This window comes from Phascolarctos cinereus, unplaced genomic scaffold, assembly GCF_003287225.1.
Source record: "Phascolarctos cinereus isolate Bilbo 61053 unplaced genomic scaffold, phaCin_HiC Scaffold_4;HRSCAF=312, whole genome shotgun sequence".
Classification (NCBI taxonomy): Eukaryota; Metazoa; Chordata; class Mammalia; order Diprotodontia; family Phascolarctidae; genus Phascolarctos; species Phascolarctos cinereus.
The window spans coordinates 237539427-237827784 of record NW_027555847.1 but is presented as its reverse complement, the minus strand read 5'-3'; the positions used below and the strand labels follow the sequence as shown (position 1 = coordinate 237827784).

The 288358-nt window shown below is 36.2% G+C and overlaps 1 protein-coding gene and 1 long non-coding RNA gene across 2 annotated transcripts; one reads left to right on the top strand and one right to left on the bottom strand.

Moving 5' to 3' along the window:
• Positions 1 to 61631: 61631 nt before the first annotated feature.
• Positions 61632 to 169623, bottom strand: CEP120 (centrosomal protein 120). The gene is made up of 20 exons (XM_021009556.2): positions 169091 to 169623; positions 164379 to 164535; positions 154513 to 154627; positions 147065 to 147206; positions 146020 to 146168; positions 143731 to 143928; positions 128769 to 128996; positions 126912 to 127131; positions 125479 to 125635; positions 113992 to 114141; positions 112976 to 113158; positions 105382 to 105478; positions 105060 to 105209; positions 98206 to 98295; positions 97715 to 97807; positions 86445 to 86606; positions 83311 to 83433; positions 75039 to 75137; positions 65707 to 65852; positions 61632 to 63570 (listed from the first exon to the last, which is right to left on the bottom strand). Exons 1-20 carry the CDS (start codon positions 169137 to 169139, stop codon positions 63336 to 63338), a joined length of 2943 nt encoding a protein of 980 aa, XP_020865215.1. The 5' UTR covers positions 169140 to 169623; the 3' UTR covers positions 61632 to 63335.
• On the top strand, positions 117889 to 200510 carry LOC110223857 (uncharacterized). Its single transcript, XR_013486063.1, has 4 exons — positions 117889 to 118271; positions 188509 to 188543; positions 199338 to 199377; positions 199569 to 200510. It is a non-coding gene; the product is annotated as an uncharacterized LOC110223857 (long non-coding RNA).
• Positions 200511 to 288358: the final 87848 nt, after the last annotated feature.

The window sequence follows — 288358 nt, the reverse complement described above, 5'->3', positions numbered from 1 at the left end:
CACTGCAGCTCCACAGTGGCCACCTCCACACTGTCACACAGTGAAACAACCTGAGGCCAAGGTGAGAGGCACATCTGGTAGTTACTGAATTTTCCCCTACAAGAGTTCTGTTGCAAAGAGTGACATTTGCCTGAACCTCCTCCATTTTTTTTCCCACCAGGAAAGTTTTGTTAAATTCAGAGCTTATTGTTCTTTAAAGTTTGTTTATACTTCTGTTTAATTAGTATTGAATGCCTGCTAAAGATAAAGATTTGATTGATCACAGCAGCTTTTAATTTGTGTGCTTCATTATTGTGAATGGGAAGCCAGAAGGAAGGCCAGTGATCATCACTGTATGGAAGAGAAAAAGAAAGGGAGAGAGAACATGGACTCTCTGTGAGGAACTGTCAGGTATTTTTCCCTGGCTGGATGTTCTGGAGTTATATGAAAGATAAACTTATTGATTCAATATTTGATAAACTTCTCAAAGAAGACCGGGGAAAAAGGGAGAAGTAAAAAAGTATGCATTTGGTTCCTTTTTTTCCTAAGCAAGATATGAGTTCAATAACAGTTTCTATCTGATGGGGACTGGGCTGCTACTGGGTCACAGTTGGCTTCCCCGTTCTACTCCTTCACGCTCACGAATTCCTCTTCCCTTAGCCCTGGGGCAAAGCTCAAGTCAGTGACTAGGGAGTAGGTCATGCCTCGCGGGAGTAAAAAGGAAAAGTCTGGTGATGCCCACATTTCACAGGTTGGGGCCAAAAGAGAGAAAGTGAGAATCTTACCCTTTCCCTCCAGCAGCAATTTGGCAGGTGAACATTTTTTTGCCTAATACAAATAGCCTCGTACAGGCACTATTACAGTGTAAATATCCATGCCTTTGCAAAAAATGGAATATAATCTCCAGATAGCTATCTAAGAAATACCATAGATGGTTATAGCTTGGATTTGAGAATTAATAGCAATGTGCTGTTGATGGAAGACCTTTTGCATGATACAAGGGATATAGTTTTGAGAATCACATTTGGAGGGGCAGATTCAGGATGGCAGAGCAAGAGGAATCGTTAAAGTCTAGTTTGCTGGCCACACAGCCTCAACAAAAATCTAGAAAATGCACTACACTGGATTCTGATCAGGAAAGCCAAGAAAAAGTCACAGTGAGTCATTTTTTCCAGTCCAGGGTAGCTTAGGGAGATAGAGAGGACTGTGGACACTGGGGATGAGGTCTGGACAGGAGCCCTTGGCAGGCAGCTTTCTAACTCCCAGGGACTAAATGAATATGAGAAAGGGCACCAGGGCACAAAACACCAGAGCAAAGAGAGATCCCACAGGATCCTTAAACTAGTAATGAATTCAGAAACAGATACCGTCTGGCAGGTTCTGGGTCACAGATGCAAGGCAGAGAGGACCAGTCATGAACATTGGAACCAGCTGTATACTGAGTAAGGAACAAATTCCAGAAGCAAAAAAAAAAATAGCTATGTGTCTCTGACCCCAGGAACAGATGCAGAGACCCAGACCAAAGGGGAGCTAACAGTTCAATTGCTTTGAATCAGCAGATCATCGTAGTGGCCTAATAGTGGCTGAATCCTAAAGCAGTCTGTTGAAATTCTGAGCCAGGGACAAGGTGACAGACCCAAACCTGGGTTAGCAGGAACTTGCAGAACTCAGATGAAGAAGGCAGTGAACAGATCTCCACCCCCACCCTATCCCCTGATTACAGTCATCCCTCCATATGGATTTCATATTCAGATTTCTCATGGGTTTCACACTCAGGGTTTTGGTCATTCCCAGGTTGGCCACTGATAATTACATGGGGATATTTGGAGATTTGCAGCATGCTATGGAAAACCATAGACAATTCACATACGTAAAGAAAACTAAAAATAAAAGTAAATCATAAATGCATAATGTATATTATTAATCTATTGTACCATTCACTACCATAAGTACACATACATAAATTTGTTATAACCAGTTAAATTTTATTAAAAGTATTAGTATGCCAAACACTATGGCCTATGCACTCTCTTTGGGAATGCCACCTCTTTGCCTCTCTGTCATCCAAACTCAATCACGTGATTTTGTCCCACAGTGATCATTGTACCTTGTGCTTTTCATAAGAACAGGAAATCCATGAAGCAGTTGCTACAGCTATACCTGCAGCTGCAAAGACTGCAGAGTATGCAAGATACTAATCTTTCTCCCACAGATATAGCAACATTTTTTTGTATCAGTGTGGGGTGTTGCTTTACTTGTTCTGTGAGTTAAATAAATATGATCAGAATTATTTTTTTAAAAAACAAAGGTTTGGGGTGGGACCTAAAGTTATTCATAGTTTTTTTTTTGTACATTCATGAGAACACTATGCCCCTCACCACCTCCGCTTCTCCCTAGAATGTCTAGGGACTACTTTGGGAGCACTGAAAGCTTTCAATCCCTCAGTCAGATCTGTGAAAGCAGCAGAAAGATGTAAGAGAAGGGACATTCCAGCCAAAAATCCTCCCCAGAAGTGTGCAGAGCCCAGCACTAATATAAATTTAAAGTGAAGAAATAGGTTGGAAAAATGAACAAACAAAAGGACCTCACCATAAAAATCTACTCTGGTAAAACAGAAGATCAAGACACAAACCAGAAGAAGAGAATAAACCTCACCTGCCCAATTTTACAAAGCTTCAATGGAAAATTCCGCTTAGATGCAACATAACCAAAAACTTTTAGAAGACTTAGAGCAAGAGGTTTTGTTTGTTTGTTTTTGTTTTGTTTTGTTTTGTTTTTTAGTGAAGCAATTGGGCTTAAGTGACTTGCCCTGGGTCACCCAGCTAGTAAGTGTCAAGAGTCTGAACTCAGGTTCTCCTCAATCCAAGGCCAGAGCTCTATCCACTGAACCACCTAGCTGCCCCAAGAGTTTTTTTTTTAATAGCTTTAAGATTATTTTACAAAACGAAGAGAGCAATAGAGGAAAAATGGAAAAAGAAGCAAAAACTAGGGAAGAGGAGGGATATGAAAAGAGAATTAACAACTTAGGGGAAAAAAAGGTACAAAACCTTACTGAAGAAAATAATTCTTGAAAATTAGAATTTGTCTTTGAGACATCAAGAAATAATAAAACAAAGTTGAAAGGCTGAAAAAAAGAAGAAAATGTGAAGTATCTTGTAGGAAAAACAACCAATCTAGAAAGCAGATCAAGGAGAGATACTTTAAGAATAATTGGACTATCTGAAATCCATGAACAAAAAAGAAAGCCCAGAAATCATATTATTTTTTAAAATTATTAAAGAGAATTATCCAGATATCTTAGAACCAGAGGAGGAAGTAGAAATTTAAAGAACACATTGTCCATTTCCTGAAACAAAATCTAAAATAAAAACTTCCAAGAACAGTATAGCCAATATCCACAGCTCCCAGATCAAGGGGGAAAAATCCACGAGCATTTAGAAAGAAATAATTAAAGGACCAAGTTGCCCCAGTCAGGATCATACAAAATTTAGCAGCTACCACTACAAAGAAGTGGAGAGCTTGGAATATGATGTTGCAAAAGGAAAAAGATTTCGACTTACAACCAAGAATAACCTATCCAAGAAAACTGAGTATAATCCTACTGGAGGAAAAATGGACCTCTAATGAAATAGTGGACTTCCAAGCATTCTCACCAGAGCTGAGTAAAAAACAAAAACAAAAACAAAAGCAAATTGACAGACAAATTCAGGAATCAAAAGAAGTATGAAAAGGTAAATATGAGTGAACAAGCTTAAGGAAATAAAGAAGAAAGATTAAGTGGTTTACATTCTCATATAGGGAGGTGAGCCATGTAGCACTCAGAACTCTATTGTCATCAAGGATTGAAGAGGAGTCTAAGAAGACAGAGGGCTGGGCAGTGATTCTGTTATGTTTTGATGATCTCAAAAGAAAAACGGAAAAAGTGAGGACATTCTCTTCCCTTAGACAAAGCAAAAGTAGACTTAATTATAAGAGATGAATAAGAGAACTACATTTTGCTAAAAGGTACAATAGACAATGAATTAATATCAGTACTAAACATACAGACACCAAATGGAATAAGATTTAAATTCTTAAAGGAAAAGTTAAATGAGTTAGAGAAAGGGATAGAGAAAGAAAGAAAAAATAGTGGGGGACCAAAATTTATCCCTTTCAGTCCTAGATAAATCTAACCAAAAATAAACAAGAAAGAATTTAAGGATCTAAATAGAATTTTAAAGAAGTCAAATATGATAGACCTTTGGAGAATACTGAATGGGAATAGAAAGGAGGATACCTATTTTTCAACTGTTTCTGTTACTATTACAAATATTCATCATTTATTAGGGCATAAAAACTTCACAAATATAAAAAACAAGAATATTACATGTATTTTGCTGATCATAATGCAATAAAAATTACATTCAATAAAGGGCCTTTGAAGCAAAGACTAAAAATTAATTGGAAATGAAATAACATAATCCTAAAGAATGGTTGAATAAAAGAACCAATCATAGAGACAATAATTTCATTAAAAATAATGACAACAATAAGAAAATAAACCAAAATTCATGAGACACAGTCAAAACAGCACTTAGATGAAACAAGAGTTACTCATCTCTGGATTCTCTCAAGGATTAGTTATTGTTGTCTCATGCACTCTAAGCAATAAGTTCCTTTTTAATACTCCTTATTTACCTAATACAGTTTGTTTGAGCCCATTCTTTTTATTGTCCTTAGCTTCACTCATAAGCCTTAGCTCATCCTGAGCTTTCATATTCTTGATGTTACTCTTACAAAGCCAACCCACACTTTTGTAGCCATCTTCCATTATTTGACCTTTGTCCTGTCTTCTGTACAAAAACTCAAGTTGGAATGGATATGCAGCCAGACTCAATTGATGTTTGGTTAATTTGCTGAACTATTTTTTCTCTTTAATTCTCTGTTACAAGGAGTGACTCATTGGATAAGAGAAGGCTAGACATATATTCAGAAATGAAGGTGAGATGAAAAAACAAAAGATAGTAATTTTTAAAAGAAAATCTAAATTGGCCAATGGATTTCCTTTGCATTCACATCAGTCTTTTTGGCAATTGTCCCTCTTCTCATTGAAAGTGTTTCTCTTTGGGCCTCTAAGATTTCATTCTTGAGAGCTTGCCATCCTGGGCTTACTTCCCCTATAGAATTTTAGAGCATAAGATCCTACCGATTCTTTCTTTGAAACCTTTGAAACTGGCTCTCCCAAAATCTAATGTTCATGGTAAAATATACCTGGTTTTCCTCCCCTTCTGTACCATTTATTCTGAGATTAAGTAGCCTTTATTACATAATTGCTTTTATAGTATATTTTACCTTTATTGATTTTGTAACATTTGTAACTAAAGAAAATATTTTATTCATCTATCCTTATGTATCCAAAAGGCAGAATTTAAGGAAATTAGGTGTATGATGTAATTTCAGGCATATGATGAGGAAACAGTGGCCATCTCATAGAACATTCATGGGGACAGACTACTTCTGGTGATATACATTAAGCCTTAGATACTTCCCATGGAATTCTGAATTTGTGTTGTGATCCCTTCTACTAAGACTTGATAAGTGGCATTAACAATTAGAGTCTTTTTCCTGGTCCCTATGTCCCCCACTTTCATAGGGGCTCATTCAAGGCCATTAAGCGGGAAGAGTAGCCCACTCAGTAGACTTTGAGGGAAAAAACTTCCACTTAGTTTTTTTTTCTTTTTTTTGAATGCGTTGTCTGAGAACTTGGATGGCTCTCCCCTTAGGTTTCCCATGAAGAAGAGGAGGGAATTTCTCTCCTCCCCCCATGTTCACAGAGTATGGTCAATCCTGAGCATAGACCTTGGGTCTCTGGCTGCCTCTTTTCCTTGCACTAGAGACAAACAACTAAACAGGAATCCTGAAATGGTTTTTTCTAGCTTTGTTGGCTAATGCGGACTTAGGAGGTCCATACACATTAAGTAGTTTGGATGTCTGGTACCAGGATGTGATTTTTTTCAACTATATTGATCTCAAGGGAAATGGTAACTACCACAAGGAAAAAGAGCCCAAGCCATGTCCTGGAGGGCCACAAGATGTGGATCTTAAGTGAATTTTTGAAACAGTACAGAACCAAGATGATGGTACTATTGCCTCTTTAGCAGTTCTCTAAACTGCTTCATGTTACAGCATTTTAAGTAAGCTCTGTTGCTGCCGGCTTCTGACCCACTACACCACCCATTCTGACCCTCCTAGCCCAAAGGAGCAAGTGAGGAAAGTCCATTTTTGGACCAGGTATTGGCTCTTGACTCACAGCATCAACTTTTGGAGACTGTGAACACTCAAATCTATCTGCTACTCTCTATTACCACTGTGGCTAGCAAACTCCCACCATTATTACATCCCTCATTTCTATGTTATTTAATTACTGGCTACCTATCAATAAATTAGCCCTAACACATGCCCCAAATTATTGTCTCATCCCCATCCTCCTCAACATTACCCCACCCATGTCTTACTGCAGCTCTGCCCTTCCTTCCACTGTGTGCTCCGAAGTTCTTGTTCCATAATAAACAAACTTTCCTTCACTTCATAATTCTTCCTCTCACATTCCTTCCCACTAGATAATTCAGTGAGTAGATCACTGGGCTTGGCATCAGAGAAATATGAGTTCAAATCCTACCTTTGACATTTACTGGCTATGTGTCTAAATAAATCACTTAATCTCTCTCAACTTTAGTTTCCTTATCTATAAAATGAGAGATTTCAACTCAGTGAACTCTAAGGTCCTTTCTTGATCATAATCTGTATCTTTTCTTGATCATAGTCTATGATCCTATGATCCATTTAGTTGCACTCACAGGCACTCCATCCTTGGTCATTCTGTCATCTGGCACATTGGTCCTGGAGAATGTCTGAATGCTCCTTGCTCCCCATTGTCACCCCTAGTCTTTCCCTTGCCCCCATCACTCATTCGCCTCTCTTTCACTACCTGTGATGGACGTAGAGGCACCTTACGATCCCTCACTTATCCCAAGGTCCCCTCACCTAGCTTCACCATTGGGGCATCCTCCCCTTTTGCTTTTTCTCTTTCCACCTGGCTACCTGACTGTTGATGAGGTAGAAGTCAATAACTTGGATGAAGTGAAAATTAACAACTTCATTCCTTCTCTTCAGAAAGAGGACCATCAGATCTTACCATCTGCTCTCACTCCTAAGATCCTCCAGATCTTTTTTATTCTTCCCTTCCTCAATGCCCTGCCAGTCCTTGACATTGTCATCTACTTATGTAACCAAAAGATCTCTGGTCCACTACTGCCTTCCCTGACTTTCCATCTGCTCTGCAAATGAACTTTTAAAAAATTATGTGTCATCACCCCCAATGAGATCATGAGCTCCTTGAAAGCAGGGACCGTTTTGATTTTTCTGTTTGTATCCACAGTCATTAGCTCAGTCTTCATAATAAATACTTAATAAATGCTTTTTCATCCCTTCATTCAAACCCACCCCTCTTGGAAAATTCCCTACTTCTACTGAAAGTTCTACCATTATATTCCAGTGTCCCAGATTCATAACCTTGGCATTATCCTCAATTCCTCATTTTCCAATCACTTGCTAAATCTTGCTATTTCTACTGCTGTGATGTAGTTTTAATTCAACCCCTTCTTTTAGTTCAGGACCTTTTCAGCTACCTTTCTCCTAGATATTGCAATGGCCTCCTAATTCATCTCCCTGCCTCAATTCCCTCCCCACTTCAATTCCTCTTGTACTCACCTGTCAGAGTGATTTTCCTTAAGTACAGATCTGACTATATCATTCCTTTCCTTAATAAACTCCATTAGCCTCCTATGGCCTCTATAATAAAATAAAAACTCTATCTGGCCTCTGTTTCTCTCATATGGCATACCAATTCCCATCTTCATGTCATTTTATACATCATCCATCCCCATATTGCCTCATCTCATTCCTTGTTTCCTTCAAGACTTTACTCAAGCACTGCCTTCTACCAAAGCCTTTTCTGATCTCTGTGGCTATTAGTGCTTCCTAGTATTTAACTACCTTGATTTATTTCATATTTTTCCTGTATAAATATTCTGTATGTACTTCTCTCAATAGAATGTAGGCTCCTTAAGAATAGGGAATATTTCATTCTTCATCTTTAAATGGTCGGTGACCAGTACATACACTACCTTATACATATTAGGTGCTTAATAAATGATTGTTAGTTTATTGATTGATTGTAATATCTACCTGAAGGGTAAAACTGTAGTTATATTGTAGGTTACTATTTCCTGAGTAATTATTTATCAATGTGTCTTTTGTGTTTTAAACATTTTCTTTGCAGTGTAAGGAAAAATTACCTTACCTGTTCTACTTTGCACATTGAGTACCTTTCAAAAAGAGGTTTTATTAATACCTTTTGGAGAGATCATAGACATGAGATATTTTAAAATTTTAAGAGATTTTCCTAGCAGTTCTCCAGGTGGGGGCATAATAAGCCAAAGAGTTTCAGAAGAACTCTGTGGGACCCTCTATAGGACCAGTCTCCCCCTAAATTGAATTTGGCCCCTTTGAGCCAAGAGCCAGAGACTCTTAGTGCCCAGTCTTGCAAAATTCATGGATTGCTACATTTATGTAGTATCTCAGCATTATTATTATAGACAGTCCTCAATTTATGCATACACAATAAGTTTATCATTTCCTTCTGAATGGCCAATGGAAGGTTGATTACCCTTCCTACTCTCCAATAGGTTACAGATATAGGAACCATAACTTTCTCTGTCAGATTCTACCATTTGAGATTTTCCTCTTCCCTTTCTTCTTTTTTCACCATTCATTTCCCACCATATTCCCTCTCCCCACTTTTCCTGTGGATTCAATTCAATTTCTTTTTCCAGGAGTACTTTTTTGTTCATTTGAAGTTTTATGAACCTGATAAATACCAACATACACAAATATTTGTATACAAAGAACAAAAGGAGAATTGTATATGAAAGTGTGAACCTATTATTTATAGCTTCTTGTTTTTAAGTATGCAATAAATTCAACATCATTGTTTCAAAGCTGTCCTGCTTTCCTGTATCTTCCTCTGAACTACCTTCTGTTCTTTTCATTGCATTTAAAAATTTTATTAACCCTCTTCCTTTCTTCTTATTTTTTTTGGCATTACTACACTACTCCCCTTTCCCCCAACAAAAAAATTAACCCCCCCCACACACAATTTCTCCCTTGCAGAAAATAGCTTAGTCAAATCAAACAAATCCATGGCCATTGCCGAAAGGGCATGCCTCATTCCTCACCTCTAGTACATCACTTCATGTGCTTCACCATGGTCCTCAAGGGATTGTGGCTTGTCATTCCAAAGATCAGAGTTCTTATGTCCTTCAAAGTTCTTTCTCTTTACATTGTTGTAGCTCTTGTATAAAATGTTCTCTTGGTTCTTCTCACTTTACTCTGCATCACTTCATGCAAGTTTTCATAAGTTTCTCTGAATCTGTCCCTCCTATCATGTCTTACCTCAAAGTAATACCGCATTACACTCATATACTATAATCAGTTCAAATAATTAAAAAAAATTTATTGATGAACTCTACTTTAGGTACTAGTTCTTTGCTACAACAAAAAAAATCTGCTATGGATATTTTTGTTTACACGGATCTTTTCCCATAGTATACATAGTTTGATGACATTTTGGGTATAGTTCCAAATTGCTTTCCAGATTGACCAGATCAAAGGACAGCTCTGTTAACAATACGTTAATGCGCCATTTCTCCTACAGTCTCTCCAACAATTTTGCTTTTCCTTTTTTTGGGCATCTTCCTAATATGATGTGTGTGAGTTAGAATTTCAAAGTTGTTTTAATTTGCATTTTATATTAATAATGATTGATAGCATTTTATATGGTTGTATATAGTTCACTTTTCTTCTTTGGAAAACTGCCTGTTTATATTCTTTGACCAAATATAGATTACAGAAAATGACTCTTAACTGTATATATTTGAATCAATTCCCTACATATCTTGAATATCACACCTTTATTAGAGAAACTTGCTTCAAGATTTCTTCCAGTTAACTGTTCCCCTTCTGATTTTAACTGAATTAATTTTGTTTGTTCAAAAGTTTTTCAATTTCTTGTAATCAAAGGTGTCTGTTTCATTTCCTGTGATCCACTCGATTCCTTATTTAGTCAAGAACTCTTCTACCAATAGGTGTGAATAGACAGCTAGTTGATATAGGGGAAACAAAGCACTAGACCTGGAGTCAAGAAGACTTGAATTCAAAGCCTGAATCAGAAACTTAAAACTAGCTGTGTGACACATCATCTAACTTTGGTCTGCCTTTATTTCCTCATCTGTAAAATGGCACATAACAGATGCTATAGAAATGTTAGCTATTTTTATTATAATTATAGATATCTCCTTCCCCTAGTCTAATTTATTTTTGCTATAAGCTACCTACATAGGTCACTTGAAACTTATTGTAGCATACAGTGTGAGCTGTTTTTTTAAACATGATTTCTGCCAGCCACTTTCCAATTTCCCCAGAAGTTTTTGCTATTGTTGTTACTGTTGAATATAGAATCATCCCCCCAGGAGATGGGATCTTTGGGCTTATCTAACACCATCTTAGCATCTTTTTTTTTACTTCTGGATCTTGTATGTCTAAGCTGTTTCACTGATCTAATTTTATATTTTATATATGTATTTGTATGTATATATATATATATATGTAACTAGTACCAAATAGCTTGTTTTATAATGTAATTTTAGATATCTAGTGCCATTATATTTCTTCTTTACTATTTTTCCACTGTTTTCCTTGAAACTCTTGATCTTTTTTTCTTCTAGACTAATTTTGCTATTATAGTCAGCCAACTCCATAAAGTAAGCATGTGGTGTTTTGAATGATTGGTCATCAAATAAGCATAGTTCTTTAGGCAGTATTGTCATTTCTATTATATTGGTATAACACAATCATGAGCAATTAATCTCTCTCTAATTGTCTAAGTCTGTTTGTTTCTACAAAAAGTGGTTAGTGGCTATAATACTAGTGTCTCCCCCCTCCCATAGGTGAACTTGTAAATATTTTGTGTATTCTGTGGTTATTTTGAATGGAATTTCTCCATCTCATGGGTTCTGTTTGTGTATACAGAAAGGTAAATACCATTTGGTACGTGTATAATAAATCTGAAGAATTGCTATTATTTATCTATGATACCTCTAAGCACAATGTATTTTGCCTTTTTATTTCTTTTAACCATATCTATGTTTATTGTGGCCTTTGTTTAGATTGTTTCCTACTCCTGTTTTTTTTTTAATTTACCTGAATCCTAAATTCTGCCTTAGCCCCTCTAGTTCTTGCTTGTGTTCCATTGGGGTTGGGGAGGAATGAAAAGAGTCACAGAGAAAATACGAAATAGATACAAAGTAAATACAGAGAAAAGTTGAAAGTCTTCATGGATAGAGAGCTGACCTCAGAGTCAAGATAATCTGAGTTCCAGTCCTTTGTCATGGTGTGATTCTCAGACTTTCAGAGCCTTCAGGCAAATCTCTAAAACTAAAGTTGTAGAACAGTTGACTATCTGCACTAGGCAAGAATTTCCTCACTAGAAGTTTTAAATACCAATGAAACCATAGGTCTGGACCAAAAATTTAAAAAGTACTTTTTTTTTTTTGCAAGGGGAGTTAAGTTGGGGGGAGCCAATGCTAGCAATTGAGGGAAGGGATACTTGAGCTGAGCTCTTAAAGAAGCTAGAGATTCTACAAAGTAAAGGTGAGTAGATGGTGCATTCCAGTTATGGAGATTAACCTGCTTAAAGGCACACAGATGGGAGATGGGATGTCTAATACAAGGAGCATAAAGTAGGCTAGTTTGCTGGAATGTACAGGGCTGCATAAAGAGGAACAGTGTATAATATATTTGGAAAAGTAAACTGAAAGCAGGATGTGAGGCTTTCAACACCTTACTGAGGAGTTTGTCTTTTATTCTGGAAGGAAGGAGTCATGGGAGCTTCTTGAGAAAGAGATGGACACGGTCACTGCTCTGCTTTGGGATTATCAATGTAGCAGCTGTGTGGAGGATGGATTGGAACAGGGAGAGTCTTGAGGGAGGAAAATCGATTGGGAGCTTTGGAAATAAAGCAGGCAATAGGTGTTGAGGAACTGAAGAGAAGTGGTAGGTGTGTGAGTGCAGAAGAGAGAAAGGCTTTGCGGATGAAGGACTTGGAAACCAATTTGCTATGACAGGTGAGAGAGAGAGAAGGAAGGGTAAAGGATGGCTGTCCTAAACCCCTAAAAGAGCAGTCTACCTCTAGACTACAATTATTTAATTGGTAATAGATTGAGAGACGGAAGAGCAGAGGAGGTAACACCAGGTCATTACCCCCTTACTGGTTCACCCAATGAAAATCAGTCTCCCTTGGAAATGTGGAGGGAGGCATTCCAGATCTCACCTACCTAAACAAATCCCTGTGACACAGGGTTCCGATAGGCCAGGATAACCCATTACACTAGCAACTGCATATCTTTACACACACATACCCGTATGTAAAAGGATGAACATATATGTGTGTATAAACATATACACATACATATATAGATAGACAGATATAGCTATAGTTAGAATTTCATTACAAGTTCTTCACATCTATTTTCTCCCAAAGTAATAGCTACCTGAAAGTAACAAAAGTTATAATATGACATAGAAAATATTTTAGAATTTTTCATTATTATTTTTGTATATAAAAAGAGTGGATTGGTAGGCCCAGGAGTTGATATAAGCAAACATTTGCTACAATGAAAATCCTCACAGTCTTTATTTGATTATTATAGGGTCAAAAGTTCAAAATCACTGCACATCAGGAGTTTTCTTTCCCTTCAGAATCAAATAAATCAATGGGGGAAAAAAAGAACAAAAATTCCCCACCACTGAACCTGTCAGCATGGCATCATGAACAGATTAATGCAGCTTTTAAGGTATTGCTGCAGGTCAAACATTTGGCCTGTCTATTTTGACAGCACTGTCTCCTTAAAAAGTCAGTCATTATATATCTATAGTGTAGTGTGCCATAAGTATGAGAATAAATAGTCTGTAGAGGAAAACTCGTAATTTGGGGGCATATTAACATGATAGTCAGCACTGCTTTAAATGGTTTCAATCTTGAGCATAAAATACACACATTTAAAAGACAGCAGACACTTTAAAAAATGAAGCTTTGCCAGAGTCTGTTTTACATAGTTTCAAAGTGACATGGGATCAGAGCTGTACTTACCCTTCATATCAGAAACAATTTGTGCATAATTCTCCTGTCTCTTGCCAATAAGCTCTGCCATTAAACTTTTTTGGCTGGAGCAAAATAATCTCTTTTCCCCATCAGATCCTGACGCTGATGCTTTTGTAAATGTTTTCTTGTCTGTTTAGAGAAGAACAGATGATTATAAATGATCTAAGATTTTTTTTCTGCTCATCTGTAATTTATATTCTTGGAAGTGCTGCTTACAGCAGTATTCTACCAAGTCGGAGTAGGGGCCTTATGAGGATGACCATTATCTGGCTCCAAGAGGTCATATCCCAACCTCCCCGCCATGGCTTATCTCCAATAAAACCATATCTACATTTATTCCTCAACATGAACCCACTATGTTCCCCTTACCTCCTCTGTTCCAGCCTAACCCATTTTCTCATGAGCTGTGTGGGCCCCTTAGGTCAATTATAATCAGACCACTACCTGGTACTCAGGGCAGCAAACACACAAATGCCATTGGGAACTCCCTTCCTGAGCCCACTCTCCCTCTGCCCCACCCCAGATCACCTGGTGGCTGTGTCAGGTACCCCTTGGAGGGTGATTTTTGTACTCGCTGGAAATAACTAATTAGAGCTCCCCTCTTCCCTTTTCATTTTCAGTGGGACAGAGGGAGTCTCACAGGATGAACAGGTATGGATAGTTTGGGATCTACCTCTCAGATCTCATTACATCATCTTTTCTCTCAAACCAACCCCTCTTTCAAACTTTCCTGTTTCTGTTGAGGGCATTACTATTTTTTTAGGAACCCAATCTCATTGTCACCTTTGACTCATCACTCTCAGCCCACATATCCAAACAGCTATGGAATTTCTCACATCTATTCCATTCTCTTTTCTCACAGAGCCACCACCCTTGCTCAGACTCTTTCATCTCTAGCCTGGACTATTGCATTAGATTCCTAATTAGCCTTCTTACCTCAATTCTCTCCCCACTCCAATCTATCCTCTATATCGTTACCAAAGTGATTATCTTAAAGTAAAAGTCTGACCACTTGATTACCCTCCAGTGACTCCCTATTAAGATCAAAATTAGGATCAAATATCATTTCTCCTTTTTCTCATCCTTTAAAAAATTATGTCTAGGTTTCCTAATTATTTTGTAGTAGCACATTATTGAACTTATAAATATATAAATATACACACATTGTGGGTACATGTTCTAAAATATTTATCCTGATGATGATGTTCAATTAAAAAAAAAGTTGGAGACTGATGGCTTAGAGCACTGAGAGGTTAAGTAATTTGCCTATGGTTGTACAGCTAGTCGGGTGTTAGGAATAGGACTTGAACCCAAGTCTTCCTGACACCAAAACCATTTTTGTAGTCCTTATGCTCTGCTGCCTCTTGCCTTAAGAAATGACACTTGAGGGGCAGCTAGGTGGCACAGTCGATAGAGCACTGGCCCTGAAGTCAGGAGGACCTGAGTTCAAATTCCCCCTCAGACCAAATACTTGACACTTACTAGCTGTGTGACCCTGAGCAAGTCACTTAACCCCAATTGCCTTAAAAAAACACAATAAATATGCAAAAATCATACAAAGATGAGTAAAAACTCAACCTCTCACCCACCCCTCCTCTGGCCCACCTCACCCTTTCCCCGTAACTACCACAACATAGAGGTTGTTTTTCTCCCTTTCCTTTTGCTGAGTTAGAGGCAGCATGGCTCTCAGTGGAAAGAGAATAGATCTCAAAAGAAGTCACACCTAAGTTCAATTCCCACCTCTGACACTGTATCCCGGGCAAGTTATTTAACCTTTGCAGAGAAAGTGCCTGCACTGATAGTAGGAATTTCCTGACCCAGGAGTTCTCTATGCCGGTGAAATCACAGTCCTTATCCTGATCCTGCTGGTGAATTCTAAGTTGTTGAGGGTTTTGTTTCTTTGTTTGTTTGTTTTGTTTTGTTTCAGGTTTTCAATTAAACTCTTACAGAAATTAAACAAACAACAAGAACAAAAAACTCTCTCCTCTTTTACAGCAGCATCATGTAGTGGAAACAGCTTCTGGTTCTGCCGCCTGCTACCTGCGTGACCCTGGTCACTGACCCAGGTCAGTTAACGTCTCTGAAAATCAGTTTCCTTATCAGTATGCCAATGAAGTTAGAGTAATTCATCCCTAAGTTTTCTTCCAGCTCTAACTTTATGTGATCCTAGCCAGAATTTGAAGTGTGAAAAATGAGGTATAAATTGATGCTTGTGGTCTTCCAAACAATGACTGCTTATAGGAAACCCTATGCCTTAAGTAAGAACAATTTTTAAAAATTATCAAAAGTTTCTGTTACTACTACATTGTCCTCTTGGCTTGATCTATTAGCCAGAAATACTTTGGTCCCACTTAAGTGCTTATCATTTCCTCCATAAGCAAATTCTAGCTAAAAGCAATATATCTTTTTACCCTTGATCTCAGTTTGCCTCAATGCCTCATTACAACAGCACACTTTTTGAAATTGAGCTACAGCCTAGACAAATGATTGTATAATGTTTTACATAAACACACGTTTGTGTTATGTTGTTTCATGGGATGGTTTAAAGTCATTTTCTTCCTTTAACTCTGTGCTCTGGACATAAAAGATACTGAGCTCTTTGCTGTTTATTCAAGTTAAATCCTCTGTTTGTTCTGTATAAGCGTTCTTGGTTCTTTAATATATTGCAGGCTTTAGTTTCAAGTTTATTCCCTTTGGGAGTGGGTAAATTAGATACATTAGCTGAGAGAGATAAGGTATGGAAACTGTAGCTTAATTGCCTTTAAAAAAGATACTGTGACAGTGTAAAAGTAGAAACTGGAAAAGCAGTCAATTTTCTCATTCCGGGCACCACCTCCCCGCCCCCCCCCACAAGAAGTTCTAAGAATATACATATCATATCCTGTCAGTAAGAAAGCCCGAAGGGAGAAATAGGTGGAAAGGATTATTAGCAAGAGTCAGGTAAGGCACAAAAGCCTAAGTCTTTCTCTTTATAAAGAATAGTATGATACACTTGGCTGCCTACGGTAACAATCTAATGCAATCAGTCATCTGTTCAACTTCTTTCTATCAGCTAAATGTTTAATACCTCATAGTGGTCAGTCCCGAAATGTGGAAAAGGAAATGCTCTTCTCCAAACCCCACGCTATAAAAGGCAATATGGAATAGTAGAAAGAGCACCAGACTTAGATTCAGAAGACGTGTTAAATTCTTTTAACAAGCTTAACAAAATTCTTTTAACAAATATCCATTTGCTGTTAGTGACCATAGATAAGTCACTTGCTTTGATTGGCCTCAGTTTTCTCATCTGTAAAATTAAAGTTTTAAATTAGTTGACTTCCAAGGACCTTCCTAGGTCTAAAACTTAGGAAACTACGAACTTCTTTATGTGAGAGGGAGTTTCCTCATGTGTAGCTTAAAATTGTCTCAACTTTCTACTCTTCACCAGGAAGTGAATGCCCTTTCTGGAAAGGCTTTCTAACTAATTTTACCCTCCTACATAAATGGCTTGTCACTCTTGGTCTCACTGCCATGAAACATAGCTACTTACGCAGCTAGTTCAAAAACAACAAATATGATGTAAGTGTATTCTTTTTTTTAAAAAAAATATCACTGTGATGCCTCATAATTTTAGTCTCCATTTTGAAATAACTTTGATTTTTCTGTTCTCTACCAATTAAAACAGTGAGGTGGGGGTGAAGGGAAGGAATTCTGCCATTTAAAAGTAATGACAGTTAAGAAAAATACCTCAGATAGAAATGTGGAAGAATACAAGACAGGAGGGGGGGCACATTGAAAATATTTATTGGAGAAAGAGCAACTTATGAACCATGGGAAACCAGTTTGAGCCATCTTTTATTATAATGTAAAAGAAAATAGTTGAGCTAAGACTTCAGCAGTCATTAATAGTAGGGTTGATTTTTTTTTAGAACAAAAAAAAGAAGGGGGGGGCGGAATCTGTCAGCATTAAGTACTATAGCTGACAGGCCAGACCTGTCATTGCCAGCAGTTATCTCACTAAAAGTTTGCATCTGGCTCTATAAAGAAACTAGACAGCGGCAGCGGCAGCAGCGATCCTGCTCTCCAAACCTCTCCCCCACCCCCCTACCCCTATAAGCTTGTTTCCTTGTGGTATACATGTGTGTTCTCTGTAACAGATTACAACTCAAGCAAATTAATTGCATTCTTTATGGCATAACATGTGCTTTTATCTTCAACACATGCCAAAGAAGCCCACCAGTCATTATTTTTCATTCTTAAAGTTGTATTTCTGGCTCAAGTGCACTACTTTCTCACAAAAGTGACCTGTTCACTAAGGCCCATTTCATGTTAAAGCTCAAAGACTTTGGTTGTCATTCACTGATTCCTAAAATTAATTCCAGTCTGTAAGAGGGCTTTAAAAAAAAATACAGCCCACGAGAAATCAGCAGTGGAACTCAATTTGTCAGGTCTTTATCAAGTTAGTCTAGAAAGTCTTCTAAAGCTCTCCAGGCTAGCCAGGGGATAAGAGGTAAAACAAGCCTGCCAATTTGAGGCAGGTCTGCAAGAACAGAAGCCAAAGCAGCAGCTTAGTCCTGGTCTAAACAGAACGTATTTGTTTTGTCCACCTCCTTTCCCTGACCTCCCCCCAACTCCATTTCTTCCCTTCCCTTCCCTCCCTTCACCTCTCTTTCCCTCCCTCCCCCTCCCCTCCCCTCCCCCTCTTCCTCTCTCTCTCTCTCTCTCTCTCTCTCTCTCTCTCTCTCTCTCTCTCTCTCTCTCTCTCTCTCTCTCTCTCTCTCCTTCCCTGTTTCTATGTCTCTACGTTTCTGTCTCCGTCTGTGTTTCTGTTTGTGTCTCTGTTACTGTCTCTTTGTCTCTATCTGTGTCTCTGTCTCCATCTTTTTTTTTTTAATCTCTGTGTCCCTGGGTTGCTCTGTCTCTGTCTGTCTGTCTGTCATTAGCTATTCTCCAGTAAAGGAGCAGTGCCACTAACTAGTTGATATATAGGGAAATTTTTAGATTTGTGATTCAACAGTTGATAGTGAGCTTTTCCTGCAAAGGAAAACCAGCCAGCCCTGAGTCATTGCTTCTCTCTCTGTGGTCCAACAATTTCTTGGAGTGTTTACACTAAGTTCCAGGCCAGTTAAGAGAATTTACAGCCTTATCATTGGAATTAAATGCACTGATGGGGGGAGCAAGGGGAAGGGAGATGAGGAGATGTCTCACTCTCTCTTTTCCTGAAGGAGACATTTGGCTTCATGTAAGCTGATAGTTGTTTTATTCTTTCTCTGTGCTTCTCTCCCCACCCCCCCATTTCACTTTGAAGATTATCTGTCCTGCTTGTTAGTATAATGAGGATTTATTTTTACTTCAGTTTCCAATACTAAGAAGTCAGGAAATGATTTCCATAAAAAATATTCTCTTAAAAACCACAAATTAGATTTAATCAATATATGCCACAAATCAAGTTTTCTGAAAGACAACATAATTTAACAAGTTTTTGCTCAGGCATCAATAACGAACCAAGAAGAAACAGCTTATAGTGGATAGAGAGCTGGCCAAGAAGCCAAGAAGACTGTATTTCAAATCCTGATTCTAATACATACTGGCTGGGTGACCATGGGTAAGTCACTTAGCCTCTCAATGCTCTAGGCAACTCTCTAAGACAATACATTGCAGAGTTAAGTGGCCAGCCTGCTTTCCTGCTTTAGAAGACATAGTTTCCTATCCTGGTGTTCCTTATATAAAAGAAATTGCAGGTCCAGTTCCCATCTATAATCAACACTAGATGATTTACATAAGAAATGGATTCAATTGGAAATAAAATACATTTAAAAATGATGATCTCAGTTAAAGCCACTTTATTAAATGAGAAAGAAAGAGGTTGAATGACCTGTCCAGGGTTACATAGCTAATGTGTCAGAGATCTGGATTTGAACTGAAGACTAAGGTTTTCTTATGTCCAAGCCCACCTCTATCCACTGTCTTCCTGTCTCATTAGATATACTGAGGCAATCAGTGTACCCCACCTCAACCAGTCCTCCACTGCTCTGTAAAATGTTATCCATAATTCAAAATCTTAAAATCACTGTATGGAATAGTTATTGCAACACAGGAGGGAAAAAAAGCTACATTTACCTAGTTTTACAGATGACATGAGGAGATATGATATATTCATTAGGATAAGAAATATTTGGAATGATCCCCTTCCCCCAACCACAAGCATTTTCCGGGTTTCGGTAAGTTGAGTCTTGACTATACTAGAATATTCTAGAATGTCTTCATTATACCATATTCATTTGCACTGTGTGTATAACTAGTACTGTTGTTGTTGTTTTAAGAAGGTCATGCCTGCTTATCTTTTCTCTCCACTTCAACTACAAACTTCAACTACAATCAACTACAGTCCTCTACTGTGCCTATGAGAGCTGCAACTAAGTTGGTAATGAGCAGGGCTTTGTCCCAGCATGCCTAATTTAGAGTGTACTGACAGCATTTGTGATCCCTTAGTAGAAATAACAAGTTGGCATAGTTAGCAAGAATAATTAAACTAAGGACCTAAGATGAAGCCATCCCACTCTGCCTTGAATTCCTACCCCTGAATGGAGAGGTGCTTATCCCTATTCCCATTGGCTCTGGCCCTTAAGGTTCTGGGGTACCCCTGGGAGGAAGTGGGGTATTTTTCAAATGTTATCAGCTTAAGCCTCCATTCACATGTACTTTCCCAATATCAACCACCAGTGATTTGCACCTCAGTGTCATTTAACCAATTAGTATCAATTCATTTTACAAAGTGATGTTTATTGAAAAGACATAGAAGGAACAGAAGTACAGACATTTCCCCCTACAATCAGGGGTATACTCTCACCCATATCACTTTGGTCCTTGGGGAGAGCAGATTCAGACATAAAAGTAGTTACCATAAAGCTTCCACCTCCACTAAATTTGCTTCCCAATCTGACTTTGATCTACTTCTACATGGGTCAAGCTGATCGCAAGGAGACTTCACATCTCAATGTGCTCAGTTGCTGGCAAACCATAATGTAGACTTCCATCATGGCACTTTTGTTGACTTTTAGCCTTTAACTCTGGTTCTTTTAACCTTTCAGAGCTCACAAGGTAATTGCATAGCTTGTTTGACCTCTAATATTCCTTTACCTAAAGAAACAAACAACAGACATGAGACAGAAGCAAAAGGAAGGTCGTGTGTTCATGGTTTCATGTCAACCTAGGTGATGAGAATAGGCCTTTGGGATTGTCTCTCCCCACCCTGAGGTTCACAAAAATCTTTGCTTCCTCACTCAAATGTAGCCAGACAGCAAAGAGGCCTCTTGGTGTCTTTTGAATGCACACCTTTTATAGGCTCAGTAGCCAATCCAAAGTCCAATTCTTCACCAGAAATAGTCAGCTGATTAGTTGACAGGAAAGTGGAGGATAAGACCTTTCCTTCCATTTCATGTTATTAGACACTTCCAGAAATAGGCTCACCAAATGCCCATGCCTCCAGGACTGAGCCCTCATTGTCTAACTCCTTGTTACACTTAAGTTGGCTAGCAGTTATGATATGGACAGCTTTGGAGGAACAGATTCTTAATCATGACTTTTAATGCTTCTAATGCTTCAACCATTTAATAGTACAGAAATCCATCTTAGCAACAGACCCAAGACAGAAGAAAACCAATTTAAAGAATTTGAGTTTATAGTGGAAAGTGAGATTTGCAGCAGCTTCATAAACTGGACCTTAGAGAGATCATGTGTTTTAGAAGAGAATTTTTACCCTGATCTTTCCTAATAGACTATCCTTTTATTTCATGCATTTGCCTTTAAGATCTCATAGCTAACCCTTTAATTTTGTTGTTGATTTAATATCTCTATTTTGGTAATAGCTTGAAGACTAATTTTTAGAAGTGGACAGAGTTGTTCTGAAGGGAAAATGACTAACAGAGTTCTGGCAGAAATTTTGAAAAGCGCGAGTATAGCAAAAACAGACACTATGAATCAAGATCTCATCTTGGGAAGTCTCAAAACACATTTTACTAAGTGAGTACTTCAGAACTAACTTTAGGAGGGGTGTGTGTGTGAGTGTGTGTATGTGTGTGTATGAGTGTGTATGTGTGTGTGCGTGAATGTGTGTATGTATGTGTGTGTATATGTGTGTGTGAGTGTGAGTGAATGTGTGTGTGTGTGTGTGTGTGTGTGTGTGTGTGTGTGTGTGTTTTGGCCTGGTAGACATCAGTGCAGCATCTACAAAGGGACCCAAATTGCATTGCTACAATTGGCTTGGACATAAACTATATCTGGATTCCTGGGTTAGAAACCTGTCATCCATCTATCTAGTCTACATATTACTCTAATTGTGGCTGCACAGGATCATAGCTTTACAGCAAAAAGAGCTCTGGGAAACTATTCAGTACAACCTTCTCATTTTACAGTTGAGAAAACTAAGGCAGAGATAACTATTAAGTGGCTTGCCCAAGGTCACACAGGTGCCAAGTAGCAGAGACAGGATTTGCATCCCAATTCTCTGACTTCAACCTAGCATTCTTTCCACTTTTCATTTTGTGCTATTTTGCATGTGGCTTTCTCTTTAGGTTCCATGTTTGAAGCAAGTGTAAAAGCCAAAAGAAAAACTACTATGGATGTGGTGACACTTTGCTTAAAAGTAAAAGTAATATGCTCTTTGAAAGACATGGGCACTTTCATCTATCAGAATTTATTCCATAAAAGAATCTATTTGTTATTCAAATTTCAGGGGAAAGAGTCTTTGTTGTTTCTCTACTTCTCTTCCCCTTCCAAGTGGTAGCAACATTAGCCAAGATGTCAGTGAAAGGGAGCTGAGCTAAATTAAAGTTGAGCTGAGACCAATGCCCAGAGTTCCCTCTCCATCCTCAGTCTCATAATGGAGGCTTCATCATGGAACTCAGGAGTGGGACCAGAGTCCACAGCCCAAGGTCCAGATGTCAGCATCCTAACTCCACCAGCACCACAGCTTCCCTGGCTGACTGGTCTGGACAGTACAGACTGACTATCTCTAGACTCTGGAGAGCTTGCAGGACCAGTATCTGACCCCTTCCTTCCTGGTGAGGGCTTGGTAGGACCAGTGAGAGACAGCCTGCTTCCTATTGTATTGAAGGGCTTGGTCTCACTCACCTCATGGCCTAATGTGTACATGGGGCTAAGATCAGATTGTAAGACCAGTTGTTAGGTCTCACTCTTTTGTTGGTGCCACCCCACAACAGGCACTGCTCTATGCCTTCTCTTCTCTCCTTCTCACCCACAGTCTCTTAGACATGACTTATCAACCTTAGGACTCCCTTCCATGATGACTGCCCTTACTTGTGGTTCTTATCTGGGCCCTATTCGATAGCCACAGGGGGCCTTTCAAGTGCTGGGAGGCCTTCTTAGTTTTCTCTTGACATCAAAAGGATGTGGGGATGTTATCTTAATCTAGACATCTGCCTGCCATCACTTATCTATGCCATTTTACCTACTCATCTTCCTTTTCTACCCTTATAAAGAACACTGGTTCTAGAGCCAATGTGCTCCTTGTCATCTCCAGGTACAGGATCTAATTTTTCCTCTGTGACCAACAGTTACCTATGTGACCTTGGCCAAGTGACTTAACCTCCCAACTAATTTTTTTTATTCTGAATTTAACAAAACCCAAAAACATAAATGTTAACAAAGTAGAACAGAAAAAGAGAATTGTATGTGAAACCCTAAGTATCCATATCTATCTATCTAATAAAATCAACATGCTAACTTTCAAAGTTGTTCTACTTGTCTGTGTTTTCTTCTGAATTCCTTCTATCCTTTTTTTTTTGCACTTTTTAAAAAAAGCCTCAATGACCTTTTCTTTCTCTTTTTCTTTATTTGATAACATCATTGCTACCTCTCTTTTCCTTCTCGAATCCCCCACACACATCAAGAAAAACACAATCCTTGTAACAAATTACCTTAATCAAACAGAAGAAATACACATATTTCCACGTCCAAAAAGGTATATCTTATTCTTTGCCTTAAACCTAGTATCCTTGGGTCAGGAAGTGTGGAGCATACTTTAGTATGAGTCCTCTGGAGTTGTGGCTGGTCATCACATTGTCAGAATTTTGAAGCCTTTCACATTTGCTGCAGTTACTATGTTGTTGTCACTGTATATGTTGTTCTCTGAGTTCTGTTCACTTTGCTTTGCATCAGATCTAACAAGCCTTCCCAGGTTTCTCTGAAACCATATTTTTTGTCATTTCCATTATATTCATATACTATAATTCACTCAGCCATTCTTCAATTGATGTTCATCCCCGTAGTTTCCACTTCTTTACCATTACAAAAAAGAGCTGATAGATAGATATAGATATAGACATAGACATAGATATAGATATAGATATAGATAGACATAGACATAGACATAGACATAGACATAGACATAGACATAGACATAGACATAGACATAGACATAGACATAGACATACACATATATAATTTTACATATGGATCCCTTTCCTCTTTCTTTGATCTCTTTAGGGTACAGGCTTGGTAGGAGTATCACTGGGCCAAAGGGGATACACAGTTGAGTGACTTTTGGGGCTTAGTTCTAAATTGTTTTCCAGGTTAACTAGGCCAATTCATAGCAGGACAATTCACAATAGGGAATTAAAGTTCTGCTAGTAATTTACATAGTCAGAAGTTGGTGCCAATCAATGTCAAAACCCTGGAGATGTTGGATCACCAGAAGGAGATGATAGCCACTACCTGGAGAATCTCATGGCCACCTTGGCAGTTTGTATATACCTTGTTAGGCCAAAAAATGCCAAATGTAGTGCTCTCTTTTTCTATCAGAGGCAAAAACTTCCCTTGTTTGCACCTCTGTCTATGGAGTGCTGCAAATTCTTTGTCTGGGGTGTGATTTTGTGAATCTAATTCCACTCCTAGAACAAGAGAGAGGACTAGTGAAACCATACTTTCTTAAGAACTGTCTACATTTCAATTAGCTCTACTTATAATGGAGTCAGTTCTCCACAAAAGCAGACACATTTGCTTAAATGTGTATATGGTTGGTTTTTACTCTTTTTAAAAAACATTTAATTTTTTCTCCAATTACATGCTAAATTTTTAAAATTTATTTTTAGTTGTGAATTCTAAATTATATCCTCCTTTCCCCCTTCCCCTCTCCTCTCCATGAAATGGTAAGCATTCTGATATAGGTTATACATGTTCAATCATGTGAAACATTTATATATTAGTCATTTTGGATAAGAAGCCTCAAAAAGAAAGAGAGAGAAAGAAAGAGAGAAAGAAAGAAAGAAAAAGAAGAAAGAAAGAAAGAAAGAAAGAAAGAAAGAAAGAAAGAAAGAAAGAAAGAAGAAAGAGAGAGAGAGAGAAAGAGAGAAGAAAGAAAGAAGAAAGAAAGAAAGAAAGAAAGAAAGAAAAGAAAGAAAGAAAGAAAGAAAGAAGGAAGGAAGGAGAAGGAAGGAAGGAAGGAAGGAAGGAAGGAAGGAAGGAAGGAAGGAAGGAAGGAAGGAAGGAAGGAAAAGAGAAAGAAAGAGAGAGAGAGAGAGAGAAAGAGAGAGAGAAAGAGAGAAAGAAAGAGAGAAAGAGAGAAAGAGAGAAAGGGAGAAAGAGAGAAAGAGAGAAAGAGAGAAAGAGAGAAAGAAAGAAAGAAGAAAGAAGAAAGAAAGAAAGAAAGAAAGAGAAAGAAAGAAAGAAAGAAAGAAAGAAAGAAAGAAAGAAAGAAAGGAAAGGAAAGGAAAGGAAAGGAAAGGAAAGGAAAGGAAAGGAAAGGAAAGGAAAGGAAAGGAAAGGAAAGGAAAGGAAAGGAAAGGAAAGGAAAGGAAAGAGAGTATGTTTCAGTCTGTATTCAGATAACATCAGTTCTTTCTTTTTAGGCAGATATCATGTTTCATCATGAGTCCTTTGGGACTGTCTTGGATTACTGTATTGCTGAGAATAGCTAAGTCATTCACAGTTCTTCATCATTCATTATTGCTGTTGCTGTAAATAACATTCTCCTGGTTCTCTGCTCACCTCACTTTGCATCATTTCATACAAATCTTTCCATGTTTTTCCATTCTGAAATCTTCCTGCTTGTCGTTTCTTATAGCATAATAATATTCCATCATAATCATATATCACAACTTGTTTAGCCATTTCCCAATTGATGGGCATTCCCTTAATTTCCAATTCTTAGCCACCACAAAAAAAGTTATTATAAATATTTTTGTACTTATAGGTCCCTTCTCCTCTCTCCCTCCCTTTTTATCTCTTTGGAATACATTCCTAGCAGTGTTATTACTGGATCAAAGGGTATGCAGAGTTTTAGAATCCATTGGGCATAGTTCCAAATTGTTCTCCAGAGTGGCTGGATCAGTTCACAATGCTACCAACAAGGCATTACTGTCCCAGCTTCCTTACATCCTCTCCAATATTGATCATTTTCCTTTTTTTCCCTAAAGCCAGTCTGATAGGTATGAAGAGGTACCTCAAAGGTTGTTTTAATTTGCATTTCTCTAATCAATAGTGATTTGGAGCATTTTCATATGATTGTAGATAGCTTTGATTTCTTTGTCTGGAAACTGCCTGTTCAAATCCTTTGACCATTTATCAATTGGTGAATGACTTGTATTCTTATAAATTTGACTCAGTTCTCTATATATTTGAAAATGAAACTTTTATAAGTGATATTTGCTGCAAAAAATTTCCCCCAGTTTTCTGCTTTCCTTCTAATTTTAGTTGCATTGGTTTTGTTGGTGCAAAAACTTTTTAATTTTATATAATCAAAATTACCTATTTTACATTTTGTAATGTTCTCTATTTCTTGTCCAGTCCTAAATTCTTCATTTATCCATGGATCTGACAGGTAAACTATTCCATGCTCTCCCAATTTGCTTATCGCATCACTCTTTATATGTAAATCATGTCCCCATTTTAACCTTATCTTGGTATATGGTGTGAGATGTCGGTCTATACCAAGTTTCTGATATACTGTTTTCCAGTTTTCCAGCAGTTTTTGTCAAATAATGAGTTTTTGTCCCAAAGCTTGGATCTTTGGGTTTATCATATACTAGATTACTATAGCAATTTACTACAATGTAATGTGTACCTAATCTATTCCACTGATTCACTACTCTATTTCTTAGCAGTCCCAGATTGTTTTGGTAAGTACCGCTTTATAATACAGTTTGAAATCTTTTATGGCTAGACTTTCTTCTTTCACATTTTCTTCATTTTCTTTTTTCATTGATTCCCTTGATATTTTTGACTTTTTGTTTTTCCAGATGAATTCTGTTATTTTTTTCTGGCTCTATAAAATGATTTTTAATAGTTTGTATGGTACAGAACAAATAGATTAATATAGATAGAATTGTCATTTTATTACATTGGATCAGCCTACCCATGAGAAATTAATATTTTTCCAGTTGTTTAGAATTGACTTTATTTGTGTGAAAAGTATTTTGTAATTGTGTTCTTGGCAGGTAGACTCCCAAATATTTTATAATATTAACAGTTATTTTAAATGGAATTTCTCTTTCTATCTCTTTGGGTTTTATTGATTACATATAGAAATGTTAATGATTTATGTGGGTTTATTTTATATCTTGCAACTTTGCTAAAGTTATTAATTATTTCAAGTAGCTGATTCTCTAGGATTCTCTTAAGTATACCATCATATCATCTGCAAAGAGTGATAGATTTCTTTCTTCCTTGCCTATTCTGATTCCTTCAATTTCTTTTTCTTCTCTTATTCCTAAAGCTAACATTTCTGGTGCAGTATTGAATAACAGTGTTGATAATGGCCATCCTTGTTTCACCCCTGATCTTATTGGGAATACTTCTAGCTTATCCTCGTTATATGTAATGCTTGCTGATGGTTTCAGATAGATGCTACTTATCATTTTAAAGAAAACTCCATTTATTCCTATGCTCCCTAGTGTTTTTAACAGGAATGGGTGTTATATTTGCTCAAAAGCTTTTTCTGCACCTATTGAGATAATCATGTGATTTCTGTTAATTTTGTTATTGATATGGTGAATTATGCTGATTGTTTTCTTAATATTGAACCAGCCCTGCATTTCTGGTATAAATCCCAACTGGTCATAGTATATAATCTTTGTGATAAGGTGCTGTAGTCTTTTTATTTAAAAAAAATTTTTGCAACAAGATTCAGTAGGGAAAGTGGTCTGCAATTCTCTTTCTCTGTTTGGACTCTTTGAGGTTTTGGTATCAGCACCATATTTGAGTCATAAAAAGAATTTGATAGGACTCCTCTCTTTTCCCCAAATAGTTTATGTAGTATTGAAATCAATTGTTCTTTAAATGTTTGTAGAATTCACTTGTAAATGCATCTGACCCTGGAAGTTTTTCTCTTAGGGAATTCATTGATGGCTTGTTCAACTTCTTTTTCTGAAATGGGGTTATTTAAGTATTTTATTTCTTCTTCTGTTAATCTGGGCAATTTATATTTTTGTAAATATTTATCCATTTCACTTAGATTGTAAGATTTATTGGCATACATGGGCAAAGTATCTCCTAATTATTGTCTTAATTTCCTCTTCATTGGTAGTGAAGTCACAGTTTTCAATTTTGATACTAGTAATTTGGTTTTCTTCTTTTCTTTGTTAAAATCAAACAATGGTTTATCTATTTTATTGTTTTTTTCCCATAAAGCCAGCTTCTAGCTTTATTTATTAGTTCAATAGTTTTCTAAATTTCAGTTTTATTAATCTCTTCTTTGATTTTCAAGATTTCTAATTTGGTGTTTAATTGGGGATTTTTAATTTGTTCTTTTTCTAGTTTTTTTTTAGTTGCATGCCCAATTCATTGATCTGCTCTTTCTTTATTTTATTGATGTAAACAAGTAGAGATATAAATTTCCCTAAGTATCACTTTGACTGCAACCCATAAGTTTTGGTATGTTTTCTCATTGTTGTCATTCTCTTTAATGAAATTATTGATTGTTTCTATGATTTGTTCTTTGACACACTTATTTTTCAGTATTAGAGTATTTATTACTTAATGTAATAATTTAATTAATAAATAATATTATTTTATTTTAATAATTTAATAATAACATTTAACTAATTAATAATTAAATAATAGATTAAATAATAAAATTATTTAATAATTTCCAATTATTTTAATCTATCTTTCCCACTGCCCATTATTGAATGTGATTTTTATTGCATTATGATCTGAAAAAGGATACATTTACTATTTCTGCTTTTCTGTATTTGGTTGTGAGGGTTTTACGTCCTCATATATGGTCAGTTTTTGTGTAGGTGCCATGTACTGTGGAGAAAAAGGTATATTCCTTTCTATTCCCATTTAATTTTCTCCAGAGATCTATCACATCTAACTTTTCCAGAATTCTATTTAACTTATTAACTTCTTTCTCGCTTATTTTATATTTAGATTTATCTAGTTCTGAGAGGGAAAAGTTGAGGTCCCCTACTAATATAGTTTTATTATCTATTTCCTAACCACCCAACTTCTTCAAAAATTTAGATGCTATATTATTTTGGTGCACACATGTTTAGTATCATTAATTACTTCATTGTCTATGGTACCTTTCAGTAAGACAGTTTCCTTCCTTATCTCTTTTAATTAGATCCATTTTTGCCTTTGCTTTGTCTGAGATCATGATCGCTACCCCTGCTTTTTTTTTTTTTAGCTGAAACATAGGTTTTTACTCTTGGCGTAGAATAATAGCATTTAACAAGAATTCAATGCACAGGAAATAATAAAACATCTTTTGAGCAAATTTCAGCCTATCACTCTCCTCCACTTGAGAAATCATCACAGATGTTGGGTTGATATAAACCCAGGATTTCTAGTACACACACAGTTTGAGTCTGCTTAGTTTTGTAAGGCTTTGTGCTGTGAACAGATAATAGAATATCTGACAACACAAATTCCACAAGATGTTTGACTCACACTTCCCAGGACCATCAGGTTAAGACATAGAACTCTGGAGTCAAGATCACAACTTAGCTTAGGACATGGAACTTGGTGTCCAGTATAAAATGAACCTCAGGAACCTTGGTGTTTCCTCAGTCTTGGCTATCTGGTCACTGGTGGGGACCTCTGGCCACTTTCAGTCTTGACTAACCCATGGTAGAAGAGAGCAAATAGATTCAACAGGTAGCCCTGGCAGGAGCTATCCCTTTCTCTTTGACACTGCATTTGAATTTGGTACTTTTCTACCACAGCTATATCACATAGCTTTCTCTCTTGCACCTCTAGGTTAAAGATTCTGCTCCTTTTCACAATAAGGGAAAAAGGATTACTCCAGAGTAAGGGGTGTTATATTCTCCCATCAGTTCCTTTAAAATACAGTATTATCTACATGAATATCAGTGAACATATAAAGGCATCATAATAGCATATAATAAGGTAAGAGACAAGCACCACAACTACGAAGCATAGCAAATATGCAGGTATATTATATGTGGCATTCACACTAGGATTACACATAGCCAACAGTCCACATGTAGTAGAACAAGGGAAAAATTTTGATCAGTGGACCCCTGATCAATTGATTTCTCCCCAGCCCACTTGATGAAATGACAGAAGATAAAGGGAAAGTACTTTTAGATTATAGATATTCAAGGTTGGCAGAGAAATATAACTCTAACCCCTCTTGGAGACTGGAAGTCAGATCCCTCAGCTTCATGGTCCCAGGTCTTGCCTCTTTCTTTCTCTGAGTGAGATTGCTAGCAGTGATGACTAGTGCTTCTACTACTCCCCACAAAGGAGGAAAGGCAGGTCCATGTAGATAGGGTGGTCCAGATCAGGTCTCAGGTAATATATATTCATGGTACTTGTATACCATATCTGTATATTTAGAATGCATTGATAAATGCATAACCACCAGCTCTCTGATAAGGTGATTCATACTTTAAGTTTCATCTGCATTTTCTCCATAACTTTATTAAGTCTAATCAATCAACAAAATAATAAACCAAGCTCTGATTTGTAGCATTTGCTGATTTCCAAGGCATAAATGCTCACAGTTAAAATTTAATGATCAGCTCTGGAATCTGGCTTCAGTCACAGCGCATACACACAAATGCACACACACTTACAAACACATATATTTGACACTTGAGTGAGATTTGTGTAGCTCACACATTTCACAGACACTGCACTTTTAATCACTAGTCTTGATATCCTTGTATTTCCAAGGACACACAAAACTAGAGGGTTTATTTCCTTCTCTTGAAAGGTAGTTAGGGGTGTCTCTGGGTGCCACCAAACTGGCTCTCCAGTGTCTGCAAATCTTCAATGCTGTGATCTCAGGTTGTTGCATCTTCAAGGTATGTGTAACATCAAAGGTAGACTTCCTGAAGTTCTCAAGTAATTGCTTCTGGTTTCTTGCCCATATCACCCTTAAAATAATAGCTAGCATTTATATAGTACTTCACATTTTGCAAAGGGCTTTATGTATATTATCTCATTTTGTTCTCACAACTCCAGGAATTAGTCAGTGCTCTATCTATTGTGCTATTTAGCTGCCACTTATATTATTGTGCAATCTTTGTGACATTCACTGCTAGCTGTGTGTAATCCTACTATGAATTTCATATACATATGCACATTCTGTTTTGCAGTGGCATATTTCAACTGGGTAACAAAAGCCTTCCCACTAGATATATTTCATGATCTTCTGAAAATAACTAGTTTATAATGAGTTTCCAGACTATAATGTTTGATTGGCAGCCTGTCTCACCCTGGTCTCTGTTGGCATTGGGTCATTGAACAAAGGGCAGGCATTTTCACTCTCTAGCAGATCCCCACATAGTCCATATTCTACTGTCTTCTATGGGAGATTTTAATTTTCAAAAACTCCTGACCAGGGTTTAGTAACTAATTACAGAATCACAGAATCTTAGAGTCAGAAATTATCTCAGAGGACATTTAATCTAACCTAGGTGAGATTTGAGCAAGAATTTCCTATACTATATCTCCAAAGAGGTCATTTAACCTTTGCTTGAAGACCTCCAATGAAGGAGAAATCACTATCTCAAAAAACCTATTCTACTTTTAAAGTTCTGATTGATACTTAAAACTATATCCCCCCCCTCACATTAAGTTTATAATTACCTCTTATAATGAGCCTCCACTCAAACATTGTCCCAACTTTTGCCCTCAGTAGCCAAACAAAACAAAGCTAAAATCCTTTCCCCTGCAACAGCCCTTCAAAAACTTAAAGATAACTATTATGTCCCCTGTCAGTCAACTTTTCTCCAGGCTAAATCATCAATGGCACTTTCAACCAATTCTCATATGGCACAAACTTGAGGCATTCCTCTGGACACTCTCCAATATATCAACAACTTTCCTACAATGTATCAGCAAGAATTGAATACAATACTCCAGATTACATTGTATTCCATGTCTTTTTATCTGCATCCAATTTTTGTACCGATAACTCTTAGAGTTTCATTTTTTTGTTGATTCTTTATGTTTTTATATCACATTCATTTCAGAATATATCCCTCCTTCACCCCCATCCAGTGAGCCAAGTCTTATAACACAGATTTTAAAAGAATGGGGGGAAAATGCAGAACTTATTTAAGGAGTTAACTACATTCTATTTTTCTCCTTGTTAGTCTTTCTAACTAGCTTTATACAATTATATTTTTGCTCTACTAAGTCAATGGTGTGATAGCACACAAAAGATTGATTCAGGAGTAACTTCTGTATCAATGATGAGTTATTTTCTATCTCTTAAAATATGATCATTTTTACATTTTGTGATGCTATATCATACTTATCAAACCCATTTTTTGAAAAGAAAGTGTTCATAATGTATAGGTGTGTGGCTACTTTGTCATCTGTAGCCTTTGGCCTCTCTCATCCCTTACTATTGATCCATATTTTATAATACATATTTTTCCCAATCTCACCTATTCCTACCTTTGATTTAAAGTCAATGAGCATCAAGGTATATGTTGATTTAATCTGGAGGATCTTACTGAACATTTTGTAAAATTTAATTATCTCTTTATCTTTTGCAGTACAATTTTGCATATAAGCCACAATTACTTTCATAGTGATCTTTTTACAGATCTTTATTGGGTGCACTGAAACATGAGATGATAAAACATCCCATGAAATGATTTTTCTCATTGCTTTTGGGTGCGTGACAAAACCAACTCTGCCAGCTCCTTCATTTATCTCTCCAGAGAGAACCAGTGAGCCAACCTTACACCTAGTGTCAACTTCCCATTGTTTTGCATATTGTGGGAATGCCATTACTTATATGATTCGGTTCCTCCAATAACATAACCATTACTTGGCAACTAATTGGATATTAGGATTGAAGGTGAGGAAAAAGTCAAGGATGACTTCAAGGTTGTGAACTTAGATGACTGGAAGGATAGTGGTTCTATCAATAGAAACAAAAAGCTAAAAGAAGTCATTGTACAAGGACTTGATATCTAGTTTCCCAATAACTAATGTTTACAGACAGTCTAAAAACTGTGTGAATCAAAATAGAGAGGTTGATCAGTGGAACAGATTGGGTATAAAATATATAGAAGCAAATTAATATAGTAGCCTCATGTTTGATAAGCCAGGGATCCCAGTTAATGGGGGAAGACCCCACTATTTGACACAAACCCTTGGGAAAACTGGAAAACATCTTGGCAGAAACTGGGTCTGTCTCAGAGTGTATCCCAAGATAACTTCCATATGGGTACATGACTTAGACATACATCACAGGCAAATAAGAGGAGGAAGGAAGAAATTACCTGTCAGATCAATTGATGGGAAAATAGTTCATAACCAAACAAGATATAGCAAGGATCATAGAAGGTAAAATGGACAATTTTGAATACATAAAATTAAAGTTTTTTGCATAAACAAAATCAATATAGCTAAAATTAAAAGAGAAGGAAGATGCTGGGGGAAAATATTTTCAGCTAATTTCTCTGATAAAGATCTCATTTCTCAAAAATGAGTCAAATTTATAATAAGAGCCATTTCCCAATTTATAAAGTCAAATTACATTGCTTGGTTTGTAGTAAGGTCTCTACCAACTACTAATGTTACCAGCCTAATATGACAATACTAATGCTATCTTATAGCCAACTGCTAGTACATGCAGTGTAAGCACCCTCCTGCTCTCAGAAAAAAAAATACAATGATCCCAGATGAATTTGCAAAATGTATCATGTGACTTGGAAGTATAGGAGAGCAGTCCTTTGGATTTACATGGACTCAGGTTCATTGATATACATGGACTCAGTTATATTGATAATGAATAAACTCAAAGAATCATGTTTTATCTCAGTCCAATAAGTCAGTGTACATCTGAATTTGGCTAATTTCTAAAGTATTCAAAAGAGATCACCCAAAGCTTCTAATCAGCATTAAAACACAAAATGTGGGTTCATATTCAGAACAAGAGTGAAAAGAAAAGGAGCTGGTATCATAGTCCCCTTTATTGAATGTAATAAAGAAATAACCCAGTTCTACCTCCTTCCTTTTGTGGCTAAATTTGTTGAGAAGGCTATCTATGATAGATGTCTTCTCTTCCTTTTCTCTCATTCTCTTCTTAACTCTCCACAGCCTTGCTTAAAATTCATTATTTAACCAAAACTGCTCTCTCCAAAGTTACTCACAATATGTTAGCTGCCACATCTAATGGCTTCTTCTCAATCTTCAACCTTCTTGAGGTGCCTACACCTTTGGGTGCTGTTCATCACCTTCTTCTCTTTGATACTGTCTTCTCACTAGGTTTTTGTGACACTACTCCTTTTTCATATCTTCATCCAGGCCATGTCTCCAAACCATGGCAGACCCACAGGACTTCGCCTTGAGTCTTCCTGTCTTCTCCCTCTACACTAGGCCTGCACAACATATGGCCTGCTAAAGGATTTCAGACAGCCTGCAAAAAACGTAGAGGATGTAAAAGAAACTGCAACGAGTGCTTTGTCCATGCCTCACTTAACCCACCTTTCACTAGTCACTATTGTGCCCATCATGTAACTTGGAGGGTGGGTTGTCACTGCTTACTCTCTCCTGTTTGTCACATGACATGTGGCAAACAACCATTGTCAGTCTGTCTCTAGTGACTAGACTATTTGCAGCCCAAAGAAGTTCAGCCTATTTTAATTTTGCCAAGTTGTGCAGAAGTTTAGCCTATTTTAATTTTGCCAAGTTGTGCAGGTCTGCTCTACGTTATTTCATTTGCTGATCTCATCATCTCCCAAGGATTCAATTATCATCTCTAATGATTCTCGAATCTACTTAGCTACTCCTAACCTCTCTGATCACCTCCAGGATTGCATCTCCAAATGTCCATTAGACATCTTGAACTTGACTGCTTGTAAATATCCTAAACTCAACATATCCAAAGTTGAACTCATTATCCTTTTTCTTGAAGTCCTCCCACCCTTCCAAACTTTCTTATTATTGTTAAGGATGCTACCATCCTCCCAGTCCTCCAGGCTCACAACCTAGATGTCATCCTTGACCCTCTGCTCTTGTTCTCACTTCCCATGACTAATTTGTTGCCAAGACCTGTTGATTTTACTTTTATAACAAATATCTTTGAACCTGTCCCCTCTGTCCTGCCAGCAGCCCTAACTGTCATCGCCTTACCCCTGGACTACTGCAATAGCTTGCTGATTGATTTGTCTGCCACGAGTCTCTCCCCACTCCAGTTCATCCTCCACTCAGCTGCCAAAATGATTTTTCTAAAGTTCGGGCCTTATCAGGTCGTACCCCTCCCCCCCAACCAATAAACTCTAATGATTCCCTAGTACTTAGGATCAAATACACTGGCATTAAAAGCCCTCCATAACCTGTGTCCTCCCACCCCGTTTCCCTACCCTACCCCTATAACCTTCTAGTCTTCTTACACCTTATAACCTGCAATGTACTCTGCAATCCAGTGACACTGAGTTCTTTGCTATACCTCTTGCAAGATACTCTATCTCTCAACCCCAGGTGTTTTCACTGGCTATCCCCCCATAAATAAATGCTCTCCCTCTTCATCTGTCTCCTGTCTTTGGCTTCCTTCAAATCCCAGTTAAGATCATACCTTCTACAGGAAACCTGTCCCAATACTTCTTAATTCTAATACCCTTCTATAGATTATTTCCTATTTAGCCTGAATATAGTTTATTTGTACAGAGTAATTTTCATCTTGTTTCTCCCATTAGATTGCAAATTCCTTGAAGGCAAGAACTGTCTTTTGCCTTTCTTTGGATCCTTGGTGCTAAGCAGAGGGCCTGGCATATAATAAGTGCTTAATAAATGTTTCTTGATTATCATCCATCTTTCTAGTAGTTCTGATTTCCTACTCCCACCATCTTCCCTTTCCAGATTATTCGGTTAGCCACTACAAAAGCCTCCTGACACTAATTGGTAAAGTCAAAAAGATGTTCCAATAATGACAGGGTTTCTTAGAGCAAATACATACCTAAATGTATTATATCTAGGATGGTGCTAGGAAGATATTGGTTGCTCTGCCTATTGATTATCTGTCTTTCCTATAGTTTCTACTTGTTTCAGGCACTTCATTGAGTTGCCACCCTCATTACAACACTGGTTCTTGTGTATTCCTATTGTTTTTCCCTAAAATTGGTGCTTGTTTGCAACCACCATGCCCCTGAAACCTTTGTAGTTCTTGTATCAGGTGAAGATTGACCCTTCCCCTAGAGACCTTGTCATGAAGACTTGGTTAGCTGAGAGCATCTGCTTGTGGTCAGGCGGGTATTGACCCTATTTCCCCAAGTTGCCATGGCTTTGACTTTGAAGGACTTTAACAGAACAGTGATGGCCATGGGAATAATGGGGACTGAGAATATAGCACTTTCCAGGGATTCATTTTCTATGTAGCGTGAGAGCTGGCAGCTATTGCTTATTTGGAGAACTGTGGCAGCAATCAGATGGGGACCAGGTGCCATTGAGATGCAGGTAAGCGAGAACCATACACAGCCTCAGAGAGTGAGCAGGTCAGAATGAAGCAGCAGAGGTCAGGTGGTGATGATGAGGTAGAAAAGAGTGCTTGAGGCAGACGGAACAAGCAGGATGCAGAGTGTGACCAACCAGAAAAGAGATCAAAGAAGACTATGCTTGAAGGCTCCCCATCCTGGACTTATTTGTGTGCTTTCACAAAGCACCCCTAATTCCAGAATAACTCTTCCTCTCCCCTTTCCTATTCTCTTTGCTTATCTGTATGATAAAGGTAACTCTGGACTATCTAATAGCCCAGGCATTTCAGAGCCATGCTTGTTCCTCCCATTCTCTTGTCCCCTTCCCTCTATTCCATAAAATTGCATTTAAACCAGGCATCTAACTCTGCTAACCCCCTTTGCCTCCTACAGGAAGCAGGGCCATGGACTGGTCACTTAGGCTCTGCCTCCCATGTGGAGTAGAGCTCACTGGGGTTCTGCCTCACCAGGAGCAGGCCTGCTTGGGTGTGTCATCCCAATAAACGTCTTTCTTTAACTTGGAGAACTATCCGAGTGAATTTGTTTTAGGACACTAGAACCCACTCATCTATTCTTCACCATTTCAGGTGGCACCCCAACATTCTTGGGGTGCACCATGAACAAAATCATCAGTGAGATGACCTGGATTCCATCCATAGTTACTTTGCTATCCCTTATATCTCTGCAGCAAAGAGTCACTTTTGGTTTCTTGCTCACCATTCACTTTTTGTTTTCCTCTCTAATCTGGTGGGAGGAGGGTTATGGGAGAGAAAAGAGCTTTTCAGTCTCCTCAACCACCAGTCAAAGCAGTTGGAATTGGGAAGGTTATTACTTTGAATGCTTACTTTCATTTCTATGCTGTTTGAAGTAGATATAAGAAAATAGGCCACATAACTGTGGGGGTCTTTTTTTAAACTTTATCAACAATCCCTGGATAGGATTGAGAATGGGGAGCTTAACCCTAAAAAGGAAAAGAAATTATTTCCTTACCTTAAACTGAGATAGAAGTATAATCAAATATCACAGGACCCTACATGGCATCATAGCTTTAGAATTGGAAGGCACATTAGAGGCCATTAAGTCAGTTACAGGCTCTCAGTTTTGCAGATGAGAAAAATGACACACTGAGAGGTTATGTGATGTGTCTAGGGTTACACAATTAATAGGTTCTGAAGTGGGATTTGAACCTAGGTGCTCCTGAATCCAAGTCCATTGGCTTATCAGCTATGCCATCTATACTGCCTTTCAAAGACATAAAGTGCTTTTGTTAACAATAATTATAATTTTCCAGCAAATACCTACAGAAATATATGTTCAGATCATTCCCATAGACCTTTCCTTTTGAACCTGGAGTAATGGAGAGACTGATACAGAAGATGAAGACTCTCAGTATAGGAGTTTGGTGCTGTGTTTGCATAGAAACCTAGGGTAAGGCTCACAGCTGTGGCTGCCTGTCTTTAAAGGATGCCTGGCAGGAGAGGCTGCCAAGAGGCTTGTTGGGTGCTAAAGCCCCTTGCCACACCAGCAGACAAGGACCCCAGTTTCTTATGGCCCCTCACCATTCAACAAAGTATTGTTGTACGGATAAAAGGAATTAATATATGTAAAGAGCTTTGCAAATCATAAAGCACTAATTAGATGCTAGCTTCTATTATTATTACTACTAAAGTATGGGGAGAAATTAGATACAAGAGCTCAATTTGAAAATATTTGGATTTTTTTGTTTTGTTGCCTTTGGAATTTAAAAAAAATGGTCTTCCTTTTACCCTTTGAATTGCCTCTTAAGTAGTTTTGTCTCAGTTAACACTGAAGCTAGTGACACTGGGGATGCTAATTCTGGAAGACCTCTTTTTCCTTAGGGCTTTTAACTGTGAGCTGAATCTTAGCCCAGCTTTTCTTGCTGTTTTTTGGAAATTATTCGCTTTTCTTTTTCTATTTTTCAAATGCTAATTTTGGAATATTTTCCTGTTTATTCATTAAAAATTTTTTCCAGTCCTTTTTTTAAAATCTAATTTTCCCGTTTTTGTTTTGTTTGTGACTTTCTTGGTCTCCCATGGGTATTTCTTTCTCTTGCAGTGAACCATTAAATTCACAGGAGTATTATAAATGCAAATGAATTTTATTTATGCTGCTGACTAATGTGTTAAGTATGTGTTGATGAGATTATGTGTGTGTACAAGTGGTTTGACTTACTAAGTTCTGTTCACCTAGTTTTACACCAATTGTTAATATTTGAGTGCTATTATGGTAACTACTTTGGTAACTCATCCTACACATATCATTTTGTATTACTACTAATTTGCATACTTGTTATCTGCTGCTTCATTATATGTTAATCACATGAAGCTATTTTCTAATTGTATTATCACTATGTTATATTGCATTAATAGTATTAGTATCATTTTAGATCAATTTCTTGAAGAAAATGGTAACATTTGTTTTCAACGTATTGTGTCTTGGCTATCAAAGTTCATAGAGATTTCTTAGTAGATCCTTAGTGTAAAACTAAAGTCATCATAAAATTGCTAAAAAAAAAAGATTCAGAGAATTATAAAATAATCCATAAAAGGGATTGGAATGGATGATAGCACAATGGATGATAGATGTTTTGTGGATTATTATACCCATGGTATTTAAAAATTCCTGATATACTGATAAGAGGGGACAACATCTATCCTCCAACCCCCTCCCCTCCCCCTAGGGAAAGGAATTGCTTACAAAATCTTAATGAGCAGAGTTTTACCAGAATAAAACCCATCACTTCTGAGAAGTGAAGACTCAGGTTCCTGAGTTCAAATTTGGCCTCAGACGAATTTATTAGCTGTGTGATCCTGGGAAAGTCATTTAACCCTGTTTTCTTTTTCTTCAGTTTCCTCATCTGCAAAATAAGCTGGAGAAGGAAATAGCAAACCACTTCAGTATCTTTGCCAAGAAAACTCCAAAATGGGGTCAGGAAGAGTTGGACATGACTGAAATGACTGAACAACAACAAAGAAATACTGTGGAGGCCACTATCCCGCATCTGGTACAGTGAACCTTTCAGAGCCTGAGGGTTTAAACAAACTGTTCTTTTGCTAAAATTTTTTCAATACCCTCAAGTAAAAGCAATTCTCAAGGCAATTTAAAAAACATTTCAGAATATAAAAGCAAATAAAACCGCTGGCAGGAAAAAAAATTTTTAAGCAGTAAGCAAGGAGGTTCCCTGGGGCCCTGGGAATTACCAGCTAAAGTCTCAGAAGTCACTTTTATACTCCTTCTGCCCAATGTACCTACAGTTGGGTCCCAGATCAATCTACCTATGGACAATGTTAAACCCAAATACCCTAGGTCTACACCACAGCTCTCTTACTTGCAACAGTCTGGACTTGTGCTGTGAGAATGTGGTGGGTCAACTAATAGCTCTCTTGTTCCTGGCCTACAATACATACTTAAGTCAGAAAAAGAAACCTCACCTGTAGGTAAGGCTGAAGCAGAATATTCTATATCAGAGGGATATTATAGGCCAAAGGTAGGTATCTTCTCAAAGAAGGAACTATATACCCTTGGAGAATAGCTCTGAGAAGTTGGGGTCATCTGGATGGCAGAATTACTTATACCACTGATGATTTAGTAGCTAATATTAGATAAAAGAGAGATATTTCCTTTGCCACAAAAGAAATGCTTAAAACACAAAAGATTCATAGGCATACATTAACATATACTTAAACCATAAGTTTTAACCCATCAACCTCTATTCTACACACCTGGGAGGTAGGGAAGTCTCCCTCTCTCTCCCCCCACCACAGTGTTTAGGAAAAAATGAACTGACTGAGAATCAACTCTACATCCAGACCTTCTCTCCCCTTCAATCCCCACCCAGGTCATGGTATGGCCTACTGGGTTCCAGAATGATCCCATCAGTGATTATCCCAGCCTCTGAAATCAGCACCAAGGAACTCCCAAACTCTTGAACACAGAAGGTAATCACTAGGGCTGGAAACATCCAAGATCACTGTTGTGTTATCTGTTCTCAGAGAACCAAATACAAAGAAGAGGGAATCAGGAATTTAATATCCTATGTCATATGTTCCTAGGCAAATACATATTTTTACTGCCATGTTTGTGCAGCTATCATAGATGATGATAGAGATGGTAATGGGAGAAAAACTGCTCTACCTACCCCTATTTTGAAATCTCAGGGAGAGCTGCCAGAGGCCTAAGTGATAAGCACAAAAGAGGGAGGTGGAGACTTCAGCCACTTATTTTAAAGAACAGTAGCTGTTGGTTGCTCAGCCCCAAACTTCTTTGGAAACCCTCCCCCTTCCCTAACTTCCCCTCCTCTCTGCCTCACTCCTCCTACCACCATCAGTCATGTAGACCAAAGAGTCTCTGGTTCATGCATGTCTGTTAACATTTCATAGAGCCAACGATACATGCCCAATCCATGAGTTCTACAATTTGCCATACTCCCCCCCCCCAATTATTATAAGTAAAATTATATTTAGACTTTGGTCATATCACATTTTCCTCTCTGATTTTTTTAAGTCTGTTCAAAAAGTCCTCCTTTATACTGACATAAGATTTCAATCAAGATAACTTTCTAAAATATTTTGAACTTGAAAAGGGTAGTGAAAAGCTACATGAAGGAGAACAAATAGCATAGACAAGTATAAACATTTGTAGAGAATTCCCATATGATTCTTTTTTGGCACATTAGTTAAAATATGGGGTATGCTGAGCTTTAAAACTAAATCCTGAAAAGTCCCAGAACTTAAATTTGAAAGAGCAAAATAAATCTAATTGGGGGTAAAACTCACTAAGAACCCCTAAAGTGTACTGTTATAAATATGATTAGCATTTTAACCATTTCTGGCAATATGAAATTTCATTAAGAAGATATACATATTTGTGTAGTTCCTTATTTAAAAAGAGAGTGACATTTGATACCAATATTAAGGCCAAGAATCCAAAGATTAACATTCCTTATTCACCAAAACTCATGTTTCTCAGGGTAATGTGAATATATTACACTTTGAAATATTATGTCAGTTTATAAATGCATGATTTAAAAAGGAGTATTGAGATATGGAAAAGGATTTTATTCATCTACTTATTGACAGAGCTAGCCAAATTCTCACAATTCATAAAATGTTCCTTGGGTGTAAGTTAGAGAGATATGCATTTATTATTTATTTTGGGCCTGGACTTAATTAGGAAGATGTTTTCATAAAGGAAAACATTTTGTTCTATTTCACAAAAGAAAACATTTCATTCTATAGGGAGAATATTCTGCATATTTGTTGTAATGGAGAAGAGAACAAATTATGAACAAAAAAAGTACCCTTAAGAAATCAACATTTATTAAGTACTTACTATGTATGCCACATTGATTAGAGTGCTAGGTCTGTAGTCAGGAAGATTCATCTTCCTGACTTCAAATCTGGCCTCAGATATTTACTAGCTGTGTGACCCTAAGCAAGTCACTCGACTCTACCTCAGCTTCCTTCTCTGGAAAATGAGCTGGAGAAGGAAATAGCAAACCACTCCAGTATCTTTTCCAAGAAAATCCAAATTGGGTCACAAAGAGTTAAACATGACTGAAACAACTGAATAACAACAAAATGTACAAGTACAATCCTTAAGGAATTTATAATCTCTCTCTCTCTCTCTCTCTCTCTCTCTCTCTCTCTCTCTCTCTCTATATATATATATATATATATATATACACACACACATATATATATGTTATATAATAATATATAATTTATACAAATGATTATAATGTAAATTAGAAAACTTACTAATTAATATGTGGTATTTTAATTTTTATAATCAGACAAGATATACTAATAGAGGGATGCTCAACAAATTGCAGTCTTGGAGAACTGCCTGGGGCACTGAGAATTTAAGTGATTTGCTCAAGGTGACACAGGAAGCACGTGTCTGTCAGAAATGAATGTGAACCAAGGTTTTCCTGGCTCTGAGGCCAGCTTTCTTTGCACCACACCATGTTGCAAAGCTCTTATCTTTATATGTATGGCATAAAATAGTATAGGCATTCCCTTAACTGAAAAACAGCACACTAAAATGCCAGTAACCCAACATCCTCAGAAAGATGGTGCAGCAATGAATTTGGAAGCAACTGAAGAAGTCTTAAAGGTCAGCAGCACTGAGAATAAAGTTACAGAGTTGCATTTGTTGCCCTTAGTTGCCAAAGTGCAAGCTGACATTAGTGGTCCCTAGCGGCAATATTCTAAAAATCCACAAGATGGCAATGTTTCTCCATTCAAGAGGACAATATGGCAATTTAAAAAACGAATCATTTTTCAGAGTGAAAAGATTATACAAATGAACCCTCATGGGTTGAGATGAAGAGGACGTTGAAATGGCCACTGAATAAATACCATTTAAAATTATACTGAAGAGTCAAAGGATCCTGATTGCTGAAGGTGAGAAAATGACACAGAAACTACTTCATCTTTTGACATTAACCAGATGACATTAACTAATCATTAATGAAAAAGGTTTTCTGTTACACTGGTCATCCAGCTCTAAATTCTGCATTGTATGTTTATGAGAAAGAGGTACATGATAAAAAAGCAAGCTGTTAATAGTACTTACTTAAAACAAGTGTTGTAGTATGCCCTGGGATCAGGACGGATTTATTTAACTATTCCCAATGTCTGGATCAGGATGACACTAATTAACAATAAAATGTTAAATTATGTTCATGTATACCCTTTTAAGCAGAAATATTTACATCTGAAAATGCAAAGAAAATAAATTTTTTATAAAGAAAGGTGGTACTTTATCTGGAAAGTCCAGTTAAAAGGAAAACTATGCTTCCCATTCATTTCAGATAACGGGAGGAATCACTCTTTAGACAATAAAAAGTAGGGTGTTCAGTACCCATACACACTGAAAATATAAAGTAATGAACAAGGATCAGCTTAAAGCACTTTGGACAGGCGCTTTAAGTTTTTTAACCTATTCTATCAGAGAAGCTTATAGTTCATTAATGCTCCTATGCAGTGGTATTAAAACACACTGAAAAAAGGGAGAAAGATTTGTACCCATTTCCAAGAGAAAATGAGGTTTAAATAGAATATAGTTTTAATGTTTGAAAACTGAATATTGGTAAGGTTTCAAAATATATTTTTATGGATGCTTTTTGTTTTCCCATTAGATTAATTTCTAAATATATCCTCCCCTTTCCTAGTTGCCCTGCCCCTGTAAAATAGGCTTTAAAAACAAAGTTCAGCAAAACCAAACAACATCTGGGCCACATCTGACAATATAAAGCAAGAGTCCATTCTTATAGTGACCCACCCTTACAAAGAAGGGTGTGTGTAGAGGGAAGGGTTGCATTTTCTCAATTCTGGAGCCAAACAGGATCATTATAATTACATGGCATTTGGTATCATTTTTGTTGTTGTTCTTTCCTTTTACAATATTGTAATTATTTCATTTTGTATCAGTTCATATACCTTTCTGTGTTTCTTTGAATTTTTGAATTTTCTATATTTATTACAACATTAACAATCATTCACAAACAGAAGCATTCCAATATATAAAAAAGAGGCTTGTATATAAAACTGTGAATTTTTGTCACGTATAGTTTTATATATATTTAAATTTAACAAGATAGGGTGATGTAGAGTTTAGAGAGCTGGACTCAGACCAGAAGAGCTGGGTTTGAATTCTGCCTCTCACACATGGCATTGGGGTCAAGTCACAACTTCTCAAGGCTCTAGTCAAATCTATACAACTATGAGTTGTATATAAGTTGTAGAGAAAGTGACAACCTGTATTGGTAGAGGTAATTTCTTTATCCAGAAATTCCCTATATCAAGGAAATCACAGGTCCAGTCCATATTCTGAGTATCAAAATTGCCCTGTTTATTTGTATATATTTCTGAACTTTTAAAAAAAATTATTCCATTGGTGCTCTTTTCTTTCTTTCTTTTTTATATCTGTCACTCCACAAATTCACCTCTCTTAAAACAAATAAACGTTGTTGAGCAAAACAAATCAACATATTGTTTATGTCTGAAAGTGAATGTCTCATTCTGACTTAGTACATCATCTCTCTATGAAGATGTGGGAGACATGCTTGTGATTAATCAAGCGAAATTTGGAAGTCTTTCAAAGGTGTTTTCCTGTTATTGTGGTTGTCATGTAAATTGTCCTGATTTTGTTTCAGTTCATAAAATTCTTCCCAAGTTTCTTTGAATTCTTCATATGTTATTACTTATGACACAATATTGCTTAATATTCATACACAGTTTATTCAGCTCTTTCCTACTAATGGGGAATATAAAAACTTACATTTCTTCTTCTAAATACTAACTGTTCACACCCTTTGACAACTTATCTACTGGAGATGGCTATTCTTATGTATCAATTCTCTATGTACTTGGATATCAGACCTTTATCAGAGAGAGTTGATTAATTTTTTTTCTCAGTTGACTTCTCTATGAAGTATAGGGGTACTGAATTCATGCAAAAGCTTCCCAAATTTATGTCGCAGGAATTCTCCATTTTATCTTTTACAATTACTGCCTTACTTTTATCAATCATTTAGTTAAGAATTCTTTTCCTAACCATAGTTATGAAAGGCATCTCTTTGAATTTTCCTCCAATTTTATTTGTTTATTTAATATTTCTGATGTGACTCTTTTTCTTTAGGCCAGTTACCCAGGAGAGGCAGCATGGTATAGTAAATAGAGCACTCACTGAACATGTAGTCGAGTCAGTAAGATCTAGGTTGGCAAGTCATTGAACTTATTCCTTATCTGTAAAATAACAGAATTGGACCTTATGACCTCTAGAGTCCCTTTCAGCTCTAAATGTATAAGTTTATATGTGGTATATGATGTGAATAAAGACTAATTTCTGCCAAAATCCTTTCTAGTTTGCCCAGCAGTCTTTTAAAAAAATATATTTTTATGAACTTGACAAACCATGATTATTTCTTTGTAAGAACAAAAAAGAGAATTATATAACACCATGAATGTCTATTTCAATGATGCCTTTTTCTTAATTTTTTTTTTAGCGCTATTGCCCTCTATAATTCTGCTCTCCAACAGACCCTTTCCTTGTAACAAATAAGTATGGTCAAACAAAATAAATCAACACTTTGGCTATGTCTGAAATCAATGCATGTCTCATTCTACACACCCATCATCACTTCCCTCTCAAGAGATGAAAAGTGTGAATTGTCATGAGTCTTCTGGAGTCACAATTATTATAATGGTCATAGGTTGTGAGTTTGAAATAGTTGTTGCCTTTACAAGGTTGTAACCATTGTATAAATTATTCTGTTCATTTCATATTACATCACTTCATACAAGTCCTCTCAGTTTCCTCCCAAACTTTCCCTGTCATAATTTCTTATAGCACAACAAAATTCCATTACATGAGTATACCATAATTTGTTCTCCTGCTCTCCAACTTCTTAGCAGTTTTTTGGTTGAATAGGGAGCTCTTTTTCCCATTAGCTGGTGTCCTAGAGCAGAGGTATCAAACTTTGGACCTGCTGGCCAACTAGGACAGCCTGAATCAGATTAAAATGTAAGTGGAAAATATTTAACAAAATAAATAAAACTATAAAACAACACAGATAATGTTAATTTGTGGTTTTCTAAATTACTATGCAGTTCTAGAGTTTACCAAATACTATGCTATCATGTTCAATTAATTGCTTCTGAGTTTTGTTTACCTAATTTGTTCCACTGACCAATTAGTATAGTTGGAGGTCTAGTAATACTAGGCCCACTTCATTTCTGTATTTTTTCATTATTTGAGACTCTTGACTCTTTGTTACTTCAGACAAATTTTACGAGGATTTTGTCTAGTTCTAGAAAGCAAACCACTCATGGTTTCATTGATATGTTACTAAGCTTTGCATTAGTTTAAATTTTTATTATACAAGATGTCCCAAAAGTCTTAGTGTAGTTTTAAGCTATTAGAGCCATTTTATCAAGCTTAAATGCCTTAAGTTATTAAAGCTTTACACTGCACTAAGACTTATAGAATACTCTATTTTAATGAAGCAATCATGAATAATTGATCTTTCCAATTATTTAATTCTTCTTTTAATTCTATAAAAAGTGTTTTGTGGTTACATCCCTGTAAGTCCTAAGTGTGCCTTGGTAAGTAGATTCCCAGCTATTTCAAACATTTTGAATATATTTTTTTTTCTCTCTTCCTATTGAGTTTTGTTACTTATACAGAAAAACTGACAAATTTTTGTTATGTTATATCCTGCTACTTTACCTCCATTATTGTTTCAACTAATTTTTAGTTGACTCTCTAAGATTTCTAAGTAAACCAACATTAGTAACAGCTAGCTGGTGCTGCGGATAGAGTGTCAGGCCTGGAGTAAAGAGGACCTGAGTTAAAATCTGATCTCAGAATCTTACTATCTGTGTGACCAAGACAAATTCCTTAATGTCTGCTTGCCTCAGTTTCCTCATCTGTAAAATGGGGATAATAATAGCACCTATATATCCCAAGAATGTTGTGAGGATCAAATGAGATGTTATTTGTAAATCTCATAGCACAATACCTGGGACATAGTAGGCATTATATAAATGTTAGCTATCTTTGCTGTTGTTATAAAATAGAAATAATTTTGTTCCTTCTTTGTTTAGCCTTATATCTCAATTACTTTTTGCCTTGTTGTTATATCTAGTATTTTTTTTTCTAGAACTGTACCAAATAATAGTGGTGAAAATAAATCATTCAACAAAGATTTATTAAGTACCTACCACATGACAGACTGCTCCAGGCACCATAGAAATGATAAACTAAACTGCCTGGTTCTTTGAAAAGACTAATAAAATTGATAAACCCTTAGATAATCTGATTTTTAAAAAAGAGCAGAAAATCTAATCAATCAAACAGCAAATGAGGAAGGTGAAATCACAGCAAAACCAGAAGAAATGAAAAGAATAATCAGAATATATTATGCACGGTTATAGGCTAACAAAACTGAGAATACAAAGGAAACAAGGAACAAGGAATATCTTCAAAAATGTAAGATACCCAAACTTTCAGAAAACCAGAGATCTTAAATAACTTAATTTCAGAAAAGTAACTCATAAAAGAATCCTTTTATGAGTCAAATATAGTCCTAATATGTAAACCAGGGAAAGATAAGATTTGGAAAACTATAGGTCAATATCAGCAATGAATATTGACTCAAAAATTTTAAAGAAAATCCTGTCAGACTGCAGTAATTTATCCAAGAACAGGGATGCAAGGATATTTCAACATTAACAAAACAGTCAACATAATTAATCATATTAAAAACATCCAAAGATCATTTCAATAGATCCAGAAAAAACATCTGACAAAGTATAACACTTTTATGCTAAAAATCCCTACAAAGTACAGCATAAAGGGACTGATTTTTAATATCAAAAAAAGCATCTATCTATAATCACAAGCAAACAATATATGCAATGGGGATACACTAGAATCTTTCCCAATAAATTCAGGAGTGAAGCAAGTATCCACTTTCCCCACTAATATTTCACATATTTTTAGAAATGTAGCAATAGCATTAAGACAAAAGACAGAAATTAAAGGAATAACAATAAGGAAAGAAATAAAGATAAAACTATCTCTTTTTGCTGATGATATGATGGTTTACTTGGAAAATCTTATAGAGTCATCAAAAACACTAATTGAGATAATAAATAGCTTCAGTAAAGTTGCAGGCTTCAGACTAAATATTCAAAAATCAACAGTGTTAAAAAAAAATGGGGCAGCTAGGTGGCCCAGCGGATAGAGCACCAGCCTTGAAGTCAGGAGGACCTGAGTTCAAACCCAGCCTCAGACCAAACACTTGACACTTACTAGCTGTGTGACCCTGGGCAGGTCACTTAACCCCAATTGCCTAAAAGCAAAACAAAAAAACAAAAATAAAAATCAACAGTGTTTCTATGTAATAATAACAAAACACAAGAAGCAACAGAATACAACAGAAAGGGAAATTGTTTTCCAAACAGCTATGAAGTTCGTTATTTTTGTTGGTCAGTTCATAAATTCTGCTCCCATAGTTCTGATTTTTCTTTTGAATCACTCAGGAACACCATGTTCTGATTCTGTGTTCTCCTTACATTCCACAGGGTCCTCTGTCTCATCAAGAGTTGGATCATTTTCCTTTGTTTTTCAGTATTTATTTATATATGCCTGAACTCATTTACTAGATCTAGAAGCTATATTTTCTTCTGTTATTATTTTCCCTGGTGATGTATCTTATGTTCAACATCTTTGGGTTTTCTTCTTCTTGAAATCTTTGGTAATTTCAGTGCTGCCCTCCCTCCCCTGGCTTATTTTCCCCTATCAATAATTTTCTGACTCTTTCCCCTTTTCATTGGGTGCTGGATCCCAAAGCATTTTGGCCTCCACTCATCCTGGGTAATTTATGGTTCAGCAGCCTAGGTATTTGCCTCAAGAGATTTTTGGTGGTCATAATTGGCCATAGTTATCTGTTATCCTCTTTTTCTCAGGCTTAATGGATTACTGTACAGCCCCCCATATACACAGTTTCCTGTCATGATGACTGTCCCACTCCCTCTGTTTCTTAGGTCTTTGGCCCCTCACTGGCAGGTCAGAGATTTTCAGCATTGGTAATATGGTGTTGTGGCCCCTGGCAGACTTTTTTTTTTTTTTTTGCTCCAGAGAGGCTGTAGCTGCACTGCATGTTTGTCACAGGCAGGACAAATTTTTGCAGCCCAGAGTCAGGGTTTCCACAGCACTGGAAAGAGGGAGGGGGTACCAAGGTATGGGCATTGGTTTTGTCATCATGTTCTTGAATCTGCTAGTGCAGCCTCACTGCCAGTAGCATGGGAAGTATGACTGAGCTTAGGGTCAGTGAGCATCAGTTCATAAGTTGGGTTTTTTTAAAGCCTTCTTTCAAATTCGGGGTGTCATAAACTATGAGACAGCTGAAGTTGCTTTATCTTTGCTGCATAATTTCTGTTTTGGAGAGTTTTAAGTGGTGATGGAGATCAGAGAAAATGTCTAGTTCTCTATTTTATCACTCTTGTGACCTGGAAGTCCTAGTTTTCTTAATATTGAACCAACAGTACATACCTGATATAAATCCAATCTTTTGAATATGTTCCTATAGAATTTCTCTTAATTCTTAATCTTTGTCATTTCTTACAGGACAGTAACATTTCATTATATTCATTTACCCACAATTTCTTTAACAATAATGCAACTGATGGTACCAATTTTATATCTAGCCATATCTAGAAAATATGAACTTTTTGGTATATTATGGATCCTTTCTACCTGACTTTCTTGGAGTAAATGCCTATCAGTGTAACCTTTGGGTCAAAAGATATGGACATTTTAATCATATTTTTATTATAATTCCAAATTGCTTTTCAGAATGATCAGATGAACTATTCTATCAACAATGCATTAGTATGCATGTCCTTCCATAGCTGGTCCAATATTGACTATTTTAATCTTTTGTCATCTTTGCCAACTGGCTGGGTACGAGTTGTGGTTTTCATTTCTCTTATTTGTATGTGACACGTGGCCCAGGTCACTCCACACCGACAAGAGGAAACAACTCAGGAGTTCCACAGATTGGGTTCATCCTAAGGGGCCCTGATCCCAAAGAGTTTTCTCCCTGACTCTCCCTCTGATTGATTGGATTCACTTCAGAATAACTTTGCTGGACTTTGACCTGAAAGTAAAAAGGAGAACATGGGAACAGGAAAGGAGGGTAGTCATTTCCCAGGGCACTCTTATAGATGTCTGGGAAAGAGCCATTCCTCCTACAAGAGTCTACTCCCTTCACTCTCATTCTAAGTCACCAAAATTCTGAAGAAAGTCCCCACAATTGGAACCCCAGTAACTAGAGTTCCCTGCATCCTCTCGGCAAGGTATATATGAGTACCTACTGTAAAGGAAGTGTCTTCCTGATAAATCCCACACCCTGTAATATCATTAAGTTCATTGAAAGACTCATCAAGCTGATCAGGGGCTGCTCTGATCATAGCTGTACACTAATTAATTACTCATATCTGTTATACTAATTAATACCATTTGAGAAAAGGTACTGTTAGGAGTTTGTTTTTGTACCTCTAGTACCTAGTACAGTGCTCTAACATATCTTAGTAAATATGTGTTAAATCAATTAAATTCCTTCATAAAAGGTAGAGTCCCATCTGTCCTCTGTTAGGTTCTTTTCCAGTTCAGTGGCTCTACTTGTTTTTCTCCTCTTTGTCACATTCTTACACTCTTCAACCTCTGGTGTGGTGTTGATAGGTCAGTATTCTCTCTGGTCTCCAGTTACTTTGTCTTCTTTACATCCACACTGAAGCCTTACTTCCATTTGAAAAGCAACTCTTCATTCCACCTCTCAACTTGCAGAGTGGGCAGGTGTTCTTCAAGTTCTTTTTGCTAGAAGGGAGGCCATACCAAGCTTTGAGCTTAAATAGTATGCCGTTGGCTGTGACAAAAATGTAAACAATGAATTCTATGTAAATAACTACAAAATTTGCTCTGTTCTCCATAGCTCCTTAGGCCTTTATTGTTAATGCTAAACTGCCCATAAGGGGAAAAGGGTGAAAATGAAGGCTCAAAGGATATGAACAATTTAGTAACCTTTTCTGTTACTATATTGTTTTTCAAAATGGTGGGACCATTTCAAAGCATCACTAGCAATGAATTAATGTTTGTTTTCCTGTATTCCTGCTAACATTACTTTCCCCCCCCATCCTTTACCAAATTAATGAGCTTGAGGTAATATTTTTGAATTGTTTTAGTTTGCATTTCTCTGATGATCAGCAATTTGGAGAATTTTTAAAAAATATTTTATTTTCAATTCATGGAACAAAACAAGCATTTCCATGACATAGTACAATAATAAATACAATTATGCACAAAACTGCAAGTCTACCACGTACAACTTGCTATTCTATCCAAATATATAACAAAGTTATTATGCAAATTTCTTTTTTTCCTTTTTTTCCTTCCCTACCCCACACCCAGAGATGGCTACCATTATATACAGATACTCATATACACACACACACATATATACATATATATGTATGCGTCTTTGTGTGTATGTACACACACATACATATATAAAATTATTTTATACATATTGTATTATCAGTTCTTTCTCTGGATGCAGATAGTGTCTTCAAATGTCCTTTATTTTTAATTTGTGTATTTATGATAGTTAAAATGACTCAGTCACTTAAAGTTATTCTTAAAACAATATTTGTTATGGTGTCCAATGTTCTCTTGGTTCTGCTCACTTTATCCTTTATCATTTAATGCAAGTCTTCCCATGCCTTTCTAAAATCATTGAGGTCATCATTTCTTATAACAGTAGTATTCCATCACAACCATATACCACAACTTGTTCAGCCATTCCCATTTGATGGGAATCCCTGCAATTTCCAGTTCTTTGCTATCACAAAGAGAGATCTGGGGAATTTAAAAAGACAGTCATTGATAGTTGTGTTCCTTTTCTTTTTGGAAAACTGTTTATTCATAACCTTTGGCCATTTGTTTATCTGGGAATAATTTTTGGTCTTACAGATTTGTGTTAATTCCCCATACATTCTGCGTGCTAGACATTTATGAGAGATGCTTTATGTAATATTTCCCCTAGTCCTTATTTTTCCTAGACTATTGCAGTTGCCTCCTACTTGGTTTTCCTAAATCAAGACTCTCCATCTTTAATCTTGCTAGTAGCTGCCAAACTAACATTGCTAAAACACAGATCTTTTGACTATGTTACTCTACTTTTCGATCATGTTAAATTTTTTTTGGGGGGGGTTAGGCAATGGGGTTAAGTGACTTGCCCAGGGTCACACAGCCAGTAAGTGTTATTATGTGTCTGAGGCCGGATTTGAACTCAGGTCCTCCTGAATCCAGGGCTGGTGCTCTATCCACTGCACCACCTAGCTGCCCCTATGTTACTCTACTTTTCAAGAAGCTTTAATGGCCCTGTAGTGCCTCTAAGATAAAAAGCGAACTTTTTTTTTTAAACCTTTAAAGTCTTTTCCAGTCTGGCTCCTTCCTATACTTTCCAGACTGATTTCACATTACTTTCCCTGATGCATTCTATAGTCCAACCAAACTGCCGTACTTAATGTTCCCCATATGTAATACCTGAGCTGCTGCCTTCTCCAGGTCTTCTCACAGGCTTTTTTGAGCTATGCCTAAATCAAGCAACTTTGATTCAGGCTCAGGAGTGGAATGCATTGAAACCTTTTGGACCATAAAAAACAATAAAAAAAATTTACCTACAATAAGATTAAAAGGGCATAATTAATTTTTTAAAAAAAGCAATGTTTCCTTCCACTTTTAACCAAACCCTCAGAAACACTAATTTCCCATTTGCTTGGTTCTTTATGTCTCAAGTGACAAGGAAGTCACCCTAATGGTTCAAGCCCTATACCTCTGGACCAATCAAATCCAAAGGTCAGCCTCTTTGCTTCCTTAAAAGGAAACCAAGCAAGCCTATGTAAAACAAGTGATCATCCTACCATATCCACATTTGGCGAAGTCTTCATTGTGATCTTCTACCACTTACATAAACTTAACACAATTAAGAGGCAATTCTGACACCAGTGATGCAAGAAGTCTAGCATAGGCTGTGACAGAAGAGTGAAAGAACAATTTTTAAAAATTCACTTGCAAAGTCTTTGAACAAATATAATCCATTCAGTGGGACACTGAACTATTCACTATCAGGAACAGTTTCATAGGAACAGCCAGGTCAGGGTCACTGGATCACAGAGGAGGAAGAGCACAGTAGGGTGTAACAAGACTGGAAAAGTAGGAAGGGGCCTGATTATAAAGGGCTTTTTAAGCCAAACATAGAATTATATCCTGTGTCAGACTTAGGCTTTAGGAAGATCAACCTGACAACTGGCTGGAGCATACACTAGAACAGAGGGACATTTGAGACAGGGAGACTAACCAGCAAGCTATTGCAATAGTGCAGATATAAGGCAATGAGGTTCTGCACCAGGCACGACAGTAGTATGAGAGGAGAGAAGGGGTGTAAGAAATGAGAGATGTGAAGAAAGAATTGATTGGACTTTGCAACTGATTGGATATTAGGCAGTGGCAAGAGTGAAGAGTTGAAGGTTACACTTAGGTTGTGAATTTTCTTTTCCCCAGGATGATTCAGACAAGTCTAGTCTAGTGACCAAGGGCGGGGATTTTGGGAAGGTGTTTTACTAATGATATGGGATGAGTGAAATTGTCTTTTATCATCATCATTATTGTGAATGTCTATGATGGGGAGGATGATGGTGCCTTCAACAGTAATGGGAAAGCTAGAAAGAGTTCTACTTTGAAAAAAAAACAACAGAGACAATGTAGCTTTCAGGGGACACCCAATCTATCTGCTAGATACTGGAGGCCAAGTTACAATTATTTCAGGAAACCCTTAATGAGTCCCCTGATTCATAGGAATTTCCATTTACAGTGGGCTGGGGTGGGGGTGGGGGTGGGAAGGTGGGAAAAAACCAATGAAAAGAGCTCAGATGGAGGTGTTTAGAAGATCCTCCATTTGAGTTGGGCTCCCCTACCTGAGTGGCAGCGAATCAGAATATGAGTATTGTAGGAATGGTTATTATGAGTTCTTGAGAGTCAGTACCTGTAAAGGAACTTATGGCAATACGTCTGCTGGCTATGGTGGGTAAGGTCAAACAGAAACCTTAGATGTTGCCTGAATTACCCCTTGAAATCAGTATTAAAAATATTTGAGTGGTGGTCGTGATAGTGGAAGTATCTCCTCCTTAGTGATGGAGATAAAAGAAACAATCTGGGGACAAATAAAAATTTCCTGTCCTTTTTTGTAGATCATATTACATTCTCTTCTCCCATTTCTCATTTTCGAACAGTCTTTTGTAATTCAAATTGCTTTCTCCAGGAAGCTTGCAAAATCATGTCTTTGATACTGAAGCTCTGAAACCTTGGGACTACATTTCTGGGTGAAGTAAACTTGATGCATAACTGTCAAGGTTCTGTGGGTTCTACTACTTTGCACTTTGCTTTAATTTTCTTTCTCTTCCTTCTCTTTTTTCTCTATGATTCTCTCTTTCTCTCATCCTTCTTCCTATATCTAGACATTACTTCATTGATGCACAGAACTGCTTTGGAAACTCACTCCAATGACACAGGTCAGCGACTCACCTGTAACTTACTTGTAGTCATATAAAGATGCCTACCTGGGGCCCTGAAAGATTAAGTGACTTGCCTATGGTTACATATCTAGGACAGAGAGACAGAAAAAAGGTTTTAACCCAAGTCTTCCTAACTCCAGGGCTAGCCCTTTACTCACTCTCCAAAATATCACACTGTCACTCCAAGATATAGCTCAAGCATCACATGAAGCTGTTCTTGATTCCCCTAACTTCCAAAGCCAGGGGTGGGGGACCTGCGGCCTCAAGGCCAAGTGTCCCTGTAAGTACTTGGGTGTGGCCTTTTGACTGATTCCAAAGTTTTACAAAACAGTTTGTTTCATTAAGGGGATTTGTTCTGTGAAGTTTGATTCAAAGAGCAGCACTTGAGGACCTAGAGGGCTACATGTGGCCTCGAGGCCACAGATTTCCCACCCCTAGCCAAAGCCCCTGACCACTATTTAGTTGTTTACTGTATATTTATTCTGTATATAAGTTACATGCTGTGTCCCCCAGTATAATGTACACTCCTTGAGAGCAGAGATTCTTTTCTTTTTGGTGTCTGTATCCCCAGAACATGTATTTATCATGTAACAGGTGTTTAAGTACTTGTTGACTGATTTAATACTTGTAGGAAACTCTTTATCTGAATTCCCAGAAAATGATATGAAGACCAATGATATTCAGACTGTTTCTTCAAGTGCTATCCTCCAGTTCAGTTACTTTGCTTTACGTAGACTTGGTCTTTTCCTACTTTTGCATATCTTAAATTTTGCATCATTGTTCTTCTTTCAATGTAGCTTTTTGTTTGTTTGTTCTCCTTCTATCACTCTGTTCCTCAGAAGAGCTCATTGATTTATTGGAATTTTCCATCATCTTTTCTTCATTGTCACATTTTTTTAATTGAATTTTTCCTTTGGCAATCTTATTTCCAATTTCAGATGCCAGATCTTCTTTTGGACCTCTTAATGTGATTCTCAGCCACTGGAGATTTTTGTAACAAATCATTTGCAGAGATACTGGGCCAGTTCCATTGTAGTACAGATTTGTTCTGTTGTCAAAATTTCTCCACTCTCTTTTATCTTGTAATATTAATTGCATTGCAGCTTTTTTCTTACTCATTTCTTCATCTTTCCATTAGTTTCCCTAGGAAATTTTCTTTCCATTTCCTTCCTTGTGGTTGTTCTTTTATTTAGCACATCTATTGCTGCCTTAGTCAAAATCATGCTATCGGCCATTTTACTGGGACTACCAAGATGAATTCATCCTATTTCAGCCTTAAATTTTAAGGTAGGTTTACACATCATGATTATTTACTTGAACAAATCTCTGTCACCGACCATAATTCTCCCCACTTTGTTGCCCCCCCCCAAAAAAAAGTTGATGTGATTTGCCAGTCTGGACCAGGAATTGAAGTTTCTTTGATAGAGATATTATTTAGGCTAACACATCAATTCATTTCACTATATTGTCCCCTACAATCTCAATGATTGTTAAACTAGTCCACTTTTATATAATGAATCATGGTTCTAGTTAAGATCTTCTGAATATCACAATTTTCTAAAAAATAATTCTGCAGGTTCAAGCAATGCAACGATCATCTTGGCTGGAAATACAAAATGAACCTCTGATGAATTAAAAATAACATAATCTAACAGTTCACAGAGGACTTCTGAGGAGAAGCAAAGTAAGAACTCAATGAAAACTGAAGAGTGGGACACTTCCAAAGACATTTAATAGAGCATAGTTGTGTCTACCTTTCCATGATGGGTTGGCATTTAACGAATGTTAAATAATAATGTTAAAGCATAATTTTGTGGTAATATTTTGGCTGTTGTAACTACTTTTTAATCTAATCTAAGAAATTGGGGAAGAGGGAATGATCAGTATTCATTCTAATGTTTATATATACTTGACTAGTTTACACACACACACACACACACACACACACACACACACAATACTTTAATCATGAAAAGGTTTGCTTCATACAAATGCTGTCCATGTATTAGGTAGGCTGCTTGGGGAAAAGAAAAATATTTGTCTACAAATTATGGGTGAAACTCTTCCAAAAATGTAATATTAATGGTCACTACTTTAGTTCTCTTGTATTATAAATGACAGGTTTAATATTCTTTTAAAATACAGAACAGTTTCTGTACCTTAAGAATAAATTGACTATCTGAAAAAAGCTCTAGGGGGTTACTGTACATTAATATATCATAAAGCCAATAAATTATTTTTCCATAAATTAATCTTTCAAAGCAGAATTTCCCTTCTCATCTAAGCGCCAAACTCCTGACTCCATGAGAGACTTCATATCTGCAGAACAGACATCTGGAAAAACATTTCTAATGAAAACACTACTAATATAACCCCCTGGAGAAGCAAATGAAATGGGATCTGAGTATACAGCCACCAGTCTACAGTTACATCTCTAACAATGGTGGATTACCATTTGGTGCCTTTTATGACTAGCACAACAGTCTTAAATAGCTCTTCTGGGTGTGGTAAATAAAATATTTTAAGTTCACAAACAATGCCGTATGTATTCCTTTTCAGAGTCAAGTGACAACAAAGATAATGGCTTACATCTTTGGCCACTGAGTCATGAAAAACGGCTCACTATTTAGTAAGAAAGAAGCAACGGTGACTTTACTAAAGTGACAAATAGGATGTTACTTAGTTCATACTGTGGCCTTCACTTTCTGAACCCCAACTTATACAGGCAGGTTGGATCCCCAGATCATGGCTGGCTATGCTTCCCTTAGAGTTCTATGAATAACCCTGAGGAGTTGGGGTGTATTAGAATACTTTTGCTCATGAGCTCCCATCTGATATGTTCTACCCAAAACCAAATGACTAGTTAATATCTCTCTGACATCAATTAACCAATGAACATCAATTACAAAAGGATACTTAATGAGAAGGTATAGCAAAGACTAAAGCCAACATCCCCTACCAGAAATATCCTCTTTCCTCTACATACTCAATCCCTGGGAAGAATGGATTAAAATTTAAAATCATTGCTACTTTCTGACCCAGGGAGTCCCTGTTCAGAATCTACTTCTGGGGTACAATGTCTTGAAAGCTGGGTTGGGTCCAGGTGGCTGCTCCTCAAGGTTAGCTCCCAAGTAGGCTAAACTGCAGCAATTATCAGATAGGTAACTCTTTAACTGACTCCAATCCCTGGATCTCTGATGATCCTTCCATCCTTTCAAAATTCACAAGCTCATAACCTGGTCCATTCTGTTTCCAATATTCAGGCGTCATATCAGGAAAAAAGAAATAACATAGGAGGAAGAAACATTTCATGGACACATGATGGCTAGGTGACCAACCAGATCACAACAATTCTTGTATCATTTACCAACAGGTAAATTCAAACATTTAAACATTTTGTATGCATAGTTAGTTCTGACTCAACACTCATTTAAAAGACTTTTTGTCACCAGCCAGTGAGCCAACAGGAAACAAGCAGAGGGTACCTATGCTTTTTCTAAAATAGGGAGGGAAAAAGCTCTCCATTACATATTTCCCAAAGTAGACTGAGCAAGCCTCCACTAGCCAGTCTCCTCAATATTATAGTTCCTAAACAATAAACATACTTAATAATTGATTTGAATTCTCAAGTCATGACATTAAAGGTGATTCTACTCTTTTTGATCTAGCACAAGAATATTAGTTAATACAATGGAGTTGCATGATAATCCTATTTTACTTACCTTCACTCAACTATACACTCTTAGGAGCAGAGACAGAAGGAGACAAGAGAGAGGGAGAGAGAAAGAGTGAGACAGGGAGAGAGAGAGAAACAACTTAAATATCTGTCATTCTGCTCAGTGAGCATATGACATGACTCTGATCTCTCAGCTGGGTTCAGTTGCCAAATGTCTCATAATGTGAATGTCTTGCTGTGCTGGATGTGATTCTAGAATCTCTACTTTCATTGTACCCACAATCTATTCATTCTGCTTAGGCTGACAGTGCTAATGACAACAGCCTTAGCTAGCTTTCCTAGTCCAATAAAAAGTGCCCTGCTGGGTACCCTTTGACTTCCTTGTGTTCTCTCTCTTGCCTCATGGTGAAACAGGAAGAATAAACAGTTATGTGGTGGTGTGATCACACTCCAACATAATCACATATGTGTGAAGCCATTTTTCCAAAAGCATTTTTTCCCTAATCATCAGTTTTATTGCCAGCTAAGTCTATTCATTTTTTCCTCCTATTTGAGTAGAAGTTCCATTCTTTGCTTCTCACCTGATCAACAGCTACACTTAATTGTAGTGAAAATAAAATTTATAGTTGTTTACAACTGTTTACAGATACTGTTTCATACTTCAGAGAGGTTTAAGAGATTCTCTTCCTAAAAAACAATCTAGTTTCTACACACCTGCCAAAGTGATTTTCCTAAAGAGTAGCTCTAACCATGTCATGCACCTCTCCCCCACAATCAATCAACTCCAGCGGCTCCCTACCACCTCTAGTACCAAATATGAAGGCCTATGTTCAGCATTAAAATCTTGTTACCATTTGGCCCCTTTTCTACCTTTCCAGTCTTATACTCTACTCCCTTCCATGTACTCTATGAAACAGTTACATTGACCTACTTGCTGTTCCTTGCACATTAACACTATAATTCAGCTGTTACCATGCCTTTGCTGTCTCCCACTTCTGAAATGTTCTCCCTCTTTACTTCTGCTTCTTAGAATCTTTTTCAAGATTCAGCTAAAATATTATCTTCTGCAGGCTTTTCATAGTACCTTCTTCCAGCTGTTATAGACTTCCCCTCTCATCGTCCATCTACTCAGCGTTTATCTTGTATCCATCTACTTACATGTTATCTTCCCATTAGAATGTAAATGCTTTGAGGGCAGAGACTAATGTTTTCACCTTTCTAAAGACAATTCTTAGCACAGTGCCTGGCACATATTGTTCAGTCATGCCCTACTCTGTGACCCCGTTTACCATATTGTCCATAGGGTTTTCTTGGCAAAGGTACTAGAGTGGTTTGTCATTTCCTCTTCTAATGGAATTAAGGCAAACAGAGGTTAAGTGACTTGCCCTGGGTCATGCATCTAGTAAGTGTCTGAAGCCATATCTGAACTCTGGTCTTCCAAACTACAGGCCCAGCACTCCAAACACTGAGCCACCTAGCTGCTTTCATACATAGTAAGTGCTTATAAGAGCTTGTTGAATGACTGGACTCCCCATTTGACTCCAAGGATCAGGTCAAATGCTGCATCCTGTAAAGCCTTTCATAATCCTCCTAATTTGTTTGTGCTCTCCTGCCCTTTCTATACTATTTTGTATTTAATTTGTATATATTTATCTGTGTACAAATTGTTTCTCCTCAGTAGAATACAGGCTCCTTGAAGGCTTGGAATATTTAATTTTTATCTTTGCATCCTCACTGCCTAACACTGTGTTTGAAACATATATACTAAGAGCTTAATAAACACCTGTTGAATTGAATTGAGATAGGCTGGGTTTTGCAGACAACAGAGATGATTCCTATTTTCGGATGTCATTGTACTGATAGCATCAATCATCAGAAGACAGTAGACTCTCCTAAAACAGATACATGATCACTCCAGTTCACAGAAGATTAGTAGTCAGTTCCTTCTGGAATCTCTATTTTACAGAAGGGGTTGCAGGGACAGAGTGATCTTCCAAGATGAGAAGGTTGCTGAGTTATGATGGAAAAATATTAGACAGTGAGACATGGAGGTCTAGAAGAAAATTACAGGAGTGAATAGGGCTGGCCTGGGTACTTTCCTTTAAATGGAGGTTTTGGGCAGAACTGACCAATTAGAAGCAGGGACTACAGTGACAGCATGGTCTTTAAGGGTGAGAAGGCTTGGTTAGTTAAAATATTAGCTCCTTAAGGGCAAAAACTGTTCTTGTCTCTGTACCTAGAACTGTGCTTTACAGAGAGTAAGCTTAATAAGGCTTGTTGAAATGATTTGAAAACATTGTACAAATCTCTTTTTATATTTATATTATTTTATTCAAGTTCTGAAATGAGGCAATGGATGAATACTGCCTGGGATATAGCTGACCAATTCTTATGTTTAAAATTGGAACACTTAAAAAAAAATTAGAACACTTATATAAAAGTTCTCTAAGAGACAAACACCAACATTTAAGAGATTATCCAGTTTACTTTTTGTTATCAGAATTAAATAGTACTCATTTTAACTGGTCTTTAAATGATACTTAGATCCTGGAAGGAAAAGTACTATTATCATGTTGTATCACTTGAAGTATAAAATCTTTTTATAACACTTGATTTATAGGCTAAAGATCCATTTCCACAGTCAAAAAGTAGAAACAGTTATCAATACAGTACAATTTCAGCATAAAAGCATGAGTTAGCATGTAACTTGAAGCATATTATTTCCTTTAAAACAACATGCCAAGAACTAACACACTTCAATGGTGTGAGTACACTTATGTAGGCGTGGTGACTTCACAGTGCCTAGAAAAGGATGCTATAATTGTACATGATGTCAACGAGGCAGATTTCAACCAGTAATCTCAGCATAACAGTGATTAACAACAGCGATTAGGCCACTTTGGCAAGGCACTGTTGAACCACCTATCCTAGCTACTTTTAAATACCTTAGGATAAACAGCTGGAAAAGTGTTGCTTGATAAGACACCAACAATATGACATCTACTTTTTTATTAAATATCATCAACTTACTTCAAAGAAGGGTGTTTCAAAGAACAATCTTGAAGGCTCATGGCCACTAAGGGATGTCACCCTGGAATTACGTGCTTTTCATCTGAACCACTCAATCACTGCTTTCAAGAGGCAATATCCAATGAAGATCTTAACTATATTTTGCCATTTTATATATAAGGTAAACTGTTATTCACCTATATTTATTTCACAAACTAAACATAAAGACGAACAAGCGAATATTTCTCCCCCATCTTTCAATGCATTTAATAATGGAAAACTGTTACAAAAAACCAAAAAAGTAAATTTTAATTTTCAGCTGAAATTTTTTAAAAAAACAAATCTTACTTCTCATGAAAAGCACTTAAAGAGATTGTTACTATCTTGTTTTCTTACCATTAAAGGCATAATCCACAATTCCAGAGAAGACTTATTTGCATATAAAATGGCTGATGCTGAAAGGGCCACAAAAAATATTAAAATATTAGACTCTCACCATTATAAGTAAAAGTATCTGTAGCCTAAGCACCGAAAACACAAAAATAACTATACAAAAAGGACATAAAACTAAACTTACTGAGAACATTTCACCCACACAATCTAGAAGTAAAAGGCACATAATTATACAAACATACTACTTAAGAATTCAAAATTCTGATTTTATTTGTTAAGTTACATAGGAAAAAACCCATCACTTTCCCTAAAGCAAAGCAAACCACACACTCATTTTAGAATATCCTTTTCTTCTTAGGCCCCCTCTGGTGTTTGAAAACTGTCACATTCAACACACAGAGAAACTGAAAGAAAATAATGACAACACTTTCAACAAGTTTTCATTCAAACACACAAAAAAGATTACAATTCCATTCAAGTGGCACAAAATCAATCACAGAAAATATGCAACCATAATTAATATTTTAAAATCCTATGATTCATATATTCACCATCCCCTTTTCATTATTTTCATACTTTTACATTTACTTACTGTCATGTTGTTTTTTAGGCGACTCTTTGTCCAAAAAATAAAAATAAAAATTGTAATAATCCTTTTTCAGAAGTTATACCCCTCTACCCAAAAAAAGAAATTTAGGTTGATCTTTAAAATGTTCTATAATGACTTTATGGGGGTTACTGGTAAGTAGGATATCTTTCCCCAAAGGGTCAAATTTTCAAATTACCCCATTTTGAAATTCATAAAACTGACCTAAATAATTAACTTTGCTATAAAAATTTTGAGTACACTGATAAAATACATTGTTTAAAGGAGGTGAAAAATGTTGTTCTGGGAACTAAAACTTAAAGAGTTCTGAATCAGTACAATGGTTGGCTCTGAAGAAAACAACAGAAAGAAACACTTGGAGTTTTACAGACTTGGCACTATATAGAGAAGTCCAATGAAGTATTTTCATTTACTTTAAAAAAAAAAAGGCTAAAACGGAGGGGACAAATTAGTATCGATTTTCATTCACTTATTTTCTCAGCTGAAGCCTTTAAAATGTGTTTCCCCACTGAGGAAAAAAATGATTTGCACTAGTATGTCACTATTACTGAAATAAGGGTTTATCTCTAATTCTAAGAGAAAACAATTCCATCTTGTTTGTGGGACTAGAAGGAAAAAACAAGTATAACAAGATGTTTTTCTAAAAGATTAAGAGTAAAATACTTAAAAAAACGTGAACATGAGTCCAATGGATCTTGTAACTAAAAAATACAAAAAACAAAAAACCTTTTAAATTGTATTAAAACAAATAGACTGATTGGGTACTTATTATTTGCTGCCTATTACTGAACACGGCTTCTCTGAATTGAACATACTGCTTCCTGCTTAAAGACATTATCTGCAACTGTTACACATCTGCAGAAAAAAAAGACATACTGTTTAAAAAGAATTAAAACAAAACTTATTACATTTAAAACTGGTCTCAACTTTAAGATATTTACATATACATAACAGCACACAGCATTTATAAAGTGCAACATATATTTTTTTGGCTCAATGTACAAAATTATGTCACTGGGAATTACTGCAGTCATCTTTCCCTAGACAAATTTAGTGAAAAGCTATTTTGAAAGTTAGCCATCAAATGATAGATTATGAGAAACACTGAAAAGTTGCTTAGTGAATGAGTATATAAAAAGAAATTACAAATAAAACCACTGTGGGAGAGGTAGAATAGATTTAAAGTAAATAAAAACCAAATAAATACTATACAATAACAAAAAAACTTTTCATGGATGTGAAAAAAAGAAAACAGCTTTTTAAACATTTTTCTGCTTTCAGAGTTTTACAATGAAATTAGAACTCAGATTCAAAGTCTTAGCAAAGATTTTTCCAAATGTTATTAATTACTGGTACTGCTTTTGGCCAAAGCTTCTCTGATCTGACGGTCCAGTTCACTTATTATCCGATCCTCATGATTATACACACCCGTTCTCATCAAAGTATCTCTTTCTTCTATTAAGCGAGTCAGATAATCATCCAAATCTTCTTCAAAAGCTTTTCCACCCGGGCTCTCCATTTTTCCACTTGCAATCTCTCTGGAATTCTGGAACTGTTCTGAGTCTTGTTTCCTTAACCTGATAAAACAGAAACAAATTCCACTTTGATAGGAAACCACTTCTCTATTTTGGTATCTACAAACCACATTCCAAATTATTTGATAGTAAAAGAAGTCATGCTAAATTAAGTTGTCAGCAAAGGCTGAAAAAAAAGGAAAGGTTAAGAAATGTCAGGGTCTCTTTGGTTCATCTAATTTTTGAAGGACATACTTCGCCTGGATCTCACTTTTCCTTGTAATAGGTATTTTCATACCTGTCTTTCCCCTGAGAGTAGGTTCTGTTTTGTATCTTTTACCCTTGGCATCTAGCACAATACTGTGTATACGGAAGGCATTTAATATATATGTTCAACTGAACTGACATGAGTACCTTGCTACTACATTGTTTCTGTAAGTCAAACTTTATACAATCATTAATCCTTAAAAGTTGGGAGGGATGCTAGAAGATAGACACAAAATTAATTATATACTTTCTGCTTGAAGACTTCTAATGACAGAGATCTCAGTGCTTCAGTTCATTTCATTTTTGGACAGGTTGTAACCTTACTCTACATATCAGTGCTAACTCAGCTCGATGGAAGAACATAACATACCTGTCTCATATTTTCCACAGAATAACCAATCAGAGGATCAAGGATTTTGAGCTACAAAGGACCTTACTTGGGCCTTATCTGTTCAACCCCTTCACTTTATAGATGAGGAAATCAAAGAGAACTGACTTGCCCAAGGTCACGCAGGTAACAAAAGATCTGGGATTCTCTGACTCAAGAGGTTCTCCTGATTGTAAAATCCAGCACTCTTTCTATAACAGGCAGCTGGGTGTTACAGTGGGTAAAGCACTGGACCTGGAGTCAGGAAGAACCTGAGTTCAAAACTTACTAGCTGAGTGACCCTGGGCAAGTCAGTTACTTAAACCTCTGTTTACCTCAGTTTCCTTATCTGTAAAATGGGGATAATAATAGCACCTACCTCCCAGAATTGTTGTAAGGATCAAATGAAATACTAATTGTAAAGAGTTTAGCAATGCCTGGCACATAGTAAGAGCTATAAAAATGTTAGCTATCATTATTATCATTACACCATCCTTCAGGATAGTTATCATCACCACCCACTTTCTCTTAGTCTAAAAAACTCTAGCTCCCTCAACTAACGTATGTTTTCCTGACCCTTCTTATACTGGTAGCTCTCCTCTGCACATGCACTTGCCAACTCTAAAAATATAATACTCAAAAAATGGACCCAATATTCCTATATGTGGTCTGACCAGGGCAGAATCTATTATCCTCCTTTGATATGGACATTATATTATTACAAATGAGGCCTGATAATGAATTATCTTTTAAAAGAAGAAACAAAAAGCTGTATTGTGTAGCATTACAGCTATGGTTACTATCGCTATTTTTCACATGACACGCTGTAATATCAGGTCTCTCTTCTACTGGATTTAAATATCTTTTTAAAAAATCTAAACATAAGAATGATTTATACTTATCCTATTAAACTTCGTCTTGTTGGTTTCACCTAATATTCTGCATTGAGATCTTTTAAAATCTTGGTTCTGTTGTCATTTTCAGTTGTTTTAGCTACAAATTTGACCAGCAAGTCCTCCATCTTTTCTTCCAAGTCACAATAAAAATATTTCACAGGACAGGGCCAAGAAACTCTGTGGCCTACCCTAAGTTCATCACGACAGCAACTTTCACCCAGGCTTACATCTTCCTACCTATTAATCATCACTCTTTGGGTTTGGGTGTCCAATCAGCTTTGAATCCATCTAACTGTACTATCATCTAAAACATATTTATTTAGCCTGGTCTTCTACAATATAATCAGATGCTTTTTTACATTAAATTAAGATATATCATATCCATAGCATGCCCTTAGCTACCTAACTAGTAACCATATTAAGAAAGGAAATAAAGTTAGTCTGACATATGTTAGTGAACGCATGATGACTCTTAGTTATTATTTCTTTCTTTGGTAACATTAAAAACAGTCAAGAAGCAATTAACACCCAAATGTTGAGACATATATGACATTTTAAAAATTGCTTACAATCTAAATTGCTTATAATTTATGTAATTCAAAGTTACTTTAGCATAAAGTATCCCTTATTGCCAGTTTCTCATTTCAAGAGTTAATAGTTATACCATACCTGTTGAGTTCATTTCTTATATCTAATAGTTCTTGTCGCTCAGTTTTCATTGTGTCCTTCTCTTCTGCTGCCAGATAACGTAATCTCATGTGTTCTAGCTCTTCCTGTTGCTTTTTAAGACGGGCCATTTGACTCTCTTGCTCACGCTAAAAAAAATTATTAAATACTTAACATTAAAGAATAAGCACATTTTAATTAGTCTTTGACTTGAAATTATAATCTTTTTTTGTGCAATTCAAATAGTAGTATGTCCCTTTAAGATCAAACCACATGTGACGTTATTTCTTTGAGCAGAAAAACAGATGACTACTATAATAGGATTTCTGTGATAGGTTATGAGTCCCATATTGGTTATCTATAGTCAGCTGGAGGGTTCCACTGGCTCTTGGAGGGCTTCCGGTACACTGGGTAGGCCCACTGTGGCAAATTTTTGGTAGAACATGGATGACAATTGCATAGAGGGAGTAGCCATGGATGGGCTGTATCACTGGCACAAACTCCAGGGCTGATGAAATCACATACTTATTTGAGTATTTAATCAAATGAGTCAGAGTAATAGCAGGTCCACTTATATGTTCTCATTATAGAAGCTACAATACAATCTTCATAAATACAATTCTATGAAATGACAGTATCAGAACATGATAAACAATAAAAAGCAACATCAGCAGTACTGTCTACATTACCTAATGCAAAATAAAGCAAATTTACTCATAAATACTTAATGACTGAACTGAATTTCTAAGAGTTAAATTCGATAAGAATCTCATAATTCCACATTTAAGTCTATAGGATCATAAATTTTGGTTTTGAGCATTTTTATCCCTACTTTGAAGATTTCTTGGCTCTCCTCTTTTCATGCTATACTGTCTCACTTGGTAATCTCATCAGCTACCCTGGATTTAATTATTTTCTTTATGCAGATGAATTTCTAGATCTATATATCCAGACTTCACCTCTCTCTTGAGTTTATCCTGCATCAAAAATTTTTATATCTCAAATTCAATAGGCATCTCAAACTTAATATGTTTAAAAAAAGAACTCAGATTTCCCCCCAAACTTTCTCTCTTCCAAATTTACCTATTACTGTGAAGATACCATCATTTACTAAGTGTACAACCTCAGGGTCATCCTCAACTCCACACTCTGGCTCATACCATTTATCCAATTTGGTGTCAAGTCTTCTCATTCTACCTTCACATCTCTCCTCTATTTTTCCATCTTTCCCCTACATAAACATAGCCCTAGTTCAGGCTTTCACACCTCTAATCTACAATAGCTTTCTGCTTCAAGTCTCTCCCCACTTCAATACATGTTACATTCACTCACCTGCCAAAGTGACTTTTCTAAAGCACACCAGTGGAGCAGGTCACTCATGTTTCCTTTTCTCCCTCCCCCCAGTCCATAAACTCTAGGGGCTACCTGTTAACTTCAGGATCAAATAGAGAAGCCTATTTTTTAGCCTTTAAAGCAGCTCTCACAACTTGGCTCCTTCCTATCTTCCTAGTCTTCTTAGGATCTGACTCCCCTCCATGTTCTCTGCTACTCAGGGACAGTGGCTTCCTCACTGTCCTCAGACATGGCCATCTCTCCACCTGCTACATTTTCACTGGCTGTTCCCCATGCCTGTAATTCTTTCCTTCCTCACATCCATCTCTTGCCTTCTCTGAATGCCGTTCCTGGTCCCCCTTAACGCTAGTGCCTTCCCCCTGAGGTTCTTTCTATCTTATCCTTTATATACCATATTTGTACATAGTTGTTTGGATGTTTCCAGTTAGATTGTGAATGTTTTTCTCTTTGTATCCCTAAAGCTTAGCATAGTGCCTGGAACTTAAATGCTTCTTGATTTCAGTATCAATGACCTGAGATATAAACCTAATCAGTGGAGTCTCAACACATCCAAAACTGAACTTATTATCATTCCCCTAAAGCTTTCCCCTCTTTCTAACTTTACTATTAATGTCAATTACTATCCTCCCAGTCACACATGCTCAAAACCTACATGTCACCCTTAAATCCTCCTTCTTTCTCCACTCATATCCAACCAGTTGCCAAGTGCTATTGTTTCTGCCTTCACAATATCTCTCCTGCATGCGCACGCACGCACGCGCGCACACACACACACACACACACACACACACACACACACACCCCCTCTTCTCTCCTCTGCCACTGCCATCACCCTCCCTGGTGAAGGCCCTCATCCCCTCATGCCTAGACTACTGTAATACCCTGCTGGTTGCTCCCCTTGCCTCACCTCTCCCCACTCTAGTTGATTCACCACTCAGCCACCAAAGCGAGCTTCCTCAAGCACACGTCAAACACCTCTTTCTCTTTCTTTCAATAAACCCTCCCCTCTTTCGATAAACTTTGGTAACTGCATATTACCTCCAGGATCAAATGTAAAATCCTCTGCTTGGTTTTTAAAGCCCCTCTTAATCTGGCCCCTGCCTACCTTCCAGTTTTCTTATACTTTACTCCCCTCTACATGTACTCTGTGATCCAGTAATACCAGCTTCCTTTGAGTTTCTCCCAACTGTAGGCTTTTTCACTGACTGTCCCCTATGTCTGGAATAATCTTCCTCACCTCTACTTCCTGGCTTTTTTCAAGTATCAGCTAAAATTCTACTTTCTATAAGATGCCTTTCCTAGTCCCCTTTATTTAATGCTAAGGCCTTCCTTCTGAGATTACCTCCAATTTATCATGAATAGATCTTATTTGTAGAGTTGTTTACACATTGTCTCCCCCATCAGAATGTGATTGCAGGACTCCCCTGAAAGGCTAGAGCAGTTTGTGCTTTTCATTGTATCCCCAGTGCTTAGCATAGAGCCTAGCACAGAAAAAATTCTTATAAATGTTTATTGGGGTCTACTATAGATTTAAAAAAAAGTAATTAATTTCCTTTTTACTATGACAGCTACAGGTAGAGGGATGTGGGATTAAAAAAGAGTAAATACATTTAAGTCCACACATCCTGTTATATGGTTAGTATTGTTCTTTAACATTTTTCTATTTCTAGTCTCATAGACTGATTTATTTCATATACTTCAGCATCTAAAAAATTGCCACTGGGAAAAATTGGACTATGAAATTATATTCCTGCTTCCTGTTAACTGATTTACCAGTTCTGTTGTAAAACTTTGTAAAAATTCCTTTACTAGCTCTCCTATGAGACAGGAAGATGGTAAAATACATGACTATATGATACGAAATTCTTTAGCTAAAGTCAGTCACCGAGACCATCTATCAAAGGAGCATCTAAAATAGTAAAAGAATACCTATGAAATCAAGGTTTCTGAAGTGAAGTTTTACAGCGGCATCATGGTTTACCTAAGCTGACCATGAAGTCACATTTTTAATATCTTCCTTAAGTAGACCAAAAATCAAAACTAAACTAAAAAATGGAAATTTTAACATGTTGTTTTCAAAAGACATTAGAGTTTTATATTTTGAGAGAACTGCAGAGTTCTGGATAAATGTGCATAAAATTAAAATGACTCAATTTATGTCTTCTATATTAAAATCTTACATTTTCTAAAGCACTTTATAGCTCAGTTTTCTCACAACTCTGTGAAGTGGATAAATATTTTTATTCTCATTTTATATATTTAAGACAAAGGCACCGAGGGACAACATCAGACAGCGAACAAGTGCCAGGGCTGGGATTCTGTCTGACATGTTCTGATTGCACAACTTTCTTGTAACAAGCTTTGTTTTACCAGTGTTGAAATGACCTATATCAAAATCCAAATCCATTGTTCTTTCTTAACTTTAGAAATTCCCAAGTAAATAAGTTTGTTGAAAGTGAAATTATTCTTTAAGTGGTTTATGAAAGGTAGACTTACCAATGTTAGTAATTCATGCTTTTCATAACGATATGAAATAAAAATGTATACTATACTAATGTATGAATACAGTTATATGGGGAAAGGGTGGTGGTGGTGGTGGGAGATCTTAATAACAGCTACACTTTGCTACTACAAAAAAAAATTACAGGTAAAATTGCTCTGCCTTTCTACAAACCCATAAATGAAAACAAAGAAACCATAGTAAAATTAGATATTTTCTATTGTATTGCCTACTTCCTAGATGCATCTCATTGGCGATATGCAAATGGCAGTTAATAAATACCTAATGAACTGAATGACTAGTTTGGTTCTTAGTAATAAATTCTATTAATCCTTGAGAAATTTATTTTGTCATTGGTTGAGGATTCTTACCTAACCCAAACTGAATTACTTAACTTTAAAATAATTTCCTAAAAATTAAAGAATTTTCACCTTTCTCCAAAACTTATTGGGAATAACTGAAAAAATTCTTACTAATGTAACATTTAAAGAGAAAATAAAATTAAGAGCTAGCAAAAGAAATCCTCTCTGCTGCCAGGTGTTCTGGGTAAAAAGCTCTTCCACCAAGAGAGCACAATCTTTATTTTACCATTGCCGCCTATAAATCTGGAAGGAAGATGTAAACATACATATATACTAGACTAAACAATAGCTAAAAAGTGGCCACTACTCACTCTCCTACTCACAGATACCAAGCAAGTCTGTGGGAAAAACTTGTAACTGAAGCTAAGGAACTCAAGTCAAGTTTTCTGAAAATAACCCAGAGCTGACAAGTCAGTAGGAGGGCCTGGATGGTTTCAAGACACAGTTTTTAACCAAGACTTGGCCTTCCAACCACTTTTTTTCCAACAAAGATTTATATCCCATCTTTGGCTAAATTACTTATAAATTAATCAAATTAATTACTCTCAGTGGATAAGCAAGAGACTGGACAAGATAGCACCCATGTCAGCCAATGAAGTCTGTGTTTTTTTAAACTTAATATATCAGCTTGTTTTTAAACAGATCTATAATAAACATATATAGCAAAGAACTTATATGCAAAAATTTCAGGACTGTTTCCTTTCTCAGAAAATACTTTAATATATACATATATATAATGAAAATATTAAGTTTTCTACATTAGAGAGGTAAAACTACTTATTTCTTTCAAAAGTGATTCACTTTTTTTTTTAAAAGCACAGTTGCCCCTTCTTCACACATAGGCAGGTTATTAAGATTCTAAAGGGCACCCACAACTCTAAAAGAATGTTCAGTGCACTGAAGAAGTAACATACATACCCCATCACAGAACAGGAGGCACTGGGGAACATTCCTTGCTTATTTTCTCAATAAATTAATTTTGATTAAAAAAAAAAACAAAAACAACAACATATCAAAACTATTTCTACATAATCTACTACATGGGGGGGGCAGTAAAAAAGAGAAAACTATTAAATTGCTTCTGAAGTTTTCAATAATGTATGTCATTTTATAACCAGTGTCACACTTCACCCCACGATAACAAACAGAATGTCTCAGTATCCTTTATTTAATTTCAAAGTTAGAAAACATTTTGTGTTCCACTTATTTTTATACTGTTGTAGCGGTAGTTTAACTTAAGTTAACAAAGAACAAAAAAATCTCATACTTTGGAAACAGTGACTTTTATGGTGGCAAAGAAGATGAAAAGAGAATTTTTCTAAATACTTAACTAGTAGATTATGCTTTTTTAATTCACAAATTGACTGTACTAGGTCACCTTTGAGTAATGGAAAGCTCTGTTTAAACATTTCTTTGGCAATGGGCATAAAGCATTAGATCTCATTTCTACAACTTGCCAGCTGGGTTTTGTCATTAACATTTATTAACCATCTACGATAGGGCTTTCAACGTCTAATCCGCACGATACAAATGTTTTGTATGGTCTTCCAGAGGGCTTTGGTGTGACAAATTACTGGCATGGATTACATCCCCGTGGCTATTCACCAGAGGCAATGCAAAATTAACATGGTACTAATCCAATTTAAACAAGAAATTGTACAAACTATCCTCTGAACAAAAACAGATCAAGAATTCCAATTTTATATTCAATCCACAATAAATGTGTTTTTAATCAAGAGTTTTTGGAAAAATTCTGAAGTGATTTTCACACCAATGAAAAGTGACAGCCTGTCCAAGTCCAAACTTAAACTTTCACCTATACAACATCACAATTTGTTAAGCACTGGCACAATTCTCTGAGTTTCTTTACCCTTTTCCTACAGTGGTGCTTCTCAAGCTGTGATCTAACACTAAGTTTCAGTACAAAATGGTAGAGAACAGACTGTTAAACAATTATGAATTTTTTAGATTTTTTAAGAGAACATAATTATTTTACTTTCTCATGTCTTAAATTCTATAGCTCTGTTAAAATTTTTTTTAGCAATTTATACATATACAGTTATGAATGCTACTCAAAAGGTGAAATTTTTTTCCATGGATATTACTTAAAACATGTCATGATTTTAATTGCCACTAAATTATTGCTTATAAGTAAAGTAATATTATTGCACATTTCTTCAAATATATTAACAAGAGAGGCAATGTAGCAGAATGAATGCTTGAGTTAGGGTCAGGCGACCTGGGCCCTTATGTGTGAACTCAGGCAAGACACCTACCTTCTCTGAGGCCTCAGTTTCTTCATCTATAAAATGAAGAAGTTGGTTGGACAAAGGTGACTTAAAATCCTATAAAGTCTATCCTAACCAAACTGATCAAAACTGTTCCTTTATATTAACAGACATTTTTTACTCCCTTACCATTATAATCAATAGCGCAGGAGCACAATTTACTTCTGTGAATTGCCCTATTAAGAGATCAGTAATCAAACTGGTCTGTATAACATTACTCGGTTTTTTGAATAGGTGGTCTATACTCACCGTCTCCATTTCCTTACCACCCATTCTTTTCTTAATAACACAATGTGGCTTTCATATTTACTATTTTCTTGAAATTACTACCATGACTTCCTCTTTAGACAAATTCAATAACAGGGGGTCTTTTCTCAGTTTTCTCCTTACTATTATCATAGTTACATCTGAAACACCTCCTGTATTCCCCCTTCCCCTTTCTAGGTTTCTTCTACCTTGGTTTCTATGACACTATAACTATCCAGGTTTCCTCTTATCTTCCCAGCCATTCTTTTTCTGTTCTTCTTCTATCACCACCTGTATGTGCGCATCATCTCATAATTCACATTTTTCACTCAACCTCTCATTAAATTTACTTATTCTTACTGTCCATACTGTTTACTGATAGTTCTCAAATCTGTAACTTTATTCTTTCCAGTTTCTTAGCTGCAGTTGAATATAGGACATTTCTTGAAATTAGTATAACTAAAAGAAAGTAGATCTTTTTGCTCCCAAATCACATACTTCCCAACTTTCTATTATTATTGCACTAAAATCTTCTTGGTTTCTTAGCCTTCCAAACAAAGTTATTTCAACTTTTCTCATTCATCCTCACATCTATTAACCTTGTCCTGTTTTGCTTTGTTTTTTTAACTGTAATTTTTCTTTTCTGTTTTTTTTTTTTTGGCTAGGCAATGGGGTTAAGTGACTTGCCCAGGGTCACACAGCTAGTAAGTGTTATGTGTCTGAGGCCAGATTTAAACTCAGGTCCTTCTGAATTCAGGGGTGGTGCTCTATCCACTGCACCACCTAGCTGCCCCTTTAACTGTAATTTTTCACAGGTGCTTCTCAATTTCTATAGCCATAACAAGAAATACCCTGGTACAGGTCCTCAGCACTTTTTGCCTAGAACAATCCAACAGCTTTAAAGCTGGTCATTTTTCATCTACTCATTCCTTCTAATTCAAAATTATAAAGCTACAGGATTGTACTAATATTTTTTGAACAACTTATAACAATATACTTATGAATACTATACCAAATATCACATTTCTTGCCTTCTCAATGGAAGGGGGAAGAAGGAGAGAGAGGGAGAAGGAGGAAGAGAATTTGGAATTGAAAAACATTTTTAAAACATTTAAAAAAACTTTTTAAAAGACTGCTATCCCAACAATGAAGTTTTTTTCATATTAAGAAAAAGAATAGGGTATTACTCTGAATGCCACTAACTTATTTTGTCTTGTCAGTCAGTAATCATTTATTAAGCACCTACTATATGCCAAAGAACTCACAATGGCTCTCTACTATATCAAAGCTAATATATATATATATATATATCAAAGCTATATTTCCCAGTATAGCATCTAAGACTATCAGAAAATGCTTCTTTAACTTCGTTTCTCAATTCTTGTAACACAGGCTGATTACTACTTAAGACTCTTCTCTCTTGTGCCATCAGTCCCTTCAGCACTTATGTAGTCAGTTGGTACTATTTTATTAATTTTCCCATCTAAATAGTAGGCTCCTTGAAGGTAGTTTAGCTTTTTTTTTTTTAAACAGCTCCCTATCGTGGTACTTTGTAAATGTTAGCTGACAAGTCTTTAATCATACTTAATACAGCATAACATGTACATGTTAAATGCTATTTGATAATCATGAAGAAAGATTGGGGGGGAAAAAACAAAATAGCTTATATGACAGAACAAAAATATAGATACTGGACAAAAGCCAAGTTTAGGATAAAAATGAATCCTGACTAACTTTTAAGATGTTCAAATGTTTAGATCACCGAGATTAGTCTCAAAATAAAGAACCTTGTTTGTACCTTATTTGACCTTAAGAGTTTGAGAATCTCCCTCCACTCCACTGGATACACTTTGCCTCTACATTCCTTTGAAAGCTTTCCATCAGTAACTGTGTTTGGATATTTTGTCTCATAATTGTAAATAGTCCACAAATGTCCCTCTGACAGATGTCTCTGCTAGCAGGCTCTTTGTTTCACGTTACCGTTTTTCAGTAGGAGGAAGGAAAGAAAAGCAAAAGAAAACAAACCAAGAAAAACTACGAGGTTTTCACACTTTACTTTTTCCCAACTACAGAACAATCCTGTTCATGTCCTTTACCCTCATTCCCTCATGGCTAGACTACTGCAATGTCCTATGTCCCTATGAATTAAACACATGTTATATCCTTAAATGGAAGACTGATTATTCTCATTCTTTTCCACATGAAAAAAACACTGATATTCTCAGTGGAAAAGAAACTCACCAAAAAAGGGGAGATGAGCAGCAGTTGGTTATAAGTAAAAATGGAAGAAGAAAATATGACTTGGTGCATGGCCATAAAGACATATTCCCAACATCCTATGGGTGAGAGTAGAGTAAGATGGCTACCCAGTTAAAAATAGAAATGCCAAGTGGTTTTAGCTTCAAGAAAAGAAAAGTACTACTCTATACTTTAAAAGAAGAAAAAAAAATTCCTATACCTAAAAATAAACTTTCTCGAATTTTAGAAGTTTGACAAGAACTAATATAATACCAAATGTATGAGTCTAAAAAACTAAAAAGAAAAATCAAACATTAAAATAAAAACAAAGTTCAATGAGCTACATACCTGCTTTAATCTTGCAAGTTCTTTCAGAGCTCGACTCCATTGCTGCTTGTAATGTAGTTTAGATTTAGTTGCTGATTCCAACTTTCTTTCAAGTTCAACCTAATAGTAATTAAAATCATATCAAATGAAACGCTATGCCACAGTATACAATCACTGAAAGATAATATACACAAAGAGTCTGCCTAAAGAAAAGAGTTTATGTAGTGTAACAAATGACATAATCTAAAACTGTTATATAATTTAGTGTAAATATTATGGCACACGAACATTTTCTTGTTTAAAATATAGCCTTATTTTTATGGTCTAACAGCCTATACACAAAGGACCTAGATTACTGTAAGCCTCCAGACAGTTACTATAAATGTGCTTAATATATGTATATTATATAAAGATCTTTTGTGTCGTAAAAAAAAAATTCCTTTTTTTCTATTACAAAAGCAGTTTTGTTAGCATTCCAGTTTAACTGGCACTCTGGATTCTTAGAAACAAATTATTCCTTTGGATAAAAGCCTCTATGTGGAATTTGGTTCTATAATATAAAAGAAAATTAAAAGAGAGCTGGCATAGATTATTTTTATAATTGTATTTTATAAAATCCTAGACCAGATAAAACAGTAAGAATGTTTTATCAAAAGTCAGGTTCCTAAGGAAAAGTGTAGTAAAAGGTACTTGAAGAATGCTCTAAAGTAAACACAAACTAAAATGCAAAAATGTCTTAGACAATATGCATGGCTTTTGTTTTCAATTGTTTCTCAAATATATAAAGAAAAACACTAAAATTGTTTAATAAAAAATGATTATTTTTACTTGCAGCAGGCAATCTGTTGTGCATGAACTGGAGCCAACTTGGCTATGCTTTTGGAATGTACTTTCTCAAAGTTGCAAACCACGTACCAAGCAAATTAATGAAGCCAACAGACAGTTTTACTATTTAAGTGATAATGTAAAAATGTGCCTGTTAGAGTAAAATAGTGACTTAACAAGCCAGCTTTTTAATGCAAAATAATCCAATCTTTCCCACACCACTCCCAACGTTTTTAGAGAATGAAGACTCTTCATTATCCAAAAAAAAAATCAATCTTCAGAAAATTCATCTGTAAATAATATGATGGGAAAAGCCCAAAGTTAAATTCCAGATAATATTAACTATTTTGTTACCTATACACGAACAGACACACACATTTATCAGAAGTAAGGTGTTCACTATTTTGTTATGGGTCTTTATGATTTACAAATAGCACTTTGTATTTCACATTAAAATTTATTCATCCACATTTAAGTAATAAAGTACTTGAGAAAGCACCATAATAATAAAAAAAGACTTTTTTTTGTTTGTTTCTGCTCCTTCTTTAAAGTTTGCAGAATAAGACTGGTCTCTTCTGATTTCGAAGGGGTTTGCAATGAAATTCTGAATGCTCATATTCTATTCTGCACTTCAACAGGAAGGGTTAGTTAGTATACAAGTTCACTAAAATTCTAATAGTTCAATGATTGGTTCTTTTTTTTTCTGGTTTATTAAACAACTACACAGCTCTTTATATGCTATTAATCAAGCAAAAAATATTTATTAAACACCTAACATGTGTTAGGCACTGTGCTAGGTACTGGAAGACACAAATACAAAAACAAAAGAGTTCCCACCCTCAAGGAACTTAGATTTTACCAGGGAAATACATGTCTACACACAAATGAAGAAGAGATACAAAATAAATAAGGGTTTGGGGCCACTCACACCTTGAACAGACCTCTTGAAAAAGGTGGTACATGAGCTGAGCCTTGAAGGGACCAGAAATTTCAAGGTGCAGAGGGGATGAAGGCACATTCCAGCCATGCAAAGCCAGGATAGAAGACAGAACATCATGTACCAGGAAAAGCAAGCAGACCAGCCTAGCCTGAATATACAGTGCATGAGTGAAAGTAGTGCATATTCAGTCAGGAAATGTAGTTTGGAATCAGATTGAAAGGGTTTTGAAATGTTAATCAAGAAGTCTGTATTTTATCTTGGAGACAACAGAGAAACATTGAAGCTCATTGAGTAGGAAAGTGATTGTCACATCTGTATTTTAGGACTATCAATTTGACAGCTGGGTGGAGAATGGATTGTAGTGGGGAAGGACTGAAAGCTGGGAAAGCTCAATCAGAAGTGATTCTAATAGTCCAGGTAAGAAATGATAAGGGCCTGAATTAGGGTGGTGGATATATGAACACAAAGAAGCGGACAGATGTAAGAAATTCAGAGAAGGCAGAATTGATGAGACTTGACAACTCAGGGAATATAAATGAGGGTGAAAGAAATGGGGGGTAAATGAGAAAGAAGAGTCAAGTATAGTTCCTAGGCTACAAATCTAGTGACTAGAAGAATAGTGAGTGTTTCCTTCAACAAAAATAAAGGAGTTACCATTTGCCCTGCTGCTGTGCCCTTGAGGGCCTTTCCAACTACCCTGCAGCTGAATCCTTCTCCATGTTCTGTCCTCCTATATTTCCTATCTTTGAGAACAGGGACTGTATTGATTTTCTATCTGTATCTCCAGGGCACTTAATGTTATTATTTTCTTTCTGCCCATTCACAAACTCAACATCCAAAAAGAGCTCATTATCTTTCCTCCCCTAAACCTTCTTCTCTTTATGACTTCTTTGCTTATGTTGAGGGCACCTTCATCCTTCTTTCTACTCACTCAGGTTCACATCCTCAAATTCCTCCTTACCTCTTTCTTGTTCACTCTCACTCAGTTGCCTGATATTGTTCTTCAAAAATTATCTTGCCATCAGCCTCACTCTCTTTATCACAAAACAATTCAGGTCCTCATCACCTTTTACCTGGACAAATGCAACAGCCTCCTAACTGTTCTGCCATCTATATTCACTTCCCATAAAACTTCCAAATTAATATTCCTGAAGTATAGGTATGACCATGTCACGTTCCTACTCAAGAAAATCTAAAAGCTCCCTCTTGTATCTAGGACAAAAGAGAAATTTCCCTTATTTGTCTTTAAAGTCCTTCACAATCTGGCTCCAGCGTACCTTTTTGCATATTATTCTTATTCATACACTCAACATTCCATTCAAATAAGACTCTTCCCCTTTCCCTCAAATTACTCTGCATATATTTTGCATTTAATTTTCTATGATTGTGACAGATTATATTCCCCAAAGAGAACGTATATTCCTTGAGAGCAGTAACTGGTTTTGTCTTTGTATATCCATCACCTAGTATAGTGCTTGGACATGTAGTAGGGATAGAATATCTCTAAGGTTTTTTTCTACTCTAACAATTTGTGAATCTAGTTTTATATTTTGCTATCCCCTTAGCTCCAAATTAGACTACTGCCTGCACCCATTTTTTGCCATCTGCTTCTTACATTTTTCCCTCTGCTTGAAATGTCCTTTTTCCCCTTCTCTAGCTGTTCAATTCTGTCCATTTTGCAATACTGAACACAAATGCATGTGACCCTCATCCAATCATAATCTCTGCTTCTCTGAACCCCTAAAGCACTGTACCTATCATACATCACTTTTAAATTCCAACTTTTCAAACAGTTATAACTAGACTGTAAGCCTTATAAAGGCAAGAGTTGAGTCGTGTTCATCTTTGTGTCCCCAATAATTATTAGAAGACGGTAACTTGGACAAAACTGGTGTTGAATAAACATTTCTGAATAAATGAATCAATTAAAATACCTGTTTATAATAAAAAGACAGTAAGAATTTCTAGAAGGCAGAACTTAATATTTTCCAATGGCCTACTAGATTACATGAAGTTAAACATTACATAAAGAAAACTGTTCCTCTAAAATTCAGGCCACCTAATAGTGTCTATTTAGATAAAAAAAATTGTAGGATTTGAGAAAAGCTGGTTACCTGTGTCACAACCTTTGCCCAAATACCTTTTACTATTCTGCTAGTTTAGGCCTGGAAAAATATGATCATTGGAAGGAAGCATATCTGATTTTATAATATACTGATAATCCTTCGTGTTTAAAAAAGCATTTCATGATATTTAAATAGAAAAGATCGATTTTTTAAAAAATTGCCCTTAACATACGAGCTCAATTACAAAGATGTTGAGGGCTTCCATTATCTGGCATTGTACAGCAAAGAGCAGATTGGGAATAAAAAGAGAAGTGTCAAGTGATAAGGAGTACCAATCAGGTTGATATTACTATTTTCTTCTCCTTCTTTCCCTCACCTCCAGCAGCATGATGACAAACTTCTCTTTAATGGACAAAAAGTCACTCTTGAGCCAGAGGGTCATTATGATTTTGGCTGTAAGCTGGCTTGTCTTGTTTTTCAAGAGGAAAATATAAATAAGATTTTAATGTTTTATCTGAATAATAACTACCTTGCAGGAGCAAATACAATCATCATTACTGATTCTACCAACTACATTAGAATTAGATGTTTAAAATGTGAGGTCAGTGACAGAGAGGGTACCTTAAATGTGCTTCAAGTTTTTTACATAAACTCTAGCTGTTTATGCTATTATTCTCAGTCAGTTTTTTAACTGATAAAGAATTATTTTTTTTTGATAAGAAGGAATATGAAAAGCACAGATTACATAAAATCTTAATATCAAACCTAGATATAACCTGACCACTTAGTTATATAACCTACAGCACCACCTAGAGGCAAAAAATCTTGAAAACAGTCACAAAAAGAACATAAAAGCCTACCCAATTAAAAGAAAATTCACAGTCGTTGGGAGTCACAGAATTTTAGACCTTGATAGTGGCTCTAAATAGTCCAACCCTCTCATTTTCCAGGTTAATCAACATTTGTTGAGTATTTAATATGTATAGGACGCTAAGCCTGGTTTTAGGGAGACAGATATTTATGTTCACTGCCCTTAAGTTTACAATCTAATAGTGTTTACATGAGTGACAGTACCATTACAGTTACAATTTAAGTTATAAGATGAAACTAAATATTTCTAATGATTTCAGTATCTGGCATCACACCATAACGATATCTGCAAATCAGTTTCTGAATATTTTCTAAAAGGACTAGTTATATAGCATTTACGTGTAGAAAGAAATTTATATCTACTTATATCTTCTAACACTTTGAAGGAATCTATTACCTTTACCACTAAACCTGAAGTTGGAAGATTTTTGAAAATAGCTAACTTTAAAAATTAATCACAATGTAATATTTATATAGACACACTATCTGGGGGGGAAGGGGGAGGAGAAGGATCAAAGTCCAATTTGTTTTGAGTAAATACTTATGTATTTGTTTAAACAAACAAAAACCCTTAATCCATTAGTCCCTTTATGGAATTTCTCAGAAGACAAAAGTTATAAGCCTATCTACTATTACATTCCTTTCCCTGCTAGTAATACATGCCTCTTGCCTAAATTTTAAACTCTTGCTTTCATAGATCCCTGTTGTATCTCAAACTACTTTCATAGCTGTAAACCCCTTGTGCCTTCCCAGTGACAATTTTTTCCTTTATTCTCATTCCTTTGTAGCTCAGTTCCCACTTTCTACCTAGCTGCCTCTCTTACTTAGGAAGATCTGAGTTCAAATCTTGCCTTAGATATTTACTAGCTGTGTGATTTTGAGCAAAGCCACTGAAACTTCTCAGTTTCATCCACTGTAAAACAGGATAATATTTATCTCAGGGGATTATTCTAAAGGACAAATGAGATAATGTATGCAAACCACTCTGCAAACTTTCAAAAACTGTCAGTTATTATTATTATTATTATTGCTACTCATATCATTATATTATGCCCTACTTTATGCTGATCAGATTCTCTTACATTTGCAAGATTTTCCAAACTTAATCCCCTACAGTATCACTCTAACTGAAACCTGTCTTCCCTAAAACACAACTTTCCCCATAGTCCTTTCCAATGGAGTTTATTTCTTTTCCCATTCCCCAGGACTTACTTGAAAAGAAAGGGTTGGCCTGATCTATGATACCCTCTTCTTCTCCTGGAACATCAACTTAGCTAAGCCTCCTTTTTGAAGTTTATATCATCCACTTATGCCACCTTCTATACATCCCTACTGTCCTCTGGAACAGTCATTCACCTTTATTTACCATCTTGACAACCAGCTTACAGTTTTCTCTTCCACCTAGAATCCTGTTATCATGCTCAGCAACTTCAACATTTACCCTGATAATCTAATACTGAGAACCCAAGGTTCCTTAATTTTTTCAAATTAAAGACTTCCATCTGCATTTTACTTCTAACACACATGGATACTTTTCCATCATCACTCAAAAAGGCTATACTCCCAAACCCTAAGCTCCTGTGTTCAACCTTTTGTCTCCTCCATTCTTTCAAATCAACAGAACGTGCTTTTTTACATTACTGATATCTCTGTTCCTTCAACCACTCCTTAATCTTCCGGTCTATCAATCCCTTTTTGGCTGTTGTTTGTTCATCCAGGTTGATCCACACACTATCTTCAACTCTGACTTCTTAGCACCATATGGTGCCTTCGCCTTTTGACACTCTGCCATGTTCATATTGCTAATCTCCAAATTATGATTACTACCACTGTCTGTTAGTTCTGTTCTTACTCCTGGACTGTTCAGATTAGTTAATAAAAATCATGACAATTCACTAAAACCCTGTCCACTACAAATTTCTATTATTTAATTTCTACTGGGACCTCACTATAGCTCTGAAACGCATTTATTCCTATTAAGTTTCTAGTGAACTACTCACGACTATTCCAAAACTCTTCTATACTTCACAAACCCTCAATATTCCTTGATCTCAGCAGACAGCCTGACCTCTTAACACATTAAGAAAATCAGGGCCATCAGTCAAAAGCTCCCTTCAACTTCCTTCCTTCTCACTTCCAAATACCTGTCACTATACTCTCATCATTACCTCAAGTATGCATCTTGACCCATCCATTTGTCCTTTCCTCTTGTCACAAGAGATGAGCTATTCCTTTTGATTTCCAAGGCTAACCTCTTTTCCTCTGTGTGTGTTTGTGTGTGTATGTGTTATCAGTCTTATCTCCTCCCACCCACTCTGGGGCTTTGGCCCATTCTTACTTATCCCTTTCTCCCTGTTGTAACTTTCTATCCACTGGCTCCTTACCCCCTACTTTCAAATATGTTGAGATCTATCCTATCCTCTAAAAAGAAGAAAGGAAGAAAGGAAGGAAGGGAGAGAGGGAGAGAGAGAGAGAGAAAGAAAGGAAGACAGAAAGAAAAGAAAGAAAAAGAAAAGAAAGGAAAAGAAAGGAAAAGAAAAGGAAAGAAAAGAAAAAAAGAAAGAAAAGAAAATTATCACCTAGAGCCTGCTAACCCTTGGAGCTACAGTCCCCTTCCTTACCTAACAATGACAAATTAAGGGAACAGTTTATATATTCAATGCCTCACCCCACCCACTTGGGGTTACAAGTTGGTTTCTACTTTTCACCACTCCTAAAAGTTTAGAATGAATTCCTAACCAGCAACTTTAATGGTTTTTTTTTAGTGTTCATCCTCCTTCAATCCTCCAGCATTTAACAATTCTTACTGCTAATGGAAACTTTAAAAAAAAAAACTACGGAGTAATAGTAGTAAGGGTTCAATTCAGGTCAAATTAGATTCTACACTGCATCACATTTTTTTTATATTGTTATAACTGTGGTAAACTCTTTAAAGGCAAGGATTGTGATGTTTTTTCACCTTTGTATCTCTACTATCATCACAATGCTTTGTATATAAAATACGTATTACATATAAGTTGAAATGAATTGAATTTGTAAAGGACTCAGCAGCACACTTTCATGACTCTCTCCATAATTTTTTAAGTCTCAGACCATGAGAAGAAAGAATGCATGATCTTCTTCTGTGTTACAAATGATACACATATTTGATGGATAAATAAAACACTTAAAATATCTAAAGTTGTTAAACCGTAACTTAAACAAGCAAGTTGAATTTGCAGCATAACAGGGGTAAATCAGATAATTCAGAGTCAAATATGTAAAGCACTCAAATTCCAAATGTCTTCAAGTCTTGAAAGTGTAACTTAAGCAATCTTCTTACATAGTAAGATATTCCACTGAAATAGTGCCAGTGTGGTACAACAGAAACTGTGCTGCATTTGGTGGAAAGGACAGCAGTTTAAGTCCCACCTCTCTGGGCTTCAGTTCCCTCATCTGTAAAATGAGAGGGTTTGTATTAGATGGCTCCTAACATCCCTTCCAACTCTAGATTTATGTGCCTGTCAGTAGCATGTATAAGTTATTTATTGACTAGCGTTCTTCAATTAGCTTACCTATTCCCAGTGATACAGTAGTAAGTTAACTAAGGTACCTTTTCCAAGGTGAGAAGATTTATTTCTGACTGAAGACGGATTTCTGGTTTGCTGTTTTGTTGGTCCTTGAAATGCTGGAATTCTTTTTCCAAAGTTTTATATTTAATTTCAGCATCATAAAGCTATAGTAAAAAGATAACAACAAAAAACCTCAAACAACATCCACTTAAGTTAATAATAATATATAAATAAAATATGACAAAACTCAGATCAGCCACAGCTTATTTTAATTTGGTAAATGAACTTCTTTTTAAAAACAGACACAAAAAAATCTTTTTCAAGTATAGTGCTTCTTAGAGAAAGTGTCAAGATAATTTTCAGTTAAGTTTTAGAATTTTAAAAATTCACTCTTAACAAGACCTTCTTTAGGTTTCTTGACTTAATAGAATATACTTCTTAGAAATAGAAAATTCAGTGGTGTTATAATTTTTATGAATTTGATGACAAAGATAACAGGATAAGATAATAAACAAGTCAAATCAAAAGATAATATAAATCTGTAAATTATGAAAATTAGCAAGGTGAGATGAAGAGAGTGATGGATTTGGAGACAGAAAGATTTGACTTGAATCTTGTCTCTAATACTCAACTAGTTGTGTGACCACAGGCAAGTCTCAATCTTTCTGAACCACTTTCCTCATTTGTAAAATGAGGATAATAGATGTAGTTACGTATCTTGTGAAGCAGTTATAAGGAACAGATGAAACAATATTTATAAGGTACTCTGTAAACCTAAAAGTGCTATAAAATGTCAGTCATTATTGTTAGTGGTAAAAATAATAAAGACCTAAAGCATTATATAAAATAACCTTCCTCAAAATACACAATATAAAGTTACACAAAAGTAAATTCGAAATTTAAGAATTTTTTGGTAAGCACTACTATGAAATAAGATATTTTCTTAATTGATTTATGGATATATCAAATATGTCATTAATTAAACCAATGATCAAGTCTCTAAGCCTTTACACTCCACTGCGTTTGAAACAGAAAATGTCTAACCAATGTGGAACCTATACAGTAACTCTAAAGAAAGTCTGAGAAGATTAGATTTTTATTTTATCCCAAAGTTAGAAACATCTCTAACTGAATAGTATACTAAAAAATCCTTTATGTAGTTTCAATTGAGGAACAAATTGAATTTTCCAGATTACCCTTTTAAGTCACCCTTTTAAGCTCTGATACTTTGATATATTTGTGATTTCTTCAGTCTAGATACTTCTTCCTTAAATGCAGGTCACAACCCCTCCACATCTCCTCATCCCCTATAGTTCTTTTCCATAAAAAGGCTTCCTTTGATTCACTCTATGGTTTTTGGGTACCTGTACAGTACTCAGACTGTTATCCCTTCAATCTCACTATGACTGGCCAACCTTCTATTCCAGTTGCACGTATATTTGATGATGATATCTTTCATAGCACTTCTCTTGCTATTGATAATAAGCTACAGACTTACTCCTGTCATACTGTAAAATAAATTTAAATATTTTTGTGAAAATCTAAAATATCTTAAATACCTAAGTATTTTCTTAAATTGAATGAAACAAACATGATTTAACCTTTTATTAATGACTAAAGCTCAGGTCTATCATTACAATTATCCATTATTATACTGTACTGTTAGGCCATTTCCTATACTACAGTGTTCCGCAATGGCATCTCCAGGGGCTACTGAAGCATTTTTTGGTGAGGTTTTCACAAAAGAATCGCAGGAGGCCTGAGTGTTTGGGTGTGCTTTTTGGGTATGCATTTACTGTCAGGCTGTCATTGCTATTTATTGCCTTAGCTTTAAAAAGTCTCTTTCCCAACAACAAAGCTTGTCTCAATTGTATAGAAAATAAAAAATGAACAGGCCAAGTGAAGTCTTCAGTTACAAGTAAAGTAGACAGGCTTTGATGTTTTGGCTTCTCAAAGGCCTTTTTTGTTTACTTCTATGTTACTTGTTACATTCTAGATGACAAAAATTGCCACAAGTGTGATAATTCAAATAAATGCAATATTCCTGAAATGAATTTTCCACTAAAGAATCAAAACATCTCAGTATGGGTTTAGAGTAGAGAAAGGTGAGGGAAATGAACTTAGTATATATAGTCTTGTAAGAAAATAAAATAAAAACATAAAATGGTAAAATGTTCATACCAGCAATAGTTGCATAGCATTTCAGCTTTAATTTACCTAAAGAAGATCAAAATCAGTTGACTCGTTATTTTAAAAAAAATTTTTTTAATGGTCAAAGAAAATCCCTCCACAATTTAAGGATACAAAACAATAATACTGAAGATTTAAGATTTTAAAAGAAACTTTTATAAAACAAAAATATACACTAACAACAATCCAAATTCAAAAGGAAAGCCATGTCTCACTTGTTTTTACTAGTATTGTTTAGAATTCTATTTCGTGTTTCAAAATTTCAAAGAGTTATCTATTAAATATGTACTATGCTAGAATATTTTTCAAATTAAAAGCATTAGATGTTTTTCCTACCATATGGAATTGGTCAGACGAAGTTTCATATAAAGAGCTATGAAGAAATGAAAAATAAAACCTACCAGATGCAAACCATCTTTATCTTGCAACTTCAAAAAGCAAGTGTAAATTAAAGGAGTAACTATGAATCATAATGATGAACGAATACTATAAAACAAAATCACTTTTAATTGAATTTCCCCATCCATTTATTATTCTCCCAAAAAAGGAAATAAACTCTCTCAACAAATAAAAAATAGTAATAATAATATCTGGCATTCTTATCGGACTGCAAACAACATTACACATGTTATTTCATTTGAACTTCATAACGTTTTGAGATAAGTATAACAGGTATTATCATTATCATTATTATTATTATTATTCTCATTTTAAAGATGAGCACACTGAGGCTCAGAAAAATTAAGTGACTTGACCATGGTTACATGGTTACCATCAGAGGCCGGATGTAAGCCCATGTTTGACAATGTATCTACTGCACTAGTGGTGTCAAATTTCAGTAGAAATGGTCCCTGAAGGCCACATATTGACTTAGAAAACCACCTATTAGCATTATCTATGCTGTTTGTGTTTTGGTTTACCTTGTTAAACATTCCCAATTACATTTAATAGGGTTCGAGGGCACAGTTTGCCAATGTTCTCTAACCTGCTGCTGAAGTCGTTGCTTTTCCCCTTCCAGTTGCTTCATCTTTGATATCTCCAACTCCACCTGATGAGCACATTCCTCTTTGATTCTCCGGATAGAATCCTGAAGTTCCTGAAGGTTTCTTTCATGGTCTAAGTGCAGCTCTTTCTTCTTTCTTTGTAGCTTAAAATAAATATATCTTTGTGAAGAAGTGTCAAATTTTGAATGGATAAACAACCTAAATATTAAAATTCATATTATAAAAGAAATGAGAATGGAAGGTTATATTTTTACAAGCATTGATAGAGATATAATTTATGATCAAACATGGAATAAAGGAGATTATAAAAGATAAAACATAATTATGATTATATAAAAACTAAATAAACTCTAGAATGAGAAAACAACATATTAAAATAAATGGTCAAAGGATATGAAAAACTTTTCAAAAGAAGAAATGGCTAACTACAAATAATCATCTAAAAATTGCTCAAAATCAGTATCAGAGGAATGCAAATTAAAAAAAACTTTATGAATATCAACTCAGACACCCATCAAATTGGCAAAGACTTTAAAAGATGGAAAAATGTATTAGCTTAATATGGAGGTTCCCAAACTTATTTGGCTTACTGCACCCTTTAAAAAAAATTATTCAGCATCTCTTCGCCCCTACCCTGCTCTACCCCAGAAATCTACTTTCTTTAACCCTTTAGTGGGTTTTAAAAAAAAAATTTGTATCATTTCAAAAAAGTAAATATTTTTTTAAAAATAATTCATTTTATATTTAATAAATTATTGTAAATTTGTGGGTTTTTTCCCTACATTGAAATTTTGATGATGTGATACTGCATCAGGTAACCGTATAGTATCATATTGTAGACAAGTCATTACATAACACATATTCCTGCTGATGCATGCTGGACTTCCTGACAATTTGCGACAAGTTTGCCTACCAACACTTCCTTGTCAAGACCTGTTGGCAGACTTGACCACTGATGGGTTATAACTTGCATTTTGTGTGTTTATTTGTAAAATAATGTAATCACTACAACTTTAACTCTGTTACACAACAGATGATGAAACATGTAGAAATGGTTTTTCAAGATTTTCTTCTCTTCTTTCCTTATGCTTCTATCACTCCTTTATTTTTATTCAAAACCCCCCAATTGCACCCAAGGCTACTACTGCCCTCCTCCTGTATCATTCCAGTGCCCCCCAGGGGGAAGTATCACCCATTTTGGGAACCTCTGGAATACATAAGTGGTATGACTGTGGACTGACCTAACCATCTTGGAAGACGATTTGGAACTGTACATGAACAGTTAATAAACTTTTGACCCAGTGACTGCACTCAAGGATTTATGTCCCAAGGATTTTAAAGACAGTGAGACCGATATGTACAAAAATATTCATAACAACACTATTTGTAATAACAAAAAAGCTGGAAACAAAATAAGTAACCAACAATTGGGGGGCTGAGGAACAAGCTAATCATCATATCATATGATTGTAATAAGATATTATTTTGCAGTAAGGGATGACAGATTTAAAGATTTCATAGAAAGCTGGAAACAATTATATGAAGTGATGCAGAAGGAAGAAAGGAAAGCCAGAGTAACAGACACAATGACTCTGATACAAATAAAAACATGACAGATGTGTCATATTTGTACCAAAGTACTGTTCTGGTCTCCCCAACTGCTAGTCTTCCCCTCTAAGAGCACCTTCTTATCAACTCTATGTATTCTATGTGCACTTCTTGTCTCCCACATTAAAAAGTAAGCTTCTTGAGGGCTGGGACTGCTTTTGCTTTATTCTTTGTATCCCTAATGCCATGCACAGTGCCTGGCACACACTAATCATCAATTGAATTGTCACCATGCTTTTATCCAAGTCACTGATAAAAATGTTTAAAAAGAACGAGGTAAAACAGACTCATAGAATCACAGCATTTTTCAGCTGGAAAAGATGTCAGTAGCCATCTAACAACCCATCACAGAAAGGAATATCAACTATAACATTCCCAACAAGTTACAAATAAATAGCCCTTTTCTTTGACAATTCTAGCCCCTTTATATACGTGTTTGAACCTATCTTCCACCATCTCCAAAAGAATATGACTTCAATCATTCCCCATTAATCTAATCTTCCACCTCTCCCTCTACAACAGTTCCTTCCCTACTTCCTTGAAACATGTCCCAGACCACATAATTCTTAAATAACTTTGCTACACCCTACCATGTCCTTAAGCTATGATTCTGTACCTCTAAATTTCTCAGCCAAAGTCTTAGAAAATGCTATCTACACTCATTACCTTACTTCCCTTAATTGTTTTTTCCTTTTTGGCTTCCAATCTCATTACTTTTTTCTTTCTACCTGTCTGACTTTTCCTTTTCAGTTCTGGAGCATCATCCATGTTATGATCCCTAACTGTGAGTATCAAATAAGGCTTTGTCCTAGTCCTCCTTTCTCTATACTCACTCTCTTGGTGAGCCCATCAGCTTCCATGAATTTAATTATCATCTCTGAAAATTATTCAAAGATCTATATATTCAACCCTAGTCTCTTCCTTGAGCTTCAGTCTCACATTACCAATTGCCTATTGGACATTCAAACTGAATTCTCCCAAGTCATCTTAAACTCAACATGTCTAAAAGAGAACTCAATCCATTGACAAGTACTAATTAAGTCCCTATTAAATGTGGATATTTTTTTAGGTGCTTAGGATACAAATATAATGAATGAAATAATCTCTACTTGTCAGGAGTTTACATTCTAATGTGGCTATGATAAGTATATATATACCAACGAAAGTTGGTGCCTTCTCTGCAACTTATAAGCTTATAGAGTTGCCTAGAGCACTAAGAAGTTAAGTGCCTTGCCCAGAGTCACACAGCCATAGCCAGAATGTGTCTGAGGTGGGAATGGCTTCTTATGTCAATATATACAAAAGAGTGTAAATAAAAAAATAAAACATACTCTCTTTTGCCTGTCTCCCCTACAATGACTCACTCCTTTTCCAAACTTCTCGATATCTGACAAAGGCCCCACCATTCTTCTAGTCTCCCAGGTTTATAATCTTGTTGCTATCCTGGACTCTTCCGCTCTCACATCACATGTCTAATCAGTTACCAAGTCATGCCATTTCTATTGCTAAAACATGTCACATTCAACCTCTTCTTTTTATTTACACAGCCAACTATCTTAACTAAGGCATTCATCTCCTCTTGCCTAGATTACTGGAATAAGTCTCCCCACTGGTTGCCTTACCTCAAGTTTCTCCACTGAAATCTATCCTACATAGTGCTTCCAAAGTGATTTTACTTAAGTGCAGATTTGATCAAGTCACTGAGCTGTTCGATCAATTCTAGCGATTCCCTATTGCCTTTAGTTTAGAATATAAACTCCTCTGAATAGTGTCACAATCTTGCTTTAACCTATCTTTCCAGTCTCACTGTATGTTGCATCCCCCTCCTTCTGCCCCCTCTCCTCACACTATGATCCAGCCAAACTGGCTTTTTCTGCCTCTTACATATATGTCTCAGTCTATGTAGTCTCTTCACTGGCTGTCTCCAGTGTCTGAAATGACTTTCTCATGTCTATATCTTTCCCAATGAAGGGGAGTAATTCATAATAAAGTTGGTGAGGTAGTTTGAGGCCAGGTTGGGAAGAGCTTTCAATGCCAAATAGGAGTTTAGATTTGATGCTAGCGTCCACAGGGATGCACTAGAGCTTATATATAATACATTTGGTACTGCATTTTAAGACAATTTTTTTGGAAGCAGTGTGAAAGGATGGAGAGGAAGGGAAAGAGTCTTGTCATTATAATAATTCAGGTGAGAGTGAAGAGAGTCTGAACTAGGGTGGTAGCTGCATGGACAAAGAGAAGAGTACAATGGGGGTTGTGAGAGGTACAAAAAAAGAACTTGCAACATAGATTGTAATCCATCATGACTACTCGTCTCAACTATTCTAGACCATGCCTAAAACTAGGCCAGTTCACAAATTCCTAATGGCACCTGTGCAGCTGCCACTGTGGCTGCTCAGGCAGAGGTTGCCTTGAAGGGTTCAGAAGAGGGGAAGCTGGGGGTTTGCACAGCAATAGGATGAGTGGAATCAGGCAAATGCTGGGCCATAATGGATGAAAGATAGAATGAAAGAATAATTCCTTGATTTCCTATCACAGAAGGCTGGAATGCCACTCATCTTCCCCTTTTCACACTGAAGGATCACAAACCCCAGCTTTGTGTCACATAGATTCCTGGGAACCAGAGTAGTAATGTTCCAGTTCTCATCACAGAATCCAGAAGTGGAAGGGACTGAAAAGGCCATTTAATTCAAATGATACTTGAGTGAGGATCCCTTATACAATATACTTAATAAATGGCCATACAACTCGTTCATGAAGACCTCCTATAGAGGGAACCTACTACCTCCTAAAGCAGTCCATTCTACTTCTGGATAGGCAGTTGTTAAGAAATTTCTCCTTATGTCAAACCTAATTTTGACCCTCTGAAACTTATACTCATATTGGGTATCAGTAGACAACCAAGATTATTTGAATTTCTTTTGAGGAGGAAGGGAAGGATCTACTAGAACATTACTATCATATGGTATCTTAAAGTCCAAATCAACAGAGTCCAATCCAGTAAACATTTATTAAGCACCTACTATGTGGTAGACACGAAGTGTTGAGTATGCACACGTATACATATCTATCCTAGTTCTCCTCCTGCCTATCTGACCACTTCTTCTCAGTCTCCTTTGCTGGATCCTCATCTAGATCACATTCTCCAACCATAGGTGTTTCCCAGTCTTCTTCTTTTATCCCTCTATGTGACTACACTTGGTAATCTCATCAGCAACTATGGATTTAATTATCATCTCTATGCTTATGGTTCTCACATCTACTTATCCTGGCCCAACTTCTCTGCTGACCTCTAATCTCATATTTCCAACTGCCTTTTGGACATCTCAGAGTGTTTGCCCATAAGACATTCTAAACACGTCCAAAACAGAACTCAATGTTTTTCCCTCTAAACCCTCCCTGCTCCTACCTTCCTTTTTACCATCCTCCAAGTCCCTCAGGTTCACAACCTAGGGGTTATCCTGAACTCCTCACCATTTCTCACCCTCCACATCCCCAAATATACAATCTGTTGCTAAGCCCTTTGCAACATCTCTCAAACACACCTTCTCTCCTCTGACACATCACCACTCTAGTGCAGGCCCTCTTCATGTGATGCCTAAACTACCACAATAACTAAGTCTGACCACAGCTAGGTGGTGCAGTGGATAGAGCACCAGGTCTGGAAATCAGGAAGACTCATCTTCCCGAGTTCAAATCCAGCCTCAGACACTTACTAGCTGTGTGACCCTGGGCAAGTCATTTAACCCTGTTTGCTTCAATTTCCTCATCTGTAAAATGAGCTGGAGAAGGAAATGCCAAACCACTCCAGTATCTTTGCCAAGAAAACCCCAAATGGGGTTATGAAGAATTGGACGTGACTGAAATGACTCAACAACAAAGTCTGACTGCCTCAAAGTTTCCCTCTACTACAATTCATTCTCCATTCTGCCACCAAAGTGATTTTCCTAAAACACAGGTCTGACTAAGTCATCCCCCTACTAAATAAACTCTGGGAGCCCCTAATACCTCCAGGATCAAATACAAAATGCTCTGTTGGCATTCATCATCTAGCCTGCTACCTTCAATCTTTTCCCTCATTCCCTGACACATACTCTTCAATCCAGTGACACTGGCCTTTTGACTGTTCTATGAACAAGACACTCCATCTCTTGGCTCTGGGCATTTTCTATGACTGTTACCCTGTCTGGAATGCTCTCCTTCCTCATCTCTGCCTACTGATCCCCAGGTTCTTTAAAGGCTCAAATAAAATCCCAACTTCTAAAGGAAGCCTGTCCCACAAGGCTTAATTCTGGTGCCTTCCCTCTATTAATTACTTCCGTTTATCCTGTATATCGCTTGCTTTGTTTATATATTTGTTTGTGTGTTGTCTCCCTCATTAGATTGTAAGATTCTTGAGGCCAAGGGTTGTTTTTTTGCCTCTTTTTGCATACCTAGTGCATAGCACTGTCTGGCACATAGTAGGTGCTTAATAAATGTTTATTGATTATTACCTGCAGTTGTCAACATATCTTGGATATAAAGACCTTATGTGAGAAATCTGATACAAAGATATTTTTCTCCGTTTGACTATTTCTCTTCTTAACCAAGATATATTAATTTTGTTTGTGCAAAAGCTTTTCTATTTCATATAATCAAAATCACCAGTTTTATTTTTTTGTAATTGCCTCCTTCCCTTGTTCGGCTAAGAATTTATTTTCTCATAGTTGTAAAGGTTTATGATCTCTTTTTTAATACTTAATGTTAGATAATTTTGAATTTATTGTGGAATATGGTCTTAGTTGCTCATCTAAAATTAATTTTCAGATTGCTTTCTAGCAGTTTTTACCAAACAGGGAGTTAGGTAATTTGTGTTTTCAGGTTTATAAGACACTGAGTTATGAAATTCATTGTTTCTGATTCTACCTTGTATAATGGGTTCAAATGATGTATTGTTCTATTATTTTTTAACTAATACCAAGTAGTTTTGATGATTACTGATTTAGAATATAGTTTGAGGACTGGAAGTGCTAGTCTTCCTTCATTCCTACCTCCTTTTCATTATTTCCTATTATATTCTAGATATTTTGTTTCTTTAAATGAATTTTGTTATTATTTTATTGAGTTTTACAAAGCTGTTGGTTCGATTGGGATAGCATTAAAACTATAAATTAACTTTGGTAGCATTGTCATTTTAAATTACATTGCTATGGATCAGCCGTGAGCACTTGATTATTCCTCCAGCTATTTAAGTTGCTTTCTAGGTTTAAGGAACACTTTGTAACCGAGTCTGTAGATGCATTTTGTGTATTTTGGCAGATGATCCTCAAATATTTTATGTATTTTACAGTTATCTGGGATGGAATTTCTCTTTCCATTACTGACTCTTGGATTTTGTTATAATTATTTTGTGATTTTTGTGAGTGTATTTTGTAGTTCACAACTTTATTAAAGTTATTGCCTCAACTAGTATCTCTGCAGATTCCCCTGAATTTTTTAAGTAAATCATCGTGTCGCTAGTAAATGGGGAATTTATTTCTTTTTGCCCATCTTAATGCCTTTAATTTCTCTCATTATTGTTATTGCTAGCACTTATAGAACTACATGTAATAACAGCGGGGAAAGTGGGCACCCTTATCTTTACTTCTGTTATTTATTGGGAAAGCTTCTAGGGATCTACCACCTCATATGATGTTTGCTTTTGGTTTTAGATACTTTTAAAAATATTAAAAAAGTTCCTTCTATGACTATACTTTGTAGGGTTTTTTAGTATAAGTGAATGTTTATTTTGTCAAAGGTATTTTGTTTACTGAATTATATAATTTTGGATAATTTTATTTTTAATATGATAAATTATGTTGTCTTTCTAATGTTGAAAAACATCCTTACATTCTTAGCATAAATCCAACTTGGTCATAATAAATGATTTCTAGGATGAATTTCTATAGTCTGGTTACAGGATTTTAAACATTCTTTAATTATATTGGTCTATAGTTCTCCTGTGCTTTATCCTTCTCTGAATTAGATATTAAAGACTATATTGGTCTGATAAAAGGAGCCTGTTAGAGTGCTTTCTTCTTCAGTTTTTGAGAATAACTGGTGCAGTGCTGGTATTAATTGTTCTTTAAAAACTTGAAAGAATTCTGTGAAACCATCAGGATTAGGAAATTTTTTCCTTTATAGCTAGTTCTATTTGCTTTTCTGAGATTATTTTATATTTTTGAAAGTATTCCTCTATTTGCGTGTGATTTCAAGTTTTGTTAGTTTATAACAGTACACAATAACTGCTAATATTTTATTTCTTCTGGTATTGTGACTTTAACTTGTTCCTTTGCTATTTTGTTGATGTGATTTTTTTTGCCCTCTTCTTTTTAATCTCGTTAGCTAAAGGCTTATCAATTTTATTAGTTTTTTTACAAAGAAACAACTGTTACTTTTATTATTAATATAATCTTTTTGTTTAGCTACTTTTTCTCCTCTAATTTTCAATAACTATTTCTTTTGTGTTTACTTTGGGTTTGCTTTTGTTGGCTCTTAAGTTTTAAAAAATACATATTCAATTCATTAATCCTCTTTTGTATTTTGTTAGTGTATGTCTTTAGGGATTTAATTTTTCCCCAAAGAGCTGCCTTAGTTGCATTCCAGAAATTTTGGTATACTGTTTCATCATTATCATCAATGCTGCTCTGATCCTGTCTTCTGCTGAAGTTGAGGCTCAGGATTGGTCTTGCAATGGTTGTTAGTTTGAATCTCTCTCCTACTATGGGACCTTGCTGCTTGCAAGCTTAGCCTTACACCTATCTTAGTTTATCTCTGCTCAGACCTTCCACAGGATTCTGGCTGCCCCCCCCCCCTTAATTTTTAAAAACAATTTTATAGTCGTGGACTAGAAGGAAGAGTCTATAGTTGATTCTCTTTGGTTTTAACACTGTTCCTTCTGGTAGATTTTTCTTTGGGTGTTTCTGGGGGATTTAGCTTCCTCTAGGACCTAATACACTGCCTTCTTCCCACAATCCAGAGAACATCTATATTATGAAACTACATTTGTCCCTCTCCCTTCCCTGGAAATACCAGTGCTCTCAGGGAACTGGTTTTTGTTCTCTAGAATGGACAGCAATCAAAGTGCCATTATGGATCATAAATTCAAATACATTCACTTTATTCTATATAATATAGCATAAGGCTTCATGGTAATATATAGCATATGATAAAAAGCATAAAAACGTCCTTAATATTCAAGGAGTTATTCAACAATGTTTTTGTTATTAAGGTCCACCATGGGAAAAAGGAAGGTAAAATCAATGTTTGATAAAGGTATTCTCCTCTTTGGACTGGAAAATGCCTGGCTTTTGGCCAAGTCTTATCATCACCCTTAAAAAATCCCATTTGAAAAAACAAAGCAAAACCAAGGCTGAATATTAGGATCTGTGATAATTGCAGAAGGATTTTTTTTGAATAAGCATTTACTCATTGAACAAATAGATCTAAAGAACTGGTTCCTGAATTTTTTGGGGATTAAAAACAAGAGCCCAATAAAATAAATGAAATAGCAAACATATGAGGCAACTTCTCAGAATCAAAACATCTACTAGGTTTTTAGAAGCTAAATGGGTTTAAAATATGCTGCTTGGCTAAAATTTATAAGCTGAATTTAATTACACAGTGTTAAACAACCTGAGGGAAAAGACTGACTTCTGCCCCTTTCTGTATCCCAAGAATTTAGCACAGTGGCTAGTATATAATAAGTATTTAATAAATGCCTACTGATTAACTGATAAATAAGGTATAAGTAATAATAACACAGCATTGGTCTCAAACAGCTTACTCGAGAGACAACTTTAGTGGGGACAAAAAAAAAATCCCATGAACCACAGTTGACATCTCCTGTTCACAACAGAAAAATAAAAATCTACCACAGTTAATATTGTTTGATAAAATCCATGCTAGAAGGTTAGAAATGTAGACATGCACCAAGAAGCAGTATGGAAAATTAGTTAGGAAGCATGAGATCAGATGTTATTTCCATTTAGGCCTTTATGTTTTGTTCTCTCTTGAATGTGTGTTTGGCCTCCCTTACTCAAGAAGAGCTGAGAATAGGACAGGAATCACAATGTCTTGGCTAACAACACTATTAATATCTCTGCCCAGGACCTACTTACTTGTTCTATCCTGAGAAGTCAATTAGGAAAAGCTTTCATCCTTCAATAGTTGTTTTCATCTTGTCACTCCCCTGTTCAGAAACTGACAATGGATTCTAATTGCCTGACAAATTAAAAACTACTAATCAAGTACTTCTGAGATCTTCCCCTCTATTATTTTCTAGCTCATTATTCTCTACAAATTAAACCACACTGGATTCTTTTTTGCCAGAACTTCCTATCTGCCATTTTTCTTATCTCAAATATTTATTTCTTTAAACTACACTTTAGTACTTTGTGTAAAACATGAATGAAACAGACACATATTCACCCATTTTGATACCAGTTACTCTAGCAACTATATTAGCATTTGTAAAAAGTATAAATGGTAATATTTTAAAATAAAATATAAACATTGAAACCTATGTATTTCTTTCTGAAATTATCTCAATATGAACAGAGAGGAAAGTGGAATAGGAAAATTAAGTAGATAATCTGCTTAACATAGGAAAAATGGGCCACCTTGTTACTATTCATCTGAGGAAATAAAAGTTCAATCCAATATCTTATTTAAAAAAAACAACTCTAGTAAAAAAAAAGCATAGTGTATGATTTTGTCTTTCACTCTATACTTTGAACTACTTGGACACATCTATGGTGTGGATTTTGGGGAATGTGCCTGCATTTTGAGTCTAAGCAACTTCTGGTGCCTAGGGTAGCTTATTTTCTTTCTGGTGATTGAGGTACAGAGAACCTGAAATGAACTTTTTTTCCTCACACAAGTCAAACTGTTTCCAAATTATTTTAAAATCAACTAAAGCAAAGATATAAATCTAGCTACATGAGGTATCTCACTCAGTTTATATTTTTCTTACTTTTTCTCAACTGTTACTATGTTAACAAATTCTAGGGATTTTGCAAGTTACATATATACTCATCTTCCAGAAGCCACCTTGAAGCTCACAGTCCCATTGTCTTATCAGATAATTTGTAATGCTGTTACAGTCATTTGTCTGCTTGTTTGGACTACAGACTACAATCAGGAGGCTGCTGTCTCTATTTAATAAGAGATAATGATAATTTTTAACTGTTCACCACAAGAATAAAACAGGGTCTGTAAGACTACTTTAAATCTTTGCTCTCTTTAACTGTCCCTGTGGTGGCTCTTTTTGCCTCCTTGTTTTCATGAATTTTCTTGTTTAGTGAAAGATAATTTGAGAAAGAACCAGAAATATAAATTGCTTCATATTTAACCTGTAATTTCCTCTCTTCAATCTCCCTCACCTATTAACTCTTCCTTATTCCATAAAAAATCATAATGCTTCTATGGGAATTATAAGGGAAAGATTACTGGTTCATACTGAAAATAACTTTTTCACCTATTTCTTATCACAAAACACAGAAGTTATATTGTGAATGTGAAAGCAACAATTTTGTTCATGCTGTTAGAATTCCAGATTACAACGAAGTATGCTATATGAACATTGATAAATGCTCTTCTAAAATTAAGTATATGTATGGTATACCTCTGATTCTGCATTGGAAAGCTGCTGTTCACGCTTCTCTAAGTCATTTAAAGTTTTCTGAAGTTTTCCTTCCAAAATAGTGTATTCTGCTACCTGAAAATTATATTTAAAAAGTTATTATATTAATTTCCTAAGAAATTTTAAAGATAATATTGTATTATAAGCTTTATATAAATCTTAGAATCACAGAAATTAGAGAAATATCAGTGAACAGAAACAATATACTTTCTTGACTTTTTTAGATTTTTTTTTTTTAGGCAATTGGGGTTAAGTGACTTGCCCAGGGTCACACAGCTAGTAAGTGTCAAGTGTTTGGTCTGAGGCCAGATTTGAACTCAGGTCCTCCTGACTTTAGGGTTGGTGCTCTTTCCACCTAGCTGCCCCTGACTTTTTTAGCTTTAAAAAAAAAACTCAAAAAATGGTGAGAAAAGATATACAGTTACAAACATGCTTACAATAAATAAGGACCAGTTCATACATAATTTTATTACCTTTTTCTTTACTAATGATTCTCTTTCTCTATCCCTTTTCTTCCATTCCTCTGCCAGCGCTTGCATGTGAGCTAGTTCCCTCTTTTTCAGCTATTGAAAAAAAAGCATGGTCAGGAAAAAAACAGAAACAAAAACAATCTTGAATAAAATCATGTAGTTCTATTTAAGCTAAACATAAAACAGTTATCTCCAAAAGATTTCTTTAAACATTCTAACTCAAACTTTTAAAAAAATGTGGTAGTTAAATTATGTAAGAGTTTCTGTAAGCATCATTCAGCAGAGTACGAGGCCTCTTATTTTTGAATATACAATGTTAGTACTATAAAGAAACTTACTTTAGAGCAGATCATCCTAAATTATTAGCAGTCCTCTGAAAAAGGCCTAAAGATTAAAGGAAATTAATCCTACCACAATTTCCCTGGCTTAATTTTCTAGGCCTTGAAGTAGCCCTGGATATTTTGAGGTGGGGCAGGTAAGAGGGAGCCCTTGCACAACTGATTTGGGTTCCTTGTAGACAGAAACTATTTTTTATTGTAGTTTCTGTGCCCCCAGAGCCTAGTCCAATTCTGTACAAATAGTAGGGACTAAATAAATGTTTGCTGAATTGATTCACAAACATTTTTCACTGTCATTTTAAAAGCTATAAAACATTCTATTATGAGAAAGGAAAATATAAGGCCCCAGTGGGACTATATGTGTGTGTGTGTGTATATATATATATATATATGTATATATATATATATTATGTATATATATATGTATATATATATATACACATATATATATATACATATACATATATATATGTATATATGCTGGTTAAATAAAAACAAAGCAAAGAAGACTGGACCACAAAGCAATGTAATCAGTCCAACTGTACAAATATTCAGATCCTATGGAATCAGTAAAAACTGCCCAGGAAATGAGGTTTAACTGTATGATATATTTAAGAAGCAGAAATAGCATAGAAAAAAAACCCCTAATATTTATATGTTAAGTTATTAGCACACTCAAATGGATCTGTGACCTCAATGTTTTGGGTATTTGCATCAGAGATACAGAATACTACCCATTCCTACTCATCCTAGAACTTCTGACCATGTTCTCCCAAAGATTCACCGTAAAGCAGTCTGGCCTATATGTTGAAGCCCTTCCTTGCTTTCTTCCACCAGCCAGTGGGATATTCTGGCTATCCACTTGTCATTCCTCATTCTTGCCCGATAACCTATCCATTTTCTCTTTATGCCACTGAATTCCTTGATAACATCCTTTACTTTGTTTTTATCACAGTTTCTCCCTAAGTTATAGCCTGCACTTGCCCTACACGGACCTCAAAAATGCCCTCTGTGTGGTTTTCATCTATAATTCTTTGGAGACAGTGGTATTCTATGACTCACTGTCACATAGCAACACTTTGCAAAATGTTAGTATTGAAAAGACAGGCCTTTGCTTTCATAGGAAGCTTAGGGTCAAGTAAAAGAGCTCTGTAATATCCTAAAAGCAATTTGCTCTTATCTTTCTTATCAACTCTGGGCTGAGCTCCTTGTCCATCTGTACTAACACTTTGAACAAGCTCTAAATGGTGTCCATCCAAATGGATGTTGAAATTTAGGCAATAGACAATCTGCATCCAGGCCAAACTTTTTTGTTTACAGACCTCTTTCAGATTCTCTGCTGTGCCCTGGGGCTTGATGGAATGAATCAGTACAACGTGATCCACAACGTGATCCACAAACAGAAATATCTAGAGCAAAAGAGTCAAACAGGACCTCCAATGCTCCCTCAAAACCAGATTAAAATGTTTTAACAAAATAAAAATATAACACAGATAATATTAATTTGTAGTTTTCTAAGTCAATATGTAGCCTGCAGGGAATTGCTTCTATTTGAGTTTGATACCACTGATCTAGAGGATTTCACCAGGCACAGGGAATCCATCTTCTGCTTCAACTCTGCCTTGGATCTCCTTCCACCAGTGGTGGAATGCATTTGGGTAGACTACATCTCCTTGTTTTATGTATGACCTATATTCATTTATTCATTTATTTTTTGGGAAGCTCTCATGTTTATTGGGTATTTTTCCCAAGGGTTGGGGCTCAGGCATCTCCCACCTTCTAGCTGCAGAGTGGACATGGCTGTTCACACCCACTGCCATCTGTACTGCCCCTGCCCCCTACAAAGATCTTGCTGCCTTCCCTGCTGCTGCATTCTCCTAGAAGCAGTCCCGCTCTCAAATAAGAGCATAAGCTCTGTGAGAGCAAGATTGTCTTGTGTTTGCTTAGTATCCCCAGTACTAAATACAGAGCTTGGGCTACAATTAAAAGCATTTAGCTCTTCCATTCTGTTTTTACATTAAACCAAAATCTTCCTCTGTGAAACACACACTCCATTGTTCTTGCTTCTGCCCTGTGGGGCTGAGCAGAACAGTCCAGCTCTCCTATATGGCAGACCTTCAGAGACTTGAAAATTGCTGTTGTGTGTGTTTGTGTTCAAAATTGTGTCCTCTAGGCCTAAGTGTTAACCTATATTTATTATCAGAGGGTCACTGAACAGGGTTTTGTTGTTACATCTTTCAAAGCATCTTTAATGATCTATGTAGATGGGAGATACATACATACATACACACACACACACACACATCCATATGTGTGTGTATATAATGTGCATACATACATACATGTGCACATATATATATACACACATAACTTGCTATAAAAGAGGCTTGTAAAATGGTGTTCTGTTCTACTGCCTTAAGTACTTTTTTTAATAATCAACAAACAATAATCAGAATGGGATTTTATATTCTCTACATTTTTAAGTTAATTTTGAAATAGTAAAGATGTGATTATTGAATATTGCTTACTAAATGCTGCTTGTTCCTTTACAATTCATAAAGAAATGACTATAAAAGATTCTATATAGAAGGGAAAGTAGGCACATAAATTGGTAGTTATCGATTGATCAACCACCAATTGGTGGTCAGTGACCTTCTTCCCACCCCACTCCCTGCTGATATTGACAAAGTCTGAGATTTTTTTTCACACCTTTGGTACCTTCCTTCTCAAGATACTTTTTATATGAGTCCTTATGATTTTTCTGATCATAGCAAAGTTTCTTAATTTCTCTGAGTGCACCACAATGAGTGCACTCATCTATAGATAGAAGTAACTCAGTTGTGAGTTTAGGGTTGACATAAAAGATATCTGGAGAGAAAGATACTAAAGGTATAGAAAAATTTCAGACCTTTTCCATATTGGAGGGGAAAAAAGGTCACTGACCAAGAAAGTGATTGTTGATCCATCAATAACTGACAGTCTATGTGACATATAGATTCTTTCCCAGTCTTTATTCACGTTTAGCTCCATTTCTACCTCCTCTAATGGCACCTCAAAGACTGTGATGTTACAGTCTAAGTTCTACAATCCTTAACAGAGAAAACAATTTATTAAAATGGCTTTTACAAATCTTTTCCACTTTTTCCTGTTTGTAGCCCTTCTTTTACTTTCAATCCTGAATGCCTCTGGGAGGATCCTGCTTAGTTGAGTATCTTGCCACATTTTCTAAAAACTGTTTCCCTTACTCTGCTTGTCTTTGTTCTATGAGCTGATACTTCTCAATAAACATCTTTTTTTAATTAAAATTTTCCCCATTTTAAATATTTTATTTTTTCTTCCAATTACATGTAAAAATTTTTAACATTCTTTTTTTTAATTTTGAATTCCAAATTCTTTTCCTCCCTCTGTATCTTCCCCCCCCATTAAGACAAGCAATTTGATATGTTTTATGTGTGCAGTCATACAAAACATATTTCCATGTTAATCATGTTGTGAAAGAAAACACAGACCCACCTCCCCCCCAAAAAAAACCCTAAGAAAAATAGAGAAAGTTTTTTTAAAAAGTATGCTTTGATCTGTATTTAGACCTCATCAGTTCCTCTTCTGGAAGTGGACAGCACCTTCCAGCTTGAGTCCTTCAGGATTGTCTTAGATCATTGTATTGCTAAGAATAGCCAAATCATTCAGAGATGATTATCATACAACATTGTTGTTACCACATACAATGTTTTCCTGGATTTAATGAGCACCCCTCTCAAGATTTTACAGATGAGTTTATCTTCTAACTCGTATGGCACTTGGCAGCCATCTTTCTCCATTTGGCAAGTAAGTCAGATGACTGTAGACTAAGGAGTTTTCTGGGCTCTTCTAAGTCCCCTGTTATGGCAATTCATTTACATTGGTTAAACTTCTAGATGAAGTTGTTATAGTTGTTATCAAACAGTTTGTCTACTTTTTTGTCCCTGGCAACCCATTAGCTATGTAAGATTTTAAAAATGCTTTACAAACATTTTTTTTCATTTGAACTTCAGAACAACCCTGTGAACGACTACTACAGCTACTTATTATTCCCATCTTATTGATTATAGGATTATACAACTTATTATTCCCATTTTACTGATATGCAACTGAGGCTTGGAGAAATTAAGTAATTTTGCCACGATCAGAGAACTCATAAGTAACAGAAGTTGAACTTGAACCCAAATCTTTACCAATTCCAAGTTCAATCCTCTTTCTACCATACTCCAGTGCCTCAGTAGAAAGAGTGATGGACCTGGAATTGGGAGGTCCCAGAGTGTGAAACCAAGTTCTGACAATTCTAAGTGTGTTACCTTGGAAAGTCACTTTTTCTTCATGTGTAAAATGTAGATGAGAATATTTACAGCGCCTACTTGCCACCCAGCACTGTTGTGAGGAAAGTGTTGTATATACATCAAAGTAACATACAATTTTTTTAAAAATTATACACAATCATATTGCTTGATGGGGGAGGCAAAAACTGAAAATATATCTGAAATTATAATAGGAGTCAACAGGAAATGATCTAATATTCACTTTAAATAAAAGTAGTCCATAAGGAACCTTATTTTTTACTTCTTTTGTTTATGTTTATGGCACTTCAGAAGAATGCCAACACACAATATAGTTAGCATGGTTTAACTGAAAGAACACTGAGCTTGGAGTAAGAAAATCTGTACTGAAGTCCTAGCTCTGCCATGTACTAGCTATATAACTTTGGGCAAGTCCTTTCCCCTTTAATGCCATAAGGTAAATGAAAAAGCAAAAAACTGCACCACAATGAATCAATGCTTAATTCTTGCTGAATATCTTTCCATACTATGGCTAAGTTCACTTCCTTCTGTTAACTGGTAAGGTAATCTATACATGTCTCTTCTGTTCCAGGTTGAAACCCAAACCATATACCCGGCCCAAATCCTGATCTATAATAAACTAGCACTACTTATATCACTGGACTGCTTTAAAGAAAGCACTGTGTGTCATATAGCTAATAAAGCCTTAACAGGTTATTAATATAAATGTGAATTATTAATTACTGACATGACCAGGCTGCCTTACACATCGACAAAGTTTTTGGGGGTACATATGAGTGGAGAGTAAGGCAGGTTCCAATGCTCTATTATCTATGAAAATACAAATACCCATGGGAAGGGCAATCCATTCAGCCATTAGTAAATTAACAATCATTTTCACCTTAGTAAGAATAAAATATCTAAAAGCAGAAAAGAAGAGAGCTCAAGGGAAACAGGCTTGATGGGTAAAGGAATGGAGAAATTGCCACCAAGCGAAAAAAGCTATTAAGAATAGCAAAAACAAGTTTCTGGCAGAGGGGGAAGTGCTAGATATAGTGTCAGAGGACCTAGGTTCTAATTCTGGACGTGCCACTTACAACTTGTGTGACACCACTTACAACCTGTGTGACACATCTCCAGACCGCAGCTGTCTCATCTGAAAAATGAGGGAATGGATGACCTCTGGAGTTTCACTCCAGCTCAAAATCTATGATGCATTCTCTTACTTCACAATACTCTCCATAGATAACTCTGCTTGTTAGTGAGTGAAGGAATATATCTATTCTACATAATACAATATATATATATGATATATATATATAAAATATGTATATTATATAATATAAAACACAATATTCTATATCCAGAAAATAAGACCAACATTAACAAAAGATACTATGGTCACTTCCTTAAATAATAATAAATATTTTAAAAAGAAGAAATAAAGAAAAGTTTTGATTTAATCAAAAAATTAAAAATATTAGGGTATTTAAAAACCAAATTAAAGTTGACTTAAATGACATTTTATATAATAAACAAATAATCATTTTGCAAAATGAGTGGCCAGTTCAGATTACTGTATATTTAATACACACTAAATGATTCTTTGCACAAATTTGATCCTGTGCAAATAAGTCACTTAAGCTCTCAGTATCCTACACAGCACTCTGAGACTAAAGATGTAGAACTGGTGTAGGGGAGCTTTCTCACTGGGAGCTCCCTACACCAATGAAATCACAGGGCCTGGCAACAAAAACAACAAAAAAATCCACATATGGCTAAGGATTTTCTATCAGTCACAATGGCTCAGTTTTTCAAGTCAACAAAAATCTATAGGAAGACAAGTAGTACTATATAGAGTTATCAATATATTAGATTACAGAGTCAGCCACACAAACAGTTTAGCCAATTATAAATAGAACAACTGCTTGATTTTCTTCGTGAGGGTAGTATGATGCAGAAGGAACATGGATTAAGAATCAGAGGATAAAATTCTATGAGTTGTGTTTCTGAGCTTCAGTTCTCTTATCAATCAAATATGGATAGCATCTCTATCCTCTCTCCTACCAGAGCTGTTGTGAACAAGGAAATGAGACTGGGTTTGAAAGTACCTAACAATCTATTAGAGGCATAAAAGTGCTATCCAAAAGGATAACATTAAAACATAGGAAAGTAGGAAAGGTTCTTAACATGACATTAAACAAATAACCTGATTTTCAAAAAGGTCTTCTTGCATTTCTTTCCACATTTCTAACTCCAGCGCTGCTTTGTATTCTAGAGTTTCTCGGGGCTCTGCCTGTGTTTCTGTAACACAAAGTGCTTGAGGAGACAGTGGTTTTTGTTGAACTGTAGTTAAACCCTAGGGAGGAATATTGAGAAAATATTTTAACCAAAAAGGTCCAATGACATCAGGAATCTTTAAAAATAAGAACCAGTACATAACTAAAAATATTATATATGTGTATGTATCTATCTTTTCATACATGTACATACTCATATACATAAATATCTATATATGTGTGTATATATACCTGAGCTGATTCAGATATCAATATTTCACGTATTTTCACAAGTCCATGGTCTTCTAGAGTCAATGTATAAGAAAGATCTGCTATCCTGTTATTTGTCCTATAAATAAAAAAAAAATCTTACAATCTGTTATATAAAATTCCTAACATAATTTTCCCTTTTGTTTGAAATCTTATTATTTGAAAGCAGAGATCTGAGGAGAAACAAGGAGCCCATATGTCCTTGCCCTGATACCACTGCTGCTGAAATAATGGTAGCCTTTTGGTGGGCTCAGTTAGCGATTTCCGATCCACTCCAGTCTGTTGGCTTTCCACCTTTGCCTTAGCTTTTCTACTCCTATTTCAGTTTCCCTAAGTGACAGACTTCAAGACGTTTTGGACTCCAGCACAAATCAATAAAATATAGACATTCACTAGGACTCCTGTTATAGATTTCCAGGATGGAAGTTTCATGAACAATTTATCCAACTCCTATACATCAAATATTACCTAGCACCATCTGGCAATCTCTACAATTGCTGAATTTGAGCTGCTTCTGAAGGGATTTGAGGGATTTAAGGGATTCCAGGAAGTTATAGAAAAAAAAAGGAAACATGGAGAGAAGAAATGAATGGATAACTAGGTCAACTTTACCCAGATTCTCGAGTTTTTGTAAATTATAGATTTTTGAAAAGTTCTATGAGCCCACAAGGTATAATTTCTTATTACTGTTGCCATAACGAATGATACATAATATAATGATACTTAGATTAATAGATAAAAAATAAAAATTGAGTCATTATCAACTACTTAACTTATTCAGATGGAACTACTATCTTACCAATGTGAATACTTCCTCTGCCAATACAGATCACAAACCCTCCATGCCTTCTTAATCTGTATAATTCTTGTCCATATCTTTCCATAGAAGACCTACCCAATGACTTGCGGATTCTGAGATTCTAACTATACTAAACTCTGGAAGGGTGAAAATTGAGTTTTATTTAAACTTTATCTTCTCACTAAGGCATCACTCTGGTTCTTTTAATATTTTGAGTATACCAGTGTAAGATTTGAGCTGTCTATTTTTTTTAACCTGTTCTTGATAGAAGATCACCTTATCTTCTTTTCCAGTTTCCATATCCCCTGGTAACATGCTCTGGCTTACTTATCCCCATCATGTATCTTTTCATTTGAGTCACTTATGATTTTTATTCTGAATCTCCTCATCCGATTACCAAGTTGGAAAGATATGGCCTTAGTGGGCTCAGAATTATGGAATAATCATTAATCTGCCCATATCAGCTTAGAGATGAAAAACAATGTGATACTAGATAAGAGAACTGCCCTAACAACCATGAAGACCCACCGCTGACACAGCTAGGCAGTGTGGCCATGGGGCAAGTCACTTAATCTCTCAGAGCTCTAGGCCAGAGGTGACTGAGGTCCAAGCTCTACAGTACAACAGGAATCAGATTAAAATGTAACAAGGAAATGTTTAACAAAACAAACAAAAATACAATATAATATAGATAGCATTAATTTGTGATTTTCTAAGTCAATATGCCTCCTGCAAGGATCTGTTTCTTTGTGTCTGACACTACTGTTCTAGTTTAAGACTATAAATTAAAGAGATGGAGGTAACCTACATTGAGAGAGGGGCTCCCCTCATCTGGAAGGTCTTTATACTATACTATATTTGTGAAATCACAAATATAGTTCCTCTATCAACTTGAAGAAAGACAGCTTCACACAGCAGACGACTTTAAGTTCTTCCTCTGTCTGACGGGCAAATCAAATGGAAATGAAGGCCTGCACTGGGATGGCAGCCCAACAAATGTTGCCGGGAGAGAACCTAACAAGATTTGTTAATTGGTTAGCTATGAAAAGTAAGGGAGAGTCAGATACGCACAGTAATACTTGTATACTAGGCAACAGTAAATGAAAAATTAGGACAACTGAGTGAAAAACCAGAAGTGTAAGCTTCTGACTATAATTGCTAGGACTACTGAAGTTACAGTTGATGTTGGTTGGTGTTAGCAATAAAAAGCCCAAAATATGTAATAAAGGCACTCACAGAATATTGCCCAGCACACAGCAGGTGCTTAATAAATGTTTACTAATTGAAAAAAATAAACTACGTATCTTTTCATAATGCCTGATGTAGTACTCTCCACATGATAAATGCCTAATAAATAACTGTCAAATTAATTCAGACTATAATTATTCTTATTATTTTAGGAACTTCATTATATTTATATATCACTTTTTTGCATGATAAATACCCAACCTAGCATGAAATGCTTCCAGCCAGCTGTTCACATTCGCAAATATCCTTCCTAAAGTAGATTCTAATTCCTCTGGTCAAACGTCCATACCAAAAAAAGTCAGCAATAATTACTTGATTGTGAAAATAAAAAGCTTTATGTTTATAAAGTACTTAAAAGTTTTCTAATTGCCTTCAGATCCATTATTTTATTTAATCCATGCAGTTCTTCAAAGTAAGCATAGCAGGTGTTTACTGGTGTACTCATGAACAAAACTGAGGCTACAAAAATTAAGTTGCTATGCCTAATGGTCAGTGACAGAGCCATAACTGGTACCTAAGTCACTAGGTATGCAAAAAAAAAAATCCTATCCCTCTTATGCAAAATTACCGATGTGATCAAATAATATTTTTTAAAAATCAGCATCAATGATTGGATTTATCATCCCTCCTGGAGGTATGTACTGGTGCTTAATGTTAAAGCAGCTTCACGAGTGGCAGTTTCCAGGGGGCAGAGCCAAGATGGCAGAGTGAAAGCAGTCTTGCTTGAGCTCTCCCCCAAACCCCTCCAAATACTCATAAAAAATGGCTCTAAACAAATTCTGAAGCAGCAGAACCCACAAAAAGACAGAGTGAAACAAATTTCCAGCCCAAGACAACCTGGATGATTGATCAGAAAGGTGTATCGCGCCGGGCTGGGCGCGCAGGCCACAGCAAACCTGGAGCAGGCCTCAGAGGACTGAATAGCTGGCAGCTGTGGAGGTTTCCAGACTCCTCAATCCAGGAATGCCAAAGACAACTTAGAAGGTCAGTGGGAAAAGTCTGTTTCTGTTGGTGGTCAGAGAGGAAGGCGGGGTCTAAGCTCCATTCCCCAAGAGCCTGGCCCGGGGGGGGGGGGGGGCAGCTGCTTCCCGAGCTTCCAGCCCACAGACTGAGGGGGAATCCAGTGGCTGATCAGAGAGGGACTGTAGGGATCTCTTTACCAGTGCTGAGGCAAGAATCTCTTGCTTTGCCTGGGGTGGATCTGGGTCACTTACTTTGGTGAAAAAGAAGATCAAAATATACAACCAGAAGAAGACAACAAAATCAAAGCTCCTACATCCAAAGACTCCAAGAAAAATATGAATCAGTCCCAGGCCTTGGAAGAGCTCAAAAGGGATTTTGAGAAGCAAGTAAGGGAAGTAGAGGAAAAACTGGGAAGAGAAATGAGAGTGTTGCAAGAAAATCATGAAAAACAAGTCAACAGCTTGCTAAAGGAGACCCAAAAAAATACTGAAGAAAATAACACCTTAAAAAATACCCTAACTCAAATGGCAAAAGAGGTCCAAAAAGCCAATGAGGAGAAAAATGCCCTAAAAAGAAAAACTGGCCAAATGGAAAAGGAAGTCCAAAAGATTACTGAAGAAAATACTACCTTAAAAATTAGGACAGAGCAATTGGAAGCTAGTGACTTTATGAGAAATCAAGACACTATAAAACAAATCCAAAAGAATGAAAAATTAGAAAACAATGTGAAATATCTCATTGGAAAAACAACTGACCTGGAAAATAGATCCAGGAGAGAGAATTTAAAAATTATTGGACTATCTGAAAGCCATGATCAAAAAAAGAGCCTAGACATCATCTTTCAAGAAATTATCAAGGAAAACTGCCCTGATATAGTAGAACCAGAGGGCAAAATAGAAATGAAAGAATCCACAGATCTCCTCCTGAAAGAGATCCCCAAAGGAAAACTCCTAGGAATATTGTAGCCAAATTCCAGAGTTCCCAGGTCAAGGAGAAAATATTACAAGCTGCCAGAAGGAAACAATTCAAGTACTGTGGAAACACAATCAGGATAACACAAGATTTAGCAGCTTCTACATTAAAGGACTGAAGGGCATGGAATATAATATTCCCGAGGGCAAAGGAGATAGGATTACAACCAAGAATCACCTACCCAGCAAAACTGAGTATAATCCTTCAGGGGAAAAATGGTCATTCAGTGAAATAGAGGACTTTCAAGCATTCCTGATGAAAAGACCAGAGCTAAACAGAAAAATCTGACTTTCAAATACAGGACTCCATGAAGAGGTAAACAGGAAAGAGAAATCATAAGAGACTTATTAAGATTGAACTGTTTACATTCCTGCATGGAAAGATGATATTTGTAACTCATGAGAACTTTGTCAGTATTAGGGTAGTTGAAGGAAAAAAATTGTATGTATGTATATATAGATAAATAGATAGAGGGCACAGGGTGAGTTGAAGATTAAGGGGTCATATCTGGAGAATAAAATTAAGGGATGAGAGAGGATGATACTCGGAGAAGAAAGGGAGAGGTAGAATGGGGTAAATTATCTCACAAAGAAAAGAAAAGTCTCTCACAGTGGAGGGGAAACGGGAAGGTGAGAGGGAATGAGGGAATCTTATTCTCATAGGATTTGGCTTAAGGAGGAATAACATACACATTCAATTGGGTATGGAAATCTGTCTTACCCTACAGGAAAGGGGGAGAAGGGGACAAGAGAGCAGGGGGTGATAGAGAGGAGGGCAGATTGGGAAAGAGGGTAATCAGAAGCAAATACTTCTGAGGAGGGACAGGGTCAAAAGAAAGAATAGAATAAATGGGAGGGCAGGATAGGATTAAGGGAAATAGAGTTAGTTTTTCACAACATGTCTACTAAGGAAGTGTTTTGCATAACTGCACATGTACAACCTATATTGAGTTGCTTGCCTTTTCAATGAGGGTAGGTGGGGAGGGAGGAAGGGAGAAAATTTGGAACCAAAGTTTTAAAAACAAATGTTTTAAAAAAAATGTTTTCACATGCAACTGGGAAATAAGAAATGCAGGAAATGGGGGTACAGAAGTCTATCCTGCTCTACAGGAAAATAGAAGGGGAAAGGGATAAGAGAAGGGAGGGGGGAGAGACAGAAGAGAAGGCAGACCAGGGAAGGGGTATTCAGAATGCATGCCATCTTGGGGTGGGGGAGGGGTGAGAAATTTGGAACTCAAAAACTTGTGGAAGTGAATATTGAAAACTAAAAATAAATAAATTTATATTAAAAAAAAAAAAGAGTGGCTGTTTCCAGACTACAAATCACAAAGAAAATACAGGAACTAAAGCTTGAAGTCTGGGCTTAGTGAAGGGAAGAGGGGAAGAGAAGCAGGAATAGATCATTTCAATTACAGATGACTAGTGTTGATCACATTTCTTCTCTCTTTCCAGCCTCTTATTCTTTATAAAGAGGGGGATGGTAGAGGAAGAAAAAAAGTTAAGTGCTTATGAGGTGTGAAATAATTAAAAATCACCACAGTGAAGATGAGTAGAATAAGCTCACCTATAAAATAGAAGGAAGCAAAGTAGATTTAAGAGAAAAAATCCAAAAATATGTTGTTTACCCAAAAAATGCTTTAAATATAAAGATTCACAACAAATCAAAATAAAGGGCTGGAATAAACTATTATGTTTCAGGTAAATTTAAAAAAAAGGGTAGCAATCTCAGAAAAAGCAACAGTAAAAACAGAGTTTAAAAAAAATAAGGAAACTATAATGCTTAACAACACAATAGTGAAACAGTATCAATTCTTAATATATAAGCACCAAATGATATAATATCTAAATACTTAGAGAAAAAAACTAATCAAATTATAGCAACTGAAACAGTAATAAAACTATAATAGTTGGGGACCTCGATGAGCCCTTTTTAGACCTAGAAAAATCTAACAATACAAATAATAAAATAATGACCTAAAGAGAATTTTATAAAAGTTTGAGATACTGCCCGGGAGTCAGAAGGACCTGAGTTCAAATTCCGCCTGAGACACTTGACACTTACGAGCTATATGACTGGGCAAGTCATTCAACCCCAACTGCCTCACCAAAAGAAATAAAAATAAAAATAAATAAAAAGAGTCATATAAGATACTTCTTATTCCAAATGCCATGCTGCCTCTTAGAAATAAATATACTATTCTTAAATATAGTAATATCTATCTAGATAAGAACTAACATTATCTGTAAGGAAAAACAACTTTGAAAGCTTTATGAACCCTGGCCAACAAAAGAGGAAGCTCCCTGGCATCACTGGCAGTTCTCTCATGCCATGTCCTCATGGGACAAAAAAACAAAAATCAAGTTCCTCATGTTTCTAATTGAGAGAGTTTACCATCATGAGGTTATTACTTAAATCTGCTTTCTACAACATCCCTAATCATGCTCCCATAGTGCTTTTACTGTCAGAATTTGGCTAGGGCAGGGTAATACCATATGTTATGAAATTAAAGCAAAAATCTAGTTTAAACAGGAAAGAAAATTTAACAAATGTCTTATATCTAAAGTATACGAACTGCATTACTCACTACTTCAAAATTGTAATTAAGAACAAGTCAATTACATTTTTGTAAATACCACTTAGTATTTAACATCTTTGTATTATATTCAGGGTTTACTCTGAGGTGCACATTTTCATGCTGTGGACTAACAAGCCAGGAAAACATTTATCTTAAGCAAAGACATTTAATATTAATTAAAATTTGTATTTAAAGATGATTGTCCTACTACTGCTAGAACATAAAACATTAAAAAAGCTATATATATAACATAAACTTGCTACCAATGTGACCTTTGACAAGTTTACCTCCTTAGGCCCCAGTTTCTCCATTTGTAAAATCAGAGGGTTGGACTAGTCATATTTGAGATTCCTTACAGTTCTAGGTCTATAATTCTACCAAATCAAACTAACAGATTTTTCTTCTTTTTTTTGTTGTTTAGTCATTTCAGTCATGTCTGACTCTTCATAACCCCACTTAGGGTTTTCTGGGCAAAGATCCTGGAGTGGTTTGCCATTTCCTTCTCCAGCTCATTTTACAGATGAGGAACTTGAGGCAAACAGGGTTAACTTACTTACCCATGGTCACACAACTAATAAGTGTCTGAGGCTGAATGTGAACTTAGGTCTTACTGACTCCAGACCTACTGATCTACCCACTGCACCACCTAGCTGCCCTTTTTTCTTTTAAGGGCAAAAGAACAGATTTGGAGTCAAAGGAAGTGGGTTCAAATCAAAACTCTACCACTTATTACTTATGTGTTTTAGGCAAGTCACTTCACCTTTCTATATCTGCAAAATGAGGGCTTTGACCATATGATTTTTAACATCCTCTTTATCTCTAAATCTATCACTCTAACTTTATCAAAGAATTTGAATCCCAAGACAAGAGAGAAATAGGAAGAAAATATACAAAAAAAAGTATGAGAGATTACTATGCACTATGCTAACAATACTTTTTTTTTATTTTGTGTAGCCAAGATAAACAAAGATAGTGGAAGGTTACATTAAAATAGAAATATAATAAAATAAAGATATTACCCTTGTGCTGCTGTAAAAGGAACCTTTTCACTGTAAGTTTGTCGCCAACACTGTTCACCATGAGCACCTAAAAATCGGGTTTTTTCTAAAGACAAGACATTTGAAAGTTGAATTCTTGCAATTCCTAGAAGTAAGTCTTTGGCCATTTTGTCCTTATGCCACAGTTCAACAAGCAGTGGTAACCTATGGATAAGAGAAAATGTTTTACTAGAACATAGTTGAAATCACAGACGATAAAGATTTAACTTCACTGAACTAAATACTTTGCATTTCCTTGGTTCAGATTGAGATGACAGAACTCCTTGCAACGTCTTCCCAATCATCATTTTGAGTGAAAAGCACATGTAGCAAATATGAATAATTATTATTATCTAGATCTATATACTTCAAAGAAAAATTTTTTACAATTTGTTTTTCTAATTTCTGGTTAGGGGTTTAATTTTTAATTTTTCCCATTCTTCTTTTCAAAGTGTGCAAATTTGAATGGAGTTATTTTGAGCAAAGAATGCTTCCCATAGGTAATTTCAACTTTTCTGTTGTCTAGGCATGAGGCACCTCCTCTATATTCCAGATGTAACACCTGGCATGTAGATAAGTTGGATAACATGCTAAGGGCATACATGCATTTCATCAGTAATAGAGTCAGGAATTCATCTTTGTTCAACTTTTCAACTCTACATATACATTAAATTAGAAGTCAGCAACAGTGTTTTTCAACAGTTCTTCCTCACACAAATTTTCTATTTCTGCTAGTTCATCAACCCAAATCCAGACAAATGAAATGATATTAAAAACTAAAAACATCTTTAACCTTAAATAGAACACTGGAAGCACAACTGTTACACATATGTTAAAGGAAATCTTGTCTTTTAAAATGTTCAAAATAAAAAAAAATGTTCAAAATGCTTTTGGTTCTTTCCTATGGAATTTCCTTTATATATGAATATAAACCAATAATTTTTCATATGCAATACATTTGTGAAACCTCATTATTTAATCATACATAGAGACAGTACCTCAAGAAGGTATCTTGGAGCTGATGAGGCAAAGTAGCAAAATCAAATGCACAGTAAGACTGGGGAAGAAAAACCTCCATATTTTTTCGAACTTCTACAGGTGGATTAGTCATGATAGGAGCAGCACTTCCAAAGAACGGATAAGAATACCTAGTAAATATAAAAATTATGCAGATTGTTAAGAGATGTGATTATATGATGTAAATTCTGACTAACAGAAAATCTAATTGGAAATAATAAAATAAAATGGAAGTAAAAATAAACAAAAGGATAAGATTAATCAAGCCTATATTTATATGGGTCTCATCAACCTTCTGGATAAAACTGCACTAACTAGATAAGAAAAACATTTTAAAATTTCCTCACAACATAATTGAATTTATGAAAATGCATCAATAAATAATGTTTACTGAACATGAAACAGTATTAGTCATTTTTGCTTTAGTGTTCAAAAAGTTCCAAAAAAAAGTACAGTGGTTCTGGCATCTAAGGACCTGTGTGTGCCTGAGTCTCAGCAGTGCAACTGATTATGACTGTGGGTAAGTGTCTTAATCTGCTGGGCTTTAGTTTTCTTATCTGTAAAATGAGAGGATTAAGTTAAATGATCTCTTAGGTTCCTTCCAACACTAAATCTATGATATCATGATTAGTAACTATTGAACACAAAATAAAATCTTTAAATAAGCTTAAGAAATATCCAATATTTCCACAGCACTAGTATTCCAAGAAGGTATAAGTTCAATATTCCCAGAAGAATAAGACAAGTTTAACATTATTCTTCTCATTTTTCACAGGTGAAGACACATAATAATAACTTAAATGTGAGTAGTGCTGTATAGTTCGAAAGTATTTTCATACATATTTTGTCTTATTTGATGCTCACAACCACCCTGCAAAGTAGGGAAGGAAGTGTGGTGCGGTGGAAGGAATAAAAAGACAAGTCTGAGGGCTGGATGTGATGGAGATGGGATCTGAACCCCTAAAAGGAAAACACCATGCCTTTGGGATCTGGACCCCAAAAAGGAGAAACCCTGGACTTTCCCACACCTGGCCAAATCTCTGGCTTTCACCTGAGGATATAAGCCTATCTACTGGCTTTTCATTATGGCAATGCCCAATCCTCCAAATCTGTTCTGTTAGCTCTCCACTGCCTCTGGCAACTTCCCCACCTTAATCCTATCTCAACTCCATTCTTCCTTGGCCATGTGGTACAGGTCCCTGGAGTTCTGTTCACCCCAGCTTACTGGACACTCCCATCCAGATCCTCCTGAGGTCCCTTCTCCAGTCACCCCAAACTACCTGGCCACTCCTGGATCCTTCCCAGTCTTTCCGTATATAAGGTCCATCTTGTCTCTATTAAGGTGCTCAAATTCTTTAGGAGTCTAGCCAAGGGCTCAGATTCTTAAGATCTGGCCCACTTGCATTAGCGATACAAATGCTTAGATTCATTAAAAGTCTGGCCAATATGGCAGATGTTCTAATAAACCTTGTCTTTGGCTGAAAGAAGGCTTTGGTCAAATTCATTCGGGCAGACCTGCATGTTCTAATTTTGGGGTCCCAGTGAGGAAGTCTAGATTCTTGGGGTTCTGGGATCCCAACACAACACGCAGGCCCTGCCCAAATGAATTCGACCTAAATCTTCTTTCAGCCAGAGACAAATTTTATTAGAGGTGGGCCATACAGGTCAGACTCTTAAAGAATCTGAACATAGTAACTCCCGCAAGGACGGGAGGGCATGAGGAATTCTCAGTGTTAACATGGGGGCCAGGATGTCTCACTCAAATAATTTTGGGAGACCAGAGGAGGGGCTGGGAGAAAGATCCAGAAGGGAGAATTCCAATGGGAATGTCTGGGAGGTTGAACAGACAATGGGAATAGACAATGGAACAAAAAACTGGAAGGAAGAGGTTGATAAGATCAAAGGTGGGATCAAAGACTAGCTTTCTTCCTTAGGATTTCAAAGGGAGATAGGGAGAGAACAAGAGATAAGGAAAGGCCAGTTGAGTGGAGTATAGCCTCAGGCAACCATTTGAGACTAGCGTGAGGTCAAGGAAAGTTTAAGGGTTTTCTAGGGCCGTAGACAAAAGGGACCCAAATTCTTTTTGGGGTGAGGCCCAAAGGTCTTGGCTTGGGCCCATTACCAGCACCCCTAAACCTCTAGACCTCAACAGATGGAAGGAAGGAAACAAGCATTTACCAAGTGCCTACTCAGGCACTGTTTTATGCACTTGACAAATATTTCATTGGATCCCCCACAACACTCCTAGGAGAGAGGTACTATTATTATCCCTATTTTACAGTTGATTGATAAAAACTGAAACAGACAGAGGTTTAAGTGACTTCTCAAGGTCACACAACTATTAGGTGTCTGAGGCCATATTTGAACTCAGATCTTCCTGACTCTAGACCTAGAGCTCTATTCACTGAATCACCTAGCTCCCTACATACTTGGGTTTGAATCCCTGCTCTGTCACTTATCTTTGTGATCCTGGGCAGATTATTAACATCATCGGGGCTTAATTTCCTCATTTCTAAGAACAGGAAATTAGATTATGTGGCCTCTAAGATCCCTTATTCCTTTAACACTATGGTCCTAAGTATTATTTTGGTTTTACAGATTAAAGATTAAAAAAAAAAGCTTAGGCTTAAAGAAATTTACTCACTAATGACCAGAAAGCTTATGATGGCAACTCCAATGCTTCTTTGGCTATACTACATAAAAATGTTATTGTTTCAATATACACATCAAGTAAAAGAAAAAGTTGGTATAAGAACTGATATCTTTTCCAATTGTCTGAGTCCATTGCTGTAATTTCTACATTTGCCTTCTTTTTAGCATGTCCCAATTACCTTCAGAGTAAGGATCCTTAGGTAACATTAAAAGTATTCATTCATATGAAATTGCCTTAGAACAGAAGGCAAAGAATGAGCTGATGCAACAATTGGACTACAATAAAAGTAAAGAATTCTAAAAGGATATTCATTTACTTCCAGGCCACATGAGCAGCAAAATGGGATAGTTATTTTATTCGACTCCCCCTTACTCTTAAACCTTTCAAAAAGAGAAATCATATGACAAAGATAAAGCAAATCCATCTGTCTTCATGTTCTAGGACACCCAGAATCCAAACAAAGGTTAAAAAAAAAAGCCTAAAACCTATGACTAAAAGAAGGCTCAAATACTCAAATTCTTTCCAGGAAGACTCGCCCTGTACCCTTATGTTTCAGGGTTCCCAGCAACCCAAACTGCATCACAGACATCTTCGAATAAATACTGAAAAACAAAGGAGATAGAGGACTCCTATGGAATATGATACACACAGAACTACAACATGATTTGTTCTCAAGTGCTTCAAAAGGAAAATGAGAATTATGAACACATAATTAATGGCCTGCATAGGAAGAATAATTGGTAGAATTAGAAAAACTGGAATCTTCAATGGCAAGTAACAAAAGCAAAGTAATAAAAAGGAGAACAATAGACTGGGAAGCAAATTCACAGAAGTGAAAGACTCTTGGAGAAGCAAAAAACAGTAACATTAAAAGGAAATATGCTCATTTTGCAAGCAAAACATACTGATCTAGAAGACAGAACATATAAAGAACAATCTAAGAATCGTAACTCTCCCAGAAGAACACAACAGGGCAAAAAACCTTAATCCTATTATGAAGGAAATAGAAAAGAGCTGCCCAGAACTTCTGAACACAGAAAATGAAATATCAATCAAAAGAATTTATAGATTGCTTCCAGGAAAAAAAAAACAGCTGCAAACTGCAAGACACACAGTGGTTAAAGTTAATTCAATTCAGAAATAAGTTCAGCAAGCAATCAGAAGAAAGCCATTCAAACAAAAAGAAAAAGACATTTGAATAAGGCAAGACTGTTCTGCACCCACCAACAAATATAATAGAAAGTATAGCAAAGAGCAAAGAAGCTCAAGATGCAAGCCCAGGGTAACCTACTCTGTAAAACTGAGATTAACCATGCATGAAAAAAGATGGATGTTCAATAATAAAGAGGACATTTGAAACATTTTTAAAAAGAAAAACCAGAACTGAAAAAATTATTTGCTCCTCCAACATCCCAAATAACAGAAAGGCAGAAAGAATTAATAAATCCAGCAGCCAAGGACAGCAACAGAACGACAGCAGAGAGAGAACAGTAATAGGCTTCTTTCAAAATGTACACATAGAATGAAAGCAGAAATCTGTTTGAGGTAAGAGTAATGAAGCAAATAAGGGGAACTACGGACAGAACCTGTCGACAACTCTGCCTAAAGGTGAATTTTTTTTTTGTGGTACTATATTAAAATATGGGAGAGTATATGGAAGGGCGAGGGGAACAGAGGGATAAAGAGGAGTGTGTGATGTGCTAGGATTAAACCAAAGGCTGGTACTGAGGAGAAGGTGACCTCTATAATCTCAGAAAGAGAAAATTCTACAGGGGAGTAGGTGACAAGGAGGGGAAAGACTGAACAGGAGAAAGAGAGAAGGTATTATTTTGGTGGTGGTGATGGGGTGTGTGGGTGCTTATGTTTGGGTGCTTGTACTTGGACCCCAATTTCTCCCTAGCCTCAGAAACACTATCCCTAACAGTTTCTCCCCAGCCCAAGGACACTGTGCTTAGCAATTACTCATGAGTGGGCCCCAGCAAGACCCTTATCTCTTTCCTTGGTGCAGTTACAAACAGCACCTGAAGGAATTATGAGTTTGAACTGGCTTTGCACTGGGTCATAAAGACATTCTTACCCACTGGACTATTTATACTACCACCCTACTTCATATACATATGTATACTCCCTACATCTATCTTGTCAAACAAGACATTGATTGGTGACAGACTGGACAACTCAGCTACCCTGAACTCTGGTTGACTTAGTGAGGTAGCAGGCCTAAAACCACACCTCCACGTGGCCCCCTTGTGGGCTTTTCCCAGTGAATTCTGGGTAAAACGCCTTTGCAGTAGGTACAAGAAGTGCATGTTCTTTTAAGAACTGACCACTCCTTAACCACTCCCTAATCCCACCCTGAATCACCTAGTTAGCATATTTGGCACATGTCTTATTGTATTTTATCCTATATAAACTTTAACTGTACCACTCTAAGATCTAAGATCGCAGGATCCTTAAGAATCCTTGCCTGCTGAAAAGCGTAACAATAAATCTTTGCCACCCTGACTTAAAGAATGCTTGAGTCTGTGAATTCATTCCAGATGACCCATCGTGTACTCCAGTTTTTGAAGGGCCACAACCTCTCATCCCGCAACAGCGGGAAGGGGTTCCACTAATCCTATGAGTGAAGAGACATGGTCTGTGAAGGTAGATGGGAACCTTATAATGGGTATGGCCTAGGGGATTTGGCGCTTGAAAAGTTACTCATCTTACATTGGGAGGGGGGTGTTGGAATTCCTGGGGGCAACTGGCATCTGAAGGAGTGGGAGATTATGGAGACAGGGAGATTTCTAGGCAAATATGGAACAAAAGGTGACCAGAGGGGACTATAGATCAGTGGTGGGCTGCACAGTAAGGGCCATGGTAAGGGAGGGGCTCTTACCATGGAGTAGTATCTTTTCGGACACCTGCAACATCTGACATTGTTCTAGAAGGGAGGCACAACGGAAAAGGGGAATCCCCAGGGCAAGTTCTACAAGGCAGTGGCAGAAACAACTAAAGTGGAGAGCCTAGGATGGATACCTTCGAAGCAACTTTGACTGAATGAGGAATACAGAGAAAAGAAAGAGATCACATAATTATTACAGTCATGAATCAGAGAATGAGGATCTAAAGTAGACAGAAAGTGAAGACTTGTATCAAAACTTGTATTAAAAAAAATTAGAGACAGATGGAGGAACATATAAACCTAAATCAGAATTTTAAATGTGAATGGATTAGCCAATCCAATAAAATAAAAAGGGGACAAACTAGATAAGAAAATAAAACCCTACTTGTTGCTTACAACAAACATATTTAAAAAACAAAGACATACACAAAATAAAACTGAGATGGAAAAAATTTACTAAGCATACAGGTTGCAATCATGATAGCTACAAAGCAAAAAATAAAATAAGATAAACAAGGATAAACAAAGAAACTATATTATGCTGAAAGGAACCATAGAAAACAAATCAGTATCAGCAATAAAGGTACATGATCTAAATGCCTTACAAAGCAAGTAAATCAAAGAACAACCTTCATAGAGGAAATATCTGAACTACAGGAAGAACAGACAATAACATAGACCTGCAGGCCATCAAAGGATTTCAGGTGGCCCATGAAAAATGTGGGGTAGCTTATTTTAATTTTGGCCCCTATCTATTACCAAGTCGTGCAGGTCTGCAATAACATAACAGTGACAGGCAATTTCAATCAATCTCCCAATCTCTCTCTCTCTCTCTCTCTCTCTCTCTCTCTCTCTCTCTCTCTCTCTCTCTCTCTCTCTCTCTCTCTTTCTCTCTCTCTCTCTCTCTCTCTCAATTTTGGATAAATCTAACAGAAAACAAATGTAAAAAGGTGGAAATAGCAAGTATAGACCAAAATGCAAATAAAAATATAATTGGTTCAAGGACCACAAAAGATACTGATCCAAATGGAGATTTAACAATGAAATCCTAAATAAGTAAATCAAACAACAAGTAAAAGAAAATCATTCTGGGATGTAGCTAAAGCAGTCCTCAGGGGAAAAAAATCAATCTCTTAACATACATTAACAAAACAAAAAAGAAAAGATTAATGAACTGAATATTTCTTAAAAAATGAAACCCAACAAATAAAAACAAGCCTAAAATGAGCACAAAGAGGAGATATTAGAAATTAGAAGTGAAATAAATAGGAAATGAAAAAACCAACAGAAATGATGATAAATAAAAATAAAAGCTGGTTCTTAGAAAAGACTAAAATTATAAACCGTTAGATAATCTGATTAAAAAGAAGTCATCAAAAAAATTAAATTAATAAAATAGCAAATGAGCAAGGTATAATCACAAAAAATCAAGAAGAAATAAAAAGAATAATCAGAACACAGTATGCAGAGTTATGTTAACAAATCTGAGAATACAAAAGATACAAAGGAATACTTTCAAAGTATAAAATATCCAAACTACAGAAGACCAGATAAAGTTCTTAAATAACTCAATCCCAGAAGAGGAAATAGATCTAGCTGTAAAGGAACTACTAAATTAAAAAAAAGCTCTTGGTGCTAATGGATTCACAAAAGAATTATATCAAACATCTAAAGAATAGTTAGTACCCATATTTCACAAATTATTCTTAAAAATTGATAAAGCACCAGAACCCTTTTATGACAAATATAGCCTCAATACCTAAACCAGGGAAAGATAAAACACAGAAAGAAAATAGACCAATATCATTGATGAATATTAACTCAAAAACTTAACAAACAAAATCCCAGAAAACACGCCACAGAAATTTATCTAAGAAATCATTCACTATGATCAAGTGGGATTTTTTAGCAGGTATGAAAAGATGGTTCAACATTAGGAAAACAATCAACAGAATTAACCATATTAAAACCCCAAACATCCCAAACCACATCATCATCTCAACAGATAACGGAAAAAGCCTTTGGCAAAATACAACACTGTTTTATGCCAAAAACTATATACCAAGTATGGTTTGAACTTTTAAAAAAAATAATAAAAAGCATCTACTTAAAACCAAAAGCAAGCAGCACATGCAATTGGGGGTTACATACTATTTGCTTTCTTCTGTTGTGTTTTGTTTCCTCTTTCTGGTGGTTCTTCCTATTGGTTCTAATTCTCACTTACAACATCACTAATGTGAAAATGTTTAATAGGAATGTATATGTATAGCCTATATCAGATTGCACATCGTCTTGGGGAGGAAGGTGAGAAGGAGGGGGAGAAAAATTTAAAACTCAAAAGCTCATGGAAGTGATTGTTGATAACTCAAAATGATTTTTTAAAAAAGAACAAAGGAATGGGATTATGGGGAGGTGCTTAATAGTGTAATTATAATGTGATAAGAATGTGTTTTCTAGTGAGACTGGCAAATTGACTCCTCATATTAGTAAGTTGGAAAGCATTTTGAGCAAGGTGGTTACTCTGAAAAGAGAACTTTCATGACACAGAAATTCTGATATGTTTATGGGAGGGAGTTTATAGCCATTTCTATAAAATGTTGAACCACCAGGGCAGCTAGGTGGTGCAGTGCATAGAGCTCTGGCCTTAGAGTCAGGTGGACCTGAGTTCAAATCCCACTTCAGACACATAACTCTCTCCCCTCTGATTGTGGTTTCCTTGGAGGATGGATCTCAGAGCATCTCAGCATCTTCTCGTGCTAGATAATGCACATAGTTCACCAGCCCAGGTCTTTGCCCCAGCTGGCTTTTGAGTGGTCAAAAAAGGCTTCCCACTGAATACTTTTTCTTTCAGGCTTATTTGAGTGCTACACACTGCCCTCCCTCCCCCCCAACATATACACTGTGTGCTTTCCTGGTGTCCTGTCCCATTCCCTCTGTTCCTTGGTTCTTTGGCCTGACTAGGGCAGTTCAGAACTTTGCAATGCTCTTCTTCCCACCCACCTCACCACCCCCCATCACTGGCTCTTTTAGTGTTACATTGTTGACCTGGCTCTGGCTTCGCTGGTGCTACATGAACACGTTTAACACTTACTAGCTGTGTGACCCTGGGCAAGGCACTTAACCCCACTGCCTCAACAAAAAAAAAAACCAACAAATTTTTTTTTTAAAAAATGTTGAACCACCAAATTTTCAACAATAAGACAGCCCCTCCAAAAAGTGTAAAGCAATTATATAGCCCTGTATTGTAACAGTTTTCTGTAAAAATCAGATTTCATAATTTCAATTTTAAAGCACTTTTTCTAGTAATAAAACCTACTCACTATAAACAACATTCCCTACTAACAATCCTACTTGTGTTCAAGGCACTCTACAACCTTGTACTACACAGCCTTTAGTTTCATTTCACATTGCTAACTTCCACACAGTGTGTGTTTTACAATCAAACTTATTGCTCTGTTCCCCAAATATACCAAATATAGACAGGGTGACCCATAGTGCCTATGTCTAAAACGTCTTCCCTCCCTTCTTTACCTGGAGAATTTCTTTCTGTTGTTTAAAGCAATAATGCCACTTCCTTCATGAACATTAGTCTGGACAAACTTCATCTTTGTACCTCAGACAGCACTTTGTTCTGCAATTTGCTAATCACATAATATTATATATTATAGTTAAAATCTGTGCCTGTTTTTCTTTTCTGTTCTTTAAGTTGGGAGCTCCACATTTAACCTGAATTTTTTATCTCTTCCAGAACCCAGCGCAGCACTCTACACATAATGTACATAACATAACACTTAGCAAATGTTTCTGAATGAATGAATTCTAGAGTATATACTCTAAGGAGTGAAGAATACTAGTTTCTAGATCCCAGATACCATCCTGATTTTAGTTCCCGGTTTTTAGTACATATGCTTACCACTTTCAGCTGACTAGCTCACCAAATAACATAAGCCATAAAATCACAGAATGCTAGACCTGGAAGGGACCTTGAAGATCATATATCCCAACTCATTCATCTGAAAGATAAGGAAACCAAGGCCAAGAAAGATTAAGTAAAAGAAATAGTCTACACTCTCTGTCCACTTTTCCACTACCCATACACTCAAAGCCCTTTCAATAGATTGCCGAGGACTAAAACTAGAGTGAAACTACTCCCTTCAAAATCACTGATGACCTTACTGAAAAATCCAATGGACTTTTTTTCTGTCTTCATCTTCCTTGATTTCTCTGCAATACATGACACTGTTAAACACACCCACCTACTTTCCTCCCCTTAGTTTCCTTGACACTGCCCTCTCCTGGTTCTCATCCTACCTCTCAAATTGCTCCTTTTCTGTCTCCTTCACCAGCTCCTCTTCCTCTTCCCTCTCCAATATAGCCTTCACACCAATGCCAGAGAAATTCAGGCCTGCACAAAGGAGGCAGGAAAGGGTAGGACAAAATCCAGTTACAGTGAGTATTTCCGTTTGGCTGGAACAGAGAGTAACTGAAGGAGAATAGGATGCAATAAGCCTGGGAAAGTAAAACACTAAGAGGTTGTGGAGGGCCTTAGATGTCAGGGCAAGCAGTTTGTATTTTACTTGGTAAAGAAGGGCAGCTTTATTTTGTTTCATATTTGTATGACTATTGCACACACTCTGTTGAATTTAATTTTAACTTGTCCAAGGTCACACCATCACTCAGCATTAGAGCTGAAATGAAAAATTAGGTCTTCTAACACTTAGACCTGCATCCTTTCCATCACACCAGATCTCACCACTCTAAAAACAAAAAAAAAACCTTCCTTTGATTCTCCTAGAACTGCAAGCTTTACTTCATGACTAAATTTCTACAAAGTATACTTTATATATATGACCACCATATCTTTACCATCTATTCTGGCTTCTGTACACACTACTCCATTAAAAATAATTTCTTAAGATAAGGAAGGCTTTACCTGATCTTTTTATAACATTTGACACTGCCAAGCCCCTCCCCCCCAATACCCCTTCATGAAGTCTCAACTTCTTTAACTTCCCTGACAGACTCCCTCCACCACATCCATACCTGCTGCAATCTTCCTTTTCCTTCACACCCTAGCTCAAGAGCTGCCTCCTTTATGATGCTGCATCTGGTTTCCAAAATGACCTTTCTCTGTTATCTCTACTATGCCCAGATTACTTTAGACACTGCATCAGACTTACATCCATTTTTCTAAACCAGAATAAACTGTAAGCTCTTTGTGTCTTCTCACTTTTGTATCTTCAGTGCCCAACACAGTGCCTTGCACTTAACAGGTCCCTAACCAATGCTTACTTAATTGAATACTCTTATTTCCTTTCCAAGGAAGGTTCTTGTTCGGGCAATAGGAGCAGCTGCACAGAATAAGGCAAGGTTTCAGAGGCCAAATGCTAACTGAAGTTTGAAGGAGAATAAGCTAGATCCATAATACATTATCATAGTGAAAAAGGAAACATTCAAAGTCAGGAGAGCTTCCTGTATATTTACTTAGTTTTGTAACTAGTTTATTTTTAATTTGTGAACAATATATTGAGAATTCTGATCTGTGTTCTCTAAGAAGCAGAAATTACGCATCCTAGAGGTCACTAAAATGTTCGTGCATTGTTTATTTACAAACCACCCTGCACCTTCTGGCACTAGGCAACAGTAAGATCTGAGAGCCCTGATAAACAAACAAATAAATAAATAAATAGATGAGATCTTTATAAACCTTAAATTCAGCTCAAATCCTTTAAAAAAAATATAATACCCAAAATGGAAAAAAAGGAAACATAAGACTATGTACTCAAAAATGTTATAAAGTTCTCTTTTTTAAGCAAAAAAAAAATTTTTAAGTAAAAATTTCATGCCTTTTTTATTTTCTCAACTCCTCAAAAGAAAACAAGAGGCATAATTCCTTTTAAAAGTGTCTAAAACAAGATTACACCATACCTTAACATACAATTGACTGGAAAATCAACTTCTAGATCATGGATACTTCTTAAATCTATTGAAAAGCAAAAATGATGGGATGATGCTGGGACGGCAATCTTTTGTCCTGAAGTAATCTCAGAAGCACTGGATGCTGTCACCAGATGAGCTTGAGAACCTGATGTAGAAGAATTCAAAGCTGACATGAACACAATAACAAAAGATAAAATTTCAGTAAAATTTCATAAAGGTATCCAATCCATTTAAAAATGATTGCTTCATTTATCTGTAAGTAGGGAATTGGAATATTCCTATTCCAGTTTTGAAAAGGAAACAGAAAGATAAAAATGTTTGAGTGGCTTGATCAAAGTTACCAGCTGCAAGATTAGTCAAGGTTCAGTTGAACAATCTAAGTCTCTGAACTCCTAAAACTTCAGTATTTTAATTGACTATCCTACCTGCCAAAATAAAGAGAAAGCAGTTAACCTTAACTCAGTCTTCCATTACCGAAGAAAATATTTTGTAAGACACACTGTACAAAAAGTACAATTTACCGTAAGAAGCAGTTTAAGCACATTTATCACTCTGAATCCTTAAAGGTATCTAGCATTGACAGGAAGTAGCTGTTATACACTAAGCTTAACATTATCTTTAGCACGTATTACAGACATAAAAAATACTATAAAATATGTTGTACGGCTCATTTGGGGACAGACAGGAAATAACTCTTTTGAAACAACTTCCTTAGTTTTTACTAGTGTCCTGAAAGTTGTTAGGCTTCATTCTGCCTTTTTTCTAATTTTTGGTCCACATCTACCAGTGTAGGAAATTAGTGGTGAAAAAACTTCCTCTACCAATAAAGATAACCAGCAATTCTGCAAGTTATAGTCTTAGAGAACTTCCTGCAACACTGATAATTATTTGTTCAGGGCCACACAACCTGTCAGAGTGAGGACATGAACTCAAGTCTTCCTGTTTTCAAGGCCCTCATTCTGCCTTTGAAATATACTAACTGCTTAACAAACATCTGTTGACCCAAAGTGAATCACAACAAATGAAAAAGTTTACAAAATCAGATTCAAGTCACTTTCTCTCAATTTAGTGCACAGAATCAGTCACACCTTTAAAACTCTATGACTAGATGAGGATCCCAAATTTCTAACTCACAATACATTTTTTTTGGCTTGAAGCAAATTCAATTTTACATACATATTGAATTTTTTTAAACTCACTCCCTATGTGCAAGGCCTACCATAGCACCTTTTTCACAGTAGTAGATGCTTAATGTGTACTGAATGGATTTAAAATTTTTCACCTAGAAGACTGATTAAATTAGATATTTTCAATCAATTATCTTAATAAAATACAATTTTTACTTTCAATCTATAAAAATGTTTCTAAACAAGTTACATTACTTAGAAATATGGTGAAAAGTTACTAAAAAATAAGCTTACCCTTTTGATTTACTTTTATGTCCTTGTCATACTGTAAACTTTCTACTTCACTTTCTGTTGCATCATCTTTAGTTGGTGGTGACTGGTGATTCTGAAGTTGAATAGGTGATTGAGGAGTTGGTGATTTCTCTTCAGCCAATGGCTTCTCCTGTATAGGTGTCAAAACTCTCTTCTTCTTTGAGTGCTCTTGTTCACACTGGGTCTTGAATTCAACTAAAGGCTAAATAATTTACCGAAAGCACAATTTGAAATTATTTTTTCTTTACCTCCACGCAAATCTGCGGTTACTTTTTAAAATGTTACCTTTCAAAATTCTGATTCTTCCTAAATTATTTTTCCCATTTTAGAACTTCTTAAATTATTTTTGTTCATGATTTCTTAGACACTCTAGTACCAGAAAGAAACAGATGACAAACAAAAAGGATTCTGATATTTAGAATGCCAAAGCATTCCTAGTGGGGAAGGCAAAATAATTTAGGAGAAGAGTATTCTTTAATTAATAAAATGGCTAAGGGGACCTCTGGGAGGGAGATTACCCTATCCTTGAAATGCTATCAAGTGACAGAAAGAAAGGATTATATTTTCTTTCTTTGTATTTTATTTCTCTTTTCTGCCTTTGTTTTCTATTACTTCCTCAACAATCTTCTGAGGTTTTTATCTTACTTTTCCAGCCTTTACTAATCAGCCTGCAAAGAACCAACTGCTAAAAGAAGAGCGATGCCATGTAGCTCCCATATAGCAATGTATTTTGTTGTTATTAAGTCATTTTCATTCCTGTCCAACTCTCTGTAACCCCATTTGGGGTTTTCTTGGCAGATATACTATAATGGTTTGCCATTTCCTTCTCCAGATCATTTTGCAGATGAGGAAACTGAGGAAAACAGGATTAGGTGACTTGTCCAGGGTCACATAGCTAGTAAGTGTCTGAGTCAGGATTTTAATTCCAGAAGATGAGTCTTTCTGATTCCAAGCCCAGTGCTCTCTATCCATTGAGCCATTTAGCTGCCCTATTAATGTATTTATGATGCTATAAAAGCTTATGTAGTGTCTGTCAATTGGCCAGTATCAGTCACTGTAAAACACTAACAGTGCCTTACATTAAAGGACTGTGCCAAAGTGGATTCAATTTCTAGGCTCACTCCCATGCATCAGGGCTTCTAGAGTTTATGGAGTATATTCTCTCAACAGAAAACTGTTCTTTCTGTCAAAATCACTGAAAATGAGGAACCAATAAAAGTGCAACTTCACTAACACAATTCCTATGGGGAAAAAAAAAGAATTCTCCCATCAAAATTAGTCTTACCTGAGATTCGGAGTGATATGAGCTTTTCATATCACTCATATCATATCAGAGGAAATAACAATCTGGGCCAACATTTTAGAATAACAGTTTTAGGCTCATATTTCTGCAATAGTGTAAACTAGTTACATTAATTTAAATTTTATATATAATAAAATATAGTAAACAAAGTTATTGAAAGCATCAACACATAAGCATTTATTAAGTACCTACTATGTGTTAGGCACTATGCCAGGTGCTAGGAATACAAACAGAAAGAATGAAATAACCTCTGCAAGGAGCTTATATTCTAATGGGAGAGACATCAAGTACATACCTAAGTATAAAGAACAAATATGAAGAGAACAAATACAAAGTCTTAGAAGATAGTTTGGGAGGGAAGGTAGGAGTAACTGTGGAGAAATAAGGAAAGATTTCATGTAGAAGGTGGTACCTGAGGTACACCTAGATGGAAGAGAGGAATTCTATGAGGCGGAGGTGAGGAAAAAGTCCATTCTAAGCATAGGGGAGAGAGGAAGAGAAATTATGAGAGAGGAGGAGATAAAAGCTATACTTGCCTGGGCATTTATGCCTTCTCTTTGCAAAGCCACAGATACCCCTACAGTAGGTGCCAATTCCAATGGAATAGGGGGAAGTTTTTGTTTGGCTCTGTTGGGTGGGTCAAGGGTAAAAGCACCTTCAACTGCTACAGGGCGCTGGTTGATGTCTGTACTTCCTTTCTTCAATAATCCAGTTAGTGGAATTTCTGTACTTCCAAGTGATTGGTCTCCACAGCAAAGATGAATCTTTTGTGGAAGAAGAATTTCTAAAATAAATCTTCAAAAATGCTCTCTCTCCACCCCCCCCAATAACTCACTAAAAATATTTTAAATTTAGTAGAATAAAAATATAATATTACTCCCCCAAAGGGGGCCATTTAATGTTATATGCTTGCACAAAGTCATAGCCATACAATAAATATTCACTAAATTTAAAGTGATCTATACATGTGGTTTTGAAAAAAACTAGCAATCATACGAAGTTACTATTAAATTCAGTATTTTATTTTGCATTTCTATATCTTTTTGGAAAAAGTTTTCCACCCACATTAAGAAACCAGGTCTCAGGTACTGATTTGCAAAATTGCTTTATGATTAACATATATTGATCAGCAACTGAAAATTATTTTCCTGAAAACACAGCCTTAGAATTAGGGTATTAAGAAAACAGAATAATAAAATAAAATCAAAATGGCTACAATGAATTGGTCTTATTTAGCTATATTATTACACAAGTTATATCTTAAATAAAAGATTTATAAATGTTCCAGCTTAAAGATAATCAGAAGTGTGATAAAAAGAAAAAATTCCAAATGAGCATGAAAAAAATGAGGTCTAAAGTAAATACTTTTATCTTTAGAAGAAAAACAAGAAATGATTATGGATACAATATATTAAAATAGATGTTCAATAGGTATTATTAACGTGAAAAATGTTACATGATTATAAACTTTCAATAACTAAAATAAAATGTGTGACATTCTTCACACAGAAAATGAAGAAAAAATGCCAGATTATAAAAACAGATGAATAGTACCTAATAGGCTTGTAATTTAATTACAGAAATCACAAGCCAATGTGGTACATAAAACAAATACTTGGGGGAAAAGGGGAAGGGAAGGGGAAGAAAGAGAATACATTATATATTCAAATATTTTTTAAAATTACATCTGGTGTTTATACTATATTTTGTTATGATTACATTTAACTTACCATTTTATTGTAGGAGTTCAAATGAAATAACAAGGAAGATTTTTACAACATGGGGAATCTGTCTCACTCGCTTCTTTTTAAAATTTAACTGCTATTTTTTATGTCATCACAGTTTCCTGCAACATCCCTTTCTCCTCCCTCCTGGAGAGCCATCCTAATATAACAATAGTATTTTTTTTAAGGCAATTGGGGTTACGTGACTTGCCCAGGGTCATAGAGCTAGTAAGTGTCAAGTGTTTGGTCTGAGGCCAAATTTGAACTCAGGTCTCCTCCTGACTTCAGGGCCGGTGCTCTATCCATTGCGCTACCTAGCTGCCCCAACAATAGTACATTTTAAGAGACAAAAAAAGAAAAAGAAAAAAATCAGCATGATCAAAAAAAATCTAAAAATATGTGCCATGCACCACCACTTATTGGATATCATCTCATAACTCTTCTTTTAAGACACGTTTGTTCTTCATAATTTTGCATCACTCACTTTTTTGTTTTCAATTTACATTGTTATAGTTACTGTAATGCTGTTTCATTTGCTTTGCTTACTTCACTCTATGCCAGTTCATGTAGATCTTGCTATGCTTTTATAAGTATTCATCATATTTATCATTTCTTACAGCACAGAATGAATATTCCATTACTCATATACCACAATTTATTTAGTTATTCCTCAACTGACAAGCATCTTTGTTTCTAACTCTTTGCTACCAGAAAAAAGTGCTATTATAAATATTTCAGGGACTTACTTCTTATCACTGGCCTCCTTGGGGTATAAGCTTAGCAGTGGAATCTTGGTCAAAGAGTAGACATTTTAGTCACTGTAGTCTGCAAATTTTCTTTGGAACACTGTTCACCTACTTGACCACTTCTCTATCAGGAATGGCTTTCGGTCACATATGTGCATATAGCTGTGTATGCTAATTGCCTGTATATCTTAGATACCAAAACCTGAGCAAATTAAGTTTGATACAAAGATTTTTTTCCCATTCAACTGCTTCTTTTCTTCCTAATACAATAATTTTGTTTCTGCAGCTTTCAGTGTCACATAATCAATATTGTTCAGTTAAGAATACATTTCCTTCCAATGACTTAGAGAGGTATATGGCCACCTTTTCTAAATTTTTTATAGTACAATCTTTAATACAGATATCCATCTTGAATCCACTGTGAAATATGGCGGAAGATATTGGTCTAAGCTTAATTTCTACCAGACTGCTCTCCACATTTCTCAGTAGTATTTACCAAAGAGAGAGTTCTTCCTAAGTGATTTGTTTTCTGGTTTATGGATATCTAGGTTATAAAGTTCCATTGTTTCTGATTTTGTTTCAAGTATAAATGAGTTTTGTACTTTGACAAAGAGTTTTTCCATATCCATTGAGATAATCATATGGTTTTGCTTGTTTTTAATATTATGTTGACTGTTTTTACTAATGTTGAAATACCATCCTTAGAATAAATCCAATGTGGTCATGATTAATGATTTATTGGATGAATCACTGTAGTCTACAAGAGGATTTTATTTAAAATTTATGAATCAATATTCATTAATATTATTAGTCTATAGTTCTCTGTGCTTTTTCCTTCCCTGGTTTAGATATTAGGACTATATTTTTCTCATAAAATGAATTTGGTACGGTGCGAGATGGCACAGTGGATACAATGCTGGACCTGGGATCAGGAAGGCTTGGGTTCAAATCTGACCTTAGACACTAACTATCTGGGTGACTCTGGACAAGTCATTTAATTGCTGTCTGCCTCAGATCTCCATAAACTATAAACAGGGATCATAATAGCACCTTCCTTACAGGGTTGTTGTGAGGATCAAGTGAGACAACACCTACAAAGAGCTTGGCACAGTAACTGGTACCTATTAGTGCTTAATAAATGCTTGCTCTCTTTTCTCTTCAATATGTGAGAATAATTTATGTAGTATAGGTACTAGTTGTTCCTTAAGTCTGACAGAATTCTCCTGTTGAATCCATCAGAACCAGGAGTCTCCCCCCCTCCCCCTCCCCCTGGCTCCCCCTTCAGTAGTTCCTTTAGATCGAGTTCTATTTCCTTTTCTGGGATTGGGTTATTTAAGATATCTATTTGGTCTTCTATGTGGATGGGTGTTTCAGATTTTTTTTTTAAGTAATCAATTTTTTGTGTTCTGTTTCATTAGCATATAACGGTGTGTAATAGGTTCTGATTATTCTTTTTATTTCTTTTGGTTTTGTTGTAATTCACAACAAAACTTGTTCATTTGCTACTTTATTGACTTGATTTCCTTCCTTCTTTTTTAATCAAATTAGTTAAAGATTTATCAGTTTACTGTCCTTCTTAAAGAAACAGTACAGTTTTCAGTTTTAGTCACCATTTTTACGGACTTTTTGGTTTTTGGTTTATTTCTCTTCTAATTTTTAATGCATCTTTATATGTTCATTTTACAGATCTGTAAATTTTTAAATGCATTTTTTATTTCATTAATCCTTTCTTTATTTAACATATATTGATAGGAAAATGTATCCCCTCCCCCCCAGGACTATTTTGGTTGCATTCCAGAAATTGTTATATTGTTTCTACAATTTGTCCTTTGACCTACTTCACTATTTAGGATTTCATTGTTAAGTCTCATTTGGGTCTGTCTTTAGTTTGTGGTCCCTGAACTGATTAATATTTTTATTACATTTTAATCTATAAAGGTTATACTAGTTATTTCTGTTTTTCTACACTGCTGACAATATATCTGTGCCTTAAACACACGGTCAATTTTTGTGAAACTTTCAAATGGTGCTCAAAATATTCTCTAGCAATCTCATTTAGAAAACACCATGAAGTTATTTAGCTCTAGTCTCTCCAGCCAATTCGCTCAGTTCTATATTTTCCCTCATTTTTCTTTCTGTTAGATTTATCTAAAGCTAAGACAAGGGCACTGAAATCTTCTACCACTATTATATTACTATGTCTTTTTGTTGTTCAGTTAATGTTTCCTTTATAAATTTAGATACTAAGGCATTTGAAGGACATAAATTTAATATTGATATTGCTTTATTGTCTATAGTTCCCTTCTAGCAGAATGTGGTTCCTGTGTTTTTATCCCTTTTAGATTATGAACGTTTGTTTTTACTTTGATTTTAACTACTGTTTTTCTGGATTCACTTGATATATGGTAAAGTTATTCTGGCCCTTCAGTTTTATCCTGCATATATGTCTTGCTTTTCTAAATGCATTTCTTGTAAGCACCAGAATGTAGAGTTTTATTTTCTCATCCAATCAGTTATTCTTTTTAATTTTATTAGATTATTAATCAATTAACATTTAAAGTTGAGAGTTAAGTTTATATTTTCCTCCATTCATTTCTATTATTTTCCCCCTCTCCCTCTAAAAAGAGGGCATTATAATTCTTCAGTTATTTTAGCTCAATCTATTTTAAGATAACTCTATTCCTACTGACTCTTTTCACCTCACCCTCAAATACTCCCCCTTCCATCTGTTACTCCTTTCCCTAGTTTTGAAATTTTGCTTATTAGTTGTTTTCTTTCTTGCTCTTATTTTGATATTTAATTCTTCATCTTTTCCCCCCTCAGCTGTCAAGAAAAATTTTCTTTTCTCTCCTCCTCTTTAACTTGTTTTATTAGTTTAAAATTTAATTGTCTGTGGCTTTTTCTAAAAACAAAAATTAAAATTTCTTTCTCTCATTCTTTTCATTATTTATCTTCCCTTCTGTCTATTCTACTTTTGTCCCTTACTAATTTAGTCCTTCTTTGATTTCTGTATTACTCATGGAATCAAAGCTTGCAGGACATGGATTTTGGGTTTTCTTCTAAATAATTTATATCTTACAGTTCTTGCCCCCAGTTCCTTTTCCATTGTCTCATTCTAAGAAATACCAATTCCTACAGGTGACACTGTGTGCCTCAAAATCTCTTCCCTGGGTCCGTCCATACCTCTCCTCCCACTCTTCTGGGTGTCACTTGCCCCCAAAAATTCTGATTCCCTTTCCTGGGGCAGGATGAATGGTCTCTCTAGATATCAAATCCCTATAGATTATACCCATTGTAAATTCCCCATTTCCCTTTATAGAATTATATCTCTCTTTTCCCATTTGAGCATTCGTCAGTGGTACTTCCTCCCACCACTGAAGCAAGATTTCTTCCCCTCTTTTTCAATCTCTCCCTTGGCTCCTTTGTCTCATATCCCTAGGAGTCTATCTTCTTCCTTAGACATCACAGGAGTTACTTTTCCCTTCACTGTGAGCCTCTGACTTGATTAAGGTACATGACATAATTCCATCTATCTTCTTCCTCTCCTTTCCCCTTTTATGCACCCTTACATTATATAATTTAGTAACATTAAAAAAAAAAAGGCAAACAAACCAAAAAAAAACCCACCTTGATTCACTACTAGATTTAATGGATGATGTTTCAGGCCTGTTTCTCCACCATCACTTCTAACTTTTGCTTTCACCCTTGTCACCTTGTGTGCACTGGTCAGCTAGGTGGCGTGGTGGGTAGAGTTTTGGACCTTAAGAAGACCTTAGTTCAAGTCTAGCCTCAGACATTAGCTGTGTGACTTAGAGAAAGTCACTTTCCTCTATTTGCCTCAGTTTTTTCAACTGTAAAATAGAGACAATCATCTTCTCCAGAGTTGCTGTGAGGATCAAATGGGGTAATATTTGTAAAGAAGTTAGCATGGTGCCTGGCACCCAGCAGATATTATATAAATGCTAACTATCATTCTCATAATTAAATCTCTTAATGGTCTCTGTTGTTATTTTCTTGTTTTTGTATTTGTTTACCATTCTTTTGTTTCTGTGGTCTGGTGTTTCAAAAGCATACAAATTTCTTCAGGTATCGATTTTGTTTTAGGAAAATTTAGAATATCCTTAAAAATTATTCATCCATTTTCATAAAAGATTAGGCTCAGGTTTGCTGCATATTTCACCTTGGTTTGCTCCTTTGAAATAAATCATTAAATTCCCTCCTACAGTTTCTGGTAAGTGTAGAATAGTTTTGTTTTATTTGAATCTCCTTTCCTTTATTTTTGAAGGTCTTTTTTCCTAGTTGTTTGCAGAATTTGTCTGTCAATGCAATTATTTAGTTTAACCACGATATATGTTGGAGTCTGCAGCACAGGTCTATTAGTCTCCTCCTTCTAGAGGAAGACTCTTTTGTGGACTCTTTTCACTGACACTTTGTTTTCCATGTTCAGAAGATCTGAGCAGTTTTCTTGTATTATTTCCTGAATTACAGTGTTCTGATTATTTAACTTGCTATGTTCTTCTGAGAGCCCTATAATAAATTGTTTTTATATATCCTTTCTTCAATTGCTTGTATGGAAATTGTGAGAGATGATCTCTCAGAAGTGAAGTCTCCTCAAAGGGTCATTAGTTCCTGTTAATGGTTCTAGTATTGTTGCTTTTGAGTGGTACATGTGTACCAACACTAAGTGAAGACCCCTCAGAGTACAAGACCCCCTCCCCAAGCCTTCTCCCTCCTCTACTCTTAGATAGTGTTAGCAGAAATTCCTGAGCCATAAGAGCACCCTGTCTATCTCATCCTCTAGCTAGTTATATGACCCTGGGTAAAAGGCTGCTGAAACTGTGAGGCCCTGAAAAGGGGAACATGCTAACATAACTTCTATACCTCTTTGTTCTCTCTGTTACTGGGGTAGTTTTTACACAAATAGATTGTATACTTGAGGCTCAGCCAATGAGCCTATGGGAAGGGGGTTAGGGTGGGCTGCTGCGTTAGGGTCTATATAATCTTGCCTTAAACAAAGAGCACTCACACTCTTGGGGCAGCTTAGGCAGCATAGGGGTGCCACTTCTCGAGAAAGTCAACAAAGAGATTTCTCCTTTTTGCAAACTTTTGTCAAGACTCTGGTTTTTAATTTGGGTAGGTGGTCTCTCTGTCCCACACAGTTTTGGGGGGCTTGTCCCAGGATTTAACCCTTTCCTTGGGGGTTTCTCTTGACCCCCTCCTGGGGCAGGCGCTTCACCAGCACTTTCTGGTGGTCCCTGGGTTGCTGTCCTGAGATCCCCCTTGGTGAGGGAAAGACCCGAAGAGAGTCTTGACTAGGCAAAAACGAGGAGCTCCACTGTGCTAGCGGTGAAATCAAAGCCACCTGTTATACTGAAGCAGCCACACAGGTTTGTGCACACAGACTTAGGTAAGCAAGACCCATGAGTCCTTGGTGCACCTAAACGGTTCGAGTCTATAAGGTAGCCAAGGGCAAGATCGATGAGCCCCTGGGTGGTCGGTCCCAACCCTATTAACTTAAGCAGTTCGAGTCCATAAGGCTAGGGGAGAGGTAAAAAAGGGAGGCTCTAAGCAGTTCAAGTCTGTGAGGCATGGGGAAAACAAAAGCTCAGGGTGGCAAGGACCAGGATCCTTTACCAAATATTCCGGATAACAGCCCTTTAGGATCTAAGCTTAGTGATTGGGATGAACTTCCAAAGTATAAAGGGAAAGATAAAAAGAAAAATGATTAAATATAATTTGATAATTTGAGGATTCTACAGCAATTTGTTGTATGTCATTTTGTGCTCCTGTTTGTGTCTGTGGTGGTGTAAATGAGTGTTAACAGTGTTTGACAGTAAAAGATTTGGAAACTTTTTGGAAAAAAAAAAAGGTTTCTCTCTCTATGCATTCTAATTCTGGCCAAATTTGAATGTGGAGAGAAAGAGAGAAAAAGGGAACCTTCTGCCCCCCCCCCCGATGAAAAAGAAAGGCAGACTGAGCAGCACCTAATCTTTTCTGCCTCCATAAAAGAAAAAAGTGGTTTTGTTTGGTTTTTTTTGTACCAGAACACAAACAACAAGTAATTTATGGGCAGCAGCCAAACCCAGTCATCCCCAACAAGCCACAGCCGAGGCCATAATGTTTCCCCATGAGCCCCAACTCATTCAAATTGGTAAAAATGTGATGTTTTTAAGTTCAGAACTTGTTACACTGTTTGGCAGTAAGGTAAAGAGGGAAAACGTAAGGATCTGAAATTTGTTACCTCCGTTTTTTTCACATGATTGGAAGGTACCTAACACGGTGCCTAGCAGAGGGCAGATACTAAAAATGTTAACAACTATTCCTTAATTAGATATGGCAATTTGGGAACACATCCGATTAAAGTAAAGCCACCAGAGTGATAATTAATTGGTTTTGGTTTTAAAATTTAAATAGATGATAGCTGTTTTATGGTATTGTTGTATTTCTAAAATTTTGCCTTATTACATAATTTGGTAAGCAACCATATCATCTGTGTTGTCAGAAAAAGCAATTTCTCTTATAATCTAAATGTTGTTAGGTTAAGAATTGTACTGTAAAAGGAAAAAAGAAATTTTTTTTAACCCAGGCCTTCTTAAGGCTAACAACTGAGTTTGCTGGGGGATGGACAGTATGAGCCAGGCTCTTAAGGCAGGGACTAGTGGTCGTGGGGAAGTCTAGGCCTTGAAGAACCAGGAGACTGTTGGACCTGGTAAAGGGGTCTAGAAAGAAAGAAGATTTTTTTTATTGGGTCTATTTTAAGTTTTTAATATACTGCTTACATATTTCTGAATTTTCTTATATGATGTAATCCAGTAAGCAATTGTATTAGTTATGTTGCTGGAAGGTCAATTTCTTTTATAATCTAGAATGTTAAATTAATTGTGCCTTCAAAGAAAAGAGAAAAAGGAATGAATTTGGCTGTTGGGGCATTCCATATGATCCTGTTTTGTAATGTTTCCTTTTAAGTATTGTAATTTAAGAAATCACAAAATTTTCAAATTGTCTTTATTTAAAGGGAATTTTCAGTTAAAATTGTTTTGCTATTATTTATGAAATTTGTGAGATTGTTAACTCATTTATTTGGGGTTACTGTTTTCATGCTAAAACCTAAAAGGGTTAATTAATTACTGTATGTGGAAAGAAGGGGATAGTGTAAAGCCTTATCTGGTTGGTTCTGCCCACTCAAGGGCACCAGTATCAGCCCTCTCTGAGGGCCATGTCAATTCTCTTTATTTTGTAAACTTGCCAAGGTCCCTGGAAACCATGAGAAAAGAACTTTAAGTTAGGATTATGCAGTTCCTAGACAATGAACTTCACTTGCTGAGAATTTGCAAGTGTATAGAAATGATTTCTAATATTGGCTTTTATACCAGAACAAGTTTAAATTTGAGAAAAGAAAGATGTTAAGTGAAATCTCTTATATATGTGAGTCCTACTAAATCTTTATTCCTTATTGCAACTCCATGAGAGTAAAATTAACTGTATCTGGCTTTAAGCTGTGATTAGTGAGACTTGCTGTTTGAGATAAAAGACTCTTGGGCCTATAACTAATTTTGTTTTGAGTTTGAATTTGGGTATAGTTGCCTATTTAAATCAGTATCTGAGAGAAATGCCACAAGCTACCCAGAACAGGTGGAGGTCTGCATCTGGGAAAAAGCCGAGGGGACAATCTTAGCCTCAATCTAGGATGGGATCCTCCTGGCTCAGTTTCCCCATTGTGTTCCTTTGGAAAGGAATGTTTCCCACCTGACTATTCCTGAGTCTGGCTATGAGGAGAAACAGATACTGCATGATTGGAGAACTGTGACTCTATCTGAATTTAAACAAAGTTAAGGATGTTTTATCCTGTTATATTTGATACGTCACATGTCCCTGCTCTTTTTCCTTCTATAGTTAAGTTTCTATGATTAGAGCAAGTAGTCAGTATATGATATGAGCTCTTTTGTGTTATCTTACTGGGAAATCTAATGATATTTTTATCTAGAACTAGAACCTGTGCAGAAATTTATGCAAACTGCTTAAGACTCACCTTAAGATGTTCTGTTTGTTTAAAAGAATTCTAAGAGCAGTAGTATTTTTCATGTAATCAGTCTCTTACTGTTACCAATGTGAGATTCTATTATAACACCTTTTGACCAAGGAACTTTGTGATATATAGGGATTCTGTGATAACTAGGAATTTAGCTTCTTGATAATACTCTACAATTTGTGTTATTTAAGGACTTTTGCACCAACTTAGTAAGATTTTATGAACAAGAGTGGAAATGCATGCAAGCTATTTAGGGCTCACTTTGGAGATGTTCCTTAGGCAATACCAGATTATAGTCATACCTTAAACTGATTGTTGGAACTTGCTAGGACTAATGACTAACTGTTTCTGAGTCTAACTCCAAGTGTAAATATCAAGGAAGGCTTCTGAGCCACTGATCCATGATGCCAGTAGCCCTGTGAGGGGCAAGTATAAACTGCAGGTATGATTTCATGGGAAGGTTGAGAGGGCAACTGTTCTGCATATGCTGACGTGGGACCCTCTTGACTTGATTCCTTAACTGAAACCTGGCAGGCTTTAAGTCTGGCTCAATTCAATTTGCAGTTTGACATGACACTCTACCTGGAGTTGACAGGAAGTTAGGAGAAATATTGTTCCCTTATTCTAATCTCTTAGTGGCAAGTTTCTATAACCAGAAGATTTTGTAAGTACAATTAACAAATTTACTAAAATAATTGATTATGGAACATCTCAGATTACTATAGAACTGGGACTACTGTTCCTGTGTGTGTTCCCATATCAGTTAGGGTCCTTTAATTCTTGGTAATGGTACAGAGACAATTAGGTCAGGGGCTTGTGAGGTTATTTTGTTATTTGGTTAATATGACACTTGTCTAAAGTTTTCTTACAATTAATAATGTCGAAAGAAGAATGGCTTGTGGTTTATTTTGTAAATGCCATCAAAGAAACACGGCATGACTAAAAGTTTAAGATTTTATATATACTGTGTTAAAACTGGTTATTTAATATATTTATGTATGTACTGGAGCCTGTTATTAACCCCTTAGTGAAATCTCATCCTCCTGGTGTGGAAATTAATAATGGATTAATGTAAAATATAAGACACTGGGTTCTGAGGTGAATTTCTTAAACATGACAATTGACCATGGTTCCAATTTTGAGTTTGTAAAAATGATCAAGGCTATAAGGATTAGAAATGGCAATTTAAAATTGTGCTAAGGTCACTTTTTCATGAGAATGGACAGAAAGCTGGTTCCTATAAGAAGACAAGAAGAAGAAAAATGCTGAGATGCTGTGCTGGAGATGGCTGGAACAAATACTAAGGACTAGAGGACTTCACTGGCGATATTCCCTGCCAGACAGCTGTATAGGAAAAGACTTTTTGAATCTTAAAGGGATAATTGCATTATTATTTTCTTTCGGGTCTCTGTATCTGCATTTATTAAGGGACTGCCCCTTTGATTTGTCAATGTGTAGATCAATCCTTCCCGTATTTACTTAAAGGGGTGATGGTTAGACAGAGAAGAAAAAGAGCTGAGAAGAATTTGAATTCAGATTTAATAGAATCCTAAAGCTAGGTGTTTGAATTGCTATCTTCGTGTCCCTCCCAGGGGCAATGTGTTTAGAGTTAAAAAAAAAATAAATAATAATAATAATGATTGTTATAAAAAAATTATTATGTGATTGTAAAATGCTTAATACAATGGCATATGTTAAAATGTTGGATTATTATTATTTAATGTAATTGTTAAAGGTACCAAGAGTGCCAAGTGTTAGTTACCATAAGAATGATAATTTCTATATGTGATAAATGGAAATGCAATTGATGTTATCTTAAGTTTACTGTTAGTATTATAAAAGTTACTACTATTTCTAAATCGTATTATATTTCTAAAACTCTTAGATTGTAAAATTTGAGGGGAATTATTATCGTACTCTCAGTGTGTCTCCCCTATATGCAGGACTCCCTATCCTGCCTGGTTAAGATAGAAGGGAAAGGAGATTAAGCTGATGGTTCTGAAGAGTCAGAGTTGGGTGCCAGTCTGAGACCACCCTAATGGTTATTAAGGTTTAGTGGGTGTGAGAAGGCTTCAAATTGTAAGAAAAGATAGGGGGAATTGTGAGAGATGATCTCTCAGAAGTGAAGTCTCCTCAAAGGGTCATTAGTTCCTGTTAATGGCTCTGGTATTGTCGCTTTTGAGTGGTTACATGTGTACTAACACTAAGTAAAGACCCCTCAGAATACAAGACCCCCTCCCCAAGCCTTCTCCCTCCCCTACTCTTAGATAGTGTTAGCAGAAATTCCTGAGCCATAAGAGCATCCTATCTCATCCTCTAGCTAGTTATATGACCCTGGGTAAAAGGCTGCTGAAACTGTGAGGCCCTGAAAAGGGGAACATGCTAACATAATTTCTATACCTCTTTGTTCTCTCTGTTACTGGGGTAGTTTTTACACAAATAGATTGTACACCTGAGGCTCAGCCAGTGAGCCTATGGGAAGGGGGTTAGGGTGGGCTGCTGTGTTAGGGTCTATATAATCTTGCCTTAAACAAAGAGCACTCGCACTCTTGGGGCAGCTTAGGCAGCACAGGGGGTACCCTTTCTCAAGAAAGTCAACAAAGAGATTTCTCCTTTTTGCAAACTTTCGTCAAGACTCTGGTTTTTAATTTGGGTAGGTGGTCTCTGTCCCACACAGAAATCATGTTTTCCTTTAAAGTTACCGCTTTTGATGTAAAAGGCTGGTCATACTGTTTTTGCCTAATTTCATGCAAATGTAATAAAAAAGGATTCAAGTTTTTAAAAAAAGTTACTGCTTTTGTTTCTCTTTTTTCCAGATTGTCCTTTAGTCATATGCATTTGCATGCTCAATCAGTTATTCTCTTTTGTTTCTTTGGTGAGACTTGCCACCAGGGATTCAAGTTTTTCTATTCTGCAAATTATCTCTGGGCTGTGCCGACCATAAACTCTCTTTTTCAAAATTCTTCTCTTTCAAACCATCCAGGAACAGTATGCTGTGGTGCTATATTCTCTTCTTAATCCACAAGGTCCTCTGCCTCACCAAGTATGGATTTATTTTCCTTTATCCTGCAATCATTCATAGATGCCTGAACACATTTCACTAATCTGAAGATCAAGGAATCTCCAGGATCTGGAGGCCATTTTCCCAGCTGTTATTATCTTTTCTGTTAGCTTATATGCTTAGCTCAAGGTCTCTGGGTTTTCTTCCTCCTTAGATCTTTTGTAATTTTAGTATTTTTCTTCATTTTCCCTCCTGTTCACTTTTTAACTCCTTCTCCTTTGATGGCAGATTCCCTGGGATATAGACCTCAAAGACGTCTAAGCCTTCTTCCATGCTGGGCAATTCATATATGGTTCACCAATTGATGCATCTGTCCCAGGTGACTTCTGGTGGAACAGAAATGGCCCCAGCTGGACAGTGAGCTCTTTCTTTAGATTTAATGGACTGTCACGTAGCTGCATAGACATGTGTGCTACCCTAGTTTCCTCTATTCCTGTTCTCTGGCTGGGTTCTGTTGTAGCACAGAGTACCACCTGTTCTTCACTACTATTGCCACCAGAGAAAATTTCTGTCATTTAGATATAACTGGCACTGGGAACAGATAAGTTGTTGGGGGGGGGGCGGGGAAGGGATATGGGTGTCAGACTGCAGAGGTGAATTCCCTTACAAGCTCATGGTCCACTGCCATAGCAGTGTGAGAAGAGGGAGAGGTTGCTGAGTGAGTACATTAGACTCATTAGGGATTAGCCTTCTCTGTTGCTAGTTCATCAAGTTTCTACCTTGTTTGGGTTCTTAGAGTCCCTGACCATAGACACAGATGAAATTGCTTAAACTCCGTCACACAACTCCTATTTTGAAGAGGTTTGAGAGATTGTGAGGACTGGAAAAATATTTCACTATCTTGTAGGACATATGATCCAGAAGATTTTTCTCATTCACTTATAATCACAACTCATATACTGTATTGTATTTTTTAAACTATTTGATGTACCTGTTCTCTTCAACAACACTGTAAGCCGATATCTGTGACTATGTCTCATACTCTTCTGTAATCTACATTGCATGTGCACAGTGCCACGCACAGAATAGGGAAACAATAAATATTTACTGCAGGGAATTAAAACACTGACAATTCAATGAGAATAAATTTACAAGAACATAACCTGTGGGTTCTATTTTTGGTTCTATTACCACTCAGTTTGTTACAAAAGAACGGTAATTTATTTACTACTAAATCAACAAGTGGTCTAAAAAGATGTAATGGGCAAAATAAAATGGCAACAAAAAGAGTAATTACAACTAAATGTTGGGAAAAGAAAACTTCAAAATTTCTAACACAAGCTTGGTTTGTCTTATTTCTTTAAGAAAAAAAAATCCCTTTAGTCATTTCCAAAACTTAAGTTTTCCCCAGTAACATCAAACAGTTTTAAAACGACAACAGAGGTGCAGCTAGGGGATGTAGTGGATAGAGCACCGGCCCTGAAGTCTGGAGGACCTGAATTCAAATCCAGCCTCAGACCAGATATTTGACACTTAGCAGCTGTGTGACCCCAGGCAACTCACTTAATTCCATCTGCCTAAATAAATAAATACATAAGTGAAAGGACAACAGAAGGAAAATAACAAGAATAGGATAATGCTTACTGAGACAAATTCATCTACCTTATTTTTGAAGACCTAGTCAAAGCGGCAATCTATTCTATGTAAAAAAGAAACAACCATCATGTAGGCTGTAAATGCTACAAAATCCTGACAGCCTTGCCTAGGGTAAAGGTTACTGAATACAGCCACTGCCCCATGTCAGAAACTACTGGCTACAGGGATATGAGACGTGCTCTCACCCCCTTCTATAGATCATACATCGTTTTATAAAAAGCACGATAAACATTATGGTCCAACAAAAAGTATATGAGGGTCACTGTCATACTGTGGAATTAAAACAACAGAAAAATCTCTATATGTTAAACATCCTTTATAAGATGAATGTGAAACATTTACCTGTAGTTTAGAATGAAGAGACAGATAAATACGAAGTACTTCAATACTGCTACGTATTCGAACAGATGCTCTCTCTGGCTCAAAATCTGGGTTTATCAAGTCATTGAAAGGTTCATTTGTAACATCATTTCCCAGTAGTGAATAGTAAAAGAAAAACTCAGGTTGTCTCTCTGGAATTTTCATTGTGCACGGAATTAACTATAAATTAATAAAAAAAACAAACAACAAATTAATATCTAAATAACTCTAATAATTTTGTACTGAAAATTCATATATATCCCCAAAATATAATGTCTAATTATCTCTAAATTTCTAATATAAATATTTTTTAAATATTTGCTCTGGAAATCATGCAAGTCTCTCACTAATCTCTATCAAAAGCACAAAAATTTTAAAAGCCCTAAGTCTTTTAATTTGGATCCAAATGATTCTTGACTGACATTATGAACAAAATTCTTTTAATGCTATTCTTGACATTAGATACACAAGTCAATTATAAAATACTGGTCCAAATCCAGGCTGCTGGAGGAAACAAAACCAATTCTCTAAACCTTAGGGAAGAATATGAAATGCTAACAGCTGCAAATTAAATCTTCCTCTCTCCCCCAAGGTATTTTCTTTATACTATGGATGACAGTTTTCAAGGTATTAACTTATTTCCCACATTATATTCTAAGAACATGATAGGATTCTTGCAGTATAACTTATATCCAAAATCTTTAAGAAATAATATAGATAAGAAATTGTATGGTTAGTGCTGGCCTAGCCAGGAGCCCTGAGTCTGAAGCCTAGGACTAACAATATTGGTGTAAGCATGGGCAAATCATTTAACTACCTTCTGTAAAACAGAATGCATATTATCGGTGGGGAGAAAGCACTTTATGAATCTTAAAGCAACCCTGGAATACGTGTATAAAAGTTGGGCAAAATTATCAAAAGACAATAAAACCTAGATTTTGGCAGAACATAGATATGTAATGCAATTTTTTTAAAAAAATGTAATGAGCAGTTATAAGACGGCTAAGTGAACAGTAACAAGAGGAATGCAATCATCATACAAGTACTCTATCAAAGACCTAAAAATAGCACCAGACCAAATAATGATTATGAAATTCAAAGAGAAACAGGCCTCTTTACTCAGCCAAAGGCGGTACACATGCACACACACACACACACACACACACACACACACACACACACACACACACACATGCATATCTGAAACCTCAACACAGTAGGAAAAAGGCCTGGCCAGAAAGGACAAATCAGTTTGCCAGCTAGCATTTACTAAGTATCTACTACGTGCCAGATACCTAAGTGCTAAAAAAAAATCAAAGATAGGCAAAAAATAGGCCCTGCTCTCAAGGAGAACACAGTTGAATGGGGTAGACAACATACAAATAACTATGTACAAATAAGATACATTCAGGATAAAATATGCCTGAGGTTCTGACGCCAGGGGCAGGAAGACTGGAGGGTTTCTGTCCTTTTTTTTGGGTGCAAGTGGGCATTACTCTCATTAGTTCCTTTCTCGCTCCCTAATCCTGCCCCTTCATTCAAAATAAAGGCAAATAACCTTTGGACAGTAACACATAAGCATAGTTAAGCAAAAGAAATCCATGCATTGCCAATGTCTGGAAAGGTATATATCAATCCACACATTTACTTCCCCACTTCTCTGTCAGGGAATAGGTAGCAAACTGCATCATTGACCTTCTGGAATCATGGTCAGTCACTGCATTGATCTTTCTTGACTTTATTTTTCTTCCCAATGTTGTAGTTATTATCAGTTCTGCCCACAAGTCTTCCCAGATTTCTCTGAATGCATCCCTTTTCTCATTTCTTACAGTACTATATTCCATTACATTCACATACCATAATTTTTGCAATTCCCTAATCGACAAGTACCTTTTTGTCGGCTATAACAAAAAGAATTGGGGATTAAAGATATATAGATAGATAGATAGATAGATATGCAAATAGATAATATATTACAGATCTATAGATATACAATAGAATTACAGATCTCCAAAATTATATTATTTAATGTTTCATTATATTATCAATATGATTATACAATATATTAATGCATAATAATGCAACATATTAATATATGGTATTATACTATTGTGTAACTGTGTATATTATACACTATTGTCTTTCAAAAAGAGCTTCATGATAGAAAATCCTTTCAAAGCTAATTCTGTATTAGCAAAATAATTATACAAAGTTTGTGCTTTCAAATAATTTACGAATGGTTCCCTAATCCTAAACAGCAAAAAGTCTTACCTGCTCCAACTGGGTGGCAAATGCTATAGTCACTGACATAACAAAGAAGTCTCGGCAATATTCTGCTGGTCCGATCTGATGGTAGCCTTCTTCTTCATTCAAGACTGCTACAATTTTCTTGGGATCAATTCCAGATAATGTAACAGGCACTTTACATGGAGAAAATACTTGATTTATAGTGTTATAGCACTGCTTAAAGATTTAAGCTTTTATTTTTTCAAAATTTTATAGTATTGTGACCATGTTTTAAACATTTCTCATCAATTTTCCCTCCCCTAATACTATGTACATTTGTCAAACAGTTGAAACTGAGACCCTAACTGCTGCACTGACATTCCAAAAGCATATGGCTCATGAAGCATCAGTGGCTCCCCATTGCTTTTAAAATATGTACTCCTCTAAATAGCATTTAAAGTCTGACCTGTGGCAGAGCATTCGGAGCTTGTACTGGTCTGATCAGCCACAGTCAGACATTCTATAACTTGACTCTAACATAGTCATGTCATTTTTGTCCTCTTTGAGAACAAAGGACAACAACCAATCAACCATTACGTACCTGCTGATCACTACATATGACATTCCATCCATACATCCATGCCTTTGCATGTGCTCTTCCCCATTCCTGGTTTTCTCCCTCCTTACTTCTACCTCTTAAAATCCCTACCTTTAAGGCTCAGCTCAAGGACAATCTTCTTTTAGAGGTCCTTCCCAATTCAGTAACTGAAAGTACCCCCCAAGTAAAGTAATTGAATGTTTATTTCTATATATCCTATATGTGGTATCTACCTAGTATATAAGCTTCTTGAATCAGGGACTATCTCATTTTTTTCATTTGGCACTCATATGTCCCTGGTACATAGTAGGCATTTAATAAATATTCACTGACAAAGCAAGAGAGCTGAGAAATGAGTCGAGGATCTCTGGCTCCAAAGGCAACAGGTGGCATTATAATTACTTCAACAGAGCACTAACAAATAGTCTTCTAATCAGTATCAAATCCTAGGCCAATAAATGCAAATTCTCAGAATAATCCATCCGTACCAACCTTTTCCTTCTCTAGGTGGTGCCTCCTTCGCTTTAAAACCATCCACTTGTGCTTTTGTATCTGTTTCCAAAGCAATGCTTATTTGTATCTCAGATTTGAATTTTGTGTATTTATTACTTAGCAACGCATACCACTTTGGTGCCTAGAGAATACCAAATAAACATAATATACTGCAATTAGTAAACAATAGCAACATCAGCATTGTCTGTACCTAAAAATGTTGTAACTTTCATGTATTTTCCTCTTATGGAATTAATCATGCTTAGAGAGTCATCAACTAACTTTCTCTAAACATTCCAAAGTCTACTTTGTTTCTTTTCCCATTTTTTAAACTGCTTATCATACTCCTTCCCCCTTTTCTTTTCTCAAGCTTGGACTTCCTGAAAAGAGTGCAGCAAAGAGAAGTAGAGGACTTCTAGTTCTAGGAAGTACCCTCCCCTCTTCTAGGAACAAAAAATTGCAGGAAAAATACATGGCAAGTGACCTATGGATAAACAATGGAATGTGAGAGGGAAGTTTTCTGGTCTTTCCATTTCTAACTGACTTCTTCTGGCTGTTTCCTTTTCTAGGTATAGCTCAGAGATAAACAATCCTAAGAACAGCTTTGAGGGACCTGAAGGATAATCTTTGAGTTTGAGGACTCCTGAAATCACATGTTCAAGAGTAGGGCAGTGGTCTCCTAGACAGCAATTTCCATGACAGTTTGCAATCTGGAGAATGAAGAGGCCTTTCACCAGAGGATACTACTGTAGCTGAAGAACTAATGCCATACCACAAAGGGCTACGTTGCTCAGATAGTATAGGTAGAAAGAAAATGAGATTTATTATGATGAATTGTATTTACCACCTTCAGAGGGCTAGGGAGTCTAATGAATCTAATGGATTATGAATGTTTAGTTTTTCTGTTATCTGTTTATGGGCTCCTTTGAGTGCTTGGTATCTTATTTTCTGTGGAGTTAAAATATGTATGTATGTGTGTGTGTGTGTGTGTGTGTGTGTGTGTGTGTGTGTGTGTGTATTTGCATATATACATACACATACATGTGTGTTTGTAGCTTCCATAAAAGTGTTACTGCATGTAGTATAAAGCATGTAATGACATGGAGTCCCTAAAAACAAGATTCTTAAAAGCTAAGCCAGAGAAATACAAGCTTTGGCAGATTCTACCATGCAGAAAAGGCTCTGAGGCCAAACATATCTGTTTTCCAACAACCACAGTAGCTAATTATAGAAAGCTTATCACCAGTAGGCTGGCCATGAAACAAAGACAAATACAAAATGCCCATTTATCCTGACAGACCCTTTCTCTCAGGTAAAAGGAATGGAAAAGGGGACAGAAGTTGCCAAGAATCATGCAATTTTTTGACTGTTAACTGCTGATACTCTAAATGTATGATCCTTATCCCATGACCAACTATAGGAGGAACTGAATAATATCAATCTTGACATTCTCTCCATAAACGAAAATAGAAGAACAAAAAGGGAAATAGTGGCTAAACAGGAAAATGGCTCACAAGTTGTCCTTGCAGGTAGAAATAAAGGAGTTGGTTTTATCAAGGATGCAGAGACAATAAGGTAAGGCCTGCACAACATATGGCGTATGTACCACATACAGCCCACGTGCTGCTTGCAGCCCATTACAGGATTTCAGGTGGTCTGTGAAAAATGGAGACGTAAAACAGGCCTGTACAATATACCACCTATGGGCCACTTTGGCAGGCTACAAGCAGCCTATATGTTGTACAGACCTGCAATAAGGAATAATATTTATGGGACATCTGGACACATCACCTTGCAGAGATCAACAATGAGCATAGCTGAAAACATGACCAGGAAGTATAACACCTGATACAGAAGATGAGGAGGTAAAGAAACTATGTTAAAAAAAAACAACAACAACAACAAACCCAAAACACCTGGTAACAACTTAGGAATTACAAACTTATTTTGATCTTAGCGCCTTTGACACCATGGTGAGCGATTGGGAAGACAACAAAAATGTGTCGGAAAATATAACTCAGAATAAAAAAACAAAAAGAAGAGGAAAAAGGATTGTAGATGACCTAGAAGCCGCATGCCTATGTATCATGAATACTTTATTAAAGAAGATACCTGGGTGCCACGTACAACGTATTGTAAATTAATCAGAACATGAAAACATGTCTTAAGAGGCAGGAGAGAACTGCTTCCCAAAGTGGGAGTCAGCTTTATATTCAGTCAGATTACTGACTTACTAGAATAAGGTTTAAAATCAATACCAACTTAGAAGAATAAAAGTAGGAACTATTTTGCCAGCCCACCCTATATCAACAAGCTAAAAAATGAGAAATGGATACAGGATCTGACAGTGACATAGATTATCACTATTAAGTTTAATCAATGTAAAACAATCACCAAAGCAAGGAGCATAAAAGAGCCTAGAAATTCAATTCAACAAGTATTTACTAAGCACCTACTATGTTCAAAGCACTGTTCTAGGTGGGCAATGAGAACACAAAGACAAAATCAAAAACAGCCCCTAACCTCCAAGAGTTTATACTCTACTGGATACTGCCTCAGACAGCAAACACTTCACTTTTTTGTCAACTAGAGAGATTATGGAAGCCAAAGACAATAGTAATTTATAGTACCAACATATTTGCAAGATCTTAAGGAGGATGATGAAGATCATAAACAACGTTGCCTTATAAAATAGTGAGAAATAGTATTCAAAAAACACGAAGAATAAAAGAAGAGGTACCCGCCGGAAACAATGAAATTTTTAAGACACCAGGGGTTTAAAGCACAAGCTATCTTAAAGACAGAACAATACCTAACAACTGGAAAAAAAAATAAACAGGTTACTACCAAAAAAGGGGGGGAGGATTTGTGAGCATAACAATAACAACTTTCTAATCTCTAAAAAATTGTTTAAAATGATTTACACATGTATCAAAGGCATCTTTGAAAAATTTTTAGAGGTATACAGGAAGGCTTTTGCAAATGATATTCTACAGTAGATTATATCTTTACAGCCTCAAAACTGTGTGCCATACCAGACCCCAAAGTTCTTATTGATTGCCAATTATAAAAAAAAAAGAACTCAGAAGAGCTAAAGGAAGACAGAAAGCTGTCTTCCAATAGCATTTCATTTAGGAGCAGCTAGGTAGTGCAGGGGATAGAAGAGCACCAAGCCCTGATTAAGACCTGAATTCAAATCCACTTACTGGTTGTGTGACCTTGAGTAAGTTACTTAACCTCTATACCTCAGTAAGGATTAAATGGGATAAAACGTGTAAAGCAACTAGCACAGAGCCTAGCACATAGTAAGTGCTACATAAATGGTAGCTATTATTAGCTATTATTTCTCCTACTCACATCACACAACATTCCTTGATACAAAAATAACTGTCAGACAATCCAGATTATTGGCATCAAGTAAGACACATATGGAGACATATGCTCTCCAAAGATGTGTGCCATTGTCAAAGGAAGAGGGATTCTCAATAGATAGTGAAGTCCTCCAGATAACTCTATTTGCAGATGATTCAGGGCTGATTGTTCCAAGCCCTCAAACAGTACAGAGCCTCTTAAATGAGACTCATAATCATTCTGAAGAATTCAGGCACTATTTACACAGTTGAACTCTTCATCCATAAAAATCAAATCCATGAAGACTGCTGGTTGTCCAGACTAAAATGAAGGGAGATGGACAGCTCATAGACCTGGCCGACCAGTAACAATATCTAGGTCAGCAACAGTAGATAAATAATAAGCTGGGTCCAGAAATGATTAAAAGGAAAACAGTGTGCTACACTGCATTGGTAAATTGAAACAGCCCTTTCAATTAGCCCTCCCTAAGTTTCTCCATGGAACAAAATTCCACCTTTTTAAAGGAATATTCTGGTTTTGCTGTTATATAGTTGTGAATCATAGAATACCACATTCTTCACAGAAATCTAATGGGAATATCACCTAAAGAATAAAGGAGAGGTATATGGTGGGCCCTGAGCACACAACATGGTATAAAATCTATCACCCAAGAGAAGTATGACTACAAAAGAAGACAAGCTAGTCACAGAGATAAAAGACAACCTACATGCTGAACCATGTGCATCAAACTAGAGAAAGGCTGCTATCCTATTGGAAGGACTTCTTAGTAAAGGAGATATGGACAAGAGTTATAACAGGATGGAAAAACTTTGGATGGGCTAGTACATAGAAAGTATTGAATAAATGTTTTCTGATTGATATCATAGATCCACTGAAGTAGTAAAATGTCAACATACAACACTATGCTTCAGCAAGTTGCAAATCCCTTCCAGGTGAACAATAATTCTGTTGAATTTTCCTACTTTTTTAATAAATAATAAGATAAATAATGAATTACTTTTTTTAAATAAAAGTAACCAAAATCCGAATAGCTCACAAATAACTTCTTATGGGTTTCACTTTGCTACTGTAATTTCCCATTGGTATCCATCGTTGCCCTCAATATACAAAAAAAACTTATATTGTTGCAAAAGGCTCTCAAATGTTTATTGCATGAAAGGCACTGTGCTAGGCACAGAGGATACAAAGACAAACATGAAATAGTCCCAGCCCTCAAGTTTATTTTCTAATGAGGGGGAGACAACATGTACACAGAAAAGTAAAAATAATATAATCTGAAGATGCTAGGATCAGATCTAGAGGCAGAAGGGATCACAAAGGTCACCTAGTCCAATCCATTCATTTTGTAGACAAGAAAAAAAGGATAACAAGTGGGATAATTAAGAAAGAATTTGAGTAAGAGCCAAGCTGAGCCTTGAAAAAAGCTAAAGATTCTAAGATGCAAAAGTGAAAAGGGAATGAAACCCAAGTCTGGGGAACAGTTTATCTAAAGGCACAGAAATGAGACATGAAATAAGTAGATGGAAAAAATAGTTGAGGGGCTAGCTAGCAGGTCAATTTGACTGAAACAGAGAGTGAAGAAAGAAGAGTAACATGAAACAGTCTAGGAATATACATTTAAGCTAGACTGTAAAGGGCTTTAAATGTTAAGGCTGAAGAGTCTCTATTTTATCTTAAAGATAGCAGGGAACTATCGAAGTGTTTGGACAGTAAAGTTATACAATGAGAACCTGTGCTTTACAGGATTATTTTTAGCATGTATGCAAAAGAGGGATTAGAACGAAGATGGACAAGAAGGAGAGAGACCAATTAAAAGATTAACATTATAGTCCACGTGAGAGATGATAAGGGCCTGAACCATGGAAGGGGTATGTAAATGAAAAGAAAGGCATGAAATCAAGAAATATTAGTGGCGAGGCGGGGGGGGGCAGGTGCCAGGGGAGTAAAGAACACATTTAGCAACTAATTGGACAGATGGAGTAAAAGAAAAAGAAGAATCCAACACTAAGATGTGGGTTACTGGTAGGATCATGGTTCCCAAAACAGAAACAAACAAAAAAAAAATTGGAGGGATGGATTTAGAGGAAACAATAAGTTCTATATTGAGCATGTTGACTTCAGCGTGCCAATTGGACATTTTTCTTCCCAGAATTATAGTGAAAGAAGCAATCTAAAGAAAACTAAAATTGATTCTTTACAATTCTTTTATAGAGGCTGGAGTAAAAGAGGGGAAACAGGAAACATATAGCAGCTTTTCATTTTTAGAAAAGGGTACATCAAAAAGGTTAAGAAAAAACTAAATGGTAAGAAGGCAACATGGTACAACATAAAGAATGCTAGACTTGGGGTCAGAAAGTCTTCAGTTAAAATCCCACCTGTAATGGTTCCTTGCTGTGTGATATTAGCATTATTATTATTATTAATAATAATAATAATAATAATAATAATAATACTATAAACCTCTCAGGGTTACCGTGGGAAAAAACACTTTCTTAAAGTTCTCTATAGAGGGAGCATTTAAAAATACCTTACTAGCACATGGTGCACCATAAAGAATCTTTGAGCTTTAGGACACGTGAGTTTTTGTCACAGCTCTGCCACTAAATAGCTATGTGACTTTCAAAAGGCTGTGACTTCACCTCAACTCACCTGTAAAGTCAAGAATGTTCAATTAGGGACGTCTATGGGCCCTTCTAAATCTAAAATTAGACTAAGGGTCTAAGTCTAGAAAGAAGATATACCAAGGATGAAAAATCTCAGAAAAATAAATTCTCTGGCAGATTCCTCCATAAGAGGGAAAAAAAGCTTCAGAGCAGGAAAGAGGCATTTTACTATAAATACTGACAGCATGACAGGTCTTCATGGATAGAAAGGGAATAATAGAGTCACTGGGTCACATACTCTACGGAAGTTAGGAACAAAAATAGTCAAAATTAAATGGCACTTTATGTGGCAGAAAGAGGGAAACAATGTAAATACTCATGAATTGGTGAATGGCTAAACAAGTTATAGAATATCACTAGGCTATAAGAAGCATGGAAAGACAAATGTGAACTAATATGAAATGAAGTAAGTAGTACCAGGAAGACCATAGTTACACAACTGATATACAATGACCACAAGGGTATAAATGCTATAGAATGATGACAAAGATGTATATGAAAAGAGAAAGACTAAGAACCTCAATACAGAATAATTATCATGACCAAATTTGGCTCCAGAGAAGAGCTGAGAACATGTAATCCAACCCCTTCTTACAGCGTGAAACACTGTCCAATATGATTAATGTGCTGATTGGTTTTGCTAGACTGCTTTTTCCTTCTCTCTTTAAATATTTGATTGAAAGGATGGATCACTGAGTAGGATGGAGGAATGTATTCAGAAATGAAGGCCATGTAAAAGCAAAAGCTCAATAAAAATAATATTTTTAAAGCAAATAACTGGCAAACTGAATGAATGATTTACATTTGACTGTGGGAAAATTCTACTCCCAAATCATTTGCTCAGACAGCCAGGACTAAATTGGTGTAGATCATTCTATATATATATTTGCTTATCAGAATGCAGGTTATATTCCTCAGATGAAAAATATGTCCTTAAGGACAGGGATTGTTTAATTTTGTCTTTCTATTCTTGGCACATAGCAGAGTGCCTTGCATGTAACACGTTTTTAACTGGAAAACAACAACAAAAAAGATTTGGACGATTTAAGAAAGAAAAAGCAATGTGTAGATGAATTCAAGACACGGCATCTGTCTTGGTTAAGATCCATTAGCCAATTTATTTTTACATTTATTCCCATTTAAAAAGTGACAATGACATTTCCTATAGATAAAGCAACTGCTATTTATTACTTCGTAATACCTGATAGAAGAAAATTCAGAAGTGGACAGACAAGCAGGGAAATATTGATACTCTCATGTTATATTTTATATATGTACTTTTTAAAAAAGCCAACTGTACAATTATATTATTTTCAAATACAATCCTCTGTTTTCAGTCCTCTATATATAAAATGCTTATGTTTGTTGATGTTTAAGTTTAGTTTTTAAAAAAAATTTTTAAAAGAGCAATACCTGCTTTGTTTCTTGGGCAGTTCTTAAGTCTAGAACAATGTACCCAATGGATTCTTTAGCTGTTGATAAAGAATCCAAAGCAAAACACTGGAGCTTGATAGGTGTGCGCTGCAACCTACAACATATAACAGATTTGTATAAAAAATTAAACAAAGTTACAAATTGCTGGTTAACATTCATTATGTTTCCACAACTTGCAAGGCTATAAAATATCCACTTGTCCACTCACCAAATAAATTACCATTTCTTATTAGCTATATCAAATAAATAAAATCTTCATTATTGTCTATATACTTTTTGGGGATAAGGATGATAAATTCTGTTTCAATACATCATTTGAAACTCACAAGGTACTTGTGAATACTCACAATGAAACTTCAAAATGTACAATCTAAGCAAAAAGTCTTCACTTGTAGAGTTGTACTAATTTTTCTATGGTTCTTTTGGTTTGTTTTTATCACTTTCTACAGGTCTTTGCATAGTTCTTTGAATTCTTCCTGTTTGTTATTTCCATTAGAATAATAATTATCTGTACCAGTTACATACCACAATTTGTTCAACCATTCCTCAATTGTTGGTCAGTTTATTTCTAAATTTTTGCTATTACAAATAGTGGTTCTATGAATATTTTCATACAAATAAGGTATTTTTCTTTTTTCCACCCTTAACAAGAAGTTGGGTATTAATAAACGCAACAGTGGGATCTCTGAGTCAAGAGGTATACAGAATTTTATAACTTTTCTTACATAAATTCAAAATGCATTCCCAAAATGGTTGACAAGTTCACAGCTCCAGTGGACCATGGCAATGAAATTAGTTTATTTTTTCCCCTGAATCTCTGAAAACATTGTTTTGAACCCAGCCAACAAGAACTATATGCAATACTTGTTTGGCTAGGTAGTGACCACTGTCTAAACATGAACTTTCTTATAACACGGAAAGTGATAACTAACTTGCTAGCTAGCATACCTAAGGTGGATTAAATAAAAGCCCTAGATGGCTTGCTGAAACCCATATTCAGATCGAACCATTGATGCTACATGTTTCCAGTAAAGGCAGTCCCATCTCAGGGCACTGTCTAGGGCTTCCCCTGGCAACTAGAGCAATAACCTTCCCCATTTAAGCTTCAACACTTTTAAGAGTTATTTTTGCTATGAATTCGTGGATCTCATGTACAGATGCTCTTAAATTAGAACTCAAGTTCTTCATGAATAACTACCTCTTTTTCATTTAGTGGATCTGTCCTCCCTATTCAGTATTTCCTTAAGTGATATTTTCTGTCTAGGCTGATCAATATTTTTCCACTTCAGGTAAGAGCTGTCTATGCATTTTCCACACATGTCGAGTTGCGCAAAGTCGCAATGAGCATCACTACAATGCTTATAGATTAGCTATGTTCTAAAATCAGACTGCTGAGAATCCTATTTTGCCATTTGATGTTAGTTACAGTTGCTAGGTGGTTATCTTTACAGAATTTCTGAGTAGGAAAGGACCTCAGTGGCCAATTTATATTCTTAATCCTGCCCTCTGGGGCCAGAAAAAGTACAATTCCTCATCCATACACAGTCTTTCAAATACTTTAATTTAATCATCACTGAGGCTCTTCTCCAGGTTAAATATACCATATTCCTTCAAATGACCCTCATATGGCATAAACTCAAGGTCTTTTACTACTATGATTGCCCTTTTACTACTACTACTACTATGATTGCAATGAAGAAGGGCAGAATACAAAAGGACTATTACTTCCTTGTTCCTGAAACCACACAAACTGTTGGATGTCACAACTAAAGTAATGTGTTTTTTTCTAGTTGCAAACAGCATCAGGGGAATAAAAACTATATATCAACCAAAATGAACTGATTAAGCACTATGTGCTAAGTAAATACAAATAAAAAGCTAAAATAGTTTTTGTCCTCAAGGAGCTCACGGGTCAGTCAATACGTACATAAATAGGTATATAGAAAATATTTAAAGAGTGGATAGAAAACAGTCTTGGTAAAGAAGGCACAAGAAGTATTGGGGGGGGGGGGACTGAGAACGACCTCCTACACAAGGTGGCATTTGAGCTGAGTCCTGAAACAATTCAGGGTTTCTAAGAGGTGAAGGTGAAGAAGAGCATTCTAGCACAAAGTTGGGAGATGGAGCACTGTCTATGGGAGAAACATCAAGTTGATTGGACTATGAATAATGTTTTTAAAAGACTATAAAAACAGAAAAGGATCAGGTTGCAAAGAGTATTAAATAGTAAACAGAGGAGTTTATTTTTGCTCTTAGAAGTAATAGGGAACCAATGGAGTTAACTGATCAGGAAAGAAGGGGTAGGAGGCGATGACATAGGCAGACATGCTTTAAGAAAACACTTTTGTAGCTTTTTGGAGAGAACTGAGGCAGGGAAACTAATTAGGGGGCTACTATAATAGTCCAGGAAAGATACAGTGAAAGCATGAATTAGGTCAAGGGTTTCTAAGACATTTTGTGGAAAAACTAAAGATTTGGCAACTGCCTGGCACTGTTATTAATTTAGAATTTATTATGGGATAGGGTATAAGGTAATAATGAAAACCTATTTCCCACCAGCCTACTTTCCTGCTGACCCATCAATATGGCACATAGTAGAAACTACATAAATGTTTAAATAAAAGGCTCTTTCTTATATTTCATAAACCGTTTTCAAAGACAGAAAGAAAGCATTCTGTGCTTTACTTCTGCTAAACTAATGAATGATAAAGCAGAAAAGTTATTGGGTTCTGCCTGCCGATGTGACTTTGGGCAGCTCCTTTAACCACTCCAGAAATCAGTCTCCTTATCTGTAAAAATGAAGAGTTGACCAAATGGCCTCTAAGGCTTTTTCTGAGTTTAAATCTATAATTCCAAGATGCTTTGAAATATAAACCAACATTACTAATGCATGCCAACAAAAAAAAAATTAACTACAACACTAACACGGACTAATGTAACACATCCAAAAAATTATTCATTACTGACCAAGTTGAATTTTAATATAATGAATGCAAAGATGATTCAACAATAAAATTCTTGGTGTAGTCATGTTAGTAACAAAAACAACTAAAAACATATGATTATATAAATGGATATTAAAAAAATCTTTTCTAAGATAATTTTGTTAAAAGTTCTAAAAAGCACAGGAATAAAAAGACCTTTCCTTAATTTAAATGATGAACTTGTGTTGCCATGAGCAAAGCGTTAGTTAAAATGGAAAATCACTAGGAAGTTTTTCCAGTGATAACAAGAGTGAAACAAGGGAAAGTAGTATAACCATTATCAGCTGATATGGCACTAGAAATACTAGTCATAACAATAAGTCAAGGAAAAAAAATTAGGGAATAAGTATTAGAAAAAAGAGGCACAAATATCTTGAGTTTGCAGACAATATAATAGCTTGCTTAAATAAACTTAGAGAATCAACAATAAAAATCGGAAGACAATTGCTGCAGCAAGAAAGCAAGATATATAAAATAAATTCACAGAAATCACCAGTATTTCCATATATTACTAACAAAACCCAAGAAAAGAAAGAGCGATTCCATTCAAAATACCAACAAAATGAACTGAATACCTGGGAGTTTAACTATCCAAGACACACAAATGTACTTAAAACATTTGTTTATTTTAAATTACCTGCAAAGAAATCACAGCAGGTAAAAGTTGAGAAATATTGTTGCTCATGGCAATACAATAAAAATAATACCCAAATTAATCTACAGAGCTAATGTTATATCAAATTAGGAAGGAGAATGCTTTACAGAATTAGACAGATAATAATATAAAAGAACAAATGATTAAAAATATAGGGAAATAATTTTAAAAGAACAAAGGTGATTTGGCATTACTAGATCTCAAGGTACATTATAAACCATTAATTGTAAAAATTATCCAAACAACACAAAATAGAAAAGTGAAGTGGAATAATCAAAGAAAATGTACATAGCAATATAGTCTTTGAAAATCCGAGGACACAAAATACTGTGGAAGGAAAGTTTTATTTAGTTAAAAATATTTTAACTGCTTGTGCTAATAAATGAAGATAAGAGACAGAGTATATAGTATGGAAAACAGCTACTAATCAAGTTTGGCTCAAGAGAGAGTTTGTGAAGGGAAAAGGTATGAAATATGGCTAGAAAGCAGGTGGCAGCCATAACGTATAGGTCTTTAAACACCAGGCTAATAAGTTTGTATTTTATCCTATATGCAGTGAAGAGCTACAGACAGGGGTGTGCAGGTAAATCTTTAACAACAAGCTATCCCAAGGGGGAAAAATACATATGTCACGCTTTCAAATTTAATCTGCATTATTAACATATTCTCCACCACCTTCTTAAATCTAGAGTAGACAATTAACAGTAAATCAAGCCCTGCTTTCTGAGGTGAAAATGCTGAGACTGAACATTTAAGTCAGCTTTGTAGAGATTAGTTAACTCCTGCACACCAAGGGCTCTGTATGGACAGTTTCTGAATACTCGAATGAGTTGGTCAGACCCATCAGGTCATCTTGGCAGACGTGTCAAAGTTGATCAACTGGAGAAGGGAGAGACTTGGAAGCAATCATCTGCCTCAATAGTTATGCCTATTTTCTTAGTTACCTTTCTTTGCAATAACTGGACCTAAGATTTTTTTCTAATCCTTCCCTCTTTGACAGTATCTTGAGACTCAGTCCCTTAACATACACAAAATTCTATTACTATCAATGTCCATATTTGGTTTTATCTAGCTATGCTTCCTGTCTTTGTTATCCTTAGTGTAATTTCTGTTTCCTCATGCAGCATATCAGGTGCTACAATATCAGAATCCAAATGTATTGCCAATAAAATGAAAAAGGAATAAATTAGAAAGTTTTATAAATATATTGCTTCCATTTCATCTGTTCCCCATTCTTCTAGTTTCATTCTTATATGTCTTTGGGATGATTTTGTTAATTTAGGTCTCTGGCTAAACTTTTTGCAAATTTGTTTTTCCTCCACTGCTTCTTGATTTTTTTGAGTACATACTTCACCAATCTTCTTCTATAAGATTTATAAATGAATTTACATTCTAAACCCATTTTGCCCTTTACTGCCATATCTCTCTACTTCCCAAGAACATCAGGTTGGCTAATGAGTTCTAGGTTCCACTGGGACCTCCTTGCTTCAGTGGTTGATTTACATTGGTTAAACTTCCTTTTTTAAGTGTTTTGTCTGTTTTTTACTCATTCTCCTTTCTCCACTTTTTTTCCTTCCTCTTGTTTAAGAGTTTAAGTTGGATTTGCCTCAACTGGGTGCCCATATAGTCTCATTTAGAAAGTTCTATTTTTCAGGGGGGCATGATGCTGATTGGCATCACTAGGCATACAGACAGCCGATTTGGAAATTCCCCACATCAATAATCAGTTATTTTCCTATCTGTTAAAATATAACAAATTTCATGATTTATAACATTGTCTGATACTTGCCATGCCCAGTGTCTTACGATTAATAGGTATATTAATAGGTAGTCTACAAGTCTTTGCTCTCTCACTTCTCACACCTAAATCATTTTTCCAATTTTTTTTTCTTGGCCATTCTCCCCTCTTCTCACTTCTGCACTTAAGTCACCTACTATCAAAGTATATGATGATTCAATTTGGGAATTCTTATCAATTTTTCATAGGATTACTCTACTTTGCATTCTTTGCAAGACATGTCAGTACATTAGATGCAATTATTTTCATTATGGCCACAGGGGAAGAGGAAACAAAACCAATTTCATGTGAAGATGATGCACTGATTTACTTAGAAACTCCAGTAAAAAAAATTTTAGCTAATAGCTTCAATAAAGATTAGGATATAAAGAAATTCACAAACATAATAAGTATTGTATAGTACTAACAAAACCCAGGGAGAGGGAAAGCAGAAAGCATTCCATTTAATATAATAACAAAATGCATTTAAATATCTGGGAGTAACATAGATTGAAATGGAACTATGGGAGGCAGGTAGGTGGTGCAGTGGATAGAGCACCGACCCTGGAGTCAAGAGGACTTGAGTTCAAATCCAGCCTCAGACATATAACGTTTACTAGTTGTGTGACTCTGGGCAAGTCACTTAACCCCAACTGCCTTGCAAAAAAAAAATAGAACTATGAAAACATTTTCAGAGAAATGACTAAATAAGTAGATAAGATATTCAGCATTCATAGCTACATGGTACAGTAGCATCTTAACAATCATGTGGCAACTGAAATTAATACAATGATTAATAGCTTTACCTGTCAAATTACCAAGAAAATACTTTATAAAATAAACCAAAATAAGAACCACATTCATATGGTAAAGCAAGAATATCTAGACAGGTGATTTTTTTAAAAAATCAGCAATAAGACATCTTTGGGGTATTGCATTAAAAATTGTATTACAAAATAGATCAGTGGAATATATTAGATAAATAGGAACTAGAAAGAAATTCACGTAATAGTATATATGTTAAATAAACTCAGGCACACAAGCTAGCAGGGAAGAGACTCTTCCTCTGTGAGGAGCTCCTGGAAAACAATTTGATAGATTTAACATAACGCCTTATATCCATATCAGTCAGTTCAAAACTAGAGAAAAAGAGGTTATAACTTACACAACTGTGAATTGGTAATAATTTATACTTGATCATCATCTACAGAACTTAAAGTGCTGTCATGCTCATTGTTTTGCCTTGAGAGCTGGTTGTGAGATTTACTCACATACCCATCTGTAGCTCTTCACTGCTTACGGGATAAAATACAAACTCATCAGCCACACTGCAGCGACCTCCTACTTTTCAGCCATATTTCATACCATTTCCCTTCACAAAAACTCTCTCTTCTTAGCCAAACTGGACTACTGGCTGCTTCCCAAATTATATGCTGTTCCTCATTTTCATGCATTAGCACAAGCAGTTCCTAATGCCTAGAATGTATTCCCTCCTCCTCTGCCTGTCAGAATCTCTGTCTTCTTTCAAAGCTTAACTCCAGTGTTATATCCTCAGTGAAGTGTTCTCTGATATTCCCCTCAATATTAAGTATTTCTCCTTTCTCAATTTTCCTCTCTTCAATTTAATTTTGCATATATAATGTTCCCTCCTCCTCCCAAGAGAATGCAAATCCAGCAAGTGCCTTGTACACAGTAAGTGGTCATTGCTTGATGAAATGAATTTTTGATGAATTTAACAGTGCACTGTTAAGAATCACTTAGAATATTAACAAGGGTTATTTTCTTTTTCCATTTCAGTACATGTTTCCCAGAAAAACATGGCAATTTCCCTGCTTTTCTTTCTTAATCATATCTTTTTATCTGAAATCAAAATGTAAACTCCTGCTTTTTTGGATTTTCTTTTCATTAGCACAAACAAGGTATCAAAGTTGTTTTTGTTTTTAACAATCCAAACTCATAGCCTGTTCTCATACATAGAATGCTGCTCCTACCCCCACTACAGACAGAAAGTTTGTCTTACTTTGTTACAATTCCATCTTAATATACCTCACTCTACTCTCCCATCCACAGCAAGACAAATCCCAGGATTCTATTTTTACCGACTTTTTTTTTTAAACCTTTCCCCACTTGGCTCTGAAACAACTGTGGTTGAAGAATAACCCCATCCCTACTCATCACCTTCTTTGATTAACTTTCACTCTGGGTACCAACTTCCAAGAAACATTTCATTTCCTTTTCAATATAGCATATTAAAACAGATATTTACATAGTTGCCATGAGCTTTACAAAGCACTTTAAATACATTACCTAATTTGAAACTCATAGCCAACCCATGAGGAAGGTAATACAGATATTACCACCATTTTACAAATGAAGAAACAGAAAAGTTAAGTGACTTATCTTCATCAAAAGCAGAACTCCATGACAGTTCAAATCCTGCCTCACACTCAATAGCTTTGTGACCTGGGCAACTGACTTAACCTCTCTGGGTCTCAGTTCCTTACCTGTAAAAGAAGGCTCCCTTCTAGTTCTAAATCTCAGATCATCTAGTTCTAAATCCATAAACTTATGATCTTTCTAATTCTACCTACTAACCACAACTCTTTTTTTCATTTCTTATCAGATTGGTACTGTGCAATTAGAATTGGTGCCTTCTGATACCTTCCCTCTGGCTGACTGAAATTCTCTCTTTGACATTAAAGTTCTATAATTTGGTGACTAATTTTTTTCTGGATGAGTTAAGTTTGAAGCTCTCTCTGTTGGCATTCTCTAGATTCTATCAAATTGGAATTAGCCCCTTTACTCTCAATACTTCCAGGTAATTTTCCTATGCAAATTTCTGGAACATAGAATTTAGACTCTGTATTTTTCTAGGAGATCAATAATTTTTAGTTCTTCTCAACAAGTTCTGTTGCTTTGGTCTGTTGAAAACTAAAGTCTTTCATTTTGCTATTTGTAAAATTTTGTTCTGATCTTCAATTTCAGCATTTTTCTCCATTCTACTTAATTCTGCTCCTCAGAAAGTTAAATGTTTTACTGTTCCCCTGTCTTTTCTACACTGTCAATTCTCATGTTCTTCTTCTTGAATTTTCCCTTCAGCAAGCTGATTTCTAATCTTATAGATGCCTGATCTTCTGTTTTATCTCTTAATGCAATTCTATACCACTCTGGAGGTTGCTGTGCTAAGTTCTTTCTCTTTTCCAGAGGTACAGTGCAATTTTTTTCCCCTTCTGGAGATTTTTCCTGAGGTTTTTATACATCCTAGTACTTATCCATCATACCAGTCCCTTTTTTTTTGTTTATTCACTTTTTTTTCATTCTGTGAGTTCCCCTGTGAGGATTTCTTTCCATTATCCCTTTTTTCAGCTGTTCTTTTACTTTATATGGCACCTTTGTCACAGCTTTGAAGGGGTAAAGGAAGCTCAGCTTAGTCATGACCACTTTATTCAGCCATCTTTCCAGAAATATCCTATCTACTTCTATGGAAGGAAAAAGTAGCTTATGAAAAATATTCATGCCTATTTAACATTCTTTTCCCTTATTAATATATCTAGACTGAGATGGATATATTACATATAATCTGACAAAGTCACTTCCCTACTTAAATTAATTCCAATGGCTCTCCATTGTCTCTAGTATAAAATATAAACCCCTCTAATTAGATTTAAAGCTCTTCCTAACCGGCCTCAACCCAATCTCATAGAATATGATTCCACCTTTTACACTCCGTCATTCAAAAAAACTGGCTTTGTCTTTGACACATGAGGTTTCATCTCCTGTCTCTGTGCCTTGGCAGTGGCCTTACCCATGCTAGAGGGATCCACCTCCTCCTCATAGAACCTCTCCCTTCAAGATACAGCTTGAGCACCACTTTCTTGACCAATACTCCCCCGCTTCAACAAATGCTAGTGTCCTCCCTCTTAAATTACTCTGTACTATATATAGTTATATATACACTTGCCATCTCCCCAATTGGAATGTAAACTCCTCTAAGTAGAGATTGTTTTAACTTAGCACAGTATTTAGTACAGAGTAGACACTTAAAGGCTTGCTGATGGATAGAAAATAAATTAATGGTAATCAAAGAGTAACAGAGAGTTAGAAGATCTGGGTACCCTTGATTCAACCACTATTTCAGTAACGTTAAACAAGTCACAACTTTCCTCAACTTAACTTTCTTGTAAGAAAAAAAATGCTTGGATTAGAATATCACTAATTTCTCTTCTAGCTCTAAAATTTTATGATCCTACGATCTAATTTTACGTAAGGCAAATCTTCGTAACAATAAAAATGTTTGTTATCTCACATCTTACAGTTAATTACAAATATGATTAAGGAAGTTTAAATATTTTGCTTCTGAAGGCCTGAAGAGGAACATAAGATGAAAATGTTAAAGCAATTTTAGTTGGATCTGAGCAATAATAGTCACCTGTGCTGATGAAGTGCTTTTCTATCTATTTCCCAAGCTAATTCAGTGGCGAATTCTGGTTGGTCAGTATGGTCCACAGGGTCAGTAGCCAACTGTTCTCCATCAAACTTTGCTTCTACTACAAGCATATGTTTTGCACGCTTAGGAAAATGACGCCCTGCAAAAATATAGGCCTACATATTAATTATACATGTATAAAAATCACATGCTAGCCAATGTTATATTTGAAGGTTTAATTCAGAAAAATATAAAGATATATGAAAAAATGATAACAGTATTGAATTTTCATAAAGATGAACATTTTATTTACACTTAAAACAGTTCTTTCTTCAAATAAAAGGATTAATAGATTTGTGAATATGCTATAAACTGGAAGAGTGCATTTAAATTTGCAACAATTCTGAAAACCTTTTCAAATTAAAATTTAATGTTCAAATTCCTTAAGAGTCTAGCCCGCTTCTACTGGTGCTACAAATTAAAATTTAAAATATGAGCAGCAGCACAATTTTACACAAAAATTAGATTATCTCTTTTCTAATAATATCACAAAAAGCTAGGATAACTGGCAGAAGAACTACTTTTACCTCAATTTTCCCTCATAATTCAGGTAAAGTCATTTTGTCCCCTAAATTAGATAAGAAATGGCAACAATACATAACCCCTTATTTTATATGAGGGACAAATGCTGACCGTTACACAAAAAATATCAAAAATCAGTTAAAGAAACACTATCAGTTCCTTCCTCAAACCATTTCTTTTTCTATTCTCATTGCCAGCACTCAAATTCTAAGTTTTTATTACCTCACTACTTACTGTATTACTACATCAGCCTTCTAGCTGTAGCCTGGCTAATTTTCCTAAAACATCACTTTCATCATGGCATTCCCTTGCTCAAGAACTTAGAAAAGCCTATTTTCCCACTGCAACAAATTTAACTTTTCCAAACAGTTTTCCTACATAATCTGGTTCTATGCTATCAATTCAAACACTTCCTATTACTCCAAAATGTTCACCCTCTGCTCTAATCAAGGCAGACACCTCACTATCCCATGAGGATATCATGGTCACTGCAACTTTTGATAATGTAGTCTTGCTGTCCTGTTCTCCCCCTTACCGGTCTACTTAGCCATATACTACCTCATTTACTGTCCAACTCAAATTCAACTTTGTACATTAATCATTTCCTGACTGATCCAGATATCACATGTCAAACATCTCAGACATCTCATCTAAATACTACTACCAACTTAGTTACTTCAGACACTTTGAAATCAAACTCATAGAAAAAACTGCCTCCATTTCCTCATGTTCCTTTTAAAAAGGCATTTTCAATCAGTCAACATTTATCTTTTAGGTGACAAGTACTATGCTAAGCTATTCCCTGTCCTCAAAGAGCTTACAATCTAATGGGGGAAACAACATGCAAACAGATACAAAGCAAGCTATGTGTAAGATAAATAGGAAATAATTAGTGGGGGAGGGGAGATACTAGAATTAAGAGGGGTTGGGGATGGCTTCCTAGAGAAAGTAGGATTTTAACTGGGATTAAAGGAAGCCAGGGAAAAGTCAGTAGTAGAAGGGAAGGAGGGAGCCCAGGAATGGGGGAAAATCAGAGAAAATGCCAGAAGCCTACTGTCTTATTTTTGGAACAGTCAGGAGGCCAGTGTCACTACACTGGGTTAAAAAGTATGGATCAAGGAGTAAGGTGTAAGAAGACTAGAAAGAAAAGAGGGACTAGGTTATGAAGGGCTTTGAATGCAAACAGAGAATTTTTTATTTGATCCTAGAGGCAATAGGAGTTTATTGAGCAAAGGGGTGTGTGTGTGTGTGTGTGTGTGTGTGTGTGTGTGTGTGTGTGTGTGTGTGTGTGTGTGTGTGAGAGAGAGAGAGAGAGATACATGATCCAGAAAATATCTTTAATGGTTGAAAGGAAGGTGGATTAGAATGGGGAAGACACTTGAGGCAAACCAACCCACAAGCAAATTATTGCATAATCCCAGCATAAGGTGATGGGCCTACTCTGGAGTGGTGGCAGTGTCACAAATGAGAAGGTTCAAGAGAGGTTGCACAGGTGAGGAGTCCAGGATAACTCCTACTTTGCAAGCCTGAATGATGACCTGTTTTGCCTCTTCATCCTAAGGATCATGGGACCCTTCCATCTGACTATCAGCTGAAATCTTTCCCATGTGTTGTCTCCCCATTAGAATGTGAAATCCTTGAGATCAGGGACTGTCTTACTTTTCTGTTTGTATCTCTATTGCTTAGCATAGTGCTTTAAATATGGTTGAGTGCTCAAAAAATGCTGTTCTCATTCATTCATTCATTCATTCATGCATTCAATCATGGTTCCTGACTTGCCTGAAATTCTTCTCTACAAGGAGACACACCAGCTTTAAACTGCTAAATATCTAATGCCCTTTTCTCAGTTCTCATATTTTTAATGAGCTCTCTGCAGCTTTCAACACTGTCCAAAAATACTTTCCAGCGGGTATTCTTTCCTGGACTGGGTTCCACTAAATTGCTCTTCATTCTCCTCCTGACTACTTCGTTGAAACATTCTCCTGGTTCCATCCACTAAGTATTATGTCTTCTAGGACTCTGTCTTGGGTCCTTCTCTCTTTGATTTCCATACTCTTACTTGATCTCATGCATCATCTCTCTACAGATAAACATACAGATACCTAGCCCCTATTTTTCTCTTAAACTCCAATAACATATTATTAATTCCAGATGTCTGCTAGATATCTACACCTAGATTCTAATCATCATCTCCAACTAAAAAAAGGGAAAATAAAAATTATTCCCCAAACAACCCCATCAACCAAACTTCCCCATTTCTGTTGACAGCACCACAACATTTCTAGTCAACCTTGTTGGTTTCCATATCTGGAGTCAACTCTGACTCTTACTTCTTCCATCCCCTTATCCAATCACTGTTGATTTCATCTGTACAGCCTCTACTATAGGTCAGACTTTCATCACAATTTAGGCTCTCAACATCTCTCACCTACATGACTGTAATAGTATAACTGGTTTCCCTGCCTACAGTTTCTTCCTTCACCAAATCATCTTCCATAGTTACCAAACTGATATTCCTACAGCAGATTGTACCACATCACACACCTCAACACATTCAAAATTCTTCAAAAGATCCCTATTATCTCTACTATAAAAGATCTTCAAACAGGCATTTGAAGTCCTTCACAACGTAGCTACCTTTCCAGTTTTATTTCACATTACTCTTCATTACAAACTAGTTTGCTAGCCATTTCCTGTACATGACATTCTATCTCTGTCAACTAGTACTCTAGTTAGAAGTCTTATCTATAGCTCTCTATCTCCTACAGTTTGGTAAAGCAATGAGCAATGAAAATATCTACTGGCTGGTTGGTTCAAGTGATGAAAATAATTTGCAAAAGGTATATTTCATAACTTTAAATAATCAGTGCCCTCTTTTTCATATGGTTAAGATTATCCATGATCTAATTCTCTGTAATTAGATATTGGTCTTTTCCTTCAAATTTTCCTTGACTTGAAATGCTTGTTTCCGTTTTCTTCTCCAGAAACATGGATGTTTCAGGACCTCCACTCATCATTTTAAAAATTTCTACATAGCATTTATATCTTACCAAAAAAATCAAGTATATAAGAAAAATCTTTTTAAATCTACCAAGTGTCCATCTGGTATGGAAAAAAGGAGTGGACCCATCATTAACTGTTCAAACTACCCAGCAAAATCTACATTTTACAATACCTAACACATACAGTGCTGGAGGGAAGTTGAAGAAGATGAACCTTTAACGGTTCACTGTTACCAGAAACTGAAGTGCACAAATGACGCTGTCCTTTAAATAATAAAACACTAGATACTACTGATTAAAAAACCTCTTTACTGGTAGCAAGATGGCACAATAGATAGAACACTGAATCTGGAGTCAGAAACATCTGAGAAAGCTTTTCCTCCATCCTCTTTAATTATAGTGTCTTCCCCTGTTGATTATTTCCAATTTATCTTCTATATAGCCTGTCTGTACACAGAGAAGTTTGTCTGCTGTCACTTTGAGGGTGGGACCTGTCTTTTTACCTTTCTTGGTATTCCCAGCATTTAGCACGGTCAAGTACATGGTAGGTGTTTAATAAATGTTCATTGACAGTTCAAATCCAGCCACAGATACTTGCTACATGCAAGTCACTCAAACTCTTTCTGCCACAATTTCCCTCATTAGTAAAATGGGGATAATAATAGCACCTGCTTCCCAGGGTTGTTTGTCAGGATCAAATGAGATCACATTTGCAAAGAGCTTTGCACACTCTAAAGAGCTAGCTCTTATTATTATTACCACCAGATGTCCTGGGGATTACATCTCACACACAGCCGTAATTCCTGGAGTTTATTAGAACCCTGGGGACAGGGTTCTTCTAATCGCTGGTTTCAAAGTTTCTAAACTTCGCAGAAGACTGTGCAGGGTATAACCTCAATCTGTAAAAAACACATTCACCCACAGTCCCACACTGTTCCTTTACAATTTAAGGAGCAGCAGAGGCGAAGGGGGTACCAGGCTCTCGGGGGGGGGGCGGAGAGGGGAGGGAAGGGAGGGAGGGTAAGGGGAGCCCCTGTCACCCCTTCCCCCCCAGCCAGCTGTCCTAGTAACAATGGATCCGGGGGTAGGGGTGAGGGTGGGGATGGGGGGTGGGGGGGAAGGCTCGCTCACCTTCCAGGATGGAGACCACGATCAACAGCTGGTCGGACTTGGAGACCATTTCTGCTGGTTGTTCCAGGAGGGAGAAAAGGCTGCTGAATGAGAACAGGCCCCGATCGGGGGGGCCCGACTACCCCCGGACCCCAGTTCCGAGGACAGCCCTCCCCGGGGGACCCCCTGGCCGCGGCCCGCCTCCCGGAGCACCGGCCCTCAGCCGCCCACTCCAGCCGGCTCGGCCGTTGCCGCCGCTCGCCTCCTCCGCCGGGCTCCCCCACCTCCTCCGGGGCCCCGAGCCCCGGGCGCTTTAGCTCGTCCCCTCCGCTGCTCCGAGGATGCTACGGTGACTGCGGCCTCCGGTGGCCAGGCCCGTTAAGAAAGCGAGGCGGCGCCGGCCGGGCCGGGCGGGGGCCTCCGGCCGCTGGCGTCGCCGCTTTTCAAACCTCCCGGCAGGAGTCCCGCCGTCTGTCCCGCCGTATCCTCCGCAGTAGCCGCCTCTCTTCCGCCTAGCAACCCGGCCGCTGGGCCTAACGTCCCAGGGGGGAAGCTGGAGGACAAAAGGCAATAGAGATGAGCTCAGCGAGGGCTAGAGCGCCACGGTCCCGCCTTAAGGACAGCTTTTTTCATTTGACCGTAGTCCCGGACAACGCGAGGAGGAGGAGAAACGGAGGGAGAAAATAGGTAGTGAGTTATTTCGCAGCTCCCCCTTGCAGTGAGCCAGGGGAACCGCGGCCGATTTGACCGCTGTCTGTTTGCGCAGGCGCGCTGAGGAAATCCCGCAGTCGATAGGGTTGTTGTTGGTGGTGGTTGGTTGGTTGTTTGGTTGGTTTGTTTGTTTGTTAGTTTTTTCAGTTTCTGCTCTGGGAGTTTGTTGTTTTCTTCTACCCATACGAGTCCCAGTGGGGCTCGGGGCTAGGTAGAGAAACTCTCTTTAAAAGAAATTATATACTATGAACATGCAAAAGTCCTATGAAATAAAATAGAAAATTTCAAAGTCTCCAAATCAACGTTGCACACAGTCCTTAGGACTGTTTTATTAATAAGGACAATAAGTTTCTAAATTTAAAGCCTGAAGGTATTTTAGGGGACTTGGAGTTCTACCGCCCCTCGGTTTACAGAGAAGCTAAATGACATGCCCAGGATCACACAGCTTTTAATTGGTCCGGCAAGATTGTGGAGACGGGTCCAGATTCACTGGCCTTCTGATTTCGCCCACGGGACACTCCGCCTCCGGGCTCGGGGCATTTTCTCTGGCTGTCCCAGGCCTGGAAAGCTCTCCCTCCTCCGCTCCAACTCTTGACCTCCCGGGCTTCCTTTAAGTCCCAGTGAAAATCCCATCTTTTACTGGAAGCCTTCCCCGACCGCTCTTAATTATAGTTCCTTCCCTCTGCTGATTATTTACTACTTACCCAGTCTGTATATAGCTTGCTTTGATTTATTTGCGTATCTCCTCCATTAGATTTTAAGGTCCTTGAGGGCAAGAACCGTCTTTTACCTCTTTTTGTATTCCCAATGTTTAATACAAGCCATAGTAGGCTTTTAATAAATATGGATTGATTGGATTGATTGATCTAACTTACTCCAATTATTCTGTCCATATCATGAGGTCTCTACTGAAAAAAAGAAAGAAAAAAAAAGACAGAAATTCCTTCATCCTATCAGTCACTACATAAACCTAACAAGTTTTTCAACTCCTTAGAAATAACACCAAAACAAATAAAATAAGCGTATGGACACAGAACTGCTCCTGCGCCCAGTTGGGCTGGTGCACTCACCCTTTTCCTTCTAAAGGGACTCCTGACTGCCCCGAAGTGTATAAACCAGGTTCGGCCCTGAAGGAGCCTGGTCTCTAAAGGGAAGATTCTGCCTTATTTTTCTTTCTTTCTTTTTTTTAACATCTTCAACTCTAGTTCTTTATATCTCTGTCCCAGAGCCACACAGAGAATCAGTTAAAACCTATGTTTGGCAGCTCTCTAGGGTCTCTTCAAAAAGGGAGCATAGGAATGTACTTTTGACAGTTATTTCCATCACAAAAGAAATGCTTAGGACACAAAACACTCACAACCACCCTTTGACAAAGAAATTTGTAGCTACTGTATTATTACATAACTACTGTATTATTACACTCTTCTGGGAAGTGGACATTTAATGCGTGGGCTGTCGAGTAGGCATTTTACCTTCACATGGTATGAAAAACTCTCACAAAGTCCTTATGTTCTGGGAAGCCAAGACAAGCATTGTGCTCATTCTTTGGTCGGGGTAATCTCCTTTAAGAAATGCTGTAGTAGTTGTAGGGGTGTGGTGCAGTGGTGACCAACTGTGGGACCCAGGAGACCCTAACCTCAAACTCACAAGGTTTTCTCCAAGGCTGGTAATGCCCATCCAGGGGATGCTAAGGGAAAGAAACCCATGTTCAGGGAAAGAAACAAGACAAAAGAGCTAACTAGGGCCTTGAGATCCCAACTGAGGCTCACCTCCACAAGCAGAGAGAGGGAGATGGAGAGATAGAGAGAGAAAGAGACAGAGACAGAGAGAGCATATAACCTCTCTCTCCCTTAAAATCAACGCAGGGTCCATCACTCCTTCACAGTCCCAATGGAAGGGAAGTGTAAATGAAGTATATGAGGAGTACCATACATAAGAGACCAATAAGATTGCTTTGTAAGGAATAAATTGAGGGTTATGTTGTAACAGTATGGCCTTAGACATAGTCACCTACAATTCTTTAGCTACTGCCAAGAACAGATGCATGCACTTGATCCAAACCTAAAGAGGTTGCTATGCCAATGCTCTTCCAACATCATTGCGGCACCTAAGTCCTGATAAACTTACCGACAACAAAAAAATCTGAGAAATAGTTGTGTTATATGTGAGCTATTTTGGAATACCTGTACAAGTTATTTCTTTGTTAGGTATATTTTTTAAAAGTGCTATAGCTGATTTCTTTCACAGTCTCTTGCAGACTGCCTATATACGTACACTCTGGCTGCAGCTATTTTCCTCTTTTCAATACTCTTCTATTATTTCAAGGATTGCTTACGTATGGTTTCTTTGCAGACTTAACACTTTGACTTAGTTGTCAGGATTCTTGGGTACTGGAGGACCAGTGAGCAAACTTCTGCAGGTATGTGTGGTCATTTTCTAGCAGACAAGAGACCTTGACTTTCTAAAAGTCTTCCTGCTGGGACTTTGTTCACTGACCCATACTTTGAGAAGTAGAAGACCTGTAAGTAAATTGAAGACTAGACAATGTGAGTTGTGGAAAATTGGTGGCTCTGGCTCTAAAGAGATTCCAGCTGGTCTCCACTGGCTAAAAGGGTGGAGAAATATGGGAAGTCTGACATGCTGCCAGCTTTTCTCTCTCTCTCTCTCTCTCTCTCTCTCTCTCTCTCTCTCTCTCTCTCTCTCTCTCTCTCTCTCTCTCTCTCTCTCTTCCCCTGCCAGAAACATTTACTTCAAAAGGTGTAATCATGAATATACTAATATACAAACTTATTCCTGCAACACATGGGAGACATAATCTTCCTGCACCACTATCATGTAGAATGGTTATACTTATGAAAAGCCAGATTTGCAATGGCCAAAGGAAGGTTCAATTGAACTAGATAAGGGAGAAGGGAATAAGAATTTACATAGAATCTATTATCTCATCCGATCCTCCCAACACCTCCTCAAAATAAATGCTTTTATTATCCCCATTTTACAGTTGAAGAAACTAAGGCTAAATGATTTGCCCAAGGTCACATAGCTAATAAGTATCTGAGGCAGAATTGGAACTGCACTCTTCTTATTCCTGATTGCATGCTATCCACTGCAGCAACAGCTGCCTGTAAGGATAAGTTAGTTTACTTAATGTGATTCTTGGAAATCTTGCATCCAAAGCAAATGGATTATTGGATTCTTTAGGAAGGGTACAAACTTAAGAATGATTTGGATACTCAGAAAGAAAAACTTTAAAAATGAAAGAAGATATGGACACAACTGAAAATTACTGAACAACAAAAGTGAGAAAATTAAAAGCACTCTCTCCAAACCTTTTTCTTTCTCTGCCCTTCCACATCCTATCACAGCTCTGTACCCTTCAATTCCTCTTGGGCCAAGTACACTTGAAGCCCACTCAACCAGAATCTTAAATTGTAAATTATTATTTTTTTGCTTTCACCTTATTTGCCAGTCAGTCCTTGGGAAAAGACCTGCTGTGTAATTAAGGGCTACCATATTCTATACCCCAGAGAGAATATTTTTGGAACTCCCCGGAGAAATTTCTGGATTTAGTTACTATGTGCCGAAAGTAGCAGTTTCACCTTAAGTTGGAAAAAGCACCCCAATTGAAAGAGATAGATTCTGTCTTGGGGGGTCCACTCTAGTAATGTTACTGGCTAGATAAAAGGAATTAAATAAGGCACAATTAGCTATTGTAAAGATAAATCATGACCATCCATTAAGTAATACCCTATGTCTAAAGCTCAAACTGAGTGAATATGGCCAGTAATAGAAGATTTAGAAAAACCGGGTGTTGTCAGAAAGGGACAATCCCCATGTAATACCCCTATCTTACCAATAAGAAAAAAAGGAAAATTAGATAAAGAAGGTTGACATGATTATCATTTTATACAAGATTTAAGAGCTATAAATAAGTTTATAATTCCCATGACTCCAGTTGTTCCCAATCCTACTATTATTATTATAACTTTTATACTTCTGACCTTGTGATTCTTTTCAATAATGAGTGTTTTCTGTTTTCTTTTCCATTCCATTAGCTGAAGAATCTAAATTCTTGTTCGCTCTTCCTTATGGGAGATCTCTGTATGGCAAAGAATTCCCCAAGAGTTCCATGATTCATCTACTATCTTTTCTAGACACTTGCAGTAGAATTTAAATTGTTTATTTGTCCAAAAGGGTATTCCTTGATTCAATATGTAAATAATTTGTTAGTAGCTTCTGAAAATGAAGACCAAAATAAAATCAATACTCTTGCTTTGTTTAAGTTCTTAGGTACACAAGGATATAAGGCATCTTTGGACAAGCTGCAGTATTGCCTGTCAGAGTAGAATAGATAGGACGCCTCCTCTCAGCAGAAGGAAGGCATTATCCTCCCAAAGTGAACCAATTCTAAGAATGAGGCTTCCCCATACTAAGAAATAGTTTCACTAATTCCTCAGTTTGATAGGCTATTGCAAACAGCGGATTCTTGCTTTTGTTAAAATTGCCAGGTTTTAACTTTGATGCTGCATGATAATTCCCCAATCCCTTAAAATGGGAAGAATAATTTGAACAAAGCTTTTTAACCTTGAAGGGAGCCATTGTATCCTCTCTAGTAATAGATAGACCCAATTTTAATAACCTTTTCTATTTATCTTACTATGAGAGAGAAGGGGTGACAAATAGAGTCATCATTCAAAAATTGTGGCCGGATTATGAACCTGTAGCATATTTTTCACTTCATTTGTATCTTGGGTCCCTGAGGATTCCAGTATGCCTGTGAACAGTGGTGGTAGATGTTATAGCAGAGAAAGCACAGGTCTTAATCCTGGGACATATGACCTATCTGCATATTCCCCATGTAATAATGGCTATATTGCAAGTCTATTAGCCACAATATCTTTGTGAAACATCAAACTACTTAAGAACAAGCCATACTGTCCAACCCAAATATTATTCTAGGATGATATAATCTAATAAATCCCACTACTCTTTTTCCAGAAAATAGGGACCTGGAGGATCATGATTGCCAAGTGACAATTGAGGAAGAAAAGCCTAGACCTAACTATCCTAGCTATCCCTTTACAGAAATGTAACTTAATATTATTCACAGATGGATCTGGATAGACTTGCACAAAATAATGACGAGTGAAATGAGCAGAACCAAGAGAACATCTGTATAAAGTAACAGCAATGTTGTTTTAAGAACAACTTTGAGCAACTAAGTCATTTTGACTATTATAAATACCCAAATTAACCACAAAGGACCTATGAGCTCTCCGCATCCGGAGAAAGAATTGATGAATAGACGTATGAATAGAATGATTTTACATATATGTACATATTTGTATTTAATGGTAGCCATCTCTAGGTCTGGAGGTGGGGGAAGTAGGAAGAAAAAAAGTCAAATGATAATTTCATTGTATATTTAAAAGGAATAGCAAGTTGTACATAATAGATTTACAGTTTCATGTGCAATCATTTTTTTCTATTCTGTTATGAAAATGCTTGATTTACTTTTTAAGTTCAGAATAAAATAAATAAAAATTTTAAAAAGAGAGTAAAAATATGTATAGGTAGGAAATGTGTTTTAGGGACTTGCCATGATACTAGGCAAATTTGGAAAAATTTCTTACTTATCTCCGTGGAAACTAAGGTATCCCAAGGATTATTGATCATCTCTTGGCTAAAAGCCTCATAATTGCCCCTGGAAATATTAGTGATGCATTCATTGTAAAGTTCACACTAAGCAAGATGATCCTATTTCTAAAGAGAGTAATTTTGCAGATAAAGCAGCAAGGAGTTTTGACTGAAAAGGGAATCCTCACCCATGAAAATCCTTTGGTAATTTGAGATTCTTTCAGGCAGTTTCAAAATTATATCAGCAAAAGATAACTTTGAAGATGAAAGACTATGGAGAGCTTCAAAGATAAAAAGTGGCATGTGGAAACTTTAATGGAGTTATACACATTTTTCAAACTTTGTATGCTTAGATGGCATTGCTTTGCCATCTACAGATTCACACTGGTCTAAGGTTGACAGTACATGTTCCACTCAAGGTTTTCAGTACATATTAGTCTTGTCACAAGAAGGATAGTATAAAAGGAATTTTAATGAGATGTTTAGTCTGTCAGAAAAATTCTGTATGATCTAACCCAAATGTAAGGCCTACAGGATTTCTAAGACCTTCACTTCTTGGTACCTGATGGCAAATGGACTTAATTGAATTTAATCAAACTGAAGGTAAAAGATTCTGTCTAGTCCTTGTGATGACGTCAGGTTGACATGAGGCTTTTCCAACCTCAAAGTGATATACCCAAGCAGTAGTTAAGAATTGATAAATTATATTACTCCTACTTTTGTAACACCAAACCAACTGGAATCTGACAGAGGTAACTATTTTATAGCTAAATCCCTTCAAGAACTTTGCCAATATCTACAAATTCCTATTTTCTTATACTCTTTACCAACCCCAGTCACTGAGATGAATGAAAGAGTAAATAAAACACTAAAGAATTCCTAATCCAAATGCAGCAATCTACAGGACTAAATTAGCCTAGAGCTTTACCTCTAATTTTTTTTTTGAGGCAATCAGGGTTAAGTGACTTACCCAGGGTCACACAGCTAGTAAGTCTCAAGTGTCTGAGGCTGGATTTAAACTCACATCCTCCTGACTCCAGAGCCAGTGCTCTGTCTACTGCATCACCTAGCTGCCCCCACTTCTAACTTTAATGAAGATTCATGCTACTCCTTCCAGCGAGCATAGCATCTCCATTTTTTAGTTAGTGTTAGGGATGTACCCTTCTCCTCTCCCAGATACTTTTGAAACCAGCCATAATCAAAGACAATATATAAAGGGTTTATTTTCCTCCATGTGAGAAGTATTACAGCAAGTAAATCAAACCTATCAAGAGCCATCCAAAGAATTGTGTCATCACTACCCACCAGGAAATAGAGTGAATATAACGGTCTTCTATCATCAGAATGGATTGGCTGCCTATTGGGAAGGACCTTTTGTGTACTGCTGGTGATCCACACGGTCATACCAGTTGCAGAAGATCCACTTGGTTACATTCCAGCCACAATAAACCAGCTCCAAACGAAGAGTGGACTATGACTCTTGTTAAAACACCGAAGTATACATTTTCACCCATAGAAAGAAATGAAGTCCTCTGAGAAGATCTATTATAATAGGTTAATAGTAACTTGGGTTGACTTCTTTGCTATTCTATTTTGACAGCATTCATAACTCCACTTTTAATTTTAAAATGCTTACTTTTCTAATAGGCCCCAAAATGAAAATATTGAGTGTTCTTTTTATAACTAGATTTCTCCTGTTTGTTAGTGATGATAGCTTTTATTTTCATTCATTTACTGATTGCCCAGAATGGGGAATCTGTCCTTGGTCTGTGGCAATAGGGGATGTAGATGAAAGTACTCTGTTATGGCAAATATACACACATAGACATATGTATATCTATATATAATATATAGTATAATTCTACTGGTCAAGTTATTGGCAGGGTACAGGTCACTAAATGGACATTTCTGAAAATAGTAGTACCATTAGTAGTACCACTAACTTAAACTGTTCTTCATGGTCATCAAATGTCTCTCAAATATGTGTTCTAGAAGTCACATAATGGAGATCTCATTATATCCACCCAAAGAACCTAAATTATACCACCATCACCAACTGTTCTGCCTAACTGCTTAGTAACTGTTGGGATTTGGTTGAATCATACTTTTAATGGATATAAAGATGACCATAATAAGACTGGGCCCAAATAGTGTCATTGATTTCATCAGGTTATTCAGAATGTTACCCCTAGAAATGATGTTCCTTCTATTTTCAGCTCTTGGCAGACCGAAGCACTATTTTAAGAGCCCCTAGATTAATGAAGTAGATGTTTTCGTTGAATGTTCAAAAGTCAATATTAATAGGTTCAGAACTTCATGTATTCCCTGATCAGTGTTCTCGTGGAAAGCTTTTGTGAATGGACCCAAGTAGGTTTGCATTCAGACCAAGTGAGATTTGTTAGATACTGTCCTCAGGGGAAAAGGCACAGGAACTGGTATTAGTAATATCTTTGAAATAGAAACTTAACTAATAAATTGAGTGTTCTGGGTTCATTATAGAAACACATTATTCAAATGCAAACTAATTGAGATCACAACTTCATGCAAGATATGATTTATAATGCCCAATGAGTCTGGGACTTAAAGAGATTACATGGAGTTGAACTGCCTAGAATACAGTATTGATTTTTCTGACAACGAAATTATGAAGTTGTATAGTTTTCCATTGATGAAAAGGCTGACAGCCTTGTTGGTCAATAACAATAGTATGCTTATACCATAGAGATAAGGAGGTAATTGTATCCTGCCTAATCCCAATGTAGGGGTTTTTTTTTTTTGGTTTTGCTTTCATTTATTTATTTATTTATGCATTTATTTATTTGTTTCTTTGTTTATTAACAAGAATAGTATTGAGGAATTGAGTGATCTGGATCCATTCTTTGATGACTATCGAATGACCTCCATGAGTATTTTAACACATCCTGTGACAAATAAGGAACACTACCATATATCAATCAGTCAATAAACATTAAACACTTGCTATGTGCCAGAAACTGTGCTAGGTACTTGGGATATAAATGTGGGAAGAGTTCTTTGCTCTGCCCTCCAATCAGAGACACAGAGAATACTGATGAATACCAAGGCTGTTTCTAACTTGCAGGATGATGGTTCCTGATGATGAGGTTCCTGGGGGTATGATGGAGAAGTTCAAAGGAATATAGCCAGGTGGGAAATGTTCCACATGTCAGAATTTTGGATTTCCAGGAATTCAAACTAAAAAGAATCAGTCCAAATGTTAAAGAGAAAATGGGGGTGCATGACTTGCACAATGTATTTCCAGGAGAACCAAAAATTTTAATTCAAATGTTGGTTTACAAACTGTCAAGAAAGTTATAGCATCTCTAGTAGGAGCAGAAGAAATGACAAATATTATAATTGGTTGTTATAGTCTGATTAGATACCTAGTAGAGAATGCAAATCAGGACCTACAAAGTGTGATAAAAAAGAGATTGAAGAAGACTAGGGATGTGCTGGAGCCAGCTCCAGTGGGATAGAGAGAGAGAGATGATTCCTCTGAAACCACAATCAGGGCTTGATTTATTATTTTGTTGATTAAACTTTAAAAACTTAATAATGCAGATTAAACTTAAAGGTATGTCAAGGAGTGCTTTTTTTTCTGAGAGGGCTGTTAAACATTGACCAGCTCACCTCTGAAGAAGAAATAGCTGCTAATGGATTCTGAATGCTGTGTTAAGAACATTTGAAACCTCTTAAAAGAAGTGGTTTTTAGGTTTTTAAGGTTAATAACCTTAAGTGTTTTTAAGATTAATAACTTCATTCCTTTCAGCAGCAGCAGCAGCAGCAGCAGCAGCAGCAGCAGCAGCAAGTTGCTCACAAGCCCTTCTGAAATACTTAAAAATGCGACTTTAAAATCTTGTAATAAAAAATTTTAAATCAATTGAATGCCCATTTTCTGCAAGTAGAACAAATAAAACCTGTAGTAAATAAAACAAAACAGAGTGATGTTAGAGCAGAAGCTATTTCATAACATTTAGAGGTTTATGACTCCCTTTTAAATAAAGTATTTCTTTGCTTTATAAATTACAGCAATCTTAAAATCCTGAAGAGATTTATGTAAGCATCACAATAGTATAGTATTTTTCGTAAATCCATATGGATCTTTTCTATCTGATGACTAAAGCTTACAAGTTAAGTGTTCTGGGCGTGGCAACCACCTTCCACACTAACTATAAGGCTATGCCAAGAAAATTAAACCTTTCCTTCAGTTGAAACATTAGAAGGACTTTGTGTAACCATCTGCAGTGAACAACTTTAGAAACAACGAATAGGTCTATGCAGAAGGTACCGTATAGACGGAGTTTTGACATTGCTTAGTGACACTGGCTGAAGTGCTATCAACGATTAGGTCTCAGAATAATAGGAGTGGGAAGTATAAATGGAAGAAAGAATACACAGGCTTAAGAATACTTGGGATCAACTTTGGCAGTTGAAATCTTTTTAGATGTTTCTATCCATTATTATTAAGCATCCCCTTTGTGTTTTAGAGAACTAGATAACTCCATGCCTTACTATGCATGGAGGAACATATTTATTATTATTATTATTATTAATATCTTCAGCTAAGTCTCAGGACTTGCCAAAGAAATCCTAAAGAGGCAGTAAATTATTATGGAATAAAGGCTGCATTGCCTCTGATATCTATTGGTTGGGTGATCCTAAGGTGACCATCAATTTTGTTGCCTGGAGAATAATAATTGTAATACTCATGCTGTAGAATAATATCTGTGAAACAGGTATAAATAGGATCTAAGTCTGACCACATTCACCCAATTGAACCTTCTACTTCCTTCATTGTTATATTTTAATTTATTAATTCTGACATGTACAGCTATCAAGGGGTGTGTTGGATAATTTGTTTCTCATTAATAAATGTATAATCTCTTCTCATTAATTAATGTAAGCCCCCATTACAACCCATTAAATACAAATTATTTAGTGACATTACTAAATGTATAATTTGTTAACAAATTAGAGCAATAACAAACATAAAGATATATTAATATATTATTCCTCTCATTACTTAATATATACATATACACACACACGCATGTGACTAGAAACTCAATTCCAAATCATTCAACTTCCTCTAGACTATAATTAAGGGCTTTTAAGCTTTCTCTTCATATTTCTCTTCAGGATTAGTTTTTTTCACTTTCTTTTCTCATCAATAAATCCAGGAAACAGTTCATAATGAGAGAGGTTTCTCCTTACCTTCTTCCAGTCCCCTCCACAGTATCTTCTAAGATCTTTATAGATCACAAATAAACCTTCTCCAAGACTCCATAGGAAGAAATATTTCATATCAACCTATTTTCTAAACTGTCATTTAAAAACTGTCAAATCAACTGGAACACAAAATTAGCTGATAGAAATTTGCTTCTTTTCTAGTTGTTTTTCTCCTAACATTCATCTTTGCTCTTAAGGCTACAGTAATAATACTTTATCTGAAGCTTAAAAGAGATAGTAGCAGTCTCCATAGTCTCTATAATCTAGACCTTAGAAATAAGAATTACATTTTTCCCTGTGGTCAAAAATGTTCATTTATGGATATGGTTAATCCACAGTTCACTGCTTATAACAGAAAGAGCTGCTATTAGATACTTTTCCTCTTTCTTTGATATCTAGTGTATAGACAGACCTAGTAGTGGTATCCCAGTGAAAGGATATGCATGGTTTAGTGACTTTGAGGACATAGTTCCAAATTACTTTCCAGAGTGGCTGGACCAATTTCTATCTTGACTAACAGTGTATTAATGTGTCTGTTCTCCCCTTGGCTCCTCCAAAATTGTCATTTTCTGTATCTATGCTAAATCTGCATAAAGTGAAATGGCAGAGGTGTTTTAATGTGCATTTATCTAATTTATGATTTGGACCTTTTTTTAAATATCGTTGTCAATAGCTTGGATTTCATCCTTTAAGAACTCATTATTCATATCTTTTGATCACACATCTATTGAGGAATGGCTCTTGTTCTCAATTTATATGATCAAAAGTTTCTATTTTTCTCTCAGGAATTTTTTTTTATCTAACACTGGTTGGAATAGCCCTTTCCCACAAGGCGCAATGTCTAAGAATGTTGTAAAAGAAATGATAGATAACTACTGGGCTAGACTGCATGCAAGTGCACAAGAGAACCTCAGGTTTCTGGTGGCTTTGAGGGGAAACTTCTCCAAGAGGACAGAAAGGCAGAAGTATGGTAAACCCTTCAGGTTCCCTCCTTCTGCTGGGCAGTACAGGGAATACTACTCCTCTATCTTTTGCAACTGAAAACAAGGGAATGTTTAAAATAAAAAAAGTGAATTTGCCCTTGTGAATTTATCCTATTTGTAAATAGCTGATTTCATGTTATCTACCCAATTAGACTGTGAGCTCCATGAAAGAAGGGACAGGTTTTTTTCCCCTTTCATTGTTACTTCAATGCTTAGCACAGTGCCTGACACATAGTAGACACTTTATACATGCCCATGACTGACTGACTGACTGACACCCAAAATCTCTTTACAGAGTGAGGATAGAAGTAGAGAGAAAAGCAGAAACAGAGATAATTGCACATGAGAGAGAAGCTGGAACCAAGAAACAATTGGGGGAGGAAGAGAGTAGCCCAAGCTGAAAATTGGATCAGGACAAGCCAGAGCCAGCAGTGGCTGGCGAGAACAAATAAAGTCCAGTCTTTAGCTCCTGGAGGTGATATGGCACAATGGAAGGAGCACTGACTGTAGAGTAAGAGAACAGAGACCCAAATCCTTCCTTGTATGACCTTGGGCAAATCATTTAACCTCCCTTAGCCTGTTTCATCATTTATAAAATGAGAGAGGCTTGACTAGATTACCTCTGAAATTACTTCCAGCTTTATGCCTTTGTTCCTTTGATCCTTTCTGCCTCTCCTTCCCCAGGGTGCAACGGTGGGAAAAGTTCCACCTAAGGCTTAAATCTTAATCCTTTTTCTTCAATACCCCTTCATACAAGCTAGGAGGGAGAAAGGAGGAAAGAATCAATCTTGATTGCAGCCTGCTATATATCAAACAATGTATTGATATTAAAACAAATATTGATCCGTACTTTCTATGCCACTTGATTCTCATGATAAATTACATGTCCATTTACAATACTATTGTGTAATGCTATGAATTTGAGGGTGTGCATTGAGAGGTATAGACATCTCATGGGGGAAAATGCAGTTTCAAGTCAATGTGAGAGGGACAAGGAGATAAAAGAAGGGGAGAGAAAGAGAAAAGAGGAGAGGAAAGGAGGAAAAGAAGAGGGAGGAGAAGGAAAAAGAGAAGGATGAGGAAGAAAAAGAGAAGGAGAGTATTTTGAATATATTGCAGAGCATAACTCTGAACCTAATGGGAAAATTAATGAGATGAGCCTGTGACAGATGTGGAAAGTACTGAGCTTGTCTCCAAGTGCTGCTTTTAGCCTAGCCTAGTCTAGCCTGGCAGTAGGCTACTCTCCTATACCCACGCACTAATAATTTTTTAGTTTCTGTTTCACCAATAATTTTTGAGTTTCTAGTTCCTTTATGTTTTGCAGAATGCCTCATCATGATATACCAGCAAATACAAAGCTGGGAAGGCTCTTGGTATGGCCTAGGTGTGAACTATGTCTATTATTTGAGGGTTTTGAAGAAGTTCAGCACCAATTTGACCACAGTACATATTAACGTTTGGGGCACAGCAACTGTTGAAGACCATCTACTAAGTCGTGAAGAGTTGTAATCTGCATTGGACAAGGGAATACTCATACTAAAAAAAGAGACCACCAACCCTCAAATGACTAAAATAATTTCCTAAACTATCCATTCATTCAAAATAGACTAGTTTAACAGCAAATACCTAGTAGGGCCTACGACTAGCAAACTCCTGTTTCCTTCTCCTCTAATCCATATGGTTGGGAGGCCCCGTCTGAAAAGCCCCTTTCCCAGTTACAACTATTACGTGCTCCTTCTTGCCCATGTGCCTTCTTCCCCTTCCCATGTCCCTCTGTTGTTGTGCACTTCCCTCTCATTATTCTCTTTAGAACTCTTCCCCTGCTATTAACAAATTTCCCAGCAAAGTCTCACCTCACTCACACCTGGAGTCTCTTTAGAATCATTCTCCTTTTTGTCTGCCACATTGTCAGCACCCACCCCTACCTACACACACACATACACACACACACACACACATTCTTGTTCCCCTTTTATGTTAGCCTGTTAACAAGTACCATACATCTCTTCATTGACATCTGAATGATACTCATTTTCAATTCCTAAGACACGATACCATTGTATACTATGATTGCCATTCTACACAATCCATTCTAGTATTTCCATTGCAATACTGCCACGTTAGTTAAATGCAGAGTTTTGCAATTTCTGGAAGGCAATCTACTCCATTCTCCTTCTCCTATTTAATTGTAGGCCCAATTCATTTTTCATTTTCAATGTTTGTCAAAGATACTCTCACTGATGAGAGGGTTCTAAGGCTCTTCATCTAACTTTAAATCTCTCTATAAGGGCTGCCCATGTGAGAGTAGCCATTCCAAACTCCCTCATCAGATTGTCTTCTGCCCAAGGGCCAGAGCCATAGCGTGCTGTTGGGATTACAGAAATGGACAAAGGAACATTTCTGATGACCTCTAACACCAGATAGTGCCAGACTGTCTTTCCTTTGCCTTCAGATTACCAGAGGAGTGTGTATTTACAACAGGCAAGTCCACTGAAGATTAAATTCTTCACTCCTCCATGCTGGGAATGGACTGCTGCCAGGTGAATTCAGGACAGGTGACTATCACATGGGCTAGCAGCCATTAACTTATGAAACTGGGATTATTGGACTGCAGTCTCTGCTGTAATCCTAGAGAGATGTTTTATTGGTCAATGTGGGCACATGGGAATGGAAAACTGTAGCAACAGATCTGGGAGTTCTTAGCTTACCAAGCCATTGTTGTGGCCTGCATCTCTAACCAATGTGACCTAGAGGAGAAGCAAAAGAGCCAGATTGTGACTAGGAGCCAGAGAAGCTAATGGAAGAAAAAAGAACCATAACAGGCGGTGAGAGAAAGTAGCTTCTGAAAAGGTCAGCAGATAGTGAGGAAGGTGGAAGATCATCCACATCCCTCTATTCCCCTTGTTTCTTCATGGCTTCCAAATCATTGCTGGCCTAGTCCCAGACATGCAACTCCATCCCCTTGATTTTTTCATGATCTGTGAGGGATAATGAGTAATTCAGGCCTATCTCTCTGATACTCTGAAAAATAAAGCCAGGATGAGGTTATGTATAGAATGGCCCTACTGGAGGTGGCTGAGTTGAGTACTCCATGAAGACAGCACCTAAGTAATATCCTTTACTTTTTCAATGATGATAAATTATGTATCTACAGAAGGTTGATTGCCTGTGTTATATCGACATAGAAGGTGAGTCATATATTCTATAATCTCATATTTCAAAGCAATATTAATTTTTCTTATCTCCTAGTTAAATTCAGAATCCAGAAATTGGATTGGACTGCTGCTCTTTGGGACCAGCAAAAAGATAGTTAAGGTTTAACTCTCTCTACTTTTTCCTGCTTTTGCCTATAGTCAGCAGACACTCTACATTATGTTTTCTAATTATTTAAGCAATTATTCCCCTGTCCAGAGGCTTATAGTATATCTCTCTACTAAATATATCTCTATAGTATATGTCTCACTCAAACAGTACCTGGGCAGGAAAGAAGTTCTCTGTGGCTCCTTAAGCCTTTCTAAACAGGCTCAGTTCTAACTTAGCAGGGAACCAATAGTCTGTTTCTTTGCCAGGTGCCAGCTACAGAATGACTGCATGTGTTTCCAACCAGGGCCTTTCCACTGCATATCCTCAGGCTCTCCAGCCTCTTTGTCAAGGACTAGCAGCAGGCAGAGCACTTCTAGTACTCTGAGGATGGAACTCCTTTGGCTAGGCCCTGTTACATAATTAATTGCAACCAGAGGGACTGCAAAGGAATAGCCAGAGGCTTGTGATACAGAAATAAAGAGGCAGAACGAATGAATCTTTTCTATCTGACTGAGGAATAGGCGCATGTTACATCTCCTCTCCTACCTACTCTCAACCCCCAATCTCTACTAGGGGCTGAGTCAATGAAAAAGAATCTCATGATTTTTATTTTATTAATGCTTCATACCTTTTTGTTGTTGTTGATGATGTGCATAAGCTTCTAAAAGGCAGGAACAGATGAACAATGAGACACAAGACCATTCATCACTAAGCTAACGCGTTGTACGGGTAAACAGGATGCAGGTTGCTGAAATTCTGACCTTGGGAGGTGGGGATTTGGGTTTCTCTCACACACCTAAACCTTCAAACATTGCTGGATGTCACCATCTAGTGGCTGCAAGTGGGAACTTTAAAATTATTGTTTTGGGAGGGAGGGGGATTTTAAATGTCATATATTGATTTATTATTTTTTCCTTTATACCTTGAATTTAAAGTTTAATATAATTTCAGATTAGCTACTTTTAAGAAAAATTATTGGATATTAAATTTTTCAAAAATTTAATTTTGCATTTAAAATGATATGTGATTTCCTTTTGAAGTGTGTTTTTACTTTTCTGTTACACTGATTTACATTCTCTCTTTGAAGTTATCTTTGAAGTTATCAGGTTGTTGTTTTCAGTGCTGTTTTATTTTTAGATCTATTTTGTTTTGATTGATTTTGCTTTCTTTCTCTATACAATAGTTTTCATTGAGTTTGATCTATTATCATGTATTGCATCTGTATAGTAATGCTTATTATTTGATGGTGCCAAAGTGAACACTTTATAATTACCTATAATAGAATGTCATTATTGATGTAGCTATTTAGCTGTATGTTCACCTTGCTGATTCTTGCTGTTGCTGTTATTGGAGGAAAGGGAGAGGAGGAAGGGAATAAGCATTTATGTAGTGTTTACTATATGCCAGACACTGTACTAAGCGCTTTACAAATATTATTTGATGCTTGCAAGCCTGTAAGGTTGTTGTTGTTAAAGTGTTATTGTTATTGTTGCTACTATTTAGTTGTTTCAGTCCTGTCCGATTCTTTGTCACCTCATTTATAGTTTTCTTGGCAAAGACAGTAGAGTAGTTTGCCATTTCCTTCTCCAGCTCCTTTTACAAATGAGGAAACTGAGGCAAACAGGGTTAAGTGACTTGCCCAGGGTCACACAGCTAGGAAATGCTTGAGGCTGGATTTGAACTCATGAAGATGAATCTTCCTGACTCCAGGCCTGGTACTCTGTTCATTGTGCTGGATTTTTACAGTTTACAGTTTATATTTTACAGTTTACATAATTTCTTGAATGTCATTGTCATTCAATGTCTACTGTTTTTGAGCTTGGATTACTTGTTGTTCAGCTGGCAGATAATCCTCAGGTGATTACTTAAATATTGGGTTTATGGATCAATAGTATGAAAATATAAGTATGATACCATACCACAATGCTGAATCTTCACCTTCATAAAGTATTACTGATATTTGAAATAGATCTTGTGTATAAGTCTGTGATGCTCTAAATGTTTTGAAGAACAAAATTCAAGAGTTGAGGATTTGTAAAATAGTCCATTCCAGAGCAAGCCTGGTGAATGACTAGATCTGACTACTCAAACATACTTGACAAAATCTAGAAGAGATATAATACCTGAAAACTGGCTTACAGTCCTTTCTCAGTAGTAGAAGAATGCTATAGAAAACTTGTCACTTTACACAGTGCAGGGGACAACGTAGCAGAACAGCTGATAAACAAGCTCGGTTCTAGGGTTTTCACTTGTACAGGAAGTTGAGGCAAGATCTTCACCATCAAAATCAGACACTTCACTTGTGACCGAGGCTTATTCCATATTCTTTGTGTTGGAAGGAGAATACTCACTCACATGTGAGAAATACTTTCCCTGAGCCACAAGAGGGACATCAGGTGAGGGATGAATCCTCTGGGTTGCACCGATTAGCCTCACCTGAGAACCGGTTTGGATCTATTCCTTTGCAAAAGTTGACTGCTAACTGGATCTGAGGTAAAGGTTCCCCTCAAATTTGCGGAACACAGTTGGCGAGGGCTAGAGCCAATGGTAGAAAGAGACTGGACATTTCCCCAAACCCTAGAACTTGTTACAAAGGCTTGTTATGAAGGACTACTGAACTGACTTTTCACCATTGCCTCAGCTCTGCACAATTCCCTCCAGATCTATGTCTTCTTCCAAGCTAGGTCAGGAGTTTCTCTCATCCTTCTGGTGGTCATCTTCTCTAAGAAGCACTGTAGCAGTTGTTGTTCTTCCCTAAGTACTGTTGTTGTTGTTTGTCCTTTGTTCTTAAAGAGGACCACTACATCAGAGAGGTGATGCCATGGCATGCAAGTGAATTGGAATTAACTGAGGGAGGGCTGTGCAAAGTCACCAGCCTCACTGTCTTCTCTGGAGCCATCTGGCTACTGTGGTAAGCACTAGAGATGGCCCTGGATGCAGTGGCACAACATAACTTTTCAGGGGAGCTCTTTCATCAAATAATGAGATAGTCTCTGAAGAGCCATCCTCATTCATGCTCCATGGGGCATAAGGATTGGATTGGGATCCAACCCTTAATACACTTGTAAGACAAACATAGGTAAGTATAGTGTGCAAAATTATATAATGAACGTATTAGGAAGAAGCTATGTAAGGTTCAAATAAGACTACTACTAACAGAGAACTCAGCGAAAACATTGTGGATTAAGTGGCCTTTGAGTTGGGCTTTAAGTAATGGGCAAAAATTAAACAGATGAGGGAGAGGAAGGACATTCCAGGCATATGTAATGATGTGAGCAAATGCACTGAGATAAAGTGCATAACATGTTTGGCTGGCAGAGTATAGTGTAGTTTAGTTTGGCAAGAGCACTGAGTGTGGTGATAGGAGATAAGTCTGGAAAAAGTCAAGTGGTATCAAACTGTGGAGAGCCAGACTTAATACAAAGCATGGGCCTGAATTTATGCATATTTCCTCCCCAGGTCCATAGGGTATTTCCAGAGCTCTAATTGTGTAGGATTTTAGGGCTTGTATGCCTGTGTTATTCATTCATTCATTTGTTTTGTTTTTTTGATGTGTAGGAGGAAGAAAGAGAGGTATGGCCAAGAAAAAAAAGGTAGGAAGATTTTCTTCAACTGGATTTAGAAAGAAGCACCATCTTTTCTTTTCAAGGAGGTCCAAGTGTCAAATATTATCAGTCATCACTTGATTATATTATATGAGATCTGGTCATGTAATCTCAAGGTTGACACCAGCTTTATGTTTTATTTATCTAGTTTGGAGCACTAGTTGTTTTGAGAGATCAAGCTAATGTGCCCAGTATAGAGATATCTTTATCAGCCACACCCAATACATGTCATATGCTTGGCATGTTTCAACATGATATGCCACATTTTAGAACAATGCAGAATATTTTGACAAAAAGCAAAGTAAACTATACAATCTCTTGCATTCGTGTGTAAACAGAAATATGAAAGGACATTATTGTATTGCTGAACAATACTCAGAGTAGAAAATAGTCTACAAAGTTTGTTTATTGCTTGGTTTATGTCTTATATTAGCTCAAAATGCTCATGAAAGCTGCCAAAATAATATTACAAGGTTATTCTGTATAACACTTCTTTTTATCATCACAGATATCCTAGAAACTAAGCAGAATGTGTTAAAATCTCCATTAAAAAAAATAGATCATAGGGTTTAAGGCTCAGAAGGAACCTTTGAGATCATCTAGTCCAAGTTTCTTTCATTTTGCAGGTCAGATAATTCAGAAATATTATGGCTGCACATGCAAATTCTGCATCCTAATCTAGTGCTCGTTCCATAACATATATGATTTTGTAAAAATTTGCCTGAGGAATTACATTCAGTCTTCCTCTGTTCCATCTAGTCCAAACTCCTGAGTCTAGTATTTAAGACCCTTCATAATCTGATCCTAAACTATTTCCCATGTTACCTTCTGCTATTTCCCTGCTCATACCCTATGATCCCACAGAGCCAGATTACTTGTTCTTTTCAACCTCTATACCTTTGTCATAGCTTCTGACCTCAAACCTTTGTCGTTCTTCTTCCCACCTGAGATACTTGCAAAAATATCTATTGAAAATATATTTATTAAATAGATTCATCCTTATTGAAAAATAGTATTGCATTATATTTACATACCATAGATTTGTTCAGCCACTCTCTAATGGATAGGTATCCCCTCTGTTTCATTATAGGCCACACTACAAAGAGCTGCTATATTTTTGCACGTATGGGTCATTTCCTTCTTGTTTTGATTTCTTTGGGGCACAGTGCTATTTCTGGGTCCAGAGAGTATGGACAGTATAGTGACTTTTTGTCCATAGTTCCCAAATGGTTTCCTGAATGGCTGGATCAGTTTATGAAGCTAGAGATTCATGTACACTCATCACATCAGAGTTATTTGCTTACTTAAAAGGCAATGTGATATAGCAAAAAGTTTATCAGCTCTGGTCAGGTGACCTGATTTCAAATTCTAATTCAGATACTTGCCAGCTGAGTAACCTGGGGTAAAAAAAAAATTAATGTTCGTTTTCCTATCTATGAAGTGGGGGTCCTAGACTTTGTATTGGGACTCTAGAGGTAATTGAGTAAAACTTATTTTGCACATGAAAACAATGAGGTCTTCCATATGACTTTTCCAAGGACATAAAGATAATAAAGGGCAAAGCCAAAATTCAAATTCAGGTTTTCAACTCTAAATCTAACACCACTTTCGCTGTCCCAGGCTATCTCATATAATAATACTTCCACTAAATACTGTGTTCAATCATTATGAAGCAAGAACTTTGAAATTTGGAAGTCCTATGTACCTATGGGCTTTTATTACATTTTATTCCCTCTTTCAGACATAAGGGCAGGGATGGTGTTTTCTTTACCTTTGTAACCTCCAAAGGATGGAGCTACAAGATTGTGCATAGCAGGTGCTCTAGAATTTTTTTTCTTGAATAAATATTGAGTGAGTCACCATCATCCCCCAAAGTATGAATTAAAACTGACTTGTGCCAGGTACCAATAAAAACTAAACAAATAGAATATGCTTATCATCTAACATGTAGAATACAGACATGGAAAAATATGGATTTCTCCCCACCCCCCCATCAGAGGGGAAAGATTTGATGTGTTATAATTGCTTATCAGAAAAGGAAGGAATGGCTTTGTTATCTTGCTTCCATTTAGCTTGGGAAAAATTTCTGTGGAGAAGGCAGGATTTTGAGAACACTTCAGGATTATAGTAAAGAGAATCTGCCATGGTATAATATACAAACAGTTTAATGTAGTTCTGGGATATTTGAACAAAACAGGAGATCTGATTTAATTCACTGAGTAGATAAGAAGTAGAGCAATGCAGGAAGAATCCTGCTAGCTCACAGCTGGATGAGGGCCTTAAAGCTATGTTTGAGGATGGCTTCCTAGGAAGTATGGTTTTACAGAACAGCTATTAGTTTCTAACTCATAAGCACCAACATTTCATTGTGGGTAAAATAAGTCACACATAAAAGGCAAAGTGCTTTATAAATTAATATACAACTTGATAATGGACACTGCAAGTATAACCTTTATTTGTCTCATAAAACATAATAATAAAAAGATGTATTTCAGGGAGTACCTATGGATTTCAATACTTTTTAACTTTAGAAGTTTAGCCATTATTTTTTAGAAGGCTTGCATACATACCCTAAGAAGCTTTTTCTTTGAAGTGGATAGAATACTGGCCCTGAAGTCAGGAGGACCTGATTTCAAATCCAGCCTCAGATCAAACACTTGACACTCACTAGCTGTGTGACCCTGGGCAAATCACTTAACCCCAATTGCCAAAAAAAAAAGCCTTTTCTTGTAAAAAAGTGTGAATAGAATTCTCTATCTTACATTTCCCTGTGACTTTAATTATTTATGTTCTTTCCTTAGCAGATCTCATAATTAGCCAATTATATATGTGTGTGTGTGTGTGTGTGTGTATATATATATATATATATATTATATATATATATATATATATATATATATATATATATATATATATATATATATATATATATATATATATATATATATATATATATATGTTTCATTAATCATTTGCTGCTCACTGAGGACAACTGGGCCTAATCACCTGTGAAGATGGAACTCTCAACATATCAACAATGTGCTTATTTCCCTTTATTTCTTTTATGTTTTATAACAAAAATAAAACAGGAAAAAACCATTTGTATTAAAATCACCCTTATTTGTGGACATGTCCATAAAGTTTTTGTTTTTCAAGAACATATAAATAGGGGAACTAGGTGGCTCGGTGGGTAGAGTACTAAGCCTGGAGTCAAGAAGGCTTGAGTTTAAATCCAGCCTCAGACACTTCTAGCTGTGTGACCCTGGGCACTTGTTTGCCTCAGTTTCCTCATCTGTAAAATGAACTGGAGAAGGAACTAGAAAACCACCCAGTATTTTCACAGAAAAAAACCCCAAATGCAAATGGGGTCATGAAGAGTTGGACAGGAATGAAATGGCTGAACAATAATTAGACCATTAAATCTGGTATTCTTTAGCTATATGGACTTTGCTTACCAACACTATTGCAACCTTGCTCATTTAAAATATTCCATTAACCATCTTTTTTAAGGTAATATTACCCCTGAAAGTTCTATCCTTTGGACTGCCAATTACTGTGATAAAATGTATAGTAACAACATGCTTGAATCCACAATTTCAAAGAAGCCTACATATATATATATATATATATATATATATATATATATATATATATATATACATACATACATACATAAATGTGTGTACATATCTAAATTTGTCTACCTGTCTATATTATAGTGCCATATTCTTATTATTTTCCAGCTGCATATGGGGTAGCGTGAATAAAGAAACAATATGCAATGACAGTAAGAAGTAGCATCGTACATTGGAAATTGCATTGGATATATAATCTGAGTGCCTAGGTTTGAATCTTGGTTCTTCCACTTACTAGCAGTGTGACCTGGGGCGTGTAATTTTTTTTGGCCTCAGTTTCATCATCTGTGAAGTGAAGATGCTTCACTAGGTCACCTCTGAGTTGTCTTCCACTTCTATTATCCTATTTTAAGGGATTGAGATTTTGTATGTGTTCCCCAGCTCAGTTGAAACAGTCACAAGATGTGTTAATACACTATTATCCTTTTAGGAAGTACGTATATCTTTCTGATTGAGTCATAAGGCACCAAGTAATTGGACAGTAATGATTGGCCTTGCCCCTAGGTGATCCTTAAAGGTCAATCAAATCAATTTGAGCCAATAGTCAGGGACAAACCCAACTCTTCACCTTTTTGGGGGTGATGACAAGATTTTCTCTCCCTCTTTGCCTTTCCTCCACCATGGTGTCTAGCAGTTGAACTACGCTCTGAGAAAGAGACACCTCATCTCACCGTTGGGGAGTCAATTGGAGAAGCTCAAGGCATAACTGATGGAACAGAAACATACAGTTCAGAAAGATACAGATACAGAAAGACAGTCAAGCAAGGCTGGAATCAATCAATTAATAAATATTTATTTAACTCCTACTATGTGCCAGGTACTGTGCTAAGCTCTGGGGATACAAAGAGGCAAGAGACAGTCTCTGCCCTCAAAGAGCTTACAATTTAATAGGTGAGATAACATGCAAAATAAAAACACAAAACAAGCTATAAATAAGAAAAAATAGGATAAAAAGGAAATAATTGACAGAAGGAAGGCACTAGAGTTAAGAGAGGCTGGAAAAGGCTTCCTGTAGAAGATGGGATTTTAGTTGCGCCTTAAAGGAAGCCAAGGAAAGCAGTAGGTAAAATGAAGAAGCAGAATGGTCCAGGCATGAGGAGTCCCAGAAAACAATGCTGGCAGCCAAAAGGTAAAAATCTTTCTTTCTTTTTTTGGTGAAACAGCCAGGAGGCAAGTGTCACTGGATTGAAAAGTACATGTGAGGGTGCAAAGTATAAGAAGACTGGAAAGGTAGCAGGGGGTTAGGTTATGAAGAGCTTTAAATAGCATTTATTTATTTGATCTTTGAGGCAGTTGGGAGTCACTGGAGTTTATTGAGTAAAGTGCTGACATAATTGAACCTGCACTTTAGGAAATTGACTTTGGTGACTAAATAGAAGATGGATTGGAGTGGAGAGAGACTTGAGGCAAGCAGACCCACCAGACTATTGCAATAGTTGAGGTGTGAGGTGATGAGAGCCTGACTAGAGTGGTAGCAGTGTCAGAGAAGAGAATGGGAACATATTTGAGAGATGCTGCAAAGGTGAACAGCCTTAGAAACAGATTAGATGCAGGGGTGAGAGAGAGTAAGAAATAGAGGGTAATTCTGAGATTACAAATCTGAGGGACTGGGAGGATGGTTATTCTACACTAATAGGGAAAGTAGGAGGTGGGAGACATCTTAAGAGGGAAATTAATGAGTTCCTTTTTGGACATATTGAGTTTAAGATGTCTACTAAACTTCCAGTTTGAGATGTCTCAAAGGCTGTTGGACATGTGAGAATGGAGGTCAGCAGAGAAGTTGGGGCAGAATAGGGAGATTTGAGAATCATCAGCATAAAGATGATAATTAAATCCACACAACTGATGAGATCATCAAGTGAAACAGTGTAAAAGGAGTAGAGAAGAGGACTTAGGACAGAAACCCAAGGAACACCAATGGTTAGAGGGCATAATCTGAATGAGAATTCAGCAAAGGAGACTGAAAAGGAGTACTCAGGTAAGAGGTGAACTAGGAGGAAGTGGTATCCTGAAAACCTAGAGAGAAGAGCATTAAGGAGGAGTGGGTGATCAACAATGTTAAGGACTGAAGAGAAATCAAGGAGAATGAGGAGTGAGAAAAGATCATTGGATTTGGAAAGTAAGGGAATTTTTTCAAATATTTTTTCAAATAAATATGTGATGTCTGTAAGCAGTAGAGAATGAGCCAATAGAGATTGAAATCAAGTGAAAGAGCAGAGATAAGACAGGGGGCAATCTGTTGGAGGAGATGGGATGGAACTTGAACAAATACAGAAGTTAACATTGGTGAGGAATAAGGCAATTTTATTATACGAGACAGGAGTAGAAGAGGAGATAGTAGCAGAAAGCATCTGAGTGACAGGAGGTGAGGAAGAGGGGAGAAAAGGAAGTTGATGATGAACGGCCTTAACTTTTTCTTTACAATATGAAGCAAAATTCTTAGTTGAGAGAGTGAGGGTGGGGGAACCATGGGAGGGAGAAAAAGGTTTAGAAGAGCTGCAGTAGAGAGTGGGATAGTGAATTAATAAGGGAGGATTGCCTATATCACAGCAGTGAGGGCCCAGCTGAGGTTGTGAAACATAAATCTATAATAGACAAAGAACAGTTGCATGATTTTCTTCATCTTCTTTCAGCCGCACATGTGTAGGAATAAAGGTGGTGAATGGTGGGAGTGAACCAAGACTGAAGCTTGGCTGGGTGATCATTGATATGATAAGGGGATAGAATTCAAGACAGAAGGATAGTGTAGAGTTGAATTGATTCAACAAAGAATCAATGGGGGGAAAAAAGGAGCGAGTCTAGGGGAAATGGTCTGGGAGAGAAATGAGTAGTCCAGAGATAAGACACCATTGTGAGGATGAAGAACAGGATTTTGTAAGGTAAGGCAGAGGAAGAGGTGTTAATAGATTATGATAGGATAAAGGGATTTCAGAATTCTTGTACATAGAGGTTGTACATTTGTGGGTGATGGCAAGATCAAGAGTATGACCATCTTTGTGTGTGGCTGAGGTGGGCTGAAGAAGCAGCTTATAAGAAATTAGTAGGTTAAGGAACTGAGTGGTTAGGGTGTCTGAGGGACAGTCAATATACATTGAAGTCCCCTAGTATGAAGACAGGAGTTGGGAAAGAGCGAAAAATTGTGAAATAAACTCATTTTGTAAGGAAACATCAAATTTGCAAGGAAATACTCATACCAAACTTATTGAGCAAGGAAAGGGAGTGACCTGGGTGGTCTGCAGACAATAGCTACCAGGATTTTGATTAGGTCTAGATAGGAATAGCATGAACCTCAAAGGATGAGAGGTTACTGAAGGGTAGAGGTAGTGGGAGTAGCTAGAAGTAGCAATGGGGGAACAAGAAATATTCCAACTCTCCTGCCTTTTCCCAACAGAGGTTTTAGATCAGGCTGAGAGCGAGTGCAAAGTGAGATGGGTAGCACATGTAAGTAAGTAAGATGATCAGATAAATGGCTCTGCTTCATAACTTCTCTTCCCTCTAAAAGCTGGAGATTAGGCAGGAAAAGGGCTCTGCAATCCCAGCTTGGACGGAATTAGGAACACAGAGATTAGACTATATGTTTTGAAAGTTTCAGAACTTCAACAGAAAAATTTTCAAACTCCTCCCCAACCCCCACTTTTCCCTTTGGTTGATAAGGCCATGGGAAAAATTTAGCTGGATTTATCAAAACACAGAATACAGAAAATGTGGACAGAACACACTCTACATTACATAAAACACTGCTCACTCTTAAGCTACCAATACCCTTCTTCCCCCCACCCCGAAAGATATCAATAGTTTTGCTTAGAAAGATGAACTTCCATAAACCCTTACAACAGATTAATTTTTCAGTATCAAAACACCCATCATCTGACCATTGCCGATGAGGGTTTTCATTAGTATATTCATTCCATATGTGACACATGGCTGAAAAGTGCTTTAGAGATAAACTTTAAGGCAATTTTCCTAGTTGAGAGTAAATTTTTACCAAGTAGTTAGAAGTCCAGGATTTGGTTTACTTTATTATTATTATTATTATTATTATTATTATTATTATTATTATTATTATATTATTATTATTTTATTTTATTTTAGTCTTCTCTCCTCAGGCTGAATTGGGACTCCTATCCTTGGAGGTTGCCTTGGAGAGGGTTTGGGTTTTTTATTTTTATTTTTTAAATTTATTTATTTCATGTGGAAGAGTCTCTCATCAGATTCTCCCAATCCCCCTAAATTCTAGTGCCTTCCTTCTAGTGATTATTTCCAATTTATACTGTACAAAGTTTTTTTGTAAATAGTTGTTCAAATGTCTTCCCCATTAGACTGTGAACTCCTCAAGGGCAGGGATTATCTTTTGCCTTTCTTTGTAATCTCAGCTTTACATGCTTACTAGATGCTTATTGACTCACTGATTCTTACAGCTCTGGAACAAAAGCTATCGAAGTGACTTGCCAAAAGAAAATTTAAAAATTAAAAAAATGAAACATTCAATTTTATTTAAAAAAATGATATTTCAAACAACAAAAAAAGTAAAGCAACTTACCCAAATTCACTCAACTAGTAAATATCTGAGGCAGCACTCAAACCCAGGTCCAAATCCATTATGCTTAACTGCCTCTCAAAAATGGTTCATGTCTTTTGTCTCTGTTTAAGCCATAAAACTGCCATTGGTGGAGACTAAAAACAGTAGTTTTGAGATTTGGCATGATTTAATAGAGCGAACTATGTAACAAAATGAAAAAGAATGTTTCTCATTCTTTTCTGCCCAACTTCCTTCTCTTTCATTGAGACAAGCTTCATAAAAGTAACAAAAGTAAAAATCAAAGGTTAACCTAATGTCCATTCATTGCCTGAAGTTCTTTGTTCAAAAGACAAGCCTTGCATTTTGAGTAAAACATCATTTAAAATGAATGAGCAGGAAGAATAGTAACTCCAGTCAGTCTTTGGCCATCCCAGTTTAAGATCAGTCCCAAATTATAGATAGTGGAAAGTATAAAAAACATACCAGTGTCAATATGCTACCAGGAAAAACAATGAGCATAATTTTTATTTTCCTATATTTAAGATGCTACTACCCACACCACAATATATTATAGTGAACACCAAAAAAAAAAAAGAAAAGAAAAGAAGGAAAGAGAGAGAGAGAGAGAGAGAAAGAAAGTAAGAAAGAAAGAAAGAAAGAAAGAAAGAAAGAAAGAGAAAGAGAAACCAATTGCAACAGAATTGTCTAGAGTAGGAAATTAATTTTTTTTTGGTCATGAAACCCTTTAGAAGTCTTGTGTGGGCCCCTTCTCAGAATAAAACTTTTAAATGCAGAAAACACAAATAACAGAATTACAAAGGAAACCAATTATATCATAATAATCATAATAGTACAATGTATTGTTATAGGTGTCAAAATAGATAAACATATATTAAGAACCCCATTCTAGAGCTCTTATTATCTGATGCTGATTTATTTTTTTTATTAAAACACTTTTACAATATTTCATTTAAATCCAATGGTTTGGTGAATAGAAAAATGAGTCAGCAGCACTCTTGAGTGTTCACAAGTTAGATCTCACTGCCCAGAATTCTTTTGTATTCTCAACTTAAAATGTTTTTCAACTTGCATTATTTTATTCACATTTACCACTAGATGTCTCTATTTTAAACTTCCTCTACAAATAAATTTGAGTTATCAACAAAGACGACATTATCATTCTTAACACGGGCCTATTAAAATTTATAATTTTGATAATCATTTTGATTCTTAGGTCAAAACTCTTTCATTAAGAGTTCTAAAAAATAAGTTCACTCTTGAAATGCTATTGCTTATCTAAAAATTTCTGAAAGTTCCCTTCACCATTTATAAATTTCCTCATTTTTTTCCTGAGGAAATAAAATATTCACTCTACTTCTGGGGAGAGGGGGAACTGGGGACGGGGTTCTCTAGGTCTTTTAATATTCCACACATACTAGTGAAGTATTTGTGATGTAATGTCTGCATGACTATATAACTAGCTCATCTCCTTTTCCAATAAAATATTTCTTAGATAAAACTTGTAAGTCACTTGATATACACTGATCATCATTGACAAACACATGACAGCTTATTCATATCCACCATGCATGTCTATTGTGAACTGCCTTTTCCATGGTCCATGATTTGTGGGTGTAAAGCATGATTAGGAGACTCTTGGTTCCAGAAAAATAACTTTTGCTTTAGGGAGAAGCTTGAGATCAATGAAAGCACTGTTCAATTTTTTTTTGTTTACTCTCATTTTAATTTACACTTTTCTCAGCTTAAAAAAAATATGTGAAGGAGGATTGAGTTGGATTGGTTGTGTCCCAGTATCTGAAGCATGCATGGTAACAGAATTATAAGAAATGGTAATAGCTACTCGAACATTAAGCTCTTGGCAACACATCTAATTAACAACATCTTTCTCCCAGTGACTTAATGTCACATTCCACCTAGAGAAAAGGAGACCTTCATTTGCTCCATTGGTATTTAATTCTCAATGCAGTGAGGTTAATAAATCTTAAGAGGAAGTATATAGAAACACATATCCAAAACAAAAGCCACAGCCATGTGGAAAACAGGGTTTGGTTGTTTGTCAGTTTGCCTATTTGCTCTAAGATATGTATTGTTGCTGCTGCTGCTGCTGCTGCTATTGTTGTTCAGTCATTTCAGTTGTTTCAGACTCTTTATGATCCCATTTGGGGTTTTCTTGGAAAAAGTACTAGAGAGGTTTGCCATTTCCTTTTCTAGTTCATTTTACAGATGAGAAAACTGAGGCAAACAGGGTTGAATGTCTTGCCCAGGGTCAGACAGCTAGTAAGTATCTGAGTCCAAATTCAAGCTCAGGAAGGTGAATCTTCCTGGTTCCAAGCCCAGCACTCTATCCACAATGCCACTTAGCTGCCCCTTGTTATGGAGTATTACCATATCATGATAAACAATTAATATGAATAACACAGAGAAATACGAGAAGATAGATCAACTATGCCAAAGGGAAAATTAGAAAGATAATATGTTGGATGACCACAACAAGTAAATAGAAAAAGCAACAATAAAACCATCAAAACTTAGTATTGTAATACTGTAATGATCAAATGTGGCTCCAAAGAAGAGACATGAGAATTAACCTGCATTTCTTTATTCCAGTGGGGAAGATAACTGTGACTGTGATGAACACTCCAACATGGTTGGTATGATAGTTCTGATAAGCTGCTCTTTTCTCTCTGCCTCTCTGTGTCTATCTGTCTCCCTCTCTTTCTCTGTTGCTATCTCTATTACACTGCCTCTCTATCCCTCTGTCTCCCTTTGTCTTTGTTCTTCTGACTCTGTCTCTCTCCCTGTCTCTTTGTCACTGTTTCTTTCTCTTCTTCATTTTAGGAGACAGCTTTCTGGAAGGAAAATGGCAGAAGAGGACAATATGATATAAGTAATGAAGAAAGATGTCAATAATTTTTAAAATTTATTCATAGATGAATTTGGCTTCAGGATCATTTGACCACATACTCTGCCAATATATGATGTTTTAAAATCCTCTGAAAAGCTAAACAAGGCTTGGAAAAAATAAAAACACTTAATGTAGATAACAAGTATGCAACTTACAACTGTCATGACTTCAGGAATGTTGGTTAACTTTACCGGGTTCCAATTTCCTGCTCTGTAAAAGAAAGGGGTTGAAAATATTCTGAGGGCCCTTTGAATTCTAAGCTGCTGCTGCTGCTGCTGCTGATGGTTGGGGGCACTGTTCAGTTTTTAAAATGGAATCTAGTCCTATTCAATCATGTGCCTATTCAATCGTGGGTCAATCTTTAATGTCTATTAAGAATGTACTACTGATTGAGCAATGATGTGAACTGTCCATTTAATGTCATTTCACAATCTGAATAATAGACCATCTTCATCTACTTAGTTTTCCTATGTGAATAGTGGGGGTGATCTTTTTTGAACAATCATAAATCAACTGAGGAGGCCTTGTATTCTGTGCTTTGATGCAATTATCATGATATTATTTTAAAACAGAAGGACCTCATTATGTATAGGGAATTCCTTTTACATTTGGATTCTGCTCTGAACATCCTACATCACAGTACACCTCCATATTTTATTCCTCTCTTTGTATTTTTAATCAACAGCTGATTAAACAATATTATTTCTGTATTTGCTCTATCAAATAATCTAGCTTGTTCAATTAAATTCAACAGCCTTTATTAAGCACTATTAACTCTGAAAATAAATGACCAGAGAGTCACAGAGGTCATGTAACCACGGTTAACTCTGAAAAAAAACCCCTAAAAAACCCCAAAAAAACACAGTGCTCACAGAAATAATACCCAACTGTTAACTCTGAAAAATGAAATGAAATGAAATAAACTAAAGCACTGACAGTGGTTATAAGAAAAAGGCTTTCTTTATTCTGTTGGAAGAGAGAAACTAGACATGGTTGGGAAAAGGGGAAAAAAAGTCACACTTGAGCTAAGTATTGAAGAAACACAAGGATTCTGAGGAATGGGAGAATGGAATGTATTCCAAGCATAGGTGGGGTTGGGGGGTAGTTTATATGGATGCCCAGAAATGTGGGATATGTAGTACCAGGTTCAGGGAACAACTAGTACTCCAGTTTGGCTGGAATGTAGAAGTCAGGTAGTTGATGGGATGAGACAGTAGGAGAGCTTCAGGGATGCATTTTACACTAAAAAGCCAAATGTTTTCCTATAATAAACAAAACATGTTCTCACAAGAGGGAAAAGAGATAAGAAATGGGAAGAGAAAGAGAGGCAGAGACATATTGCAGCCAAGTCTAGATTTATTTCAGAAAAGCCAAAGAAATTCTTGCGGAAGACTCAAAAAATATGTCAACAAAAGAGAGGTCCAAATCAAATAAATAAATATTGTGTTGTTAAAGAAAGTAAAAACTATCTAGAAGGAAAAAAGAGTACTCCAAAAACAGCTATAACTTATGAAGAATGGACACATCACAAGAACTTTCAGATGGCTTGAGAAAATAAAGAAATATAAAAAGAAGTCTAGCTGCTGGATTGAAAAATATTAATGAAAGAAGAATTCAGGAACACAAATATGAAAATTGATAATGTAGAAAAGACAGTGGAGAATCCTAGTGAGGCAGTTGTCTTGCTGAGGAGTAGAGTGTCTCAGAAGAAGAAAAAAAAAGAGTGTTAGAAGAACAAATGATAAATATTACTTTTTTTTTAAATGGCTAAACCGGAAGACCACAGCTGGATGCAAACAAAAACAACAGTGCTGGAGGGCAGATAATCAGAATCTTCCATAAAAACACATAATGAAGCAGAGTCTGAATATTATGTTCTAGGAAACCAGGCAAGATTTAAGAAGTACTGGAAAAGCAGGGCAGAATAGAATTCAATAGGATGCTCATCCCTGAGTTTAACTACCCAAATAGATAAACTTCAGGTTCCAAGGAAAGAGTCTTGAAATTAGCTAGAGGAAGCATTTTACATATAAACCATATCAACAAACACATGCAAATCATGCTAGATTTCCCATAAGAAACACAAAATGAAAAGCTAGGGAAACTGGCTCTACCACAAAACTACCTACCCTGAAAAAATTGCATATTCCACTGTCAGAAAAGATGGTTCTTCAATAGTCACAAAATTTAATTCTTTCCTGATAAAGCTATCCAAGAGTTTACCACTTGTAAGTAACACATCTAAAACATAGCAACTCATAAAAATTCCAAATGAAGGACTGAAGTTTTAATTTTTTGTACTTCAAAGGCAGAATCCAAAAAGCCAAGAATTGTAGTAATGATTTTAGATTAGGCAATAACAAAATATATCCCACTAGAGGAGAAAAACAAGGAAGTTATAGTATGATTAAAAGCAACATAGTTATTAAAATGATAGCTATTTGTAGCTAGTGGTACAGTGAATAGAATAACAGGCTGAAACTCAGGAACTGTGAGTTCAAATCCTGCCTCAGACACTTAATAGCTATATGATCCTGGGGAAGTCAGTTTACCTTTATTAGCCTCAGTTTTTTCACCTGTAAAATAAGGCAGCTGGACTTGAAATCTTCTAAGTCCATTTCAGCTCTAAAATCTATGATCTTATGATCTTCTATTGATGGGCAAAAATTTTGTCCTCACTGCAGGTACCATATTCTGGATGTTGAATTGTATCAGTTGAGGCTGCAATCCCAAGAGCCACCATCAAAGCTCTTATGGAACATATTTGTTTTCCACAGGGTTTACCCCACAGCATTGCTTCCTATTAGTGTATCTGTTTTAACACAAAGGTCTGAGATTAGGATCATCACCATCATATTTCCTGGGTTTTTCCATCTTGTGTACCATTGTTTTCAGGCAGGTGATCATGTTCAGCGCTGGAACAGATTTTAAAAACAACAGCTTTGTTTTTGTACCCTGATTATCAAGGTTGGGTACTTCACTTCCTAGAGGCTGTGCCTTTGTAGATCAAGATTACCCAAGAAAAGGAGGGCTTTGTAGTTCAGCAATTTCTTGGATCCAGCCTGCGTGAAGATTCATTTGATAAAGATGAACTACTTTTAGGAATAGTCCCAGTTAACCCTAATTTATTCTATTCCATCTGTGGAATTTTCTGGGCCTTGAGGCCTTTGTCTTGTCAAAAGTTTCTATGCAATCCACAGAAGTAATTCAGATCATTTTTAATCAGCAGACTTTACTTTCCCTGGAGATAATTCACACATCTTCCTAGAAAGGATTTAGGAAACCAGAGTGGAATTGGAAGATGCTTTGCTTTTTTGATGGTAAATTAAACTTTTATTGTCTTTATTGTGAAACTGCCTTTTTATAATCATAGTGAACAAGAATTCACCAAGAAGGAAAGGGATCCATTAGTTGACTTGGATGAGTTCCCATTCACCATAATTATGTAACACAGTGGAACTTTTACAAAAGAATGGATTATAATCATTTTTTAAAACCCATGAACTTATCTTTTTTTTAACAAGTACCAGGTAAATTGGACAATTACTGCTTCATAGTATCATTTGAGATACGACACTACTAGGCCCCCTTCCCACTTCAAAAAAAAAGTATCTCCCTTGAGCTTCTTTATTATTTGTTCTAAAAGATTTTTTTCTAGTTGTATAAAGTAACATGTTGGTAGGTTGTTTGTTATGGCACTGAAAAAGTAAATTAATTTAGGTAGAATTGCTTATTTATTATGTTAGCATAGCCCAAAGATAAGTAATTACTATCACTCCAATTATTTGTCAGTATTTACTTCTGTTAAGCATGTTTTAAATTTTATTCATGTAACTCATAGGTGTGCTTATGCATGGTTAGTGGAGTTGTGAACTGATCCAACCATTCTGAAGAGCAATTTGGAACTATGCCCAAAGGGCTATAAAACTGTGCATACCCCTTGATCCAGCAAAAGTACTGCTAGGTCTATATTCCAAAGACACGAGAAAATGGAAAAGGCCCTGTTTGTGCAAAAATATGTATAGCAGTTCTTTTTGTGGTGGCTAAGAATTAGATATCGAGGGGATATCCATCAATTGGGGAATGGCTGAATAAGCTGTGGTATATGATTGTGATGGGATATTATTGTGTTAAAAGAAATGACAAGCAGCATGATTTCAGAAAAACTTGGAAAAACTTATGAATTACATGAACTGATGCAAAGTGAAGTGAGCAGAACCAGGAAAACATTTGTACAATAAAGAATTGTGAATGATTTAACTATTCTTAGTAATACAATGATCCAAGACAATCCCAAAGGACTCATGATGAAACATACTATCCACCTCCAGAGAAAGAACTGATATTGTCTGAATACAGACTGAAGCATTTTCTCCTCTCTCTCTCTCTCTCTCTCTCTCTCTCTCTCTCTCTCTCTCTCTCTCTCTCTCTCTCTCTCTCTCTCTCTCTCTCTCCTTCCTTCCTTCCTGTCTTCTTGTGCAAAAGACTAATATGTAAATGTTTTACATGATTGCACATGTATAACCTATATCAAATTACTGTCTCAAGGAGGGGAAGGGATGGAGGAAAGGATAGAATTTGGAACTCAAAACTTTTAAAGAGGGGCAGCTAAGTGGTGTGGTGGATAGAGTACTGGCCCTGGATTCAGGAGGACCTGAGTTCAAATCTGCCCTCAGACACATAGCACTTACTAGTTGTGTGACCCTAGGCAAGTCACTTAACCCCATTGCCTAGCCAAGAAAAAAAAAACAACTTTTAAAGAAAAACATGTCAAAATTGTTTTACATGTAGTTGGACAAAAAAAAGCCCAAAATGTTATTTAAAAAATAACTCTTGTATGCACCCTAGAAGGCAGACTCCCAATTATTTTATACATTCTTAAGTTATCTTGAATAGAATTTCTTTCTCTTTCTGCTGGGTTTTATTGGTAACACAGATGGTTTTTGTTGACTGGGTTCTGCAAACCTACCCCTCATCTCAGGAGCATGGAGTGGCCTTGCCCCCTCAGTGGCTCCACCTCCCTTCAGCCTCAGGTGCTGCAGTCCCTGTCTCACCTCCCCAGTCACAGCTGTAGCAGCAATACCTAGAACAAAGGCCATCACTGTCTTCATGAGCTGTAAATTGGGTGACTGGGGTGGGGGTGGGGGACAGGTAGAAGAAGCTGCTGCTTACCCAAAAGGGAGCCAAATTTGAATTTAGAGAAAGTGAGAAATATCCATATGCAGAAAGGCAGAAGATTTTGCAGATTTGTTATATATTCTGCAACTTTACTGGTTATTATTTAAATTTTAGTTGAATTTCTAAGATTCCCTGAGTAAACCATCAAAATGAACTTATAAAAAGAAACACTTTTCTTTCTTATTTGCTTAGGCTTATTCCTTTAATTTCTTTTTCTTGTTTTATTATTATACCTGGCACTTCTAGTACCTTTTGAGATAACAGTGGTGACAATGCTTTACCCACAACCATATCAGAAAGGCCACTAGTGTTTGTCTCCATTATGGCATCAGGAGTGAAACCGATAAAGACTGAAAAAGTATATTCCAAGCATATCAATTTATTAGCAAGGCATCCAGTTGCATAACAAATCAGATCCAAGGGCCCTCAGTAAGCATAAGGACTCCAAAAAGTAGTTATTAAAGCTTTCTTATAGTCAATAATGAGGAACAAATCACTTGATCAGTCAGAGCATGACAAAACCAAATGAACTTAGTTTTTAAAGGAATAAAGAACTTTAAATCATAAAATGGATGCTGTTCACAAGCTGAAATTGATTTTGGTTCTTTCAATAGATAATAGTAGCTCTTCTTTTAGAAAGATATTTTTCACCACATTAAGGAAATTTATTTGTATTCAAATTGCATTTAATTTATTTGAAAATCTATTTATTTGTAGATCATTAGTGTTTTGGGTTTTTTTTTTGGCTTGGCAGTGGGGTTAAGTGACTTGCCCAGGGTCACACAGCTAGTAAGTGTTATGTGTCTGAGGCCGTATTTGAACTCAGGTTTTCCTGAATCCAGGGCCAGTGCTCTATCCACTGCGCCACCTAGCTGCCCCAGATCATTAGTGTTTTTGAAACATAAATTGGTATTGTATATTGTCCAAAGTTTTTTCTGCATCTGTTGATATAACTTCAATTTTTATTGTTGTGTTATTAAAATGGTCTATTATGGTCTTTTATGTTTATTGTTTTCCTAGTATTTAACCAACCAAATCTGGTCCAAGTATATAATTTTCTAGCATATTACTATAGTCTCTTTGCTAATATTTTATTCAATATTTTATATAGGATATCAAGGCCATCTTTATATCATAGAAAAAAATTAGTAAAAAACATTTCTTACCCCTATTTTGTGAAATATTTGTGTAATACTAATTGTCTTTTGAATATTTGATAGAATCCAATTTTAGTGGGACCAATAGGTACTGTTTTCCCCTCCCCCTTTGGAAATTAATTTATTGAGACTGGATTATTTTAAGTTCTCTATTTCTGGCTCTTAATCTAAATATTTTAATTTTTTCAAGTATCCATTAATGTAATTTATTAGTTTTGTAGTGTATAATTAATTGGATGAAATTGTTTCTAATAATTTTTAAATTTCTTCTTCACTTGTTGTAAATTCTATTTTGTTTTATGTTTTTCATGTTATTCATTGATTCAATAGATTAAATTTATTTTGTTCATCTCTTTGGTTTTTAAAATTTCTCTTTCTGCCTAGATGCAGCTAGGAGAACAGTGGATAGCTTGATAGATCTGCAGTTTATATCTTTTGTTTTTCACCATTTCTATTGCTAATTGATGTATTCAGGTACTCTTAATCACTGGCCTGATAGTCAATGTCCTGTCTGTTGATTTATTCTTCAATTGAGTCTGACTCTGTGACCCCATTTGGTGTTTTCTTGGTAGAGGTACTGGAGTTGCCACTTCCTCCTCCAACTCATTTTTACAGATGAGGAAACTGAGGCAAGCAGAGTTAAGTAACTTGCCCAGAGTCACACAGCTAGTGTCTGAGGCCTGATTTGAACTCAGGAAGAAGAGTCTTCCTGACTCTAGCCATAACACTCTATATCCACTGTGCCACCTAGTTGCCCTACCTTTTGACTATTGCTGCTGCTACCTGTACAACACTGACTCTCGCACATCCTTGTTATTCCTACTGGGTCTATGTATTATTTCTCCTTAGTTCTCTAAATAGTGTCTATACCTTGTACCCATTCTCTACTTTGTCATGCTTCCTTATAACCCTGGATGGCAAAAGATCTCTGAGATGAAACAAGAAGCCAGGATTCCAGGAAGATTGATAGGCAAAGAAATGGATCTAACTTTGAGTATTATTCATATCAAATTTTCAAGGCAGAGCAAAGGAGCAGGACTCCAGAGAATGAACAAACATGGGCACTATGAATAAATTCAAAGCAGGAGGTCAAGACCAGGGTAACCAGGAATCAAGGTAACCAGGAATCAAGAGGATACAGAAACAGAACATACAAAGCTCTTCTAGTCATCAACCAGGCAAAACATTCAAACAAAACTAAATCAGGAATTTAGATTCACTAGTACATATAAATAATAAATCTTATTTTTAATACATGAATTTCTAACTTGGTACTCTCTATACTCAATAACCCTATAATTTAAAGAGTGAGATATATTGTTTTTATAAATAACTTTTTATTGATTTTGGTTGGTAATTTCATTATGTTAAGTAATTAACAACTAGATATAGATGTTATATAATTGTTAATCCTCCATAAATATGCCTTTAACAAACTGTTGATGTGTTCCTTAGATAATAACATGCCAGTCAGTCTAAATCAGATACATTTTTGAAGCTCTCAATTGAAAATGTTCCACACCCACATATAATTTACAAATGCTAGTACAGTTTTTAAATACTAATCATAATTTAGTGGGTTTTTAGCTGGTTCTTTTATTACAAAAATGAAATATAGTAGAAGCCAAGAAAATCTATAATAATAAAAATAATTTGACAGTGAATGTCATATAGTGTAAATATTAAATCTGACTGAGTTGAAAATTGTTATTTGGGAAAGGGGAATGGACTGGCAATATTGCTGGCAATCTACCAGATGTAAAAAAATGAATTGGCTTTAAAGCCTGAATCGTGCTTTCATCTCTAGAGATGTTATGTGAAAAGTTCACATAGGATGATAGAATAATAGATTTAGTGCTGGAAGGAGCTTTAGATGTCATTTACTCTGATCTCTTCATTTTATAGATGAAGAAGCTTGGGAGCAGATAACTTAAATGATTTGCCTAAAGTCACACAGATAGTAAATAAAAGAGCCAAGATTTGAAACTAGGTCCTCTCACTCAAATACAATGATCTTTCTAGAGCAGAGGTTCTTAACTTGGGATCTACGAACTTATTTCTTGATATTTTAATAGCCATTTCAATTTAAGTGATTTCCTTTATAATTCTTTGTTTTTATTTTATGCATTTAGAAATATTCCGAGAAGGGCTTCTCCAGACTGTTAAAGGGGTCTATGACACAGAAAATATTAAGAACCCCTGTTGTAGACTGATCTAGAGGTTTGCTTTTTTTATAACTTGTGTTAAATTAGCTTTATATCTTTTTAGTTATGGTTATATCCTTTAAGATCATTAATTATTGAACATTTTTATTACCTACAAAGGGAGCAAAACCCCATTAACCCTCTGGTGTTTGGATATAAGAGTAAATACCTGTGTCACATCTAACTACTTATTGAAATGATTATTTAAGTCTCCCAAAAGCACAATCTTCAAGGATAACACTGATTTAAATGCTGTTGCCATTATTCAAAGCATTCTTATATGAGGAACTTGGGTCAGAAAATGAGCTGTTAAACAAATTGTAAAATGCTTCCTGAGTTCAAATCTGGCCTCAGACACTTACTAGCTGTGTGACCCTGGGCAAATCACTTAACCCTCTGCCTCAGTTTCTTCATCTAAAAAATGAGCTGTAGAAGGAAATGGCAAACCATTTCAGTACCTCTGCCAAGAAAATCCCAAATGGGATCACAAAAACTCAGATATGACTGAAAAATGACAACAAGAAAATGCAACTATGTGCTCCTTTTATGAATAAGTAACAGGATGAGAATGATAGGTCACAAATTATGATGACCTTTAAAAGTCGGTTCATTAGATCTAGGAAACATACTGAGAGAGGAGCCCAGGTCCTGATTGAACAAACAGGAATATGGAGCTGGAAAAGGGAAAAAAGTGAGAAGCTATGCAGAGCTAGGAGAGAAGAAGCAGCTGCGAAAAAAAAAAGAAGACAGGATGATAGCACTGAAGCTTCTTAGACTCATTGGAGATAAATTAGACAAGCAGAAAACCTACTGGCCTACAGATTTCAACTTTTCTTCACCCCATTGAGATTCTTCATGGGAGGTTGAAGTCTTTCTCTCTGTATGTGGTAGGGACAAGGGGAGGGAGTTTACCTTGCTTTGTTTTAAATGTTTGCTTTGGGTTTACAAACAGTGGTCACTAACTGGTAATTATTATTTGGGGAAGTACTCCTTTGGAATACAGTTGGAAGGAAGCAATTAAGGAAAGAAATATTTCCAGAGAAAAGCTAGGTAGATTTAACATTGAGGTATTTTGCTAGTAGCTCTCTATCTTTAGTTGGGGGCTCAAAGCTTACAAAAAGATAAAGAGAATTCTATGGCTTAATAATATTTCCTAGACTGAAGAAGGAACATTTCTACTGGCAATCCTTCTTCACTCTCAGGGTTACTATCACCCTTATCATTACAATGTTTAGAATTACCTTCAGAAGTTCAAATTTATATAGTATAATTTGGTTTGCAAAGTTCTTTCCTCACAATCCTGTGAAGAAATGTAAGTATTTTTGGTTTTGTTGCTGTTGTTCAGTCATGTCTGACTCTTTATAACCCCATGGACCATGCTGTCCATGGGGGTTTTCTTAGCAGAGATATTGAAGTTTGCCATTTCCTTCTCCACTAGATTAAAGCAAACAGAAGTTAAGTGAGTTGCACAAGGTCACATAGCTAGTAAGTGTCTAAGGCTGAATTTGAACTCCAGTCTTCCTGACTCCAGGCCCAGTGCTCTATCCACTGAGCAACCTAGCTACCCCCATTTAAAACACTTATTTACTTTGTTTTTATAAGCATTTACTCATGCCTCCCCAAAACTGAATAATTAAAAAATGAAAACTAAAATCCTCAAAACAAATATGCACATCCCAGCAAAATAAAATTCCACATTTAAAATCTAAATTTGGTCAGACCTAAATCTATGTCTCATTCTAGATTTTAAGTCCATTATCTCTGGCAGAGATAATTATCTTCAGTCTTCTTGACTTGAAGTTTGTCCTTGCATCGATTAGAGTTCTAGTCTCTGAAAGCTGTTTTTCCTTATAATGTTGCCATTGTGTACATTGTTCCAGCCCTTTTCACTTCAGTCTGCATCAGTTCAAAGAGGTCTTCCCAGTTTCCTCTGAAACTGTCTATTTCATCATTTTTTGTGGTACAATCATTACATTATTTGTATGCCACAATTCATTGAGCCATTCCCTAAGTGGCAAGTATCCCCATAGTTTCCAGTTTGGGGCTACTACAGAAAGAGCTGCTATAAATATTTTTGTACTGTTGAAGAAAATATAATACAGTAGTCTGAGTTTTAGGTACAAGTCTGCCAGAAACAATCTTATTTAATTTAACATTAATCTAATATCCAAGCAATTTTAGCTTACAGAGAAAGAGGTCCAAATTGGCATATTTCTCCTATGCCCTCAGACATGTATCTCTAAGCTGAATATATAATTGTATATTAGATTAATCTTAACTTGTATAAAATTGTTTCTGGCAGTATTAATATTTTTTCTTTGACAGTTAAATGATGCCTAGCTAAGGCCCAGGACCTGTTTTCTTTGAAAGACTTCCATGGCCAAGTAAACTGAAATAAGGGCCCTTTAAAACATTTATAGGAAGTTTTTTGGAGTAGAGCTGCCCAAGCTTGTTTACTGTTATTTAGGCTGATGAAATCTAACCATTTCAGGGAAAGTTGAAGTTTGTCACACAAAGAACAACCAATCAATCAATAAGCATTTTAAAAGCACCTACTATGTGCCAGGCACTAGAGCCAGAAGTATGTGTCCATTTATCTTTTCATGCCTGCGTTGGTAGCCACCTTTGTTTGTAGTGCATTGTATGTAGTAAGCCTTCCTTACCATATGCATAGTCTTTGGAAATTATATCTGGTTAGCAGATTACCCGAGACTAGTGATCTAGTCTTTAAGTAGGAGCTTAATTGCTCTTAGTCACTCTTGGAATTCCAAACCCCATAAGTTCTCCCAACTGGCTAAAAGTAATGTGTGGTATTTTCTTCACTGCTTGTTGGTGGCTCGTTCAGTATCTATGAATCTGTTTTGTGTTTAGAGATACGAAGGCTTGAGCACTCAATGGGGTTTGGGTTGCTAGCTACAGAAATGTTGCTTTGTCTTTTGTGTGAGTCTATGTTGATATTTCTTGAGTAAAAATGGTATTTAGTCCATAAGAGAACTGAAGTCAGTTTAAAAGTTTCTTACCAGTTGATTCCAAAAGCAGAGAAAGAAAAAAAAAGTCATTTTACCATTAGTTTACGGAAGCTCAGACTTATATGGTGCTTATAAATACCACCTTGCAGTTAATTGTTACTTTTCTCTTCAACTTGGAAAAAAGGAATTATTTCAGCAAAATGCAAGCAAAATACTTTTGAGGGGAAAAAAGGGCAAAATTTCATTTTAAGTGTTTGGTTTACCTCACCACAATGATCTTCTCAGTGATATGGAAGATTAGAATCTTTATTAAACATGATTTAAAAGCACAGAAGTATGCGGTTAAGAAATTAACAGTTTTAAAAAGTAGAATCTTCAGCATGGTCAGTTTAGAAAAAAAGACAAAAAAAAAAGAGAGAAGCTTAGCATTGTAGAAAGTAGCAATGGCAAGACTGAGCAAGTTTTTAGACCACATAAAGGTAAGAAGAGAATGGTTAAATACTGAGATTGCCATACCTTTAGAACTATGAACTCTATGTGGAGAAATGCTCTTTTCATCCTTAGGAAGTTGGAGTTGGAGTTTTAAGATTTCTTATGATTTTCAAACTCAAATTCATAGGTATTATGATTTTGAAAAGAATCATGTAGGAACTAGAATCAGGTAGGAGCCTCTAAAATATGAGTAATTTGAAATTTGGATTTATTGAATTTGATAAATTAATTGGGAACAATTATTATTCATGAAATGGTTGATCTGTGCTCTGAATGGTAACTGCTTATGCTACAACTTCATAGCTGTAAGAGCGAAAGTGATCATTATACTAGTTTCTGAATGCAACCAATATCAAATGCCAAAAATGAGAGAAAAATTAAATTATTTTTTTCCATGTAGCCGATTAAGGTTATTAGGTTGGCAACATATTTTATTTTTGTAATTCTTGGCTCAAAGAGCTAATTGTGTGGAACTCCTCATTGGTGGTGATTGATTACTCAATGCTGACTCCCACCTGTGTGAGGGTAGGGCAAGATTGGTGAGAGCTGGAGAGAAGAGAGGTCTGTTCTTTTGTCTTCCAACTTTGAGAGAAAAAATGCCCTATTCCTTTTCAGATCACTGAAGGGAGAAAAAGACTCTGGGGAGGAAGATAACATGTAGAAAAGCTGGCAATCTACATATCCCTATCCCAACGTTGCTACAATTAGAAATTCTGAAGTATTTCTCCTTATGTGACATCTACGACTATCTTTCTCTTGGTTGAGTTATCTTACTCCCAAAGGGAAAGTTCATTCCTTCTGCACATTATCTGGTACATAATCTCATACATATACTTTCTCCAATTTCTGTTTGATATCAATCTGGATAAGTGAGTTTGTTTGCTATTTACTATATGCATTCATTGTGTAATTGGGAAGAGAGTCCAGCCTTGGATATGTAACTTGGGACATTCCTTCTTCCTTAAGGCATAACAATTAGAAATGTAGCTTGAACCTTAAAGTTATTTCCCCTAGACTATATGGAGACAATATTTAAAGGACAGCAAATAAATATAATTCTAGCCCATTACCCCATATCTCTTAGGAAAGCAGAATAACCAGCCTTTGGCCCTATCTTCTTGCTCTCCTTTCCGGAAGGAATCAAAGTCTTCATTGGAGAAAGATGGGGGTGGTGGTGGTGGTAGTGGTGGAGAAGACTCTTCTTGCCTCCTTGAGAACCACATCTATGCAGACCTATGTGGATACACATAAACTACATGAGTAAAACAGCATACCCACACCAGGCTCTAATATTTTGTATATTATGTTTTAAGGTCATGCAATTGTCTTATGGTAGTGTTGTGCTTATAATTTTTCTTGTTTTGTAATTTGAAAAATAATGTATAGGGGTCCTGTTGGGTTTTGGAATGATACATACATTTGTAGTATCAAAAAACAAATGTTATACATTTGTAATATCAACAGAATAGATCCATCCATCTGAATATTGTCATGGATTTATGAATTTAAACTATTACATGGTTGAAACTTTATCTGAAAGACAAAGTACCTTTCTGTCATAAGTATTCAAGTGGATATACTGTGAATTTTGAAAGAGTTAATTTAGGTTTGGTGAACAGTACAACAAACATTGTCTGACCATTCCTTCTTTGTCTTTTTTGCTGGATCTACATCTGTGTCATGTACACTAAACATAGAGGGTGTCCTAGGTTCTGTCTTCTTCATCTCTACCACCTAGCTTTCCTTATTTCCTTCAAGGCTCAGCTAAAATCCAACTCTTTCTAGGGCTGTGAATTTATGTCCAACCTATCTCTGATTTCAAATACAGCCACTTCCCACATCTGTTACAGAGATACTGCTAAGCTGCTGAAGGGAAGATGGTTATCCTATGGACCTCCAAAATTCACAAGGACTTCCTTTGGCCAAGGTAGAAGAAGGACTGGGGAAACAAGGCTATGGCTAAACTTGAGGTATTCTTCCCTCCCAAGCAATTTCCTTTCAGAGGCAGCTTTATTTCCTCTTCTCTAGAGAGGCAACTGGGTGGCACAGTAGATATTTCACTGATCAGTAAGACCTGAGGTCAAATTCAGCCTTAGACACTTACAACATATGCAACACTGGGCAAGCCACTTAACCTCTGTCTGATTCAATTTCTCTAACTATAAAATGAGGATAATTATGACACCTATCTCACAGGGTTGTTGTGAGGATTAAATGAGATAAAATAATTGTAAAATGTGTTCAGACAATGCCTAAAACTCTTCCTTTGCAAGGTCACTTTCAATTCATCCACTGGCTCATTGGAGACATCTAAATTTCACTCTTAGATGTAATTACTTTGATTGATTTGTTTCAATCTAATTGAGCTCCTATCTGGTTAAGAAACCAAATGTAGTATTTTGTTATTTATGTTAGATGTCCCACTCCCAGCCCTTTTAGCTTCTTGTTATGTATTTTCTTCCATTAGATTGTAAGGTCCTTAAGGGCAAGAACTATCTTTTTTATTTGTGTCCTGGGCCAGTAGGATACTGCTTAGAATAGTGGGCTCTTAATAAATGTTAATCGACTGTTGCTTTATTCAGTTGGCCACCACACTTACACTTCTCTCTGCCTCAGTTCATACAATATTACTAAGTTTCTCTAATTAAGTTGGAGAGGTTTTTGAAGCATTTGAGAAAGATGCTAGAAATATTTTGCTATTTTTAGCACTTCTAGGGCTATATCCCAAAGAGATCAAACAAATGGGAAAAGGACCCACATGTACAAAAATATACATAGCAGCCCTTTTTGTGGTGGCAAAGAATTGGAAATTGAGAGGATGCCCATCAATTGGGGAATGGCTGAGAAAGTTGTGGTATATGAATGTAATGGAATACTATTGTGCTATAAGAAATGATGAACAGGCTGACTTCAGAAAAACCTGGAAACACTTATATGGTCTGATGCTGAGTGAAGTAAGCAGAACCAGGAGGACTTTGTACACAATAACAGCCATGTTATGCAATGACTAAGATTGTTAAACTGAACCTTTCTCGGCATTATGAGGATCTAAGACATTTCCAGAGGCCTCGGGATGGATAATGCTGTTCACATCCAAAGAAAGAACTATGGAAGTCGAATTGCTATCACTTATTTTTACCTTCTGTTGAGTTTTGTTTCATCTTTCTGATGGTTCCTTCTATTGGTTTTAATTTTTACTTACAACTTCACTAATGTGAAAATATGTTTAATGGGTATGTAAATGTAAAGCCTATATCAGATTGTGCACTGTCTTGGGGAGGGTGGGGGGGAGGAAAAGGGAAAAAAATTTCAACTCAAAAGCATATGGAAAAAATAAAAAAATTTAAATTAAAAAAAATTTTGCTATTTTTAGCCAATATAGACATAATTTTAGTTACTTTATTTTCTTCCAACTTTTGTTTCCAGCTATGTAGGAAGTATCCTGGTGAGGAAAGTCTACCAATGCAGTTTTGAACTTTTTTGTAGCTTTTTTGCAGTCTTAAAGAATTGTGGGGGTGTCAACTGGACTGAACCAGCCTCTCATCTGTGGATGGCTGAAGCCCAACAGAGCAGGCTAGAGACAGGAGAGCCTGGAATCAAACAGAAGTTTAATTTCAAAGTGAGGGAAATGGCTTGTAAGCAAGGAGGGACCTAAACACATGTATTGAGGCCCTACTCCTGGGGGGGGGGGGGACCTGAGACATTGTGGAGAGATCTCTATTGAGATCTTATACTTTATACTTTATTGAGACTCGTACCAATTGCTATGCAGTGAGCTATAGCCCTGACAATGAGGCGTAACAGCAACATGAGTCAAGTTTGATTCATAGCAGGGCTTCAAGATGGGAATATGGATACTTGTCTGAGCTTGTCCAGTGCTTGTCTGAGCTCAGAAAACACTTGGTGCTGGTCAAAGCAATACAATAATTATGTGATTTTGCCAGAAGGTGTGTGCAAAGGATTGTTGTTATGCTAAGCTCAGGGCATAGCTACCTTTCTGGGCCTTAGCTCTAGAAAACAGGGTATCTCCTAATATCTTGACAGGGGCCAGTGAAAAAGTTAATTGACTTGCTTAGGGTCACATCATCAGCAAAACTGAACATGAATCCAAGTCATCTTGGCTGGCTCTCTATTGCACCTTGTGAACTTTTTTCTGGTTGTTTCTCATGTAATTTTTTACACTCAAATTTAAATCTCTATCCAAATGTATTAAACACTTATCTTTCCCTCCTTTAAAGATTTTCTGTGAAACTCCAAATGTAAGTAAAGTATAGCTCAATTCTGAAGCACTCTTGCTTTGATACTGTCAGGATCCCCATGCCAAACCACCCCTTTTCACTCCTCTGTTTTTACTATTAGGAGATGCTCTGTTTTCTAGGCTGAGCTACAGCATTGGTAAAAGAACCCACATACTTGCTGGGAGCAAAGAAGAATTTTAGCAGAATGATGGCATACTGAAAGAAGAATTGACAAAGAACAGTGTGACAGAAAGGAGGGAAACACTGATGTGGAGATATGAACCTCAGTTTACCCCCTTGTTAGAGCAATAACCTGCCCAGTGCACTACTGTAAGTCATGGTGACTTTAGGTTTTGAGGTTTGCAGGTACTGGGGCACTGGTGGGGGGAGGAAGAGAAAGTATGGCCCACTCCAGGCTCTCTTGAATTTCTGTGAATCCAAAGAGTTTTCTTTCTGAGTCTCCTGAAAGAAGTATTTCTGTGTTCTTTACTATGTAAATATGACTATTATGTATTATAAAACTTTGTAGCTCTAAGTGTTTGCAATTTTATAATTTGTAATTTTAGACTTCTTTTAGAGGAGTACCAAATGTTTTTAGTGTTAACAGATTATGCGTGGATGGTAGACAATAAGGGAGAGAAGTGAAAAGTCCAAAAAGGTATACCTGGGACTTCTGTGTCAAGCAAGAGCTTCTGACATAAGGGTTACACTTGTATTTCCATGTTCATGAAAGAAATTTGGAATAAAAAATCAGAATATAAAGGACCTTAGAGATTAGGAGAAAATATAGGTTCAACTCCCTCATTTTATGATGAAAAATTTGAAGTCCAGAAAGGTTAAAGGACTGACACAATGTCCTAAAGCCAGTAGGGAAGAGCTAGAATTAGAACCTAGTTCTTCTGACTTCCAATCTAGTGTTTTTTTTTCCTCTAGTGTACTAGGTTGTTTCTCTAGGGAGGTAGGGGGGAGGTCTGGATTTTGTGTATGTATGTGTGTGTGTGTGTGCGTGTGTATGTGTCTGACTGTCTGTCTGTCTTCCTTTTTCATGTCTTTCTATTTAGAATTTAGTCAGCAATTATTTTCAGTTTTATCTGTAGAAGCACTATAAGTAATGGTTAGATCAATTGATTAGAACAGAGTGCTTCTGGAGTCAAGGCTTGTGGGTTCTATCCAGGTCAGTTACATTTGCATTGGTAGTGCTTGTTGCAAGTAAGCTCTGCTTACCTAGCCTGAGGACTAAGGGTCACCTCTACACCATTTTGAAACAGCTTTTTCTCAATCCTCATTCTTCTTGACCTCTCTGCAGCCTTTGATCACCGTCTTTTCCTTTATGCTCTCTTCTCTCTAGGTTTTCAGGATACCATTCTCTCCTGGTTCTCCTTCTAACTATCTGACTGTTCCTTTCTGTCTCTCTCTTCCAGATCATGACCTCTAATTGTAGGTGTCCCTCAGGGTTCTTTCCTAGACCTTCTTCTCTTTTCCCTCTTTGCTACTTTGCTTGGTGATCCCATCCACTCCCAAAGATTTAATTATCATCTTTATGTTGATGATTCTTAGATCGGCCTATTTTGCCCTAATCTCTGCTGACCTCCAATCTCATATCTCCAACTGCCTTTCAGACAGCTCAGACTGGATGTCCAGTAGACATCTTAAACTCAGTATATCCAAAAAAGGAACTCATTAATCTTCCCCCAGGCCCTCCTCCAGCCTTTTACTTTCCCTGTTACTGTAGAGGACAACACCGTCCTCCCAGTCCTTCAGGCCTGTAGCCCAGGAATTATCATCAACTCCTTACTATCTCTCACCTCCTATATCCAATCTGTTGCCAAGGTCTGTTGATTTCACCTTTGCAATATTTCTCAGATATGCCTCCTTCTCTCCTCTGACAAGGCTACAAGGGTCTTTCACTAAGGGTCTTCACTAAGACCCTCATCACCTCATGCCTGGGCTATTATAATAGTCTGCTGGTGGGTCTGCCTGCCTCGTCACTCCCCACTCCAATCCATTCTCTATGCAGCCACCAAAATGATTTTCCTAAAGTTTGGATCTGACCATGTTACCCCTTTACTCAATAAACTCTAATGGTTCCTTGTCACCTCCAGGATCAAATACAAAATGCTATTCAAAATTTTTAAAAACCTAACTCTCTCCTGCCGTTCTAGACTTTTTATACCTTACTCCCTAATGTGTATTCCTCAATCCACTGGCCTCCTGGCTGTTCCACAAACAAGACTCTGCATCTCAGCTCCTGGTGCTTTTTCTGGCTGTCACCATGCCTGGAATGCTCTCCCTCCTCTGCTTCTACTACTGACTCCCTTGCCTTCCTTTAAGTCCCAACTAAAATCCCATCTCCTACAGGAAGCCTCCAATCCCTCTTAATTCCAGTGACTTTGTTAATTATTTCCTGTTTATCCTGTATGTAGCCTGCTTTGTATATACATTTTTGCATATTGTCTCCTCCATTAGGTTGTAAGCTTCTTGAGGGAGGTACTATCTTTTGCTCTTTTTGTATCTCCAGTGCTTAGCACAGTGCCTGGCATGTAGTGGGTGCTTAAATGTTTATTGACTGTTTGATTTATGAAGGAAGAGAATAAAACATTATTAATTTTAGAAGAATATGAATTAACAAAAATTTATGTAAACAAGAATATCTTTATGTATACACAATGGTGAATTAATATGTTGGAAGGAATGAACTGGTTTACATGAGTGTAATTATTAATTTCCTAAAATGTATCAACAGTATCCAACAAAACTAAAGGGAAATTTCAATCCAAAATGGTTTATGGTTGACTGTTTGTGCCTTTGTGCCTTCAAAGGATTAAAGAGAAAAGGTATAAGGAAGGGAATTAGAAAAGGATTGCCTAGTGTAGTAAGATTGTTGGATATGAGAAAACTTTTGTCTTCTTCAAGTGTAAGTCCTCAGAAGTGGTAAAAGGGGGGACTTCAGAGGAAGTGTCAGACATAGGTTTAAATCATCTAATCTGGTGTTACAATTTATCCTCTGCTGCTCTCTTAAACAATCTGACCAAATTCCTGCTTGGTGTCCACAGTTGTCCAACAGGTCCATACAGGCCAAGAGAATTACCTCAAGTGTTCTCTCTTCTCTTAAGGAAACTCCTTCCTAGTACTAAATCTGTCAGGACAGACCCCAGGGAGAAAAAACAAACCCAGTAATAAAAACAAAGAAAAGAACTACTCCAGGCTGGATTCCCCTAGGGGTTTTAGGCAGTGCACAAACTTTTGTCACCAAATCTACAGGTTCCCTGCTTCAAAAATGAGTTTATCTGCCACTCCCCCTCCTATGGAAAGGGGACAATTCAAGATTTAAAGCAGCTCAATGTATACTCCTGGTGACTTTAAGAGATTAGATTGGCTGCTAATAGTGGTGAGGGGGCATCAGTTAAGGAGGATGAAGCCCATCTACTTTGCCACAACTCTTAATGCTTCTCTGGAGTATAGCTGAGTGTTTTCAGCTCGCTGCAGTAACCATGCTAACTGCCTCACTGTTTGCTCTTCTAGGTTAGGCATAGCTTCTGCTACACATCTTCAACTTGACTGTTTACTAATTTCTATGGCTGCCATCCTTCCTGGATCACTGCCTTGTTGTGGGAGAAGGGCTTGTATAGCACAATGAAACTATGAGCTGTGCCATGCAGGGTTATCCAAGATGGAGAGGTCATAGTGGAGAGTTCTGACAAAAGGTGATCCACTAGAGAAGGCAATGGCAAACCACTCCAGTATCTTTGCCCCACTCCAAAATAAACAAGCAAACAACACCAACAACAAACCCCATGGGCAGTTTTAAAACGATAGATTTCAAAATCTATCCTCAAGACAGTGGAAGATGAGCACCTCAGGTCAGAAGGTGTCCAACACGCTACTGGAGAAGAGCAGAGTACAACTACAAGTAGTTCCAGAAAGAATGAAGAGGCTGGGACAAAGTCGAAGGGAAACTCAGCTGTAGGTGTGCTTGATGACTAAAGGAAAGTCTGATGCTGTAAAGATCAATACTGCATAGGAACCTGGAATGTAAGATCTATGAATCAAAGTAAATTGGACATGGTAAAACAGGAGATGGCGAGCTTAGACAACCACATCTTGAGTGTCAGTGAATTTAAATGGATGGGAATAGGTAACTTTGATTCTAGTGATTGTTACATATACTACTGAGAGAAAGAATCCTTTAGAAGAAATGGAGTTGGGGGCAGCTAGGCAGCACAGTGGATAGAGCTCCCGCCTTGGAGTCAAGAGGACCTGAGTTCAAATCTGATACTTACTAGCTACAAGACCCTAGGCAAGTCACTTAACCCTGATTGCCTCACCAAGAAAGAAAGAAAGAAAGAAAGAAAGAAAGAAAGAAAGAAAGAAAGAAAGAAAGAAAGAAAGAAGGAAGGAAGAAGAAAGGAAGGAAGGAAGGAAGGAAGGAAGGAAGGAAGGAAGGAAGGAAGGAAGGAAGGAAGAAAGGAAGGAAGGAAGGAAGAAAAGAAATGGAGTAGCTCTCATAGTCAATAAAAGGGTAAAAAAAGCAGTACTGGGGTATAATCTCAAAAATGATGGAATGATATTCATTCCAATCCCAGGCAAATCATTGAACAGCACAGTAATAAAAGTCTATGCTCCAACCAGTGATGCTGAAGAGGTCAAAGTTGCTCAATTCCGTGAAGATCTACAACATCTTCTAGAACTAATACCCCCAAAAAAGTCACATTCATTATAGGGGATTGGAATGCTAATGTAGGAAATCAAAAAATAATTGGAATAACAGGAAAGTTTGGTTTTGGAGCACAAAATGAAGCAGGGCAGAGACTAATAGAGTTTTGTCAAGATAAGTCTCTGGGGTCATGGCAAATACTCTCTTTCAACAACCTAAAAGGTGACTCTAACATGGACATCACCTGATGGTCAATATAGAAATCAGATTGATTATATGCTTGGCAACCAAAGATGGAGAAGCTCTACACAGTCAGTTAAAACAAGACCTGGAGCTGACTGTGGCTCACATTATGAGCTTCTTGTTGCAAAATTTAAATTGAAACTTAAATTGAAGAAAGTAGGGAAAAATATCAGACCATATAGGAATGATCTATAACATCTCTTATGAATATGAAGTAGAAATGATAAATAGATTTAAGGGATTAGATCTGATAGAGAGAGAGTGCCTGAAGAACTATGGACAGAGGTTCACAATATGGTACAGGAGGCAGCAACCAAAAAATCACCCCACAGAAAAAGAAGAGCAAGCAAGCAAAATGACTGTCTGATGAGACTTTGCAAATAGCTGAGGAAAGAAGGAAAGAGAAAGGTAAAGGAAAAAAAGGAAAGATACCCAACTGAATGCCAAATTGCAAAGAATATCAGGGTTTAAGAAGGTTTTCTTAAATAAGCAATGCAAAGAAATAGAAGAAAACAACAATTGGAAAAGACACTGATGTTGGGAAAAATTGAAGGCAAAAGAAGAAGGAGATGGCAGAGGATGAAATGGATGTAGATAGTGTTATGGAAACAATGAACATGAGCTTGAACAAACTTAGGGAGATAGTAGAGGACAGAAAGGCCTGGCATCACCTCTTTGGGGATGTTGGCCTGGGGCAGCAGGCCCAGCCAGGTAGCTGGAGCTTCTGAAGCATTGCAGCTTGTTCCAGGACCGTCTGCTGCCTAGAGGGAGCCATATCTACTGCCTCACCTGCACTTGGCTTTCAGCCAGTGCCTGCTACCAGGAGGGCCTTGTCTGGAGCTGTTGTTGGGCCTGCTACCGCCAACTAGAGGTTGGAGTAGAGGAGGAAAAGGAGTTAACTGAGTCTGGTGAAGGACGTGCAGAAGCAAGTCCAGGTGGACATGAAGATAGGCGTCCTGCAGATGATGAAGGAACTGAACAAGCGTGGCTGAGTACTGATCAATGACAGAAGATGACCAAGGCTGGCATACTGTGGTCCTTGAAGTCACAAAAGTTGGACATGACTGAACACCAACAATGGCTACTACCTTTGCTGTGCCAACTTCCCATATGGGTGTGGTTTTCAATACTTGTTCATTATCTGTCTGACTGTGATTGGATGGCACATTTCCTTTCTCAATCTAAGGTCTCTGACATTACAACTACACTTCCATACAAATGCCTTAAACACTGTTTTCTAGAATAGTATAGCAGCAATAGCAAAATAGGAAATGTTTTGAATTGAGCCCAGATTTTTAGCTTAAAAAATTTATTTCATGTTGAAATAGCCTATAATAACACTATTATTATCTTATACTTTTATTTCACTAAATGAATTGGAGATAGGTAGTGGCCTGTATGTGTTAGACTCTATGGGACATATGCGTCTTGAAGGGAGAGTCATAATAGACAATAATAGACAAGTCAATTATGTATTTACTATTGGCCAGGCCCAGTGCTAAGTGGGAGGAATCCCACTAAAAAGCAAAAACAGTCGCTATCCTCAAGAAGATCACAAACTGATTAGGGAGAAAGCTTGTGAATAACTCAGTATAGATAAGGTATATGTGTGGGGGTGGATGGGTGGGTGGATGGGTGTGTGTGTGAAGAGAGAGAGAGAGAAAGAGAGAGAGAGACAGAGACAGAGACAGAGACAGAGAGACAGTAGGTGAAAGGTAATCCCAGAGGGGAAGGCACTAGTAGTATAAAATTTTCTTTAAAAAATGCTAAGCACAGGGGCAGCTAGGTGGTGCAGTGGATAGAGCACCGGCCCGGGATTCAGGAGGGACCCGAGTTCAAATCTGGCCTCAGACACATAACACTCACTAGCTGTCTAACCCTGGGCAAGTCACTTAGCCCCATTGCCTAGCCCCTCCCCCAAAAATGCTAAGCACAACATCTTTTATGAGGACAATGTCCTTACAATAACAATTTATAGTCTTAAGACAGTGTTTCTACCAAAAAGCTAACTTGGTAACCAGATAGTATCAGATATTTCATGTACACACTAAAAATTTGCTTTTTTCATTATTAACATAAAGAATTATCAATTTACATGCATAATAATAATAACAATGGACATCCACACTGCACTCTGAAGTTTGCACTGTCCACACACTATTCCACTTGATCCACCCATCTCCATAAGGCAAATGCCACAGGCACTATCCCTACTCTACAGATGAGGAAACTGGCAAAGGATAGACAAGGCACACAGCTTCAAAACATGTGAGCAGGATTCAAACTCAGGTTTTTTTGACTTCATATCCAATGTTCTATCTATAATACTATACTGCCTGTACTCTATCTGTCCAAAAACTTGTTTATGGTTAAAAGTATTGCATGACACAATGCTGATTATTCAGATTATAGATTTAAAAGCCTCAGAGATCAGCTAATCCAATCCTCCCATTTTGTAGATGAGGAAACTGAGACCCAGAGATGTAAAATGACTTGCTGAGATCATAGAGGTAGTAAAAACAGCAGAACCACCATTTAAACTCAGATCACTTGACTCCAGAGCCAACACATTGCTGGCTGTTATAAGCTCATTTTAAATTTTTATTTCTGGAAAAAGATTTTAATAAAGGAAAACTAAAAGCTATAAAGGTCCTGAAATTTTCTTGTATTTTTATTTCAGCTGACCAATTATAGTGATATTTTGTCAGAATAAGCAAGTATTTTAAGTGCAATCAGCAGCAATTCAACTTGGGCATAATTAATCAAAGTCGATGTTTTTAAAGCAATGAAATGAGACTGCTTTATCAATAATAACAATGAAAATGATGAAATTCATTATTAACTTCCATTCTTCTAATATTTTATACATAATACCTAGTACTTGTAGCCATTTTATAGTTACTAGTGTAAACAGGAGCCCTGTGCACATGAAGATCTCCCATTACATTAGTTGTAGCACTCTTGACAATGAAAGAAATCCATGAAATACAATTGACATTATAACTCTCATTTATTTAAAGTTTAAAGGTATTTCCCATTTTAAAGATGAAGAAACTGAATCCCAGAGAGGCCAAATGACTTCAGTGTAAGAGAGGAGTAGGTGACAAAGTTAGTAGTAAAACCTACATCATCTTCAACTCCTCGCTCTCACTCACCCTCATCACCTCTGGCTACTGCCATAGCCTTTTGGTGGTGTCTCAGCCATGAGTCTCTTCCCACCCCAGACTATCATCTACTTAGCTGTCAAATTGAACTTCCTAAAGTGCAGGTCTGACCATGTCACGCCAGTCCTCCATTCAGTAAACTCCAGTGGCTCCTTATCACTTCCAGGATCAAATATAAAATGCTTTGTTGGGTGTTGGAAGCCATTCATAACATGTACCCCTGCTGCCTTTCCAGTCTTCTTACATATTACTCCTCTCCATGGAATTGGAAATCCAGTGATAATGACCTTGCTGTTCTTCCCACAAGACATTCTATCTCCCAGCCCCAGGAATTTTTGATGGCTGGGAATGGAAAGAATGAGGTGAGACTGGGATGTTCTCTCCTTCCTCATCTCCATTTCTTAGCCTCTCTTCTTTCCTTCAAGTCCTGGTTAAAATTCTACCTTCTACAGGAAGCCTTTCCCCAGGTCCTTTAATATCTTTCCTCTAAGATCATCTTTATTTTGTCTTGTACATATTTTTTGTTCATAGTTGTCTCTTCCATTAGATTGAAGGCCCTAAGAACAAGGGCTGTTTTTTTGCCTTTCTTTGTATCCCCCACACATAGTATAGTGCCTGGCATATAGTAGGTGTTTAATAAATACTTTTTGACTGACTGATCTCCATGAAAGTATCAAGGACCCCAGAACAGATTATTTTTCAATAGTGTAAGGATATGATTGCCATAGAAATCAATAAAAGATTCTGTATTCAAATAATTAATATGCTGAAAAGTGAATGTGTATAATGATTTGCATTGATTTCATAGCATTGCTATACTATAAACAAGTTAATTTGAATTTTTAAAACATTTTGGTCAATCAGAATAAAATTAGGTTAAAAAATATTCTCAGTTACAAACAGCATGATGCAGTGCTAGGAGCACTCAGTTTGGAGTCAAGGGACCTTGACTTTGAATCCTAGCTCTCTTGCCATGATCATTACCAGTGCAAACTCCTTGTAGTCAACCTCTTTGGGCCTTGGATTTCTCATTTGTAAAATGAGGGAGTTAATCTCAATGATCTCCAATGTTCCTTCCAGCTTTATCTCCTATGATTTCAGAATTTTTACGATTTCTCTTAATGACCAATTAAAAAGAAAATGCTATTATTTGTGCTACTTAGAGGAAAGCAGTACTTCATGTACTATATAAATCCAACAATTTCCTATAGTGTCAATTGTATGAGGGCAGTGACCACACGTTTCTTCATTCCTCCCCTCTCCCCGATTTCTAGAACAATGCTTTGCATTTAGTAAAAACAAAAACAAACAAATTTGAATAAAAGAAATTGGCCAACATTTGCTTTTAAATTTAGAAATTAGTTATTAAATTATGAACTGAGAAAACATCCCTTCTGGGATCATGCAACCTCTGCTGTGTTCTGTACTTGTGCATATTGCAAGGAATCATAGAATCTCAGAGCTGGAAAGATGCTCTGAGGCCATTTAGTCTAACCCCTACTTGAAAAAGAATCTTCTCTCATACATACCCTTAAAGTGGCCACCCAGATTTGGTTTGTCAACCTACAGTATTCCCTCATGTATTCCCTTACGAGACAGCACATTCTACTTTGGGATAGCTCTAATTAATAGGAAGTTTTTCCTTACATTAAGCCAAAATTCTCCTTTTTGCAGCTTTAGGCAAAGACTCTTATTTCTGTTCTCTAGGGTTAAACAAGGTAAGTCTAACCCCATTTTTCCACAAACCAGTTTCAAATACTTGAAGATAATGATTATGCTGTGCGGTCTTCTCTTTTTCTGGCTAAACATCTTTAGTTCTTTCAAGCTATTTTCATAAGACTCATATTGAGTTTGTAGTTCCTTAAAACCTCCAATTTTTTTTTCAGATGAATCATTGTCTAGCCATATCTGCTTATTATATTATCTTTATTATCTAGAGGCTTATGAAATGGAAAATATAGAATATCTTTGCCTTACTGAAGACTTTAGTATGAACAAGTTTAATTGCCCCAAGAATCCTTTAGCTGCCAAATCTAATAACCTTTTCTCCATTCTCATCCTTCTTGACCTCTTTGCGACATATGGCAATATTGATTACCTTCTCCTGGATATGCTCCCTCCCTGGGTTTTCATGATACTGTTCTCCTCTAGTTCTCTCTGTCTCTCTCTCTCTATATATATATATCTCTTTCTCTGCCTCTGTGTCTGTCTGTCTGTCTCTCTCACCACTTCTTGGTCTTCTTTTCTTGTTCTTCATTCATGTTACAATCATGATGTATGGGTGTCCTTCAAGGCCTAGCCCTCCTCTTTTTTCTCACCATACCATCTCTCTTGGTTGATCTCATCAACTCACAAGGATTCAATTATCATCTCTATGCAGATAAATCCCTGCTTTATATGTCCAAGTAACTTATCATTGAATTATTGTTCAGCCATTTCAGTTGTGTCAGTCTCTTTGTGATCCCATTTGGAGTTTTCTTAGCAAAGATACTTGAATGGTTTGCCATTTCCTTCTTTTTTTTTTTAATTTTCTCTTTTTTTTTTAGGCAATTGGGGTTAAGTGACTTGCCCAGGGTCACACAGCTAGTAAGTGTCAAGTGTTTGGTCTGAGGCTGGATTTGAACTGAGGTCCTTCTGACTTCAGGGCCAGTGCTCTATCTACTGTGCCACCTAGCTGCCCCATTGCCATTTCCTTCTCCAGCTCATTTTACAGATGAGCAAACTGAGACAAACAAGGTTAAGTGACTTGGCCAGGGTCACATAGTTAACAAGTGTCTCAGGCCAGATCTGAACTCAGGAACATGAGTCTTCCTGTGTGCAGGCCCAGCACTCTATCCACTGCACCACATAGCTGCTCCATAGCTCAATAGCTTCCTATGGTGGGGAACCTGTGGCCTTGAGGCCACATATGGCCTTCTAGGCCTTTGGTTATGGCCTTTAGACTGAGACCAAGTTTTACACAACGAATCCTTTATTAAGGGGATTTATTCTGTGAAGTTTGGATTCAGTCAAAGGGCCACACGTGAGAAACTAGAGGGCTGCATGTGGCTTTGAGGTCGAAGGTTCTCTACTCCTGGACTATATTAACATTTTCAGTTAAACTAAAAGAGGAGTTTTAATATGCTTCCACAAAATCTGTTGCTGTATCTTGTCATTTCTATCTTTACATCTTTCAAAAATGTCCCCTCCATCTTCACTTACACAGTCACCACTTTTGTTCAGGACCAATGCAAATAACCTTTTCATTGGTTTCCCTGATTCAAGATTCTCCCAATATCTCAGCTGCCAAAGTGATTTTTCTAAAGCATGGATCTGACAATGTCATTCCTCTACTCTATAAACTCCAGTGGCTCCTATTATCTCCAGGAACAATATAAAATCTATTAGTCATCTAAAGTTATTAATAATAAATCTTCTTATGCTTTATTCCCCTCCAAACACTGTACAATCCAGCTACACTGGCCTGCTTGCTCTTCCTAGCACAAAACATTCCTTCTCCCATTTTTGTGAGTTTTTACTGGTTGTTTATTGTGCCTGGAAACCCCTCCCTCCTCACCATTACCTCATAGTGTCCCTGGAAAGACTCAACTAAAATCTTACTTACCCTCTTCAAAAGATCTTTCCTGGTGCTCTTAACTGTTAGTGTCTTTCCCTTCTTACCTTCCATCTACTCTCTTTATAAACTGTATATACCTAGTTACTTACATGTTGTTTTCTCCATTCTAATGCTCACGGTCTACTTAAGGACTGGGAATATCTTTGTCCTTTTTTGTTACTCTAATACTTAGTCCAGTGCCTAGTACGTAGTAGTTGCTTAATGAATGCTCATTTTCTGACAACATATATCAAAATTTAAGAATAATAACTATTTCCAAATGTAATATCTCTTTAGATCAAAACATTCATAACCATTTGACTTTGTCAAAAGTCTGAAAATAATACAACTTAAGTAAACTGTTTTGGTTTTTACTCTTCAAAAACCAGAACAAGGTAGATTAATCCCAAAACTCACTTTATGTTTTCAAATGATTTATGACCTGCTATAAAATCTATCCATTTTCTGTGAATAATACAAAACATTCTATGATCTCTATTCTGTAGCTAAAATCTGATTTAAAATTTTCTGACCATAAATTAAGAGAAAGATAGATTAACAATATGACTACTTGGGAGAGGGTCTAGAAAAAGGCAAGAAAAGTTCTGATATTTTATTAAATCAAATGCTTACATGACTATCTGAATTCTAATTTTTTTTCTCAAATATTGCTTTAAATAAAGACAAATAAGTTTTGTCTCTGTAGTTTTCCTTCCTGCATCCTCAGATTTGATAGTGTTGTGTGATGCTGTGTACAGGAAGGAAGACATGATTGATTGAGAGGTTTATTGGGAGAAGAAAGAGGTGGGAGATGAAAGAAATGGAGCAAGAAGAGTTGACGTGTGGATTTTGAAGGGTAAATGGGAAACACCCCCAGAGTTGGAGGGATATGATGAAAAGGCAGCACCACAACATGTTCCTTGATTCCCAGTACCTGCTGCTCCAGAGTCTGCTGGTGAGATTTCATTTTGCTCCTGGGTCATAGAGCTGTCCAATTCTTATTTATTCTGTTACTCAAACTAATCTTTGTAGCTTTCCTGATCACTATTTAACTTGCTTGCCTTGATAAATATGTTTGCTTACTACCTAGGATTTTGTGTGTGTGTGTGTTGTGTGTGTGTGTGTGTGTAATAAGTGTATAGTGGGAACTTCTGGGAGTCAAGATGGCAGAGGAAGCAGGAATTCTTCCACATTTACCTCCAAATAACTATAAAAAGGTGCCCGCAAATGAATTCTAGAACAATAGAATCAGCAAAAAGATGGGGTGGGTTTAAGATCAAATCTTAGAAATAATTGCTAATTTCATTCAAGATAATGACAACAATGAAACAACATACCAAAAATTTTAGGTGCAGTCAAATAATCCTTTTGACAAAATGTTTATCTCTACATGCTTTCATCATCATCAACAACAACAACAATAACAACAAAGCAGAACAACAAAATAGGCATGCATCTAAAAAAACACCTGGGCAACCAACAAATTAAAAGTTTGTAATTGAAAACAAAAATAGAAATCCTAAAAATCAAAGCACGGGTTAACAAAATTGAAAGCAAAAAAGCTCATTGAATTAATAAATAAGTGCAAGACTTGGTTTTTTGAAGAAATAGAGAGATCATTAGCTAACTTAATTTTTTTTTAAAGAAGACCAAGTTACCAGTATCAAAAATGATAAAGATAAAGCTATAATCAATTAGCAAGAAATAATAATAATCAAGAATTGGAAAACTGAGAAGATGTCCATCAACTGAGGAAAAACTGAACACATTTTGGTATACGAATGTGATGGGATACTAATATGTAGTAAGAAATGATGTAGCAGATGCTTTCAGAAAAACCTGGGAAGACTTTTATGAGCTGAAGCACAATGAGGTGACCAGAACCAGGAAAACAATTTATACAATAACAATAATGTTGTAAAGAGAAACAATTCTGAAAATCTTTGATCAACACTATGCCCAACAAAAATTCCAGGGGACTCATAATAAAACACACTCCTCATAGAAAGGGGATGGACTTAGAGTATGACTTGAGCTCTTTTTTTTTTTTTGGACACAGTCATTGCAGGAATTTATTTTCCTTGAACCTACATGTTTGTAACAAGGGTTTTGCTTTTCTTGATTTCTCACTGAGGGGAAGAGAAATCAGATTTTGAAAGTAAAATAATATTTAATTTCAAAAAAGAATGCTACAAATAGTACATATATTAGAAACATATTTGGGAGGAAGCAAGTGAGGGTTAGAGAAAAAAGAGACTTATTTAACACTGAATTTGTCGTTGTTGTTGTTGTTAGAGTGCGGGTGGGTGGGGAGTGTAGGAGCTAAAAAAAGATAATAGAGGATCACAAAGTTTTTAATACCTCTTCCCAGAGCAGAGAAGGTAATTTACACTAGGAAACCCATCAAGGCAATGAATGAGTCAATAACTGTGAGATGTGGGGAGCAACGCAGGAGGGAAAAAGAAATAGGAGTAGTAGAATAACCCTGATCTACAATTCTGCACTACTTCTACACAAGCACAACAATTAGTGGTGGTATTCTGCCTTAAAATGATGTGGGATCAACTTTTGAACAAAACTGAACAAGCCACTATGTATATTTCATTTAAATCAATACTTCTGATCTGCTTGCACTATGCACATACACAAATTTAAATTCTATTTTTAGTAAGATTCATCTTATTGATTGCCTTTTAGTTCTGGGCCCACGTTTGAGAGAAATATTTTAATTTTTAATGTGTTGTACACTTAAAGCTAAATGACTATGGCTTTTTTTTCTTTTTCCAGTGAAGAACATCAATTCCTTATAACATAATGGAATTGGTTACAAAACCATATGTAACATCCTATCCATCATCAGCAACTCTGAAACTTCTATTTCCTTATTTTTGTGTTGCTTACCAGAACAGCTAAACTTTATTAATCTTATAAGTCATTCAATTGTAACCCAATACCATAAACAGTATACACATTAACAAAGACTCTTACCCTTTTTTGAGATGGTCAGGTTCTTCCAGCACTGAACCGTTATCAGGCTATGTGTGTATATCCAGAGCATACTGGCCCCTTAGTGGAGAGGGGGAGGATGTGGTATCCCAGCCAACTTTTAACCATTAGTAGTTCTAAATCACTGTATTAACCAAAAGCAGCTAATAGATGGGATTTGAACCTGCATCTTATTATAAATGCAATGTTCATTGTGCTATGCTACATATGAAGCTGGAAATGTGGGCCATAAGAGAGATTGTATATCTGCTGTCTGTTAATCAGCTTAGTTAAGTTCATGTGTAGACTAATGCAATAAACTTTCAATCACAACACAAATGCAATCTACTAAGTTGTGAAGGGGTCTGTGTTGATGTAGGGGTGTACCCACACTAACTAAATTACACGTACTTGGAGTATTGAAGAAAGTTTTCAACAAAGTCTACTCCGGTGTTTAAACCACAAAAGGATAACACTTAAAATTTTTTTAGAAAGACATAAAGTAGCATGTGTAAACTCTTAGTTCTCTCTCAACCCTTATTTGTACTGGCAGGCTAGGTGTTTAGAAAATGGTTACTATGTCTTCCTTCAGAGTCTAGGGGTACCCTTGAAAGATTAGAGTTATTGTTTTTCTAATGCTCATTAGCCCTTAACACTACGCTTCCCCTCATGATTATGTGCTGATATAAATACCAAAAAGCCAGGCTTAATTAGCATTTGGAAACAAAACAATCCCCAAACTAGGGAAACATTCTTCCACAATTACAAATAGAGTCTACGGGAAAATGGACTCAAACCTATGGAACACATAAATGGCAAATGGGTAACATATTTCCTGAGAGTCCCCTTTTTCCCTTCAAGGGATACTCAAGATGCTCCCATTAGTCATGTCATAGCTTGTGTGCTGGGCTTCTTGTGGAGCCTTGAATTTGCCTTTCCTCATTGCTTCTAATCTATTCTTAGCTCCTGATGCAAAAAGTGATGCCAGCTGCTATTAGGACATTGATGAAAAAATCCAAATCCTCCAACTCTCTGAAGTTCACAAGATTCTTTTCTAGTCACAACAGAGGCTAAGGTACTCTCTATCACCCAAGCAACTGTCAGTGGCTTGTCCACAGCTACTCTCTCCTGGCTGGTCATTTGCTTAAATAGTTAATTTGAACTAGATGGATATGGATGGTTTTATCCAGCCCCCAGAGGGAATGATCAAGTCCATTAGCTTGTCTTCAAACACTTCATGTCACATGTAAGGAGTTTCTAGGCCTTGCTCACACCTAATGAACAATTGAGATGTGTACTTACCTAGTAAATGTATTATAGCTTAGCACTTTTTCAGTTATTAAATTGAGGTGGGGTATTTTTATCGATTTATTCAATCAACCCAAAACATATTAATTTCTTAAACTATATGTTTTTTAAAATTCTTATTAATTTATTTTTAGTTTTCAACATTCACTTTTATGAGATTTTGAGTTTTCAATTTTCTCCACTTCCTTTCTCTCCCCTCTCCCCAAGACAGCATGTAATCTGATATAGGCTACACATGTAGAATCATACTGAACATTTTTCCACACTAGTCACGTTGTAAAAAAGAATTAGAATGAAAGGGAAAAACTATGAGAAAGAAAAAAAAAAGAGAAAATAATATGCTTCCATCTGCATAGTTCTTTCTTTGGATGTGGATAGCCTTTTCCATCATGAGTTTTTTGGAATTATCTTGGATCATTGCATTGCTGAGAAGAGCTAAGTCTATCAAAATTAGTCATCACAAAATGGTGCTGCTCTTGTGTACAACGTTTTTTGGTTCTGCTCATTTCACTCAGCATCAGCTCATGCAAGTCTTTCTAGGTTTTTCTGAATTCCACTTGTTTGTAATTTCTTATGGAACAATAGTATTCCATTACATTTATATACTACAGTTTGTTCAGCCATTCCCCAATTGATGGGCATCTCTTCAATTTCCAATTTTTGGCCACCATAAGAAGAGGTACAATAAATATTTTTGTATATATGGGTCCTTTCCCCATTTTTATGGTCTCTTTGGGACATAGACCAACAAGTAGAAGTGCTGGATCAAAGGTATGCATAGTTTTTATAGCCCTTTGGGTATAGTTCTAAATTGCTCTTTAGAATGGGTAAATCAATTCACAATTCCACCAACAATGCGTTAGTGTTCCTATTTTCCCACATCTCCAGTATTTATCATTTTCCTGTTTTGTCATGTTAGCCAATCTGATAGTTGTGATTTGGTACCTCAGAGTTATCTTATTTTGCATTTCTCTAATCAATAGTGATTTAGAGCATTTTTTCATATGACTATAAATGGCTTTAATTTCTTCATCTGAGAACTGCCTTACATATCCTTTGACCATTTATCAATTGGGGAATGACTTGTATTCTTATAAATTTGACTCAGTTCTCTCTACATTTTGGAAATGAAATCTTTATCAGAGACACTGGCTATAAAAATTGTTTCTCAACTTTCTACTTCCCTTCTAATCTTGGTTGCATTGGCTTTGTGCAAAGCCTTTTTAATTTAATGTAATAAAAATTAGCTATTTTGCATTTCATAATGTTCTCTATCTCTTGTTTGATCATAAATTCTTCCCTTCTCCCTAGATCTGACAGGTAAGCTATTCCTTGCTGTCCTAATTTGTTTATAGTATCACCCTTTATGCCTAAATTGTGCATCCATTTTGACTTTATCTTGGTATATGGTGTAAGATGTTGGTCTATACCTAGTTTCTGCAATACTGTTTTCCAGTTTTTCCAGCAGTTTTTTGTCAAATAGTGAGTTCTTATCCCAGCAGCTGGAGTTTTTGGGTCTATCAAAAAGTAAATTACTATAGTCATTGACTTATATGGTCTTTTAAATGCACATTAGCATTTAAATCTGTCTTCAGATAGAGTATTGCTTTTCATCCTAAGAAAAAAGTAGCTTAATAAGCCATGTTTTGTCTTCCCTGCCAAAGTAAAACATAAGACCATGCAGTCTGTGCAGAAAATTTGAAACCATTCCCACAGTCAACTCTACTCATCTGATGAAATGAAGACTAACTTACAGCATTGACTTGTAGCTGGTATATGATGATTTTGGTCTTTTGCTTTGACTGGTGCATTGTCAAGAATGCTAGAACTGGAGTCAGAGTAGCTGGGTTCAACAAATGAGTGAAAAGTATGTATTAAGTGCTCAGTATTTGCAAAGAACTGCACCAAGAACTAAACCTATGAATAGAAATCATAAGCAGCCCCTGCTTTCAAGTAGTTTACCCATGGCATTAGAAAAGTATTGAATGGGAAAAAACATATATACAGCTACAAGCCAAATGGAAAAGTCCCATGGTCCTTAGTGTTCAGTTTCAAAGGAGAGACTAATGCATATTTATTGTCATTTTCACTGATAAAAACATATCAGATTATGATGCTGAACAATTTGACAGTGCCAAGGACTTCGGTGGTGAGAACATTTGGGAGGGGGAGGGGAAATGGTGTATCTTCAGTAGCTGTGACTGCTAAGGGCATGATGGAGAGGAGTTGTGCACTTGCAGAGGCAGTTGCCAAGTTGTATTTCCACACAGAGATCGCTTCCTTGGATAATGGGGCTGGGATGAAAGTAACGCCAGTGGCCTGGAAAGTGCTTACCATCCTTCAGGCTCTTGGACTTACCTGCCAATGAATGGTAGTTATTCAGTGATTTATATTGGTGGTAGTGGGGATAGCCAGCTTCTTTTCTGCAGGGGTTCCCCCCCTTAATAATGGCTGGGGATGGGGGACCTAGGTGGAAGCAAGATGAAAGGTCTGAGGGTTGGAGTGCTGCTATTTCTAGGGTTCTTGGACTTAGGTCCTGGGCTGTCTCTGTTGGGGTGTGAAGGGAGGTCGTGGTTGAGGTGGCGGGCAGTGGTTGAACTCATCTGGCACGATGTTGTCTCTTGCCTCTCTGTCAAGGTGTCTTACTTCTTCACCTGGCTGGATTGCTGGACTCAGAGGTAGCAGTTGGTTGACAATTGGGGATATTTGGCTCTTCTTTACAAGGATTGTTTCCCTGAATCATGTCTACAAGGGCTAGAGCTAGGGCCAGCAGTCTAATGGTGTTGTTGCCACTCCAAAGGCTTCAGGGATTACCTGACCTTTGATGCCTATCAAGAATTGGTTGAGGATAGTAGCACCCCCCCCTTTTTTTTTACAAGAGTTGCTGTCTTCTATAATGACTGCTGAAATTGGGCTGGAAACAACTTTGCCTTGTGGCCCCTATGACAAGACAGTTTTTTTTTCATCTGTAAAATGAGAGATTTGAATTCAATCTCTAAATCTCTAATTCTAGGATCCTATTTAGAGCCTCAGCCAAAAATTGTGCTCTTCAAAAGACTTTAAATTCTGATTAGAGGTTTGAAATGTTCAGTGATTGTGATTTGGAATCTGTTCTAAGGAAACAAATTAGCCAAATGCAAATCACCTGGGAAGCATTATGGCTGATTTTTGCATCTTTTTCAATGTCTGCCATGGGCCCTGCTTACTTAAAAAAGTCTACGCCTTCCGTGAAATCTTTCATTTTTTTTTCTTTTACCCATACCAACCTCAAAGGGATTCCAGATGTTAGAAAAACACTTTGTTCAAGATGATGTTTGGCTCAAAGACAGAGCAAAAGAAAATGACAAGAAAGAAAAGCCTTTAGACTTCAGAGTGTGATCATAAAGACAAATGTTGAAAATTGGAAAAGCTATAGAAATGTTCACTGAAATATTGATAAAGAGGCAATGAAACATAGAAATGGTTTTATTTTGGTTAAGAATTCTATTTCTTTTCCTTCTCTTGCTACAGAGAACCATGACAAAATAACAGGCAACTTTTAATTAAGTGCTCTCAAAGGGCAAAATGTTAATGAGTTACAAATGACTAGTATTGGGTCATATTTTAATTGCTTTTAAGGCATATAACTAGAGAAGGAAATGGCAAATCACTCAAGTATCTTTGCCAAGAAAACCCTGTGAATAGTATTAAAATGATAAAAGAGATGGCTCAGAAGAAGAGCTCCTCAGATCCAAAGGTATCTAACATGTTACTGGGGAAGAGTGGAAGACAACTACATTACAAGTAACTCCAGAAAGAAAGAAGTGACTGGGCCAAAGCCAAAAGGAAGTCCACCTGAATATGTGCCCTGTGATGAAAGGAAAGTCTGATGCTGCAAAAATCAATATTCCATAGGAACCCAGAATGCAAGACCTATGAATCAAGGTAATTTGGATGTGATCAAGCAGGAGATGGAAAATTGAAATATTGACACCTTGGGTATTAGTAAACTTAAATGGATGGGAATGGGTGAATTTAATTCAGGTGATCATTACATGTACTACTGTGAGCAAGAATACCTCAGAAGAAATGGAGTAGCCCTCATAGTCAATAAAAGGATGAGAAAAGCAATACTAGTGTATAATCTCAAAAAATGCCAGAATGATTATCTGTCACATTCACCATAGGGGACTGGAATACTAAAATAGGAAATCAAAAGATAATTGGAATAATAGGTTAGGTTTGGTTTGGAGTACAAAATGAAGTGGGGCAGACACTAATAGAGTTTTGTCAAGATAACTTTTTCTGGTCATAGCAAACATTCTCTTTCAACAACCCAAAAGGCAACTCTACACATGGACACCATTTGATGGTCAGTATAGAAATCAGATTGATTATATGCTTTGCAACCAAAGGTGGATATGCTCTACACAGTCAGTTAAAACAAGACCCGGAGCTGACTGTGGCTCAGATCATAAACTTCTTATTGCAAAATTTAGACGAATTGAAGAAAGCAGGGGAAAACATCAGGACATATAGGTGTGATCTATAACATCTTTTATGAATATGAAGTAGAAGTGATGAATAGATTTAAGGGATTAGATCTGGTAGAGAGAGAGTGCCTGAAGAGCTATGGACAGAAGTTCACAATATTGTGCAGGAAGCAGCAACCAAAAAAAAAAAATCTCAAAGAAGAGCAAGAAAGCAAAATGGCTGTCTGATGAGGCTTTACAAATAGCTAAGGAAGAAGGAAAGCAAAAGGTAAAGGAAAAAGGGAAAGATATATCCAACTGAATGCTGGATTCCAAAGAATATCAAGAAGAAATAAGGTTTTCTTAAATGAGCAATGCAAAGAAATAGAAGAAAACAATAGAATGAGAAAGACAAGAGATCTCTTCACAAAAATTAGATATATCCAGGGAATCAAAATTTCATGCAAAATTGATTTCTTTATAGGAAGAAAATATTCATGAACAGAAGAGAATAAGAGAATTAAAGACTAATAGTGTAATCTGTAGCTTCTTTGTATTACATTATAATGTAAAGAAATGTGAACAATCATAATAGAACCTGAATTACCTGATTGAAAATATAGCAGCAACACATTGACTGAATAACTAGCTATCATTTATTCATGTAAGAGGTCGTTAATGTTGGTGCTAAAAGAATGTATTTGGAGGGTCTATAATCTCACAGGATTTTCTTAAACCATAGCAAGTTTTTAAAAAAATTTCTACCCATTTTTTAAAGCATTTTCAAAATTTTTATTTCACTTTCTTTCCATGTTTTAGGAAGCCATGAGCTACTTCTTTAATGAACTACAAGTTCATGAATAAATCATGAACCACCTCACAGATACAGCTAAAGCCAGGGAAACTTGCCTGGATGTTAGGCATTCACAGATGATGATTCCTTAAAAATGGCCAAGCTGCAAAGCATTTTGGAAAAGAAAATGGAAATGAAAATACACGGCTAAGAAATGTAAATGGATTGAATCAGTACTGTGGGGAGAAAAATTAGGAGTATCAATTAAGTTCTTTTTTAAGTATTTGCTTAATTAAGTGATTATGAATGTGAATTATGAAAGTAAAATGATTATTTTCTCATGCTTGTCCATATAATTAAATGAAATTTCCTGGCTTCTCACACTTTGGAATTCTTTTATTTTTTTCTGATGAGGTGATTTTTATATTCATCACATTTCACTAAATTCTTTTGCTTGAACTCAGTTTCAAATTTGAAGTCCAAATTTGTTGTGATAAATTAGATTCTGGCTAGTGTCTTGGGGAATATTTATTTCTAAGCTCAGAGGAGTAATAAGTCACCTCTGTACCTCAACCCAGATTATTTTTGGAGGCTATAGAAATATCAATAGTCTCAATATTCTCATATTAACAGAGAAGGATTAGTTTATACCTACATACCTACATACTCCATTCCCCCTACCTTCCTGGCCCCTTATTCCAGAAGCCACTTTCTGATCTGTACTCACCTATAACTATGGCCAATGGGAATCAAAGCAAAGGCCAAGCAGCAACCTGAGCACGTGGACTATGCCATTATTTCTTGAATTATTTATGTATTCCTTAACCATTTAACATGTATGTAATGGTACTAGTATCTTTATTGGATTCCTATATTTAAATTTTTTCTTAATTGAAATTTTCTGTTTCTTACATCACCATAGTATCTTATTTATCCCTTCCTCTCCCCTTTCCAGAGAGCCATACCATAAGACAAATAGTATTTTGTAGAAAAAAAAAAGTCAGCACAACGATGAATTAAGAAACTCTAAAACATGAATGATGTGTAACACCTGTGGACTTCCCACCTCCAGAAAGAGGTAGGTGGGTGGGGGGTGTCTTCTCATATTTCTTCACTTAAGTCCCACCTAATCTTTTAAATTTTATTACATTTACTTTTAATTTTGCAATGTGTAATTCTTTATACTTAATGTAGTTATTGTGTATATTGTTTTATTGCTTACTTCACTTTGCATCAATTCATATAGATCTTATCATTCTTCTCTGTATTTACCATACACATCATTTCTTGCAGCACAGTATAATTCCATTACATTGGGGCAGCTAGGTGGTACAGTGGATAGAGTGCTAGACTTAAGAGTCAGGAAGACCTGAGTTCAAATCTTGCCTCAGACACTAGCTATGTGACCCTGGGCAAATCATTTAACCCTGTTTTCCTCAGTTTCTTCATTTGTAAAATGAGCTGGAGAAGGAAATGACAACCCATTGTAGTATCTTTGCCAAGAAAACCCCAGATGGGGTCACAAAGATGATACAACTAAAATGACTAAACAATAACAAATGTTATAATATAGTTTGTGGTTTGGAAGTGTTATTCTCCCTGCATCCTTACTTCTTTTTATCATTTCCCTTGATATTATGGATCATTCATTTTCGCAAATGAATATTGTTATTATTTTATCAACCTCTGTAAAGTATCATCTTGGTAACTTTGTTGGTATAGCATTAAAAATATAAACGAATTTTGATAGTATTATAATTTTTATTATATTGGATTGACCTAACCATGAGTACTGAATGTATCTCTAGCTATTTAGGTTGTTCTTCAATTCCTTAAGGAACACTTTGTAATTGAATCTATATAAATCTTTGGTGTGTTATGGGAGGTTGATACCCAAATATTTTATGCATTTTGTAGTTATTTTGGAATGGAATTTCCCTTTCTATTATCGCTTTCTATATTTTTAATGTGTCAGTGACAAAGTTTTTGAGTACTGTGTTTCTAATGCCACTTTTTGGTAAGCCCCATGGTATTTATTGAGTGATTTTGAATAGTACAGTGATTTTTAGGAAAACATTTGTAACATTATAGTGGAAATGACTGTATTTTCCTCTTGGGAAGAGAGAAAGGTTTCCTAGAGAAGGTGGCACCTTAATCAAAGAGGAGGATTTTAACAGATAGAGATAGCTAGAATACAAGAATACACAAAGGTATGGTAAGATGGAATGAGTTTGGAAAGATCATTAATTCAGAGAAATAACAATGTAAATCTATCCTGCTGCCTGTTTTTGTATGGCCTACAAGCTAAGAATGGTTTGTACAATTTGAATACATTTTACTTAAGTTCGTATTGTATTTATGTAAGATATTACAATGTAATACAATTTGAAATATTTCATATTGTGTTATTGAATCTTTGTTTTCTATTTGGCCTATTCTAATAGGACTCAAAGTCTGAGTGTTCCCAGGAAGAAGAAAGCTAAAAAAAGGACCCAACATACAAACAAGAATCAGATGTGGAACAGGATGTTTTTTCCTTCATGGAAGAGAGGATGCTAAGCATATGATTACTATTAGATAAGCTCTATCAAGGCATCATACAGTTTGAGCCTGTTAGGCATTTTATATTTCACCTCTACACAGAGTACTGCCAATCATATAGCTAACTTTGATTTTTCTTCTGGTGACTTCTGTTCTATTAGTGTTCAAATAAATACAGATGCTTTACCTTGTTTTCAATCACTGCTATACTGGGGGAACACCACTCTCACCACCTTGCTGGTGGGAAATACCGCTGCTGCAATGACAGAACTCTGGAATGGTTCAGTTCCCATAAGGTTAATGGTAAGGAAGCAAACATACAACAGAGGAGAAGGCATCCAGGAACCTTGGTACAAATGTAGCTACTTAAGTTCTGACTCACCATAGGAACAGAAGCCACCAATGTCAGGGTTGAGAAGAGCTGTGTTCCTCTGCTCCTTGCTGAGGTCGTGTCGCTTGAAAGTCTATATCCAAGAGAGTCACTTACCAGAAGCACCTCGTAAATGACACATGACCGGTAGCCTACCACCCAGAGTTTCCACTGGAAGCAGACAGAGAATATTTGCATGTATTCCGGGGGTTGGGGGGAGAAGGTTTCCATTACGTAAGTAAAGTTAAGGAACTTAAGATAGGGCAGGTCATGAGAAGTAAGAATCTGTGAGAATATACTAACATGAAAGGAATGTAAGTAAAACTAGTCACAGAGACAAAGTGCTAGCTTAAAAGAGTAAAGGAGAAATAATCACTATAAAATAAATAAATGGAAAAAAAGATCTATTAATTGTAACCTTAAAAGGATGGAAAAATGTTGGACAACAAGCATTTATTAAGCTATTACTGTATACTGGGTCCTATGCTAAGAATTGGAAATACAAATACAAGTAGAAAGAAGAGCAGTTTCTGCCCTCAAGAAGTTTACATTCTAATGATGGAAGGCAAGATATAAATAGAACCTGAAAAGTATTTGTGTGGGAAGAAGACAAAAGTACCTGCCTAGGGGGTGCGGAAAAAAAAGGTTAGGACTGCAGTTCAGAGATGAGACGTAGATGGCTTGGGCCTCAATAAATGGAGGTTCTGGGAGTAGCCATGCAATTGAGGGAGAGTCTCTAGGAGTGGAGGGTACTTCCAATGTGTGCATTCCAGGATTGGAGTGAGGCTTCAGGAATGAAGGACCCAGTAGAGAAAGTCTTGAATTCATCCAGGAGAGGAATGAGACCAATTCCTGGAGAGGGACAAGTTGTTGTTCTTGTTGTTCAGTTATTTCAGTCACGTGTGACTTTTTATTACCCCATTTGGGGTTGTCTTAGCAAAGATACCAGAGTGGTTTGCCATTTGCTTCTCCAGCTCATTTTACAGATGGGGAAACTGAGGCAAACAGAATTAAGTGACTTGCCCAGGGTCACACAGTTAATGTGTCTGAGGTCAGAGTTGAACTTAGGAAAATGAGTACCACAGTACTACCCAGCTGCCCACAGAGGAACAAAACAATGCAGTAAAACAAATAAGAAAATGGATAGGAAGAGAAAATACAACAATTTATTGTATTGAAGAAACACATCTAAAAATACACATACAGAATACAAATGAGAGGCTGGAAGAAAATTTTCTGTTAGATGATTTCCCCAAAGCAGAAGTTGTAATTATGCTATAAAACAAAGTAAAAACAAAGTTTAATAATATTAAGAAAGATAAATAGGGGAACTAAACAATGCTTAAAGTTATCTATAACAAAGAAACACTATCAGTTCAAATATAGATGAACCAAATAGCATTGCATCAAAATTCGTAAAGGAAAAGGTAACTTACAAAATAATACAGATAACACGTAATAATTGTAGAAGACTTTATTGCTTTCCTCTGTCTTAATACAGGGTTTGTAAGGTTTGAGATGCCAATAATTTTAGTACAAGGAAATACAGAGCACACAGCACAATAGTATAGCAAGCCACTGTATTGGTGAGCCCTACTTACAATAAAGAAAGGCATTCGGGGAACATGGAAACAGCTCAGGTCTACTGGAGCCCCAGGTAGAATTGAGCATCTAAATCAGTAAAAATCTGGTGGGTTTTCAATATGATTCTTATTTGAGTTAAATAGAACTGGCATTGGAAGGAAGGAGGAGTGAGGAAGCTAGACTTGGGGATATGCTGGTGGGAGAGGGAAGAGGAAGATGGCTTGAAAACTGGTGGCTAGGTTATATTCAAGTTCCCTGTGAGCAGGAAAGGGGCTACTGAGATACTAAGAACTGAATGAACTGTTGGATAAGTTAGATTAGAAAGATATAGCATCTTCTGACCGGAACATTAAAGAAATAGTCTTTTATGGCTAATTCAATTTCATTTTTGGAGACAGGACTGTTTAAGCCCTCTATTTTACATTCATAATAATTTGGCGATCATATTTCTTTTAAATTCTCAGTTTTGATGGCATATAGCTGTTGAGGTAGGTAGTAATGATTCTTTTTATTTCTTCTCTTGTTTATTGTGATTTTATCTTGTTTTTTATTTTGATAATTTGGCTACCCTCACTTTTCTATATGTAAGTGTGGAGTTTCATTAATTATCTTACCCATCTAAAATGATTTATCTTTGTTGGATGAGAATACTTCATGAATAAACCAATCAGAGGTGAATGTGAAAAGGGCCTATACATCTTCTTCAATCAATCAAATCCATTGTGTGAGAAATTTAGTTATGTCCTAAAGAATATGTATAACAAATAAGAAACTATCTTAGACCCAGAGAGATTCTGAGAATCCTGAAGTAGGAAGCTTGGAGCAAGCAAAACCTCCAAACACTCCTCTGAGGATCAAAGTAAACTGATCTGTGTCTTCTTAAATTTATGTCTTATCTATTTCTGCTCTCATTTCCTCTTTTGTGCTTATTTAGTCTAATACATTTGATACTTCCCCTTACTTTACTCATGGTGACATGTGGGGTCCCCAGAGCAGCTAGCTCAGATTTGAAATACTCTTTGAGTCCACATCTACTCAGTATGTTAGCTTATGAGACTCCAAGGATGTGTTTAGTTTTTCTCTAGTCAGCCAAAGGAAAAAAAAAGAATATTTGGATAGCCAGTGGGAACCAATTACACAATGTCTATGCACGCTCTTCAATCCCTCCAAGACACATTCCTTCTATGTTATGATTCTTCTGGAGAAAAGCCTCCCAGGTTCTCTATGTGGGGAAGTTGTATCAGCTGAGCAAGCTTAACCTCCTTACATGTTCATTTCTCCTGATTACAGTACAAGCTTCTTAAGAGCAGTGACTCTCACATCATCCACCTCAAACTTTTTTTTTTTCTGGTGGCATCTGGTGATGGTCAAATTAATTATGCAGATCCTTCTCCCTGTATTATCAGGCACTGTCACTCTGGGGCAAAGTTTATCACAGAGTTAGTACTTAGTAAAAGATTTTTCAGTCCATTCCTTTTACAATTTCTTTGTGCCCTAGCACAGGGTTTATTCTTATTAAGATACCATGTGGTAATGAGAAATGAAAGTATATGTTCTAGACAGACTGATATCTGAATCCTATCAAACACTTAAAGAATGATTAACACCTAAGCAACTCATATTATTCTCATAAAATTAAGGAAAATACTCTAAAAACTTCCTTTTATGAGACAAATGTAGAAGATAGACAGATAGGCAGACAATAGGTAGATAGACAACATTTAGCTTCAGATTATTCTCCTTTTAACTCCTTCCCTTTCACGGGAAGGGTGGAGCGTCAAATATCCAGAGTAACGGTGCAGTTGATCAGGATTGTCCTCCTTCCCAGTGCAGAGGCAGGGATGATCAGGGAGATATCTCATTAACCATTACTATTAGTTCACAGTAGTTTCTTAGGCCCTTCTAGCAACACCCTTATTATCAGCAGCAGTAGTGACCTACCTGAGTATCAGGGGAGAGGAGGAAATTTAATTAATATTTTAAATATATATGTAATTAAACATAATAGTTTCCATATTGCCTTATTTGTGTTACCTTTACAGCTTCCTTCTTACCTCTTTTATATACTTCTTTAATGTTTCAATGATTATCTTTTCCTTTTTTTCCCTGGGGTCTTTTTTTTTCTATTATCACCCTCCCCCACTCCTGCCATAATTCCTCTGCAAAAAAAAAAAAAAGCCCTCCCTTGTAACAAATAACTGTAGTCAATTAAGGCAAATTTACACATTGACCATGTCTAAAAATTTATATCTCATCTTTTCCCTCTAATCCATCACATTTTTACCAAGAGATGGGAAACAGGATTCATCAACAGTTTTCTGAAGTCCTGATTTGCATTGCAGTGATCATAATCTCTGAGTTTTACTTTGCAATATTGTTTTTCTAGGCTATAGACGTAACTACTATTTCTTCACTTTTCCCCCTCTCAGCCAGAAAGAGGCAGAGTCAAAACCTCACAGATAATCCTGTCTCCAGGTCCTGGGTTTGATGGTACAGTATTTTCTCTTCTAGCCATCTCTCCTTACTCTCTTGTCTGTCTGTGTATCTCTCTGCCTCTTTTATTCTGTGTGTGTGTCTCTGTCTTTCAATATCCCTCCTGAGAGCTGGGGGGAAGGGAAACATTTAGCTTCTTTTTCAGGGAAACCTGGTGATTAAAAGAGAAGAGGGTTGAGGAGGGCTACATAGTGAATGTATTTTCTCCTGGTGTTGCTTACTTTACTCTGCATCAGATCATAAAAGTTCTCACACGTTTATATGAATCTGTCACTTTCAATCACTTGTTCATATATTTTAATATATGAATTTAAAATCCATTGAAGCTCTTCATTTGTAATATTTTAAACAGTTTATAAAATTCTGTTTTTATTTTTTAAATGTGCATATATGAGCATTTTATAGGTGACATGCAAATCAATCTCTACAACAAAATTATATAACAATGGAATCCTGTCCAAGCATTTATTTTCAAAATGCTCTTTCCATGTTGTAAATTTCTTTCAAAAGGCAGTTGCATTCTCAATCACTGTAAAAGGTTGCTTTTACCTTGAAGAGAAAAATTTAGTGTGTTTATTTTTTTTTCAAAATTCCTGCTACTTAGCATACTACTGAGAGATACTTGTCGTTACAGAAAAGGCCTGTTGGAACATTTGTATATTTGCACCAGAAAAATTTAAGTTCTATAGCTTTTTTAAGTGCATGGCCATGGGATAAAAGGAAAACAACTGTGTGGCATAAAAGATTTTCATGATCACTTCCCATCTCATTACAAAGTATTGTAAAGATTCTATTTAAAGACTTGTTTCTTTTTCTTTTGAAGTTTTATTCATGCCTTCTGTCTTTATGTCACTGTAATCTTGGGGTTTATTCTTTTTAATATTTAATTTTCTTTCTTGTGATTAACAAAAATATATTTTCTCTGTTTCCCACTTCTATCCTCCATGAAAGAAAAAAAAACAAAACCTTTTAAACAAATATGCGTAGTTAAAGAAAATAAATCCCTATATTGGTCATATAAAAATTTTTTTGTCTTAATCTGCACTCTGACTCCATTACCTCTCCTCTGGTATGTTTCATTCTAGGATTTCTGGTTGGTCATTGTATTGATCAGAGTTCTTAAGTCTTTTAAAGTTGCTTGCTCTTTACAATGTTGTTTTTATTGTATAAATCATTCTCCTGGTTCTGCTCACTTTATTCGGCATCACTTCATAAAAGTCTCCTGAGGTTTCTCTGAAACCTTATTCATATACCATAATTAGATGGCATTTTGTAGCAGTTTGCTTCTGGCTCTAATTTCTTTGCTGTAAGAGATTGTTCTGAATGACGTCATGACTGCATTTCACATTTGGTACAACCTTGAAATACTTTTTAATTCTATTCAAAGCTATAATTTCATCATATTTCCCCCATAAAACATTTTTTAAATTAAAGAAGTAATTTGCTAATGGCAAAAGTATATCTTTCCTTTAGTAGGTCACAAATAAGTAGTTAATGAATATTGAAAAGGAATCTAGCAAATGTCACAAGTTAAAACATTCGTGCTTTCATCAATTACACAACAAACTTCTCGTATGGTATGATTTGTTCTAATGCTTGTATCTTCAAATCTTTAGCAAGTTTTCCCCTATGTCTTCCAATAGTATTTGTTGACAAAAGAATGCATTTTAGTTCATTGCTTATTGTTTGATGTGTATTATTTCGGCCATTTATTACTGTGGTAGGAAGAATATCTGTTTCCTCAATGGTATTAGGCTTTTACTATTAAGTAAGAAAACTCAATTGAGATTTATGAAAATTTATTAAGTTTAATTGTGTTTTTTGTAAGATACTGGCTTGAGTATAATTATTTTTATTTTGTAATGTGACCATTAGAGACAGGAATAGTAGAGCTATAAACTCTGTTATTTTCTTGTTTTTCACTTTTATTCACATTATTAGCAATGCCTTGAGTCTAAAGTTTCATCACAGTTGTCTTTTTAAACTACCTTCCATTTTGTGAGGGTTGGTACAGTTGAAGCTAGATAATATGATGTACAAATCCATTTAACTGCACATATGTAAGCTGCAATATACATCACAATGCCTTGAAATCAAATAAACTGCCAATCCTGTAACACTGTGGAACTCCCTGTCTTCCCTTAGAATACCTCAATTACTGTATGTGACATGTAACCATCTGATATATGGGACTGAGTGAGGTCACCAGTGTCAATTTGTATAATAACTGATAGTAAGTTTTCTTATTATTTGATGAAAAAATATAAACGTTATGGTATTTTTTTTCCTCAAAGACCATTTTTTTTAGGCCAGTTGGGGTTAGATGACTTGCCCAGGGTCACACAGCTAGTAAATGTCAAGTGTTTGGTCTGAGGCCAGATTTGAATTCAGGCCCTCCTGACTTCAGGGCCAGTCCTCTATCCACTGTGCCACCTAGCTGCCCAACATGCATTTCTTAAGCACCAGATAAGTGCCAGGGACTGCCAAGTTTTGGAGATACAAAGACAAAAGTGAAATATTATCTGCCCTCAAGGAATTTACAATATAACAGGGGAGAAAATATACACAGATATAAATATAGGATAGATACAAAATTAATACAAGGTAGTTTCAGAAAAAAACTAGTATGTGGGGTGAGGGAAAATCAGGAAAGGCTTCAATTTTAAATCAAACTAAGAGGACAATAAGCAGAGGGAAAATTGAAAATGTAAGTATGATCAATTTTTTATTCCATCATTGACAATGGACCCACCATAAATAGCACTTTTTAAAAAGCAATGATGAATAGAGCTACTGGAATAGACCAAATATACAGTGGAGGTCCATGCTATAGGCATTTTTAGCCACTTTATTGAAAAGTAAAGAGAATACAAGATGTCACTCTTCTTATTGACTGCTGACTCTTGAGAACTACTATTGAGGCACTGTACTGATTTCCTACTAAGGAGCTAAATTTAAAAGTCTTGTCACATGCATTGACAGAATGACTTAAAACAGAATTCAGTCACTTAATTTACGCCTCCTATTATAATCTGCTGGAACACTTAAGCTTAAACATCATTAGAACATAAAATGGTTTTCATGATGGAGAATCCAGAGGTGTGCAAACAAGTGGGAAATAAAGAGGGGGCTGGCCTGGTTGCTGTCCTTAACTGGAGGTTCTGGAAGGGACCTGCCTGTGAGTCAGCTTTAGCTGTGTCTTTACTTCAATGGAATATAGAGGAGCTTTGTGACTCTTTTGCTCATTGCATCCAGGGAGAGTCCATGGGATAAGGGAAAATGTCTCAGGACCACATCATCCTGAGAAATAGTAATGCACTAGGAACAAGAGTAATCTTTATGGACAACCTTCTCAATCCATTGCCATGAAAGTTAAAATGAAGACTCATCCAGAAATGATGCCAACTTTGAGTATGAATTTAGTGTGACCAATGCTGTGTTGTAATTAAGCTAAAATTTAAAATCAGTGTGGTGTAGGGTAGAATGTTCTCTGGTTGGGGCAAAGCCAGGATGTTGAAGGAGAGAAAGCAACCCAGATGAACTCTCTGAACATTCCCCTTCAAACAACTTTAACATGACCTATCAAATTGAATTTTGGAGCAGCATAGCCAATAAAGGGTCAGGGTGAAATATTTTTCCAGCCTAGACAACTTAGTAGGTCTGAAGGAGAGGTACGTGACACCAGCATGGGGGCCAGTCCAGAAAGCACATGCAGTGCCAACACAAGCAATGGGTCTTAGAGGTGACTGCCACAGCAGAAGTAGCTTTCAGCCCAGAGACAGTAAGGGGATTGGATCATTGATCAGAAAGTGATTACCAGGGACCCTGAGCTGACATTGGGCACAGAATTAGGTGCTACTAAGGGCAGCTCCATTGCCCACATGCAATTCTTAGTGGCAATTCCAGGGTAGAAAAGAGCACTTGTGGTTGGTCATAAGGGAGGAGGGGCCCTATTTGCAGTTCCAAGGCAGAGAGGAATGCTATCATTTGTGGCTGCAGGGCAAAAAGGGCCCTTCCTGGGTTAAGACTGGATAAGAGACCAGGAGACTGGTGAGCACACCACTCCAAGGCTGATATCACCTTGGAAGACCCACAGAACTATCTGTGAAAACAGCAGCACAAAAAAGCCTGAAGCTTGGGACAGTGCTTCCCTACCCTCAGGTGAGCAGAGCCCAGATTTAACATGAAGTTAAAAGTCAAGAAATAGACTGAGAGAATAAGCAAACCACAACAACAACAACAACAACAACAAGAATTTGACCATAAAAAGCTGCTGTGGTGGCAGGGAAGACCAAGATACAAATGCAGCAGAAGAAAACTACATAAAAACAGCTACAAGCAAGGCCTCAAAAAAATGATAATAGAACCCAAGTCCAACAAGAATTCCTGGAAGTGTTAAAGAAAGAGATAAAACAAGTAGAGAAAAAATGAGAAAAATAAATGAGAAAAGTATGAAAAAAGAATTAACAGTAAAAGAGGCACTAAAAAATACTGAAGAAAATAACACTTTAAAAAACAGAATTGGTCAAATGGTAAAACAGGCAAAAAAACTCAAGAAAAGAACTCTTTTATCTTTTAATTAATTAATTAATTTTTAGTTTTCAGTATTCACTTTCATAAGATTTTGAGTTTTAAATTTTCTCCCTCTCCCTGCTCTCTCCACTTACCCAAGATGGCATGCAATCTGATGTAGGCTCTACACATACATTCATATTAAACCTATTTTCACATCAGTCACGTTATAAAGAAGAATTAGAACCAATGGGGAGAACCACAAGAAAGATGAAACAAAATGAAACGAGAGAGAGAGAGAGAGAGAGAGAGAGAGAGAGGGGGGAGAGAGAGAGAGAGAGAGAGAGAGAGAGAGGAGAGAGAGAGAGAGAGAGCGCATAAAGTATGCTTTGATCTGCATTTGAATTCCATAGTTCTTTCTCTGGATGTGGATAGAATTTTCCATCATGAGTCTTTTGGAGTTGAAGAAAAGAACTTCTTTGAAAGCAGAATTGGCCAAAGAGAAAAAGAGGCAGAAAAGCAAATGAAGAATAATTCCTCAAAAATTAGAATTGGGCAAGTGGAAGCTAATGACTTCATAAGACTTCAAAAAACAATAAAACAAAGTCAAAAGAATGAAAAGATAGAAGAAAATATGAAATATCATATTGGAAAAACAACTGACCTGGATAATAGATTAAGGGGAGATAATTTAAGAATTATCTCATTAAAATGAGTCATGAAAGGTAGAACTAATACAGAGGAAATAGGTGGAGGTGGAGGGCTAGTAATGTAACCTTACTCTCATTGAATTAAAGAGGAAACAAGGTATACATCTGAAGCCTTCTGAACTTCTAGGGAGGTGAGAAAACTTGTGGAAAGGGTAAGGGAGGGACTTTTAAAAGGGTGCTTAGAATAAGGTTAGGAGGGTGGAGGGAGGAGAATATTAGGGAAGGAATTTTAGAGGTAGGTAAAATAAGGAATAAGAAGGTAAGGGGAAAAGATAAGATAATAGAGATAGGGTGAAAAGAGAAGCTGAGAAGGAAAATAGTGAGCAAAAATAAGATGAAAGGAAATTCACAAATAGTAATTTAAACTTTGTCAAATCTGTAAGAATGCAAGTCATTCCACAGTTGATCAATCGTCAAAGGTTATAAACAAGCAGTTTTCCAATGAAGAAATCAAAACAATTTATAATCATATAAAAAACACCGTATCAGAAGTTCCCAAACTTATTTGGCCTACTATCCCCTTTTCAAAAAAAAATACTCAGTCCCCACTTGGAAATCTACTTTCTTTAATCTTTTTTTTAAAAATTTGCATCATTTAAAGAAGAAATACCACCACCCTGGATCATTCCAGCATTTGAGGGGGTGATATCACCAACTTTGGGAATTTATACTTGAGTCTAAACCATTATTGGTTAGAGAAATTCAGATTAAAATAACCTTGAGATTTCATTTTACACCTACTAGGTTGACTAAAATGATAAAAGGGGTTAGATAAATTCAGATTAAAATAACCTTGAGATTTCATTTTACACCTACTAGGTTGACTAAAATGATAAAAGGGGTTAGATAAATTCAGATTAAAATAACCTTGAGATTTCATTTTACACCTACTAGGTTGACTAAAATGATAAAAGGGGTTAGATAAATTCAGATTAAAATAACCTTGAGATTTCATTTTACACCTACTAGGTTGACTAAAATGATAAAAGGGGTTAGATAAATTCAGATTAAAATAACCTTGAGATTTCATTTTATACCTACTAGGTTGACTAAAATGATAAAAGGGGTTAGATAAATTCAGATTAAAATAACCTTGAGATTTCATTTTATACCTACTAGGTTGACTAAAATGATAAAAGGGGTTAGATAAATTCAGATTAAAATAACCTTGAGATTTCATTTTACACCTACTAGATTGACTAAAATGATAAAAGGGGTTAGATAAATTCAGATTAAAATAACCTTGAGATTTCATTTTACACCTACTAGATTGACTAAAATGATAAAAGGGGAAAGTGACAAATGTTGGAGAGAATGTAGAAAAATTGGGACACTAATTCATTATTAGTGGAATTGTAAAATGATTCTACCATTTTGGAGAGTAATCTGGAATTATGCCAAAAAAGTTATTAAACTACCTATATGCTTTAATCCAGCAATACCACTACTTGATCTGTTTCCAAAGATGATCAGAGAAAAAGGAAAAGAACCTTTATGTTCTAAAATGTTTACAGCAGTTCTCTTTGTGATAGCAAAGAACTGGAAATTTCAAGGATATCCATCAATTGCAGAATGGCTGAACAAGTTGTGATACATGATTGTGATGGAATACTACTGTGCTATAAGAAATGATGAGCTAAATGATTTTTAGAAAAACATGGAAACACTTGCATGAAATAATGAAGAACAAAATGAGCAGAGCCAAGAGAACATTGTATACTGTAACAGCAATATTGTTTTAAAAATGACTTTGAGCAAATAAATTATTTTGTCAATTATAAATACCCTAATTAACTATAAAAAATATGAAGAAAGACACTATCTGCATCCAGAGAAAACTGATAAATAGAAACATGTATAGAACAATTTTACATATATGTGTGCATACATATGTATATATCCCTGTTTGTATTTAATAGTAGCCATCTGCAGGACACAGGAGAAAAAAAGAGAAAAAAACATAATAATTTTGTTGTATATTTAAAAGGAATAGCACGTTGTTCATAGTAGATTTTCAGTTTCATGTACAATTGTCTTTTTTATTGTACTGTGTTACGGAAATGCATTTTATTCCATAAATTAAAAATAAAATAAAATAAGTTTTAAAAAGAATTGCTGGACTGCCTGAAATCCATGATTATGAAAAGTCTAGACATCATACTTCAAGAACTCATAAAGAAAAACTGCCCCAAATAGCTTAGATCCAGGGGGTAAAATAGAAATTGAAAGAGTCCACCTATCATCTCCTGAAAGAATTCTCAAAATGAAAACTTCCAGGAACAGTAGAGCCAAATTCCAGAGCCCCAGGCAAAGGGGGAAAAAATTGCAAGCAGACAGAAAGAAATCACTCAGATATTGCAGAGCTACAATCAAAATCACACAAGATTTAAAGGAGCAGAAGGTTTGGAATATGATATTCTGGAAGGCAAAGGAGCAAGGACTACAACCAAAACTCACCTACCCAGGAAAACCAAGCATAATCCCTCAAGGGGGAAATGGATTTTTAATGAAATAGAGGACTTTCAGGTATTCCTGATAAAAAGACCAGAGCTGAATAGAAAATTTGACATTCAAACACTAGACTTCAAGAGAAGCAAAAAAGGTAAACATGAAAGAGAAATCACAAAGGATTTAATAAGGTTAAACTGTTTGCATTTCTATACAGAAAGATGATTCACATAACTCCTAAGAACTTTATCATTATTAAGGCAATTATAAGTAGTCTACACAGACAGAGGGCACAGGTGTGAGTCAATTATGTTAGGATGATCTAAAAATATAAAAGGGTGAGAAAGAGGGATGCACTGAGAAAAGAAGGGTGAGGAAGAATGGGGAAAATTATCTTATGTAAAAATAGGTGCCCAAAGAAAGGCTTTTGTAGTGGAGGAGAAAATAGGGAGGGGGAATGGCTGGCAAAATTGAACCTCACTGTCACTGGAATTTGTTCAAGTAGGAAGTATTTATATATATGTGTATGTGTGTACACACATATATGTACACACACACACACACACACACACACACACACACTGAGGTGGATGTAGAAATCTATCTTACCCAATAGGAAAGTAGGAGGGAAAAGGAGGGGTGTGTTAAAAGAAAGGATGGATTAAAGGAGGCAGTGGTCAGAAGCAAACCAGACTTTAAAGGAGGAACAGCATAAAAAGAGAGAAAAAGATAAACAGAAGAAAATAGGATGGAGGGAAATACACAGCTAGTAATCATAACTGTGAAAGTGATGAATTCACCCTTAAAACAGAAGTGGATAGCAGAATGGATACCAGAATCCACAATATGTGCTTTATAAGGAACACACTTGAAACAGAAGGACACAGTTAAAATAAGGGCCTGGAGTGGAATCTATTATACTTCAGCCGAGGTAGAAAGGAAGTAGTAGTAATCAAGGTCTCAGACATAGAAAAGCAAAAATAGACCTAATTAAAACAGATGAACAGGAAAACTGCATCTTGCTTAAAGATACCATAGACTATGAAGTAATATCAGTACTGAACATATATGCACCAAATGGCATAGCACCCAAATTCATAGAGAAAAATTTAAATTAGTGACAAAAATAAATAAATAATAAAAATATACTAGCAAAATTATACCTATATCTATATATCTGTCCATCTATACATACATATATACATACACATACATAGAATTCCAGGAAAATAAAGTTCTTCAATGTCAACTTGGAGAAGACAGAGAACTGAATATGATTCAAAGAACACAAACATTTTTACTTGTAAGTGTTGAAGATCATTCTTCCAGACATTCTGAGATAAATTGTATACCTTAAGAATAAAATTTAAAAGAGAATATTAGAAAAAGTATACTAGTAGGTCACCTCTACTTTCCCCTCTTAGAGGTAGATAAGTCTAGCCATAAAATAAGAAAGAAGTTAAGGAGATGAAGAAAATTTTAGAAAAGTTGGATATGAGAACCTCTGAAGAAAAGTGAATGGGAATAGAAAAACATATACCTTTTTCTCACCTATATATGGCATCTTCGCAATAACTGATGATGTATAAGGGCATTAAAACCTCATAAACAAATACAGAAAAGCAAAAATATTAAATGCATCCCTTCCAGACCCCAATGTAGTAAAAATTATGCTTAATAACGGGTCTTTAAATCATAGATTAAAATTAAATTAAAACTAAATAATCTAATCCTGAAGAATGAGAGTGTCAAAGAACAAATCATAGAAACTTTAATTTCATTAAAGATGATAATAATGAAACAACATGTCAAAATTTGTGGGATGCAGTCAAATCAGTACTTAAGGAAAAATTTATATCTCTAAATGCTTACTTCAGTAAAAGAGAGATGTGGCAGATCAATGAATTTGGCATACAAATAAAAGAAAAAAACTAGAAAAACAACAAATTTTAAATCCCTGATAAACACCAAAACAAAAATCCTGAAAATCAAAGAAGAGATTAATCAAAAGTTAAAAAAAAATTAAACTAATAAATAAAACTAGGAGCTAGTTTTATGGGGGAAAAATAGATAAACCATTGGTTAACTTGATTTAAAAAAAGAAAGAAAGAAAGAAGAAAACCAAATTACCAGTATCAAAAATGAAAAGGATGAATGTACAATTGTTAGGAGCCATTTTCTTAATTGTATGTTAATTAAACTGATAATCTAAGTGAAGTGGATGAATATTTACACAAATAGAAATTGCCTAGAATAATAGAAGATGAAATAACCTTATCTTAGAAAAAGAAAATTCAACAAGCCACAAATGAGCTCCCCAAGAAAAAATCCTCAGGAACAGATGGATTTACAAGCGAATTCTAACAAACATTTAAAGAACAATTAGTTCTAATATTATATGAACTATTTGAAAAAAAATAGGTAGAGAAGGAGTCCCACCATATTCCTTCTATGACACAAATATAATTTTGAGACCTAAATTAGGGAGTACAAAAACAAAGAAAGAAAACTGAAGACCAATTTTTCTAATGAATATTTATGCAAAAATTTAAAATAAATTGCAAGCCCTCCAAGAGTCCCCTTAACCCTCTTTCACCCCCCCAAATTACAATCCATACATCCCTCCAAAAGTTCTTCCTGTCTGCCCCATTTTTATAATATAATCGCTCTCTTTTGCCTTTTCCTACTCAATTTTGTTTTTTGGAATCACCCCATCATACACAACTTAGCCCCAATTTTTCCTTCAAACTACCTTAACAATGATAGTTTTAAGAACACGATAAGATTTGTGTATGTATGTATGTAAAGTAAGCCATTTGACCTTAATCAGTGCCTTATAATTATTTATTTAATGCTTTCCTTATATTTCTTCTGGATGTTTTATATTGAATTTTCCATTGAGTTCTGGTCTTTTTGCTACAAATACCTGAAAGTCTTTCAATTCATCAAATATCCATTTTTTTTCCATTCAGTATTATATTCAACTTTGCTGGGTAAGTTATTCTTGGATGCAATCCCAGGTCTTTTGCTCTTCAAAATACAATGTTCCAAGACCACTAGGTCTTGAGAAATCCTGACTGTATTTCTGCAGTATTTAAATTGTTTTTTTTTTTCCTTGTTGCTTGCAATATTTTCTCCTTAACTTGGGAGTTTTGAAACTTGGCTATGACATTCCTGTAAGTTTTCCTCCTGGGATTTCTTTCAGGTGGTGAATGGAAAATTTTTTTTTCTATTTCTGCTTTATCCTCTTATTCCATAACTTCAGGGCAATTTTCCTTAATATTGCATCCAGATTCTTTTTTTATAATAACTTTCGGGTAGTCTGACAATTCTTGTATTGCTCTCCTCAATCTGCTCTCCAGATCAGTTTTTTTTCCTAATGAGAAGTTTTCAGATTCTCTTCTATTTTGCTAGTTTTATTAATTCTTGGTGTCTTATGTCATTCAATTGCTCTTGCCCAATTGGGTAAAGTGGGGAGGGAGAAGATAAGGCAACAGGGGTAAGGTAAAAAGAGAGGCTGAGAAAGAAAATAGCGAGTAAAAACAAAATGGAGGGAAATTCACAAATAGTAATTATAACTTTGAATGTGAATGGAATGTTTATAGCAGCTCTCTTTGTGGCGGCAAAGAACTAGAAATTGCAGTGATCTCCATCAACTGGAGAATGCCTGAACAGGTTGTGGTGTATGGTTGTGATGGAGGACTACTATGCCACAAGAAATGAGGAGCTCAGTGATCTTAGAAAGGCATAGAAACACTCGCATGAAATGATGAGCAAAGTGAGCAGAACCAAGGAACATCGTATACAGTAACAGTAATATTATTTTGAGAACAACTATGAGCAACTAGTTTATTTTGGCTATTATAAATACACAAATTAAAAATATAGGACATATGAAGAAAGACTATTTGCATGCAGAGAAAGAACTGATAAATAGAAGTATGTATAGAATAATTTTACATGTATACACCTATTTGTCTCTAATGGTAGCCATCTCTAGGGGGAGGGAGGAGGGAAGAAACAAATGGAAAAAAAGAAATTTACATGATAACTTTGTTGTATATTTGGAGGGAATAGCAAGTTGAACATTCTAGATTTGCAGTTTCATGTGCAATCATCTTTTTTATTCTACTGTGTTGTGGAAATGCTTGTTTGTTCTGTGAATTGAAAATAAGATGAATTTTTTAAAAATGCTAGCAAGGAGATTACAGCAGTATATCACAAAGATCATACACTATGACCAGGTGGGATTTATATCAGAAATGCAGAACTAGTTTAATATTAGATAAGCTATAAATATAATTGACCATATCAATACCAACTATGACAAAAATCATCTGATTATTTCAATAGATGCAGAAAAAGCGTTTGAAAAATTACAACACTCATTCTATTAAAAATGCTAGAAAACATTGGAATAAATTGAGATTTTCTTAAAATGATAAATAGTATCTGTCTAAAGCCAAGAGCAAGCATTAACTTTTTATATTTTTTCAATAACAGGCAAAACAATTTTTTAACATTTCTTTTTCCCCTATTATTGAGAATAGCTGTCATTTATATTTGGCCATCATACAATTTTGTTATTAATGTATACAATGTTCTCCTGGTTCTGCTCACTTTACTCTGCATCAGTTCATATAAATCTTTCCAGGTTTTTCTGAGATCATTCTGCTTATCATTTCTTGTAGAAAAATAGGATTCCATCACAATCATATACAACAACTTATTCAGCCACTCCCCAATTGATGGGCATCCCCTCCATTTCCAACTTTTTTGCTACCACAAAAAGAGGTACTATACATTTCTTTATACAAATAAGTCTTTTTCCTTTTTAAAAAAAATCTCTTTGGGATATAGATATTACTGGGTCAAAGGGTATGTACAGATTTATAACCCTTTGGGAATTGTTCTAAATTGCTCTCCATAATGGTTGCATGAGTTCACAATTCCACCAACAGGGCAAGTATTATTTATAATGAAGATATACTAGAAACCTTCCCAATAAAATCAGGGATGAAACAATGATGTTTGTTATCACCACTATTATTCATTATTGTACTAGAAATGCTAGCCTTAGCAACAAGACAAGAAAAAAGAAATTGGAGAAATGAGAACAGTCATAGAAAAAAAGAAAATTAGCACTTTTGCAGATGACATATGCATTAGGGCTCCTATCTTTCTACATACTGTACAAAATGTGTCATTTTCATTTTCTGTCATGTTAGCCAACCTGATAGATGTGAGGTGGTATCTTGGAGTTGTTTTAATTTGTGATTAATGATTTAGATAATTTTTCTTATATAACTATTGATAGCTTTGATTCCTTCTTCTGAAAACTGCTTATTCATATCCTTTGATCATTTATTGATTAAAGAATGGCTCTCATTTTTACAAATTTGGCTCAATGCCCTATATATTTGAGAAATGAAGCCATTATCAGAAACAATTGCTCTAAATTTCCCCCTTGATTTCTGCTTTCCTTCCATTTTTGGCCATATTAATTTGTTTGTGCAAAAACTCTTTAATTTTATCAAAATTATCCATTTTATCTCACATGATCCTTGCTTTACTCCTTACTTGCTGGGTAAGCTTCTACTGTATGTACCTCATTGCACATGATGCTTACTTTTGGTTTTTGATAGATTTTTAAAAATGACATTTAGAAAAACCCCTCTTTTTCTATTCTTTGTAGTTTTTTTTAAAGCATAGATGAATGGTATACTTTGTCAAAGGCTTTTTCTATATTTATTGAGATGATTATGTAGTTTTTTAATGTTTTGGTTCTTAATATGACTAATTTTTTCTAGTGTTTTCCTAATATTAAACCATCTTTGCATCTGTTAGAAATCTAACTTGGTGATAATGAATTATTTCTTGGATAAAACTGTAGACCATTTGACAGTATGTTACCTAAATTGATATTTATTAATATTGATCTAATGTTCTTATGTGCTTTATCCTTCCCTGATTTAAGTACTAGAACTATATTTTTTCTCATAAAAGGAGTCTAGTAGAGGACTTTCTATTTCAGTTTTCAAAAATAATTTATATAGTATTAATACTATACTTCTTAAAAGTTTGATAGAATTCTCATCAGGACCAGATGTTGGTTCCCTTTTCTCCTCTAATAGTTCCTTTAAAGCTAGTTCTATTTCCTTTTCTGAGATTTGGTTATTTAAGGTTTCTGTTTGCTCTTCTGTCAGTATGTATATTTTAGATTTTTAAGTTGTTCCTCTATTTCTTTTATATTCTCAGTTTTGGTAGCAAATAACTGTGTATGGTGGGTTCTAATAATTCTTTTAATTTCTTCTGGTGTTGTAATTTCATCTTGCTCTGTTGGTATTTTGTTGATTTGATTTTCTGCCCTCTTTTTTTTTTAAATCAGATTCACTAAAGGTTATCAATTTACTATTCTCTTCAAAGAACCATCTTTTAGTTTTATTTATAATTTCTATAGTTATGCCCACTTTAAGTTCCCTATCTCCTTTTTATAAAATATCTCTCTTCTCTCATGGGAGCATTTATTCATGGAATTCTTCCCAACTCTGAAACAAGATTTCCTCTTTTCTTTCCCCCAATTTCAATCCCTCCTTTTGTTTTCCTCACCCATTCCTTTGATAAACTACATAAATTCTTTTTCCTTCATTGTTAGCCATTGATTTGATTAAGGTACACCAAACATTCCCCTCTATCTTCTTCCTCTCCTTCCCATGTAATGTACCCTCATATTCACCATCACTGTTATTTGACTTCTTTTTTCATCCATGTCTTCTCGTGTACTTTTAAAGCAAAATCTTTTAATAGAGTTTGTTGTTTTGTTATTATTGTTATTGAATGCTATATTCATTTACCTTTCTTATATATTTGTTGTCTGGAGTATTTGTAAGGCAAATCATTTGCTTAGGTCTGGTTTTCTTTCTCAGAATTTTTTGAGTGCCTATTTTTAAAGTTGAATATCCATTTATTTTCATTAAAGTTTAGGTTCAAGTTTGCAAGATCGTGAGCTCCTTTGCTCTTTGGAACATACTATTCCGCTCCTCTTGCAGTTTCTGATGGAGACAGAATAGTTTTGTGTTACTCAGATTTTCTTTCCTTTATACATAATGGTCTTTCTCCTGGTTATGTGTAGAATTTGTTATTTGTCATTGCAATTGTTAAATTTAATCAATATGTGTGTTGAAGTTTGCAGCATAGGTTTTTTTTTTTCTTTCCTGGAAGCAGTCTGGATTCTTAGATTGGCATTTTTCCTTCTGTATTCAGAAGTTCTGTACAGCTTTCTTGTATCATTTCTTGAATTATGGTGTTCAGGTTTTTTGACTTATTGAATTCTTTTGGGAGCCTAATAATCCTTAAACTCTATAATCCTTAAATTCTATGATCTTTGAATTCTATAATCCCTAATCATTATATATTCTGTCTTTGCAACCAATCTATTTTGCTTATAATAATAATGGCTAGAATTTATATTATGTTTAAAGGTTTGTAAAGACTGTTGATATAGATTGCCAAGTACAACAATGCTGGGATGTAGGTGCCATTATTATCCTCATTTTCAAATGAAGAAAGTGAGGCAGACAAAAGTTAAGTGATTTGCACAGGGTTACACAGCTAATAAGTATCTGTGGTATGATTTTAACTCAGATCTTTCTATCTAGTCCAGCACTCTATCAACGGCATCATCTGCCTATTCTTGTATAGAGAAAATGTTTTCTTTTAATATTACTCCTTTTTGTGTCTCTTTTAGATTGTACTTCACTTCCATATGTTTGCATTCTCAGTAAGTTATTCTCTCTTTGGTTTCTTTTGTGAGATCTGCTACTGGGGATTCAAATTTTTATTTTCTGCTAATTATTTTTGCTCTACAGGCCATACATTCTGTTTTCACAGTTCTTATTTCTCTTTCATGGAGATCCTGCCATGATTCCATGTTCTTTTGGGAATTTATACAGTCCTCTGCTTTATTAGTTGTTGATTCATTTTCCTATCTTATAATATTTATTCAGAGATGGCTAGACTCTTTTAGATGCTCTGGAGGTCATATTCTCTTCAGTTATTAATATTTTCCCCATTGGGTTATCTTCTTATACTTAAGATCTTTAATTAAGCTTTCTTTCTCTTGAGATCTTTGAGAATTTCAGTCTTTCCACTTTTGTATTCTCCCATTACTCATTTTCTGAATCCTTGGACTTTGACTGCTCTTTTGGGAAGGGAGGTGGTTGGGTCTCAAAGCCACCTCAGCTTCCTCTCACAGTGGCAGTTCATGGTTCACCAACCTTGGTTTCTACCCTCAAGTGACTTATGGGAGGATAGAACTGGCCCCATCTTGTTTGGGGTTCTTTGCCTCCAGCTTAACGTAGCCACACACATGTGTTCTGTACTAGTTCCCTCTATTCCTCAATTCTCTGGGTGAGCTCTGTTGTAGCACACTTCTTCCATGCTATCCCAGCCTGAACAAGCTTCTTATTTTTGGTTTTATGCTACTGTGAGGGGATGGAGTTGAGCTGTGCTACAAGAAGTAGATTGGCCTGTGTAGCCCTATTGTTGGAGCATGGTCAGCAGTGGGAAAAAGGGCACTGTATGAGTAAGTTATGGGTTAGGGATTAGCCAGTCTTCTTCATTGTTAATTCATTGAACTATTACTTGGTAGGCTTCTTGATATCCTAGATTATGGAAATAGCTGAAATTACTTGATCTTTTATGCATAATTCCTATTTTGCAAAGTTTTGAGAGTTCAGGAGAATCAGAAAAAAAAAACCCTAGCCTTCCATCATGTTCTAGTTACCTTGAAATCCTTTTAATTCTATTAGTTGATGATATTCATATTTCATAAAGGAATCACTATTAACAAAATTTTAACACATTAACACCTCATTAATTATTTTCTCTGACTACATGAACTTAAATAGGGAAGGGGGAGGATTAAAATCCCTGCTCCCTTACTCTTTCCTTATAGTTTAAAATTTTCTGTCCCAAGAAAATAAATGGGAGTGCTTTGGGGCCTATTTGTCTCTACTCTCATGTTCTGGATAGCACTGTAGTTACTAGGGGAAACACAAACATTTCCCATTGAGTAGCTTTCCTAATGCTTTGTATTAGAGAATCTCAGCAAACTTCAGGCAAGCAGTTTGTGAATTCAGGTCAATTGTGAAGTGTGACCCCTGCATTTATATTTGAAGGCATCAGGTGAAAAGGGGGTTTATTTCTCCCCATCTCCCCCTACCATGATATCTAGCAGCAGAGCAACTCGCTCAGAAGGAGACACTCTATCCAACAGCTGAAGAGTGAATTAGATAGAGTTCCAGGCAGAGTTGAAGAATCAAAAGCACATACTCTCCAGCCAGATACAGAAACATAAATACACACATATATATGTATATATACTTACACACATATGTACTAGGTGATTTAAGACTGTCTTTCTCTGCTGGTTAGTAGAAGTGCCACAGAACTGATTGAACAGATTAGCCAAGCTCTGACTACATAAAACCATGATGTAGAAGACTTACGAGGTCTGCTCTGCTGTAATGGACTGCTGATACTCTTATTAAAAGCCACAATTAGAAGAATTCATTTAAAGTATTGCACCAGAGTCTGCATAGACATAGACTAAAATTAGCTGCATATCCAAAAGAACTGATTGTGGAGGAATTCATGCAGAATAATTCCAAATAACAGATACCACTATAAAAATCTAAGTCAAAGCAATTCAATGGAAAATGACAGATGGTGTCTTTTTTTTCCTCAGCATTCTGGTGTGCTAATTTATATCAAGGAGAACACAATTTAATGAAAAAGGAAATGTCTTTAAGTATATTTTTAAAAAACAGCTATGCAAATGAATATGAACCTAAAGCCAAAGATTTGGGAAAAAATTAGTTTATGACTTAAGGAAATCAAACTTAGGACAAGGATAAATTTAATTTTAATTTAAATAAAACTACACACTCACACTTTAGCACAACTACTATGCTTCACCTTAAGAAGCTTCACTACTGTAATGTGCATCATTTTGGGGACCCTATTAAGTGTGAGATAGAAATAGTGGGCAAGTGGATTTGCTTTCAGGAATAACTACACTTAAATTTAGCCTCAGGAACTTACTGTATTACTAAGGAAATAACCAAACCTCTACGTACTTCAGCCAACTCCCTAAGGCGTATCTACTAAGTCTATATCAGGAGTTCCCCATACTAAGGAAATCACATGTCCTTTCCGTTAAGCTTGGGGGATGTTAGTAAACATATTTGAGCAAAATTTATGGGTTTAATCTTCTTATTTTTAACTTTTTGTTAAAGGCTTGAATTATTGCAAAAATGATCACGACCTTTAGGTGATAGGGACAAAAAGATGAATACGATGTGGCCCCTCCTCTCATGGAATTCACGTTCTAATAATAGAATAAAGTAACTACTTACTTGTTTTTCCTCATCCTTAAATATCCAAATTCAGCTAGTTTGCATTTAGAGCCAAAATACAGTACTCTACAAATGAATATTTAATCCTTAATTCTTAACTTTGAAATTAATGTTTGTTATACAGAAATGCTAAAACTGTGCTATCTAGTTATTTTGGGGAAAATGGAATCTGTTCCCTTTTAAAAGTCCTATCTCTGCCATAATTCTGAAGCAACTTAAATTAATAAGAAAGTGTGGTGCAGTTAGAAGGAACACTTGATTTGGTGACACAGTGGAAAGAGCACTGAGTTTGATGTAGTTTGAATCTTTGCTCTGACACTAACCATAGTTAATGACTTGGGGAAAATAGCCTTATATATGCACATGAAAAACATTTAGAAAAGGAACTTACTAATGTGCTTTAAAATATCCCAAATGAAGAGTTTTAGTAGAATTTCAACCCATTTGTCAGAAATATGAAACATTAACACCTTCTAATTAGTTTGTAAGACCAACTGATTGAAAGGAACAGATTTCAGGAAATCTGAGAGGACTTGTGTGAACTGATAAAAAAGTGAAGTAATCAGAACCAAGATAACCATAAACAACAATATTGCAAAAGAAAACTAAGTCTTGTGCAATGAATAGCCGACATTCCCACCATTCGTCAGAAATGTGATGAAATAGAGGTACAAAATAAGATCTACATTTTCACAAAAGAGCAGTATTTTCCCCAGCCATACTTATTTCTTGCAAATGAAGGCCTTATTTGCATCGGTGGTTTGGAGAAGCAGTGATAGTTATACCAAAAGGAGGAGGAGGAGACGGAGGAGGAAAAGAAGAGGAAGAAGAGGAAGAAGAAGAGGAAGAAGAAGAAGAAGAAGAAAGGAGAAGAAGGGAGAAGGAGAAAGAAGGAGAAGAAGAAGAAGAAGAAGAAAGAAAGCAAAAAGCATCAATGAAACATTTCAAAAATGCACAAAAGTGACCATATGGAAGTTTAGAAAGTGATAGACAAGTAGTGCAATGCTTCAACTACCATGTTAAATTTAATGCATTAAAAAACAAGCTTTACATAATCGAGATTCACTGTCATATAAAATACCCTTTTTCTATTCTTCATATAAGTAAATGTTCATGTTTGTTTTTGGAATGCTTGTGTTGCCATGGATACAAAGGGCATTTTTCCAGAGACAACCAGCTGATGATGCTATTGAACATGGACTGATGGGGGTGTTTTGTAAGCATTTCAGGGAGAGAAGAGCAAGAGGGAGTCAATTTATGTTTGGAGTTCAAGTTTGAAGCCAAAAAGTTGGGGACCCATGTGCATACGGTATGCCATAACTTCTCATCAACTGTTCCCACACTGTCAATCAAACTTTTAGCCTTACATACATTAACATAATGGAAAAAATTAATGAAATGAATGTGCAGTTTTTGAAAATTAGAAAAATCTCAAACTTACAATAATCACAAAAAGGAAGTCTCAAAATTAGAGGAGAAAGGGATTGATTCTGGAAAACAAAAAAGCACAGAAATAATAAAATTAAATACTTTTTTCTTTGAAAAGACTAACAATATCTATAAATCTTCAGCTAATTTATTTAATTAAAAAGGAGAGGAAAATCTAATTAACAATAAAAATTGAACAAGATTAAATCACAACAGAATTAAAAAGAAGTATTAGAAATAAATACTTGTAAGCCAACATGTTTTAAAAGTTTAAAAGAAAGAGAGAATAAAAATATAAAACCTCCAAATTAATAGAATGCCAAATAGAGATCTTAAAATGTAATACCAGAGAAGAAAATTGAACTAACTCTAAAGTATTAAAAAAAGAAAAACTGTGATCCAAATGGATTTGTAGAAGAATTCTATCAAACATTTAAATAACAATTAGTACATATAAATATACTACACAAATTATTCCCAAAAAATTGAGTGAACAACCAGTCTATTAAACTTGTTTATATGATACTGATATAATCTTAATACAGGGAAGGATGAAAAAAGAACTACAGAACAATATCATTCAAACAAAGAAATCCTACAAAGGGAAAGCATTGAAGGACCTTTTTAAATTTTAATAAAAAAGTATATGCCTGAAACCAAAAGATAGCATTATATGCAATGGGGAATTGCTAGAAGATTTTCCATTAAGGATAGATGCAAAGCAAGGATGCCTCTTTCCTTGTTGCTATCTGGCATAATTTTAGAAATGCTAGCAACAGTAATAACAATAATGATGATATCGCTGTGCTAAGCACTCTACAAAAATATCTCATTTGATCGTCACAACAAGGTAGGTGCTATTATTATCTCCATTTTACAGTTAAGGAAACTGAGGAAGATAGAGAAATAAGTGGTTTGCTCAGTGTCACATAGCTAGTGCCTGAGACAGGCTTTGAACTTAGGTCTTGATTTCAGGGCCAGTACTTTATCTTCTGTGCCACCTAGCTGCCTCTAGGTAGCTTAATAAGATGAAAGAGTAATTAAAGGCCTTAAGATAAAAAGGATACACAATAAACTCACAAAAATAATAAGCATTTCAATATTATAGAGCAATAATAAAATCTAGGAGGGAATTACATGAAAGGAAAGCTTGTTCAAAATAACTAGAAAATGTACAAAATATAAGGAAGTCAATTTGCTAAGCACATTCAAAATCTACATAGATACTACTTAAAGATATAAAAAATGACTTAAAAAATTGAAGTGATATTCAATACTCATAAAAGTCAAGTGACTAAGTCATACTTTATAGAAGTAGACAGAATAATAATAAAATTCATTTGGAGAAGCAAAATATCTAGCATCTCAAGCTAAAATAAAGAATGGGGGAGGGAGGAGAACTATTTCCAGACTTCAAATTGTGATATAAAGTAGAAATGATAAAAAAAATTGTTAAAAATTGAAAAGTAGAGTGGAAGAGACTAGATAAGGAAGAATCAGAAACAACTGAACTACAAAATCCATTGTTCAAGAAATTGAAGAAGACAAATTACTTGGGGAAACAACTCCTTATCTGACAAGATTTGCTTGTGTAACACTACCCTAGCCCTCCTGCCCTAAGGTCAGGTGTGTTACATCTCACCCCTCTCTCTGGGTTCCCTGGTACCTCATGGATGTTGGGCATCTAGGTTTTCTGCTGATGACTGTAGCTCCCACTCTCAAATTCCACTTAACTACTAACAGCTGAATTAGCTTTTACAATTGAATACTTACTTCAAAGGTATGATCAAAAATATACAAGCCTATTCCACAACACATGGAAGGCACAGACCTATCCTTCTTCATATTACTTCTTACTTTGAGGAAGGGGAAGGAGATTAGGTTCACCTCTTAGATCAGTCCTTCTATTGCACAGTCCCAAGTTCCAAGTCCAAAACCCCATTAAGGCTCACCTGCTGCTCGAGACATCCTGGCTTCTCCTGGCTTCTCTTACAGACTGGCAGCAATCACCTTCCTGGAATCCTGTCTCTAAGATTGCCATGGCTCAAGCTCCCAGGTCTGGTGGGGATTACCACCTGCACCTGAAACAGAGGACAAATGAAACAGAACAGACTTCAAGTCCATTTTTTGGAGTCAAGGTAAAAGAGAGAGGGAATGATAAGTAATGATACTTGCACTGTGAGTGAATTTTGTATGATTTTCACCCTCTGGATGCAGCAGGAAAGAGCACATAGGAAGAGAGAGAGAAACAGAGAGAGGGAGAGAGAGAGAAAGACAGAGACAGAGAGACAGAGAGAGACAGAGATAGAGACAGACTGACAGACAGAGAAAGGGAGAGGGGGGGAGAGAGAGAAAGAGAGAGACAGACAGAGAGACACAGAGACAGACAGACAGACTCTTTCTTCATCTGGCAATTTTTAAAGATGCAACCTTTTCTTGACTTTGCAGCCAATCAAAGGAGGCTACCTATCCATGCAGTAGGAGAATACAGAGAAGCTGGGTACCTTCATGTTAGGTAATCTGAAAATGCTGTAAGTCCCCAAAGTCCTCTTCCACTTGGAAAATAACAAAGTAGTCTTAAAGAAATAAAGCTTAAACCAAAATCTTGCAAAATTATACAGAGCAAAGTTATCCCTGGTCCACAGGTGGAGACTTCATATAATGTCATTTTTATTCCAAAGTATTAACCAGTTTGCTATTTCCTCTTCTTCCTCTTTTTTCTTTAATTGCTTCTTATAAAGGAGGGGAGGGGAAAAGGAAGAAATCTAGGCAATGTAAAAACAAAAAAAAAATGAAGAAAAATCTATCTAAAAATAATTCATCTAGCATAATTAAGAAAAGCACTGAATTTGTTTCTTTCATTTATAAAAAATGCTATGAGGTGGAATGTTAAGGCTATGCATCTCACAATAATCTCAAAATGGATGCATGACATGAATATTAAAGGCCATACCACTGGGGAAAAAAGGGGAGAACCAGATTCCTTTACCTTTCACAATTATGTTACAGGGTAAATTATTTTTTTAAAAAGATTTTTATGAATTTTTTGGATATGAAGTCAACTAGATTTCCACCAGTACTTCTCTCCTTACTCTCTCTAGAGTACCATCCATTATATAAAAAAAAAGAAAGGAAGGAAGCAAGAAAAAAAATCACCAAAATAAATAAATTAATTGAAAAAATTCAACATTATATGTTGTGTGCCACACCCTTGAAACCCCTATTTTTTTTTCAGATGAATGGGGTTGGGGGGAGTTGTCTTCTCATTATCTTTTCTCCAGGACCAACCTTCTTTCAAATAGCTTTAAAACCCATTAAAGCTCTTCAGTTGAAACTTTCAAATATTTCCACAATTTTTATGTGTGTAGAAATTAAAGTGTTTATAAATGATACATGTATTGTTTTCAGCAACATTGCATAAAAATGAAAGCATTTCTAACCATCTTTCAAAATGTTCTCTACATATTATCATTTCTTTCAGAAGCAGGTACTTTCTCTTTCCCTTGAAGGGTCAGGTTAAGTATGTATCAGTCAGTCAATAAACATGTATTAAGCTTCTATTCCATGCCAGGCACTGTCCAGAATGATGGGGATATAAAAAAAAGGCAAAAGATAGTCTCTGCTTTCAATGAACTCAGTCTGATGGGGGGGGCAGGGTGTATGTGTGTGTGCATGTGTGTTCACATGTATTTAATATTTTCTAGAGAGCATACTACTGACTGTTATCTGTCGTAACAGAAAAGATCATAAAATTCAAAACTTGTCTTTTTGTGAAAGTGCGACAACTCTTTTAAGCACTTTGTCATCAAATACAAAGCAAATCTCTGTGAGGAACTAAAGATTTTCATGGTTATTCTCTATCTCATTGAAACATTTTACAAAGATTCTACTATTAAAAGCTCTGCAACAGAAGCAGACCAGTGACTCAGTGGATGCAGCATTGGGCCTGGAGTCAGGAAGAGACCTGAGTTCAAATTCAGTCTCAGACATTTCCTAACTGTGTGACCCTGGGCAAGTCACTTCCCTTCTACCTGCTTTGGTTTCAATATGACACCTTCCAGTTTTTTTAATTTTTTAAAGCATTTCTTTATTTTTTAACATTAATTCTTTTTAAATTTTGAATTTTCAATTCTCTCCCTCCCTCCAGCACTTCTTCCACCATTGAGAAGGCAAGCAATATGACATCAATTTTATATATATATAGTCACAATAACTATACTTCCACCTTAGCCATGTGGTGAAAGAAAGAAAGAAAGTAAGAAAGGAAGGAAGAAATATGCTTCAATCTACACTCACATTTCTTTGGTGTCCTCTCTGGAGGTAGATAGCATTTTCAATATGAATCCTTTAAAATTGCCTTAGATTGTATTGATCAGAATAGCTCAGTCTTTCCCAGTTGATCATCATTACAATAGTACTTATATTGTATACGGTGATCTCCTGTTTCTGTTCACTTCACTTTGCATCAGTTCATACAAGTCTTCCCAGATTTTTCCCCCTAAAACTATTTCCTTTGTCATTTCTTATAGCCCAATAATATTCTAGCACAATAATGTACTACAAAGTGTTCAAACATTCCCCAATTGATGAGTATCATCTCAATTTCCAATTTTTTGGCACTGTGCCATCGCCAGTCATTTTGGCTCTTGTCTTGCCACTGGACTCTAATGATTCTGTAGGAGAGAGTGAAACTGATGACTTTGTACAGCCTCACTTAAACCCAATTAACTCACAAGTCAAGACATTACCCTTATGATGACATTGGTCATCTTGAAAATGAAGTACGAACAGCAACAATCTTCTTTCAAATTCCATAACATTCATTTTCTGTTGTTTTACAACTATTGTTCTTACTATTTATTTTTTTGTAGTAATTATTTATATTGTTTTCCTGGCTCTACATCTTTCACTTTTCATTGGTCCATGTAAATCTTTTCATTCTTCTTGGTTTATCATATTTATTACCTCTCCTAGCATCATAACATTTTATTATATTTATGTAGCATAGTTTGCTTAGCCACTCTCCAATAATGTACATATATTTTGTTTCTAGTTCTTTCTAACAATGAAAAATGTTGCAAATAGTTTAGTGTAGATGAAGCCCTTCCTTTTGTCAGCGACCTCCTTAACATACATGCCACTAACAGTGGAATCACTGTGTCAGATTACATGGATGTTTTAGGCACTTATTTGGATAATTCCAAATTGCTTTCCAAAATGGTTATGCTGTCATTCTTATTATTAATGATTTTGAGTGTTCTGTTACATGGTTTTAACAGTTTATAATTTTCTTCTTTTGAAGATTTATAATTTTTTTATTTTTCTGTGGGGAAAATGGCTTTTGATTTTATCTATTTCTGTTAGTTGTCTATATATCTTGAATGTCAATCTCTTTGAGATATTTGATACGAAAAAAATTAGCTCACTGCTTCCCTTCCTGTTCTTTATTAATTTTTTGCACAAAAGCTTTAAAAATTTTTATGTAATCAAAATAAACTATTTTATGTTTTGTAATTGCCTCTATCCCTTGTTTGGTTAAGAATTCATCTGCTACCCATAGCTGTGAAAAGTATCTAATTCTCTTCTAATTTCCTATAGTTTGATTTTTAATATTTCAGGTCAGCCATTTTGAATTTATTGCAGAATATATTTTAATATGTTGGTCTAAGCCCAATTTCTCCTGACTGCTTTCCAGTTTTCTTGGGTTTTTCTTATTAAATAAATTCTTTCCTAAATAATTTGTGATTTTTGTGGTTGACTGTGTTGAATTACATTATTTCAAAATCTTCCTTTTCTAGTCTGTTCCTTTGATCTATTGACCTCTTCTTGAAATTCTCTTGAATTTATTTTGTACTTACATATACATACCATATGTGTAAGTATGTATGTATATGCATATATATATATGCTATCTCCCTCCCACCCTCTTGAATAGAATGTAAGGTCTTTAGAGGTAAGCACTGTTTTATTTTTATCTTTTTATAGCCAGCATTGCACTTTCCACACACTGCTTCATAAATTTGTTATTGATGCTTCATTGATTAAATTGTACAAATATTGCCATTCCCTGTAAATAAAAGAAAAAGATATATGGAATTTACATTTGAATGGAACGTTGGCTCAATGCTTCTCCTTGCAAAGGCAAATAGAGGAGTTGGTTGAATTGGATTTATCATGAGTTTAAAAGCAACAAGAAGTGTGATTTCATGGAATATATATTTTTGTTACAAGAGATAGCTTAAATTGGGGGCATGTGAATTAGCAGATATTGACAGTCTAGAGTGTTATGAGCAAAGTGATTGGTGGTTTTCCTAACTGGTAGGAGAGAATGAAAATTCATGGGAGATGGAAGCCTTCGAGATGGGGAAGTCCAGAAATTTTTGAGGCCAATAGAGAGGAAGATTCTGAGGGTATGAGAATGTGAACAATTGCAGGGCGGCCAACTAATTGCAAGTGAAAGGTTTTGCTATCCCAAGTGTAAACCACACTATGAGAAAGGATGAAGGTGAATTTTATAAAAAAAAAAGCCCCAGATTAAACCTCAAGCCTTATATTAAATTGCAATCCTCACTCTTTCTGGAGACACAAAGAGAAACTTCAAATAGAAATGAAATGGGAAGAGAAATTGAGAGAGAGACAGAGAGAGAGATGGAGAAAGGGAGAGAGATGGAGAGAGAGAGAGAGAGAGAGAGAAAGAGAGAGAGAGAGAGAGAGAGATGAGAAAGAGAGGAGAGAGAGAGAGAGAGAAGAGAGAGAGAGAGAGAGAGAGAGAGAGAGAGGAGAGAGAGAGATAAAATGTTAAAAAAAACACAGAATAAAACAAAAAGTGGAGAAGGTGACAAAAACCCAGAAAATTTGCTATCTTGTTAAAGATGCAGATCTATATAAGAACTGTATCTGGGAAGGGAAAGAACATTAGAACCACATCTTAGCTCACTCCTTCTATCGCACAGTCCCAAGTTCCAAGTCCAAAACTCCCCACAGTTTCATGTTCTACTCAAGACATTCTGGCTTCTCTGACAGGCTGGGAAAAAAACTCTATGGAACCAGCAGGTGTCACTGTGTGGCAAGGTTTAGAGATTTAAGGTGGAAAGTGACAGCAAAAGGGAAGAAGGCCCTTCAAATTCAAGATCACTGAATTCCATGAAGTCTTCCTTTCTTCCTATGGCTGTTACTTAGGAATTTTGCAGTGTTAGACCAGGCCTTTCTCCCTCTACCATAAAGAAAGGATCAGTTAATGCCTCTCCAGAGGGCATGTTCAATGAGAAAACAATAGAGGAAAAGCCAACATGGCTCATAAGTACCCAGACTATTATGGCTATCTGGCTTGTAGGTTTAGTTTTATTTTGTTTTAGCCAGAGGTGCAGAAGAAAAACCCTAAATCTAGTTTAAATTATGTTTGGGAAAATTTATTAAAGGTCATTAAAAATCAAAATGATAAAATTCTCTATTATACCTCTGAGTTCACTATCCCCTTTCATTTCAGTAGCCTATTCACAACTGAAGATAAATGCAGATAACAGAGAAGTTTCAACCAGTCATAGTTTTATATTCTCTCCCTCCTCCCAAATTATTAAGATCTACCTAGCTCTAAAACAGAGAAACTATGTAGAAAATACCTGCTTCTGCAAGCAGAGAGAGGCAATTACGGCTGACCTCAAAGCTGGGAACATCTGGGTTAAAATTTCTCATACATGCTGGCTGATTGGCCCTGAACAATTCATTTAATTTCTCAGTTCTCAAGGCAACCCTAAGATTACATTATAGAGAAGGTGCCAGACTACATGGGTGGAGAGAGCTTTCTTACACAAGAATTCCCTATAATATAGGGAAATAATAATGAAAATAAAAATAATAAAATAATGGGTGTTTTCCTATCTCCCTTCAGGCAGTGGGATAAGGGGTGCAGTTAAAACTTCTTTCTCGGGGCAGTTAGGTGGCACAGTGGATAGAGCACCCATCCTGGATTCAGGAAGACCTGAGTTCAAACCAGGCCTCAGACACATAACATTTACCAGCTGTGTGACCCTGGGCAAGTCACTTAACCCCATTGCCTAGCCAAAATAAAAAAAAAACAAACTTCTTTCTTCTTTAGCTTATCTCAGATTCAATCTATTCCAGCCACACCCTCATCTTAAGGATTTTTAGAGACAAGGGTCAAATTGAAGGAGAGTAATTAAGTTGCTTCACCTACCTCAGCTGTCTCCATTCAAAACACCTGCTAGAGTATTTTTATTTATCCACCCATTAATCCAGAGCCTGCCATCATGTACCATAGGTGCCTTTCTCTTCTAATCTGGTATCTAGCATCTTGACTTTAGTGCCTTTTCCCTGAGGTTCTGGTGCATATTCTTATGATCATAAATCCAAAGGCTTCATTTTGACCCACGGATTTCAGTTCCTATCATATGTTCCTCCATGTCCCAGAGGCATTTAGGTTATATTCACATAAAAGAAGTTAACAGGCTCACATAATCCTCTTTCTTTTACTTGTAAATTGAAATTTTTGTTTTTGCTAATGACATATTCCCAGAAAATTACATATATGGTTATGTTCAGCTTATGTAGCAATATCTTACAGACTAAGAATATTTAAAAATTCTATTTAGAACTTGAGGCTTTAAAGACCATCTAAATTCAATCATGATGGTGAAAAATATGTTGGTAAACAATTCAGTACCAAGAATCAAAAGAAAATACACTGGAGTGTATTTCAAGCATTGAAAAAAGACAAAAAATAAATTTATCATAGCTTAATAGATTAATATACAATACAGAGAGTGGATTCATATGATGAACTTGATAAATTGACTGCTAAAATTGTTAAAAGCCCAAATTAATACCAAATTAGAAGAAAGAATCAAGGGAGCAAGTCAAAACAGCAGAGTAAAATGTCACAATTGCCAAACCATGAAATGACCATGGAAAATCCTAAAAACAATTATGTGTGAGAAACACAACAAAAAATCATAGTGAGTCATTTTTTCCAGTCCAGAGCAGCTTAGGAAGGAAAAAAAAAGAAGTCTGTAGACATTGGAGTAGAGGATGCTCAAGAGTGTAGAGCAGCAAAAGTGGCACTAGCTGTGGGCTGTGAGTGTAGCAGTGCTAGTGACAGTGAGGGTACTGTTCAGAAAAAGATCCCAGGGGTACCTGGACTTGAAGTGGGCACAGGAGTGGGTGCCATTTAGTAACTTAGTTGCCCATTACTCAGTACTGGGTCATAGTTCCAGGAGGGGAGGAGAGGTCACAGTCAAAAGGGAATAGAGACCTAACCTGTCTAAAGACCAGAATGCAGACCAAGAGGGCAATAACCAGACCTCTTCTGGATCACAGTACCTTGAAAGCACTAAAAACTTACAGGTCCTTCATTTGAGCTGTGAAAGCAGGAAATATTAGAGAAAAACTCAGGCCAATCAGCCCTCCAAGAAGTGAGCAGAGCCCAACTCTAACATAAAGTCCAAAGTTAAGAAGCAGGCTGGAAAAAATGAGCAAACAACAACAATAAAAGAACCTGACCATAAAAAGTTCAATGATGACAGGGAAACTCAAGACACAAACTCAGAAAAAAGGCAATGACTTGAAAACTCCTAGAAGGAAAGCCTCAAAGAAAATGCAGATTGGATACAAGCCCAACAAGACTTCCTTAAAAAGCTAAAGAAAGATATTTTTTTAAAAAGAACAAAAAATTATTTTAAAAATCAAATAAGAGCTGTAGTGAAAAAGAATTGGGACAGGAAATGAGAGCAATGTGAGAAAATTATAAAAGGGGAATTAATAGCTAGGTAGAAATAGTATAAAACCTCATTGAAGAAAATAACTCCTTAAAAGCTAGAAGTCAAGTAAAAGCTAATGACTCCAAGAGATACCAAGAAACAATAAAACAAAGTCAAAAGAATAAAAAAGAAGAAAATGTGAACTATCTCATTGGAAAAACAATTGATTTGAAAAATAGATTGAGAAGAGATAATTTAAGAATAATTTGTCTACCTGAAAGACTTGATCAAAAAAAGAGTCTAGATATCATATTTCAAGAACTTATAAAACTGCCCATATATCTTAGAACTAAGGACAAACTAAAAATTGAAACAATTCACTGGTTATTTCTTGAATGAAATCCCCAAATGAAAACTCTTAGGAATATCATAGCCAAAATTCAAAGCTCCCAGGTCAAGGCAAAAATAAAAGAAACAATTCAAATACTGAGGAGTGACAATTAGGATGACACTGAAAAATCAGAGGGCTTGGAATATGATGTTCCAAAAAGCAAAGGAACTAGTAGTGCAACCAAGAATAATTGATCTAGTAAAATTGAATTAATCCTTTAGGTGGAAAATTAATGTTTGATGAAATAGAAGACTTCAAGAATTTTTGATGAAAAGACTAGAGTTCAATAGTAAATTTGACATTCAAATCCAAAACTCAAGAGAACATATAAAGATAAATATGAGTGAAAAACCATACAGCATTTAACGAGGCTAAATTGTTTGCGTTCCCATAATGGAAGATGATACATGTAACCCCTAAGAACATTATAATGATTAGAGTGATTAGTCTACTAGTCAGAGTCTACCTAGGCAGAGGGTATGGATGTGAGTTTATTATGTTAGGATGATCTCAAAAGGTGAATTGAAGGGTGAAAAAGAGGGAAGAATTGGGAGAAGAGGGAAGGGGGAGGAAAAATGAGGAAATTATCTCACATAAAAGAGGTACTCAAGAAAGAGTTTTTACAATAAAGAAAAGGGTTGGGGTGGAGTTCAAGCAATGCTTGAACCTCACACTCATGAACTGATTCAAGGAGAGAAGATCATATAAACACAAACAGTTGGGCATAGAAATTCATCTTCCCCAGCAAGGATATAGGGAGGAAGAGGCAAAGAGAATGGGGAGGGGTTATAAAAGAGAATGTAGATTAAGAGTTATATAAGTATAAGGAATAAATACAGGCTCTGAGGAAACAAAATTATGACTTTTTTGCAGATGATATAATGGTATATTTAGAAAATTCTAGAAAGTCAACTAAAAACTAGTTGAAACAATCAACAACTTTAGCAAAATAGAAGGATATAAAATAAACTCATACAAATCATCAGCATTTTTATATATTTACTAACAAAACCCAGCAGGAAGAGATAAAGACATTCCATTTAAAATAATTGCAGAGAATATAAAATGCTTAGGACTCTACCTGTCAAGATGCACAGGAATTATATGAACACAATTACAAAATACCTTTCACACAAATAAAGACAGAGATAAACAATTGGAGAAATATTAATTGCTTATTAATGGTAGGCTGAGGCAATATAATAAGAATGACTATTCTACCTAAATTTATTTATTCAGCTCCATGCCAATAAAACTACTGAAGAATTACTTTTTAGATCTAGAAAAAAATTAACAAAATTCATCTGAAGGAACAAAAAAGGTCAAGAATCTCAAAGGAATCAACCAAAAAAAAAGTGAAGGAAAGGGTCCTAGCAATAACAGATCTCAGACTATCCAAAAAATTTTAAAAAGGTGATCATCAAAACAATTTGGTACTGGATAAGAAACAGAGTGGTTGATTAATGGAATAGTTTAGCCATACAATACATAGAAGTAAATGAGCATAGTAATCTTATGTTTGATAAATCCAAAGCTCCCAGCTATTGGGGAAAAAACTCACTAGTTGACAAAAACTACTTGAAAAACTGGAAAATAACCTAGTAGAAACTAGGCATAGGACAACATCTCACCTTGTATACCAAAGTAAGCTCAAGATGAGTACACAATTTAAACCTAAAGGTTAATATCATAAGCAAATTAGGGGAACATGGGTGGGGGAAGCCTATCAGATCTATAAATAAGGGAAGATTTTATGACCAAAAAAGAGCTTCAGAAGATCATGGTGTGTGGGACAGAGACCACTTACTCAAAATTAAAAACAAAGACTTAGATACCTTTGAAGTAGAAAGGAGTTTATTGCTTTCTCATGAGAAAGTCACCATTCTGGCCCAGGACAGTACAAGTTCGTCCAGAAATCAAGGCTTCTTTATACCCTAAAGCGAGTTCCTCCTCCCTAACCCCCTTCCCATTATCCCATTGGCTGGGCTTCCAGGGGGTACAATCTATTCATGGAGACACAAGTTTGCCCAGAGACAAGAAAAGGTGGGAAGCTTTTCAAGGGCAAGCAGTTGAGGTTGCAGGTAAGACTTAAAAACAGGGTCTGAGCAGGGGAGGGTTTTGAAAGCAACAATCAAGAACAATTAAAAGAACCATTGACTCCCTGAGGAGGCTTCACTTCTGAGAGATCATCTCTCACAATGGGAAGTAAGATGTATTATTTTCATTACATTAAATTTTAAAAAGTTTGTACAAACAAAACCGATGCAGTCAAAATTAGAAGGAAAACAGGAAACTGGGGAGAATTTTATAGAAAATTTCTCTGCTAAAGGCCTCGTTTCTCAAATATGTTTTTGGAGGGAACTGAGCCAAATTTATAAAAAAAAGATTCATTCTCAATTGACAAATGGTCAAAGGATATAAACAGGTAGTTTTTAGAAGAATTAAAAGCTATCAATAGTCATATGAAAAAATGCTCTAAATAACTAATAATTAGAGAAATGTAAATTGAAGCAACTCTGAGGTAGTGTCTCACATCTATCATATTGGCTAAGATGATGCAATATGAAAATGACAAACTCTGGGGGTGGGGATAGGGGGATATGGAAAAATAGATACACTAAGGGGGAGCTGTAACTGGTCCAAACATTCTGGGGAACACTTTGGAACTGTATGCCCAAAGGGCTACAAAACTGTATATATTCTTTGACCCCACAATACCACTGCTAGGTCTGTACCTCAAAGAGATCAAAGGAAAAGGACGCCTATATACAAAAATATTTATAGTAGCTCTTTTTGCAGTGTCAAAGAGTTGGAAATTGAGGGGAAGCCTCAATTTGATACATGACTGAACAAGTTATGTGATTGTGATGGAATACTACTGTGCTATAAGAAATTATGAAGGGGATGGTTTCAGAAAATCCTGGGAAGACATATTGGCTGATGCAGAGTTAAGTAAGCAGAACTAGGAGAACAATGTACATTGTAACAACAATGTTGCAATGGCAATTAACAGTGAAAGATTTAGCAACTCTGAGCAATACAATGATCCATGACAATTCCAATAAATTCATGATGAAAAACACTATCCACCTCCAGATAGATATCAGATAGACTCAGTGTAGATCGAAGCATTTTTTTCTCTTTCTTTCTTTTTTCTTTTTTTTTTTGGCCAACATTCCAATAATGTGGAAATGTTTTGCCTGACTTCATACATATAATGGGCATGATATTTCTTGCCATCTCATTGGGTGTGCGAGGGGTTGGAGGGAGGGAGACAATTTGGAACTAAAAATAAAAAAATTAAAATGCTATTTGGAGATGTTTAACAAAATAAATAAAAAGATAACATAACATTTTAAAAAGATGCCACTATGTAGTACTTCATAGGATCACAGATTTAGAGTTTGAAAGGAACTTAGAGGCCATCTAGTCCTGACCTCTCATTTTACAAATGAGTTTCAGTCAAGAGAGATTAAATGACTTCCACAGGGTCACATAGCTAATATCTGAGGTGAGATTTTAATCCAGGAGATTCTGGACTCCAAGAGAGCACTCTATCCACTGTATTATGATGCCTCTCATTGATGTGCACAAAAACACCTTTGATTGGGTAAAACAAAACGCTGCCATAAAACCTCTACTCTCACAAGATTTCTTCCACATGTGAAGATTATAAAAGATTCACCAATAGATGGAATAATGGACATCTTTGCTTAATGTACTGATATTAACAGCAATTGAAAAATAAAACAGGGTTCCGCTTCCAGGAGCCAAGATGGCGGAGTGAAAAAGTAGTCGCTCTCACTCTCCCTATCAACCTCTGAAAATCCAGAAAAATATCACCCCAGGAAAAAAACCCTAGAACACCTGAACTGGAAAAAAGACGAGGAGCAGCAGTGCAGCAGCCCAAGAAACGGGTCTCCCAGTGCCTCAGCAAAAATAAGGAGGCAGAACTACAAGGGCCCCAGGCAGATAAGTACCCTGCAGCATTCATCTGAAAGGAGGTGAAGAAAACAACCTAAAGGCTTCCTAAAGCCCGGCCTTGCTGATTCCAACCCAACACCAGGTGAGCTGTAGAGCCCTGAAGCCTCCAATTGTGAAGAAATCCTGAAGCCCAGGTGGTAGAGCAGGCAAACACCAACACCTGGACCTCCGAGTGCCTCAGTGAGGGGGGAACCGGTGGAAACCAGCTCAGAAAACCACCAGAGTGCCTGGCACCACCAAAGGAATCTCCCAGTGCATTAGCAGAAAGGAGGAGACAACACTGCAGGGGGCCCCAGGCAGATAAACACCCTGCAGCACCCATCTAAAAGGAGCTGAAGAAAGCTAAAGGAAAAGCAGGCAACCTAGAATTGCCTGAAAGTTCCAGCCTTGCTGATTCCAGCCCAACACAAGGTAAGCTGCCAGAAACCTACAGCCTCCAATTGCCAGCATAAGAGGCCCCAGCACACAAAGCCAGTGACCAAGACCTAGGCTCCCAACACAAGAAGCTTGGGTCAGTACCCTCTGTTCCCCAGCAGGAGAGCTCAATCTCTTTAAAGGCCAGGGAATAAAGAAACACCATGAGTAAAAAGAAATACCATAGATTATTATGAGAAGAGTGAAGATCAAGACAGAAATTCTGAAGAGGACAACATTGTCAACAAACCCACATCTGCAACAACAAAAGGGAATATGAACTGGTCTGAAGCCCAAAAAGCCTTCTTAGAAGAGCTCAAGAAGGATTTTAATAGTCAAATGAGAGAGGTAGAAGAGTCCTTCAAAAATACAATTGGCCAATTGGAAAAAAAATACACTGAAGAAAACAAGTCCCTAAAAAAACACAATTGTCCAATTGAAGAAGGAAGTACAAAAACTAACAGAAGAAAACAATCTGTTAAAAACTAGAATTGGACAAATGGAAACTAATGTCTCTATGAGAGAGCAAGAATCAGTCAAACAGAAACAAAAAAATGAAAAAATAGATGAAAATGTAAAATACCTCATCAGTAAAACAACCGACCTGGAAAATCGACTCAGGAGAGACAATTTAAAAATTATTGGACTACCTGAAAATCATGATGAAAAAAAGAGCCTGGACAGTATCTTTCAGGAAATCATAAAGGAAAACTGCCCAGAAGTCCTAGAACCAGAAGGGAAAATAACCATAGAAAGAATCCACCATCACCACCTGAAAGAGATCCCAAATTGACAACGCCAAGAATATAATAGCAAAATTCCAAAATTACCAGGTGAAAGAGAAGGTGCTGCAAGCAGCCAGAAAGAAACAATTTAAATATCATGGAACCACAGTCAGGATTACACAGGACCTTGCAGCTTCTACATTAAAAGACCGCAGGGCATGGAACATGATATTCCATAAGGCAAAGGAGCTTGGAATGCAGCCAAGGATCAATTACCCAGCAAAAATGAGCATCATTTTTCAAGGGAGGAGGTGGATATTCAACAAAATAGGAGACTTCCAAACTTTCCTGATAAAAAGACCAGAGCTCAACAAAAAATTTGATCTTCAAGTACAGGACTCAAGAAGGACTTAAAAAGGTAAATGGGACAAAGATACAATATGTTGTTAATAAGGGGGGGGCTGTTTAAACCCCTACAAGGGAATATGAGGCTTGCAACCCTTGAGAACTGTATTGTTATTACACCTTGTTAAAGGAGTATACATAAAGAGGGTGGATATTAGTTGACTTTGATGTAATGATAAAAAAAAATCTAATCAAGTGGGTTAAATGGATCCAAATAAGTGGATCAATCTGATCTTAGAAAATGTACTGAGAAAGGAGGAGGCAGACAAGGGTAAATTACATTACAGGAAAAGACACAAAATCCTATTACAGCAGAAGGAAAGAAGGGGGGGAGCATTGTTTGAACCTTACTCTCATCAGATTTGGCTCAAGAAGGGCATAATATAATCAGTTAGGTATAGAAATCTAACTTGCCCTATAGGCAGTAGGAGGGAAAAGGGGAAAGAAAAAGGGGGAAAGAAAAGGGGGGAAAGAAGGGAGGGAAGCAGCAGTAAGACTAAAGGGGAAGAAAAGGGAAAGGGATAATAAAAGGGGGAGGGACTGAAGGAGGCGGTGGTCAAAAGCAAAACACTAGTGAAGGGGAGAAAGGAAAAAGGAGAAAGAAAAGCATAAATGGGGGAAAAGGATGGAGAAAAAGACACAGATAGTAATCATAACTGTGAATGTGAATGGGATGAACTCTCCCATAAAACGGAAATGGATTGCAGAATGGATTAAAAACCATAATCCTACAATATGTTGTTTACAGGAAACACATTTGAAAAAGAGTGACACATACAGGGTAAAGGTAAAAGGCTGGAGCAGAATATATTATGCTTCAGCTGAAGTAAAAAAAGCAGGGGTAGCAATCCTGATCTCAGACAAAGCAAAAGCAAAAATAGATCTAATCAAAAGAGATAAGGAAGGAAACTACATCCTGCTAAAAGGCACCATAGACAATGAAGTAATATCATTACTAAACATATATGCACCAAATGGTAGAGCATCCAAATTCTTACAAGAGAAGTTCAGGGAGTTACAGGAAGAAATAGACAGCAAAACTATACTAGTGGGGACCTGAACCTCCCCCTCTCGCACTAGATAAGTCTAACCACAAAATAAACAAGAAAGAAGTTAAGGAGGTGAATAGAACATTAGAAAAGTTAGGTATGATAGACCTCTGGAGAAAACTGAATGGGGATAGAAAGGAATATACTTTTTTCTCAGCAGTACATGGCACATACACAAAAATTGACCATGTACTAGGGCATAAAAACCTCACAATCCAATGCAGAAAGGCAGAAATATTAAATGCATCCTTTTCAGATCATGATGCAATAAAAATTATATGTAATAAAGGGCCATGGAAAGATAGACTAAAAAATAATTGGAAACTAAATAATCTAATCCTAAAAAATGATTGGGTCAAACAACAAATCATAGAAACAATCAATAATTTCATTCAAGAGAATGACAATAATGAGACAACATACCAAAACCTATGGGATGCAGCAAAGCAGTTCTTAGGGGAAGTTTTATATCTCTAAATGCTTACATAAAAAATAGAAAAAGAGGAGATGAATTGGGCATACAACTAAAAAAACTAGAAAAAGAACAAATTAAAAATCCTCAACTAAACACCAAATTAGAAATATTGAAAACCAAAGGAAAATTAATAAAATTGAAATTAAGAAAACTATTGAACTAATAAATAAAACTAAGAGCTGGTTTTATGAAAAAACCAATAAAATAGATAAGCCTTTGGTTAATTTAATTAAAAAAAGAAAGAAGAAAACCAAATTACTAGTATCAAGAATGAAAAGGGTGAAGCTACCACCAAGGAAGAGGAAATTAAAACAATAATTAGGAATTATTTTGCCCAACTATATGCCAACAAATTTGACAATCTTAGTGAAATGGATACATATTTACAAAAATATAAATTGCCCAGATTAACCGAAGAGGAAGTAAAATACTTAAATAACCCCATCTCAGAAAAAGAAATTGAACAAGCCATTGATGAACTCCCTAGGAAAAAATCTCCAGGGCCAGATGGATTTACATGGAATTCTATCAAACATTTAAAGAACAATTAATTCCAATACTATATAGACTATTTGGGAAAATAGGTGAAGAAGGAGTCTTACCAAATTCTTTTTATGATACAAATATGGTGTTGATACCTAAACCAGGAAGAGTCAAAATAGAGAAAGAAAATTATAGACCAATTTCTCTAATGAATATAGATGCAAAAATTTTAAACAAAATACTAGCAAGTAGATTGCAGCAACTTATCACAAGAATAATACACTATGACCAGGTAGGATTTATACCAGGAATGCAGGGTTGGTTCAATATTAGGAAAACTATCAGCATCATTGAGCATATCAACAACAAAACCAACAGAAACCACATGATCATCTCAATAGATGCAGAAAAAGCTTTTGATAAAATACAACACCCATTCCTATTAAAAACACTAGAAAGCATAGGTATAAATGGAGTCTTCCTTAAAATAATAAATAGCATCTATCTAAAACCTTCAGCAAGCATTATATGTAATGGGGACAGGCTAGAAGCATTTCCAATAAGACTGGGGGTGAAACAAGGATGTCCATTATCACCACTGTTATTCAATATTGTACTGGAAACCTTAGCTTTAGCAATAAGAGAAGAAAAAGAAATTGAAGGCATTAGAATAGGCAAAGAAGAAACAAAGCTATCACTCTTTGCAGATGACATGATGATATACTTAGAGAATCCTAGAGAATCAAGTAAAAAACTACTTGAAATAATAAACAACTTTAGCAAAGTTGCAGGCTATAAAATAAACCCACATAAATCATCAGCATTTCTAAATATTACCAACAAAGCCCAACAGCAAGAGATAGAAAGAGAAATCCCATTTAAACTTACTGTAGACATTATAAAATATTTAGGAGTCTACCTCCCAAAACAAACCCAGGAACTCTATGAACACAATTACAAAACACTTTTCACACAAATAAAATCAGATCTAAATAATTGGAAAAACATCAGTTGCTCATGGGTAGGCCGAGCTAATATAATAAAAATGACAATCCTACCTAAGCTAATTTACTTATTCAGTGCCATACCAATCAAACTACCAAAAAATTATTTTATAGAGTTAGAAAAAATAATAACAAGATTCATTTGGAAAAAAAAAAGGTCCAGAATATCAAAGGAACTAATGAAAAGAAATGCAGGGGAAGGTGGCCTAGCAATTCCAGATCTTAAATTGTATTATAAAGCAGCAATCATCAAAACTGCTTGGTACTGGCTAAGAAATAGGGAGGTGGATCAGTGGAATAGGTTAAATATGCAAGACACAGTAGTCAATGACTATAGTAATCTATTATTTGATAAACCCAAAGACCCAGCTTCTGGGATAAGAACCCACTCTTTGAAAAAAACTGCTGGGAAAACTGGAAAAGAGTATGGCAGAAACTAGGCATAGACCCAAATCTCACACCATATACCAAAATAAAGTCAAAATGGGTTCAGGACTTAGATATAAAGGCTGATACCATAAGTAAACTGGGAGAACAAGGAATAGTTTACCTATCAGATCTATGGAGAACAGAAGAATTCATGACCAAACAGGAGATAGAGAACATTATGAAAAGCAAAATGGATAATTTTGATTACATTAAATTGAAAAGTTTTTGCACAAACAAAGCCAATGCAACTAAGATTAGAAAGGTAGAAAATTGGGAAAGAATTTTTACAACCAGTCTCTGATAAAGGCCTCATTTCTAAAATATATAGAGAATTAAGACAAATTTATAAGAACACAAGCCATTCCCCAATTGATAAATGGTCAAAGGATATGAACAGACAGTTCTCAGATGAAGAAATTAAAGCCATCTATAGTCATATGAAAAAATGCTCTAAATCACTATTGATTAGAGAAATGCAAATCAAAACAACTCTGAGGTACCACATCACACCTATCAGATTGGCCAACATGACAAAAAGGGAAAATGATAAATGTTGGAGAAGATGTGGAAAAATTGGAACACTAATACATTGTTGGTGGAATTGTGAAATGATCCGGCCATTTTGGAGAACAATTTGGAACTATGCCCAAAGGGCTACAAAAATGTGCATACCCTTTGATCCAGCAATAGCACTTCTAGGGCTATATCCCAAAGAGATCAAACAAATGGGAAAAGGACCTACATGTACAAAAATATTCATAGCAGCTCTTTTTGTGGTGGCAAAGAATTGGAAATTGAGAGCATGCCCATCAATTGGGGAATGGCTGAGTAAGTTGTGGTATATGAATGTAATGGAATACTATTGTGCTATAAGAAATGATGAACAAGCTGACTTCAGAAAAACCTGGAAACACTTATATGGTCTGATGCTGAGTGAAGTGAGCAGAACCAAGAGAACTTTGTACACAATAGCAGCCATGTTATGTAATGACTAAGATTGTTAAACAGAACCCTTCTCAGAATTACGAAGATCTAAGACATCTCCAGAGGCCTCGGGATGGAAAATGCTGTCCACATCCAAAGAAAGAACTATGGAAGTTGAATCGCTATCACTTATTTTTACCTTAAGTTGAGTTTTGTTTCCTCTTTCTGATGGTTCCTCCTATTGGTTTTAATTTTTATTTACAACTTCACTAATGTGAAAATATGTTTAATAGCTATTTAAATGTAAAACCTATATCAGATTGTGCGCCATCTTGGGGTGGGTGGGGGTGAGGAAGGGGGAGAAAAATTTTCAACTCAGAAGCATATGGAAGTGATTGTTGATAAATCAAAATAAATTAATTAAAAAAAAGAAAAAGAAAACAGGAAAAAATATACTCGCCAAAGATGTTAGCCACATACAGCACAAATGACTAATGGATAAAATAGTTCCTAGAACTCATTGTATTGGATAAATAAACTGAGTCTTCAATATAATCAATACACCATGTACAGTCTATTACTGTTCGGCTTATATTAAAATATTCATTTGGCCATTAGAAATTTTACCCAGTCATTCCATCCCCTCCCTTCCCTACTTAAATTGACTGTACTACCACCAGAGCCATATTGTGGAAGACCAGCCTAAGCAGTTGCAACCTTATCCCTCTGGATAAGGTTTGTTTGATAATGGGCTATTTCCAGAAAAACCTAGGAAGACTTATGTAAGTTGATGTAAAGTGAAATGAGCAGAAGAACTAAAACAATGTACAATGTAAAATTATTATTGTAAAGACAATTAACTTTGAAAGACTTAGCAACTCTGAGTAATGCAATGATCCTTGACAATTCCTAGGGACATGGAGAATTTATACTTGCACATTCTCAGGGCCACATATCCCAGAAGGAGATTAGGCTTGGCATGTGTTGGAGATCAGCCAGCTAAACTACCTGGTGGCTCTACAGAGATTATTCTTTCCTCAAAGTTGAAGGGATTGGTTTTTATTAGACAAGAAAATCTGAGTGGATTGGGATACAGAACAACTTATCTCCCCTTTATACCAACACAAATGGACAAGTAAAAAAGCAAAGCTAAACCTGGAATCTTCCAGCTCTTAGAAAGGGAAATGGGAATCTATATTTACATGGAACACATGTATATTGCTCAATCTAAGGCAGGCCTGTAAAACTTCTATTTTACTGACTTAGTTTGGATTCATAGGATATATGAGGAATGGATTCAAATTTATGACTAAAAGCAAATTATCGAATGGATAAATGACCAAAGGATATAAGCAGGACGTTGTCAAAAGAAGGAATCCAAGCTATCAGCAATCATATTTTAAAATGCTCCAAATGACTAATACTAAAAGAAATGTACATTAAAGCAAAATTAAATGCTTCACTTCACACCTATCAGATTGGCAAAAATGACAAAGGAGGGAAAATGACAAATGTTGGAGGGAGCATTCTACTTCTCTTTTGGTGGAGTTGTACACTGCTGCAAGCCACTCTGGAAAGCAATTAGAACCATACCTCAAAGACACTAAAATGTTGCTACTCTTTGACCTAGCAACACTACAACTGTCTATATTTTAAAGAGACCAGAGAAAGAGGGAAAGGACATCTTGTTGGTTATATAGCCAAAAAGATGGGAGCTTAAGCACTTTCTCTGATCCTAAAACTTCTCCAATACAGTAATTATGTACAAACAAATGAATAAAAATAAAGCTATCTTTATTGTCTAGTACACTAATAATACTGATGATGTAAAGACCCAATGAATAATGTGATAACTGATCACCCTTTCCCACCACCTACACACTCTGTCAGGGCTGCACAAGCTGACCTAGAGTTTTGCAACAGCAAGCAACTATTCCATGTTCTCCTAAGAGAGGACAGAACTAAATCAGGATTTTCCAGAATGGTTTTAAAAGAGAAAGAATTAGGAAAGCAGAATTTATTAGCAAAAATAATTAACAATATAGAAAAATTTGAAACCATGGTGGCAAGTCTCATTAAAGAATCAAGAGAATAACTTATTAGGAATGCAAACATACAGAATCCTGTGCCCAACACAGAATGGCATCACTACCCAAACAGCCAGGTTAACACTGCACCCACTTCCCAACCTCTGCTATCCTTGTAACAACTTCAACTTGGTTATTTAGTATATGTCTCAGATGGGTGCTGATAAGCTCTACAAACAGCTGTATCTATCAGAAAAAGTCCTCTATTGGTCCTGACCTTAAAGCATAGACTCTTTGATTGTTTATTCCTGTGTTCTCCAGGCCCCAGACCAAATGGCCAGATCTAGGACCACTGCCCAGGAACTAGTATAGATGAAGATCTTCTCTGCTCCATCCCTCAATATTTTCTTACATGTCAGCCATGCAGATGTATCAGGTAAAGCAAATGTTGGTCACTATCCCAAGCAGCAACAGTAGCAGTGGTACCAAGAACCCACCCAACATGTCAATCTGTTGTCTTTTCTCATCTCACCCTCCATACCCAACTCCTAGTCATGCTGCTCACAGTCTAGGAACTTCTTTGTCTCCCTTCCTGCTCATCTACTTACCCCTTTTCTCTATAGATTTGTTACTCCTTCTCCCTTAGAGAAAAGGAAAGGAAAATTACCCATTTTTGGCACAGGCACATTCCCAGTTCATCCCCCAATTTTAGAATCAGAATATACTATATGTTTGTGTCTTATTTTGAAGGCATTTATCTTACCTATACTTCAATTCCCTGGGTAAGAGAGTAACATTCAGCTCTTATTTCATATTTCCTGTTTTTCTTCAAGTTTGTCTTCTGTTCATTAATAGCTATGGCTTTCAAGGACTTGTTCAAGTAAAACAAAAAAATACAAAACAGTAACAGACAATAAATGCCTTCTGGGTTTTTGCCTGAAAGTTGTCACCCAGCAAGTTGTCATGATGATTTCAAATGGAAAGGCATCAGTAGATATACATAATTGTTATTTAATTAGTGGAAATAAATTCACCAAAGGGACCTTGTTCTTACATAACTCAACTTTCAAATAAAAGAAAATTAGCTGTATTTCTGTGTTCCCACATCTCTCATCATAGCTTGAACACATCAACAGTGGGAAGAAAACTTTCCTTTAATGTAAAGTCTGCAAAATAAAATGCCATTCCATTCATGTCTTAATTTTTAAAACTCATTATATATTTGCTGAAAAAAAAACAACCTTAACTTCCTAAACACCAAAGCTCAAAAGAATAGATGGCAATGGAACATCGAAAAATGACTTATATTAATAATCACTCATATTTGCTCAATTCTTCAGGCTTATAAAGCACTTTCCTCACAACCTTTTGAGGTTGTTGTTATCCCCATTTTACTGGGGAAGAAACTGAGGTTCAGAAAAGTTTTGTGACTTGCACAACATTACGCAATTTAATGTTCTATCCATGCTTGGATTTTGTGATACTGATCACTCTTGGTTCTCTTCCTGCCTATCTGACTACTCTCCACTCTCCTTTGGTTGAACATCATCTATATTCCACCTACTAAGTGTGGATATCCCCTAACTCTGTGCTGGACCCTCTTCTCTCTCTCTCTCTCTCTCTCTCTCTCTCTCTCTCTCTCTCTCTCTCTCTCTCTCTCTCTCTCTCTCCCCTCTCTCTGTCTCTCAACCAGCTTCAAACACTTATTAGCTGTGTGACCCTGGAAAAGTCACTGAACCTCTCAGTTTCCTCATATGTAAATATGAGATAATCATATTTACAAAAATGAGATAATGTAAAGTACTTTAAGGTTTTAAAGCACTATATAAATGGTAGCTCTTTCTATTTCTATTTTCTCCCACCTGGACTATTATATTAAGCTTCCTATTTGGTCTCTTGGCTTCTAGCCTCTCCTCTTTCCATCAATTCTCCATGTAGTTCCCAAATTAATATTTGTAAGGCACAGAGCAGGCCATATAACTCTCCTGTGCAAAAATCTTCTGACTCCCTATTGTTTCCAGGTAAAATAAAAAAAATCCTTAGCCTGGCATGTAAAGCCCTACATTGCTCAGTTGATGCCTACCTTTCCAGACTGACTCCTTATCACTTCCCTTCATGAATGCCACATCCCAGTCAAAATGGTCCTACTGGTTGTTTCCCAAACTCAACATTCTATTTCCTCTTTCTGTGCCTTTGCATGATCCATCCTCTGTGCCTAGAATACATTCTATATCCACCTCTGCCTCTTAGAATCTTCAAGAATTAGAATTAGCATTCCTTTAAGACTCAGCTCAGGTTCCATCTTCTAGGTGAAGCTTTTCCTGATCTCCCCAGTACCTTTTCTACATCTCTCTTTGGAGAGAATTGAGACATAGGTCAAATCAAACTTTAAGTGATTTTTTTTCCCTCGAGGGATCAGGGTTGAGATGAAAAGGATCACAGTTATGAGAAAAGAAAGAGCCTGATCCTTGTCTTTAGGGTCCAGACTCCCCCAGATACAAACCTAGTCCATCATCCAGAGCCAGGGACCCCTAGAGAGGGAGAAGAAGAAAAGGGAGGAGAGGAAGAAGTAGAGAGAGAGAAGGAAGAAGAAGGGAGAAGAAGGGAGAGGGAGGAAGGGAAGGGCAAGTATGTTAGTCCTCCTGGATCCAGCATTAGTCCAGTGTTTTTGCAGAAACAAAACACACATGTATGTTAAAGGATATTAAATTGTTTTCCATGTGGCTGTATTATTATTTTATTTACACAGGTATGAAAACTAATCC

Bases quoted from the DNA above. Each gene is read 5' to 3' on its own strand.
- CEP120 (XM_021009556.2), bottom strand. From the start codon at position 169,139: ATGGTCTCCAAGTCCGACCAGCTGTTGATCGTGGTCTCCATCCTGGAA. The intron at 86,607-97,714 runs GTATACCATACA...ATTTATTTTAAG, and splicing joins TTTCCAATGCAGAATCAGAG to CTACAAAGAAAGAAGAAAGA. The intron at 75,138-83,310 runs GTACCTTAGTTA...AATTACTATTAG, and splicing joins ATCTTCTCACCTTGGAAAAG to GTTGAACTTGAAAGAAAGTT.